The sequence below is a fragment of the Acartia tonsa genome, chromosome 12 (assembly GCF_053477335.1).
Source record: "Acartia tonsa isolate MP-2025a chromosome 12, ASM5347733v1, whole genome shotgun sequence".
In the NCBI taxonomy this organism is placed as follows: domain Eukaryota; kingdom Metazoa; phylum Arthropoda; class Copepoda; order Calanoida; family Acartiidae; genus Acartia; species Acartia tonsa.
The window spans coordinates 23,663,295-23,936,093 of record NC_137271.1 but is presented as its reverse complement, the minus strand read 5'-3'; the positions used below and the strand labels follow the sequence as shown (position 1 = coordinate 23,936,093).

Below are 272,799 nucleotides of genomic sequence, written 5' to 3'. Positions count from 1 at the left end.
TGTTGTTTAATGAAAAGACCAGTTGTGCCTATGTAACCTGATAATTTTAACGTAATATGCTTAACGATGATGTTATATATTTGATTAAATTGATTATGATCATTTGTATTGTCTGACCTGATTATCACATTTACATGTATTATTTTAATTGATGTATTTTATATTTTTTAGATCGTTGGTTTTCATCTTGAAATACAAAGATTTGTAAACTTGTAAAGATTAAAGATCGCTTTAAAAAAATATAAATCAAAGTTTAAACATAAAACGCTGTCAACACCGCCCCCCAGGCGCTTTTCAGTCCTTGGATAATTGTATTATATTATGTTTATCCTACAGTATTTATTGTGCACAATAAATAGTTTATAAATAAATTTTGAATGCAATGTACTTTTCATTTATAAATAATGATATTAAATGTATTTGTTGTTTTGTCCCAATGAATATTTGATTTTGAATATATTCTACATAATATTAGGTTAAAAAAAACACTAAATAACTAGGAAGGGGAGCGGAGGGGGTATGTCATTAAACATAGGATGCCAGTATACCTAGCTGAATCATAAAATTAAAAATATGACCTAATAAAAATGTTAAGGGAGTTAACACATCATATTATAGTATTTTTCTAGTTTATTTTTTCAAAGAAAAAGGGAATGTAATTGACAAATACAGGCACAAATTTGATGTATGGATATTTTTCTTTAGTCATTTCTTTGCTTTTGAGAGGTTTGATCACTATGCATGTAGCTGTGGATTTGAAAAAGAGTGTCCTTTTTTATTGGCTAATAACAGGTATAAGGTATAACCAAAAAGCAAAATAAATTTAATATAATATTTGAGGGGCAGATAAAAATATCGTCAATTTTACTTTGAGTTAACCCCCCCCCCCCCACTAACGACTGATAAAAATCACATTAAGGTTTTTATTTTTTTTTCAAATATTTTTCATTGTTGGTATAAGCTGGGCTAATGAGTAATGACTCAATTAATTTTTATTAAGATGTCATTAATGTCATAGTGCAAATGATTAATAAGCAATTGGTTCCTTGACTTAAATTGTCATGGGTACTATTTTCTTTAAATTAAAGAAAAAATTGGAAATATGAATACTTGATTGTTCATTGCAATATCACATGTGGCACGGCTAAGAATTTATTTTGTAGAAAAATAAATTCTTAGTGAAGATTCCTACTGCATTCGTTTCCACATCCACTCTTTTCCTCCTTTGCATGAAATTTTTAAAATAAACAGTTTGTCTGTTTTACTTTTTTGATATTTTGCTATATGTTTCTATATACTTATGAATGTTGTCATCCTTATTCAATTCTAACTAAAACACGAACATACTTTAAATTGTAGTTTTTAACATTGTATAGGTATAATTTTATTATATTAATAACATAATATCATCCAATTATTTATATAAAGACTAGTTATTTAATATGTTAACCATTTGCAATAAAAGAATTTGATAGTGCCTAATAAAAATGACGACATACAATACAAATGACCAATATACATTGTAATTGACCAATAGTAACATGTATTCTGGCCCCTCATTGGCCATTGCACAGTGGGCCAGAATGGCCCAAAACGGTTCAAAATTCAATAACTCGAAAACTATTGGTTTTACAGAAAAAATTGTAAAATATGAAATGTCTATCTATGCAAAAACTAAAAGTTTGCTTATTTGTGTATACTCAGTTTTGGGGGAATTTTCGCGGATTTTTTTTCAATTACTACTAAACTTCATTTTACAGTTTCAACATCAAAATAACAATTTTATATTTTTAAATTTTAAGCAACTTTGCTTTTATGTACAATTAACCTCTGACCACTCCTTCATCTGTTTTTTGTGAATTTTTCGCGGATTTAAAAAAAAATTACTACTAAACTTAATTTTACAGTTTTATCAAGAAAAGACAAATTTTATAATTTCAAATTTTAAGCAACTTTGCTTTTATGTACAAATAACCTCTGACCCCATCTTCATGTGGTTTTTGTGAATTTTTCGCGGATTAAAAAAAAAATTACTACTAAACTTCATTTTACAGTTTCAACACTAAAAGAACAATTTCATATTTTTAAATTTCAAGCAACTTTGCTCTTATCTACAATTCACCTCTGACCCCTCCTTCATGTGGTTTAGGTGTATTTTTCGCGGATTTTTCAATAAGTCACTATTAAACTTTGTCTGACAGTTTCAACACCAAAAGAACAATTTCATATTTTTAAATTTTAAGCAACTTTGCTTTTATGTACAATTAACCTCTGACCCCTCCTTCATGTGATTTTTTTGAATTTTTTCGCGGATTTTTCAATAAGTCACTACTAAACTTCATTTTACAGTTTCAACACTAAAAAAACAATTTCATACTTTTGAATTTTAAGCAACTTTGCCCTTATGTACAATTCACCTCTGACCCCTCCTTCATATGGTTTTGGTGTATTTTTCGCGGATTTTTCAATAAGCCACTTTTAAACTTTGTCTGACAGTTTCAACACCAAAAGAACAATTTCAAATTTTTTAAATTTTAAGCAACTTTGCTCTTATGTACAATTCACCTCTGACCCCTCCTTCATGTGGTTTTGGTGTATTTTTAGTGTTTTATTTTAACCTACAGAACATCATTTCACAATTATTGGTTGAAACGTTTGAACACTCAACTCAATGAAACAACTAATCAACATTAACTAAAGCCCCCTACAGTTGAAAAGCAAAGGAATAAGAAAACATTTTTATAGAACTTTGGGCACTTGTGTAATAAACACATTGTCCCCTCACTCTCTGGAAAAAGCAGTATAGTAGTTTGGGAGGGAGGAGACATTGGGCTGTTTATAACTTTAGTCCCCAAAGTCTTATAATAACTTTTTCTTATTCGTTGACTTGACAACTTTGGGGACTTAAATTTTCATAGTTGAGTTTAAAAGTTGAGTGTACAAACGTTTCAACCAATAATTGTAATCTACAGAAGGGGTAATTTTGTGTCTCATCATAGGATGTACATCAAATTATTGGCTATTGTCTTATCCCTTTTGATCTTTGAATAGTAGTATAGCTATGCATAAGTAATAATTGTTAAAGCCTAAGCTTTTCTATAATTCCGGTCGTACTATCCGTTTGTCCGTTCAAAACGTACAGCTCTTTTTAGTAATTTAGACAAGTTATAATTGTCCTTTTCGATTTCAAACTTTTCATAATAATTCCAACAGTAGGGTACTATCTAAGAATCTTAGTATTCAATGCGTTTTTACTTTATAAAGATGCATGTTTTTCATTCTTGTTCAAGGGCGTGCAAACATTTTTAACTGGGGGGGGGGGGGAACACACAGTTTGAAAAAACTAGACTGAGGAACATTAATTACAAGGATGACAAAATCCATAATAATCAGTATAAATATCTCCACAACTTATATTATTAATTTATTTTATCTAGGGATCATAGGGGATAGGACAATGGATGGTATATTGATAATGATAATAAATTAACAAAGTTCGGGGGAAGGGGGGGGGGGGATAGGAATGTCAAATACACAAATACCAAAAGTTTTAAACTTATTTATTCGCTGGATTTAAAACTGTGGGTACCTTTATTAAATTTGAGTTCTATAGGTAAATTTAAGCTACAGAAATGTTAATCTTGTTTGTCTTATCCATTAAGATCCCTGACAAATTTAACCAGGTCGAATAACATATTATTGATAAGAAATTTGGGACCAAACAACAATATTCAATGAATGGTTTTGAGCCAACAAATAATATTACGGGGTTATAAAACTTTGGGTACCAGTGTAATTTATGGTTTAATGGTCCCTTCCTCCCTGTGTTAGCTTAATAACATTTATGTAATGATGCCAAACAAACAGCAACCCATTCCAACTATACCTAGTATGAATACACCAACTTTGTCTGAAAGTTTCAACTATGCATTGAACTAAGTTGCGCCTATTTATGGGCCAAGGCATTCGCCCTACTCTCACTATTAGTGTCATGTATCAGACATAGCAGCAGAAGGTAAAATTTTAAACTTCATTAGTATAACATCGAACACACAGGCACACTATCATTTACGCTAATACGACGGGTTTTTAATATAAAGCTTTACAAATGGTAATATTCGTTTGTCTAACCATTTCAGAGAGCTTCGCTTTATGGATGTTGTCATTCTTGTTATCATAAAATTAGTTATTTCCGCACTATTTCAGGACATAATACAAGGACGTCCATGCTTTTATATTATGGGGAAGTGGGATAAATTAAGGGATTCCATATGTAAGGGAGGAGGGTTAGTTTTATGTAGCATCAACACGGTGAAAGATTGGGTTATTATATTTTTTGGAATTCTTAAAACTTGTTCTCCTCCCTCTCTTTTTTTCCTTCCCCCATCAAGTTTCGTGTCACCTATATTTCTGGTGTTTATACAAATGCGCCAATTTTTGTTTTCCAATTTTTTTTTTAAAATGACATCTGTTTGGTTTTCCTTTGCAATTAACCCTTAACGGTTGGGGGGGGGGGGGCGTTGAACGCCCCCCCATCCGGTTTTTTCTATCTCATTTTCTGTGTGTGAAAGATAAAGAGCCCAAACTGCGTGACTTTTTAAGTTTGGGTATGACACATAACCGAGAGTTGGAATTTTTTGAATATCTCCATCCTGGCAGGCACAGGATGCCAGCAAACCTGGCAGGGTCATCCAGGTAAAGAGCAAAAATATTTTTTTTACTTAAAAAAAGCATTTTATCTTACCAAAATACTAAAATATCCTCTAGTAGTACATCCTCATATTAAATACAGGTGTTCAAGTCAATTTCAGGTTCCAGGTATGATCCTGCAGGTCCTGATCCTCCAGGTCTCCAGAAATCTTTAAATGGCTCCTGTGGCCTCAATTTTTGACTTAGAGACTTCAAATTTTAAACTTAAGCTTTTCTTACATGTCTACATAACGTATTAAAATTTCATAAAGATCCGCCGCCGTTTTCCCGCCGACCGCCGACTGCGGCGGCTGGCAGCTGCCAAGTACAGCTGCGGCCGCTGAAATTTATATTTTGATATTTGAAATATAAAATTTACATAAAGATTAACATTTTCTGCAAAAAAAATTTTATTCTAGCTTAAAAAATAAAAAAATTACAGCCGTTTGAAATTTTTAAGTAAAAAAGGACCTAAAAACAAAGGTTGTTAAATAAAAGGGTGAAGGAAGCGAAAATTGACCTTGACTTACTTAAGGTCGGAAATTCATCATAAAACAGGGGACTTACACAAAAAATTTTAGCCCTCTAGCTCTAATAGGAACTGAGATAACATGGGGGGGCGTTGAACGCCCCCCCCCCCCGACTGATTAAGGTGCGGCAAGGGGCACGACTGTAAAGGGTTAAGCTTTTTTTTAGGTACAGGGAAAGTTTTTAACTATTTTGGGAGAGCGTATCTCCACCCTCCCAGTTTAAAATCTCCCTCCACATTTTGTTTAATATTTCTTATTAAAACTCAAATTAAAAAAGTAGAAGGGCGGTTGACTTATCCCCCTCCCAAGTTAAGAACACCTAGAGGCTTCTAGGGGGCGTTGCCCCTAGTCCATCTTAAAATAAAAGCTATGTCTTGCATTTTTTTTTCGATTAGGTGTTTGATCACAAATTGCATATGTTAAAAATAGTTTCCTTATTTAATTGTTATCCTAATAAGATAAAAGTTATGCTTGAAAATTGTTTTAATAGCTATTATTATATGTTGCATCTTTCAAAAAACGTAAAAGTTGAGATCAGAATTTGCGTCATTGCGTATTTTCGGAATTTTCTTACCCGTCATCCATCAACACTTATGAACAAACACATACACACACACAAACAGAAAGAGAGAATTATACGCAGAGAGAGAGAGATAAAGAAAGAGAGAGAGAGAAAAAGAGAGGGAGAAAGAAAGAGAGAGAGAGAAAAAGAGAGAAAGAAAGAGTGAGAGAGAGAGAGAGAGAGAGAGAGAGAGAGAGAGAGAGAGAGAGAGAGAGAGAGAGAGAGAGAGAGAGAGAAGAGAGAGAGAGAGAGAGAGAGAGGGAGATAGAGAGAGAGAGAGAGAGAGAGAAAGAGAGAAAGAGAGAAAGAAAGAGAGAGGGAGAGAGAGAAAGAGAGAGAGAGCAAAAGAGAGAAAAAGAAAGAAAGAAAGAGAGAGAAAGAGAGAGAGAGCAAAAGAGAGAAAAAGAAAGAAAGAAAGAGAGAGAAAGAGAGAGAAAGAGATAAAGAGAGAGAAAGATCGAGAGATGAAGAGAAAGAAAGAGAAAGAAAGAGAGAGGGAGAGAATGGGAGAGAGAGGGAGAGTGAGAGAAAGGGAGAGAGAGAGATAGGGAGAGAGAGAGAGAGAGGGAGAGAGAGAGAGAGAAGGAGAGAGAGAGAGAGAGAGAGAGAGAAAGAGAGTATACGAAATTGTCACATTTATACATATAATATTATGTTTATTTGAAAAAAAATGCGCAACTCAAATTATTAACGTACGTTAAAATTTGTAGTATTCAAAATTCAACCAGCAAATTTTAAAACTTTCTAGAATGCACGGCTGCAAACGGCTGCAGCTAAAATCTTTTCTCCAGGCCTATAAATGAGCTAAATTTTATGAGAGTTAAGATCCCAGACCGGTGGGGTCTGGTGGAAATTTTCTACAAGCTTTGAAAGTTGACCTATGCTTAAAAATAAACAAAATTTTAGGAATATTTTTTATATAATTGATTGTTTAAATACCATTTTATTTATTTATTTCTAGTTTTACTTTTATTATCTGATTACAATTGTTATAACGTTTATCTGAAGCTTGATTTTTCGAAAATCGGCCATCATTAGCCTCAGAAATCTTGGTTTGAAGAAGGGTTGGTAGTGGTCAAAAATTGCCTTAAAAAATGCGACCCTACCCTACTTTGTTAGGCACTGGACGCACTCAGAAATACACCTGGACCTTGAAAATATCATTTTTAAAAGCCCTAATGTATGTAATTTAGTCATATAAAGAAAAAAATATAAATACCAAGAAACCAAATTCCACCCCCAAGTTTTGTATTTTGACACCTGCTGGCCCACTGTGCATTGTATTGTATGATGTAATCTAATTTTGTGTATCAAAAAATCGATTCTCTAAATAAAGGTTAGTTAAAGGCTTTTAACATTATTGAAATAGTTTATATATGTACATTGTACAAATTAAAAAACAAAGATAATAACATGTTTAAAAGCGAAGCTCTGAAACTGTAGGACAAACGAACATTAACACTTGTAGAGTGTCAGAACTGAATAAACACAATATAAATTAATTAATATAAAAGTTGAACATTATAAGTAAATTTGTTGAAAAACTGCTTAAATACAGGATATTGTGTAAGGACATACTTACTTTCTTAGGACTTGATTATAGAGATGTTTTTCTTATAATAATAGGAATTATAGGAATCAGTATTACAAAAATCAGAACAATCGGATATTTTTATCACATAAAAAGTTAGTTATTAAAAAGGTTAAAAATCAACATGTTAAAATGGACGGATATTCTAGTAACAGTTATAGAGTTGCTACGTTTTCTTAATTGTACATATCTACTACAGGAACCATCATGAAAAGTTTAGATTGGATAGGACAATTCTAACCTGTTTAAATTAACGAAAAGACGTACGGACAGACCGACCCTAATTATAGAAAAGCTTCGCTTTTAAAAACAAGGATGACAACATCCAATAAATTTAATTGACTAAAATTGGCATAACAAAGTATAAAAAGATAGACAATTTGAAAAATTGAAAAAAATCACGAAAAAAGTAAGATCTATGTCTTTTGAAGCATGACCAACAGACAGACGGACAAAACAATATATAAAATAGAATTATAGAAATATAGAAATCTTCATTAACATTTCATCTTTCTTCAAAGGCAAACGGGAAAATAAAATTTCCACTATAGCGCTATGGACTGGATGTATGATTGACGGACAGACAAAATGCAATAATATATAAGGGTTAGTTAAAGGCTGTTAATATTATTGGAAAATTTTAAAGATAAAAATATAACTACATATAATGTAAATGTACAGTATTTTGTGTTGGATATATGATTAACTAATGAGGGCATAATACTAATATTCAGGGTGGGAGGGAACATTCACCTGTTTATTACACTATTTCCCAAAGTTTTATGATAAAGTTTTCTTATCCGTTGGCTTAACAACTTTAAAGATTTTTATTTAATTTTGATTGATTTGCTCATTAAGATTAGTGTCCTAACGTTTCAACCACTTATGTTGTCTACAGAAGAAATAATTTTGCGTATCATCATTGGAGGATGCACATCAATTCATCATTTTAGATCCCTGACTATCATTAGTATATACATTATACACAAATACATAAACAACGTTGGCTGGCTATCTTTCTGTCTGTCTGTTTTTGATTTTTAATTTGAAGTACACGGCTGTGTTTAATCTGCTTACCTGCAGAAATAAATTATCAAATGTAAAATGTGTCTGCATTAGCAGCTACGCCTCTAGTGGCACTTTAAATGTTTGTTTTTTTATTTCAAATATGTAATTATTTCTATGTTGCGTTCAAGTATCTAAATAAAAATAAATTTTCTCTCCATGTTGTTGTGATTTCTCTTGGGAACTAGTTATAAACCTTCCTGGGACCTATGAGAAGCTACCCTGTAAAGAAGAACCCGTTCGATTCAGCGGTTACAAACAGACATACATCATTATACTTTGTATTCTACTTGCGGCTATGGACTTTGCGACAAGAGGTAGTTAAAAAAAATGTAGTACATCTGGTAGATCTCCATCATCTGCATCATCAAAAAAAATTGAGGATCTTCATCATCTGCATGAAAAAAAAAAAAAAATGAGGGGGAGTTTTTTTTTGGGGGGTGTCCCACGCCCCAAGAAAATAGCTTAAAACCACCACAGGACCAGTAGTTATATTCCCTGAAGAGTAGAATCCGATCGGTTCAGTGGTTACAGAGATATTAAGGGACAGACGGACAGACGGACAGACTGACAGACAGACAGACGGACAGACAGACAGACGGACAGACAGACGGACAGACGGACAGACAGACAGACAGACAGACGGACGGAAGACATACATCAATCGATTTTGTATTATAGATATACAGTTAATTTTTGTCATGTAGATTTTTAGTAGCGAAGCTACTCTATAATTCACTTTGTCCGTCCGTCAGTCCGTCTGTAACGCTATGGGGGAAATGGGATTTACACAGCTCCTATAAAAGATAGGATGCTGAAATTTTTTGACAACATTCCCATCATTAAGGAGCACAATTGACTATAAAACGTCATTGGCGGTTGGACCGCTTTTTAGCAGGTTTTAGGCTATTTTTATATTTTTCACATTTTTCTCCATATCTTCAGTATTTATGGTCCGAATTTCAAAGTTTTTTCAGCTATAGATATCAAAATTAAATTTCCTGTCGTTTAAAGAAAACAGCTATGAAGGCCAGACTGCCTTTTAACCGGTTTTAGGCTATTTTTATATTTTTCTATTTTTTCTCCATATCTTCAGTGTTTATGGTCCGATTTTCAAAGTTTTTTCAGCTATAGATATCAAAATTAAATTTCCTGTCGTTTAAAGAAAACAGCTATGAAGGCCAGACTGCCTTTTAACCGGTTTTAGGCTATTTTTATATTTTTCTATTTTTTCTCCATATCTTCAGTGTATATGGTCCGATTTTCCTAATTTTTTAAGTTAAGGATATAAAAATTAAATTTTCTTTTGTTTTAAGAAACCAACCATGGCGGCCAGGGTTTTGGCTATTTTTATATGTTTTACATATTTCCCCATATCTTTGTTTTTTTTATCCAATTTTCAAACTTTTTTGGAATATCAGTATCAAAATAATTTTTCTCATTATTATGCGCATCTTTTATGTAATTTACTTTGACCATCGTCATCAAACAAAATAAAACAAGGTTTTGTGTTTATTTTAACCAATAAATCTATTCTTGATTTTAATAATACCCTTTTCCCATCTACAATTTTTTGTGCTTCGCTTCTTATGGATGTTGTCATCCTTGTTATTTATCTATTTGTATTTCAATTTATCTCTCTAAATTTAAAAATTCTTTTCTATTCTTTGATATTTACGGATTTGTAATGTATAAGTAAACATGTATTATGAAAACATTATTTTATCAATAAAAGAATACTGATTTTTATCGTTACTGAAGCTACTCTTTGGTTCAAAACGTCCATTCGTCCTTTGGTCTTTTTGTAAGAAATAAATTGTGGAAAACGTAATTACATATCTCGCTTTCTATTTAAGATTGACGTATGGCGTCAACATGTTTAAGTTTAAGACATTCATGACTGTCGGACTGCTTTTTTACTGCTTTAATATTTTTAAAACTGTTTTACAATTTTTTAAAAAGTGTTTTTGGTCTAAATTTCAAAGTTATGTGGATAATATATTCTACTAATGGATGTTGTCATCCTCGTTTCCTGTTTAGTTACACGTTCAAATTGAAAGAAGACAAGAATTTTCTATAAGTAGGGCCGGTCCGTCCGTCCGTAATAACGTTTATTTTTTTTGATAATTTAGACATGTTAGAAATGTCATATTCATTTCAAACTATGCATGCTGATTCCTACAACAGTTAGGTACGATTTAGGAAGTGGAGCAACTCTATAATCTTCACAACAAATAATGAACTAAGTTTAAGAAAAAAATAATTCAACATCTTACAATTTACCACGCAAGATATGTTCCAATGAATTATATCCTCTTAGAATCATCTTTTGATTTATAAAATATAAATTAGGTTTCGTGTCGCAAAAATAATACTAAAATTTTCAAAATTGAAAAAAAAATCTTAGAGGATTATGCCAATATGCTTTTTAAAAGAACTAGAGACCTGACTTTGAATACAAAATTCTATAAATCAGACATGTCTTTGAATATGAAATTATGTAGGTCAGACATGCCTATGAATAAAAATATATTAATCAGACATGTCTTTGAATATAATTAATACAGAGACAATACTCTCGTCCTTTTGTGTTAATTTTAGGGTCAAGCAATTACATACAATTTTGTTTATACTCACAAAATTTTATTCTGCTTATTAACTATTAACCCTATTCCAGAGGGGAGTGGGGTATAAATGCCACCAACCCTCTTTGTTTTTTGCTTCTAATTTTAATTGTCTGAAAATACTAATTTCTAAAAGCGAAGCTTTTCAATAATTAGGGTCGGTCCGTACGTCCGTCACGGATAGCTTTTTTCGTTAATTTAGGCATGTTAGAAATGTCCTATCAATTTCAAACTTTGCATGGTGAATCCTGTAGTAGTTAGGTACGATTTAGAAAGTGTAGCAACTCTATAGTCATTACCAAAATGTCCGTACGTTCGTTTTAAACATGTTGATTTTTTTAGTTTTTTAACAACAATTTTTTTTTTGATCTAATTATCCGATTGATCAGATTTTTGTATACTGATTCCTGGGACAACAAAGTACAATATTATAAGCGAAGCAACTTTATAATTAAGTCCTAAAAATGTAAGTATGTTCATAAACATTATTTTGTATAAAGCAGTTTTTCAACAAATTTACTTACAATTTTGCATCAACTCTTTTATACATTTATATTCTGATTATTCAGTTCTGACAATATACAAGTGTCAATGTCCGTTTGTCCTACCGTTTCAGCGCTTCGCTTTTATGGATGTTGTCATTCATGTTTTCTTTTTTTTTCACAAAGATTTCTGAAGACCTGTAGGATCAGGACCTGCAGGATAATACCTGGAAGCTGAAGTTGACTTGAACATTTATATACACATTGTTTTGTACTCATTTATCGGCTGCGTACCTGGCATCTATGAACTCTGTATTATAAAGGGCAAGGAAACCACAAAAATAAGCTAAAACAATTCCGAAAATTAAATTCAATAGCCTTCCTAGAATATATGTGCAGCTTTCATAAAATGGTAAGCACTTGTAAATCTTTTTTTGTCTATTTACAAAGCTTTTTGTGGTTACAAAGTTTTTTGATCTTTACCCGTTTTACCCTGTCAGGTTTGCTGGGATCCTGTGCCCGCAAAGATGGAGATATTAAAAAACTTCAAATATCAGTTATGTATTATCGTCATATTAAAAGTTGAAGGGGATTGTTCAATGCCCCCTCCTACTCCCTGACCGTTAAGGGTTAAGATCAGACTATGGAATAAATTACTAAAATTCTTAAATGTGAACCTTTTCTACAATTGGGATAAGTCTGTTAGTTCATACGTCCATAAGCACCTCCATTAGTCATTAACAAAATTTTACCCCCGGGGTAAAAATTTTGGGGGGGGAGTAAAAAAAAAATTACCATTACCATTTTACCCCCCCCCCCCCCAAATACAAATTACCCCCCCCTTAAAATTTTTTACCCACCTTCAAAAAAAAGCTTGGACGTCTATGCTATAATGATAATTTAACGACAGTTCCAACATTTGGATAGCTAAGTGGAAAAAAATCCTCTCCAAACAACCGGGGTATTAGGTTAAAGAACATACAACCAACTCATTTGAGTGATTGCATGAATTTTGTCTGAAAGTCCTAACTGTGAATTGTAGTGAGTTGCACCTCTTTTGGACTACAGCATTCGCCCTACTTTGTATTAGTGTCTTGCATGTGAGATAGCAGCAGTAGAGACCATTTTTAATGTCTTTAGTTATGATTTTTCTGTTAAAAATAATGTTGAATAAATGTTTGTTAGCTGATTAATCAACGTTTACAAATAATTACATCGATGAAATTAAAAGCAAACACAAATTTTGACAAAAATCTAAATTTATATTTTCTAAAAACCTACTAACTTTATTTGAAAATTCTTGATAAATTCAATTCTAAATATTTTATCAAATTTCTTATATTATATATAATATTTTAAATAGTTTTATTGCATATTGTAGTTTGGGGGAGGGTACCACCCACCACCCTCCCAAGAGAAATCGACCCTAGAAAAAATTCCCCCCCCCCCAAAAAAAAAAAGAAGAAATTAAATTAAAATTTTTAAAAACTAAAATAAAAAATGGGGTTCCACCAAAAGAATTTTTAAAAAAATAAAAATTAAAAAAATAGGTTTTGGTATTCAACTCCCCTTGCTCAAGTGCCCCTAGAGGCCTCTAGTTTATAATATATTATACGATAACTATCTATCTACCAATACTTATAAATTATATATGTATATCTTTCTATTGGTATTTAAGTAAACGAAATTTAGGGTCGGTTTCTCTATATAAACCTTTCCAGGACCCATGAGAAACAAGATTGTAAAGGAGAACCATATCAGTTAGTATATCTATCTATGATTATTACCTTTAGAAATATAAATGTCGACCTAGAGGCTAGGGGTTTGCAGAACTGGTTTTCACCGAAGGCCAACTATCTATCTATCTATCTACATATCTATCTATCTTTCTATCTAACTACATATCTATCTATCTATGATAATTACCTTTAGAAATATAAATGTCGACCTAGAGGCTAGGGGTGTGCAGAACTGGTTTTCACTGGGAGGCCATTATTGATCTACAAATGAGTCGACAAAACGGTCAAGGGATAGATAACATTCAATATTTACACCCCCCCCCCCCCTGTTTCACTTTTTCACTGTGGCTTCGAATCCGATTAATATCCGCTGGATTAGAATTGGTTCTCAGCCATACTAAAATATTATGTATAGCATCAAATTACAGACAATATTCCACGAATATTAAAATAAAAAGCATAAAATTAATACTTTGTTTTGTAAGACCAGGCCTTCAGCCATAGACGTCCAAGGGGGAGGGGGGTAATGGGGTGATTACCCACTCCCCAAACGAATTTGGGGGTGCCGTAGGCACCCCCAAAATAATTTTTATTTTACCCCTCGCATTTAAAATTTACCCCTACCTTTTAGGAGTGGGTATTTACCCCCCCCCAAACAATTTTGGGGGGGGAAATACCCTCCCAAAAAATAAAAACTCCCTAACAAAAAAAATTTTGGCGCGCTTCGGGCCCCTTTTTTACTACTAAATATTAATACATTATCAAATTACCCCCCCCAAAAATTTTACCCCGGGGGTAAATTTTGGGTGGGGTAAACAAAATTTACACCTGCCAACAGATTTCACGGGGGGTAATTACTCCCACCAAGCAAATTTTCCCCCCGGGGTAAAAATTTTAGGGGGGGTAAAAAAAATTTGCGGCGCGCTTCGCGCGCCATTTTACCCTCCCCCCCCCCCAAAAGCAAATTACCCCCCCCTTAAAAAAATTTTACCCCCCCAAATAAAAAAGCTTGGACGTCTATGCGGCTTCAGCCTTACTGGGCTAAAAAAAATGGTTCTAATTTTATAATTCTTGTATTTTGATATCCAAGGAAAGCTGTCTATAATACGATGCGATAAAAATAACTATTATTGTATAAATAAATATAGAATACGTGGATATTAGGGCAGGGAAAATTCATGTTGTCAATATAGCTTGCTAATATGGACCTCATTTATTGGTCAGTTCATTCGTCCAGTAGGAGGGTAGAGGATTTTTGTACATGAAAATCTGGTGCAACAATCCAAGTAATAATAAATCCATTGAGCGCAGCTACTCTATAATTGATGTTAAAAATCCGTTTCCCTGGAGAATTCAACAATCTGCCGTCACAGTACACACAAGCCTGAAATACAGAGATACAATTATTCATTATAGGTACCCAAAGTTTTATAAACAGATTTTCTTACTCGCTGGATTAAAAACTTTGGTATTAATCAGGTGTGTATGGTCCTATTGATTTCAAATTTGGCATAATGATTCCTGTAACTGTAAGATACAATTTTGAAAGCTTATTATTTCTATCACATTACCAGAAATTCAGTATTTTTATATTAGAAATCATAATTTCTTTAATATGTGCACGAGAAATTTCTTTTACATAAAAAAATGAGACTCAACCTAATGAACCAATCAAATAAAAGTCTCCGAAGTTGTAAAGCCAACGAATACGAAAACAATATTATAAAACTTTGGGGACTAGTGTAATAAACAGCCCCATGTCCACTCCCTCCATGTGCATAGTTTTATTCTTGTTTAACAATACTTTTGATTTTAAAAACTTTTTCCTTATTTTAGTTTGTAAAAGCGAAGCTTTTCTATGATTAAGGTCGGTCCGTCTGGAACGGATAGCTCTTTCGTTAATTTAGGCATGCTACAGTTGTCCTATTGATTTCAAACTTTGCATGGTGATTCCTGTAGTAATTAGGTACAATTTAGAAAGCGTAGAAACTCTATAATCACTACCAGAATGTCGGTACGTCTATTTTAAACATGTCTATTTTCAACTCTTTTAACATCAAATTTGTATGTCCTAAAAATGATAGTATATCCTTAAATCTAAATTATCCTGTATTTCAGCAGTTTTTAACAAATTTACTTATAATTTTTTTGATTAATGAGTTCTGACACTCTAAGTCTACAAGTGTTAATTTTCGTTTGTCCTACCGTTTCAGAGCTTCGCTTTTATGGATGTTGTCATGTTTTTTTTTATGCTACCATCACCTTCCTCCCACCCTAAAGGCCTGTAGGGACTAGCGGCCCTAGAGGCCTTTAGGGTAGGGAGGGGACATTGGGCTGTTTATTACACTAGTCCCCAAATTTTTATAATAACTGCTTTCTTATTCGTTGTCTTAACAACTTTGGGGACTTTTATTGAATTTTGACTGGTTGGTTAATTAAGTTGTGTGTTTAAACGTTTTAACCACTAATTGTAAAATCTATAGAAGAGGTAATTTTATCATCATTGGGGATTTTCATCCATTTATCATCCATTGTCTTATCCCTTTAGATGCTTGCCTTTATGTACATATATTAAAGAAAATTGGAAGAGAGGGGGAAGTCGAACATTTACTTTCAATATTAGTTTTTAAAAGGAAAAGGAAAAAAAGTTGGTAGATTTTTTTTTTGGGGGGGGGGGGTTGTGGAGAATAATTTCTCTAGGGGTGATTTCACTTTGGAGGGTAGATATAAACTCCCCAAAAAATAATCCTAAACCATGCTTGGAACTCTAAGAAGCTACCCCGTAAAGGAGCACCATATCAGTCCAGTCAAAAAACGCTTATTTCTTTAGGACGCACCTAGCATCTAAGGTCTTTGTATTCGAAGGGATATGGAAGGACAGAAAAATAGCCTACAACAATAACCATAACCATAATAATAAAATAGCTTACAAACAAATAGGGACCTATAAGAAATTCACTGTAAATGAGAACCACATCATTTTATAATACGATTTCACGCAAAAGTTGAGAATAGTTACTAATCGCATCGTATTACAGACAGTTTTCCGTGGATAATAAACTTTAAAAATTAAAAGATTTATTTTATGTTTTAATATTCTTGAAAGATTGTCTGTAATAAGATGCTATACATGATTTTCAATAACTCAGAAACGGTTATAATCTAGCGGAAATTTATTGACAAATTGCAATCGGTTTTTTTGTAGACCTCTTATTTTTTAAGTAATTTAAGTTTTTTTAAAAAATAATTAAGTCGGTTTTAAGGTACTAAAACGCAACAAAATAAAAGAAGAAAATGGCCAGTATGAACAAAAATAGTAAGATCTTTAATTTGACACCTTACTTTTAAAATTCTGTTGAGTAATTATTGAAAAAATCTATTTTTTTAACCTCGGTTTAATAAAAACTTTAGACCTAAATATTTTCTCAAACAGACATAAAAAACATGGGTTCATATATACCTTTAGAATCAGAAAAATATTACGAATCTATTTTAAGCAAAATTGAAAAAGTTTTATAAAACTATAATAAAAAAATAAGTTTATTTTAAGAATCATAATTTTCGGCTTTAAAGGGTTAGCTTAAACCAAACCTGAAAAAAACCTAAACAAAAGACAATGCAATGTAGCAGATATTTTTTAAACACAAGAAACAATAATGTATTTTTAACTGCATTGTTTTGAAGTTTATAAACAGACTTATGCATATTTGTTCATAATTTTTCATTCTTTACATGTTCTTTAATATCACTATATTTATTGTAGTATCTATTGTATATATTGTATGAACGTTCTCCTTTTTTTCTGGCAATTCTATAGGTTAATTTTATAGATTAAGCTTCCCGATTCGTCAATTTTTGCGATTTGTGATTGGCTAGTTTAGTAGTTACAATTCTTAAAATAACTTTTTTATTTTTTCTATTTTTTATTACAATTTTTTTAAACTTTTTCAATTTTGCTTACAATGGATTCATATTATTTTTCTCATTCTAATGGTATATATGAACCCATATTTTTTATGTCTGTATGAGAAAATATTTAGGTTTAATGTTTTGATTAAACCGAGGTTAAAAAAATAGATTTTTTCAACAATTACTCAACAGAATTTTAAAAGTAAGGTGTCAAATTAAAGATCTTACTATTTTTGTTTATACTGGCTATTTTCTTCTTTTATTTTTTTGCGTTTTAGTACCTTAAAACCGACTTAATTATTTTTTTAAAAAACTTAAATTACTTAAAAAATAAGAGGTCTACAAAAAAACCGATTGCATATCTGAATTCTATGAAAAATTTTACATCTACTACTTACTGAAAGGACCCGCTAGCTATCTTAAATAAAAAGCAAAAAAGTTGATACAACTTCTTTGTGTTATAGAGTAGATTGGTTTTAAAATTCTTCACACAAAAAATTCAGAAGTTGTCACCAAAATACATTTTTTTTAAAGCGAAGCTTTTCTATAATTAGGGTCGGTCCGTCCGTACGTACGTCCGTCCGTCCGTCACGGATAGCTTTTTTCGTTAATTTAGACATGTTAAAATTGTCCTATCGATTTCAAATTTTGCATGGTAATTCTTTTAGTAGTTAGGTACGATTTAGAAAGCGTAGCAACTCTATAATCATTACTAAAATGTCCGTACGTCCATTTTAAACATGTTGATTTTTTTACTTTTTTAAATAGCTTTTTTCGTTCATTTAGGCATGTTAGAATTGTCCTATCGATTTCAAATTTTGCATGGTGATTCCTGTAAAAGTTAGGTACGAGTTAGAAAGCGTAGCAACTCTATAATCATTACCAGAATGTCCATACGTCCATTTTAAACATGTTGATTTTTTTTACATTTTTAACAACAAATTTGTATGTGACCTAATTATCCGATTGGTCTGATTTTTGGTATACTCATTCCTGGGACAACAAAGTACAATATTATAAGCGAAGCAACTCTATAATCAAGTCCTAAAAATGTAAGTATGTGCATAATCATTATCCTGTATCAAGCAGTTTTTCAACAAATTTACTAACAATTTTGCTTTGACTCTTTTACATTCGCATTCTGATTATTCAGTTCTGACATTATACAAGTGTTAATGTCCGTTTGTCCCACCGTTTCAGAGCTTTGCTTTTATGGATGTTGTCATCCTTGTTTTTTTTATCTCTCGCTTTGTTTCTCCTGAAAAGTATCTCTCCCGCCCTTCTCCTCTTTCTCTCTCTGTCTCTCTCTCTCTGTCTCTCCCTCTCTCTCTTTCTCTCTCTCATTCTCTCACTCTTTCTCTCTCTTTCTCTCTCTCTCTTTCTCTCTCTCTTTCTCTCTCTCTCTTTCTCTCCCTTTCTCCCATATGTTTATTTTCGACCACTCTCTCTTTATCAAGCTCTTTCTCTCTCTTTTTCCCTATCTCACTCTATCTTTCTTTCTACCTCTCCCACTATATTTCTCTCATTCTCTCTCTCTCTCTCTCTCTCTCTCTGTCATTCTTTATCTAACGCCCTTAAACTTGAAACCATATCTTCCTCTATATTTTTATTTATCTCCCTTTCTCTCATAAGTTTAAATTATCTCCCTGTATAAAACCCTTTCTTTCTCTCTCTCTCTCTCTCTCTCTCTCTCTCTCTCTCTCTCTCTCTCTCTCTCTCTCTATCTATCTTTCTCCCCCTCTCTCTCTCTCTCTCTCTCTCTCTCTCTCTCTCTCTCTCTAATGTCCTTAAATTTGCCCCATCTCTCTCTCTCTGTTAAACCCTTTTTTTCTCTATTTTTTTTCTCCTTAGTTTAAATTATCTCTCTATGTATATATCTCTTTCTCTCTCTCTCTCTCTATCTTTTTCTCTCTCTCTCTCACTTATCATCTCCCTTTCTCTGTCTTAAAATTGTTCCTAGCTCTCTGTAAAACCCTTTCTTTCTTTAATAAACCCTCTCTCTCTCTCTATCTATCTATATATCCATCTTTCTCTCTCTCTATCTATCTATCCATCTTTCTCTCTCTCTATCTATCTATCCATCTTTCTCTCTCTCTCTCTCTCTCTCTCTCTCTCTCTCTACCTCTCCCTCTCTCTATTTCTCCCTCTAATGTCCTTAAAAATTCTCCTATCTCTCTCTCTTACTCCCTCTCCCCCCCCCCCCCCTCGTAAAAAGCGTACGAGAGCGCAACACATCGAAATGCGTACAAGTAAATATGAGCGCAACACACACAACAAAATGCGTACAAGTATATACGAGAGCGTTAGTTGTATACTTGACGCACTTTAGTCCCATACATCAGACAAACATGAAGGTACACGAATTTATAGGCATTCGTAGATAAATATTTTAGCTATATTGATTAATAAATAAATAGATAGATAATTAGTATGATAGATAGATAGTTAGTTAGATAGATAGATAGATTATTTGTTAGATAGATATATAGACAGTCAAATATAGACATATTGATTTAGAGATAGATAGAAAGATTGATAGTTAGTTAAATAGATAGATAGACAGATTGATAGTTAGTTAAATAGATAGATTTATTGTTAGTTAGATATATAGATAGATAGATTGTTAGATAGATATATAAAAAGATATAGCCTTATTGATTTATAGATAGATAAACAGACAGATTTATATTTAGTTAGATAGATAGATAGTTAGATAGATAGATAGATAAAAAGATATAGCCTTATTAATTTATAAATAGATAGACAGACAGATTGATAGTTAGTTAGTTAGATAGGTAGATAGATAGATTGATTGATAATTAGTTAGATAGATAGATAGTTAGTTATATAGATTGATAGATATATAGATATTTAATTTTAGATTGTTAGATAGAAATATATATATAGTTAGATTGGTAGATAGATATATAGTTAATTAAATAGGTAGATAGATGGATAGTATATTAATAAATATATTGACATAAAAATATATTTTTTCAATGTAGACAATCCTTATAATAAAGTAACAGGATGTCTATCTGTGTGTTTGTACAGAACCGCTGAACCGATCATGTTCTACTAAACAGGGTAGTTTCTCCTAGGTCCCGGGAAGGTTTATAACTATTTTAGGTAAGGGTGCCAACACCCTCCCAAGTAAAATCACAAAAAAATCGAAGTTTTTAATATTCTCACTTAAGCGTAGAGACTTGAACGCAACATAGACAAATCATTTCATAAAGTGCCACTAGAGGCCTCTAGGGCCTAGATGCTAGATATATATATAGTGATATTAATCAGGGAGTAAGGGAGGGGACAATGGAGTGAATATTAATTTTTTAGGAGTCTCAGAATTTGGTTTAAAGGGAATGTGCAAGAATTTAGCAGTTTCTGACTGAGTTTGGGTACTAGCGCATGAAATGCCGCTACTTGTTGTGTTAGTTTTGAATATAGCAGATGGATGAATTTTTTTTGATATGGCTGGTTTAAAAAAAAATTTCTCTAAAAAATATCATTTCACAGATAAAAACTTTATTGTGATATTTGTGAAATAAGCAATCAAAGAACCCTAATCTAACAACCTAAATTTCATTCTTTTGTATAGTGTCATTTAAAATCTAGGAAAATAGGTTTTAAAAGTTCCAGGGAGATTTTTCTAGTAATTAATTACAGACTGGTTATGTCAGTCTGATATACTGGTAATCTAATTTTCAAATGATTGTTTTTTTCTTTGAACTTTTTCTTATTTTATAGTTTTCTAAATCTTATTAACACCCCCTTTACAATTTCCTCTAAACTTTCTGGATTAATCTGGATTTCATGGCCTTTCTTTGAAAACTCTTAAATTGAATTAATTGCCCATTGTCCCCTCTCTTACTCCCTAGATATTAATGATAGTCTGTTAGATAGATATATAGACAAATATTTATCCATTTCGTTAATAAACAGACAGATATTGTTAGATAGATAGACTGTTAGATGGTGTTATGCATTTTGTAACATTATCAGTTAGACTGCTAAATAACTGCTTTCCGATTGCTTTTATACTTTTGTGATAGTCAGGTTGAACAAATTTGAGCTTTTCTTAGGTGGTAAGAAAGATAATAGTCTGATTTTTTGTGTGTTAATTCCCTTACACGGTTAGTTTTTTATTAAATGAATAAGTTAGGGTACAATGTTTGGCACTTTCGATATAAGTAAATGATAATAACAAAGCCACAGAATACGATAATACCTTCAGAAAAATCGATGAAAATAGTTTTCATACTAAATTTTGGTTTTTTATATTTTTTCTAAAATGTCATGACAGAAGATGCAAAATGTCGTCTTAGTTTTTTGAAAGGATTAATCTTCTCTGAAATCTAAATTATCAAAATATTTTTTTTGGTAAATGATCATACGATATATGTCAAACATTTTATCAGAAAGAAATATTTAAAATTGTGAAGTTTAAACCTGAATAATTTTTCTTGTGGAAATAGTTTTCTGCAAATGTTGATAAACATATGTCTGCTAGCATTAAGATGTTTGTACTGCCAATACACGTTGGGTTTTATTTAAAGAATTTCTTTAAAATATTTTTTTTTTACATTGTATACCAATAACGCAATATTTGCTATCAGAAAACCCCCGACTAAGACTCGCCTACGACCCGATCTTTTCGGATTGCTTTGTAATTTACATTTTTGAAAGTCTTTCAACAGTATACACAGCAAATTCTCTCTTTTTTAACTAACTTTCCGAATAATATACCTAAAGCATTTGAATTGACAAAGGCTATGCTAATATTTTTACCATTCAAGTTTATTTAATATTCTAATAAATAGCGCAACCCTCCAAGTTATGACTACTTTTCATGAACATATGATCTAAAGAATAAGCTCTGACGCAATGTCATATAAGGATATTATAATATTCAATAAAAAAATTGTTATTTTTGCATATATGTTACATTTTACAGTGTTTTGTGGCTCAAAAGAAAGACAATTAAAAATTATTTCATATTATATAGTTTAAATTACATAAGATAACCTAGAAATAGTAAAAAATTCCCTTTCTTATTTTGTCGCAAAAGAGAATTCAACAAAGATTTTCATTAAAAAACACCTTAGTGTAAAAATTAAAAAGTTTAAACATGGTCACAAAAAGATTCAATTAGTTTATTAAATGTTTCATTTTCAGCAAATGACAATTAATCTCTATTACAAAGAATAAAGTGTAAAAAGATATTCTCGTTTTAATTTTAAGCAACTTAAAATGCATTTTAATACCTTTTAATGATTTATTTTTTAAAACATCATTTTATAAAATGTTATTGATTTTTAAAGTTATATATTAGAATGTTTTTAAATTTTGTTAACATTTTGTTTTAAATGTAGAAAATTGGTAATTCTAAACATTCAAAAAATGATTTTATTAAATTTTCATTACTTAAATTGCATGTTTGATGAAATTTTCAACTGATAATTCAAGAGAAATCGTGTAAGTTTTATTATATTTTACTTTGAAATGTTAAAAAAATATATTATTGTCAAAAATGTGGAAGTTATACTTTCCTCAAAAAAAGACCTAAAACATGCAAATTAACACGTGTAATGAGATTTTTTTTCTTTCAGGTTTAATTTTAAGTAATTATTGATATTTTTTGTAAAAATGATTTTATATAAAAAGTTTTAAAACTCGAGTTATGTAGTGGTTCTAAAAAAGGTTGCGAATTTGTGCAATTTTCTTGCAAAAAAAATTTTCTAGGATTTTAAAAATAGCAAAGGGTGTTATTAGACGTACTTACAGATACAATTGCTAAGTCATTTTGGCCAAACACTAAAATAAAGTTTTGACATCTGAGGGTCCAAGCGTGCTTACCCAAGATGCTTATTTAAGCATTTTATAACATTAGCAGTCCGACTGCTTTCTGACTGCTTTTATTACTTTTTGTGATAGTCAAATTAAACAAATTTGAGCATTTATTAGCTGCTATGAAAGATAGAAGTCTGAATTTTTTGTGTTAATTCCCTTACCTAAGATGCTTATTTAAGCATTTTATAACATTAGCAGTCAGACCGCTCCTTAACTGCTTTCCGAATGTTTTTTGTTACTTTTGTGGTAGTCAGATTGAACAAGCTTTTCTTAGCTGCTATTAAAGATAGAAGTCTAATTTTTTGTGTAAACAAATTCCCTTACCCTAGAATGCTCTCAAACTGCTTTCCGGCTGCTTTTATTGCATTTGAGATTGTCAGGTTAAACAAATTTGAGCTTTTCTTAGCTGCTATGAAAGATAGAAGTCTGATTTTTTGTGTGTTAATTCCCTTACCCATGTTGCATATTTAAGCATTTTATAACTTTAGCAGTCAAACTGCTTTCAATTGCTTTATGTCTGCTTTTATTACTTTTTGTGATAGTCAGGTTAAACAAATTTGAGCTTTTCTTAGCTGCTATTAAAGATAGAAGTCTGATTTTTTATCTGTGAATTCCCTTACCCAAGATGTTTATTTAAGCATTTACAACACTAGCAGTCAGACTGCTAAATGACTGCTTTCTGGCCTCTTTTTATAACTTTTGTAATTTTTAGGTTTTATTTTGCTTGGCTGCCCTGGTAGCTGCTGCCTCTGCCATGCCCAGATATGTTGTCATCCCTCTAGAGGACCTTCCCTATGATCCTCAAGGTAAATAGACAGACAGACAGACAAACTTTTAGCTTTAAGTAAAAATGCATTTTGCACATTTTCTACCCCTTTAATGTTGTATAGGGATAAGTATACTGGAAATATACCATCATAAAAAATCACGCAACCTTTTCACCATTTCATTAAAGTATTGTAAAGGGATAAGTATAATAGAAATATACAATAGTAAAATATCACGCAACCTTTCTATTAATTAGTTAATGTATAGGGATAAATATACTGAAAATATAACATAAAAAAAATCATGCAACCTTTCTACTATTTATTAATTGTAAAGGGATATGTGTACTTGAAATATAACATCCTAAAAAATCACACAACCTTTCTATCATGTAATTAATGTACAGCAGGAATAAAGGGATGGGACAATGGATCTAAAGTTCTGGCTATCTTGGAATGAATATGAGAAATATTATTCTTGAAAAAATACTTTTCTCAGGCTTGCCCGTTGTATATGAGCCCGGACTATCCCGTATGGCCAGACAACTAGTACAACACCAGGGATTTGATGGAAACTATGATGAGCCCGCTCAGGCTGGAAGGTAAAATTGTTCGGCTTCGAAACCGATTAACATACGTAGGATTAGAACCGGTTCTCAGCCACACTGAAAAATCGTGTATCGTATCATATTATATTCAGTTTTATATGAATATATAAATGTATAATTATGACGTCAAAAAAGGGTCTAACAAAACTGGTTTTAATCTTATAATTTTACATTTTTATATCCGCAGAAAGATGTTTATAATACGATGCCAATAAATTGATGTACATACCCAGTGATGATACACAAAATTACTCCTTCTGGGGATTTAAATAAGTGGTTGAAACGTTTAAACACTCTCCTTAATTAACCAACCAATCAAACCTTACTAAAGTCCTTAAAGTTGTTGAGCCAACGAATAAGAAAATACTATTATAAAACTTTGGGGACTAGTGAAATAAATAATTATAATAAATAATTAGACATTGAACACCCACAAATATGATAAACAAAATTAACCCTGGTGTACACTACTGACATGATAGTACAATAGGTACCCAAAGTACAATAGGGTACCCAAAGTACACTAGAGTACCCAAAGTACACTAGAGTACCCAAAGTACACTAGAGTAATCAAAGTACACTAGAGTACCCAAAGTACACTAGAGTACCCAAAGTGCAATAGGGTACCCAAAGTATACTAGAGTACCCAAAGTACACTAGAGTACCCAAAGTACACTAAAGTACCCAAACTATCATTGTTTTTTGTTTCAGCAATGCACCTCGTGACCACGGCGGTGACTACGGAGCATACACCGGCGGTTATGGCGCTTTCGGATGGTACACAGATGACTCAGATCACCTTGGTACCGGACATAAAGTCAGTGGTGGAAACGTTTGAACACTCTTGCATCGCTGCCACTCGCTTCATACCTCACCTGAGATTTTGAAGCGATCGTCTTTTTTTGTGAATAAAATATATAAAACTAGCGGCTTCGCCCCTAGCCTCTAGGGGCTTCGCCCTATATAGTTTTGGGAAGTCAACCCTCCTTAATAGAAATATTCAAAAAATTATTCTTTGTTTAATTACTCTGTGATAAAATTAAACCCAGGTTGTGCGCTTTATGCACAAAAATTTTAATTTGTACACATTAAACCCAGGTTGTTTGCCGTATACAAAAAAATTTCAATTCGTAAAAATTAGACCTAGGTTGTTGTTCGCATACATAAAAATTAAAATCAAAAAAAAAATATTTAGATTTTTTTTTGGGGGGGGGGGATTCATGAGGGCTTCGCCCCATGTTGCAGTGGGGTTCCCCCACCCCAATTACTGGTTTTTGTTTTAAAAAAATAAAAAAATAAAAATTTTGGAAGTGGGGATTTTTTCATTTTTGGGGGGGTTGGGGTGTCCCACCTCCCAATAAAATAGCTTAAAACCACCAGAGGACCAGTAGGTATATTCCCAGAAGGGTAGAGCCCAATTTGATCAGCAGTTACTGAGATTTTACAAAAAATGTAAAAAAAAAATTTTGGCGGTTGGATTTTTTTTTATTTTTGGGGGGGTTGGGGGTGTCCCACCCCCCAAGAAAATAGCCTAAAACCACCACAGGACCAGTAGGTATATTCCCTGAAGAGTAGAATCCGATCGGTTCAGTGGTTACCGAGATCTTAAGGGACAGACAGACAGACGGACAGACAGACGGTCAGACGGACAGACGGACAGACATCAAGCTACTTTGTATTATAGATTATATCCAATATTGTTTGTATTGCTGCTACCTTCGGTTTTTAAAGGATAAGACAATGGCCGATAAATTGATTTACATCCCCAATGATTATACACAAATTACTTCTTTTGTAGATTTAATTTACTGTTTAAAACGTTTAAACACTCAACTTGATAAACCAACCAATCGAAATTCAGAAAAAAAGTCCCCAAAGATGTTAAGCCAAATAAGAAAACGTTATTATAAATCTTTGGGGACTAGTGTAATAAATAGCCCATTGTCCCCTCTCTCTCTGCAAGTAATGAAAAAATCTCCATTGTTTCAATAATCATTCCTGTAACTGTCGGGTACAATTATGAAAGCGCAGCAACTCATTAATCATTTTGTACTTAATTCCCATCATAATATTATAATAAGCTTTTTTTCTCTGTAACGAAGGATCTCACTAAACCGCTGAAACAATTTAGTTCTCCTTTTCAAGGAATCTTCAAATATGTCCCAGGATGGTTTTAGGCTATTTTTTTCCGGACTTATGTCTTGGGATGGTTTAAGGTCATCTTTTGCCATTTCTAGCTCTTGAAATACAGAGCCCCTAAATGCTAAGGGCGCAGCCTCTAGTCTATAATACAAAGTAATACGATAACCACTGCACCGATATGGTTCTCCTTTAGAGTGAAGCTTCTCATAGGTCCAGGGAAGGTTTTTAACTATTTTGGGGGAGGTTATCTCCACTACCGTCAGATTTTAGAGTTCGCCTTTATGGATATTGTCATCCTTTTTTTCATTGTTTTAGTTAAATTTTTGGTCACTCGAAAAAGAGAATTATTGTAATCTACAAATCTAATACTGGTTATACTTTCTCCTTAAAAAAATTAAAAGCGAAGCTTCTCAACTAATAGGGTAGTTCCGTACGTCCTTCCATAAGCTCTTTTCGTTAATTTTGACATGTTATAATTTTGTCCTATTGATTTCAAACTTTGCATGATGACTCCTGTAACAGTTAGGGACTATTTAAGACACGTAGCAACTCTATCGTTAACAGAAAGCCCGTACGTCTATTTAAAACATGCTGATGTTAGAATTGTCCAATTGATTTCAAAATTCGCATGATGATTCCTGTACCAGTTAGGGCCGATTTAGGATACAGGGTGTTTCAGAAGAATAGTTGAAACATAAATGTCCAAAAACATGTTTTCCAAATATATAAAGCATTTTGTATAATTGTTTTTTTTTCTATGGATAATTAAGTTTTTAAAAATAGCATTTATCTAAAAACACCCTATATAATCACTAACAGAAAGTCTGTACGTTCATTTAAAACATGCTGATGTTAGAATTGCCCTTGTAATTATAGAGTTGCTTCTCTTTCTAAATTGCACCTACTCTGTTATTTTAATTATCATGAAATTGATAGGTCAATGATAACATGTCTAAATTAACCAAAAAGGTCTAACCGTTACGGACGGACTAACCCTAATCAGAGAAAAGCTTTGATTTCTTTTCAAAAAAATAAATGATTAAACAACAGGCATTTTTATTTACATTAATATTTGAAAACAAAATTAAATTGAAAATATAAGTACAGTATTATTTTCCATTAAGCAGGTCGAAGGTCAGTTTCTGGTTTCAACTTTGTATCCACATTACAATGCTGAAATGAAAAATATTGAATAAAACTCAATGTATTGTTGCGAACGTACCTATAATAAGAAAGACTGAAAGATTTATTTTGTTGATGATTCCCCCCCCCCCCCACCACCATTAGCTTCTCTACTGTTAAACTGAGTAACGCCCGTCCTTGTTACACAAGAGTAATTAATAACTAACTTGCATATGTCGCTGAATATGAGTATTGAGTAAAGGGCTTTATGAGAATATTACAGATTATGATAGATACATATATAGCTTTGAGAAAAATCAAAAAAAATCTGGAACGTTCCTTCTTGGAAGAAAGGGGCGAAAAAGATTTCACATTGGTTATCCTGCAAAAAATATACAAATAAACAAGTCATTATTCATAAAAAATACTATGAATAGCATGCATTAGAAAGCTTAGAACCTAAAAAAAAAACTTTTTTGGTCAGTCTGTATGTTTTCAAAGAAATAAAATTATAGAAATGAAACAAAAACCCTGAAATGAATAAAAATCCGGGATAAAGTTTTTTTTAAAAGCTGAAGATACTAGTTTAGAGGTTAGCAGCTTAGAAAATTACCTGGCATCTTACAAACAGCTGACATCCCTCTTTGTCCTCTATAGTCCAACTTACAACTTGCATCATTCCACCCATAGTTATGCTCTTTAAACCACTGTACATAAATAGTAAATCAATTAATTTGTGATATAATAATAAATTATCATTCTAAAAAATCTTCTAAAAATTCATGATAGATCAATGTGGATAAATATATTTATCACAATTAACAAAAAAGAGCCTTACATGGATACAGTTTTCATTCTTACCACCATTTGGTTCACCCCTCTTCCAATAAGGAACAACTGAAAAGAAGTCATTTTTAAAGTTTAGATAATCATCTTATCTTTAGTAGTCTTTATTGAGAAACACTATTATCATTAGTTAGGCAAGGCGTTTTTTTGGTTTTAAATGTGTTTTAGCCTCCATTAAAATAGCTTAGAACCATTTCAGTAAGTATATATTATATTCACATTATAATTATTAATTGGTAAATTTACCTTTAAATCCATCAAGCCAAACAAAGAATCTCTCTACCTACGTCGTTGGCTCCCATCCAATATCCAACTCTTTCATTCTTATCATTTTTTTTCATGAGATCTAAATATGAATTAAAATCTGTTTGAGAGAAACGGGTACATGGCAGATTTACCACTAGCAAAAATACAGTTATATACTGTCATAAACACAGTGATTTGACTGACATAAACACAGTTTTACTGTCAAATTCTCACCTTCACTTTTAGGGGGTATGATAAAAATACAGTTATTGCACTGTCATATTCACAGTTTTGCTGTCAATTATACACCTAAATATTGACAAAAATACATCTATTAAATTTATACTCATTTATTTATAATATTTTATACATATATTACATATACAAAAAATATGTATAAATCCACTTCAATGTTGTAGCACTATACCATTACACATATTATACATAAATACATTTTATCTAATTTATTAATTTAATTGAAAATCGTAGGAACTCCCAATGTATATCTTAATTCTTCAATTATTTTTTAAATCATAGCAACTCTACAAGTATATCTTAATACTTTAATAAGGGTCAAATATCAATTTTTCAAAGAGCCAAAGCTAAGTCAATAATGCAAAGTGAGATACAGTCTAAGGGACAAACTTAATTCAGGTTATATTGTCCTAAGAAAAGAATATTTACCAACAATCGGCAGGCTATAAAAGAAGATATTGAAGGCGTCAAAAAGTCCATGAAGTATTTAAAAAAAAAATTTACATAGCAAAATTGATTTTAGCTTAAGTTTTTTTTTAGATTTTTATCTTAACCCTTAACGGTCGGGGGGGGGGGCGTTCAACGGTTTTTTCTATCTCATTTTCTGTGTGTGAAAGATAAAGAGCCCAAACTGCTTGACTTTTTGAGTGTGGGTATGAGACATAACTGAGAATTGAAATTTTTTGAATATCTCTATCCTGGCGGGCAAAGGATGCCAGCAAACCTGGCAGGGTCATCCAGGTAAAGAGCAAAAATATTTTTTTTGACTTAAGCAAAGCATTTTATTTTACCAAAATACTAAAATATCCTCTAGTAGTACATCCTCATATTAAATACAGGTGTTCAAGTCAATTTTAGGTTCCAGGTATGATCCTGCAGGTCCTGATCCTCCAGGTCTCCAGAAATCTTTAAAAGGCTCCTGTGGCCGCAATTTTTGACTTAGAGACTTCAAATTTCAAACTTAAGCTTATCTTACATGTCTACATAATGTATTATTTCATAAATTTCATAAAGATCCGCCGCCGTTTTCCCGCCGACCGCCGACTGCGGCGGCTGGCAGCTGCCAAGTACAGCTGCGGCCGCTGAAATTATATTTTGATATTTCAAATATAAAATTTACCTAAAGATAAACATTTTCTGCAAAAAAATAAAAAAAATTACAGCAGTTTGAAATTTATAAGTAAAAAAGGACCTAAAAACAAAGGTTGTTAAATAAAAGGGTGAAGGAAGCGAAAATTGACCTTGACTTACTTAAGGTCGGAAATTCATCATAACACAGGGGACTTGCACAAATTTTTTTAGCCCTCTAGCTCTAATAGAAACTGAGATAATAAGCTGATTAAGGTGCGGCAAGGGGCCCGACTGTAAGGGGTTAAGCATAAAAGTATGCTTCTGTAGACACCTTAACCAGCTTCCAAGATCTCATACAAGTCATTTGAGCCTAAAAAGTATGCATCGAGAACTCAACACTCTGATTTTTTCCCTTAAGTAAAATTCACTGAAAATACAAATTCTGTGGAATTCTTCTTTGATTTAATTGACCAACACAAACACAAACATACATATATATACACACACAAAAAGACACACATATAGAGCACACACAAAAAAATAGGTTTACAACTTCCTTATAGGGGAGGCAGGAGCATTTTAAAGACCAGTCATTTTTCATATCATACCACGGCATATTACAATCTTAGTTTAGAATTATTGTTGTGTAGATTACTTTAACTATAAGTATTTATAGTTATAATTTACAACAACTTGTTTAAAATACTTAATAGTAATATAAAAATAGGTGTATTTTTGTCAGCATAATGCCATAAACAAAACACATCCAAAACACTGTGGCTGTATTTTTGCTAGTGGTAAAAGTAAAAGCACCCTAGAGAAACATGATTATTGGGACTAGTATCAAAATCAAATTTTTTTTTTATAAATGAAAAAAGCTTTTTTTAGTATGTTTTTGCTCCGATTTTAAAAACTTTTGTGGGTAATAGGTGGAAGGACAATAAGATTTTTTTTACAAATAATAACCGTTTTGAATGATTTTAAACATACGTATGGTAATGATGATTTCATTAATTGGCCTTTATGTTTGTAACTTGATATTTTTTTATAATTGCGTCCTTCTCTACTTTTATTACTTAGTCTTAAATACTAACCTACAACAAAATTGTTTTCTTCTCTTGTAGTTATTTTGGCAAGGCTTGAACCCCTGGCCATCGCAGCACACGTAGTTTTGGCTTCTTCCCAGTACAATTTTTCATCTAAAGTTTTGAAACAGGAACCTGTGTGGTTAAAATAAATTAGATTAGGTTTTTATTCAAATCAATAGAGTTTTATTTATGGGTTTTTGTGATGGAAGGCATTACTTTACCTGTTGGAGGATAATGAGACCACCCTTCAAGACAAGAATTTTCTTAAACAAAAAATATAGATTTCAAGGATTTTCAACCCCAATCATCTGTTTTTGTACACTTCAGTTTGTGATTAATGGTTTTAATTTACTAAAGGGCTTTTTATTAGGTACTTTTTTCTTGAAAACAATATGACTTGAACTATAAATCTAGACTTATAATAACTGCTAAAAATCTTTCAATATAAAATAATTACATATTTAGGAAAACCAATTAAGTGTGAACAATTAAACAGCTCAAACAGCGTATCTTAAGAAATATCATTAATTTTGTATAATAATTTTTTTGCAAAATATTAATAAATAAAACATACTACTTGAGAAATCTAAAGATAAGAAATCTAGATCTAAAAAAAAAGAGTAAATGCATTTGAACTTGAATTGAATGCAATGGTTTAAAGTTTATGTATAGGACAAATGTTTGAAAATATTTTAATTTCTACCACGTAGTTTAAAAATATCAAGACTTGAAAATCATACTCTTGTTATATATGCAACTTCAAAATCCCCATGAAATCTGTTGGGGGGAATAATTACCTTCGTAAAAAGAATAACCCCTGGGGTACAATTTTTTAAGGGGGGTAAATTAATAATGTAAAGAAGTACCTACCTAATAATGAAGTACTACTAGATATTTAGTAGTATCTCATTCCTAAAATACTACATAAAACACAGTAATCAACTCACAAGTCTTGTTAACTGATGAACCCAAATGATTCTCCTTTAAAGTGTAGTTCAAATAGGTCCTGGTAAGGTTTTTAACTAGTTTTTGGGAAGGTACAGTCACCCTGGCAGCATGCCAAGATAAATTGCCCCTAGAAATTAAAGATTGGATATTTACTGAAATGTTTGATTTATCTTTTTTATGGAAGATAGATAGTTTATTTTGATTTAAACATTTTTTTCTTAATAATTGGGAAAATGTTACTTATTTGAATAGACATTGTTGAGACAAAGCCAGTGCATTGTTCACATGTATTTTTATCATGATTCATTGTTTTTATCTGGTGTACTTTTGATTTTGGGTGATGGTAAGAATTTTAAGGATTTTTTATAAAATAAGTTTTTTGTATAATTCTTTATCTAAAAGCGGAAATACAATTTAAGTTCATAAATTTTGACCAATAGGATAGAAGGATTGGAAACTACCTGCGCTCTAATTGGTTGAATGATGTGCGACACATAAGCTCCTCCGATCAGAGCGCAGATAATTTTCAATTTAATCACAGATGTCAAAATTAAATAACTAGAATTGTATTTCCGCTTTTAGATAAAGAATTATACAAAAAAACTAATTTTATAAAAAATCCTTAAAATTTGATGCAGATTTCAAATCTCCCTCTAACATTAAAATTCTTCCCAGCTTATATATCTTATTCAACTCAACATGTCTGTGGATTTGTGAGAAATGCTACAAAAAAATAATATTTAAACATATAAAAGAGTTAAATATTTTTTTAGATTTTTTAGATTATTAAATCCATATTTCTTGATCCTTTTTTACCAGTTTTAACACACAGTACAGGTCTTTTAGCCGAACAAGGGGCGTCCCACCATTTGTAAGGGCTTACAGTCTAAAAAATATTTCCATGATCCAAATAATACATTTATTTCAGGGAGGAAAAGGAAAATGCATGTATACAAATAAATTCAACCTATACAGGGGTATTTTTTTTTGAAAAGGTAAATCAATTTATCATCTTTTAAAGGGACTGTGAATGAGAAAATTTCTCATCAAATTATCAAACCTTATTACATCTCATTCATATAATCTCAAATATAGGGCAAAACTGTCTCTCGTTTCCTTTAAAAACGGCTCTTTCCACCGATTTTTACTAAGTCCAAGATTGGGGAAAAAATTTCCAGACTATATAAATGTGCAATTAATTGTCTTTTTTTCCTTCTATAGCTAAAACTAAACTTTTTGACATAGTTCTCTATTTTTCCTAATGGTTAAGCTGACTTTTAACATAATTCTAGCTTTAAACCAATGTAAAGTTACTTAGAAATTTATAAATAAGCAATATTTTTTATTGAAAACCAAATACAATAACAAAGCTAGAAACAGTTTTTTTTATTAATATCCAAGTAACTTTAGATGGCCCATCTCTCGCCCACCTTTAATTACAAAGAAGGTGTCTTAACTTTTATTTTTATAGCTAGTCAGTGTTTTTAGTAGGTAGTAGATGTAAAATTTTCCATAGAATTTAGATATGCAATCATTTTTTTTGTAGACCTCTTATTTTTTAAGTAATTTAAGTTTTAAAAAAATGAAGTCAGCTTTAAGGTACTAAAACGCAACAAAAAAAGAGAAGAAAATTGCCATTATAAACAAAAATAGTAAGATCTTTAATTTGACTCCTTACTTTTTGAATTCTGTCAGGTAATTATTGAAAAAATCGATTTTTTAAATGTTGGTTTAATCAAAACTTTGGACGTAAATATATTCTATCACAGACATAAAAAATATGGGTTCATATATACCTTTAGAAGCAGAAAAATATTATGAATCCATTGTAAGCAAAATTGAAAAAAAGTAAAAAAAACAAAAGTGGCCTAACATATTATGTTGTACAGGCAACACTTATTTCGTCCCCTCTTTACCCCCTTCCCATTTTTACCCCAAAACAATGAATTAAGATGGCTGCCTGTATAATGTAATATAATATTTTCATATAATTTCTATTATTGTAGTTTATTTACTATTTTGCTTAGAATGGATTTGTAATATTTTTCTCATTCTAAAAGTATATAAAACATCAGCATTATCCTCTTAGAAATTTTTTTTCAATTTTGAAAATTTGAGAACTCCTCCCCCCCCCCCCCCCCCCCCCAACAACAATGAACAACTATTTTAGGTTAGGTTAGGTTTTAGGCAAGGGAGCCGAGCGCTGTGGCCAGAGTTCATAGTTTGCTGTGGGGGGGGGGGGGGGGGGGGGGAGGTGGTGCTCAAATTTTCAAAATTGAAAAAAAAAAATTCTAAGAGGATAATACCAAAACATGTATTTCTTATGCCTGTGTAATTGTATATTTAAGTTCAAAATTTTAAAAAAAATAGATTTTTCCAATAATTACTCAACAGAATTTAAAAAGTAAGGTGTCAAATTAAAGATCTTACTATTTTTTCATAATGACAATTTTCTTCTTTTTTTGTTGTTGCATTTTAGTACCTTAACCCATTAGTGCCGAACCGGGCATTAAAACCCAGTTCCGAAAAATGAAAAAAAAAACGGTTTCCGGCTTCATAATTGCATCATTCTCAGTATGAATCCCCCCTCTACTACCCTGGCTTTCATTTCCCCCTGGAGCAGGCAGTTTAGCTTACTTCCGTTTGCCGGTATAGCTCAACAAAATTTGAAAATCATGAAAATTCAAAATACCCCTTCTAACTTTTTTTGTTTTTATAGTAAAGTCACTGATTCTTTTCGTGAAATCTAATGTTTATTGACAAGTACATCTATTTGTGAATTCGTTTTATTCAAATTATTATTTTTTATATGATTTTTTTATCGTTTTTTACTTGTAGCTCTATAGATTACATGAGGTTGTGTAGTTTTCAATTTCGGATGGTATCAAAGTTCTAAAAAGTGTTCATCTCACTTTTGGCGTTCAAAAATTACATTTTTCGATTTTTGGTCGAAATAACCGAGTTTTTACAGCAAAACCGGGTTTTAACGCCGGCAGAAACCACCCAAAACGGGTAATAATGCCTGGTTTGTATTTATGGCCGAGCTGAACCGGTTTTTTTTGCAACTTTCCTGTGCACGCCACTAGAGCAAAACAAAAAATACGAATTCCGTTTTGACCATTATAAAGCTTCCCTGAAACTTTCAGCTCGATCGGCCCATAAAAGTGGCGCTCGGCACTAATGGGTTAAAACCGACTTAATTTAAAAAAAAAACTTAAAGTACTTTAAAAATAAGAGGTATACAAAAAAAAAAGATTGAATATATAAATTCTATGGAAAATTTTACATCTACTACTTACTAAAAACACCAACTAGCTATAAAAATAAAAGTTAAGACGCCTTCTTTGTAAATAATAAAGGTACAATATTTCTTAAAAAACAGTCTGATAAAAGTGTAAACTAATTCTCCAAAGTGGTTTATTTATTGTCCAACTGAATGAAACTTGGAGGGAATATGTAAAATTTAATCCCTGAATTTATTTCAGCCGTCTATATTGAATAGGAGTTGAGAAAACCATGAAAACATAGAAATCAATAAGCAAATCTCAATAAAACTTTTTAGTATGCAAAATTTGAACATATTCAATCCATGAAAATTTCAGCCTTCTTCTATCTTGAATAGGATTAGAGAAAATCATAAAAACTTAAAAGTCTAGGAATCTAGCACCTCAAGTAATTAACAAATCTTAATGAAACATTTTTATTTAAACCTTGAAAATCTATCTTGAATAGAAGCTGAGAAAATCACGTTTCCCCGAAAACGTTAAAGACAGACGGACATTTCAAATTATAGAGCAGCTTTGCTAACAAAAAAAGACATCAGCTAGACAATCAAAATGACTGACAGTTTATCAACAGACATAATAAAATTTCTAACTTGTTGGGCTCCACATCTTTCCTGCCTTACATTAGGTTCTCCAGGCAGCCAATTTGTATAGGTAACTTGAATAGAACAGAATCTTTTTATATCTTGTTGACAAACATTCACATAGAGTAGATTTACTACTTGCAAGATTATTGAAGCTTGAACATGAATTGACAAAAAAAAATTTAAAATATGAAATAAAATTCTAAATAGACATTACTCATTGAGAGATTATTAATTTTATTTCCAGTTGTTCTTTTATTTACCTGGAAACTTAGCAGACCATTCATAATTTTGATTATCTCCCACAGTATCTCTTAGTCCAATCCAAACCCCGCAACTATTGTACCAGTACAAACCAGAACAAGATCTGGACTGCAGAAAATCTAAAAAAAAATTCAAATATGTCTCAAAATTAAAAGCAATATGTTGATTTTTTTTATAAATAAAAGGTAGATATTCATGTAACATAGGTTCTAGGCTTATAAATAGATTAACAACCCACCTAAGGCCTAAATTAGAAGAAAGGATTGCCTAAAACCAGTTTACTCATACCTGCACCAAATGAAAATCAGACTAAAAACACCAAACAGACAAAAGCAGCTAAAATCTCTACTTCATAATGGGAATGTGGACAATGAAAATAAGAGGTCTAGTTTTGATACTGAAGTTTCAAGCTGCTAAAACAATTCTATCATTGTTTATCAAATCATACTTACTTCTTATGATGAATTCTTGTTCTCGTTGGTTTCTTATAAAAGCCAAATCAGCTCTCTTGTCCTTATTTCTTCATGTAATATAAAGAGAAGCTTAAGTACAAGAAAACGGTTAATAACTTTAAATGCAGATAGCTTCCAAATGACTGGAAGCACAATTTCTGTCCGAAATAGTACTTGACACTTCAAAACAAAGAAAAAATTTTAATTTTCTAGCACTTGTAGTGCACAGATTTCTTTTAGAACTTTATATTGCAGTTTTATCAGTTGGCAAACAGAAAATGTGAGACCTGCTACCTAAAGTTATTCACATTTTTTTTTGTATAAACAATAACCTTGTAAATTTTTATTTAAAGAATCACCTTCAGTAGAAAAACTATTTTTTGCTGTAAATTTTGTTAAGTGTGAATTGTAATGAGTTATGCCTCTTTAGGGCATATCTAGGAATTTAGGTTATGCCACAGTCAAGGGTTTCATCTTAAGCTGTTGGTTAAGCTGATTGTGAATTCTTTAAGGATATAAAAAGAAAACAATAAATGTAATAATCAAAGCTAGCCTTCTATATTTTTGTGGATTTTAATCATAACAAAAAACTTAATAAGTTTTTAAAGACCTGTGAAATAAAGAAAAAAATATAACCTGCAAGCACTCCCTGCTTCATCCCATGTCAAATCTTGCTCAATTATTATATAAGAAAATCCTACAAAAGATAATTCATTATTCGGGACCAACTAACAAACCAATATTATTTGATCACCTGAAAATGCTTGTGGTTAATTTTAGATGAAAATAGTGGTATAATACTATTACCTGTATCGTGATTTCTAATCCAACCACCTGATAATTTTGCTACTATTGCCTTTACTACATCATCTAGGGCATTGAATAATATAAAAGAAAATTATTTGTAATAAATTAATTTTTCAAAATTTAATATCGCTTACTTGGACAAATTGGTAATGGAAGTTTTTGTTCTTAATCTTAGAAAATTAAATTGTGGGGGAAGAATAATCTAATATTTTGCTTTTCCAAGTAATGTGTACTAAAGCATCAAGCATTAAAAAAGACCATTTACATTTGCAGTTTTGTTTAATATTTTTTTTTCTTAGATAAATAATTTAATGGTTTGTTAAAAAAAATACTTACTTAGTTTATTATACTCTTCCGCAGATAATCCAATAGTAAGTTCTGATAATCTCTAAGATATATATACATTTAAAGATTAAAATTTTATGATAAAATTCTGACTTGTTTTCCCTATTTTTTGTTTTTTAGAACAAAGAATACACCTTTTTTTGCAGTGGGGGGGTGGGTGCACATTCATTAACATAAAATTCCCAATTTTAACTGGACCACTGTCATCTAGCTAAATTTTGTATAACACTACCTGGATGGACAGACTTAAGTTCCAGAGAATCTTTACTTTAATAGCAATAATAAAATGCAGTATATTTATGCACACACAATATTAAAGGAGCAGCCACCATACATATAAATGGCTGCAGATAGCCTTGCTGGATGGGGCCAACTATGGCAAGAATTACACATTAACTACTGGAGGGGGAATGTGTGAACTGGCTTGTAAATGTGAATCCTATTGGAGGTCTAGCTGGGTGCATGGACAACAAGGATGATTATTACCACATAAACAAGATGCAAGAGTTAATTTCTAATCTAATAGGTTAAAATTGCATCCTCAAGGAGCTTATACTTTTTCATGATAAAAAAACAAATAATTTGTTAAAATTGTGACTTAATCAAAGCAACTGGTAAAATTAGCTAAAATTTACTGCCAGAAGTGGTTTGATGTATAATAATAATAATATTTATTTCAGAATCAACATGTTAATGATACAATATTGCCAAGATAAATATGGGTACCCACTGGTAACCCTGTGGAAATGATGATACAGCAAAAGTTGTATCAAAAGTTCCATTACAATTTTAACTAAGATATCTTTGTTATGATTGATAAGTTCTTGAAATTTATTTCTTAGTATTGAATGAAAAATATATGCAACATGAATTCATTAACTGGATTCTTACAGATATCGTCGAGGGTGGGGAAGAAGTTTCCCCTCCCAATCACAATTAGTGATTGTGGTTGGCGTAACAACCGACCAGCTGTAGTTAGTAGTTCACATGTTGTTTTGTCCTTATCCTACTACTACACTCTTGACTGTTAACTGTTTTTTGTCCAAAGTTGGGACTGGGGGTTCCCGTGTGTGTGTGTAAGGGGGGGGGGGGCTTTGGTTTAACCCTTTCTTGAAATCAACATAGTAAAATTAAAATGTTGATATTGGGTTTATTACAGGGAGTAAGGGAGGGGAAAATTGATTGAATATTCAATTTTGAGAAGTCTCAGACTTTGAGTACTGGATTAAAGGGAATGTGCAAGAATTTAGCAGTTTCTGACTGAGTTTTTTAGCCCTGAGGTGCCGAAGGCATGGGCTAAAAAAACTGGTTTTAATTCTATGATTGTACATTTTTATATTCGTAGAAAGCAGTTTATAAGGGAGTAAGGGAGGGGAAAATTGATTGAATATTCAATTTTGAGAAGTCTCAGACTTTGAGTACTGGATTAAAGGGAATGTGCAAGAATTTAGCAGTTTCTGACTGAGTTTTTTAGCCCTGAGGTGCCGAAGGCATGGGCTAAAAAAACTGGTTTTAATTCTATGATTGTACATTTTTATATTCGTAGAAAGCGGTTTATAATACAAGGCTAGACATAGTTTTTTTATATGAATGAGAACCAGTTCCTATCCACCGGATTAGAATAAATACGAGAAAATTTATTAAGTTTACGTAAGTCCTCATTAGTTAAGAATCTATTGTTCCCAGGTAATCCAAAGATCATTTCCTTAGTTTTTAGAAGTGTGTACCAGCAAAAATGAAGAACATTATAAAATAAACATAAATTTTCAAACTTATTCTTCACAAAAATTAGATTTCTTTGGATTTTCTGGTTGCCAGAAAGGAAATCTACACATCTTGTTTAGCTCAATGGCAGTGGTCTAGTTAAATTATTACAGTAATAAACTGTGTGGGGTGAAATTTTAATCAAAATATAATTACAGATATGATATTTAATTTAAGACCTGAATAGATTTCTCCATGTTTGTCATTTTTTCCTAAAAACAAAACCAACAGATATAATTAGAAAGAAATATCTAAAATTAAACACTCAGGTTTTTTGGCACTTTACAGATTTTTTTATAAGAATAAGATAGATAAAAGATTATATACAGGGTGTCCCTTGGAAACTCCCTTAATATTTGAGCTATCTTAGTAAAATAAAAAGTATTTAGAAGCCTACTTCTGACCATTTTATGGGATAATGATGAAAAATCCACAAAATAGACAGGAAGAAATCTACGAGGTAGTACAAAAGAGGTTGATTTTATTGAATTTAGACTAACCTAGCAGAAAATATTTGTTTTGTAAACTTTAGGATGAGATGGGTGCCAAACAGCTTAACCCTTACAGATCGGGGGGGGGGGGGGGGATAAGATATAGAGCTGTGACTTTATGACTTTTTAAGTTTGGTAATAATATGTCGGCAAGAGTTGATCGTATAAGGATATCTGGTCTGTGTCGGTTGTGGTGTCTGGTCAAAGTTGGTTAGGTAGCACCAAAATTAGAAAAAATTCTAAAAAAATCTTAAATGCTGACACTATAGTTCCAAAAACATAAAATTAAACAAAAATGATTTGTCTGTACCTGGTGTTTAGTACTCATATTCTCCATTTCTTTCTTTAAGTTGTCGTTCTCAATCTAATAAAAGAAAAATACAAATGGTATAATCTGTAATTGCAATCATTCGAATTTACTTAAAATGATGTAATAAAAAAATTTATTAGAAATAGTATATAATATAGGGTGTCCTTTGGAAACTGGTTTTTTTTAAACGCTTATTACTCCCTTAATATTTGAGCTATCTTAGTAAAATAAAAAGTATTTGGAAGCCTACTTCTGACCATTTTATGGGATAATGATGAAAACTCCACAAAATAGAAAGGAAAAAATCTACGAGGTAGTGCAAAAGAGGTTGATTTTATTGAATTTAGACTAACCTAGCAGAAAATATTTATTTTGTAAACTTTAGGATGAGATGGGTGCCAAACAGCTTAACCCTTACAGGGGGGGGGGGGGCATAAGATATAGAGCTGTGACTTTATGACTTTTTAAGTTTAAAATTAATATGTCGGCAAGAGTTGATCGTATAAGGGTATCTGGTCTGTGTTGGTTGTGGTGTCTGGTCAAAGTTGGTTAGGTAGCACCAAAATTAGAAAAAATTCTAAATAAATCTTAATTTCTACATTATGACTTATCCTAACCGCTAACCGCTGAACCGATATTGTTCTCCTTTACAGTGAAGCTTCTTATAGGTCCTGGGAATGTTTTAAACTATTTTTATAACTCTTTGGAAACTCAAATTTAAAATAGGATGATGTCGACTTTTCCTTCTCCTACCAGTGCAGTGCCGGTGCCCCTAGAGGCTTCTAGGGGTGTAGCTGCTAGTCTATAATACAAAGTAGAATGATGTCTGTCCGTCCGTCCGTCCGTCTGTCTGTCCGTCTGAAGCTTAAGTTCTCGGTAACCACTGAACCGATTGGATTCTACTCTTCAGGGTATATACCTATTGGTCCTGCGGTGATTTTAAGCTATTTTCTTGGGGGTGGGACACCCCCAACCCCCCCCCCCCAAAAAACAAAAATTTTACAAATTTTACGAATTTTACGAATTTTACGAATTTTACGAATTTTACGAATTTTACGAATTTTACAAAATTTACGAAATTTACAAAATTTACAAAATTTACAAAATTTACAAATTTTACAAAATTTACGAATTTTACGAATTTTGCGAATTTAATCGCAAAATGTTTTCCTGCTGGGTAGGTGCGAAAATTTGTGATTCGTTCTGCTGGGTAAGTAATAGAAGATGTAATTATACCTCTTGGGGCAAAGCCCCTAGAGGCTAGGGGCGAAGCCACTAGTGTGTGTATAAGGTTGAGACCTAAAATTTTTTTTGGTAAATACTTAGACATCAATGAACATCTGAGAAAAGTGGTGTTTTGACCATTTGACAGTTTGACTGCTAACTGACCGATTTTTTGTCCAGCTTAGAGCCTTCCCCCTCAATCTGTAAAGGGTTAACTATTCAATGGTGTCAGTATACATGCTGACACTATAGTTCCAAAAACATAAAATTAAACAAAAATAATTTGTCTGTACCTGGTGTTTAGTACTCATGTTCTCCATTTCTTTCTTTAAGTTGTCGTTCTCAATCTAATAAAAGAAAAATACAAATGGTATAATCTGGAATTGCAATCATTCGAATTTACATAAAATGATGGGCGTTTTCCTCTTAGGAAATTTTTTTTTCAATTTTGAAAATTTGAGTACCCCCCTTAAGCCCCCCCCCCCCCCCCCGACAACGAACAACTATTTTAGTTTAGGTCAGGTTAGGTTATAGGCTAGGGAGCCGAGCGCTGCGGCTAGGCAGGCAAGGGGGCCAAGCGCTGCGGCTAGGCAGGCTAGGGGCCGAGCGCTGCGGCTAGGCATGCTAGGGAGCCGAGCGCTGCGGCCAGAGTTATTCGTTGTTGGGGGGGGGAGGGGAGGGGGGGGTACTCAAATTTACAAAATTGAAAAAAAATTTCCTAAGAGGATAATACCAAATGATGTAATAAAAAAATTTATTGGAAATAGTATTCTGGCACTATTTGCCTATTCTTGTGGTGACAAAACCCTGCAAGGCTTTTTGCAGGGTTTTTCTTCACAAAAATTAGATTTCTTTGGATTTTCTGGTTGCCAGAAATGAAATCTTCACATCTTGTTTAGCTCAATATCAGTGGTCTATTTAGATTTTTACAGTCATAAACTGTGGGGGGTGAAATTTTAATCAAAATATAATTACAGATATAATATTTAATTTAAGACCTGAATAGTTTTCTCCATGTTTGTCATTTTTTCCTAAAAATAAAAGCAACAAATATAATTAGAAAAAAATATCCAAAATTAAACACTCAGGTTTTATGGCACTTAACATATTTTTTTTATAAGAAAAGATAGATAAAAGATAAGTTGTTGTTCTCAATCTAATAAAAGAAAAATACAAATGGTATAATCTGGAATTGCAATCATTCGAATTTACTTAAAATGATGTAATAAAAAAATTTATTGGAAATAGTATTCTGGCACTATTTGCCTATTCTTGTGGTGACAAAACCCTGCAAGGCTTTTTGCAGGGTTTTTCCTCACAAAAATTAGATTTCTTTTGATTTTCTGGTTGCCAGAAATGAAATCTTCACATCTTGTTTAGCTCAATATCAGTGGTCTATTTAGATTTTTACAGTCATAAACTGTGGGGGGTGAAATTTTAATCAAAATATAATTACAGATATGATATTTAATTTAAGACCTGAATAGTTTTCTCCATGTTTGTCATTTTTTCCTAAAAATAAAAGAAACAAATATAATTAGAAAAAAATATTTTTTTTTATAAGAAAAGATAGATAAAAGATTATATACAGGGTGTCCCTTGAAAACTTTTTTTTTAAACGCTTATTACTCCCTTAAACTGTTTTTAACCTATTTTTATATCATGTATCAAAAATATACTATGACACCAGTAGAATCTGACTGCAGAGCCCAAATTTGAATTAAGTCCCCAATAAACTTTTTTTGGGGGAATAAAAAATTAATTTTTACTGTTGCTCCCGTCATTTTGACCAGAGCAAAAGGTCTTTTTTACTCGGGGTTATATTGTGGCTTTTAGACCAATTTATATAATTCACTTTATATTGATACAATAAATAAAAAACCTTACTATGTTCATTGGAAATATTTTTTTTTCTAAAATAATTAATTTTATTGAAAAATCTAACATTAAAATAAAACATATAATTCTGAAGTCTGAACTAATTAGAAGTCTTGTTTTATTTCAGTTCATTACAATTCCAAAAAGAGTGTTTTCACAAAGTGACTTATTTCCAATGTAGTTGCATAATTTTTATTTAATTAAAATGAAAAGAATTAAAACCATACACATAAAAGATACATACTTTTAAAAAATATTTAAAAAATAAGTTTGAATAATCTTATAATTTATCATATTTCTATATGTGACAAAAATAAATTTGTTGTATTGCATAAACGTTTGTTGTCATGTTACACTATTTAACCCTTTACAGCCAATTTTTATGTGTTTTAAATAAGTGATCTGTCTCGGTTGTGGTGTCTAGTCAAAGTTGGTTAGGTAGCACCAAAATTAGAAAAAATTCTAAAATAATCTTAAATGCTGACACTATAGTTCCAAAAACATAAAATTACACAAAAATAATTTGTCTGTACCTGGTGTTTAGTACTCATGTTCTCCATTTCTTTCTTTAAGTTGTCATTCTCAATCTAATAAAAGAAAAATACAAATGGTATAATCTGGAATTGCAATCATTCGAATTTACTTAAAATGATGTAATAAAAAAATTTATTGGAAATAGTATTCTGGCACTATTTGCCTATTCTTGTGGTGACAAAACCCTGCAAGGCTTTTTGCAGGGTTTTTCTTCACAAAAATTAGATTTCTTTGGATTTTCTGGTTGCCAGAAATGAAATCTACACATCTTGTTTAGCTTGATATCAGTGGTCTAGTTAAATTTTTACAGTCATAAACAGTAGGGAGTGAAATTTCAATCAAAATATAATTACAGATATGATATTTATTTTAAGACCTGAATAGTTTTCTCCATGTTTGTCATTTTTTCCTAAAAACAAAAGCAACAAATATAATTAGAATAAAATATCTAAAATTAAACACTCAGGTTTTTTGGCACTTTACAGATTTTTTTATAAGAATAAGATAGATAAAAGATTATATACAGTGTGTCCCTTGGAAACTGTTTTTTTAAAACGCTTATTACTCCCTTAACCCTTAAGGGTCGGGGGGAAGGGGGGCGTTGAACGCCACCCCATCCGGTTTTTTCTATCTCATTTTCTGTGTGTGAAAGATAAAGAGCCCAAAGTGCGTGACTTAAGTTTGGGTATGACACATAACTGAGAGTTGGAATTTTTTGAATATCTCCATCCTGGCTGGCACAGGATGCCAGCAAACCTGGCAGGGTCATCCAGGTAAAGAGCAAAAATATTTTTTTGACTAAAACAAAGCATTTTATCATACCAAAATACTAAAATATCCTCAAGTAGTACATCCTGATATGAAATACAGGTGTTCAAGTCACTTTCAGGTTCCAGGTATGATCCTGCAGGTCCTGATCCTCCAGATCTCTAGAAATCTTTAAAAGGCTCCTGTGGCCGCAATTTTTGACTTAGAGACTTCAAATTTTAAACTTAAGATTTTCTTACATGTCTAAATAACGTATTAAAATTTCATAATGATCCGCCACCGTTTTCCCGCTGACTGCCGACTGCGGCGGCTAGCAGCTGCCAAGTACAGCTGCGGTCGCTGAAATTTATATTTTGATATTTGAAATATAAAATTTACATAAAAATTTACATTTTCTGAAAAAAAATTTTATTCTAGCTTCAAAAATAAAAAAATTACAGCCGTTTGAAATTTATAAGTAAAAAAGGACCTAAAAACAAAGGTTATAAAAGTGATCAAGAATTTATTTTTTCAAAATGCATTTTCGTTTATCTTTTCTTAGTTTTTATGTAATTTCCATAGAATAATGCCTTAAAAGTTTAATTAAGTTAGAAAAAAATCAGTTTAAAATGCCGAGGTTATTTCCACATAAAGTTCACATTAAAATCTATGTAACAATTAAACTATAAGAAAATAAGCCATTTCTTCGCTCACAGACAAAAACAAAAAAATCAATACTTAGGAAATATTTTTGTAGTACATGTCTATTAATATTTGTCTTCGAACTTTCTTTAAAATGTAATGAAAAAGTTTGGTTTATTTTATAAAATCATTAACTAAATTTCGCTATATTTGAGCCGGTATAAAGGCAATAGAAAAATTGTTTAAATCTATAGAAAGAATGATATTTAAGAATTAAATTGTTTAAAAAGTAAAAATTTATTATATTTGCTATATACTTCAGCAAAAAAATCAATCATTTTATTAAAGTTTTACCATAAAAATAAACATTATTTTTTTTATTCCAAAATGAATAGTTATTGTAATTTGTCACACACACACACACACACGCACACACACACTATCGTAGTATAACACTAACACACACACACACACTTAACGCACCCACCCGCACACCCATTGCTACCTAATTAACCAGGGAACTAGAGGTATAAGACAATGGCCGATAAATTAATGGATATTCACAATGAAAATATACACAAAATTACCCATTTTGTAAACAATATTTAGTGGTTTAAACATTTGGACACTCAAAGTAATAAACCAACCAATTAAAATTCTATGAAAGTCCCCAAAGTTAATTAGCCAACTAACAAAATGTCATTAACTTTGGGAACTAATGTAATGAAAATCCAAATATCCATTTCCTCCCTGCTTACAATTACTTACTGAAGGGTGAGTTTTAAATGAAAAGATTTTATAAAGTTGTAAGCTTTTTTTATCTGTAGAGAAGGATCTCGCTAACCGCTGAAACGATATGGTTTACTTTTACAATGAAGCTTCTTATAGTTTTTGGGAAAGGTTTTAGGCTATTTTATTTTTATTTAAAAAGTCGTTCGTTGGTTTTAAGCTATTTTTCTGCCCTTTTATATCCCTTTGAATATCCTTAGATACTAGAGATGCAGTTGCTTGTGGATTAAATAGAAATTAGAAAATATAAATTTAGATTAGAATGACTTTTTATAGATTTGAATGGTTTAATTTTTTTACACTTTAAATAATATTTAATTAACAACTAACCTAGAGGTAGAAATAGCAAAGTGAAAGAAGAGAAACAGAGAGAGAGAGAGAGAGAGAGAGAGAGGTAATAAAATGTTGTGCCGGTAAAAAACATTTTATTTTTCGAACTTTGACTATTTTTCTTTTTTGCATTTTTTATCATTAAAATGATAATCATGTTGTGTTACTTTTAAATGACATTTTAAAAAATACACAATGCTTTATCTATTTTGAATACAATTCCCTATAAATCACTGGGATTATTCGTATTTAATGCATTTATTATTCAGTTTTCATAATAATGATAGGTATTAGGCGGGGTATCGTTCTGTTTAGAAAATTTGAAAATTCTTTTTCATCTAATTAAATATTTATCATTTTTTTAGCAAATATTTTTAAAGATTTATCTTCAATTGTCATTAATCTACCAGATATATAACGTTATTTGCAAATTCACAGCCACTTTAAATAAAAGGGTGAAGGAAGTGGAAATTGACCTTGACTTACTTAAGGTCGGAAATTCATCATAACACAGGGGACTTACACAAATTTTTTTTAGCCCTCTAGCTCTAATAGGAACTGAGATAACATGGGGGGGCGTTGAATACCCCCCCCCCCCCCCCAACTGATTAAGGTGCGGCAAGGGGCCCGACTGTAAGGGGTTAATATTTGAGCTATCTTAGTAAAATAAAAAGTATTTGGAAGCCTACTTCTGACCATTTTATGGGATAATGATGAAAAATCCACAAAATAGACAGGAAAAAATCTACGAGGTAGTACAAAAGAGGTTGATTTTATTGAATTTAGACTAACCTAGCAGAAAATATTTGTTTTGTAAACTTTAGGATGAGATAGGTGCCAAACAGCTTAACCCTTACAGGGGGGGGGGTAAGATATAGAGCTGTGACTTTATGACTTTTTAGGTTTGGTAATAATATGTCGGCAAGAGTTGATCGTATAAGGATATCTGGTCTGTGTCGGTAGTGGTGTCTGGTCAAAGTTGGTTAGGTAGCACTAAAATTAGAAAAAATTCTAAATAAATCTTAATTTCTACATTATGACTTATGTGTGTATAAGGTAGAGACCTAATTTTTTTTTGGTAAATACTTAGATATCAATGAACATCTGAGAAAAGTTGTGTTATGACCATTTGACCGTTTGACTGCTAACTGACCGATTTTTTGTCCAGCTTAGAGCTATCCCCCCCAATCTTATAAGATGGAAATTGGGGCCCTATCTGTAAGGGTTAACTATTCAATGGTGTCAGTATACATGCTGACACTATAGTTCCAAAAACATAAAATTACACAAAAATAATTTGTCTGTACCTGGTGTTTAGTACTCATGTTCTCCATTTCTTTCTTTAAGTTGTCGTTCTCAATCTAATAAAAGAAAAATACAAATGGTATACTCTGGAATTGCAATCATTCGAATTTACTTAAAATGATGTAATGAAAAAATTTATTGGAAATAGTATTCTGGCACTATTTGCCTATTCTTGTGGTGACAAAACCCTGCAAGGCTTTTTGCAGGGTTTTTCTTCACAAAAATTAGATTTCTTTGGATTTTCTGGTTGCCAGAAATGAAATCTACACATCTTGTTTAGCTCGATATCAGTGGTCTAGTTAAATTTTTACAGTCATAAACTGTAGGGAGTAAAATTTTAATCAAAATATAATTACAGATAAGATATATTTATTTTAAGACCTGAATAGTTTTCTCCATGTTTGTCATTTTTTCCTAAAAACAAAAGCAACAAATATAATTAGAAAAAAATATCCAAAATTAAACACTCAGGTTTTATGGCACTTAACATATTTTTTTTATAAGAAAACTTTTTTTTTAAACGCTTATTACTCCCCTAATATTTGAGCTATCTTAGTAAAATAAAAAGTATTTGGCAGCCTACTTCTGACCATTTTATGGGATAATGATGAAAACTCCACAAAATAGACAGGAAAAAATCTACAAGGTAGTACAAAAGAGGTTGATTTTATTGAATTTAGACTAACCTAGCAGAAAATATTTGTTTTGTAAACTTTAGGATGAGATAGGTGCCAAACAGCTTAACCCTTACAGATTGGGGGGGGGGGTAAGATATAGAGCTGTGACTTGATTGTATAAGGATATCCGGTCTGTGTCGGTTGTGGTGTCTGGTCAAAGTTGGTTAGGTAGCACTAAAATTAGAAAAAATTCTAAATAAATCTTAATTTCTACATTATGACTTATGTGTGTATAAGGTAGAGACCTAAAATTTTTTTTGGTAAATACTTAGATATCAATGAACATCTGAGAAAAGTGGTGCTTTGGCCCTTTGACAGTTTGACTGCTAACTGACCGATTTTTTGTCCAGCTTAGAGCCTTCCCCCTCAATCTTATAAGATGGAAATTGGGGCCCGATCTGTAAAGGGTTACCTATTTAATGGTGTCAGTATAAATGCTGACACTATAGTTCCAAAAACATAAAATTAAACAAAAATAATTTGTCTGTACCTGGTGTTTAGTACTCATGTTCTCCATTTCTTTCTTTAAGTTGTCGTTCTCAATCTAATAAAAGAAAAATACAAATGGTATAATCTGGAATTGCAATCATTCGAATTTACTTAAAATGATGTAAAAAAAAAATTTATTGGAAATAGAATTCTGGCACTATTTGCCTATTCTTGTGGTGACAAAACCCTGCAAGGCTTTTTGCAGGGTTTTTCCTCACAAAAATTAGATTTTTTTTGATTTTCTGGTTGCCAGAAATGAAATCTTCACATCTTGTTTAGCTCAATATCAGTGGTCTATTTAGATTTTTACAGTCATAAACTGTGGGGGGTGAAATTTTAATCAAAATATAATTACAGATATGATATTTAATTTAAGACCTGAATAGTTTTCTCCATGTTTGTCATTTTTTCCTAAAAATAAAAGAAACAAATATAATTAGAAAAAAATATTTTTTTTATAAGAAAAGATAGATAAAAGATTATATACAGGGTGTCCCTTGAAAACTTTTTTTTAAACGCTTATTACTCCCTTAAACTGTTTTTAACCTATTTTTATATCATGTATCAAAAATATACTATGACACTAGTAGAATCAGACTGCAGAGCCCAAATTTGAATTAAGTCCCCAATAAACTTTTTTTGGGGGAATAAAAAATTAATTTTTACTGTTGCTCCCGTCATTTTGACCAGAGCAAAAGGTGTTTTTTACTCGGGGTTATATTCTGGCTTTTAGACCAATTTATATAATTCACTTTATATTGATGCAATAAATAAAAAACCTTACTATGTTCATTGGAAATATTTTTTTTTCTAAAACAATTAATTTTATTGAAAAATCTAAAATTAAAATAAAACATATAATTCTGAAGTCTGAACTAATTAGAAGTCTTGTTTTATTTCAGTTCTTTACAATTCAAAAAAGAGTGTTTTCACAAAGTGACTTATTTCCTATGTAGTTAAATAATTTTTATTTAATTAAAATGAAAGAATTAAAACCATACACATAAAAGATACATACTTTTTAAAAATATTTTTAAAAATAAGTTTGAATAATCTTATAATTTATCATATTTGTATATGTGACAAAAATAAATTTGTTGTATTGCATAAACGTTTGTTGTCATCTTACACTATTTAACCCTTTACAGCCAATTTTTATGTGTTTTAAATAAGTGATAGAAAACAAGCACGATAATGTTAATTAATTGATATATTGTAAAGAATTAAGTTTTTAATGAATTAATTTAGATGAAATCAAAAGGCCTAACTTTACTCTATACCAGAATATTATATCTATGAAGCAAAACATTCTAAAAGCTACGAATTTCACCCAAATAAAAAAAGACCTTTTGCTCTGAGTAAAAATTAATTTTTAAATCCCCTCAAAAAAGTTTATTAGGGACTTAATTCAAATTTAGGCTCTGCAGTTTGATTCTACTGGTATCATAGTATATTTTTGATATATGTTTTAATATTTGATCTATCTTAGTAAAATAAAAAGTATTTGGCAGCCTACTTCTGACCATTTAATGGGATAATGATGAAAAATCCACAAAATAGACAGGAAAAAATCTACAAGGTAGTACAAAAGAGGTTGATTTTATTGAATTTAGACCAACCTAGCAGAAAATATTTGTTTTGTAAACTTTAGGATGAGTTGGAGGCCAAACACCTTAACCCTTACAGATCTAGTTTTTTCAATGTCATTTTTAATGTAGGTAAGATAAAGAGCTGTGACTTCATGACTTTTTAAACTGTTTTTAACCTATTTTTTTATCATATATCAAAAATATACTATGACACCAGTAGAATCAGACTGCAGAGCCCAAATTTGAATTAAGTCCCCAATAAACTTTTTTGGGGGGATTTAAAAATCAATTTTATATGTTGCTGTGATCATTTTGATGGAAGCAAAAGCATTTTTTAGTTTGGGGTTAAATTGTTTATTACAGAACAATTTGATGTGATTCAGATTATATCAATACAATAATAAAAACTCTACTCTGTTCGATGCAAATAATTTTTTTCTAAAACAATAATTTATATAGAAGAAATTTAACATTAAAATAAAACATATTATTCTGAAGTCTGAACCAATTAAAAGTCTTGTTTCATTTCAGTTTTTTACAATTCAAAAAAGAGTGTTTTCACAAAGTGACTTATTTCCAATGTAGTTAAATAATTTTTATTTAATTAAAATGAAAAGAATGAAAACTATACACATAAAAGATACATGCTTTTTAAAAATATTTAAAAAAATAAGTTTGAATAATCTTATATTTTATCATATTTGTATATTTGACAAAAAAAAATTTGTTGTATTGCATAAACGTTTGTTGTCATCTTTCACTATTTAACCCTTTACAGCCAATTTTTTTGTGTTTTAAATAAGTGATGGAAAACAAGCACGATAAAGTTAATTCATTGATATATTGTAAAGAATTAAGTTTTTAATGAATTAATTTAGATGAAATCAAAAGGCCTAATTTTACTCTATACCAGAATACTATATATATGAAGCAAAACACTCTAAAAGCTACGAATTTTACCCAAATAAAAAAAGACCTTTTGCTCTGATCAAAAAAGACCACAGCAACAGTAAAATTAATTTTTAAATCCCCTCAAAAAAGTTTATTGGGGACTTAATTCAAATTTAGGCTCTGCAGTTTAATTCTACTGGTGTCATAGTATATTTTTGATATATGTTTTAAAAATAGGTTAAAAACAGTTTAAGTTGTTAATAATATGTCGGCAAGAGAAAATTCTAAATAAATTTTAATTTCTACATTATGACTTATGTGTATAAGGTAGAGACTTAATTTTTTTTGTGAATACTTAGATATCAATGAACATCTGAGAAAATTGGTGTTATGACCATTTGACCGTTTGACCGGTAACTGACCAATGTTTTTTCTGGCTTAGAGCCCCCCCCCCCCCTCCCCCCAATCTTATAAGGTGGAAATTGGGGCCCGATCTGTAAGGGTTAAAGATTCAATGGTATTAGTATAAATGCTGACACTATAGTTCCAAAAACATCAAATCAAACAAAAATAATTTGTCTGTACCTGGTGTTTAGTACTCATGTTCTCCATTTCTTTCTTTAAGTTGTCGTTCTCAATCTAATAAAAGAAAAGCACAAATGGTATTATCTGTAATTGCAATCATTCGAACTTACTTAAAATTTATTGGAAATAGTATTCCTGTCTAGCATTATCCCAGGTTCTACGAAATACCAGAAAAAAAAATCGTTTTACCAGAAAAGTGGTAAAGCTGGTCAACCTGGTAAAATATACCAGTTTCGTGGTAAATTTTACCAGCAAAAATTTTAGCCAAAAAATTAGTCAAATTTTACCATTTTTTTTGTAAAATTTGACGAAACAAAAAAACCCGTTTTTTGTGTTTTAAATAAAAAACAGCTCTTCATAATCAGTTGTAGTACTTTAAAATAATGACTTCTATACAATGAAGCCTAAATTTAAATTTTTTTTTTTTTTTTTAATTTTACCACTTTTGGAAGTTTTACCAAAAATGTGGTCAATTTTACAACTCTATTTTTCAGGTTAAGTCCGAATTTTCGGACTTAGACAAAAAAACGCAATTTGGTCAATTTTTACCAAAAAGTTGGTAAAATTTGACAAGGTATTTTTTTAGGCTTAGTCCAGATTTTTGGACTTTGCCAAAAAAAATGAACTTGGTAAAATTTGACCAACTTTTTGGTAAAAATTGACAAGGTAAATTTTTAGGCTAAGTCCAAATTTTTGGACTTTGCCAAAAAAAAAAACTTGGTAAAATTTGACCAACTTTTTGGTAAAAATTGACAAGGTAAATTTTTAGGCTAAGTCCAGATTTTTGGACTCTGCCAAAAAAAAAAACTTGGTAAAATTTGACCAACTTTTTGGTAAAAATTGACAAGGTAAATTTTTAGGCTAAGTCCAGATTTTTGGACTTTAACAAAAAAAAAACTTGGTAAAATTTGACCAACTTTTTGGTAAAAATTTTTACTTTTTATTGAATTTTTTCGCATAAAAGAAGCTAACTTTTTTTTAAAACCTTGAAAATTATTTCATCATTTCTTTTAAAACATCCTCCCGCATCATCAAAAATATATCAAATTTAATATTTACTTATTTGAGCTAGCTTCATACGAATTAAAATTAAAAGAAAAAAAATCCAGGGTGTGTTTACGCAGATGTGCCGTGTGCATTTGAATTTATCGATTTTTCATCTTTAATATAAATATAAGCTTTCGTATATTCCCCTGAATGTTTCTAAAAGAAAGACAGAGATTTCGAATTATAGAGTAATTTCGCTACAAAACTTATATTTTTAAGTTTTGAAATTTATGGCACCTCTGTGCGCGCACTATTGATAAGCTTATGATTATTTGAATATAGAGTGCCAAAAATAATTATTAGTTTTGATTCAATTTAATCAAATATTTTGAATCAAGAAGTAAATTACTACTCAATTTTCTCTAAATATTTAAATTTGTAGAATTTACAATTTGTTTGGAAGTTTTTTTTAAGCAAGATGTTTAAAAATGTGGCAAAATTGTGGAACAACAATGTTTCATGATTTCTATATTTATGTTGTCTTTGCCAACCGGAAATACCACCGAGATGGGTTTTTAAAAGATGAATGCCACATTTTTTCGGCGTTTTTTAGACATTGATTGATTGAACGTTGACGAGAGAATTTCAAACAGAGTATATAACATAAAAATACTGAATTTTAAATTATTTTTTTAGCAATTTTTCTAATGTCTAACACAGCTCTAAAAAGATGCATTAATTAATATGCAGCAAAAATGGATTGAAGATAATCTTTTTTTTTCTATGAAGGCCGTACCATCAAAAGCGAAATAATTAAATAAATCATTGTATACTCTTTTAGATTTCGCGAATGTCGCGCTTGTTATTCATAGCGTAAAAAATGTCGAAAAAACGCGGCAATATCTTTTAAGAACCCGGCCGGAAATAGATTCTATATGGTTAACAACTATATATATATTTAAATATTTTTTTTTAATATTGAATGCACTATATTTTTTTATATTCTATCGAATATATATTTTATATGTCATTACAAAACTATATTACATTTAATATTAACATTAAAAAAAAAAAATCAATTTAAACTTTCGTAACCCTGTATTGGCTTCAGAATTACAGTTCTACAGAAACCACGGTACACGTTTGAGCTAACCAGCATTGCTCTGCCTAGGCTTTAATTAGAAAGGCCAGGGTATTATTAGTGGTTGAAAAGTTTGTACATTATTATTACAGGTATTGTGTCTTTAAAGGGACTGTGAACGTAAATTTTTCTCATCTTAACATTATCTTATTCATAATATCTCACAGATAGAGCAAAACGCGCTTTTGTTTGCTTAAAAAACGGCTTTTTCCGACGATTTTTATAAGGTACAGGGAAAGGAAGAAATTTTTCGTATTATTTAAAATGTCCCTAGCCTAAAACCTAACCTAACCTAAAATAGTTGTTCGTCGGTAGTCGGGGGGGGGGGGGGGGGGGGGGGGGGGACAAAATTGAAAAAAATTGAAAAAAAAATTTCTAAGAGGATAACGCCGATTTTTTCTCCCATTATAGCTAAAATTAAACTTTTTCACATGGTACAGAAAGACATCCTGTTAATTTTATTTAAGAAATAGATATTCCTAATCTAACAATAATTTTATTTTGGTCAGGTTTATGGTAATGAATGTAAAGATGGACGGGCGAACATGGGAGCAGTTACTCTTTATCTTGCAGCAGATAACTCAACTCACCCTCACAGAAACACCACCAAGACGCAGGCACATAGATAATTATTATAGAGAAGTTACGATTTTCTTTAAGTATTTAAGAACAAATTCACTAGCATTTTGCTTGTAAAGAAGAAGTAATGAAATTAGTTTGTTTAGTCAGCACACTAAATCTAAAATAAAGAAAAATTGATATTAATGTAGTTTTGACTTAAACAAAGAGTTTCCAGTATGGCTTTGAAACCGATAAATATCCCCTGGATTAAAAATGGTTCTGGGCCATACTGAAAAATTACGTATTACAGACAATTTTCTATGAACAATAGTCTAGAAATTATATTATCAATACCAGCTTTGTTAGGCCAGTCCTTTGGCCCCTCGGGGCTAACAAAATTGCTATTGATCTGAAAATTTCTCATTTTACCAGTCGCGGAAAGCTGTCTATAATACGACGCGATAAATAAAATCAGAGACAAAAATACCATTTTTAGATAAAAAGTATACTTTATACCTACCTACACACTTAAATAAAAATAGCCTATTTATATTTAATTTGTTCTTGGATCTTTAGTTAATAGTTATCTATGCTTATCAGGGAGGACACCCTTGGAGGAAGGTTGACCCAGGCCATCTTCCAGACCCTCATTGTCACATGGATCAAGGCTAATCTCTATGTTGTTTTGTACTGTGAACTTTGGGATCAGTTTCTAGAGGTAATGTTAGCTATACTATAATTAAGATAACCTGCAGAAATAGATATTTTATTACTTGGATGTTACACTAGATTTTTATTTTCTCTAATAAAGTAAAACTCCCAGTGGGCTAAAATGACGATAACCCTAATTCGCCCCCTTTACTCCATTCCGTCCCGTCCTACTGGATAAACAAACTGACCATTGAATGAGTTTCATGTTAGCAACCTAAATTGACTTCAATTTTTCCACTGTCATCAATATCCACGTATATTCTATATCCATTCCATAATGTTTTATTTGTTCTACAGTACAGGAATCAGATCTATTTGCCAATCGTCCTAAAGACAACCAATGGTTGATTGTACGTCAAGCTTTTAATTTTAAGAGGGATAAAATGAGGGATTTCAAAGGTTTGAGGTTGGTAATCTAATATATTTTTTTTTTAATTTTGAAGGGAAACAAATAAGGGGTTTTACGGGTTGAGTGGAGTTAACACCCTTTAAGCCCCACCCTTTAAAATCTGTATCAAGAATTAAAAATGAAGTTTGGGGACGAATTTTTGCTTCATTAATTTAGATGAATTATTTTTCCACCAACTTTTCTACTTGTCAAAATAAGTTCGTTTGTTTTAGGTTTTGAGTGGACTAACTTTATGGGAAGAATTAATCCGGGAGTGGTTTAAGACTATGGAAACCCTTACCAGAGTGTTAGCTAGACAGGTATATTATTTTTTTAATGTTTTTTCCATTAAAGTTTATAAAAATAATCGATATATTATTACTGGGATGTTGTACCACATTTTCATTTACTCTGATAAGGAGATGCTCACAGCTGGCTAAAATAAAGATACCCCCCTTCTTTAAACCCAATCCTTACCCTACTACTGGTTGAACAAACTGACCAATAAACGAATTTCATGTTAGCAAGCTAAAATAACGACAATTTTTTCCCCCTGTCGTAATATCCACGTATATTCTACATTCATTAGAGTAGGTGGTATTATCCTTTTAGAAATGTAGCGCTCGGCTCCCTAGCCTGCCTAGCCGCAGCGCTCGGCCCCCTTGCCTGCCTAGCCGCAGCGCTCGGCCCACTTGCCTGCCTAGCCGCAGCGCTCGGCTCCCTAGCCTAAAACCTAACCTAACCTAAAATACTTGTTCGTCGGTAGTCGGGGGGGTGGGGGGGGTGGGTACAAAATTGAAAAAAATTGAAAAAAAAATTATAATTATAAAGATATAATTTTGTTAATAATCATTAATGATGTGGATCAATTTATCGGGGATTGCCTTATCCCTTAAAATCCTTGAAGTTTTACCAACAAAATTCCGTTTGTCCCACTGTCTTATTTGAGAGCTTTACTCTCATAAACGTTATCATTGTTATTTTGTGGAAGGGAATTATGTTTTTTGTAAACGCGAAGCTTTTCTATAATTAGTGTTGGATGGCCGGTCTGTATGGACGAAACTCATAGCTATTATCATTAATTCAAGCATGTAGGAATTGTCCTATCTATTTCAAACTTGTTACCTACTGATTATTTTGGTCTAGCTAAAAAGTATAAGGTTTCTTGTCGTATTTTTTTAGTTTCATACCTATAGTTTTTGATTATAACAAATTCTTTTATTTAGATTGTAAAGAAACAAGACCTCAGATCAGCATTTGAAACATAGGGGGCAGTTGAAGAAGTAAGTTACAGAAAAGTTTCGCAGCTTATATTTATCTTTGTAGATCTGTATAATAATACAAACAATATTTTAGTTTCTTTACAACAAAATGGCTGGGTGTTGCCAACCCCTTAAAAGTCAAGGCTTGCCTTCACCTTTTCATTACTTGAATTTTTTGTTTGAAACTTTCACTACTGCTTTTAGTTAGGTTTAGGGAGATCAAGAAGGGTTTAGAATATTCCACAAGGGTAGGAGGTATTTTTAAGTTATAGGGAATTGTTTTGATTTATTTTTACCTTATTGTTATTAAACAAACTTCAGGTCTTGAAGTTATTTTTACTTCACTTTATTTTTTAAGGAAATGAACGGTACATTATATGCCGGTGAACGGCTGAGAGTGGAAATATCCCGGGGACGAGGCAGGGGACGTGGAGGCGGAGGTGATAGGGGGCGCAGTTCTTACAGAGGTAGAGGCCGGGGTGGGGGCGGGGATAGGTATGAAAGACGCAGCCCCCCACATTACTCTAGGAAAGTTTTTGTTTTAAAAAGTAAAAGTTAGAAAATCTTTAGGTAGGCTTATTTATTAAATGTAACGTTTAAAAGCAATGCATTTTTTGTAATTTCGCCATGGACTGACGTACAGTTTTGTTATAAAGTTGCTGCGCTAATAAAACAGCAGTACCTAAGATAAAAAAATTTAAAATTAATCTTCCAAAATACTTACTAAAAATCATCGAATTTTTTTTTTCAAAATGAAAACATTTAAAAATAACAGAGGTGGCTCTAGAGGAAGGGGAGGTGATAAGGGTGGCTTTAGAGGCAGAGGCCGTGGAGGGGACAGGGGTGGTTTCAGAGGACGTGGTGGCAGAGGGGGTGGTAGATCCCCTCCACCAAGGTAAAATTTTAAATTTTAAGATTAGTTTAGATATTGCTAGCGGCTGCGGCCCTAGCATTTAGGGGCTCTGTATTAAAAAGGATAGATAGGGGACAGAAATATAGTCTAAAACCATTCCGTGTAATATGAGAAGCTTTCCTACCTATAAAGGAGAACTCAATCGGTTTAGTAGTTATCGAAATCTTAAGCTAAAGACAAAGAACCTTTTTACTTTAAACAATTTAGTATATAAACAAAATATATTAGTGTAATTTCCAAATTTGCTAACTTTAAATGCCTACCATCTCTTTTATTGCTTTATTAAAGATTTTCTAAAATTACAATAACTTTCCTACCTAGATATGCTCTTTTTTATTAGTTCTTCCCTTTTCTACCAATCAAAAAATTTTAAAAACCTTTTTTTTAATGAATTTTAACTTTTTAAGTAAATTATTTTTATTTTTTCAGGTATGAGAGGAGAGATGGCTACGGACCCCCCTCACATTACTTCACAAGGAAGGCACACCCCAGGGGCGACTACTCCCCTCCACAACAACGTTACAGAGGCCCCCCACCGCCAATGAGGGATATGTCGCCACGAGGACCCCCCCCCGCGGACCTCCTCCCCCCCACCACAGAGAATATTCCCCGTCACCCAGGAGGGGACCTCCCGGTAGGGGCCCAGGGATTACTCACCTGAACCAAGAGGTCGGCCACCCCCAAGGTAAAATCAAATTTATATCAGGGATGTAAAGGGATAAGTCAATGGCCGATAAACTGATGAACATCAACATCGATGATACATAAAATTAGTGGTTAAAAAACGTTTGAACACTCAACTTATTGAAACAATAAATCAAAATTTAATTAACTCCCCAAAGTAGTTACCTAAGCCAATGAATAAGAAAACGTTATAATAAGAAGAAAATAAAGCTTTGGGGACTAGTGTAATAAACAGTCCACTTCCTTCCTTCATTTAATCCTCCATAACTTAGGACCCCGCGTTCCACGACTCCATACGCCACGTGAAGCATATAATCAGTAATGCATCATCCTATTATATAAAGCAGTAAGACTTTTTTTCTAAATAACTACTGATCCGATTGGGTTCTCTATTTTAGGTAGGCATCACATAGGTCCTGAGTTGGTTTTATTCTATTTTCTGATCATATTTAAGCCTTAAGATGGATTTTTTTTACTTTTTCTATTGAAACTAAAATAAAAAAATGTTGGGATCTATTTCAACTCACCACTAACTCAAGTGCCCCTAGAGGCCTCTAGGGGCTTAGTTACTATTGACCATACACTGTATTATCTTAGGTTGCGGCGGAAACCGGCTCCGATGCTGTACATCCTGGCTATGGATTTCTCTCCGAGAATGTCGAGTTTGCTAATCTTTGCCAGGTAAATGCAGGGAGGGAGGGGACAATGGGCTGTTAACTACACGTGTCCCCAAACTTTTATAATAACGTATTCTTATTCGTTGGCTTAACAACTTTGGGGATTAAGTGATCCCTGATTGGTTGGTACATTAAGTTGAGTGTCCAAACGTATCAACCACAAAAGGTAATCTATGTAAGGGGTAATTTTGTGTATCATCAATGGGGTTGTACATGTACAGTACATCAATTTGTCGACCATTGTCTTATCCCTTAAGATTCTTGGGTAAATGGATATATTATTACCTGGATGTTACACCAGTTTTTCATGTACTCTAATAAAGCGGTACTCACAGCGGGCTAAAATAAAGATACACCCTTATTCCTCCCTTACAACACCCCCTTACCTCCTTCTGGGTAAACGATCTGACCAATATATGAAGTCCATGTTAGGAACCTAAATTCATGACAACAAATTTCCATGATATGTCATTAATAATATCCACGTGTATTTTATATCCCTGGACAGGTAATATTTTCCATTTGACTGCAGGGAGGGAGTGGATATTAGACTGGAAGTTATACTGGTACCCAAAGTTTTATAAACACGTTAGCTCACAACTTTAAATCTTGATTGGTTCATTCAAACTAGCAGTGTCTGAACTAATCTAAGGTGTTGTTTTGTTCAATATATTTGGGGATTTATATATGTATATTTCGTTCATTATCTTGTCCACGGTCATTAGTGTGAGGAATGGGGTTGACAACACACCCCTTAAAATTAAAATTATGTAGATTCCCCCCCCCCCCGTTTTTTAAAAACCTCTAAGATTACATCCCTTCCCGTAAAAACCCTGTGCAGACTGTACTGCTTACGTTTTTTTCTGGTTAATTTCAAGAATGTAATATTATATTAATAAGAATGATACCTACCTTTTAATTTAAATTTTTTTTTTTTATCAGGAGAAAGGAGTTATATTTGTTGGTCCACCGTCCACTGCCATTAGAGATATGGGTATCAAGTCTACATCTAAGGTAAATGATAGAGTAGCTACTCAGGAACTTATTTTGGTTGATTTCAAGTAGAAAAAAATAACACTCTATACTATACCGGAGTAACAGGATGTCTGTTCATTTGTCCTGTACGATCTCAATCTTCTGGTCTTCCATAATTTTCAGGGAATGTTTATGCTGTTTTTTTGGCGGGGGGGGGGGGGGGGGGTATGACACCGCTTCTTGGAAAAATGACCTCGAATATTTTCATTGGTAAAAACCCTCCAACCATCCTCTTTTAAGACGAAACACAAGTAGGCTCTAGGAAAAGCAACTGTGTATTTAAAAGAAGTCTGTCGTTACAATTTTTCTAATATTTAACCTGTTTTTTAGATGATCATGGAAGCCGCTAACGTACCTGTAATCCACGGTTACCACGGAGAGGACCAGAGCCTGGACACCTTGAAGGCGGAGGCAGACAAGATCGGGTTCCCTGTTATGATGCCGAGTAGTATGGACACAGCATGTTCTTGTTAGCCAGGGATGTTGTTACTGCTTATGTTTTCCAGGTAAGCTTTCCCTTTATTTTTTCTCGTTCTGCGTTTTCAAAGATGTTTAGTTAGATAAGTTTGCTGATTTTTTTGCCACGTGTCAAGATGCCTGTAGGAAATGAATGAGGGGGGAGAGGGGGAGTTGAACCTACACACTTTTATTTTTGCTTTCAAAAGAAAAAATTTAGGTGTGAGAGTAAGGGGGGGGGAAGTTCTGACACATTTGCGTAAACAGCGAGTATAGGCTTTATCTTTGGGACGGACGGACGGACGGACAGACATCGTTCTACTTTGTATTATAGATTAGATATTTAGTAGGGAGGGATGGGACATTGGGCTGTAAATTACACTAGCCCCCAAAGTTTTCAAATAACATTTTCTTATTCTTTGGCCTAACAACCTTGGGTACTTTTATTGATTTTTTATTGGTTGGTTCATTAAGTTGAGTGTCCTAACATTTCAATCACTTATTGTAATCTACAGAAGGGGTAACGATGTGTATCATCATTAGAGATGAACATCAATTTATCAGCCATTGTCTTATCCCTTTATATCCCTGTAATTATCTAATTAACTAATGAGCAATTTTATTCCAGGTTGAAAATCAGTGATACGAGGTCGAATGGGGCCGGTGCCAGGCAAATCCTGGAGGTTGCGCAACAGTTTTCGCGGCCAGAGCAGTAGAATCAAGAAAAATATGTTTAAGTGTTGTTTCAATCAATAAAATAATAATGAAAACAATTTTTTTTTTATTTTTGCGATTCGTGTACAAGCAATGTTTTTCTATAATTAAGGTCGTTTTTTACCACTTTCTCGTGATTTTTACCACCCGTTTTTACCACAATTATTGGTAAATTTTTACCATATTTACCCTATTTCTGGTAAAATTTTACCAGTTTAGGGCAAAAATATTACCAGGTGTTGAACAGTTTTACCACTTTTTCGGTAAAATCTACCAGAAATTTGCGGTAAATTTTACCAAAAAAGTGGTAAAAATTGGTCAAAATCTGGTATAAATTTGCGTCCTAAAATGGTAATATTTTACCGGAAATCTGGTAAAATTTTACCGATAATTGTGGTAAAAATCGATGGTAAAAAGCGTCTCGGAGTACCACTAAAAGTGTTTTTACCACGATTACGGTAAAATTTTACCACCTTTTAAATCGTATAGGCTGGTAAAATTTTACCATAAAAGTGGTAAAAACTAGGTTTTTTTATGGTATTATATCGATCCTGGGATCAAAAATACAACTTCAATATGTATATACTAGCGGCTACGCCCCTGGAGGTGATTTTAAATTTTATTAAAAGGACCAAGGAAATCTTAAGCAAATTCTTTATAAAAAAAAATGGGGGATGATATTTTTTTGTTTTTTGGGGGGGTTGGGGGTGTCCCAACCCCCAAGAAAATAGCTTAAAACCAGCACAGGACCTTTAGGTATATACCCTGAAGAGTAGAATCCGATTTTAAGGGACAGACGGACAGACAGAAATCATTCTAATTTGTATTATAGATAAAAGTGTACATTACTAATATAAGGAAGGTTTTTATTTCTCTTCTGGAAAAAGTTCTTTCAATCACCCAATTAAACTACTTAAAAATTACATAGTCAATAAAGAATAATGATTTAATGATACCTGCATTTTTAGTTGATTTTTACACAGGACACCAAAACTTATTAGATGACTGTGACTGAAACAAATAGACATTATGAAAAAATGCAAACAGAGGGAAATGAGTTGTTAAATTCCACCCCCCCCCCTCTTCAAATATGAGCCATGATTTTAAAAATTCTACACCAATCAATTTCAATAATGAATTGCACAAAGGATATACCAACAAAGGGTTGATTGTCTGGTTGTTAGTGATAAAGAGTAGCAGTGCCAATAAAATAGATGACTTACTAGGATGGTGTATCATTGGATATATCCTTGCACCAACGTGGTAACGATAAGTATCTGGTTAAGCAATGACCCTAAAACAATTGGATGATATAAATATGTAGAAATTTAAATAAATCAAAGAATTCGAACCTAGCCTAGCCTAATCTTTGTGACATGAAAGTTGTAGTACTTTATTTTGGTAGGGTAGAGTACTTCCAAATAGCCTAAAACCCTCCTTAAAAACTAAACTCTTTTTAAACTGTGGTACAATGAGACCAGTGTTCTTAAGACATATAAATTACTTTAGTACATAGGATTGGATTTTATTTTTTTTTTAAAGGGAGTGTGAACGTAAAAATTTCTCATTTGATTATCAAATCTTTACATTTTCTAAGCACATTTCACTACACTGATCAACCAAAAACGTTCTATTAACAAAAATATCCAAGAATAATGCCTTGATTTTATGTTATTTTGGAAGGGAAAAAGAAAAAAACAGGGAAAATCTGAATGTTTTTGTTTCCTATAATGTTTGTTTGGATATTTAACTTGTCATATATAGTTGAAACAATTTACTTACTGTTAAGGATTTATTTTATGATATAAAATTTCCAATTATTTTTTTTATAACGTAGTAATTAGGTAATAAAGATCTATTTTAAATTCGTATTATTGACAAAAAAATACCTCACTGTCTACAAAGGGTTGAATCTTATAGGTTATTTAAAATAATAATATCCTTTTTTATTGTGTTGGACAATAAGTAACCCACTTTGGAGAATTAGTTTACACTTTTATCAGACTGTTTATAAAGAAATATTGCATCTTTATTATTTACAAATTTATAATTAAAGGTGGGCGAGAGATGGGCCATCTAAAGTTAAAAAACCTGTTTCTAGCTTGTTATTGTATTTGGTTTTCAATAAAAAATATTGCTTATTTTATCAATTTCTAAGTAACTATACATTGGTTTAAAGCAAGGATTATGTTAAAAGTCAGCTTAAACTTCAGGAAAAATCAAGAACTATGTGAAAAAGTTTCATTTTAGCTATAATGGGAGAAAAAAGCAATTTAATGCACATTTATATAGTCCGAAAAATTTCTTCCTTTCCCTGGACCTTATAAAAATCGTTGGAAAAAGCCCTTTTTTAAGCAAACAAAAGCGCGTTTTGCTCTATCTGTGAGATATTATGAATGAGAGAATGTTAAGATTTTATATTAAGATGAGAAAAATTTACGTTCACAGTCCCTTTAAATAAAAGAAATATGATATTTAGTAGCTTCCATTTATACTATATATTAAGAGATATAAGTTTTACGGTATTGTAATATAGGGAGTAGATTTGAAATCTGCATCAAATTTTAAGGATTTTTTATAAAATTCGTTTTTTGTATAATTCTTTATCTAAAAGCGGAAATACAAATTAAGTTAATCAATTTTGGCATCTGTGATTGGTGGATTTAAAAAATCTGCGCTCTGATTGGATGTCGTACATCATTCAACCAATTAGAGCGCAGGTAGTTTAAAATCCACATATCCTATTGGTCAAAATTAATTAACTTAAAATGTATTTTCGCTTTTAGATAAAGAATTTTACAAAAATACGAATTTTATAAAAAATCCTTAAAATTTGATGCAGATTTCAAATCTACTCCCTACATTAAAATTCCGGAAAACTTATATCTCTTACTATATATATCATATATATATCAATGGACCATTTCAATATACCACCCCCAAAGTATAGAATAGAAAACCCTAAATATTTTTAGAAATTTGAAAGAATTTCTGACATGCACATGCGCAGTAAAGAAAACTGTACCAAAGTACAAATTGCTGTGGATACTTGGACAAAACAAGAAAATTTTAATTTGTATCAAAATCTAAAATATACTGTTAAACATATAATTTATCTTAATGCCTTTAAATATTAGTTTTAGATTGTGTCTAAATAGATTTGTTTATTTAGCATTTAATTTCATTATAGGTGGTTAGCAGGTACTCATTGACCCTTAAAATATATTAGTGTTGCACTAAAAAAAGACACCACTGGTACACACCTCATATGGAAGTGATAAGAGCAATAGTTGCTTGGTTGTTTTAGACAAACATTACAAGATATAATGTTAATCAAAGTGTTTTGATTTTGATAAGTATGATTAACCACATTTATGAATTTTAAGGGTGAGCATAGTGTGTCCAACCCTTTCCTCCCCCACCCCCCCTCCCCCCTACCTCGATTTATGAATGTAGTTGCTAGTATGTGTGAATCAGCTGTATGAAAACATATTTATCAGCGCAACCTGTAGTAGAAATTCTGAGACCAATTTTTATGTAAAATTTTGTAAAAGTAATTTCTTACTTAATAAAAATTTTAAGGCTTTGCACATAAACTTAGATTTCAATCCATTGTGAATAGGATAAAGAAAGCTGCATGCCCGTCTATATGGCTCTTAGTAAATTATTGCAAAAGGTATTTATTTCAAATATTTTTTTCAGAATAATTACTGATATCATGTGATTTACTAACAGCCATATAGACATTTTGGTCTTTCAAAAGTTCCAATTTTACTTCAGCCTAGCCAAGCAGAATCTTCTACCTGGATTCTATTCTAAACTTTATCTGCTTTGACCAACCCTCTTTCCATCTTTTTTTTATATAAAAATATGTTTTAGCCCATAATGTCTTAAACTATTTACTTAATTCCCTAAGATAAGCACAAATAATTTATTCTAAGATTTTTTAAAAATCAGTATACAATATGATGTGTATTTGTTATAGTGAAATTAGCGTTAAAGTTAATATTTTATTTTACCTGACATGGAATTTTCTTCTCTGGTAATTCAATATCTGGCATGAAGTGGAAAAGGCTGCATTCCAAGGATTTATACTAAAATAAATATTGTTTTAAATCTGCCGCATTTTATAAAATTCATAGATTTTTCCCTAATCAATCAACAGAATCATTTTTATAAGAGGCAATTTTTAGAGGACAGAAAATTTTAAAATAAAAAAGGGGCTAGTTCTTCTTGTAAGTAGGTTAGGTGGGTCATGTGAAGGAAACAAAGTTGCGGGTTTCATCTTATTTTTACAGTATTTTTTGAAAGCTTATTTAAGGTTGTTGTTCAGTAGGGTTAGAACCCACGCAGTGCAGTGGCTAGAAATAGAAGAAAAGCTACTGTGAAAATATGGTGAAACCCGCAACTTCGTTTCCTTCACATGATCCGGTTGAGTTATCAAGCCCCCCCCCCCCCCCCTCTAACTGATTAAAGTGCAGAAAGAGGTCTGTCTTTTAGGGTTAAGGAAATTCATAAAGTCCACGCCTGAAGTTTTAAAATAAATATTATCTCAAATTTACCTTAAATGTATAAGCTATACACTTTACATTTTCCACACAACGTTGAAAGCATTCTTCATTGGACGGGGTGTTAACAACTGGTGGACCATTCTGTGGTGGTAGATGGATAAAGGTCTTGTTTACCATCTCTGGAAAACATTCCCCATACCCATGCACCATGTAAACATTTACAAGAATGAGAACAAATATTTTCATTCTTTGGCAAATTACAAAATCTGAAATTAAATATCATAAATATGTACATATCATCTACTATTAATCTCAAATTATCATTATATCTATAATTTTTAAAGCCCTAACATAAAAAAATAATATTTTTTTATCTAATTTTTTTTCTAATTAATGTGGGAAGGAGAAGAGAAGTCAAAATATCACTATTTTGTTTAAAATTTATGTTCATTTAAAACAAACTTATGTTTATCTAGTCTGTTGTTGTATGTGTGTCAGCAATTTTATAAAAAATTACAAATAATGATTATAAAATCTGTTTAACTTGATTTCCAAATATGATAATTCTTACTGACTTCTAAAATATAATTATTGCCTAGTAACAAATTGTTTAGTGTACAAAAATATTCTTTAATTAATATTAATAATAAAATTACACATAAAAGACAGAATTATGATAATAACAGAAATAAATTTTAGTTATTGTTATAGTAATTACCCCCGAAATATTTTAATAACAAGGATGACAACATCCTTAAAAGTGAAACTCTGAAATTGAAGGACAAACAAACATTAGCACTTTTAGAGTGTCAGAACTGAATACGGACATTTTTGTAATGACTATAGAGTTGATACGATTTCTAAATAGTACCTAACTACTACAGGAATCACCATGCAAAGTTTGAAATCGATAGGGTAAGTCTAATATGTCTAAATTCACGAAAAAAACTAACCGTGACGGACTGATGAACGGACTAACCCTAACTATAGAAAAGCTTCCCTTTTAAAAATGAATTTTAGATGATACAATATCTCAGGCCATATTTGCTGTGACCCCATTAGGTCATAGTATACATACATACTTAGGATTTATTTTATTATTGATTAAAAACAAGTTTTCAGAAGCTTTAACTACAAAATTCCCGTGGAGCATTGAAACCTTCCCACCTCTTTAAAATAATTAAAAATTAAAGAGTGAGAAGGTGGTTTATTTTCTAAACTTAGCTCTTGCAGACAAAGGTGGCGGAGTGATAACTCTGATTTTATGATATAATTTATTAGCAGTAAATTACAGATTAACTTTACAAATGATTTAATACATTTTCTCGTATTCATTCATTTTTTTAGCCGGTGCCTTCGGCACCACGGGGCTAAAAAAACTAGTTTTAATCTTATAATTGTACATTCTATATCCGCGGAAAGCCGTTTATAATACGATACGAGAAATAACTATTCTCGTATTCATTTGAATCCGGTGGATAGGAACCGGTTCTCATCCATACGAAAAAACTATGTCTAGCATCTTATTATATCCAGTTTTCTACGAATATAGAAATGTACAATCATAAGATTAAAACTAGTTTTTTTAGCCCCGTGGTGCCGAAGGCACCGGCTAAAAAAACTAGTTTTAATCTTATAATTGTACATTCTATATCCGAGGAAAACCGTTTATAATACGATACGAGAAATAATTATTAAATTACAACTGGCGGCTACGCCCCCTAGAAGCCTCTAGGGGCACCTAAGGTAGGAGGGGGCCTTTAAAGTCAATCTTGACTGTCTTTCAACCCAATTTTCATTAATTTTTTAATAAATTTACGAGTTTCACTAATGATATAAATGATACTAGCTAAATAATTGAAACCTAAACTAATCTTAAGTAATAAACAAACAAACAAAAAAATTACTTCCCTCTTTCTTATATTTAATTTTATTTCGAAATAGGGGGCAGGGGGGGGGAGTTATTCAGTGCTCTAGAAAAAACTTTTAGGAAAACACCACTTCACGTTCACATGTTGATATTTTTTTCTTATTATAAAAGTTAAATTTGAATTCGTCACATTATAAACAAGGATTATTGCTTTTCTCGGAGATCTAAAGGGATAAGACAATGGCAATTAAATTGAAATACATCTCTGATGATGATACACAAAATTATCTCTTCTAAAGATACATTAAAATTCATAAAAGTCTTAAGAGTTGTTAAGCCAACAAATGAGAAATTATTACTATAAACCTTTGTAAAAATCAGCCCAATGCCCCCTCCCTCCCTAAGCTTTTCTGTATCTTTATTAAGTCCGTCCTTATGTCCACTTGTAATTAACTTAGGCATGTTAAAATCATTCTAATTGTTTCAAACTCATCATGATGTTTTCTGTAACATCAAGCGTTGCAACTCTATGATTATAACATATTTATAATAAAAACAATGCACCCAGTAGATGACTCCCCGCCCTTATTTATTTTTCCTTTATTTAAAAACTAAAATCAAAAGTAAAGGGTCGACTTACCCTCCCCCCTTTATTCAAATGTAAAAGGCATAATTGCTAGAAGAATATAAATGAGACAGATACATTTATTTACCTTAATATTTGTAGAGTTACTACGCATATAATGATTGTATTTTTTTTGGAAAAAATTGCAATTAAAATCAAACATGATTTAGTTCAATCTAGGCATTTCGTTTTTTTATTCCTATCTCCTGGGGAACTATACCTAAACCTGAGGGGCTACCCAGTACCCAATTTAACCAAAACTAAACTGGCCTAAACAAACCAAAAACTCCCCTGTATTGTTTTCAGTTTATCTAATATTAAAACAAAATTTTTGATCTCCCCACCCCCCTACTTATTTTTAATTTTAGTTGTAAAAAAGTTAAACAAACAAGGATGACAACATCTATAAGTAGCGAAGCACAAAAAATCGTCGATGGGAATACATACAGGTAGATTTAAAAGGTTTATACTAAAATCAAGAATAGATTTATTGGATAAAATAAACATGAAACCTTGTTTTATTTTGCATGATGACGATGGTCAAAGTAAATTATATTAAAGATGCTCATAACAATGGGAAAAATTATTTTGATACTGATATCCCATAAAGTTTGAAAATTGCATCAAAATAAGCAAAGATATGAGGAAATATGTAAAACATATAAAAATAGCCAAAAATCTGATAAAAGGCAGTCTGGCCGTGATGGTTGTTTTATTAAAACGACAAAAAATTTAATTTTTAAATCCTTAACTTAAAAAATTTGGAAAATCGGACCATATATACTGAAGATATGGAAAAAAGTGTTAAATATATAAAAATAGCCTAAAACCTGCCAAAAAGGCAGTCTGGCCGTCATGGTTACTTTGTTTAAAAGACGGGAAATTTAATTTTGATATCTATAACTGAAAAATTATGAAAATCGTACTATAAACACTGAAGATATGGAGAAAAATGTTAAATATATAAAAAAAAAAAACAGCCTAAAACCTGCTAAAAAGGCAGTCTGGCCGTCATGATTGTTTTCTTTAAAAGACGGTAAATTTAATTTTGATATCTATAACTGAAAAAATTTTGAAAATCGGACCATAAACACTGAAGATATGGAGAAAAATGTAAAAAATATAAAAATAGCCTAAAACCTGCAAAAAAGGCAGTCTGGCCTTCATGGTTGTTCCTTTAAACGACGGGAAATTTAATTTTGATATCTGTAACTGAAAAAATTTTGAAAATCGGACCATAAACACTGAAGATATGGAGAAAAATGTGAAAAATATAAAAATAGCCTAAAACCTGCTAAAAATCGGTCCGAACGTTAATGATGTTTTATAGTCAATTGTGCTCCTTAATGATGGGAATGTTGTCAAAAAATTTCAGCATTCTATCTTTTATAGGAGCTGAGTAAATCCCATTTCCCCCATAGCGTTACGGACTGACTGACGGACTGACGGACGGACTGACGGACGGACAAAGTGAATTATAGAGTAGCTTCGCTACTAAAGACTCTTGGGGGGATCATTTTTTAGGGGCAATTTTTTAGTTACAAACCTTCCTAGAACCTACGAAATATACATAAGGAGAACCATATCGGTCCAGCGGTTATTGAGATCCTTTGGTAAAGACACATATTAGAGATTTGCAAAGCTGCTCTATAATTCAATCTCTTCGGATTTGCTTAGCTGCTTTTCAAGATACCCTGCTGTTTTTGTGTGTGAAGATACCCCGTACCAAAGAGCATCAAGTATCAGGGATATGAAGGAACAAGAAAATGACCACTAAATTAATGTGTAACGCAATGATGGTACACAAAATCACCCCTTTTGTTGAAACGTTTAGACACTCAACTGAATGAACCATTCAGTCAATATTAATTATAGTGGTTACGCTAACAAACAATAAAACATTACAATAAAACTTTGGGGGCTCGTGTAATTAACATCCTATCATCCCTACCCTCCCTGATGCAGTATAAACATAGTTGTTCTATTGTTCATATTAATTATTCATAAAGGTTTTGTGATTTTCATAATCTCTCATACTTTTTCTCCTTTCCATTTTTTGGAACACTTTTCAAACCAGGGAGGGAGGGGACATTGGGCTGTCTATTACACTAGTCCAAAAAGTTTTATAATAACATATTCTTATTTGTTGGCTTAACAACTTTATGGACCTTCTTTAAAATTGATTGGTTGGTCTTTAAGTTGAGTGTCCGAACGTTGCAACCAATAATTGTAATCTACAGATAGGTATATGTATCTTTATTGGGGAAGTATCGTATCCCTTTAGATCCCTGATTTGGGTAAATACTTCTATATCAATGAAAAATATTCGGTGTTTATTCATTCTGAACATTGAAAAAGGCATTTAATTTTCACTTAAGGGGCGATTCGTCGTATTTTTAAAATTTTTTTTTTATAGGTTAATTTAGGTTAGGTTAGGTTAGGTTATATTGTGTTAGGCAATTGGCCCCGCAGTGTTAGTGTCCCCCCGCAATAGCAATAGCAGAAAAGCTACTGTGAAAAATACAAAGAATCGCCCCTTAAGATGCGTTGCCACAAAAGGGACTATAACCCTTAATTGTTATGGTAATATTTAGGTAGAACTTTTTCTTTCGACAACTGAAGCCCCCAACCTATTTTTCTAGTGTCTAAAAAAAAACACATTTCTTGCCTCTAAGCTATCCTAGAGTTTAATCTTAAACTCAACCTAACCTGTAATAATTATCTTCTATTTTTTCAGCATCAAATGAACACTTATTTAAATCAGATAAAATATTTACAGACAGTTTTTACCTTATTTGGTAAAATTAACACTATCAAACAAATTTGAGAGTAAAGGGATAAATGATAGCAAAATAATAATTCATATACTAGGAAGTACGATTGTAAATTACGCTGGTACCCAAAGTTTGATGATCACGTTATCTTGTTTGTTAACTCAAAATTTTGGGTACAATTAATGAAGTTTTATTGATTGGTTCCAAACTTTGCATCCAATAGCTGAAGAAAATGTGCAGTTTGTTTATCATCAATTGGGATGTAATAGTTATTTCTCGCATCGTATTATAAACAGCTTTCCGCTTTCGGCACCTCTGGGCTAAAAAAACTGGTCTTAATCTTATGATTGTACATTTTTATATTCGTAGAAAACTGGATATGATACGATGCTAGACATAGTTTTTTCGTATGGATGAAAACCGGTTCTAATCCACCGGATTAGAATCGGTTTCGAATGAATACGAGAAATTATTCTACATTTATTCTTTCCATGTCTCTGTTAAGCAATTCTAAACTGGATATAGAATGTAAGTGGATATATTGGGTTAATGTACTTTTACAATTTACAGCATTTGATGCTTTTCTGTCGTGTTACTTTATTTTGTCCTTTGAAGTCAACAAAGCATTTGATAATATTGCTTTGAAAAATGCTTTACAGTTCAAAGTTTTTTTCATATAAAACCAATGGTGAAACCTAACTTTTTAGTCGATAAACCAAATATCAAACATAAACCTAGTATATTCACTAGAAAAATACTATGGATCAATGCTGGAAGGTGCTTAGAATCACTTGCTCTTGTTCGTGGATAGTCCCCTTTATTTTAAATTACAAATCCCATCTATAAAAGCTTACGCTTAATATCTTTGTTATTTTGTTAAATTATATAAGCAATTTGTTGCTATTATAGAAAAAATCTTAATTTTAGTATCGAACCTACACAAAAATGCAAATGTCCGTCTGACTCCTGACCAATGAACATCTACTTTTTATAACTGAATTTATCCATCTGAACTGCTCCAAAATACATACATCATTTTTTTATGACTTATGAATATTATTTGGATAACTCTTACTGAGATCCCACCGGACAAACAAAATACTTTCTTTACGACTAGCGGCTGCGCCCCTATTACCAAGGGGCTCTAAATTAAAAGGGATATGGGAGTAGATAAAAATTGCCAAAAACTATACAAAATCCTTTTTATAAAAAGTAAAATAGCTTAAAACCATCCCAGGACCTATAAAAGCTTCACTGTAGAGTAGGACCATATCAGTTCATTGATTAGCGAGATCCTTTGCTACAGACAAAAGAAGATTACTACTTTTTATAATAGGTTTTGTTGCCAGGCTCCTATAGGCCCTTAGTGGCACTTCAGAGTGGCTAATGTGGTTTGATTGTTGATTTTGACCAGTGGCGTGCGAAGCACTTTGTCTTAAGGGGGGGGGGAGCATTTTGAACATTTTTTACCCCCCCCAAAAATTTTACCCCGGGGGTAAATTTTGGAGGGGGGTAAACTAAATTTACCCCTGCCAACAGATTTCAGGGGGGGTCATTTTACCCCCCCCCCCCCAAAAAAAAAAAAAAGAATTACCCCCCCCCCTTCAAAAATAAAAAGCTTGGACGCCCCTGGGCGTTGTACAGGTTATAGATAGATAGAAAAATAGTCAGCAGGGAAAAACCTTATCCTTCTACAGGTTATGGATAGATAGAAAAATAGGAAGTTTGACGTCAAAACTTCATCAAATGAACATGTAGAGTGAATAAATTGGTCAAAATTGCCAAATATGGCCTATTTATAAAAAATCAAGTTTACAAAGGCTAATAACCTTTTTACAATGCAATGGATATACAATTTACTTGGATATAATGACATGGGAAATTTTTTTTATCAATAAAGGTTGCTATTATGGACATTATATATTAACCAGTTTGTTCATCCAGCAAGAGGGGAGAGAATGGGGTAAGGGGGGGGATAGGGGAAGAGGTTGTCCTAGGAATCATTTTTCTAAAACTGTCATTATCCATAGTCAAAACTTCCAAGGACATTATAAAGGAGTACTATATTGGTTCAGCCGTTAGCGAGATTTTTCATGACAGACAGACTGACACACAAACATACACATTACTTTTACATAATGATACATCCTGTTTAAATCAGTTTTTTTTCAAGTTGGTAATTTACAACAACAAAAAATGAAAACGTTTGCGCTTTAGTTTACCAGGGATCTTAAGTGATAAGACAATTACCGATAACTTACCCCTTATGTCGATTGCAATTAGTGGTTGAAACGATTAGACACTCAACTTAATTAACCAACATAAAATTCCAAAAAAGTTCCCAAATAATAAAAGCCAATGAATAAGATTCTAAAACTTTGGGGACTAAAGCAATTAACAGTCCCTCTCTCTGGTATCATTACAAACATTCAAAGAATCCCAAAGACAAACACACACACGCGCACGCCCGTACGCACACGCACGCCCGCACGAACGCACGTACGCACACTCGCCCACACACGCACGCACACACACACACTCACATACACACAAACGCACAACCACTTCTTCTTCAATATATTGGTTAGAATCTCGGTGAACAGGGGCGTCCAAGCTTTTTTTTTTTGGGGGGGGGGGGGGGGGTAATTCGTTTTTTGGGGGGTAAAATGGCGCTCGAAGCGGGCCGCAAATTTTTTTTACCCCCCCCCCAAAAATTTTTACCCCGGGGATAAAATTTGCTTGGGGGGGGTAATTACCCCCCCTGAAATCTGTTGGCAGGGGTAAATTTAGTTTCCCCCCCCCAAAATTTACCCCGGGGTAAATTTTTTTGGGGGGGTAATTTAAATTTTTAAAAATATATAGTATTAAAAATGTGCGCGAAGCGCGCAAAAAAAAATTTTTATTAGAGATTTTTTATTTTGGGGGGGTATTTACCCCCCCCCCCCCAAATTGTTTGGGGGGGGGTAAATACCCCCTCCTAAATGGTTGGGGGTGCCTCCCAAAATCGTTTGGGGGGGGGGGTAATTGGTGAATTACAAAAATAAGAGAAAATAGTGAAAGTGCTAAGATTTAACATCAGTTCTTTGCAGTCTGTGATAATGAAAACACTAAGCCTTGTAAGTATACTATTTAGTTGTTTATACCTAAGTCTGTGTTCAAGTGCACGGGAGGTCGGAAAAATAGCCCAAAACCAACCCAAGATAGTTATAAAACTTTCCATAAATTACAACCCATTCGGACTAGAAATTTCTGAGATATTTTACTTTAGACAATAACCTTTATGTCACTCCGACGTTTGTCCACTCCGACGTTTTTCCCACTCCTATGTTGTCCACTCCGACGTTTGGGACTCCTGCATTTGGGACTCCTGCGTTTGTTCACTCCGACGTTTGTGACTCCTACGTTTGGGGTAGGACCATAAATGACCCAATAAAATCCTCTCGTATGAGTAAATTAGAACTATGTACAATATCATAAAACCTGGATCCCATTAAAGCTAGAAGTCTAAAAATTTGTATGTGTTTTCCTTGATCAACAAAAAATATTCTGATCTTATATTTTGTATTTTTGTCTAATGTCATTGACAACATCCATGAAAGTGAAGCTCTGAAATGAAAGGAAAAACGAAAATTAACACTTGAAGAGTGTCAGAACTGAATAAGTATAATATAAATGCTGAAGTCTAAATAAACAAAATTGTCAGTAAATTTGTTGCAAAACTGCTTAAATACATGTTTTTGTTTAACGACATATTTACATTTTTAGGACTTGTTTATAGAGATGCTTCGCTTATAACATTGTAATAGAAATCAGTATTCCAAAAATCATATGATTCGGATGATTTTAACATCCAAAAATTTGTTGTTTAAAATGGAACGTACGGACTTTCATGTAACGATTATAGAGTCGCTGCGCTTTCTAATGTGAATCAAACATTAGAAGAAAAAGGGAATAAGAACAAAAGATATTAAGAATTGATTTCACAGCCTTTTTAAAGGAAAAAAAGGAAAAACAGAGAAAATCAAAACATTTCTGTGAATTTTACTTTTTCTAAGGATAATTTACAAATGATATGTATTTGATGTCATAAAATGAATCCGTAACAGCTGGGAATTTGTTTCAACTATATATATCACAAGTGAATTATCCTTAAAATCATTAATATACACAGAAATATTTAGATTTACTGTGTTTTTTTTTTCCTTTAAAAAAGCAGTTAAATCAGTTACCTTGGGGACTATTCTATGTAGGTACCCAAAAAGTTTGTTAGTGTGTGTCTGCATATCTTTGTTTGTTACGCCAATAGAGACACAAACTGTACTAGATATACATTTTGTAAATCAGCTAATAAGAAGCTTCAATATTCATCTTGATTTAAGTTGTTAGATTGTCCTTATAAGACACCATATTTATTGATATTTTAATGGTCGAGTTGAGTTCTTAAAAAAAGGATTGCTGAATTTGTCGGAGGCAGAAGACAAAATTTGTTTTGTACAAAATTATCAAAGAAAAGTCCAAAACAAAAAAAAGATTATTAACATACAATTTTATACAATATTTACAGATTTCTAATATTATTTTGGACGCTTATTACACAAATAATTTTGTTTATTTGGTTTACAAAATATTTTTAAAAATCCAACTTAATCTCCTTTGAAATTCACTGCTAATTCCTTTTAGTGAATGGATGGATATAGAATACATGGATATATTGACAGGGGAATATTTGTTGTTAATTTAGTTAGCTAATATGAACCTCATTTTTTGATCAGTTTGTTCTTATAGTAGTTTAGGAGGGGACTGGATAAAAGGGGTTGGAGGGGGGAATTATTATTTTAGTTAGCTTTAAGTATCACTTAATTGTAGTCATAAAAAATATTGAGTAATAAATAAACAGCTTATTGTCCCCATTCTTCCCGTTTAATCCTATATTAATCACTGTTTATGCCTCTTGAAGTTAAAGGCATAAAATTCTAACTTCTTCAACACATCTAAGAAAATTACTGCTTCCTCACCATTTGGCTTTTGGGACTTCCAAAACAGTAATCTCAAAATGTTTTTACTTTTCTGAGTGTGTGTGTCCATTATACATTAGAATGTTACAGGGATGGCCGAGTCTTTACAAGAAAAGGCAGTAATCTTTTTTACATTTTTGTTTATTACTTTAGGTTAGGTTAGGTTGGATCATGTTGGTTAGGTACTTTAATTGTCCCACAGTGTTAGGTATCTTTACCGTGTAAAGAAATCTACTAATTACTAATGTGGTAGGCGGCATACGGACAAGCCTTTTCCAGAGTATGCGATGCTCCGTGTTTACCAAATAACACCCAGACGCTAATCCCCAGCTTATCACAATTCTACCCAGCCCATTTTTGGCCATTGTCTACACATCAGAGATGGCGGTCAACTTATACACCGCTGATAATGGGAGGGGCGCTGCCCCTCTCCACTTCGTGCCCCCAGCAACCTACCCTTTTCCGGGAGACGTCTACCTTACCCCCTATGGGAGCCTACCACTCTACTGCTCACCTGGATGGGGCTTCTCCCCATCTCCCCCACACCCTTCTCTACCTAACCCATTTATAATCTATTTTGTATATAAGCTAGTAACTTTGTTGTATGTGCATTCAGTTCAAATATATCTCTTAAACAGTAACTACTTGTAGTTCTTTATTGATAGAATCCTTAAAGGCTAGGGGCTCTTTTGAATCGAACTCGCATTGTAGGGTTGAAACGCTTCACCCTACCACACTAACACTATGATTTCTAAATAATTGATGATCAGAAAGTTTGAGCGACATAGATTTATTTACTATATATAGAAACTAGAGGCTCCACTCAAAGATTCTAGAACGTCACTATTTGTAGAAATAAGAAGAGAAAAAAATAGCCTAAAACCAAACTTAGATATGAAAACTAAATAGCCTGAAACAATCCAGGGAACTATAAGAATCTTTTATAAAATAGAGAATTCAATCGGTTCGATAGTTATCGAGAAAATAAAGTTATAGACGAAAAAACCTTGTTACTTTATATAGTAGGATATAAGATAATTATTCTATTCTTAAATATACATTTTCTTCTTTTTAGGTTATTTCACTAGTTTGTGTAGAAGTCAGCTTTTCAGGTTAGCTTCATTAACATATATTAAACAAGCATCCCAAACACATGAGCCTAAAACTATTTATTTCAGAAGGATTTTTCTCCTTTTTTTATAATTTTATTTGGCAAAAAAATAAACAGAAAATCCTCATGTTAATTTGCCTAATCATTTGGGACTTTGCATCTGATTTAATTTAATTTTCTATATTAAAAAATACCTAAATAAAGGGACAAGGCAGCAAAAGCTATAAATACCATAAATAAATTAAATTTTTATAAAATAAAAACCTCTGCTCAGTACTTTTCCTTTCTCTTATATGCTAACACGCTTTAGTGTACTTATTAATTAGTTGTGATGGTAGTAGGTTTTAGTTTTTACTAAAGTAATTTTTATTTGTTTCAGCACAATATTGTCCTAGAGGATGGTCTTATTATCCTCCAACAGGTATAGTTATACCTCCTATAACACAAAAACCATAAAGTAAAACTATTTTGATTTAGATTTGAGTTCATAGTTTTAATATATTTTACCCACTTAGGTTCCTGCTTCACAACTTTAAATAAACATCTGTATTGGGATGAAGCAAGAAGAGAATGTGCTTCTTTAGCCAGGGGTTCAAGTCTAGCCTCAGTAAGCACAAGAGAAGAAAACAATTTTGTTATAAGTAAATATTTAAATCCTTATAATAAAGTAACAATTTGTTTGTCTGTCTTTTGTACCAAAGGATCCTGTCTACCGCTGAACAGATATTGTTCTTCTTTACATGCTAGTTTCCCATAGGTCCCAGGAAAGTTTATAACTATTTTGGGGCAGGGAACCACCTAAGAGAAATCACCCCTAGAAAAAAATTCCCCCCCAAATTTAAAAACCGAAATTGAAATTGGCGGGGGGGGATTTTGATTTGTCTTTTTGAATCAAAACTAAAAATTGAGTTATCAAATTTAACTCCCAACTTCGCAAGGGCCTCGAGAGGCCACTTGGGGCGTAGACGCTCATAATAAAAATGGTAAAGCACAAAAATATTTCTAAAATCTCATGAAGGAAACATAAAGATGAATCAATGAATGTTTTATACTGAAATACTTGACTTGAGCTGTCTATCTTCAACAACTGTCAAGAAAATCATATTTCCCCCATGGATATTAGTTTATTTTTAGATCTCATTAAAAGACATGGTGCCAATGAGAAAGTTGGATTTTGGATGGGAGCCAATGACCTAAGAAGAGAGGGAGTCTATGTTTGGCTTGATGGATATAAAGGTAAATTTAACTATATATATCAGTAAAATATACACTTTCTAAGATAGTTTGAAGCTGTTTTACTGGATGTTAACACCCTACTTACACAATTTCCTTGTCTGACTACTTAATAATACTCCTGATCGACATAGAAAAAGAGAATTACTTTGTTTGGCTTGATGGATCTAAAGGTAAATTTACCAACTAATGTATGTAGAATATATACTTACTGTGACGGTTTTAAGCTATTTCATTGTAGATTAATACAACCTGCTTACCAAAAAAAAAATCCTCGGCTAACTAATGAAATATAATTGAGGTCTCTTAAGCTAATAAAATTTTTTTAAAAATTCAAGTTATATGTAGATTAAACATTAAAGTTAATATCTTTTCAGTTACATTTACAGATTGGAGTAAGACTCCCGTAGTTCAACCAGATGATTGGAAGAATAATGAAGACTGTGTCCATGTAAGAGTCTTTTTATCTTTATTAATATATCTAACATTTCATATATGTTATGATATTAAAAAGTAATAATATAAATTTCTTTTTATATTTACAGTGGTGGAAAGCAAATGGCTATAGCTGGAATGATGCACATTGTAATAAAACTGGTGGATTGTCAGCTGTTTGCAAGATGCCAGGTATTTTCATAAAAGCAGTTTATTGATTATTATTGATTTTTTCATAGTTTTCTTCATCAGTTTAGTTGGCAGTTTACTTTGCCCAGCCATTTGAGAGTTTGTATTTGTTGTGCCAAAATTACTTCCAGTTTCATGACATAATATATATCATGAGAGTTAAATTTTATCTAAATGGTTGTGAAATGCTTGTTCCTGAACCAATTAACCCTTACAGCTCGGGCCCCAATTCCCACCTTAATAGATCGGGGGGGGGGGGGCTCCAAGAGCCCCCCCCTTTATCTCGGCTCCTGTTACAGATAAAGACGTAAAATTTTTTTCTGGTGGTTCATGTGTATTTTTAGAGAAAATTACTTTTTCTAGTCATGGCAGCCAGGCCGCTCCATAGCCGCTTTTTAGCGGCCAGCCGCTAAATTTTAAAACAGCTGTAGAGCGGCCAATTTTGCAGCTAGGATGATCAAATTTTAGGACGATCTTTTATTTTTCATAACAAAAAAATTACTTTTTCTGATCATCGCCAAAAAACGGCAAATAACGGAAACCGCCATTTTCGGCGGTTACGGCGGTAAAACGGCGGTTGGCGGCGCCGATTAATATTTTTATCTGTTTGATGTTGCTCAAGGATTTACCAAAAAAAAATATAGGACTCTAGCTGTAATAGAAGCCACGATATTCATGATATATGTCTGTAGTAAAAGCCGGACAAAAATCGGTCATAAAGTCGGTCAGGGAGCGGTCAAACGGTCATAACACATTTTTTCTCAGAAGGTCATTGATATCTAAGTATTCACCAAAAAAATTTTAGGTTTCTCCTTATACATAAAAGTCATAATGTAGAAATTAAGATTTTTTTAGAATTTTTTTCTAATTTTGGTGCTACCCAACCGACTTTGACCGGACACCACGACCGACACAGACCAGATATCCTAATAAAATCAACTCTTGCTGACGTATAATTACTAAACTTAAAAAGTCATGAAGTCACAGCACTCCATCTTACCTACAAAAAAAATGAGATTGAAAAAACTAGAGGGGGGGGCTCTTGGAGCCCCCCCCCCCCCCCCCCCGATCTGTAAGGGTTAATATTAGTCTAATGCTTGAAATATATCTTATCACACTTAAGTACAAACTTTTCCATAAATCTTCGTGACATGTAAGCTTTTAAATTTTTTTGCACATTGCATATACATTAGGTTTTATTTAATATTTTTTTTTATTTCAGCATTGTAATGTGGATACAAAGTTGAACGAAACTGGCCGTCGATCTGCCCAATGGAAAATAATCATTGTAATGTAATTATAATTTTTTTATTTCGTTTATATAAATTTTAATGTAAATGTTATTCTGTCCAATAAAATTTAGTTCATTTTCTACAGCCTTTTCCTGACCAGTTTATAATATTTAAATACAAGCAAAGCTTTTTCTATAATTAGTGTCGGTCTGTCCATCCGTAATTGTTAGCTCTTTTCGTTAATTCAGACATGTTAGAATCGAATTCAAACTTTCAAACTGATGATTCCTATTCATTTAATTACATATCAGAAAGCATAGCAACTCTATATTAGTTACATAAAAGTCCGTATGTCTATTTAAAACATGCTAATTTTTAAAAATTTGAATTTATATTATGATTATCCGGTATTATCCTCTTAGAGATATTTTTTTCAATTTTGGAAATATCCCCTCCCCTTCTTCCCAACAGAATTATAAACTGGGGGGAGGGAATGAAATATATTCGTTGGGTCCTAATAATAAAATTATGTTCTTAAACAGTATTTGACGTATGTGAAAAAAATGAGCAAATTTTTAAAATTCAAATTGCGTGGCTTGTGATAATAGTAGAAAAGAGTTATGAATATGCATACCGTTAGAATTGCAATAACCATTTTTGTAAATATAAGAACTTCTAATGTGCTATGCATAGTTTAGGAGCTACGTGTTAAAATGTCCTAACTGACCTAAAACTGACTTGCGAGTTATTATTAAAGGTTATTTGCTACAGTATATATAAGCTTTAGGAGGTGCCATTTTATAATAATTTTTTATTTTGAGTATTACACGATCAAACTCAATTTCATTTCTGCCTCCTTCAACAGTATGGTAATGAGTTGGGCCTGTTTTGCACAAAGACATTCCACCTATTTGATAAGTGACTAAGACCTGTCATATAGATACAGATTTTGACTGAAGACAATAGAAATCACCCAAGCAACGGAAGAAAATATAGAGAATTACTGAAATCGGAGAGGTATTGCAGAAAAATAATACACTATATCTGTCTGTCTATCCCATAAGGAAAAAGGATAAGAGGATAAATACTCACCCCTTTTTCATGGTAAAATACTACTTCCCCATCCCTAAATTTAGAAGCAGACGAAAATCAAAAGCCGCCCAGGGCTTTTTGTAAGTCAATCATAAATAATAATGTGAATAAAAAGAAAAGCGATATTTAGCAAACAGCCGTGGGCGGTCAGAATCAGCTGAATGTTCATTATGAAAAAAATTTCCCCCTTTTTAGAAATAGAAGGATTCATCTTTCATGAACAAATTTTTTTAAATAAAAATAAAATTCTATGTAATTTTTAATTAAAACATTAAAACGAAAATATCTAATCTAATATTCTTGCCCTAAATATGGAAATAGTAAAAAGTAAAAAAATATTTTTTTTTAATAATTTTTAATCCTCCCATTTGAAAAGTAGTGGAATAGCAATAAATTTTAGCGCGGCAACAGCGCTGAGTAGGCCTCTAGGCCCACTGCCTATTTTCGTCTTCTAGTTGCTTCGATTCCTCTCTTTTATTTTTTTCTCTATGGTCTATCCTATTATATAAAGTAGTAAGCGTTTTTTGTCTGTCCCGAAGAATCTCTATAACTGCTGAACCGATATTGTTCTCCTTTACAGTGAAGCTTCTTATAGGTCCTGAAAAGATTTTAAACTATTTTTGGGGAGGGTGCCTCCACCCCCCCCCCTACCCCAAATTTTTTTTTTCTACTCTTTTGAAACTCAAATTTAAAATGTGATGAGGTGACTTTTCCCCTTTCTACCATAAGTGCCCCTTGAGGCTTCTAGGGGCGTAGCCACTAGTACTCTATAATGTGTTATACATGTAACACCATTATAGTGTTTTATTAGTCAAAGCTATAAGAGTACATACAATATCTGTAACTTTAAAAATGGTTCCAATTGCTGCTATTTCAGGTGTACGACATAAATATTAAGAGCGGGTTCTAAAGATAATCACTTCAATAGTGTAATTTGATTAACCCTTTAGAGTAACGAAGCTTTTATAATCTAAATGTCTGTCCGTCTGTCCATAAGACACGAGTTGGGGGAAACATAATTTTACGGCTCCTATAAAAGATAGAAAGCTGAAACTTTTGACATTCCCATTGTTAAGGAGCACACTCAACTACAAAATATTTTGTACACATTTTCGTATTTTTATTTTTTTAGTCCAATTTTCTAATTTTTATGAATGACAGTTTTAAAATTTCCAAGAAATTAAAAATTTGATTATCTGTTTCTAACTTTGGCCTAAGTTCACACTAAACATATTCAAGTTCTTCAACATAATTTGTATACATTTACTCATTTTTAAAGCGAAGCTTTTCTATAATTAGGGTTGGTATGTCTGTCCATCCGTTACGGATATCTTTTTTCGTTAATTTAGGCATGTTAGAATTGTCCTATTGATTTCAAACTTTGCATGGCGATTCCTGTAGTAGTGAGGTACTATTTAGAAAGCGCAGCAACTCTATAATCACTACCAGAATGTCGTACGTAATTATCCGATTGATCTGATTTTTGGTATACTGATTCCTGGGACAACAAAATACAATATTAAAAGCAAAGCAACTCTATAATCAAGTCATAAAAATGTAAGTATGTTCATAAACATTATCCTGTATCAAGCAGTTTTTCAACAAATTTTCTTACAATTTTGCTACGACATTCATACATTTATATTATGGTTATTCAGTTCTGACACTATACAAGTGTTAATATTCGTTTATCCTACATTTTCAGAGCTTCGCTTTTATGGATATTGTCATCCTTGTTTAGCAACAATCTCAAAATGCATTATTGATCTCAAAAAACTCCCCGCCTTTTATTATCGAAAATAAGAGGGGGAGTTTCTGTTTTTTTTTATTGCAACTTTAAAGTAAGTTAATAACAACTATAGAGCTATAAACATAGCATAAAAAAAAAAACATTGATTAAGTGACAGATTATGCCCTGCCCTATAAAGAGAAAATTTAAGCAAGCATCATCAAATTATACAACTTTTTTTACTTTTAAAAAAAAATTATCGCCGTTTATATCGGTTAAACAAGTGCAACTTTTAAATGGTTCTTGATACCTCTTATAGTTTTTTAGATAGATAGTTTTCATGCCCCTTTCTTTAGAAAACTGATTGAAATAAAGTTCAATGATAAGATATCCTAAAAATATCGGACCATCAATGTGCTTATTTACCCCCAAACCCCAAGTTAAAGCTCTTGTTTTTTTTCATTTTCTTTGTAAAAGTCACTTTTTAAATTTGATGATTATACATAACTAAATTTTATTCGCTCCATCCTGTCGGGCACATGATACCAGCAAACTTCGCAGGTAAAGATCAAAGGTTGTTGAATAAAGGCAAACAGGCACATATTTGTTTGGACCTCTAGCTCTAATTGAGGCACTATTTTCGAACTTATATTTTTTTAAATGGGGGGGATTTTTTTGTTTTTTGGGGAGTTGGGAGTGTCAAACCGCCCCAAGAAAATAGCCTAAAACCACCACAGGACCAGTATGAATATTCCCTGAAGAGTAAAATCCGATCGGTTCAGTGGTTACTGAGATCTTAAGGAACAGACTGACAGAAAGACATCGTTCTACTTTGTATTATAGATGTTAATTAAGTCCTATGTAAAACATTAACTATACTTGGTTAGACAAAGAATTATGTAAAATATTGGGGTATAGTCCTTTCCACGACATCCCTCCATAAGGGGCGATTTGTCGTATTTTGAAAATGGCTTTTTATAGGGTTAGGTAATTGGCCCCGCAGAGTTAGAGCCCCCCGCAGGGGCTAGAAATAGGAGAAAACTTACTGGAGGGATGTCGTGGAAAGGACTATACCCAAATATTGTCTAATATTTCTGCAGTGTTTTTATGTATTTCAATATTTTGTTATTTTATCGTTCTTTAATTATGACCTTTAGACTGTATATAAGAATCTGAACAAACATATCTACACCTAGAAGATACTCTTTGAATGTCTCTTTACTATGATAATTTATCCACCCGCTACTAGTGCATCAGCTCGTTGTCTGGGAGGTGATGGGTTTGTGTTAGTTGAATGCCTTGGACCAAAAGGTTGCACCGCTAGAAATTTCTAAACCGAAAGTATATTGCCCTAAATGTAAAAAGAAATTTGACTTTTCCTGGTAAAATTATAGAAAATTAGGCATGAAATTGAGGCTTAAAACATAAAATTGATTTATAAAACTGCTTACATTAAACAATAAACATCAATGGTAGGTGGTAGCAAAAGAAAGTAAAAGAGATTCCCTTAAAAGTAAATGCAAACTTAGCGAAAATTGTTTTTAATTTATAAACTTGATTAATCTTATGATCCTTATCTTGGAAATCCCTTTTTTTCCTAATTTTGTAAATGCATAGAAAATCCAAATTTTTTAAACGGGTTAAGAAGTCTATGCATCACCATACATTCATATACTTTTAAAATTTAATATATTTAAATTTCACGATAATTTTAGAAAATATAGCAAACCTATTTTGCTAGTATGTACATTCAATTTAAAAATGTTGACTTTACAAGTATTTTTCAGTCATTTTTCACATGATCAAAATACCATTTTAGAATTTTTTTTCAATGAATTTCAATTTGTCGGAACCAAGCCCCAATTGGCCTTGTTTCGATTTACGCTTGATGCAACCTAAACTATTACCATAAAAACAAACAAACTGGACCCGCAAAGTTTAAACATTTATTGTTGAATAAAAAAAACTTTATGATCGACAGCTATAAAATGAAAATAGAATTAGTAATCAAACATATTATACATTCAATAAGAAATTTTTTGAATAAAATTAGTTATGAAATATTTGCTTTATAAAGATGCAGCGCTACTTTTTGTGTATTAGAAAGAGCGCAACAACACTACAACGAATATGTATCTACACAACATCTAAATTGAATTATCATTATATAAATATTAATTTCACGAATAAAACAAGTAAAATCATATTCAAAGAAACTACGTCAACATTCGCTAAAGTCAAATATGTTTTAAATAACGAATATATAAAAACAAGTAACTCCATGTCCAAAAAAGACTACATCATTGTGCATTAAATTGTCAGTACTTTTAATTAAAAAGAAGTAAAGAAAATCAAAATATCTCTGCTTGAGAATTAAAAATTATTTGTAATGAAAATTTACCTTTTTTTTTCTCTTATAAATTATTTATGATCAGATATCCACGATGTTAAATATGTAAACCACCATTCCAGTTTCGCCTCTCTTGAAAGTGGAATGGTACATTTCAAAAATTGTATCGGCATTGATGATATCATCACCAAGAAAGGCAAAATTAGAATGGTGAATTACAAAAATCATATCATCGTTGATGATATCATCACCAAGAGTGGGGAAAGTGGAATGGTAGATAACGTTTTTAGAGGGTCAAAACCGTAATCATAGATTATATTTCTGCTTAAATAAAATTGAATTAAACTCCTAGCCCACAAGAGGTAATCTTTCACACAATTTAATGAGAGGCAAAAACTCTCAAAGGGGTTGGTGGCTATTTAAAAGCACAAACACCTGTCATTATAAATTTCTAAAAGCTTCTGTCTATAATTATATATTTTCATGACTAACTTTTCAGAGAAAGTCTCTAAATCTATGAAGGCCCTCAAGTATTTACGTCCAAATGTCTGAGCATCCTTTAAGATTGATGATATATCCTAGCTTGATATTTGTTATTTTTCAATTTAAGTTTACCACTTACACATGTTGTTTTATTTTTTCTTCAGTTTTAAAGATCACTTCATAGGAAAAGCATATACATTACTTAAGAAGAAAAGCATTTTTTTTTGTAAAAATGAGAGAGTTTCTTTGGATCATCCTTTTCTTCAGTGTTTTTAACAAACTAAAAGGTAAATACATTTAAAAACAAAAGTATTTTCATAATTAGTTGTAATTTCTATTCAATAATTGTAATTTAGGAATCAATCAATGGTCTAAATGTTTGAGGTTATGTACACATTAAAAATGTTTAAACTGAATGGACTTTTATATTATAAATGCTTTGAGATATAGCGAAGGGGCAAAATTTCCAAATTTATTTTGTAATATGTTTAAGCAAAAATATGACATCAATTTTGAAGGGCTCATAAAGCAACTTTTAATTGTTTAATTCATAATGCTTATTATATAATTGCTCAGGTTAAGTATTAAGTTCAAGATTTGTACAAACATTCCTGATAATCAAAAACTCTAACTTGTACTTTCATCAAGATAATTTGAGTCTGACAAATAAGTAAAACTTAACTAGGAAATGCCAACATAGATGACCATTTGGACTTATTTGACAGCATTTTTGGTACACCTGATGATGAGGAAGTGCAGGTCTGAGGCGAATTCTTTTAAAAAAATAGGATTGCTGAATCAGATATCATTTTTTTTAAAATCCTCAAAAATTCTTTTAAAAATCTATGATTTTATAACACTCTTCTTTAAATTTATAGATAAATTTTAACAGAATAAAATTTTGTGATCTGGCCACCATAGCCCATTCAGCGATGATTGATTTTTTAAGATCCCATCTCTGTTTATCTTTATTGAAAAGCATGATATTATTTCTTGACAAATATAACCTTTATCTAGCTTTTTTTGACAAAAAAACTATTAAGTGCCATAAAATTTGAATTTTTAAGATTTGATAATTTTTTCTAATTTAAGAGCCTAAATATTAAGTATTATTGAAAAAATGTAACAAATTGACAAATGTTTTAGAGAAATAAAATGCACTTATGTTCATGTGACACATCAAAATTAGAGGTAAGGTCTGTTTTGACAAGCAGTGAGTTGACAGTTATGTCTGTTTGTCTAAAAAAAAGTTTTTTTTAATAAATAAAGACTAGAAAGTTAAGCCTGCAGCCAATATTATAAATATATTATATATTGCTGAATATAAATAGCTTTTTTTGTGGACTTAAGTTAATATAAAATCAGTAATGCTACTCCTAAACTAAGTTTGTTTTTAATTCTTTATTAATTTCATTGAGTATTAGTAAAACATTGTGTTTTGTAAAAAATTACTACTTCAGTAAATGAAATCAAAGTAATCAATAAAATATTATTTACAACGAATTCCTGTAGAGCCAGCCAAAGTAATTCTAACATATTTATCAGACAGAGACAAGATACCATAGAAGGATTTAGTTAAATCTTTTTAATTGAATTGTAAAAAAAAAAAAAATTTGTTGCTTTGTTTTTAGGACCAGTTGAATAAAACTATTGAAAAAATGACAAACATGGAGAAAACTATTCAGGTCTTAAAATATTATATCTGTTATTAAAGCACCTCAGCACCTTGCAGCAGTGATTCTAAATGTTTTTTAGTGAATATATTAGGGTTATGTTTAATATCGTTATATCAACTAAAAAAAATTAAGTTTTACCATGGTTTTCTACAAACAAAACTTTGAAATGTTAGGCATTTTTTGACAAAATATCATCAAATGTTTTGTTCAATACTTCAAATAAAATAATATGCCAAAACATAATTAAATGCCATAAAATAGGAAAGTAAGAAACTAATAAAACATTTTTCATTTAAAAAATTTACTTTTGTTTCACAGCAGTTTGAACTCAACAAAACATTTAATTATATAGCCAAAAATGCCTAAAATTTCAAAGTTTTATTCATATAAAACCACGGTGAAACTAAACTTTTTAAATCAATAAAAGGATATTAAACGTAACCCAAGTACATTCACCAAAAAAACATTTAGAATCACTGCTGGAAGGTGCTTAGAATCCCTTGCTCCTGTTCGTGGATAGTCCCCTTTTGATCAAAGTGTCACCCCTCACAGTTTATTACTGTAAAAGTTTAACTAGACCACTGCTATCTAGCTAAACAAGATGCGTAGGTTTCTTTTTTGAGTAGTTTTATAAGAAACATTTTCCTTTAAAAAAGGTTTATTCTTTTTCTTTAAAGTGAAAAATAGGGGGAAAAGTCAGAATTTTATTATTTAATATCTTTATATTATATATTATTATTATCTTTAATTGTATATTTATTTCAGAGATTATCAGAACTTACTATTGGAATGTCTGTGGAAGAGTATACACTAAGTAATATTTTTTTTCTAACAAATTGAAAGAATAAAAAGAAAACAAGGATGACAACATCCATAAGTAGCGAAGCTCAAAAATCATGGAAGAACATCCAGAATGAACTATAGAGTATTTAGATATAAAATAAAAATTTATATAAAATCACGAAACCTTTCATGATTTATAATGTGGAAATCTAGGAATCGATCTAGCATCACAACCAATAAGTAAATCTTAATGAAACTTTGTGGAATCATGTAAAATGTAAACTTATTCAATCCCTGAAAATTCAAGCCATCTATTTGGACTAGGAATTGAAAAAAAGCTTGAACACTTAAAAAACTAGGAATCGATCTAGCACCCCAACCAATAAGCAAATCTCACTGAAACTTTAAAGAAGTGTGCAGAATTTGAATTTATTTGATCCTTGAAAATTTTAGACTTCTATCTTTAATAGGAATCGAGAAAATCATGAAAACTAAAAAATTAATTGACATATCTCAATTAAACTTGGTGAAAATATGTAGAATGATAACTTATTTAATCTCTAAAAATTTCAGCTGTCTATCTTTTATAGGAGCCGAGTAAATCACGTTTCCCCCAAAACGTTTCAGACACACATACAGACGGACATTTCAAATTATAGAGTAGCTCCGCTACTAAAAACAGTGTAAGAAAAAAAATTTAACTAAACTTCAAATGCAAATGTATTGATTGATGCTGTAGCGCACTTGACTTGGTGAAGTGAAATATTAGATTACTAGTGACGAAGCGGCCTTAGGCCGCCTTAGGGTCCGAGTTATTAGAAAAAAACAGGGGGACATTTCAAATTATAGAGTAGCTTCTCTACTAAAAAATATTTTAGCAGAAAATCTTACATGAACTTTATATGTCTGTCTGGTACACAATCAGAATTATGATTAACTTTTAATTAAAAATAGAAAGCAAATTTGTCTGTGAGGATTTCGCTAACTAAAAGCATCATATATTTAATTATCTTTGTCAGTCAGTCCGTCCATTATGCTAAAGTTTTAGTAATTAGATTTTCTCGTATTCATTCGAATCCGGTGGATAGGAACCGGTTCTCATCCTATGTCTAGCATCGTATTATAAACCACTTTCTACGAATATAAAAATGTACAATCATAAGATTAAAACCAGTTTTTTTAGCCCGTTCCTTAAGCACCTTGGTTTTAATCTTATAATTGCACATTCTATATCCGCGGAAAGTGGTTTATAATACGATGAAAGAAATAACTATTATGGTTTTAGAGATGTACGTTTAAAGTTTACTGTATAAATTTCTATTGAAATCTAATGTTTTAACCACATTGTCTATCTTATTAGATTTTTATTAACTTCACAAAGTTTATGGATGTTATCATATGTTTCTTTGTACTCAGAAACCGTAAGGAGTAAACGTGAATTTCTCTTCAGTTATTAAAAAAACATCCCAACTGATGAACATCCAGTATATAACTTACTTTGTATGTCCGTCTGTTGGAAAGCTTTGTTATGCATCTACTATCAAAGATATTGTATAAATCTATTGTAAACCTTTCCATGTTTTTTAGCTTTACTTATAAATAATGTCATCCTTGTTAAGCTTTATAATTTCTTAGAAATTCTTATCCTTATCCTATCAAGAGTAAAGGCACATCAAGTGTAAACAATTTATCTATAATACAAAATCTATAATACAAAGTAGAACAATGTCTGTCTGTTTGTAGCGAAGGATCTCGCTAACCGCTGAACCGATCGGGTTTTCCTTTACAGGATAGCTTCTTATAGGTCCCGGGAAGGTTTATATCTATTTTCTTGGAGGGTAGGACACCTCCAACTCTCCAAAAAATGTAAAATACCCCCCCTCAAAAAAAAAAATTTTTCTTTTTAAAACTAAAATTAAAATAGTGGGGTCAACTACCCCCCCCCCCAAAAAAAAAAAAAATCCCCCCCCCCAAATTTAATTTTTTTTTCAAAATCTAAAATACGAAAAATTGGTTTGATTAAACCTCTTGGGGCGAAGCTGCTAGTTTATAAAATACTAGCGGCTTCGCCCCTAGCCTCTAGGGGCATTGCCCCAAGAGGTTTGATCAAACCAATTTTTTCGTATTTTAGATTTTTAAAAAAATTGGGGGGGGGGATTTTTTTTGGAGGGGGGGGGCCGGGGGTAGTCGACCCCACTATTTTAATTTTAGTTTTAAAAAGAAAAAAAAAATTTTTTGGGGGGGGTATTTTTCATTTTTGGGGGGGTTGAGGGTGTCCCACCCCCCAAGAAAATATTTATAAACCTTCCTGGGACCTATGAGAAGCTACCCTGTAAAGGAGAACCCGATCGGTTCAGCGGTTGGAAGTGTATTTTCAATGCTTGATATGTACTCGATATGGGAAAGCACCCTAAACCTCACTTGCTTAATTATTATTAAATATATTTTTTACGCGAAGCACCTCTTTAATTAGAAATGTCCGTCTGAGGGTAAAACATAATTCTTCATCTGCTATTAAAGATAGACGGCTTCAATTATAAATTAAAAATGTATTTTTCCCCTTTATATGCCTTCGGTCTGTCAGTATAGCTTTTAGTATTTCCAGGGAAGATTTTATTTTCTTATCTTCTATTCAAGTTTTGTATGATTTACAACATACAACAATAAATAACTAATAAAAATATTTTTATTTGTAAATATATTGTCAATTTGATTTCAATGTCTCATTCTTAATATCTCATCTACTTAACTGATTGGGTTCTCTATTTTATATAAACTTAACATCGGTCCCGTGATGGTTTTAGGCTATTTAGTTTTTAGATTTAAGTCTTGGGATGGGAGTCCGTAGATAATTTCGGGGCAAACGCTAATAATATGTAAAGTTTTTTTGTCTGAAGGTTAAAATCTCAATAACTACTAAAGCAATTGGGTTCTCAATTTTAGGTAAGCTTCAAATAGGTCCCATGGGGGCATTAGGCTATTTCATTTTTAGATGGTTTTAAGCTATTTTTTTCTAGCCTGTTTCTGCCCCTTTAATTACAGAGCCCCTGGATGCTAGGTACGCATCCGCTAGGTATGCATTTTTTTATTCAGAATTAGAAATATGGATTTTGTTAAAATTTCCCTGACAATTCCTATGCCCTTTTTTTTGGGGTGGGGGGCGGGGGGTTCACTGTATATTCACAGGGAAAATATTAGAACATAAATATAAATATATTAACTTGCACATAAAGATTACTTCAAGTTCAAATACTTACGTTAGAATTTCTGTCCGGCTGATTTTAGTTATTTATTTTATAATAAAAGCCTTTGATACTATAAACGTAATAACATTCTGCCTTAGCGCTTTCTTTTTTTTTAAACCTCTCTCTCACACTTGCTTTTTCTTCCATTTTTCTTTTGATTTCTTTATTTGACTTTATTTTGATACATATTTATAATAATGCTTTTTTCATTCTTTCAAAAATGCAATTTGAATTATGGAATTTATTTTCCAATATATATTTTTTTAAATAACCGTCACGAAAGGGTTAAAATATTTTTAATTTTTTTTTGTAAATCTGAACACATTAAAAGTAGCGCTAGAATCAATTTATTTTAAAACTAAGTTTTCTTAAATTTACTATATTATGCATTTAAATTTTCTGTTTTAAGAATAGTAATTAAATACTTCAACATTATGTAAATAGCAACATGAAATAAAAAAGATGAATTTATTCTTAATAAAGTAAAATATTGGGTCTTATTGTTCTGGGCAATGAGAGTTTATTATGGATTATTGGAGCACTATGAGTTTTAAACATTTATCCCTTGGAAGACTTGAGCTCATATATAGACATTTATTTCCTATATAGATCTGACATGGATCTTAAAGCAATAATGCAGGCCGTTTTGTGAATGTTAAAAATTGGAAGAATCTATTAAATAAAAGTTATCACTAATACACTTAGTAAATAAGAAATATATAATACAAACTTAGCTTAAACCAATAACAAAATTAATTCAAAAAAATATTGAAACCTTTAAGTGGTTTTCAGCTGTCATTGGGGCAACATATAGTAAAATTGACGACCTCTCCATTTGCCCCACAAATATCATTTAAGATTTATTTCACTTGTTGGTTATACCTTATACCAGGGTCAATTATTTACTCCCGCATAATAGATTTCTTTGGAAAAACAATTCTTCTTTTTCTTTTTTAGACATACGAAATTAATAAAACTATTTTAAGACTATGCAATTTATTGGAAAGCTCAAAACCTCCAGTTTTCATATTGGTATATAAAGTTTGTAGTACGAACCAAGGAGGGAGGGCCCAGGAGGGGGGGGTTTATACCCTTTTATGCAATAAAATTCAGTATAAACTTTTGCTCTCTATGTTTTTGGGCTTGTTGTTATAGTTAATAACCTGATTTTTTGTAAGTCTCTTAAGTGATTAAAACTCCAGTAAAAGTTTGAAAATTGAATTTTGGCACTTTCCTTTTAGGGGCTAGTGGGGTGAAACAGTCCCCAAAACACTAAAATCTAAGGTCTGAGCTTATTTTTATTTTATATTTCATTAGTCTATAAATGTATATATCAGAGTATGTGGTAAACTAACTCTTTGTTTATATATCTTTTTATACAATTTTCGTTTTACGTGTTGACAATTTGTTTGTTCAATGGTCATTATTATAGTTATTTTAAATCATTTAATATATTTATTGTATATTTTGAAATATTAAAAATTAAAATTTAAAACTGGATCATCCATTTTCAATCAATTATGATTCTGTTAAAAAATGTACTTGAAAATGAGTTGAGAACGGTAGTGATTTTTATAAAGTTTTTACTAAAGTCAATTTTATTTGTTTCAGCAAAATGTCAAGAAGGATGGAGTTATTATTCTCAAACAGGTGAATTTGAATTCAGAAAATTATTTAATGCTTGAAAAATATTCAAATCAATAACATATTTCATGCCATTCAGATTCTTGTTTCAAAATAATAACAGACAAACTGTCTTGGTTTGATGCTAAAGCAAAATGTGAATCATTAGCCATTGGATCAAATCTTGCATCAGTAACTAATACACAAGAAAACGAACACATTAAAGGTTAGTTTTTACCTCAGATTTAAGCATCATATAAACTACAATAAGTAAAGCTTAATTTATTTTTCTTCATTTTTTAGGACTTTTTGCAGGCCGAGTAGGAATTTGGATTGGACTTAATGACATAACTCAAGAAGGACAGTTTGAATGGCTGGATGGAACTCCATGTAAAGATTTAACATATTTTTATATAGTCAGATTCTCTTAAATCCAAATATTATGAATTTATATTTTTATATAATCTTGATTACATATTTCAGTTAAACCAGATGTATATGCTGGTTGGTCCAATCCAAGTCCGGGTGATGCGTTGGAAGATTGTGTAGCTGTAAGTAATTAACATAAATTAAAATAATATTGCAATATTTTATTTCTATATTTATAACTAGATGTCACTAAAAACCTAATATTTATTATTAAAAATATGATATTATAGTAACTTCTGTACTCATACATTTATTTTCTTGATTAAAAATTACATTATTTGCAGCTTATCTTTAAATTTATTTAAGTTGTGGCCAGGGTTGAATGGATATTGGAATGATGCAAGTTGTACTAGATTTCAATTTGCATCTGTTTGTAAAATGCAAGGTAGTATAAATTACTGTTTTTATTTGCTTCTTGATATCAGCCAACTTGATTTTTTTCTTTTAATGAATAATTATGGCTAGGGAGGAAAAAGTCTCAAGCAAACCTTAAAGAACGTGTCCTAACTTTTGTGATTTTTTAAATTATGTTGAGCAATTATTAAAAAAATTTATTTTGTTGAACTCCAGTGAATCAAAACTTTAAACTTAGGGAGCTCATCACGAATGGGTTAAAGAAAAATCACAAAAGTTAGGACACGTTCTATGAAGTAATGGGAAGTCAACCCTCCTAAATAGAAATATTCAAAAAAAATTTCTTTGTTTAATTACTCTGTGGTAAAATTAAACCCAGGTTGTGCGCTGTATGCACAAAAGTTTAAATTAGTAAAAATTTAACCCAGGTTTCCACCCCCCAAGAAAACAACACTTCCTCAAGTTTCCATGTTTTATATGAATTTTCTTGATTTTAACTCATCAGACAACCAACTCTTTGTTTATACAATCTTTTTAAAGAAACTTCTTTTTATGTGTGACAAATTAAAGAACTTTTAATATTAACAAAAACATGATTGATTTTAAAATGATTTTCTATAGAAAACTTATAACTCAAATTAAAATTTCTCTTATCATAAATAGAAATCTATTTTCAATTATGAATCTGTTAAAAAATGTACTTTGAGTTAAGAATGGAAGTGATTTTTAGTTCATACTTTAAGACTATAAGTTTTTACTCAAGTCAATTTTATTTGTTTCAGCAAAATGTCAAGAAGGATGGAGTTATGATTCTCAAACAGGTGAATTTGAAATCAGGAAATTACTTAATGCAGAAAAGTATTTGAGTCAATAACATATTGTATGACATTTAGATTCTTGTTTCAACATAATCACAGACAAACTGTCCTGGTTGGATGCTAAAACAAGATGTGAATCATTAGCTCCAGGATCAAATCTTGCATCAGTAACTACTGCACAAGAAAATGAACACATTAAAGGTTAGTTTTTACCTCAGATTTAAGCATCATATAAACTACAATAAGTAAAGCTTAATTTATTTTTCTTCTTTTTTTAGGACTTTTTGCAAGCGGAGTAGGAATTTGGATTGGACTTAATGACATAACTCAAGAAGGACAGTTTGAATGGCTGGATGGAACTCCATGTAAAGATTTAACATATTTTTATATAGTCAGATTCTCTTAAATCCAAATATTATGAATTTATATTTTTATATAATCTTGATTACATATTTCAGTTAAACCAGATGTATATGCTGGTTGGTCCAATCCAAGTCCGGGTGATGCGTTGGAAGATTGTGTAGCTGTAAGTAATTAACATAAATTAAATTAATATTGCAATATTTTATTTCTATATTTATAACTAGATGTCACTAAAAACTTAATATTTATTATTAAAAATATGATATTATAGTAACTTCTGTACTCATACATTTATTTTCTTGATTAAAAATTACATTATTTGCAGCTTATCTTTAAATTTATTTAAGTTGTGGCCAGGGTTGAATGGATATTGGAATGATGCAAGTTGTACTAGATTTCAATTTGCATCTGTTTGTAAAATGCCAGGTAGTATAAATTATTGTTTTTATTTGCTTCTTGATATCAGCCAACTCGATTTTTTTCTTTTAATGAATAATTATGGCTAGGGAAGAAAAAGTCTCAAGCAAACCTTAAAGAGCGTGTCCTAACTTTTGTGATTTTTAAAATCATGTTGAGCAATTATTAAAAAAATTTATTTTGTTGAACTCCAGTGAATCAAAACTTTAAACTTAGGGAGCTCATCACGAATGGGTTAAAGAAAAATCACAAAAGTTAGGACACGTTCTTTTGAATATACACCATTTTTGTAACTATATGTTAAAACATAATTTAAAGTATATTTTTACAATAACAAAAACCATGTCAAAAGTTCAGTGTATCTTATTTGACTAAACATATAAGCTTGGCGGCAAAACTAACATAAATCTCTGTGACATGCAAGCTTGTTATCATATATGCCAACACATTAATTCATTAATAAAGTTTTAATTAATCCTTTTTTTTAGCATCTTAATATGGATACTAAGTTGAAAGAAAATGGCCTTTGACCTGCTGATTGGAAAATAATATTGTAACAATTCTATTCTCATTTTAATTTGGTTTTCAAAATTAATGTATATTTAAATATTTTTGTTTAATTCCTAAAATAAATGTAAGATAAACTAAAAGTCACAAATTTTGAAATAATTGCTTAGTTTACCCGGACAAAGCAGCAGTAGAAAACATAACATCTTTTGTTATGACGCAGTGTCAGGCCAAAATTCGAACATATCACCTCTTTGACGCCTAGTGGATGTGCTACACGATTGAAACACATTTTTTTTAATGTTATGTAATTCTTGAATAAATTTCCTAGAAAATATATAGAAATAAACATTAAATGATATTGGAGATATGATTAGGTAATTAATGCCTATTATAAGCATTTACTACAATTTTTATATTCAGTAGAATCTTTATAAAGCAAAGCTTTTTATTATCTAGGTTATGTCCGTTTGTCCGTAAGTTAAATTTAAGCATTTTAGAATCTTACTACTAATGTTGATTGCTGTAACAAATAGATACAATTTAGAAATAGCTAATCTAAAATCATTCCCAAAAAGTCCGTATGTCTATTTGATTTTGAAACATTATATATTTTCAGCTTTTTTTGCATGATAAAACACTTATTTTTTGGAATAAAGATTCATAGCTTCTTAGATATTGTGTTAAAAGCAAGAAATCTCTACAAACAAGTCATAAAATGTAGGTATGTCCATTTTAAGAATCCTGTATTAAGATACTTTGCTTTTTTCAGATATTTAAATCCTATTAAAAGCATATTCTTATAGTGCTTAATGTTAGTTTGTCTGATTTGGCGAGCTTCACTTTTATGGATGCTGCCATCCTTGTTTATATAAAACTTATGTAAAAAGTAATATTATATACAGGGTGCGGCACATAAATCCGGACGTTTTTTAAACGGCCATAGCGTCAAAACTACTTAACCAATCAGGACGTTTGACCCCACTATAAAAAGCTTAGGTAATGACCTTTGGACGAAGATGGATGTGTACAACGAGCAGGCCGCGCATATGTACAACAAGGCAGATTCCAAATGCGCCGGCGCGGTGGTTTAATCTGGATTCTCGTCTAGGGTCCACTAAATCTGACCTCAGCCCATCTGTAGGTAAGGTAGAGTTATGCAACTTGCTTGGGATACTGTTAAATACATAAGTAAGACACTAGAAAAGACTAGAGCTCTCTATCTGAAATGGCTTGGCCGTAGTACTCCAGCAAAGTGAAACGGGGCAGATTTTGAAATGTAAAAAACGTCAAAAACCGTGAAAATTCGAGAAAATTTCTAGGTTCTTTACTTCAGGGACACATATTGAACTTTAAAACTCATTTTAGACTATGGGTTGCGCTGACAACCCTAGCTGAAACTTCATGCCATTTCTTAAAAGGTAAAGAACGTCGTTCTAGCTCAACTGAGGTTCAAATCAGAGCCTCCGTGTCTAAGATGCTTGAAAGTTGGGCGAATTTAGATCCTGCCATAGATATGGCCTCCCAGCAGCCTGATCTTAATTCAATGGTCTTTAAGGCCTGGGGCTACTTTGAAGCATGCACCAATAGACGTGCCCATACCACAAAGACCTCCCTCTATGCCACTATCAAGGAGAACTACGCTTGCTTGGACAGATACATTTTTACCTAAACCTGCCGGCGGTTGAGGAGGCGGGTAGAGGCGGTGATTGAGGTTTGCGGCCATTTTTTTGAATAATCTAATAGTCATATACCTATTCTGCCTCCAAGTTTTTAAAATTCAATAAAATCTTTAGAATTGACGATTTTATGTTCATTTGTTTAAAAATTAGCATTTGTCCGGATTTATGTGCCGCACCCTGTAGATATAAAATTTTACTGTATTCGATATATAATTATCTAATGAAGGCTTGTTAAAGGCCTATCCTTAAATTTATTTTCAACCATATTTAGTGGGGGTTTTTTTATTATCAATATGGAATTTTATAAATGGATTATTATTAATAAAATTTCATATTAAATACATGATTATTTAATGGTAAATATGCTTTTTCAAAAAGCTGGTTTGATTTCCCAAATGAACAATTATATATTTCCTCGTATTTCAAATAGATTTGTTGTTTACAGTAAAATATTTTCTCGTATTCATTTGAATCCGGTGGATAGGAACCGGTTCTCATCCATACGAAATAACTATGTCTAGCATCGTATTATATCCAGCTTTCTACGAATATAAAAATGTACAATCATAAGATTAAAACCAGTTTTTTTAGCCGGTGCCTTCGGCACCACAGGGCTTTTTCATAAAGCTTTTTCAAAAAGCTGGTTTGATTTCCCAAATGAACAATTATATATTTCCTCGTATTTCAAATAGATTTGTTGTTTACAGTAAAATATTTTCTTGTATTCATTTGAATCCGGTGGATAGGAACCGGTTCTCATCCATACGAAATAACTATGTCTAGCATCGTATTATATCCAGCTTTCTACGAATATAAAAATGTACAATCATAAGATTAAAACCAGTTTTTTTAGCCGGTGCCTTCGGCACCACAGGGCTAAAAAAACTAGTTTTAATCTCATAATTGTACATTCTATATCCGCGGAAAGCCGTTTATAATACGATGCGAGAAATAACTATTCTCGTATTCATTCGAATCCAGTGGATAGGAACCGGTTCTCATCAATACGAAAAAAACTATGTCTAGCATCGTATTATATCCAGTTTTTTAGCCGGTGCATTCGGCACCTTGGGGCTAAAAAACTAGTTTTATTCTTATAATTGTACATTCTATTTCCGCGGAAAGCCGTTTATAATACGATACGAGAAATAACTATTAATTTAGGTTCTGTCGAGCACTGAAACCCTTATTTGAAATTGATTTTAAAAGGAGGGGGGTGTAGTTTTTTCATGTACCCAACCCATGCTGGGCTACCCAGAATCTAATTTGACCTAACCTGACTTAACCTAAAGTAATAAACAAACAACACGCCACTAATTATAACTATACACAAAAATTTAAATGTTTTCTCGTATTCATTCGAATCCAATGGATAAGAACCAGTTCTTATCCATACAAAAAAAAACTATGTCTAGCATTGTATTATATCCAGCTTTGTAAGAAAATAGCACCTTGGGGCTCAAAAATCTGGTTTTAATCTTATAATTGTACATTATATATCCGCGGAAAGCTGTTTATAATGCAATGCGAGAAATAACTATTCTTTACCTTTCATTCCTTTTATTTTTGTTTAATACCAAAATATACATGTCTCCCAACCCCATCGGTGAAAGACACAAAATACACTGGTTACCGGATGGGAAAAGCAGTTTTTTGAAACAGGCTATCTGAGATTATTACAGATTATGATAGATAGCCTTTAAACAATTTATGTTTAAGTTAAAATTGAAGGTAACCAAAATATACAAATATACCCAAATATATATAAAATATATATACTTCAGAGGATATGGAAAAACATAATATACCAATATGAACACTAAGAGGATATAAGCTTTCCAATGGTATGTTTAACATTTTTCTACCACTTCTAGGTGGTGTGCAATGATATGTTTAATATGTTTGTATATTTTTTTGCAGGCTTGCCAATTTAAATTTTAGGTTAAAAATAGCTAAAAATCTTTTTCTCGCATTTTCCCAAAAAGAAATGCTCCGGATTTCGTAGTTTTTTGGCATTTTTCATTAGGCTATATTTGTATTTAATAATTTATCAAAATATATAATAATCTCAGATAGCCTGTTTCAAAAAACTGCTTTTACCTTTTACGCTTTGGCGACCAGTGTATTTTTCTGATGGGGTTAGTAGACATATATGTTTAGGTATTACACAAAAATTAAAGGGATGAAAAGTAAAGAAAACAATGATTATCTCTATTAATTATTAACAGGATGTCTGTGTGTTTTCACAGAAGGATCTTGCTAAACATTAAAATGAACAGATTCTAATTTACAGTGCAAGTTTTTCACAGTTTTTTTTAGAAAGTGAATTACTATCCTTCCAATTATATGTAATTATGCATATATATGATTAAACCATACTTTCAGAAAATTAGAATTTTAGACATTCTGTATAATTGGCATATCCTTCAGACTGTAAAGAAAGATTTGTCTCCTTTTATTGGCTTAATTTCCTTCCCTTGTTTTAGAACTATCATTGAGAATGTATATTAATTTATCATCCATTGTCTTATCCCTTAAGATCCCTAAATATTGATTTACTTAAGGAAAATACTGTTGGCTATGATGTATATGGAATTAAAAAAGGATAGTGTTCAAATTTAATTTTTTGGTTTTTGAATTACAAAACAAGGACTATAATGTTTTTAGGTATGACTGAAAGAATAATAAATTATACATGAAAAACGATGTTTGTTTGTCCATCTGTCTATCCGTTTTAAAGCAACTCTAAAATTTTTGTATAATATAATAATCCTATTAATAGGATTTTTAGAATGATGATTCCTCAGACAACAAGGTCAAATACAATAGGCGAAGCATCTCTATAATAAATACTAAAATTGTAAGTATGTCCTTTTTTTCTAAATCATCTATCAACGTAATTTTACAATAAATTTACCTACAATTTTGTTTAGACTTAAACATTTTCATTCTGCTTATTTAGTTCTGACAACCTACAAGTTTGAACTTTCGAGTGTCCGACCATTTCATATATCGCTTTTATGGATGTTGTCATCCTAGTTAATTCTAGAAACAATGGAAAGCTTGGGAAGCTTGGAAAGAGAGACAAATGCACAAATCCATGCATTTACAAACCAATTTTCTAAACAGGTAACAAATTTAAATCATTTAGGTTCTTTCACTCAAACCTATTATTTTACCAATTAACCCCTTCTTATTTTGTTTTCACTTTGAAAAAAAAAAACATTTTCAATTCCAAGGCATTTACTATGTGGGGCTCTCCTAATATTTACCTAACCTAATTTAACCTATAAGCATCAAAAGTACATTTTATTTTATCAAAAAGAATTTGTTTTTGGTCCAAAACCTTTCTATTTGTACGTCAACAAGGACGTGCCTTTTTCAATAACAGTTATTTTATATTTGAAGAGAATACTTTGTAATAAAGATGTTTTTATTCTTGTATTCTAATTTATCTGGTTTCTTGTTATTTGCAAAGCTGCTCTATAATTCAATCTCTTCGGATTTGCTTAGCTGCTTTTCAAGATACCCTGCTGTTTTTGTGGCCACTAAATTAATGTGTAACGCAATGATGGTACACAAAATCACCCCTTTTGTTGAAACCTTTGGACACTCAACTGAATAAACCATTCAGTCAATATTCATTAAAGTGGTTACGCTTACAAATAATAAAACATTACAATTAAACTTTGTGGGCTCGTGTAATTAACATCCTATCATCCCCACCCTCCCTGATGCAGTATAAACATAGTTGTTCTATTGTTCATATTAATTATTCATTAAGGTTTTGTGATTTTCATAATCTCTCATACTTTTTCTCCTTTCCATTTTTTGGAACACTTTTCAAACCAGGGAGGGAGGGGACATTGGGCTGTCTATTACACTAGTCCACAAAGTTTTATAATAACATATTCTTATTTGTTGGCTTAACAACTTTATGGACCTTCTTTAAAATTGATTGGTTGGTCTTTAAGTTGAGTGTCCGAACGTTGCAACCAATAATTGTAATCTACAGATAGGTATATGTATCTTTATTGGGGAAGTATCTTATCCCTTTAGATCCCTGATTTGGGAAAATAATTCTATATCAATGAAAAATAATCAGTGTTTATTCATTCTAAACATTGAAAAAGGCATTTAATTTTCACTTAAGGGGCGATTCGTCGTATTTTTAAAATGTTTTTTTTTATAGGTTAATTTAGGTTAGGTTAGGTTAGGTTAGGTTAGGTTATATTGTGTTAGGCAATTGGCCCCGCAGTGTTAGTGTCCCCCCGCAATAACAATAGCAGAAAAGCTACTGTGAAAAATACGAAGAAATGCCCCTTAAGATGCGTTGCCACAAAAGGGACTATAACCCCTAATTAATATGGTAATATTTAGGTAGAACTTTTTCTTTCGACAACTGAAGCCCCCAACCTATTTTTCTAGTGTCTAAAAAAACACATTTCTTGCCTCTAAGCTATCCTAGAGTTTAATCTTAACTCAACCTAACCTGTAATAATTATCTTCTATTTTTTCAGCATCAAATGAACACTTATTTAAATCCGATAAAATATTTACAGACAGTTTTTACCTTATTTGGTAAAATTAACACTATCAAACAAATTTGAGAGTAAAGGGATAAATGATAGCAAAATAATAATTCATATACTAGAAAGAAAGGAAGTACGATTGTAAATTACGCTGGTACCCAAAGTTTGATGATCACGTTATCTTGTTTGTTGGCTCAAAATTTTGGGTACGATTAATGAAGTTTTATTGATTGGTTCCAAACTTTGCATCCAATAGCTGAAGAGAATGTGCAGTTTGTTTATCATCAATTGGGATGTAATGGTTATTTCTCGCATCGTATTATAAACAGCTTTCCGCTTTCGGCACCTCTGGGCTAAAAAAACTGGTCTTTATCTTATGATTGTACATTTTTATATTCGTAGAAAACTGGATATGATACGATGATAGACATAGTTTTTTCGTATGGATGAGAACCGGTTCTAATCCACCGGATTAAAATCGGTTTCGAATGAATACGAGAAATTATTTTACATTTATTCTTTCCATGTCTCTGTTAAGTAATTCTAAACTGGATATAGAATGTAAGTGGATATATTGGGTTAATGTACTTTTGCAATGAGGTTGTCCTAGGAATCATTTTTCTAAAACTGTCATTATCCATAGTCAAAACTTCCAAGGACATTATAAAGGAGAACTATATTGGTTCAGCCGTTAGCGAGATTTTTCATGACAGACAGACTGACACACAAACATACACATACTGTTACTTTTACATAATGATACATCCTGTTTAGATCAGTTTTTTTCAAGTTGGTAATTTACAACAACAAAAAATGAAAACGTTTACGCTTTAGTTTACCAGGGATCTTAAGTAAACAATTACCGATAATTTGATGTACACAAACTTACCCCTTATGTCGATTGCAATTAGTGGTTGAAACGATTAAATATATTGGTTAGAATCTCGGTGAATCACATTTTTTTCTAAATTGGTGAATTACAAAAAAAAGAGAAAATAGTGAAAGTGCTAAGATTTAACATCAGTTCTTTGCAGTCTGTGATAATGAAAACACTAAGCCTTGTAAGTATACTATTTAGTTGTTTAAACCTAAGTCTGTGTTCAAGTGCGCGGGAGGTCGGAAAAATTGCCCAAATCCAACCCAAGATAGTTATACAACTTTCCATAAAATTACAACCCATTCGGACTAGAAATTTCTGAGATATTTTACTTTAGACAATAACCTTTATGTCATAGGATAATTTTTGCAATCAAAAAAATAACTAAAGGGTGAGCAAAAAAATGCAAATAAATTTCAAACTTCTAATTGCACGGCTTGTGTTAATAGTATAAGAAATACTTTGCATACCGTTAGAACTGATATGAATGAGCTCTATTTTTTGGAAACATAAGAACGGTTTCCACATATAGTTTTGTTAAGTATTATACATTTTCGGTTTGATATGCATTTAGCCTTTAAAAGAAGTAAAATCTCCATTTATTGTTGTAACTGTAGGTACTTTTTTAGACATACCCGTTTCTTGTAAGATTAACAATTTTCTTAAAATGAAAATTTTACGTTTGGGACCAGAACTAAAAATGGCAAAGGATGTCAATAAAATCCTCTCGTATGAGTAAATTAGAACTATGTACAATATCATAAAACCTTAGCCTTATCATCCAAAATCTTTCGAAGTTTGTTTTTTTTAAGCTCTTAAGTAACTTATAGTGTAAACCAAAAAATAACAATGTTTAAAGACATAAAAGTAATATATATTTCTTTTTACTTAAAACACCTATTCAATTAAACTTAAAGTAAGGAAAAGTTTTAAAGTCAAATAAAAGATTATCCATTAATGTCTAAGCTCTTATCTGAACTATCATACCTTTTTATTAGAGAGGGGTGGGGGTGCTCGATTTATATCAATCCTGGATCCCATTAAAGCTAGAACATAGAAGTCTAAAAATTTGTATGTGTTTTCCTTGATCAACAAAAAATATTCTGATCTTATATTTTGTTATTTTTGTCTAATGTCATTGACAACATCCATGAAAGTGAAGCTCTGAAATGAAAAAAAAAACGAAAATTAACACTTGAAGAGTGTCAGAACTGAATAAGCATAATATAAATGCTGAAGTCTAAATAAACAAAATTGTCAGTAAATTTGTTGCAAAACTGCTTAAATACATGTTTTTGTTTAACGACATATTTACATTTTTAGGACTTGTTTATAGAGATGCTTCGCTTATAACATTGTACCTTGTTGTAATAGAAATCAGTATTCCAAAAATCATATGATTCGGATGATTTTAACATCCAAAAATTTGTTGTCTAATAAAATGGAACGTACGGACTTTCATGTAACGATTATAGAGTCGCTGCGCTTTCTAATGTGAATCAAACATTAGAAGAAAAAGAAGAAAAAGGGAATAAGAACAAAAGATATTAAGAATTGATTTCACAGCCTTTTTAAAGGAAAAAAATGAAAAACAGAGAAAATCAAAACATTTCTGTGAATTTTACTTTTTCTAAGGATAATTTACAAATGATATGTATTTGATGTCATAAAATGAATCCGTAACAGCTAGGAATTTGTTCCAACTATATATATCACAAGTGAATTATCCTTAGAACCATTAATATACACAGAAATATTTAGATTTACTGTGTTTTTTTTTTCCTTTAAAAAAGCAGTTAAATCAGTTACCTTGGGGACTATTCTATGTAGGTACCCAAAAAGTTTGTTAGTGTGTGTCTGCATATCTTTGTTTGTTACGCCAATAGAGACACAAACTGTACTAGATATACATTTTGTAAATCAGCTAATAAGAAGCTTCAATATTCATCTTGATTTAAGTTGTTAGATTGTCCTTCTAAGACACAATATTTATTGATATTTTAATGGTCGAGTTGAGTTCTTAAAAAAAGGATTGCTGAATTTGTCGGAGGCAGAAGACAAAATTTGTTTTGTACAAAATTATCAAAGAAAAGTCCAAAACGAAAAAAAGATTATTAACATACAATTTTATACAATATTTAGAGATTTTTAATATTATTTTGGACGCTTATTACACAAATAATTTTGTTTATTTGGTTAACAAAATATTTTTAAGAATCCAACCTAATCTCCTTTGAAATTCACTGTTAATTCCTTTAAGTGAATGGATGGATATAGAATACATGGATATATTGACAGGGGAATATTTGTTGTTAATTTAGTTAGCTAATATGAACCTCATTTTTTGATCAGTTTGTTCTTATAGTAGTTTAGGAGGGGACTGGATAAAAGGGATTGGAGAGGGAAATTATTATTTTAGTTAGCTTTAAGTATCACTTAATTGTAGTCATAAAAAATATTGAGTAATAAATAAACAGCTTATTGTCCCTATTCTTCCCGTTTAATCCAATATTGATCACTTTTTATGCCTCTTGAAATTAAAGGCATAAAATTCTAACTTCTTCAACACATCTAAGAAAATTACTGCTTCCTCACCATTTGGCTTTTGGGACTTCCAAAACAGAAATCTCAAAATGTTTTTACTTTTCTGAGTGTGTGTGTCCATTATACATTAGAATGTTATAGGGATGGCCGAGTCTTTACAAGAAAAGGCAGTAATCTTTTCTACATTTTTGTTTATTACTTTAGGTTAGGTTGGGTTGGATCATGTTGGTTAGGTACTTTAATTGTCCCACAGTGTTAGGTATCTTTACCGTGTAAAGAAATCTACTAATTACTAACACTATGATTTCTAAATAATTGATGATCAGAAAGTTTGAGCGACATAGATTTATTTACTATATACAGGGTGAGTCAGAAAAAACTAAGTTTTCCGATTTTCTGATACAACCAGTAGGAATATGGAAAAAACAATTATAGGTTCTTGTTCTCTATAAAAATATACATTAAACTTAGAAAAGGTGTTTTTGAATATCTCTGAAAACAACGGCGCTTTTTAAAGCATAAAGATTTCAAAAAGTGTGTGTGATGAATTTTTCGGCCATTATTTTGTACTTATTAGGTAGATTTATTTATAATAAAAAATGCCTACCACTCTAAAAAGATGAAAAAACATTTTTTGATTATTAAAATTTTTATTCAACAGATTGTAAATATTTAACATCTTTAAAGTACAATTTATTTAAATTAAATTATCACATTATAAATCAAACGTTTTGTTGTAATCTCTTGTCAAGATTTAATAACCCATGACTGAAAAACCAGCTCATGACCGTAAATATTTCATCTTGTTACCTAAATTCCTCCCCCCTCCCCCTGAATTTCCTCTATATTTGGTGCAAGACTAGATTTAATAACCAAAATCTCCGCCCCCTTTTGACAAATTATACTTGTATGTTATAATCCATCATAATAACTTCATTTAAATAGGGTAGGGTTTCAAAAAAGCATCTTTATTTTAAAAATTCAAACCTTGTTAACTTTTTTATCTTAAGAGATTTTTTTGTCAAATAAAAAGGTATTTTTTTTTTTAAGCTACATTATTATAGAAGATTCTTTTAAACCACATGCATCACAATCAAGAAATATGAAAAAATGACAAATTGCAGTATTGTAAAAATGCTTTTTTGAGGAGCCAAAAAGCATTTCACCTTTAAAACTCATTTAGGTACTTTTCTTAGACCTTTTTCTAAATGAATATTAAAATTTTAAGATTTTTTTTATACTAAATAGATGAGTTATTTCAATTTTTCTTGATCAACATTTTCAAGGCATTTTTTGACACCTTACACCTATTATAGAGGCCGCATTTTTAGAGATAATGAAAAACACCTTTACAAGTTTGATGTGCTTTTGTACAGACAACAAGGACATATAATTATTTTTTCTGTATTCCTTTTGGTTGTTTCTGAAAGTCGAAAAACTCAGTTTTTTCTGACTCACCCTGTATAGAAACTAGAGGCACCGCTCAAAGATTCTAGAACGTCTCTATTTGTAATAATAAGAAGAGAAAAAAATTGCCTAAAACCAAACTTAGATATGAAAACTAAATAGCCTGAAACAATCCAGGGAACTATAAGAATCTTTTATAAAATAGAGAATTCAATCGGTTCGATAGTTATCGAGAAAAAAAAGTTATAGATGAAAAAACTTTATTACTTTATATAGTAGGATATAAGATAATTATTCTATTCTTAAATATACATTTTCTTCATTTTAGGTTATTTCACTAGTTTGTGTAGGAGTCAGCTTTTCAGGTTAGCTTCAATAACATATATTAAACAAGCATCCCAAACACATTAGCCTAAAACTATTTATTTCAGAAGGATTTTTCTTCTTTTTTATAATTTTATTTGTCAAAAAAATAAACAGAAAATCCTCATGTTAATTTGCCCAATCAATACCATAAATAAATTAAACTTTTTTAAAATAAAAACCTCTGCTCAGTACTTTTCCTTTCTCTTATATGCTAAAACGCTTTAGTGTACTTATGAATTAGTTGTGATCGTAATAGGTTTTAATATTTTACTAAGGTAATTTGTATTTGTTTCAGCACAATATTGTCCTAGAGGATGGTCTTATTATCCTCCAACAGGTATAGTTATACCTCCTATAATACAAAAACCATAAAGTAAAACTATTTTGATTTAGATTTAAGTTCATAGTCTTAATATATTTTACCCACTTAGGTTCCTGCTTCACAACTTTAAATAAACATCTGTATTGGGATGAAGCAAGAAGAGAATGTGCTTCTTTGGCCTGGGGTTCAAGTCTAGCCTCAGTAAGCACAAGAGAAGAAAACAATTTTGTTATAAGTAAATATTTAAATCCTTATAATAAAGTAACAATTTGTTTGTCTGTCTTTTGTACCAAAGGATCCTGTCTACCGCTGAACAGATATTGTTCTTCTTTACATGCTAGTTTTCATAGGTCCAAGGAAAGTTTATAACTATTTTGGGGCAGGGAACCACCTAAGAGAAATCACCCCTAGAAAAAAATTCCCCCCCAAATTTTAAAAACCGAAATTGAAATTGGCGGGGGGGGATTTTGATTGGTCAACGTTGTCTTTTTGAATCAAAACTAAAAATTGAGCTATCAAATTTAACTCCCCACTTCGCAAGGGCCTCGAGAGGCCACTTGGGGCGTAGACGCTCATAATAAAAATGGTAAAGCACAAAAATATTTCTAAAATCTCATGAAGGAAACATAAAGATGAATCAATGAATGTTTTATACTGAAATAATTGACTTGAGCTGTCTATCTGTCAAGAAAATCATATTTCCCCCATGGACATTAGTTTATTTTTAGATCTCATTAAAAGACATGGTGCCAATGAGAAAGTTGGATTTTGGATGGGAGCCAATGACCTAAGAAGAGAGGGAGTCTATGTTTGGCTTGATGGATATAAAGGTAATTTTAACTATATATATCAGTAAAATATACACTTTCTAAGATGTTTTGAAGCTGTTTTACTGGATGTTAATACCCTACTTACACAATTTCCTTGTCTGACTACTTAATATTACTCCTGATCTTCTCAGGTCTTATTGGGAGCTAAGTAAATAAAAAACAAAAATATTTTATAACATTCTAATAGTAAAGGTAAACATAGATCTGATCTTACTTACTGTGATGGATTTAAACTATTTTACTGAAGGTTAAAACACCCTGATTACTAAGAAATTTTTCCTGTTAGTGATCAACTAATGAAATGTTCTTCCAATTTACTAAGGTCTAATGGGGAGCTAAGTGAAAAATAAATATTTTTTTAAGAGTTTTAAACAAAAGATGAAACATTAAAATTAATTTCTTTCAGTTACATTTACAGCTTGGGCGAGTACTGAACCAAATAATTATTACAATGAAGACTGTGCCTTCGTAAGTCTCTTTTTATTTGTAATAAATATATTTGTCTACAATAATATATATAAATTTGCATAGATTTTTTAAAATTTGAAATGAATAATTTTAATTTTTGAACATTTTTATTTACAGTGGAGAAAACCTATGGGCTATAAGTGGTATGATGGAAATTGTGAGAAATACTGGATGGGACAACGTGGGATGTCAGCTGTGTGTAAGATGCCAGGTATTTTCATAAACTACAGTTTCAAGGAAAAATATATTTATTGATTTTGAACACAGGCAAAAACTCTAAACTAGTATCTTCAGCTAAAAAAACCTTTTCCTTGCTACTAAAATTACGAAACTTTTTTTTTTCATTTAAAGAAAAATGAAATTTGGCTATGAAAGAAGAAATCTTATACAAACCTTAAATTTTGGATATACACCAGTTTAAAGATACTTTTAACTTAAAGCTCCAATCTTCTTTATCAAAAATATGTTAATACATAATTTAAATTATATTTTTACAATAACAAAAACCATGTCAAAAATTCAGTGTATCTTATTTGACTAAACATGATATCCTAGAGGCAAAACTAACATAAATCTCCGTGACATTCAAGCAAATTATTATTTATACTAACACATTATATGATTATACAGTAAGTAATTTTTCTCGTATTCATTCGAATCCGGTGGATAGGAACCGGTTCTCATCCATACAAAAAAACTATGTCTAGCATCATATTATCTCCAGCTTTCTACGAATATAAAAATGTACAATCATAAGATTAAAGCCAGTTTTTTTAGCCGGTGCCTTCGGCACCTCGGGGCTAAAAAACTGGTTTTAATTTTATAATTGTACATTCTATATCTGAGGAAAGCCGTTTATAATACCATGCGAGAAATAACTATTAATATTTTTCATTTCAGCATTGTAATGAGAATACAAAGTTGTAAGAAACTAACCTTTAACCTGATTTAATTTAATATTGTAATTGTAATTTCTCAATATAATTTTATTTTCTTAATTATTGTAAATATAAATAATTTTTGTTTAATTTCTTATATCAATTATTCTTATTTAAATGTTTATCTGACAATAAAGTTTAGTTTAAAAAGAGTCTTTTTCCAGCTTACACCACCAACAAAAATTAATTCGAGAAAAAAAAATCATGAAACCTATTTTTGTTTTCTGCTGTCGTTGTGGGTCAACTCATAGTGAAATTGACGACCTTTACATCTGCCTCCCAAATATTATTTATATTTATTTCACTTGATGGTTATACCTTATTCCTGGTCTTTTCCTGGCCTGTATTTTCAAAAAATACAAAAAATTTAAAAGGTACGAATTTTGAAATGATTACTGTATCGTGGTTTACTTTTCTATTTTGCAGAAAATGTTATTGGATTAGTATTGCTGTTCTTAGGTTAAATAACACTCAACAGACAACCAACTAATTGATTGCACGACCTTTGTCTGGAAGTCATACCTGTGAATGGTAACAAGCTGCGCCTGTTTTAGGCCATTGTAATTCCCTCACTCTAACTATTAATGTCTCTCATTTGAGTTATGATGCAGTGTTGGTCCGAGAGATTTAAAGACAAAGTAGATAAAACTATTGGTTGAATAGTTTGGACACTCAACTTAAAAACACAACTAATCCAAATATATTAAAAGTTCCCAAAGTATTTAAATTAACGACTAAAAAATATGATTATGAAACTTTGGGTTCTAGTGCACTTGATAGTCTAATGACCCTTCCTCCTTGGAAAAAACCCTCTCTACCATTTTATTTTTTTAAAATTTTCCTTGTTAATCTGTTTGTCAGTTTTATCAATTCACCAGTAAACTAGCGACTGCGGCCCTAGAGGCCTCTACCGACACTTGAGGGATGGGAGGGGTATGTAATATGTATAGACCCTCCATCTCATTTTTAATTTTAGTTTTAAAGGAATAGTATAAAAAGTCACATGGGAGGGTGGAGCTACACTCAAACTAGTTATAACCATTCCCTGTAGCTTCAATATAAAAGGACTAACATTTAAGTCCAGTAATTAGCGAGGTCTTAAGGTACAGACATGAAAATATCCTGTTACTTTTATGTAAGTATATTGTTTTCTAGGTACAACCTTTCTTTTTATGGAAGCTATCATGTTTGTTTCTTCATAGAATACTTTAACTTCTTAATATATCTTCCCTAATTAATCCTGTTCTTTTTGTAAATAATCTAAAATAAAAAAATAACTTAATCTTAAAATCTTGATTAGCTAATTGCTTCCACAATAATGGAATTAAATACATGGATATATTGACAGGGGAAAATCTTATGTATTGTAACTTAAGGTTGCCGACGGACCTTATTTATTGATTAGTTTGTTCATCCAGTACGGATGGGTAAAAGGGATGGAATGGGAATATCATTTGCAGTATCACTTTATTAAGGTACAAGATAATCTGAGCAATATCTGAGTAGTATTATATCAATTCCCACAATCCTAATTGCAGGGACTTTGGACTGTTATTACTTTGAATTGATTATAGAGATTTATACATTAATGGTTGTGGGGATAACAGATTTATAGTATAGATATAAAAATAACCAAGTCCCTCCCTTAATCAATGACCAATTTTTCGTCTGCTACCAAATTGTTTTTTTATAATATAAGCGACACCATTGGTTGATTTTCAATGACCCAATTGAGAGTCGGGACAAGAACACTGCGAAGGTGAAATATAGGTATTTAACCCCTTCCCCCTCTAGTATTTTACTCTAATGTGGGATAGAGCAACCTATAACAAAATTTATTCGTGAAGCCATAAAATTGTTAGAATACAATAATATTTAAACTTTTTTACCCAGAGAGGTTTCTTTGACATTTTACTAGAATTGTTTATTTGAATTCCTGTCCCTGCTATTTTGAAATCTTTTTTAAAAATTTAACTTGAAAAATTTTGTTTGTGAATCACTGGTTTGGTTAGTACAGTTATAATACAAAAATAACCAAACAAAATATAGAAAAGATTTTCTGATAAAATTATATACAATTATGCAGTCCAAATCAAATCCATATAATCAAATTAAGTGTTCTTTTATATGTAGCAATATTGAATTTGTCAATGGAATTTTTAGTGATATTTATGGAAATATGACAAATAAAACTTCCTTTCCATGTTCAATTATTGCTGTAATGGTGAGCCCTAGGTGGATGCAACATACTTTTTCTTTTATCTAAATGATTACCTTGCATATAGGAATAATAGCTATTCATAATTTACCTGATTGAAAATAGGGTATTTACTAGAATGCTTATCCCTTACAAGCAAATAAATTAGTTGTTTGTTATATTGGAATTTAACTTTCTTATGTTGTTATGTTGAATATGTAGAAGTCTAGTTTTAACCAGAAAAAAACCATTTATGGCTTAGGGTATTAGATCAACATTTTCAGCAATTTTAAAATATTTGATCCTACAAAAAATTAGTTAGATAAGAAGACAAATTTGAAATTCCTTAAACACTCTTGACTAACTATGTTTTTATTTTATTATTGCTGCTCTACCTACAGACATAATTGGTATTGATCCTAAATTCATTAAAATTGTGCCCAATTTTTATATTTCTTTATCAATTATATTTTATTTCCTGTCTTGTTACACAATTATGTAAGATAGTATAAGCAAAGCATGCACATCAAAACATTAAATCAACACAATAACATTTTTTGGAGGGAGGGTTTCAATGCAATTTTAGGAAGAAAGTTTGGGTTGGATGATATTCCACTAACAATGTTTTGGTGGTGCCACATCCAAAAACATTTCTGTGGGGGGGGGGGAGTCACCCCTATTTTACTTCTTACTCTTGACAGCTATGCTAAAGGAAGTTCAAATGTTTATCAAAGTCAAAGCTTTATAACTTATAAGATTAGAATGATTCAGTAGTTTAAATCAAACAGCAAAGAAAAACATATGTAAAAGATAAGTAAAATATAACAATATTTGTCTAATGAATTAAAATTTTAGATTTGATATGGTTTCATTATACTTGAAGGTATAGGAAAGATGGTTGAATAAATATGACAGTATGGAGATTAAATAAAAGTAGGGATGTGGAAAATAAAAATAAATTAATTTGGTGAATAAGTTATTAATCATGTTATCAATACAATTTAATTTTGCAAGAAGGTTGGTGCAAATATTAGAATATTTTCGATATTTTTAGATTACAAAGATGAGAGGATTGTTTTTATTTTTTGGTACATTTCTATTTATCAGCTCTGCATCTGCTGTCAAAGTTGGACAATGTTTTGTAAAGATGGAGAATAGGCAATTTTTAACATTTTTGTTCTTCATGCAATTTTTGTTATCAAAAACTTTTGTCTTTTACTGTGAATATTAATAAAAAAACGTAATTGATATTAGAATGGTCCATTATTTTTTTAGTTATGTATGAACAGTTCATTTCTATAATGTTTTAAAAAATTATGATTTGTGTGGATAAGTGTGTGTTAATTGAATTTGCATGTAAAGTGAGCAACTGAATACAGACAGCATCAACATGAGAAAAATAGTTTTACTTAACCCTTAACAGTCGGACCCTTTGCCGCACCTTATCAGTTGGGGGGAGGGGGCATTGAACACCCCCCCCCCTCTAATCTCAGTTCATATTAGAGCTAAAGAGCTAAAAATATTTATGCAAGTCCCCTGTTTAATAATAAATTTCCGACCTTAAGTAAGTCAAAGTGAATTTTTGCTTCCTTCACTCTTTTTTTTAACAACCTTTGTTTTTAGGTCCTTTTTACTTAAAAATTATAAATGGCTGTAATTTTCTTATTTTTGAGGCTAGAAGGACAATTTTTTGCAGAAAATGTTTATCTTTATGTAAATTATATATTAGAAATATCAAAATATAAATTTCCCAGCCGCCGTAGTCAGCGGAAATTTTAATACATTATGTAGATATGTAAGAAAAGCTTAAGTTTAAAATTTGAAGTCTCTAAGAAAAATTGCGGCCACAGGAGTCTTTTAAAGATTTCTGGAGACGTGGAGGATCAGGACCTTCAGGATCAGACCTGGAACCTGAAATTGACTTGAACAAGATTATTTTGGCAAGATGAAATGCTTTGTTTAAGTCAAAAAATATGTTTGCTCTTTACCTGGATGACCCTGCCAGGTTTGCTGGCAACCTGTGCCCGCCAGGATGGAGGTATTAAAAAAATTACAAATCTCAGTTATGTGTCAAACCCATACTTAAAAAGTCACGCAGTTTGGGCTCTTTATCTTTCACATACAGAAAATGAGATAGAAAAAAACAGAGGGAGGGGGGCATTCAATGCCCCCCTCCCTCGACCGGTAAGGGTTAAAAATGCTAAAAATTTCCTTTTCTGAAAGGAGCTTTGCCTTTATGGAAGGAACAGTAGGTCCTCTGTATACCACTGATACTTCAGAAGAGTGTGAAAATATTTGCATAGGAATGCTAAAGTGTATGGCATACACTCATGAGGTTGTAACATAATATTTAATCAGAGTGTGTAATTAGGAATAAATTAACTTCTGCCTGTAAAATGTATAAAATTCTTGAAACCTAAAAATTGTTTTCTTCTCAATCCAGCACTACAATAATATATATTGTAATATGTTACGCATTCAGTAAAAGTAAGGATGCTGAAGCGCAATAATAAGAATAAAATGGCAGGAAAAGTGTCTTTCTAGAATTTTGAATATATTTAACTTTAATACTTCTGGGTTTATTTACAATTCTTATCATAAAGTAACATGATGTCTGCCTGTCTGTCTGTACCAAAGGATCTTACTAATTATTGAACTGTTATAGTTCTTCTTTACAGGGTAGCTTCTCATAGGTCCTGAGAGGTGTATAACTATTTTTGAGGGAGGGTACCATCACCGTCCCAAGAGAAAATTGCAAGACAATATAAAAAGTTTTAAAATCTTCCAGCAAGGTGGCGCTAGTATCATAGAACATGAATAAAAAACAGCTGCCTTGAACATAGACAAATTATTATTCAAATTAGTTATATAAAACAATAATAAAAAATTAAAATTACTAGTCTTAAACAATTTTGTATCTAGCAATATGTATTATTTTAATTTAAGTTAAACTCCAAGAAGTGTTACATTTACCACTTCTACCCTGACATTGGGAATAGTGAAAAAGAAATAGATTGTAAGGTATTTAAAGCTAGTTTGTTTCAATATTGATGCTTAAAATTAAGGATGCTACTATATTTCTTTTTTGATTAAAACTGAAATTGATGTTGAAGTTGAGTTTAAACCTAAGTTTCTAAATATTTACTTTTTTCTTAATAGGAGCCTTGTGTCACTTATTATATAGGATTGCCTAAGTTTTGTTACAACATATCCACAGATTATGTTTTCTAGTAAGTATCAAAAGACTACTTATTTTAGTTTTAATTTACACTTGATCCTTGCAACATTAGGCCAAACTCCATTATGCAGAATTAATAATTTCTTAGTTCATTACAGTACAGATAGGTATTATTGATTTCTATAAAAGGCCTGTCTTTCTACTTTGACATTTGATGTAATTAAACAGTCTAACATTACAGTTGTTTTTTTATGTTTTACTATTTTATTTTGCTTTTATTGATAATAAAATATTCTTTTACAGTCGTGCTTACCTCACACGACTTGACGATTGCAATACATTTGCAACTTTGTGTAAAAGTGTTTATATTCTAGAGGTAATAATCAAATTGAAAATCAAATGTCTAGTTCTAATAAAAATTCTATAATTGTAAATTTGATATTTAAGGTATTCAATGAATAATATTTTTCACTAGGCTGAAGCAAACTCGTCTAAAGATGTTGTAGAAAAAATGAAGACTAAACATGAGGATAATTGCATTTTTTTATTATTATTTTTAGTTGCATAGTTAGAATATATTTCCCTTTTTCTTTCTGTTCTTAAATCTATTATTAAGAAGAAAAATACAAATCTTTACTGAAATCTAAACACTAATTTTTATTAAATAATTTTTAACAGAAGTGTAGATAGGCTAAAACTTATTATGTGATTATTAATTTTTTTATCTATTAAATGAATACTTTTTGATGTTAATGTTGTTAATTCAGTCTGAATTGTTAGAAACCAAGAAAACACTACAGTCACACCAAGATCTTATGTTAATATCTAAGGCAAGAATGCTAAAATACAAAATACAGAAGAAAATAATAACTTTCAGAGGCTAAGGAAATGACTCCAGTAGGGATTAAAATACACACTACTAATCATTTTAATGCTTTCATTCAAAATTCAAAATCACAGTTGCCGCAAAAAGAATTCTTACCTAGTCTTTGCACATGTCAAGCCAGGAAGCATACGAGGGAACTTGTAGCACAGCTAACACACATTTCAAAGCAAAACATGAGTTTTCATAACCAAAGATGGCGCTGGCCCAAAAGTATAAACAATAATGGCTTGTTATTATTTTTAATCCCATCTCCAGGGACGTATGCCGCGTAAACTAATAGCAGCGAAGGGTGTCTTCACTTAATTTTAAGTTAGGAAAGATGGTTTTAATGGGATCGATTTCAACAAGGAAACATACACACATAGTTACCAAGACACACCCGCCTGTGACGGCTTAAATCAAGCATATTAACCCACATTTGACACAATTCTCGAAAAATTTGCGTGCAGTCAGAGACCACAGAAGTCACACTACATGACCACATAAAACACAAGAATTTCATAAATGGCCTTAAACCTTAATTTTGTCTGCGTAAATGCTCATCAAACATTCACATAGACTCAAACTAGCCTCATTAACACATTAAAGGGCAGGAAAAGAGGGATAGGATGAAAAAAATGCATACTTAAACTGAAGACTTACACATTCTCCATTCACACACAACATTGTGCCTCACAGCCTCAACAACTAAAACAAAAAGAAAATCATTCTAAATTTGCTTTTGAATTATTTGCAAGACCATAATTACAAAGGTACCCAAACATTTATTAGGTACCCAACATGGGATAAATATTATCTTATACGATAAAATTAAGATAACCTTAAAACTAAAATATTAAGACTGTAACCTAAAATCATTAAAAGTTAAATCTTAAATAATTGCATCTGCATAATGCAAATTTTAAAAAGGCTTAGAAAATTGAAAAGGCCTCTGAAAATTGCTGACTTTGCATTTTCTTAATCAAAAAGTTTAAACAAAAACTTTGCTCTTTGGTACACGTAGGTATAAGCTTTAATCTACGGACTTTCTAAATCTTTGGCGTAATTGCTTTCAAACAGGATACAGTCAATACAACACAAATAATCATATTCAGTTCCAGCTGAATATTAAATCTACAAACATCTTCAAATAATTGCAAGAATCAATTATTTTATATGCCTGGCACAATAATACCTGCCTCCGGCTACCAAGTTGACAATTCTTTTCCTTGAGCTAGCTGTGGGCAGGATTTCTGGCGCCGGACTCAAACATCCTTAACATAAAAGTTAAAATTAATCAATAATAATTCATCAAATCAATTATCAAATTATTCATCAAATCTCAGCTTCAAGAAAATCAAAATTACTTCAAGAAGAATGAAAAATTAAGCCATTAAAAGCTTGGGTTTGCCCGGTTGCGTCGCGCTTGGCTAACGTAAGTAGGCTTCAGAGCTAGGTAAATGGGTCGTTCCAAGTATATTACTTCGGCTAAAAAAATACTTCGATTCATTGCTGAAAAAATACTGCTTCAAATTTAATATACTGCATAAAAATGAAGGTAAAATGAATCTAAAATACCTATAGTTTATCTTAACCCATTAGTGCCGAGCGCCACTTTTATGGGCCAATCGAGCTGTAAGTTTCAGGGAAGCTTTATAATGGTCAAAACGGAATTGTATTTTTTTGTTTTGCTCTAGTGGCGTGCACAGGAAAGTTGCAAAAAAAAACGGTTCGGCTTGGCCATAAATACCAACCAGGCATTAACACCCGTTTTTGGTGCTTTCCCCCAGTTTTAAAACCCTGTTGACCTGTATAAACCCGGTTATTTTGACCAAAAATCGAAAAATGTAATTTTTGAAAGCCAAAAGTGAGATGAACACTTTTTAGAACTTTGATACGATCCGTAATTGAAAACTACACAACCTCATGTAATCTAAAGAGCTACAAGTATAATACGAAGCAATTTATTTCAAATTTCGTGTTTAGCCGGCGATTTTGGGTAAAAAAACCCTGTTTTGTTGTTGTTGTCAAAAAAGATCTATTAGTGAAACCGGGTAATAAAAATTTCAGACTCAAAATGGAAATGCCGAACCGGGCCTATATAGGGCGTAAAAAAACGATAAAAAATTCATATAAAAAAAAATAATTTAAATAAAACTAATTCACAAATAGATGTACTTGTCAATAAACTTTAGATTTAACGAAAAAAATCAGCGACTTTACTATAAAAACAAAAAAGTTAGATGGGGTATTTTGAATTGTCATGATTTTCAAACTTTGTTGATCTATACCGGCAAACGGAAGTAAGCAAAACTGCCTGCTCCAGGGGGAAATGAAAGCCAGGGTAGTAGAGGGGGGATTCATACTGAGAATGATGCAATTATGAAGCCGGAAACTGGTTTTTTTTACATTTTCTGGCACCGGGTTTTAAAACCCGGTTCGGCACTAATGGGTTAAATTAAAACTGTGATATTCATGTAAAATAATATTTAATATTTTAATAATATCAATATGTTGTGTTCATTGTTATCATGCTTATCTCAAGAAAGAAAATTGAAATCTTAACATTTTAAACAAGAACAAGAAAATAGGTACCTAGGAAAAATAAAATACTTAAAATTCTACTTTCTTAGGTTTTTAAAAATGCGTGAAACTGCTAGGTACTTTTAAATACTGCCAATTTCTGCTTTTACGAATAAAAATATAAAAAAATCTTTTATCTGTTTACTAGTTTAAACAAATTTGCTCAACTTTTTGCGAAAAAAAAAAAAAAAACGATACGGTAAATAAAGTTACTTAAAGGACGCCTGCAAGAAATAACACGCTTTAACTGCTGAAAGACTGCCACAAGAAGACCTAATACCCCAAATTTAAAGCCTTCAGCTTCAATAACAAAAAAGTTCTAGGCATTTCAAAATAGCATTTTATGTACAATGGAATTTTTGAAAGATTTCCAATGCTCATAAAAGAAAAAACAATATTAAATTACGTCGCCTAGATACAAAATTATAACCTTATCTTTGTCAGAAACTTAGATTGCCTGTAACTGATTACATTTTTACAATAAAAACACCACATTTCATAGTCAAAATCTATGAAAAAAATTCGATTTAGATTGCATTTTAAAACGAAAATCATAGCGGAAACAAAGGGGTAAACTAATACAAGCTTAGCTGTGATTGGTTGTTAAGCTGATTCAGCCTTCTGATTGGCTACAGTACATTCGGTACAACGCAAGTAAAACTTAATTTTTTTTAATGATTTTGACTATAAAAATGGGTATTTTTATTGTAAAAATATAATTAGTTACTGGAAACCTAAATTTATGACAAAAATAAGCTTATAATTTCGTTTCTAGGCCTCGTAGTTTAATTTCAAAGTTTTCAACATGAGCATTGCAATTCTTTCAAAATTTTTATGTACATAAAATGTCATTTTAAAATGCCTAGAACTTTTTTGTTATAGAAGCTGAAGGCTTCAAATTTGGGGTATTTGGTCTACTTGTGGCAGTCTTTCAGCAGTTAAAGCGTGGTATTTCTTGCAGGCTTCCTTTAAGTATCTTGGGGTAGGTCAACTAGTAGTCTTCTAGTTGATATTTCATGTATATATATACCACTTTAGCTAGGTAGCTAATTGAAAAATCATGATCTTCATAAAACTTTAAACCATGATTGTCACCACCAGAATCTCCAGACTTGGCGGCACCTCGTTTCTTAGCCAGCTTGGCCTTGAAACAGTTGGCAGCCTTAATCACCGCCATCATTGTGCAACGGGCCTTAGTGTAGGTCCGCCACCCCAAACATCTCCAGAAATCTTCATCAACAGACTGAACAACCATACAGCGCAACTTTACCATCTTCTGGTTCAGCTCAGACTCAGGTATCTTCGGATTTATCTCAGCAGCCGTCTTGACCGGCCTTTGATCATGCTCCAGGCGCAACCAGCTGAAACCAGTTTGATACACACAACCTGGGGACACATCCTGCACACTGCAATCGCCACGAGTTGCCAAATCGGCAATATTCTGATCTGTGGGCAACCACCTCTATTCCTCGGGCTGGCTTAACTGTTGTATCTCACTACATCTGTGAGAATTAAAGATATTCAGCAACACACTATCACTGCTAATCTGTGCCAAGGCACAGGTACTGTCGGTCAAATACATCCTGCCGGCCAATTTCAAGGGCAGGGCCTTTGCAACCGAATCCACAAGCCTCAAAAGGATGAGGGATGAAAGCATTTCAATGCGGGGAATGCTTTCACATCAAAGAGGGGCCACACGAGTTTTAGCAGTAACAAAAACTATCTTAAATCCATCCTCGGTGGGCCATCTCAGGTATACAACTGCACTATAGGCTGAACTTGATCCATCACAGAAGCCTATAATTGCACGGTCCTTTAAGCTGTCCACAAACTTACTCCACAAAATCTCTGGAACAGCTTGATCCCAATCAATCCCCATGATGCAAACTTCACGTAGAATAAGTTTAGATTTAAGCAACAAGCGGCTGGCTAATCCAAGCGGGTCATAGATCTGCTGAACTATCCTCCAAATCATATGCTTTGTTAAAATCTCTGGCAAAAGTCTCCAGAGCTCCTGCAGGTCCAAATCCTCCTACAATTTCCGTCCCTTTACCTTAGCTGAAGAATTGACTCTAACAGGCAAGGACAGCACATCTTTTTTGGGCACCAAACCAATCCAAGTATCTTGAGGGGCTCAACATCATCACCAGAATAAGTGACACTCTTGAAACCAAAATTGCCAGGTGCAATCATATCCTCTATTTCTCGGACCTTCTTCTTATCTTCAGGTTTGGAATTATGACCTGACAAGCAGTCATCTATATACGTCTCCTCCTCAAGTTTTATGGCAGGGGAAGCTTGAGCTAACACAAACTTTTCACCTTCTGAAACTGAACCATCCTTCCACAAATCTTGATTAGCAACGGATAGCCACGGATACACTGGTCACCAAAAACATCAAGGAACTCATCCGGGCTCCTGCCGCCAAATATCCTGGCGGTCAGGCGCAGGGCCGTTACGGCGAACGACCCTGATAACTTCTCCCAAAAGTTGATGCATTGGTAAGATAAACCTCAAATGGCCCATACTCTGTCTCTGCAAACCAAACACGCTTCAAATGTTGGTCCTCAAGCACAGCTGCCAAGGCATTGTAAAACTTCTTGACATAACCAGCAACTGCAACCTTGTAGCCTCTGAACCGTATCAAATTGTGAAATAGTGTATACAACGGTTCTGGCCCATCCATCATAATATTATTCAATGACGTTCCTCGGCAGGTAAGACTACTGTTTGCACAAATTCTCAGGGGTGTAGAAACAGATTCTTTATACGCAGAAACCAAGCTGGAATAATACACAGGCTTAGTCCACTTCAAATCTTCAGCCTTTGCCTTTACAAAGATGCCTCAGCTGGCAGCTTCCAGAAACACTTGTCGGAAATGCTCATAATCACCAGAATTAAATAACCATTTCCTGTCACGAATAGCAATGTTCAAAGCCTGCTGACCATTGTCAGGCAGCGTCTCTGGTGGCAGCCTGTATGGGTAGGCAGCCATCCACTCACGTTTCACCAAGTCCAAGGTAAGACCTTCATCAATTAACTGTTGCTTTCTTGTTTCAAGTACAGATTTACCTGCTGCGAGTGCAGCACAGTGGCGCCAGTTGGAACTTAAGAAATCCATGGCCTTACTCTCCAACTTAATAGCCTTACACACAATAGGCTTCTCCTCCACAAGGCCCTCTGCAGAAACACACAGCCAGCTGCTACCGAAAATAGAACGGTACAAGCGGGACTCACCCTTGAGGCAGTCTGCGGCCGGAAACAATGACGGCCTGATATGGCTGACCAGGACCTGAACAGGTCCATTAACCAACGTAAAATCTTCAGGTTGCATATCAATTAACTTGGCAGCATCTTGCGGGTCTACAGAACACAAGCCCTTTGTATGACCGATGGTAGAAACAACAGCGGCTTCAAGGAGGTGTAGGTTGCCATTACGGTCAGCCAGGTACATCTTCACAGTAGGACAAGACTGAATAGATCCATTGGCCAAGGAGATTTTCGCTGAACGTCCAGTCTTAGGTAACTTCAGCCGTTGAGAAAATTCAGCTGTAATCATGGTTAAATTTGCTCTACTGAACCACATGACCGTAGCTGGCACCTTACGGCTCATGTGGTCCACAGCATCAACAATCTGTAGCATCATCATCAGGTTTACTTCAGGAACAAAGGGTGCTTCATACACAGAAGCAGCTTGCCCGTCAGCAACACTTTCATGGAGAAGGGTGCTTTGGGGTTGATCACACCCCTCTGCCCGGCACCCTGACAGCTTCTCTTTCCTGGGACACTCTGCATACCTGTGGCCCTTATTTAAGCATAGCTGACAGGCTCCTATTTTTTTCACAAACTTCTTATGTTCAGGTACAGGCAGGTTCTCAAACTTAGGACACTTATACAAATAGTGTTCTTGGTTACAACCATCATAAGTACAAGCAGGCTGCTTCTTCTTTCCCTTACCAGAACTGGCCTGTTTACCCACGGCCGTGGCAGCTGCGGCAGCATTGCCATTACGCTTAGTAGGCGTCTCAAATCCAGAGGTACCGCTCATTAACATAGCGCCTCTCTGTTGTTCCAAGATCTCCAGCAACTTGGACACATCTGGGGTGTCCATACACCCCAGGGATAGATTTATTTAATCACAAACATCCTTAGGTAACTTTTTAGAAAATAAATCTAGTAAAAGGACCGTCGCAATTTTGTCGTCGCCCTTGGTCAACTGCTTCAACTGGTTGATGGCGCCGGTGAACTCCGCCATGGCAGCAATAATCTGCCCATTGGAAGACATCTTCTCCTTGCCACTCCACTTGTTGAAAATAGATAACAGCTGCCTGATCTTGGACTTAAACAAATAATCCAGGTAAATCCACTGAGCTGCGTGAGTAGAGATCTGCTGCAGCTGCAGTCTCAGCTCTTTATCCTTCATAACCTGTTCGGATGATAAAAGCATCTGTAGGTAGGATTCATCATACGTTGCTGTAAGCTTTATAAAATTCTCCTTAAAACTTACGTAAGACGTCTCATGGCCATTGAAAGACGGCAACAGTTTCTCGTTCAGCCGGCCCATATATGTCGACGGCGGAAACATAGACTGCTGGCTCTATGGCAGAGTTAAGCTGGGATCCACCGGACCAGAAATGACAGGTGACGCAGGCTCTGGTTTAGCCCTTAACAATCTACTCATCATAACAGTCATATCATCAATAAGTTTGTCTGGCAACTTCACAAAATCACCTTTGATTATGCCAGCAATCTTAGCACATTGTTGACTCAGATCACTTTTGTAAGCATATAATTCATCGCCAGCCAAGTCCATGAGGCTTTTAATGGATTTAAGCTCTTCAATAGCTTCAAGAGTCTTTTTCAATTCACCATAACTTTTTTGCGCTGTAACAAGATCACCATATATATCAAACAAGTCCTCCTCATCCTGGATCTCAATATCATGGGTGATTAAGCCGTTCACAACACGCTCACAAATACTATGCATGTCCTGCAAAAGGAAACATTCCTTCTGGAGATTAACGTCAAGATCTGCAGTTGTTGTAACTATCTGCATCACTCTATTTAACTCAACACTTAAATCATCCACTGATTTTGGCAATCTCTAAAGTTCTTCAATAAATCCTGCACATTGAATAGCAACACTATCAATTGCACTCGTTCATCAGCTTGATGGACTGGATTCTAAGTTTCATTGTCGCGGAATGCGGTCATGCATGGCCATCCGCAAGATCTTAAGCTCCAATAGAGCAGACATCCTCTTACTTCCCCAGTGTACAATTAGACAGAGTTACTAATGAGTATTTATTGAATACCATAAAACTTATTTGCCTGAAACATATAAATAAAATTAATACATAATTTTAATATCAATTCAAAATATAATAAGCTTCGAAGAATAATTTAATTTTTAAAAATCATTATGTAAGGTTTCATGATTTCAAAAATTAAGACAAAGAGGAAAATATCAAAATCTAATTAAATACATATAAAAACATAATAGAAATTAATATTTTTTAGGTAGAATCATTACAAATGTATTTTAAAATGTTCGCATATAGAAATAATTCAGTTTAAGTTGGTCTTTTCATTGAAAATTAAAGAAAAATAATTGCAATTTCTTTTAAACCAAAATTATCATTCAAAAATTCAAATTCACAGTTGCCGCGAAAAGAATTCTTACCTAGTCTTTGCACATGTCAAGCCAGGAACCATACGAGGGAATTTGTAGCACAGCTAACACACATTTCAAAGCAAAACATGAGTTTTCATAACCAAAGATGGCGCTGGCCCAAAATTATAAACAATAATGGCTTGTTATCATTTTTAAGCACGTCTCCAGGGACCTATGCCATGTAAACTAATAACAGCGAAGGTCGTCTTCACTTATTTTGAGTTAGGAAAGATGGTTTTAATGGGATTGATTTCAACAAGGAAACATACACACATAGTTACCAAGACATACACTTTTATCTAAAATACAAAGTAGAATGATTTCTGTCTGTCCGTCTGTCCCTTAAGATCTGATTATACTCTTCAGGGTATATACCTAAAGGTCCTGTGCTGGTTTTAAGCTATTTTCTTGGGGGTTGGGACACCCCCAACTCCCCAAAAAACAAAAAAAATATCCTTCCCCATTTTTTTTTATAAAGATTTGCTTAAGATTTCCTTGGTCCTTTTAAAAAAATTTTAAATCACCTCCTGGGGTGTAGCCGCTAGTATATACATATTGAAGTTGTATTTTTGACAATGCTAGACAGGAATACTATTTCCAATAAATTTTAAGTAAATTGGAATGATTGCAATTACAGATAATACCATTTGTGCTTTTCTTTTATTAGATTGAGAACGACAACTTAAAGAAAGAAATGGAGAACATGAGTACTAAACACCAGGTACAGACAAATTATTTTTGTTTAATTTGATGTTTTTGGAACTATAGTGTCAGCATTTATACTAACACCATTGAATCTTTAACCCTTACAGATCAGGCCCCAATTTCCACCTTATAAAATTGGGGGGGGGGGGGGCTCTAAGCCAGAAAAAACATCGGTCATTAATCGGTCAGTTACCGGTCAAACGGTCAAATGGTCATAACACCAATTTTCTCAGATGTTCATTGATATCTAAGTATTCACAACAACAAAATTTTAAGTCTCTTATACACATAAGTCATAATGTAGAAATTAAGATTTATTTAGAATTTTCTCTTGCCGACATATTATTACCAACTTAAAAAGTCATGAAGTCACAGCTCTCTATCTTACCTACAAAAAAAATGACATTGAAAAAACTAGATCTGTAAGGGTTAAGCTGTTTGGCCCCCAACTCATCCTAAAGTTTACAAAACAAATATTTTCCCATCATTATCCCATAAAATGGTCAGAAGTAGGCTTCCAAATACTTTTTATTTTACTAAGATAGCTCAAATATTAAGGGAGTAATAAGCGTTTAAAAAAAAAAGTTTCCAAGGGACACCCTGTATAAAATCTTTTATCTATCTTTTCTTATAAAAAAAATATGTTAAGTGCCATAAAACCTGAGTGTTTAGTTTTGGATATTTTTTTCTAATTATATCTGTTGGTTTTGCTTTTTAGGAAAAAATGACAAACATGGAGAAAACTATTCAGGTCTTAAATTAAATATCATATCTGTAATTATATTTTGATTAAAATTTCACCCCCCACAGTTTATGACTGTAAAAATCTAACTAGACCACTGATATCGAGCTAAACAAGATGTGAAGATTTCATTTCTGGCAACCAGAAAATCCAAAGAAATCTAATTTTTGTGAAGAAAAACCCTGCCAAAAGCCTTGCAGGGTTTTGTCACCACAAGAATAGGCAAATAGTGCCAGAATACTATTTCCAATAAATTTTTTTATTACATCATTTTAAGTAAATTCAAATGATTGCAATTCCAGATTACACCATTTGTATTTTTCTTTTATTAGATTGAGAACGACAACTTAAAGAAAGAAATGGAGAACATATGTACTAAACACCAGGTACAGACAAATTTTTTTGTTTAATTTTATGTTTTTGGAACTATAGTGTCAGCATTTAAGATTTTTTTAGAATTTTTTCTAATTTTGGTGCTACCTAACCAACTTTGACCAGACACCACAACCGACACAGACCAGATATCCTTATATGATCAACTCTTGCCGACATATTATTACCAAACTTAAAAAGTCATAAAGTCACAGCTCTATATCTTATCCCCCCCCCCCCAATCTGTAAGGGTTAAGCTGTTTGGCACCTATCTCATCCTAAAGTTTACAAAACAAATATTTTCTGCTAGGTTAGTCTAAATTTAATAAAATCAACATCTTTTGTACTACCTCATAGATTTTTTCCTGTCTATTTTGTGGATTTTTCATCATTATCCCATAAAATGGTCAGAAGTAGGCTTCCAAATACTTTTTATTTTACTAAGATAGCTCAAATATTAAGGGAGTAAAAAGCGTTTTAAAAAAACAGTTTCCAAGGGACACCCTGTATATAATCTTTTATCTATCTTTTTCTTATAAAATAAATCTGTAAAGTGCCATAAAACCTGAGTGTTTAATTTTGGATATTTTTTCTAATTATATTTGTTGCTTTTGTTTTTAGGAAAAAATTACAAACATGGAGAAATCTATTCAGGTCTTAAAATAAATATCATATCTGTAATTATATTTTGATTAAAATTTCACCCCCCACAGTTTATTACTGTAATAATTTAACTAGACCACTGCCATCAAGCTAAACAAGATGTGTAGTCAACCCTTTTATAATGTTCTTCATTTTTGCTGGTACACACTTCTAAAAACTAAGGAAATGATCTTTGGATTACCTAGGAACAATAGATTCTTAACTAAATTTTCTCGTATTTATTCTAATCCGGTTGATAGGAACTGGTCATCCATACGAAAAAACTATGTCTAGCCTCGTATTATAAACCGCTTTGTATGAATATAAAAATATACAATCATAAAATTAAAACCAGTTTTTTTAGCCCGTGCCTTTGGCACCTCAGGGCTAAAAAACTCAGTCAGAAACTGCTAAATTCTTGCACATTCCCTTTAATCCAGTACCCAAAGTCTGAAAATCCTAAAAATTAAATATTCGATCCATTGTCCCCTCCCTTACTCCCTGTAATAAACCCAATACCAACATTATAATTTTACTATGTTGATTTCAAGAAACCCCTTCCCCCCCCCCCCCACACACACACACACACACGGGAACCCAGAACCCCAAGTCCCAACTTTGGACAAAAAATAGTCAAACAATACAGACATGTTGTTTTCTTTAATGCTTGGATTTAGTAGAGTGTAGTAGTAGGATAAGGACAAAACAACATGTGAACTACTAACTACAGCTGGTCGGTTGTTACGCCAACCACAATCACTAATTGTGATTGGGAGGGGAAACTTCTTCCCCACCCACAACGATATCTGGAAGAATCCAGTTAATGAATTCATGTTGCATATATTTTTCATTCAATACTAAGAAATAAATTTCAAGAACTTATCAATCATAACAAAGATATCTTAGTTAAAATTGTAATGGAACTTTTGATACAACTTTTGATGTATCATCATTTCCACAGGGTTACCAGTGGGTACCCATATTTATCTTGGCAATATTGTATCATTAACATGTTGATTCTGAAATAAATATTATTATTATTATACATCAAACCACTTCTGGCAGTAAATTTTCATCTAATTTTACCAGTTGCTTTGATTAAGTCATACAATTTTATCAAGATATTTGTTTTTCTTATCATGAAAAAGTATAAGCTCCTTGAGGATGCAATTTTAACTTATTAGATTACATTCTGGTGGCCAGAAATTAAGTCTTGCATCATGTTTATGTGGTAATAATCATCCTTGTTGTCCATGCACCCAGCTAGACCTCCAATAGGATTCACATTTACAAGCCAGTTCACACATTCCCCCTCCAGTAGTTAATGTGTAATTCTTGCCATAGTTGGCCCCATCCAGCAAGGATATCTGCAGCCATTTAAATGCATGGTGGTTGCTCCTTTAATATTGTGTGTGCATAAATATACTGCATTTTATTATTGCTATTAAAGTAAAGATTCTCTGGAACTTAAGTCTGTCCATCCAGGTGGTGTCATACAAAATTTAGCTAGATGACAGTGGTCCAGTTAAAATTGGGAATTTTATGTTAATGAATATGCACCAACCACCCCTCTGCATAAAAAGGTGTATTCTTTGTTTTCAAAAAGCAAAAATTAGGGGAAAACAAGTCAGAATTTTATCATAAAATTTTAATCTTTAAATGTATATATCTATCTTAGAGATTATCAGAACTTACTATTGGAATATCTGCGGAAGAGTATAATAAACTAAGTATTTTTTTAACGAAAGAAAAAAAATATTAAACAAAACTGCAAATGTAAATGGTCTTTTTTAATGCTTGATGATTTAGTACACATTACTTGGTGAAGCAAAATATTAGATTATTAAAAATTTTGGTCAACATTCTTCCCCCACAATTCAATTTTCTAATATTAAGAACAAAAACTTCCATTACCAATTTGTCCAAGTAAACGATATTAAATTTTGAAAAATTAATTCATTACAAATTATTATATTATCCAATGCCCTAGATGATGTAGTAAAGGCAATAGTAGCAAAATTATCAGGTGGTTGGATTAGAAATCCAGATACAGGTAATAGTATTATTCCACTTATTTTCATCTAAAATTAACCACAATCAATTTCAAGTGATCAAATAATATTTGTTTGTTAGTTGGCCCCGAATAATGAATTATCTTTTGTAGGATTTTCTTATATAATAATTGAGCAAGACTTGACATGGGATGAAGCTAGGAGTGCTTGCAGGTTATATTTTTTTCTTTATTTCACAGGTCTTTAAAAATTTATTAAGTTTTTGTTATGTTTAAAATCCACAAAAATATAGAAGGCTAGCTCTGATTATTACATTTATTGTTTTCTTTTTATATCCTTAAAGAATTCCCTTAACCAACAGCTTAAAATGAAACCCGTGACTGTGGCATAACCTAAATTCCTAGATATGCCCTAAAGAGGCATAACTCATTACCATTCACACTTAACAAAATTTACAACAAAAAATAGTTTTTCTACTGAAGGTGATTCTTTAAATAAAAATTTACAAGGTTATTGTTTATACAAAAAAACTTTATATAACTTTAGGTAGCAGCTAGAAAATTATAATTTTTTTCTTTGTTTTAAAGTGTCAAGTACTATTTCGGACAGAAATTGTGCTTCCAGTCATTTGGAAGCTGTCTGCATTTAAAGTTATTAACCGTTTTCTTGTACTTATGCTTCTCATTATATTACATGAAGAAATAAGGACGAGAGAGCTGATTTGGCTTTTATAAGAAACCAACGAGAACAAGAATTCATCATAACAAGTAAGTATGATTTGATAAACAATGATAGAATTGTTTTAGCAGCTTGAAACTTTAGTATCAAAACTAGACCTCTTATTTTCATTGTCCACATTCCCATTATGAAGTAGAGATTTTAGCTGCTTATGTCTGTTTGGTGTTTTTAGTCTGTTTTTCATTTTGTGCAGGTATGAGTAAAATGGTTTTAGGCAATCCTTTCTTCTAATTTAGGCCTTAGGTGGGTTGTTAATCTATTTGTAAGCCTAGAACCTATGTTACATGAATATCTACCTTTTATTTATAAAAAAAAATCAACATATTGCTTTTAATTTTGAGACATATTTGATTTTTTTTTAGATTTTCTGCAGTCTAGATCTTGTTCTGGTAGGTTTTCTAATAATGGCTGTGGGATTTGGATTGGACTAAGAGATACTGTAGGAGATAATCAAAATTATGAATGGTCTGCTAAGTTTCCAGGTAAATAAAAGAACAACTGGAAATAAAATTAATAATCTCTCAATGTGTAATGTCTATATTAGAATTTTATTTCATATTTTTAAATTTTTTTTGTCAATTCATGTTCAAGCTTCAATAATCTTGCAAATAGTAAAGCTACTCAATGTGAATGTTTGTCAACGAGATATAAAAAGATTCTGTTCTATTCAAGTTACCTATACAAATTGGCTGCCTGGAGAACCTAATGGAAGACAGGAAAGATGTGGAGCCCAACAAGTTAGAAATTTTATTATGTCTGTTGATAAACTGTCAGTCATTTTGATTGTCTATCTGATGTCTTTTTTTGGTAGCAAAGCTGCTCTATAATTTTAAATGTACATCTGTCTGTCTTTAACGTTTTTGAAGAAACGTTATTTTCTCAGCTCCTATTCAAAATAGATTTTCAAGGTTTAAACAAAAATGTTTCATTAGGATTTGTTAATTACTTGAGATGCTAGATTCCTACAGTTTTTATGATTTTCTCTACTCCTATTCAGGATAGAAGAAGGCTTAAATTTTCATGGATTGAATATGTTCAAATTTTGCATACTAAAAAGTTTTATTGAGATTTGCTTATTGATTTTTAAGTTTTCATGGTTTTCTCAACTCCTATTCAACATAGACGGCTAAAATAAATTCAGGGATTAAATTTTACATATTCCTTCTAAGTTTCATTTTCACATTATAAATTTTAAAAGGTTTCATAATTTATTTTAGTTTACCTACTGTTTTTTTTATGACACTGCTGTAAAGTTTATTTTCTCTAGATGTCCATCCATAATTTTTGAGCTTTGCTACTTATGAATGTTGTCATCCTTTTTTCTCCTTAAGAACCCTGATTATTTGGAGTTGAATCTTTAATCTATAATACAAAGAAGAACGATGTCTGTTTGTTTGTTTGTAGCGACGGATCTCGCTAACCGCTGAACCGATCGGGTTCTCCTTTACAGGGTAGCTTCTCATAGGTCCCGGGAAGGTTTATAACTATTTTCTTGGGGGGTGGGACACCCCCTTCCCCCCAAAAAAATTAAAAATCCCCCCCCCCCCCAAAAAAAATATTTTTCTTTTTCTTTTCAAAACTAAAATTAAAATAGTGCGGTCGCCTCCCCCCCCTCCATAACCCCTCCCCCCAAGAAAATTTTTTTTTAGATTTATTTTTAAAAATCTAAATTACCTACAAACCTCTTGGGGCAAAGCCCCTTGAGGCTATGGGCGAATCCGCTAATATTCTTTATATTAACAGGAATAGCTAGAAATGGCAAAATTATTTTTAATTCTACTTGATAAGAATAATTCAAATACAAATTCTACTATCTGTAAATCTTAGCTAAATTGTTATTATTTCATTGTACACTAATTTTACCAGATTATATGACAAAATTAGTCTATAGTTATTAACCTCATGCAAATCAATCGAAACCAAATAGAGCTTGTTTTAGGTTTGCATTATTTGACTATTTCTATTTAAAAATAACAGGTTTCTTAAAGGGAGTGTGAACGTAAAAATTTCTTATCTGTTTATCAAATCTTAACATTTTCTAAGCACAATTCACTACACTGATCAACCAAAAACGTCCTATTAACAAAAACCCAGGAATAATGTCTTGATTTTGTGGTATTTTGGGAGGGAAAAAGGAAAAAACAGGGAAAATCTAAACGTTTTTGTTTGTAGGGATATTTAACTTGTCAAATATAGTTGAAACAATTTACTTACTGTTAAGGATTTATTTTATGATATAAAATTTCCAATTAGTTTTTTTTTATAACATAGGAATTAGGTAATAAAGATCTATTTTAAATTCGTATTATTGACAAAAAAATACCTTACTGTCTACATAGGGTAGAATCTCATAGGTTATTTAAAATAATAATATCCTTTTTATTGTGTTGGACAATAAATAACCCACTTTGGAGAATTAGTTTACACTTTTATCAGACTGTTTTTTAAGAAATATTGCACCTTTATTATTTACAAAGAAGGCGTCTTAACTTTTATTTTTATAGCTAGTCGGTGTTTTTAGTAAGTAGTAGATGTAAAATTTTCCATAGAATTTATATATGTAGACCTCTTATTTTTTAAGTAATTTAAGTTTTTTTTTAATTAAGTCGGTTTTAAGGTACTAAAATGCTACAAAAAAAGAAGAAAATTGTCATTATGAACAAAAATAGTAAGATATTTAATTTGACACCTTACTTTTTAAATTCTGTTGAGTAATTATTGGAAAAATCTATTTTTTTTAACCCACGAGAATAAAAATTTTAAACTTATATATACAATTACACAGGCATAAGAAATAGATGTTTTATATAATTTTAGAATGAGAAAAATATTACAAATCCATTCTAAGCAAAATTGAAATAAAAAGTTTACAAAATAGTAAATAAACTACAATAATAAAAATTATATGAAAATATTATATTATATTATACAGGCAACCATCTTAACTCGTTGTTTTGGGATAAAAATGGGAAGAGGGTAAAGAGGGGACAAAATAAGTGTTGCCTGTACAACATAATATGTTAGGCCACTTTTGTTAATTTAATATTTTTTTACTTTTTCAATTTTGCTTACAATGGATACGTAATATTTTTCTGATTCTAAAGGTATATATGAACCTATGTTTTTTATGTCTGTGATAGAATACATTTACGTCCAAAGTTTTGATTAAACCAACATTTTAAAAAATCGATTTTTTCAATAATTACCTGACAGAATTCAAAAAGTAAGGAGTCAAATTAAAGATCTTACTATTTTTGTTTATAATGGCAATTTTCTTCTCTTTTTTTTGTTGCGTTTTAGTACCTTAAAGCTGACTTCATTTTTTTTTTTTTAAACTTAAATTACTTAAAAAATAAGAGGTCAACCAAAAAAACGATTGCATATCTAAATTCTATGGAAAATTTAACATCTACTACTTACTAAAAACACTGACTATAAAAATAAAAGTTAAGACACATTCTTTGTAATTAAAGGTGGGCGAGAGATGGGCCATCTAAAGTTACTTGGATATTAATAAAAAAAAACTGTTTCTAGCTTTGTTATTGTATTTGGTTTTCAATAAAAAATATTGTTTATTTTATCAATTTCTAAGTAACTTTACATTGGTTAAAGCAAGGATTGTGTTAAAAGTCAGCTTAAATGTTAGGAAAAATTGGGAACTATGTCAAAAAGTTTAGTTTTAGCTATAGAAGGAAAAAAAGACAATTAATTGCACATTTATATAGTCCGGAATTTTTTTCCCCAATCTTGGACTTAGTAAAAATCGGTGGAAAGAGCTGTTTTTTAAAGAAACGAGAGACAGTTTTGCCATACATTTGAGATTAAGGTTTGATAATCTGATGAGAAATTTTCTCGTTCACAGTCCCTTTAAAAGATGATAAATTTATTTGTATACATGCATTGTCCTTTTCCTCCCTGAAATAAATGTATTATTTAGATCATGGAAATATTTTTTAGACTGTAAGCCCTTACAAATGGTGGGACGCCCCTTGTTCGGCTACAAGACCTGTACTGTGTGTTAAAACTGGTAAAAAAGGATAAAGAAATATGGATTTAATAATCTAAAAGAAAAGAAATTCCATGAGTGTCTAAAATCAAGAATAAATGTATGGGGGAAAAATCAAAAAATATTTAACTCATTTATATGTTTAAACATTAATTTTTTTGTAGCATTTCTCACAAATCCACAGACATGTTGAGTTGATTAAGATATATAAGTTGGGAAGAATTTTAATGTTAGAGGGAGATTTGAAATCTGCATCAAATTTTAAGGATTTTTTTTTAAATTTGTTTTTTGTATAATTCTTTATCTAAAAGCGGAAATACAATTTAAGTTAATTAATTTTGACATCTGTAATTGGTGGATTTAAAAAATCTGCGCTCTGATTGGAGAAGCTTAAGTGTCGTCCATCATTCAACCGATTAGAGCGCACGTCGTTTCCAATCCACCTCTCCTATTGGTCAAAATTTATTAACTTAAGTTGTATAAGCCGTCTATCCTGAAAACCAGAAAATTGCATTTTCACCATAGCTTTACAGAATAACAGACAGACAGGCAAAAAGAATTTAGTGTCTTTAAAGGGCGAATATAGATTGAATATGATATTAGCTTATAGATAAGATATTGACACATTTAACTGTATAACTCCGTTTACAGCAAAAAACTGTCATTTTGCATAAGCAGTGTGGTTCCCTAAGAAATCCAAACACCCCTGCATCACACAAGGCTCCGTTGGAAGGTTGAATTATAAAGCTTTTGTTTAATCATACCCCGAAAAAAAATAGAATCCCTAAAAAAAATTTTGGCACGCTTTTTTACTTCCACTTTCAAGTTTTTTTTACCATCACCCAAAATCAAAAGTACACCAGATTAAAACAATGAATCATGTTGAAAATACATGTTAGAGTTTGTAATGGCCTTTTAACCCTTGCCGCACCTTAGTCGGTCGGGGGGGGGGAGGGGCTTTCAACGCCCCCCCTTATTATCTCAGTTCCTATTAGTGCTAGAGGGCTAACATTTTTTGTGTAAGTCCCCTGTTTGATAATGAATTTCCGACCTTTTATAAGTCTAAGTCAATTTTCGCTTCCTTCACCCTTTTATTAAAGAACCTTTGTTTTTAGGTCTTTTTTACTTAAAAATTTCAAACGGCTGTGATTTTCTTATTTTTGAAGCTAGAAGAACAATTTTTTCCAGAAAATGTTTATCTTTATGTAAATTTTACATTAGAAATATCAAAATATAAATTTCAGCGGCCGCAGCTGTACTTGACAGCTGCCAGCCGCCGCAGTCGGATCGCCACAGAAGCTTTTTAAAGATTTCTGGAGACCTGGAGGATCAGGACCTGCAGGATCATACATGGAACCTGAAAGTGACTTGAACACCTGTATTTCAGATAAGGATGTACTACTAGAGGATATTTTAGTATTTTGGTAGGATGAAATGCTTTGTTTTAGTCAAAAAAAATATTTTTTCTCTTTACCTGGATGACCCTGCCAGGTTTGCTGTCATCCTGTGCCCGCCAGGATGGAGATATTCAAAAAATTCCAACTCTCAGTTATGTGTCATACCCATACTTACAAAAGTCACGCAGCTTGGGCTTTTTATCTTTCACACAAAGAAAATGAGATAGAAATAACCGGAAATAACCCCCCCCCCCCCCGACCGTTAAGGGTTAATTGAACAATGCACTGGCTTTGTCTCAACAATATCTATTCAAATAAGTAACATTTTCCAATTATTAAGAAAAAAATGTTTAAATCAAAATAAATTTTCTATCTTCCATAAGAAAGATAAATCAACTCAATCAAACATTTCAGTAAATATTCAATCTTTTCTTCTAGGGGCAATTTATCTTGGCATGGTGTTAGGGTGGTGGTCTCTTCCCTAAAACTAGTTAAAAACCTTGCTAGGACCTATTTGAACTACGCTTTAAAGGAGAATCATTTGGGTTCATCAGTTAACAAGACTTGTGAGTTGATTACTGTGTTTTTATGTAGTATTTCAGGAATGAGATACTACTAAATATTTAGTAGTACTACTTCATTATTAGGTAGGTACTTTTTTACATTACTAGCGGCTTCGCCCCTAGCCTCTAGGGGCTTTGCCCCAAGAGGTTTGATCAAACCAATTTTTCGTATTTTAGATTTCAAAGAAAAAAATTCTTGGGGGGGGGGGAAGTCGACCCCACTATTTTAATTTTAGTTTTAAAAAGAAAGAAAAAAATTTTGGGGGGGGATTTTTTATCTTTTGGGGGGGGGGGTGTTCCACCCCCCAAGAAAATAGTTATAAACCTTCCCGGGACTTATGAGAAGCTACCCTGTAAAGGAGAACCCGATCGGTTCAGCGGTTAGCTAGATCCTTTGCTACAAACAGACAGACAGACATCGTTCTACTTTGTATTATAGATTAATTTACCCCCCTAAAAAATTTTACCCCAAGGATAATTCTTTTTTACGAGGGTAATTATTCCCCCTAACAGATTTCATGGGGGTAATTACCCCCTCTTAAGCAATTTATACCCCAGGGGTAAAAAAGATTTGCTGCATTTACCCCCTCCAAAAAAATACCCGTCCAAAATAAAAAAGCTTGGACGCCCTTGCATAAAGATAATTAAAATATTTCTTTATTAACACATAAGTTGGTCATCCCTGAAAAATAATCGCAATATAGTTTTTTTTTGGTAAAAATAAGATAGATTTTGAAGTTGCATATATAACAAGAGTATGATTTTCAAGTCTTGATATTTTTAAACTACGTGGTAGAAATTAAAATATTTTCAAACATTTGTCCTATACATAAACTTTAAACCATTGACAGAAAATATATGTGGTTCATTAAATTCAAGTTCAAATGCATTTATTTACTTTTTTTTTAGACCTAGATTGTTTATCCTTAGATTTCTCAAGTAGTATGTTTTATTTATTAATATTTTGCTAAAAAGTCATTATACAAAATTAATGATATTTTATAAGATATGTCTGTTTGAGCTGTTTAATTGTTCACACTTAATTGGTTTTCCTAAATGCATGTAATTGTTTATATTGAAAGATTTTTAGTAGTTATTATAAGTCATATTGTTTTCAAGAAAAAAGTACCTAATAAAAAGCCCTTTAGTAAATTAAAACCATTAATCACAAACTGAAGTGTACAAAAAAGATGATTTGGGTTGAAAATCCTTGAAATCTATATTTTTTGTTTCAGAAAATTCCTGTCTTGAAGGGTGGTCTCATTATCCTCCAACAGGTAAAGTTATGCCTTCCATCACAAAAATAAAACTCTTTTAATTTAAATAAAGATCTAATCTAATATATTTCAACCACTCAGGTTCCTGTTTCAAAACTTTAGATGAAAAATTAGACTGGAGAGAAGCCAAAACTACGTGTGCTGCAATGGCCAGGGGTGCAAGTCTTGCCTCAATTGCTACAAGGGATGAAAACAATTTTGTTATAGGTTAGTATTTTAGTTAGATAAAGTAGCAAAGCACAAAAATATAAAAAAAAATATCACAAAAGAAACATAAAGATAATGAGGTTTCACTTTAATAAATTTCAACAGCAAACTTGATTCATGAATAAATCTAATTGCACCTTTATTAATATATGTACAATCCTAAACAACTGAGAATATGTAATTCTAATGTTAATATTGCCACAAATGTTTATGAAATCAGACAAAAATCTGTTAAGATTTGGAAACAAAAATGTTCTTGTTCTTTCACATAAAGTTGCTAAAATCCCAGAAAATTTATTATTAATAACAACAATCTTAAAATTTAAGCAAAAAACTATAGAAAAAAATAAATCCTTATACTAAAGTAACAGGATGTCTGTTTGTCTGTCTGTTTGTACTGAAGGATATCTTTAACCACTGAACCGATCGGGTTCTCCTTAACAGGGTAGCTTCTCATAGGTCCCAGGAAGGTTCATAACTATTTTGGGGTACCACCACCACCCTCCCAAGAGAAATCGCCACTAGAAAAAAATCCCCCCCCCAAAAAAAATCTAAATTTTTTTTAACTAAAATAAATTTTTTTAATCTTTTTCTTTTAAAATCTAAAATAATAAATTGGGTTATAAAATTCGACCCTTCTGAAGTGCTCCTTGAGGCCTATAGGGGCGTAGCCGCTAGTGAAATATAAAGCTGCTTGTCCTTTCATACTTACTAGCGACTTCGCCCCTAGCCTCTAGGGGCTTTTCCCCGAAAGGTTTGATCAAACTAATTTTTCGTATTTTAGATTAAAAAAAAAAAAAATTTAAATATTTTTTTTGGGGGGGGGGAATTTTTTTTGGGGGGTGGTTGTCGACCCTACTATTTTGATTTTAGTTTTAAAAGAAAAAAAAATTTTGGAGGGGGGATTTTTTATTTTTTGGGAGGTTGGGGGTGTCCCACCCCCGAAGAAAATATTTATAAACCTTCTTGGGACCTATGTTAAGCTACCCTGTAAAGGAGACCCTGTACGGTTGAGCTGTTAGCGAGATCCTTCACTACAAACAAATAGACAGGAATCGTTCTACTTTTGGACCACAACCTTAAAAAAGTGGTAATCAATTATAAAGACTTTCTGACTGCTATGGATTGATTACATTAAATCCTCGTTAACAGTCAGGCCCACTTCTGGACCTTGATTGGTTTTCTCAACTCTTAAAAGCTAGGGGGATAAATTGTTTTGTGCATATCCTTTGTATGTTTCATAATTAAATTTGACTTAAAATCTATTGGTGACTGAATGTGACAGCTGCCTACCGCTGGTTGCAGTTTGTGGTTAGCAGAAAATGTCGAAAGATTTTTACTAAATTCAATCACATTGTCTTGTAGAAAAGTTAGAGTTTCTTATCTGAAGTCTCTGCAAGACAATACCTGGAACCTGAAATTGACTTATATTTTGTATTGCTCTGTTCTACTCCAGTATATTTTAGTATATTGGCAACATGAAATGCTTGGTTTAAGTCAAAAATATGTTTGCTCTTTTCCTGAATGACGCTGCCAGGTTTGCTGGTATCTGTGCCTGACAGAATGGAGAAAAAAAACCAACTGATAGTTAGTGTAATAACATACTTAAAAGCTGCATTCTAGCTTTACTCACAGAAAGTGAGATAGAAAAAAAAACAGAAAGGGGGGCAATAATATCCCCCCCCCCCCCTACCGATCGTTAGGGTAAATTACTAAATATATAGGAGAATAAAAAACTCCCAGACATTTATAAATATTTAGATCTCATAAAAAAAGTTGATGATAATGAGAAAATTGGATTTTGGATGGGAGCCAACGACATAGAGAGAGAGGGATTATATGTTTGGCTTGATGGATCTGAAGGTAAATTTACTGATAAATATACACAAAATATATGTATACTTACTGTGTTGGTTTTAAACTATTTTATTAGATGTTAAAACACCTTGTCTAAGTAATGGAAATTAGAGATCATAGTAAAATAAAGACCGCATTCATAAAAGCAAAACAAAGCAAGGACAAACAAACATTAACACTTGTATAGTGTCAGAACTGAATACACAGAATATAAATGCATAAGTATATACAAAATTGTAAGTGAATTTGTTGCAAATCTTTTAAGTAACGGATTCTGTTTAAGGATATACTTACATTTTTAGGAATTGATTATAGAGATGCTTTGCTTATAACATTCCGTAGGCACCCCCAAAATATTTTTAATTTTAAACCCCCCAAAAAAATTTACCCCAGGGGTAAATTTTGGGAGGGTAAAAAAATTTACCCCTGCCAACAGAATTGGGGGGGTGGTAAATATCCCCGCCAAGCAAATTTTACCCAACAAATTACCCCCCCCCCCAAAAAAATAAAAAGCTTGGACGCCCCTGGATTAAAGATTTATTCTAATTTCTTTCCAGTTACATTTACAGCTTGGAGTGGTGGTCAACCAGATAATTACAAAAATGAAGACTGTATCCACGTAGGACAATTTTCTAAAAATATCAAAATAAAAATCATAAAATCATTCCCAGTTTCTGGTTTTTATCTTATAATTTCTCACTTCAATATCCATGGAATGCTCTCTATTAATCTTATATTCTTTTATATAACTTATGTATTATTTACATTAAAAAATCTGAAATTGTATAGATTTTTTAAATCAAAAAAGTAATACTTGCAATATCACCCTAAATTTAATTTTGTATTTACAGTGGGGGAAAGCATTTAGCTATATGTGGAATGATGCACCTTGTGACGGATCTGGCTGGGACGGACAAAACGGGATGTCAGCTGTATGTAAGATGCCAGGTCTTTTATAAACTTCAGATTTTGGGAAAAGTGTATTTATTGATTTTAGATACAAATTAAAACCTCTAAACTAGCAGCGCTGGCCAAAAAACCTTTGACTAGATCTGTATCATTTTAGAGTTTGTATTTCATTTGGCAGAAAACAAACAGACATGTTCATGTTACTTTGCCCACACATTTGGGTCATTTACATTTGATTTGCCAAAACTGCCTATGCATATTAGTTAATGGTAAAAACAATATGGTCCAGACTCTGAAATAAATGAAAGACTCTGACATACAACATAGTTAACAGTTATGCTAATACATTGTTAAAATTTTATATTTTTCATTTCATTACGCGGATACAAAGTTGAAAGAAACTTAACTTCGACCTGATTAATGGAAAATTTATATTGTAATGTAATATTGATTTTTTATAGTCTCAAATTAATTTGGTTTTCAAGAACTAATGTAAATATAAATAATATTTTGTTTAATTTCTTATGTCAGTTAATTTCTTAAAGCTTTTCTATAATTAGGATTGGTCCATCTGTCCCTAACTAATATGTCTTTTTGTTGATTTAGACAGTTAGCATTGTCCTATCAATTTCAAAATTTGCAGGATGATTCCTATACTTGTTTTTTTTTACAATTTTATAATTATGACTAATTTATAATAGTTACCAAAAAATCTGTATATTCATTTAAAATATTTACCTAATTGACATTTTTTTGTATTACATACTTATCCTTTTCCATCTGATTTTTGGAATAATGATTCTTTAGAGCAACAAGGTACAATGTTATAAGCAAAGCATCTTTATGAAATTTATACATATCGGATATAAAATTTTGTCCTTATACAGTATCCCGCATTTAAGCAATTTTGAAGCAAATTCATGTACAATTTTATTTAGACTTACAAATTAATGATCTGCTTATTAAATTCTGACTCTATACAATATCTTGTACTTTGAGCTGTTTTTAGAGCTTGGTTATTATGGATGTTGTCATCCTTATTTATCTGTAATACCTAAATGAGAAAAAAAAATTTCCATTATTTACATTTTACAATTGCAGTATTTGATTTTGGATCGAGGAAGTTTTATTACTTATTTTCAAACCTAAATTTTGTTTTCCAATAAAGCTAATATTTCTTTTTAAACTACTAGCGGCTTCGCCCCTAGCCTCTAGGGGCTTTGCCCCAAGAGGTAATTAAAGAAAAAAAAATAATTACCTCTGGAGATGCCCCGCCAAATTTTAAATAATTTTTTAAAAAATTGAGGGGGGAATTTTTCATTTTTGGGGGGGTTGGGGGTGTCCCACCCCCCAAGAAAATAGCCTAAAACCACCACAGGACCAGTAGGTATTTTCCCTGAATAGTAGAATCCGATCGGTTCAGTGGTTATCGAGATCTTAAGGGACGGACAGACAGACGGACAGACAGACAGACGGACGGACAGACATAATTCTACTTTGTATTATAGATTAAAACAAAACAAAATTTTATACATATAATTTTACTAATGCGAAATATTTTACTGTAACTATATTATAAAAAATCGAAAAATATTATAGTTTATTTCATGTTTATGTAATTATATACTGAACTGCAGTATTAGCTTAAATGGTAGCGTGCCTGCTTGCTGTAGGCAAGGTGTCGGGTTCGATTCTGGGCCACATTGTGTTGCAGTTGATGCCTTGGAGCATCTCTTTACCATGCACCACACAAAGGTCGTTTCATAATTAGGTTAGTTGTCTGTTCAAAGTTACAATACCCAACACCCATGGGTGATAGAGTTACACATTAAGTTAGAATGATTTATGATGAAACATTATAACTGAAGAAAAAAAGGCTTTACAGCAAAGAAGGTGTATCAACTTTTTTTTTTTTAGCTAGCCGGTTCTTTTAGTAAGTAGTAGATGTAAAATTTTTCATAGAATTCAGATATGCAATCGGTTTTTTTGTAGACCTCTTATTTTTTAAGTAATTTAAATTTTAAAAAAAAAATAATTAAGTCGGTTTTAAGGTACTAAAACGCAACAAAATAAAAGAAGAAAATGGCCAGTAAGTACAAAAATAGTAAGATCTTTAATTTGACACCTTACTTTTAAAATTCTGTTGAGTAATTATTGAAAAAATCTATTTTTTTAACCTCGGTTTAATAAAAACTTTAGACCTAAATATTTTCTCAAACAGACATAAAAAACATGGGTTCATATATACCTTTAGAATCGGAAAAATATTACGAATCCATTGTAAGCAAAATTGAAAAAAAGTAAAAAAATAAACAAATGGCCAATTATATTTTTTGTTCAGGCAACACTATTGTCTTCCCTTTTTTACCCCCTCTTTACCCCCTTCCCATTTTTATACTCAATTCAAGAATTAAGACGTTGCCTGTATAATATAATATGATATTTTCATATAATTCCTTTTATTGTAGTTTATATACTATATTGTAAACTTTTTTTTCAATTTTGCTTACAATGGATTCGTAATATTTTTCTGATTCTAAAGGTATATATGAACCCATATTTTTTTACCTGTAAAATGATAAAATTAAGTTCAGAGTTTTTATTCTCGTGGGTTTAAAAAAATCGATTTTTTCAATAATTACCTGACAGAATTGAAAAAGTAAGGTGTCAAATTAAAGATCTTACTATTTTTGTTCATAATGGCCATTTTCTTTCTTTTTTTTTGTTGCATTTTAGTACCTTAAAATCGACTTAATTTTTTTTTTTTAAACTTAAATTACTTAAAAAATAAGAGGTCTACAAAAAAACCGATTGCATATCTGAATTCTATGAAAAATTTTACATCTACTACTTACTAAAAGAACCGGCTAGCTATAAAAAAAAAAGTTGATACACCTTCTTTGAACTAAAAAAATGCAAAACGAGCAAAAAAATGGTGTTATCTTACCTCATAAGGGCGGGATTCTACTTGGATTTTTAATTGATCATCTAGAGAATCCAGAGAATTATCCGCTTTTAATGGGATGCGATTTACCATTACCTCATAAGGGCGGGATTCTCCTTCGATTCAGGGATAAGGGATAGGAAACCTGGCCATTAATTAGGTCCCGGCCTAGATTCTAAAGGGATATTGCAACTTTTACAAATTCCTATCAAACTGGCGGACGCTCCCAAGTAGCTATCGCTCTAAACCAATAATAATCGGCCTGTTTTGTATCAACCAATCACCAATTGGCGGATGAGAATATAACAAACCGCGGCAATTTTAGAAGCAGACAATTCTAGAAAAAGTTATGATTTGTCTGCTACTAAAAAATAAATAAAATTGGTGTTAGATCACATTAGCTTTATTATTAAATCTGCTTAGAGTTAAACATTAAAAAAGGGCCATATAGAAAAAACAAAAATAACGAGATTATTTTTTGGAAAGAAGGTAGCTATGAATTTTCATTTGGTAGTTTATAAATTAGATGTTGTATTTTGAATTTAAAAAATTTAACACGGAATTGATACAACACCTTAACCCTAATATTTGTACAATACAACACAGTACAAATCTATCATTACATAATAGTATCCAAAGAACTTGATAGAATGTTACTTAAGTGCATATTAATTTATTTATTTTGAATTTTAATTAGCAATGAAATTTTCAAATAAAATTTCTACTCATTAATAAAAATGTAAATAATACAAACTAAAATCTGTCTGAGGGAAACCCAACGATAGCTTTCTGACAGTTCAAATTACCAAAGTAAAAGATAAAAAAATTTTGGGAGAGAAAAAACTTCATTTTAACAAAAGCCATTAATATATAGGTTTATAAAAAGTAATGTTTTTTACTTTAAACTAGCTACCTGAATTTGATTCTATACTTTATCTACACACACACACTGCTTTTTCATTAGCATTTATAACAAACTACTGCGCCATCCCAAAACTGGTTCATTAGGCCTAGGCTTGAAATAGGCCTGAAATAATATTTTCCTACGTTTCCCATCCCTTATCCCTGCTTCGATTTAGTTGATCATCTAGAGAATCCCAGGGAGAATCCAGAGCAGCATCCACTTGTAATGGGATGCGATACGCTAACACCATCAGACAGAGACAATCAACCCTTTGATTGCACGACCTTTGTCTGAGAAGTCCTAACTGTGTATGGTAATAAGTTGATCCTTTTTAACGGCCAAGGCATTCCCCTTAAAATAACTATTTATGTTGTGCACCTGATATAGCAGCAGTATCACATTTTTAACGTCTTTAGTTATGACAGGGTATCAGGCCAAGATTCGAACATATTACCTCTTTGACGACGAGAGGATGCGCCACGCGTTGAGACACAGTTTTTTTAATGTTACATAATATTTGAATAAATTTCCTAGAAAATATATAGAAATAAACATTAAATGGTATTGGAGATATGATTAGGTAATTATTGCCTATTATAAGCATTTACTACAATTTTTATATTCAGTAGAATCTTTATAAAGCAAAGCTTTTTATTATCTAGGTTATGTCCGTGTGTCCGTAAGTTTAATTAAGGCATTTTAGAATCTTGCTACTAATGTTGATTCCTGTTACAGAAAAGCATAGTTACTCTAAACTTATTCCCAGAAATCCGTATGTCTATTTAAAATATTGAATATTTTTAGCTTTTTTGCATGATTAAACATTTATTTTTTTGAATATTGATTCATAGCTTCTTAGATATTATGTTATAAGCAAGGAACCACTATAATTAGGTCATAAAATGTAGGTATGTCCATTTTAAGCATCCAATAAGATAATTTTGTGATTTACTTTTTGTTAAAACATTAAAGCCATACTATCTAAATTCATATTTCTATAGTGTTTAATGTTAGTTTGACTCACTGTTTGATTTATAGCTTTGCTTTTATTGATGCTATCATCCTTGTTCATATGAAACTTACGTAAAAAGTAATATTATATAGATATAAAATTATACTGTATTGGATATATAATTATCTAATAAAGGCTTGTTAAAGACCTTTACTTAAATTTATTTTTAACCATATTTAGTGGTTTTTTTATTATCAATATAGAATTTTATTAATTGATTATTATTAATAAAATTCTTATTAATATCTTAAGGGATGTGACAAGAGAAGATAAATTGATGTTCATTACAAATGATGATAAACAAATATGCCCTTGTACAATGTACAATAACATAAGATTTTGACACTGATAGTTTCGACCATACAATAAATATTTGATGAAGGTGTCCAAATTTTTGAGCCAATGAATAGATACGTGTGTTTAAATTGGATACCAATAACCCATATCTCCCTCCTTAAGCATAGCCCATAACCAATACTAAGCTTCATAGAAATTATGAATGGATCAGATCAGCTTTTTGTATGTTTCTAATTTATAGAAGAACTGATTGCCTATAAAGGCCTCTATGGTGAATTAAGTTGGGGAATCTTTTTTTTCTCTACCCCAAAATATGACATATGAGAAGCTACATTATAAAGGAGAACCATATTGGTTTAGCGGTAAGTGTGATCCTTCTATACAGACAGACTCATAAACATCCTGTTACTTTTATATAATCCTTATACTAAAGTAACAGGATGTTTGTTTGTCTGTGTGTGTATCTGTGTATCTGTGTGTCTGTACCGAAGGATCTCGCTAACCGCTGAACCGATCGGGTTCTCCTTAACAGGGTAGATTCTCATAGGTCCTGGGAAGGTTTATAACTATTTTGGGGGAGGGTACCACACCTTCCCAAGAGAAATCACAATAAAATCGAAAAAAATTGAAATATTCCTGCCGCATAGTGTCGCTGGCGTATGAATGTCTCTACGTAGCGTAGTTGCGCTGCGTAGATACATGAATTTATTATTTAACAGCTGATTGACCATAGACAAATCATTTCTTAAATTAGATATTTAAAATAAGAATAAAACATTTAAATGCCACTAGAGGCCTCTAGGGGCGTAGCCGCTAGTAAAATATATTTTATTAGTTTATAATTTTAATGATGTATATAAAAATAGACTGTACATTAGAAAACCTCAGGGCCCAGGATTTATTCTTGCTGGGGTGCAGGAACCTGACCTTCAACTATTCTCTCTCAATTTAGCTTCTTCGAGGCACGATACAATAAACGTAGAAACTTAATCTTTTCGTAAGTTTTAAGATTTATGATTTTAAAAAACTTTCAGCTTTTTTTTAAGGGTAAAGAGTAAATTTTTAAAACTTTCAAATTATATTGTAAGGTATCTGATTTGATGTCTTGCAAAGCCCTTTAAGTGTTATATAAGAGTAAAAGTCAAAACTTTGTGAGAAAATACTTATTTAAATTTTGATTTCCTAATATAAAGTTTTTGTAATCTATAATGATTTAATCCCATGGAACTTTACTGTAAGTATACAACAATGGATATTTTATTACTTGGATCTTACACCAGATTATCATGTACTCTATATAATAAAGTGAAACTTGTAGCGGGCTAAAATAACGATACCAACAATCCACCGCCATTTTTATCCCATCCCCTCTCCTCCTACTGATTGAACGAACTTACCAATAAACGAATTTTCTGCTAGCAATTTAAATTGACTAGTAATTTTTGTCATAATATCCACATATATTCTACATACATTTATACAACATATGCCTAAGTAATTTAACCATTTATGAAACGTCTATTAACAATATTAATTTATCTGTATAATGATAATTTGTATGTGAACTACAAAAGCGTATCAACAAGGGTAAATATCCAATCCAAGGAGGGAAAGTACAATTTCATGATAAAATAATCTAAAACCCTCTTTCCCCTCAATGTTTACCAGCTACTAAAACATATCTATAATACAAAGTAGCTTGATGTCTGTACATCTGTCCGTCCGTCTGTCTGTCCGTCTGTCCCTTAAGATCTCGGTAACCACTGAACTGATCGGATTATACTCTTCAGGGTATATACCTATTGGTCCTGTGGTGGTCTTAAGATATTTTCCTTATCCCCCCCCATTTTTTTAAAAAGAATTTGCTAAAGATTTCCTTGGTCCTTTTACAAATTTTGCTTAAAATTTTTTCTTTTAATCACCTCTTTGGGCAAAGCCCCTAGAGGCTAGGGGCGAAGCCGCTAGTGTTTATGTATTGCTATTTGGGCGAAGATTTTATTTAAGAGAATAGTAAATTCTATAAAGTTATTAATAAGATTCAAGTCAAATACGCTTATTAGGTCAAACTGTTTTTTTTAAATATGCGTTTATATACCATGTGTTTGGTCAATATTAAGAACAGTTAGACTAAATAAGCGCCTTTGACTGGAAGTTTGGTCACAAATTTATGGAATATTGCAAAAGCTACTATTCCCTAATTCAAACAACTGTTATAAACATAGCCAGTGGTTAGCAAGATCTTAATCTAAATAATAGATAAATAGATAGACATCCTGATACTTAGTACATTAGCAAATTATAAAAGTGAACCACGAATTATACTAAAGATTCTATTATAGGATGCTTTTAAAACTATTTGTTAGGAAGAAAACTTATAGGGAACGGGATAATAACAAAGATTTTTGCAGAACAATAAAACTAGAAAATCGATATATTATTACTTGGATGTTGCACCAGATTTCATATACTCTTATAAGTCACAGCTGGCTATGTAACTATAACCCCATCCAATATATACCCCATCCCTCATACTGAATGAACGATCTGACCAATAGATGAGGTCCAAATTAGCAACCTAAATTGACGACAAATTTACCCCTATCAATATATCCATGTATACTATATCCATTTACCAAATAAACAGTTGTACAAACTTTGATTTAGAATAGTTACTACATTAAAAACGTGAATTGGTTTTTTTTGACAAACTACTATGTTCCTATTATTGGGTATTTAGTTAGTTTACCATAATAACTTGGATATGAAGGTAATAATAATTTGTATTTTTACAAATGAATAATAAATGTATGGATATAAGAACACAGGGAGGGAGGTGACATTGGGCTGTTTATTACTCTAGTCACCAAATTTTATAATAACCTTTTCTTAATTGTTGGCTCAACAACTTTGGGGACTTTAAAGGAATTTTGATTGAGTGTTAAAATGTTTCAACCACACATTGTGATCTCCAGAAGTGGTTATTTTGTGTATCACCATGGGGGATGCACATAAATTTATTGGCAATTGTCTTATCCCTTTAGATCCATAATAAGAACAACACTTTAAGTTTATTTTCATTCATTTTTTTAAGTCTTACATTGAAGAATTATTAACTACAAGGCTTGCCGAAGAAATGTTATAAGATGATTTGGCCGTATGAAAAAAAAATTTTGCTAGAAAACTCATTAATCAGAAATAAACAGGGCCTACTTTAACATGAGAGGTTAAAGACTAAAACAAAACCATACTAAAGCACTGAGGGTATTTAGTATGGTTAATTGACCATTCTTTTGTAGCCAATATCATCACCAAAAAAAAACGTTGTAATGGTTATTTAACATGCTTCAATATTCTAAATTAGAAATCAAACAATTAGTTCCAGAAATTTTGAACAATCTAAAAGGTCCTTACTACCTAACCTGAAATTGGGACAAAATTCCTAAAAATATAAGACAGTTAGGGAGTTGAATCCATTTTTATAGAAGCAGAAATATAATCTATGATTATGGTTTGGACCCTCTAAAACTGTAATCTACCTTTCCACTTTCCCCTCTCTTGGTGAAGATATCTTCAACGCCGATATGATTTTTGAAATGTAAGATTCTACTTTTCCTTCTCTTGGTGAAGATATCTTCAACGCCGATACGATTTTTGAAATGTAAGATTCCACTTTCCCCTCTCTTGGTGAAGATATCTTCAACGCCGATACGATTTTTGAAATTTAAGATTACACTTTTGCCTCTCTTGGTGAAGATATCTTCAACAAGAGAGACAAAAGTGGAATCTTATATTTCAAAAATCGTATCGGCGTTGAAGATATCTTCACCAAGAGAGGGGAAAGTGGAAGGGTAGATTACAGTTTTAGAGGGTCCAAACCATAATCATAGATTATATTTCTGCTTCTATAAAAATGGATTCAACTCCCTAACTGTAAGACCTAATGGACAAAGACATTTGCCTTTTTGCCTAATCCAAAATCTGCAGGGCCTGTAGTACTTTCTATACTTTAATCATGCAGGACTAACATAACCTAATGCAAAACAACAACATTAGGATTTTTACTGTTCTTAATCTAACTATATATAAGTTAATACTATTAATTTTTAGTTCAGGGGTAGATATTATCTAACTTAAATAAAACTGTTTAGATTTCCAAGGTTGTCAGGACTGTTATAGTCTTGATAGCAACAGTGATATTTGTGTATCAATTCTGCTATGCTGTACAAATGCTGCTTGGTAACTCCACTCAAGATATCAAAGGTTTAAATATATTTTAATTTTTGTTTGTTTATTTCATTCAAAACCATCGAAATAAGCTTGATCTTATTATCTATCTTATTATCATCATTACTATGTATAAGAAAACAACTAACAGATTAAACTCTTTTGAAATCACTTTGTCTGTAACTTGAAAATGTGAGTTTCTCAGTTGCTATCTATGATAGACAACTGAAATGACCTGTGTTTATCTAAAAAGTCTACACATTGATTTTCCATCTGTCTGTCGTTTAGGCTTTAAAAAATGCTTATTTTGGCCTATTTCTTTTTTGTTTTTAGGATAACTGTTCGTCAATCTATGTTTTTTGTGTTAATAAAGAATGTTCTCATCCCATTTTTATTCTTAAATTTAAGTGGTTTTATTTACAGATGAAATCAAGTTTGAAGATATTGAGAAGCCTATGATATTGATCTGTCCATTAGACCAATACAGAAAAGATAGATTGAAAAAGAATGGATATAAAAAAGGAAGTTTTGAGCTCATTAAGGTAATATTTATAAATTTTAACATTACTGAAATAAGGTAATTAACATACTAATGGTTGATCTTTTAGATATAATGGTCCTAGTCTGGTTTAACTTTTACCATGTGTCAATTGTTAGAGATGATGAAAATCTGTACCAATTAAAAGTTTATGATAATAATTATAAAATGGCTATCCATGAAAGAGATTAGATACACCCCAACTCAACCTTTTGACCCATGCATTGCTCTAACACTTATTTTTTGAATTAGGGTTTCAACAGAGATACGAATGATACTATCAACTGGTTTGGAAATAAAACCAAAAAATTTGAACAGGTAATGTATATCAATGTAAGCTCAAAATTTGATTGCTCCTCTGCAAATAAATTCATGCACTCAGGAAATTAGCTTAAAGCCAGTAAGTATTTTTCATGAAAAGATTAATTGTTCTCAAGATCTTAAGCTTTAGAAAGATGGATAGTTGGATTTACTGATGTAAAAGATCAATTTATTTTTTGCTTTTTAATTATCGTAGATAGTTAAATCCTAATACACTCTCTATATTCTATTCCATTCAATAAGATTCTTGATAATGTACTTAATGAGACCATGATTGGAAAGATGAAAGTTTATCCAGGAGGAATCAATGGGGTAAGCACTATTTATTACAAGAACATAATATAACATAATAAAAAGTACAAAAAAAATTTAATCTAAATTTAATAAATGTTTTAGAAAATGCTACCTATCATGTTCATTCCAAACATTGGTCGATGCAGGAAAAGATAAAAATTAAAGTGCTTAGACTGATATTTTTGGCCAATAATTTGCAAATATGCATTCAAACATTTATATTTATTTTCAAATAAATTTTAGGCATCAAAACAAAAAGTTTAACTTACACTAAATATTATCCTATGCCTAGCTTTTTTATTTTTATTATTATTGCTGTATTGTAGAAAGATAACTGAATACTCCTCTAAAGGATTTAACATTCAGATAACTCACAAACGATTGCCAACTAGAATCTATCTGATTGATCAAAGGTTCATCACAATTATGCTCTTAAAAATAACCTATTTGTTTTATGTTAATTTATAATTAATTCAAAGCACGTTACATTGCAAAAATTTGGTGTAAGTAAATATGCATTTATTTAGTTTTATGTTTTTTTTTCAAATAGTATGATGTAAATGATCATTTATTAGCAAATAGTCAACTATTTATTTGATGCTAAATTTCAGTTGGAAGATTTTCTTCTGGCAACTCAATTATATTGTTAGTTTTTGTAGATAACTTAATTAAATGTTAGTAATGTGAATAAATTGTTGAATTAAAAAAAAACCTATCATTGCAGGAGGTCATGGTATTTTACTCCAAAATATACCAGCCATGTGGGAAATCCCATATACATTCCTTCTGGATCCCAGTACATGCAAGTTTATTCTGTTGATATTGAGCTAAGAGATCATCTCAGTTTAGGTCAATATTGTTTTGTTCCATCTTTTGTCATTCACTTGCTAAATTATCAAACTCCAGCAAGTAATTACCTATGAAACTCTCTATCATAAAATTTAATGGTATTTATAGTTAGAGTTCATACCCTAACCAACTGATTTTCGTCTGTGGTAACTATACTTGTAGGAGAGACTGAGCCATGTGAAACGTACAAGGAAAGAACCTTTGCTGATTGTGTTGAAGATAAACTAAAGGTACTCTTCGTTTCTTATTGTTTTAGAAAAAAAATTATAAAATGTATAAATATTAAGGAATTTGTTTTTGGAAACAACATTTCTTGTGTGCCACCATGGATGAGCAAAACTGATCAGTGTCAGGAAATTTTAATTGATTATTGATAAGGAATTGAATTATATACAGGGTGTTTCAAATAAAACTGCGTTTTCCAGTTTTGGGAAACAACTAGTAGGAGTATGAAAAAAATAATTATATATTCTTATTTTCTATAAAAATATGGATCAATTTTATAAAAGGTGTTTTTTAATATCTCTTAAAACAATAGCACTTTAACTAAATTCTAAAGAACCTAAAAAGCACTTTGCATGTAGGCAAAAAAAGAAAATATGTAAAAAATCTCAAATGGGGACATTGATTTAACCTTTGATTAATTTAATATTGTATTTTTCAACCTATATGTTGCAAAAAAAAATAAGTTAATTGTATTTAATTTGTCACAGATTTAGGATCAGGCATTTTTAACCTACATGTACCTAACAGTACAGCCACATTTTTAGAGATATCGAAAAACACCTCAAGTAAATGTTATGTACATTTTTACAGAGAATATGGACCTATAATTATTTTTTTCATGCTCCTTCTGGTTGATTCCCAAAACTGGAAAACGCAGTTTTTTCTGAAACACATTGTATAAAATGAGATAAATAACATATTGATATGTTATTTACATGAATTTAGAACATGAGTCATAATCTTGATAAGATTCATTATAGTACACCAGGTAAATTAGTTAATTTGAGCCGTTTGTAATATTTGACAACACTCTGTAATTGAACATCAATTATCAAGTAAAACAGGAGCCTATACAGAACAAAACTGCTGTTGAGTTCTTTTCTAATGACTTCATAAAAAAGGTAGGAAACTGTTTAGAACTGTATTATCTTTTAGTAATTAATTTCTATTATTTCATCAGATATACAGTCCAATGTGGTATTTTCAACCAACCAGCTTTGCCGAAGAAGCCTGCATGAGACCTTGTACTGAGACCACTACCAGAACTACTGAACTTGTTTCTACTATTTCTAAGTAGGATAAATATCACTGCCAAAACTGTTGGCCTTATATCAATATCAAATTAAGATGTATTGCTTGCATAAAAGGTGGTCAAAGCTGACATAATATTAACATATTATTATTAATAATTTCGTGAAAGAAAACAATATTTTTTTAATACAAAATTTTATGCTTTAGATCCTTTACCTACACAAGAATAGATCTTCAATTTAACCCAAAGGTATTTTGTTATGAATCCGCCATTGCCTTTAAAAATAAGCCAAATGTCACAGTCATGAAATGTTTTATTGACAATATATATCAAACTTATAGCCACAAGCTGCTAATTAATGTGCAATGCAAATGTCAAAAATTAAAGTAAGCTCAATAAATAAAATTTGCTTATTTTCAGATAATATGATTCTGAACCATAATAAAAAACATGAATCATATATTATCTTCATTCAAAAATATCATACCATTAAATTATTACTTGGATTAGGCCAAGAGAATAAATATTATTCCTATAATTGGCTAAAAACCTTATTCTCCACTAACTAACTGCAGGTGACAGTAATCAGAAAGGTTTGGAGCTACACAGCATGGAACTTCATTGTGGACATTGGCAGTCATTTAGGTAGGTTTCAATAATTTTTTAGACAGTCAGTAATGATTGATTAATACTTTTTGCTCCTTAAACATTATAACTCTTGTTTAGACTTTGTCTGTGCATGTCAGAAAATTTCAAAATAGTATTGTAACCAACTTTTTCAGGACTTTGGCTTGGACTCTCAATTGTTGGCATATTCGATCTGATTGGTGAAAAAATGTTATCTTGCTTTAATGGATTTAGATAAATATAAAAGATTTTGTGTTTATTTTTTCAATCTTTATAATTAAGTAACAGTTTTTTATCAAAAGATCTTGCTAACCACTACACTGATTTCATTTTCATTTGCAATGTAGCTTCTCATACGTCCTGGGAAAGTTTATAAATATTCTCAAAGAGAAATCGCCAAGTAACATTAAACTTATTGTACTTGTTTATACAAGTGGGCAAAACTTTTTATTTCAACCTACAATTGATATATTGGTAGAGATAACCCCCCCCCCCTCCCCCTCCCACTACTACAAGGGCCCTTAGAAGCCTCTAGCGACGTAACTGAAATATATGTATGTACGTAAAATATGTACCAATACAGAGATTGGATAATTGTCAATGAATGCTATTTCATTATAATATATCTACATTATTTAAAGCCAGATTATCCAGAATTTTAATATTTTGTAATGGATAGATATTAGGACAGTGCAATTGGCAATTAATTAAAATTTATAGTTCTAGCTTGGTGTTCTTAAAAACCTGATTTCTATTAAAATCTAATAAACTAGCGGCTGCGCCCCTAGTATCCAGGGGCTTTATACTTGAAGGGTTAGAGAAAGGAGAGAAAATAGCCTAAAACCATCCCACCACTTGAACTTGAAAAATAAAATAACCCAAAACCATCCAAAGACCTCTGTAAAATTCTTCGGTTAGCCAGATCCTTCACTACAGACAAAAAAACCTTATTACTTTATATATTGGATGTTAACAGTATATAGGGATCTAAAAACTATATTTCACCCAATGATATGCGCAGTTTTATTAAAGCTTTACTTCCGGACCACTCCTTCCTACAAAAAAAAGGTTTTCAAGACCATGTTTAAATTGGTTTATTAAAGACTATTCATAATTAGACAATGACTTAATCATTATTAATTATTTTGACAGGGGTGTGTTGGGAAAGAGGAGACATTGGACTGTACATTTTGAAAATATTAAAATATGCAATGATCTTGTTTTTTGGCTCAAAAACTTTGGATGTTTGGTTCCAATCTAGTTATGTCCAAGCATTTTGATTAATAATTTTAATCTACAGATGGAGTGATATTTGGATTTTAGCCATGAGTATGAATAGTTTTTCATCTATCCTTTCATTCCTGGTATGTTTCAGAAAAATATTTCTTACCTTAAATAAATAACTTTCCATTAATCTTTATATTTAAAAAGTTAAGGAGGAATTTTAGGTGATTAATATGGTCATGGTTAATTTTCATGATTAATTATAATTCATAAATTTTAGATCTAGTTATTGCAAAACTTGTGAAAAAATAATCCAGACTACTTGTAAAACTTGCTGTTTATAATACCTTATAATAAACATAATGATAATAGAGGATTTTATTGGATATGACTACTTTAACATAGTTTCCATGAATATGAAATTAAATTTGACTCATTCCATCACACAATAACTTCATAATTTTTTTGCTAGGTACCATATTAAATCATAAATTTTAAACATGTAAAATATTTTGAAATATATCTTTAATATATCAGTAAAACTAATTAATAATTTACATGTCTTTATAAAAATAATGATTCTTAGGTTGTACATAATTGTTATAAATTGGCATGTTAAATATATCTAATTTGTTTGAATATCAATGACCTGTTTACAAAAGACATGTTAATATGGATAATAATTTAAATTTGTGCAAATTTATTAAAAGTAGAAAATAAATTAGGGGTATATTCTATAAATGCATACCTATGATTTTAAAATTTTATAAATACAATATTTTTCCTATTATAATAATAATATAAAATTATATAGCATGTAAAAGCAAGAAAAATATTTCTTCTAAACTTGAAATCCAGCAAATGTGACTAAAATAATACTTTAAACATTTCTTATTTTTTTCATACAGATTAGAATAATCACTAGTTTTGTAATATCTTATTAATTGTTATATTAAACTTTGTTATCAATTAAAAACTTATCACTAATTTAGCATACTAAAAAATTGGCTGTGTAGATTCCTTTTTTCATAAAGATTTTCTGATAAATTTTACACAAAAATATGCACAAAAAATGGACCTGCAAGACTAGTTTGATAAAGCACCACTCCTAATTATTGCATAAATTTTTAAATAAATCATATTGATGTATTGACTTTTTAAAGTCTAAACTTAGTTAGTTGGTCACAGAATCAGGAAATTACAACTTTGTAAAGAAGGTAAAAAATATTTGGAATGTTATTAGAAAATAATATTAGTAACTTTAAACCTTAAGCACCTAAATAAAATGAATAATATTTTGTAAAATTTCTTTTTTGTCACTTTAAGTAGTATTCCAGTTCTTTACTGTATGATTTTTATTATGAATAAAGAAATGATTACTTTTTTTAGCTTAACAATGTTCAAATTTTTGCTTTTCTTAACATTCTCATTGGCAAATTCTCAGGAACAAAAGTCTGATAATTCCTTCAGCAATTTATTTTCAATGTATTGATTCTTAAATTAAGATATTTATGTTACTATGGGCCTAGATAACTTTACTATGTCTGTTATGCAATGTTTTGTTTTTACTTTAATCAGTTTTGTTTCCTCATTGAATTTTAGATCTCTTAGGGTAAGTGGCTAAGGCTTCTTCTATAGGCACTCTTATCTGTTACTCAGGTTGCCTGTATTTAGTGCTTGATAATCTTTTGTAATGCAATAAAGAATGTTTGAAAAGAAGTATAACATTTAGGGAGTTGAATCCATTTTATATAAGCAGAAATATAATTTATGATTACGGTTTAAAAAATGTAATCTACCATTCCACTTTCCCCTCTCTTGGTGATGATAGTGGAATGGTAAATTACGTTTTTAGAAGGTCAAAACCGTAATCATAGATTATATTTCTGCTTATATAAAAATGGATTTAACTCCCAAACTGTATGATGTACAATACTCACAAGAAATAGGAAAAAAATATAAGCCCAATCAAGCATAGATAAACATTGATTTACTTTCTAGTAGATATAGCTTTGGTTAATAGTTACATAAATAATCACTTGTTAAAAATTTTTAATTATCAAATTTGTATGAAGGTCAAGTTTGCACATTACAAGGTAATTTGATTAATTCAAGCATTTCAGAAAGATCACAAGGTCTGATATTAGAACCAAGAACAGTATCAAACTTATAAATATATTACATCCTTTTGACCTCATACACACTCATAACTAAGGTATTACTTTCAGAAACAACAGTTTTTGTTATCTTCTGTAACTGATTTGGTGCAGATTGGAGATGGCTTTGATAAGGTAATTCTAACTAAATTAAATTTTTTACTCCTCATTATAGCTCTTATGGGTTATATGCTTCATATTTGAATGACTGTGTAATAAATGTTATATTTGATGATCATTGAAGAACTATTTCTAATTGCCTTAATAAATCTTATTGAAGCAACATTTATTGAAATTTTAATTGCAAAAGTCATTGATCAAAAGTGAAGAAAGTTGTATAAATTATTATTCGGATTCAAAATTACAAAAAAATATAACATATGAATACTTTTCTTACCTGTTTTTATCTGTAACATCAAAAAACAAAAGGGATAATTTTTATACTTTCCATTCTTTAATCTATTATATCATCAATATATCTATAAGATGAGTTGCAGCTTGGAGTGTTTAAAGGTACCAGGGTGTGATGGATTCTCTTTAACAGTAAGAATTATTCTTAGATTTATTGTGTATTTTTAAAATCATTTATATTTAATAAAAAAACTTTAGAGTACATGTATTACTAATTATATGAATGGATGTTTAGTTGAATATGATAATAACATTTATTAATGTATAGTAAGATATATAAGTTTTCCGGAATTTTAAAGTTAGGGGGAGATTTGAAATCTGCATCAAATTTTGAGGATTTTTTATAAAATTCGTTTTTTCTATAATTCTTTATCTAAAAGCGGAAATGCAAATTTGATGCGGATTTCAAATCTCCCCCTAACATTAAAAATCCGGAAAACTTATATATCTTAATGTATAGGTGTAAAGTAAAGTTCAATAGCCATAGCTTAATATCTTATAACTATTAAAACATTAAACACACTGTTCCATCTAAGGCCTTCAGCTAATATACAATAATAATATTATAAAATGGTAAGATTGAACCAAAATATTTTATGAAGATAATTAAGTTCATAGCTAAATGTCAGTATTAATCAAATAAAAAGGTCTCTGATAGATATGCATTATTGTTGGCAATCCACCTTATAAGGTTAGATGAAGCGGGTAGTGTTCTCATTTAGTTTTAATAGTCTTCAGAAGCAGCTGAAACAGGAAGGTGTCAGTTAAGAACAGTATTTTGTGGAGGAGCTGATCCTTTCAATGTTACAGAGCCAATGTTCAGCAAAGATTGCAGAAGTAGTAAGTCTTTTACAAAATCAAAATGAAATGTTATGATATTTATATATTTATTTTAACCTTTGGGCTTTTTCTTGCTGGTTACATAGTGTTCTTAATGAATGATTCATAACAGCTTAATTGACCTATTTAAAATCAAGAAAATTATTAAGATTTTTCAAAAATTTATGCATGAATTTTCATTCCCTTTCAATCTAAGGTGGTAGAGATAGGAAGCTTTAAATCAAGAATGCACATTTTAATTTCTTTATTGTTACAGGAATAATAACTGTAGGTGATCATCTATTTGCTGTAGACACCTGGTCAGATCAGGATTATATCCAAGAGGTTGGTAAATTGTTTCGAACTTTCTCATTTTAATCAACCAAGATAAGATTTAATTTTCAATAGCATGGACTAATATGTAATTGAAAAAATATTTTATATATATTTTTCAGTTTAATGGTGTAAAGTACAGATTTAGAACATTTTATCTTTTGGATGAGCCAGATACTAGGCTAAAGGTTGGAAAGTAAGTTACAGATTACTTTTGCAAACTGTGTCATTTTTTTGTTTGGAGTCTAAATTAAATTGAAGTAGATAAAAATGATAAAGATTGGTAAAAACTTTGAACCTTCCAACTAACTCATCTCCCCTAAAATAAAAAGTATGAGACATCATGAAAACTTAAATTGTTGATATTAAAGAAAAAAAAATTCATGAAGAAAAATCCCTGGATGAAGTCTTTGTTTTAAATTCCTAAGTATATCTTCCCCTTCAGGCTAGAGTGAAAACTGCAAACTTTTTTTTATAAATATGTACTATTATTTATTCTTTTAATGTTATATTTTAGGGAGGGATGGATGATTGAAGGGAACAGTGGTAAAATTTATTTTTAAAGATCATAAATATTCATAAAAAAAGTTTTAAAATCTAAATTTAGTATTATTTGTATCTTTGAAGATAAAAAACTATAGGACAAAAATATTTACATTTTTGTAATATTTAGCCTTATTTGCATCGAATCAACTCATAAACTTTCCTGAATATGCTACCCCTAGACCAATGGAATCTTGTGCTGCTGTATCTGCAAAGTTTTCTGGTGAGTATTTTTCTTATTGTAAGGATGCAATAATTTTAGTTGCCATCTTAATTACTTGAATATGATTGCAATTATCTTGATATTTTGTAATTGAACAAAATGTATGGTTTTTAATCAATATTAATAACAATGTTTTTAGGTGACTGCAGTCATTCTGATGTCAGTTTTTGGGTACAGTAAGTAAAAAATAGAATGTTAGTCTGTATAATATAAGGATCTCATAAATGTAGATGGTAACTTCATGAAGGTCCAGAAATGTTATAAATATTGTTAGGAAGATAAACTTTATCCACCTATGAAAACTTGTCCCTAGAAAATATCATTTTCAAAAAAAGTCTATCAAAAGTTGCGAATTTACCTCCTTGGTTGAAGAGATAACCCCAATGTCTGCTAGATCTTAAAAGAGTTATTATTTGATGATATATAGTTACTTTTCTTATCCAAGGAGGGAGGTGACAGGACAACTGATTATAAATACTATTCCACTGTTAATGAGTGTTATCTTCTCTGCAAAAACAATGATAAATGTGTAGCCTGGTTGTTTAAACCAGATAATGGTGACAGTAAGTAAATTTTTGTTAATATTACTAGTTCCTAAATTGAAATTATATGAAAAAGTTTATATTATGTGCTTTAGCCCAATTTCCTTTCCACCCACCTTTTCATTTTCACATTTAAAGTAAAATAATCCAGGCGGGTGGGGGTTAGATTATTTTGTTCTAATAATGCATTGAGAGGAAAACATCAAAACAATAAGATAAATACTTTTTTTCCAGAATGTGTCCTTCTGAATTACTATGATGAAATGTATAAGTATCCTGGAAGAAAATCAGGTTACAAATATTGTGCTAAACTTGAACCATTAACTACTACTACCATAACTGTTTCTACTGTAACGAGTTCACCAATAACATCTACAACAACAACAACAAAAACTACTACTACAACAACAACTCCACTACCATATTGTCAAAGTAATGATATTAATTTTATAAAAAAAAATTTAACAGATTATTTTCTTTTTTGTTATAAACTTAGGGAATTAAACATTTCCTAGATCATTTATTAAAAGCAATAATATTAAAAAATTTTAGGTGGTTGGATTAGAAATCCAGTCGCAGGTAATAATAAACAACTACAACTCGTTAGGAAGGTGATTGTCTCAACCATGACACTTTGGTTGAGCTTGACTTCCGAATTAGCGGGAAGTTCACGAGATCAGTTGGCGAACATACAAACCCCCAATACCAGGAACCATCAAGTTTCAACAGCAGGTTTGAATATAGATTTATTGATGAAATTATTTCAAAGTCCTGAAATTACAAAATCAATTAGTTCATAATTCCAGTTATTTATAACCACGTAATCTTAATTGCTTTTTAAAATCATTTTTCTCTACAGTTAAGAATCTTTGGAAACTTTGGCTTAAAAGGAAAATTATTTGGTATAATAAATCATTGTTAAATGCAAAAATAAAGGCACATAAAAAATTACTAAAACATATATTAATCATAATTAAGTTTCATGCTTAGCTGGCTAAAGCCTTTTTAAAACTACATATAATCGTCCTATACACCATTCTTCTTAATAAAATTAACAAATTCTACCTGAAGTTCTTATGGTTTCAAATCCCTGGTATACTAGGGTCGTTCACACACTATGAGACCAATGATAGGCCCAATTTTGTTCTCCGAAATCTTCACACACTCATATCTCTTTCAAAAGTGAAAAACGTGGGCGCATATAAACAATCCATGCCGCGTCTATTACTGAAGGAAAGTCAAAAAAGACGACATTTGCGCTTAATTTTGGATAATGATAAGGAATTAATTTCGAACTTGATAAACACAAAGCTTCCTCGAAAAGAGGTTAAGACACACCCCCCGTTTGAAAGTCAAATTAACTTCCTTAACGAGATTCAAGGTTTTTTGCGCTGAGCACTAGCAACATTTCTCACTAAACTCAACTCACCATAATCACATGAGAATGACCACATCCCGAAAACGTGACAATTTTGCTCCTAACTAAATGAAACCCCGTGAAATGCATACACAATATTATACTCCTCACTAGGACTCATAATACCTCACATTTTAGGATAGAAGGATGGGGATTGGTTTGTACCATACAATATTCCATGCACATGACAATCACAAGATCACATACACAATCCTAAAATAGATAATCCTATTAATCATGATGTTGTAATATAACAACTATACTAAATAATAATCATTTCATAATCAATAGGTAATAAATCATTATTAATAAATCAATAAGTACCTACGAAATCAGGTCGAAATGTAAACAAATAATGGTAAAATAAAACGAAATAAATCTTAGACAAGAAAATTAAGATTTATAGGTACTTAAAACTAAATTGGTTAAGCATCAAAAAGAGTAGTAAGAAAAAAAATTTTTCAAAATCCTTGGGCAGAAAGTTTTTCAAACTTAATGAATAAGAACTGTAATATCTTAATCAACAATAAAACTTTTTAATACTTAAAGAATAGCAAAATAATAATATCTTCGTTAGAATTTTCATCGGAATTATGAAAAAAAAATACCAATTTTTCTTTGTAAAAATATGAGACTTTAAATATGAATTTTCAATCATTCCTTGATCTGAATAAAAATGTTTTACTTGATTGAAATTCATATATAATTTTAAAAAAATCTGCTAAAAAAATACTTGATTTTTTTCTTAGAATAAATATCGAATCACGCAACCTCGACACATTTATTCCTTTTTGTTAAACTTTTCAGGTAAGTTTTATAATGAATTGTACTTTTGAAAAGAATTTAAACTCAATAAAATTAAATTTGAGCATATGAAATAGAATAAAATTTAATCGCATTTCATTTGATTCTTATTTTAGGCATAAAAATAGGCATATGAAAAATGTGGCTTTTTACTAAAAAAAATCTCAATTTCCATAAAATAAGAATCAATTATTGATCATAATTTTTTTTTTAATAACCGCTTTTATTTTAATATCTGCGATAAAAATGAAGGAAAGGTTAATTTAAAATATGCATAGTTTATCTTAAATTAATTCTGTGATATTCATATAAATAATAATCAATATTTTAATAATATCATACATCGTGTTCATTATTATAAATGCTTATCTCATAGAAAATAGAGTTTACATTTTTAAACATGAACGAAAATATATGTACCTAGGAAAATAATTGCTATAAAATACTTCACAAGGTTTAAAATTGTCCGAAGTCGCTAGGTACATATATTACTACGAATCTCTGCTCTCGGAATGAAGAAAAATCTTTACGCGTGGATTATTAGGAATCCTTGCCTCCGGAGTGAAAGAAAAACCTTTATTTGCTTACAAATTAAAACAAATATCTTGATTTTTTTTTCGATAATCTTTTTAAAATAATAATAAGAATATTTTAAACATTATCATAATAATTTTACATGTTGTGTTCTTTACTTTAATGCATTATCTCATATGAGAATCTGAGAAATAACATTTTTTAAGCAAACGTGAACCATGAAAAAAATACCTCGAAAAATAATTTTAAAAAATCTATTTTTCTCAATCTAAAAAAATCTGCAAAAATCATTTGGTAGTTAATACACACAACTTTTGCTTTTCGAAGTCATACTTAAAGAAACAAAATCTTTTAAAATCTGCTTTAAAAGTCTAAACAATTTTGTAGAATTTTTGTGCTTAAATATGAACAATAAAATTAGTTGAATAATGAATACTTATTCTTTACAGAACCTTTTAGGTTCCCTTCACAAGCTTAATATATAACTTGTATTATTTTTTCTTTAAAGATCATTTTCACACATAAATAGTTTATGTTGTAAATTAGATTTGTGGGGTTGGTAGACTTTCAATAACTTTCTGGCGGCAACACCCGCCATATTGCAGGCCCTTTACCCTGTGTCGGGCGGCCAGCCTGGCAGCAGCCAGGTCGATTCTTGATTCACAACAGCACCAACCTCATTATCAGAACCGGCTGCAACACAACCAATTTCAGCATCATCATTGTGAACAGCTACAGCCTCACCCGCCGTAGCAATGTTATCACCAGCTACGGCAGTATCTTTAACATCAGATTTGACTGCAACACAAACAACAGCGTCAACTGCAGAAATAACAGGTTTCTCAATAACAGCATCACAAGCAGAACCAACAGGTTCATCATTAACAGCTACGGCAGACCCAACCGGTTCATTATCAACAGCTACGGCAGTACCAACCGGCTCATTATCAACAGCTACGGCAGTACCAACCAGTTCATTATCAACAGCTACGGCAGTAGCAACCGGCTCATTATCAACAGCTACGGCAGTACCAACCGGCTCATTCTCAACAGCTATGGCAGTACCAACCGGCTCATTATCAACAGCTACGGCAGTACCAACCGGTTCATTATCAACAGCTACGGCAGTACCAACCGGTTCATTATCAACAGCTACGGCAGTACCAACCGGTTCATTATTAACAGCTACGGCAGTACCAACCGGCTCATTATCAACAGCTACGGCAGTACCAACCGGCTCATTCTCAACAGCTACGGCAGTACCAACCGGCTCATTATCAACAGCTACGGCAGTACCAACCGGTTCATTATCAACAGCTACGGCAGTACCAACCGGTTCATTATTAACAGCTACGGCAGTACCAACCGGTTCATTATCAACAGCTACGGCAGTAGCAACCGGCTCATTATCAACAGCTACGGCAGTACCAACCGGTTCATTATCAACAGCTACGGCAGTACCAACCGGTTCATTATCAACAGCTACGGCAGTACCAACCGGTTCATTATTAACAGCTACGGCAGTTTTATATGCAGATTTCTGCTGACCAGCTCCATAGTCAGCACTTGTACAGATAAAACCACTACCAAAAATGGTTCGCCACAACATAGACTGGCCCACTTTCTGGTAGGTTGATGGAAACACGTCAGGATGTGTATTTCCAATGATGATATCTAAGCCTCCACTAATATATGTAAATCTTTCTGGCGGCATCTTAAATATTTCGGCGGCGGTTTCCGGATGGACCGAGCGCATCTCGTTGCCACCTCCGAGGTTAGGCATAACAGCTGCCTCAAATTCTCTCAAGTTACCATCCCTGTCCTTCAGATAGAACACCACATTGCGGCAGGATGATTCACTACCGTCAGCAACAGAAATGTTTGTATATCTGCCGGTAGATTTCAGCTTCAACTTGCTGGACAACTTCTCAGACACAAGTGATAAATTTGCACCAGAATCAAACCTGACGGCGGCATGGCAGGCGCCGCCGCCAGGTGCTACAACTGGAACTATTTGCAGCAGGAAGGTACATGTGCTAGGCGCAGAACTTGATTTGTAGACTGTATTCACACTAGCACTAGCCTCATGCAACATACGACTATGATAACTGTCGTAATTATTGGTGCCACAGACACCAAGCTTATCCGAGTTAGATGAACGACGTTCCATCTCTCTAAGCCTTCGGTACATATCTCGTACTTCTTGGCGCAACTCCATGGAAATTTTAAGCACTCCCATGTCCATCCTCACCTTCTCAACGACGTCGAGGTTCCTGGCGACAGTGCTCGACCTCACGTCGTCTGAATCATTGTCAAGCCAGTGCAGAATTTTCGTACACTGCTCCAACGACGCATAAACTTTATCTGCAACAGTTTTCTGTTCACTAGCTTCATCCAGATCACGCTTGAACTTGCGCATCTCACTAGTCTCCACGGCAGATTTTAGACTTTTTATTAGATCAGATTGGTCCTTGACCTCACTAAAAATGTCACGAATTGATTTTAAATTCACATTTTCACATGAACTAAAACTTTGGCAGGCTTTTAGATTTTCATAAAACACTTTTATCTGTTCGTCAAACACCTCTAGCCTTTCACTGCCAATAGCGATAGCTCGCTCAATTTTCTGCTTTTTGGTTAGTGGCATATTGATTCACTAGGTAATTATTTCACAGAAAAATTGTCAATGTTTTTTGCATCAATACACTATATGCTATTGATTTATTGAAGAATGCTAACGCCTATTCTTCAGATTCTTTGAAGAATGCTAATGCCTATTCTTCAGAACCATTTGAAATTGCTTGTGCAGCGCCTTCAACCATCAGGTTATTTGAAATTTGCTAATGCCTAAACTTCAACCTTCACTTCTTTGAAATTCGCTTGTGCAGCTCCTTCAAACTCCAATCATTTGAAATTCGCTTGTGCAGCTCCATCAAACTTTGAGACTTTGAAATTTGCTAATGCCTAAACTTCAAACTTCACTTCTTTGAAATTGCTTGTGCAGCTCCTTCAAACATCAGGTTATTGAAATTTGCTAATGCCTAAACTTCAGGACTTTGAAATTGTCTCAACCATGACACTTTGGTTGAGCTTGACTTCCGAATTAGCGGGAAGTTCACAAGATCAGTTGGCGAACATACAAACCCCCAATACCAGGAACCATCAAGTTTCAACAGCAGGTTTGAATATAGATTTATTGATGAAATTATTTCAAAGTCCTGAAATTACAAAATCAATTAGTTCATAATTCCAGTTATTTATAACCACGTAATCTTAATTGCTTTTTAAAATCATTTTTCTCTACAGTTAAGAATCTTTGGAAACTTTGGCTTAAAAGGAAAATTATTTGGTTTAATAAATCATTGTTAAATGCAAAAATAAAGGCACATAAAAAATTACTAAAACATATATTAATCATAATTAAGTTTCATGCTTAGCTGGCTAAAGCCTTTTTAAAACTACATATAATCGTCCTATACACCATTCTTCTTAATAAAATTAACAAATTCTACCTGAAGTTCTTATGGTTTCAAATCCCTGGTATACTAGGGTCGTTCACACACTATGAGACCAATGATAGGCCCAATTTTGTTCTCCGAAATCTTCACACACTCATATCTCTTTCAAAAGTGAAAAACGTGGGCGCATATAAACAATCCATGCCGCGTCTATTACTGAAGGAAAGTCAAAAAAGACGACATTTGCGCTTAATTTTGGATAATGATAAGGAATTAATTTCGAACTTGATAAACACAAAGCTTCCTCGAAAAGAGGTTAAGACAGTGATAGATTCAAATCTTGGCCCAACACCATGTCATAACTAAAGATGATAATCCTACTGCTGCTATGTCAGGTGGTTGACAAAAAGTTAGATTATGGGGAACGTCTTGGCCCATAAACGTGCACAACTTATAACCATGCACAGTTGGGACAAAGTTTGATTGTCTGTTTGATGTTATTTAACATAATATCCACTAGTGGGCATTAGAGTATTGCATCCAAATACAAGTGGTTGATACCCTTGGGTATTGGGTGATCACTTTAAATCAAAGAAGAATCCTGCTCCAATTAGAAAATAGGTAAAACTGACCACAATCATTTTCAGGTGATCAAAATGATGACCTGAATATTTTTTTGTAGGACTTTGTTATGTATTGATAGAGAAAAATTTGACATGGGATGATGCTAGCAATGCTTGCAGGTTATTCTTTTTTTTTCTTTATATCACAGGTCTTTAAAAATTTATTAAATTTTTTTGTTATGATTAAAAGGGAGGGGGCGAAAGTGACACTTTTTGAAACCAAAACTAAAAGTCAAAGGAACTCAACTAAAAAAAGAGTTACAGGTCTGACATTTTGCATGGCAGTTGCTTTTTAGGGGTACAATATGGAACTGTGAAGAAACGGCGTCGCAACCGCCGAAACCCGCCGAGAAAAGGCAAAAAAAATTCGGCGGGAAACGGCGATTTTTGGCGGTTGCGCCGCCGTTTCTTCACAGTTCCATATTTTACCCCTATAAAGCAATGGCCATGCAAAATTTCAGACCTGTAACTCTTTTTTTTAGTTGAGTTCCTTTGTTTACTTTTAGTTTTGGTTTCAAAAAGTGTCACTTTTGCCTCCCCCCTTTACAATATAGAAGTCTAGCTCTGATTATTATATTTATTGGTTTCTTTTCATATCCTTAAAGATTCACCACTCATAGATATGGCTCAACATTTTTAATAACCTAGCATTAGAGTTTAAGCTTTGTAGTTTTTATAAACATTAATAAGAATATTTTAGCTTAATTGGCAAATTGATTCGATAACTTTCCTGAAAATTCAAGGTTTCTACCAATATCCTTTTACTTAGTACTTTTAACCATTTACCCTTGACAAATTATGCCTCAAAAAATAGTTTTCCAAAGAAGTTGATTTTTAAAATACAAATTTACAAGGAATTAGTTTCAACAAGATAACTTCATATGCTGGTAGGTAGCTGCCATTCAGCTGGCAGCACATTCTTTGTTCACCAACAAATACAACTAAATTTTAAATGTAAAGTTCTAAAAAAATCTTGAATATCCAATTACCAAAAAAACACAGGATGTGCACAACACACAAAAATGCAAAAATTGTCATTTTTGAAGGTTTCAAGTAAATAACTATTCCATGTTTTTTTATACCTTTTGATTCGGTTATAATATTGAGACATAGACTGTTTAGCAGCTGGCTGCATTTATAGTTATTTTTTATTAAAACGGTTTGCTTGTACTTGACCTAATACTAAAGGGTGTTAAAAAAACGATAGCTTCACTCTTTTCAAAATAAACCCTACAGTTTTGGTCAAAAACTAACATAAATGACCCAAATCATGTCCAAACAATGACAATAGAAAATATTATTGATTTTGATGTCTACTTACCTCTCCTGAGCACTGCAGCTCGAGTCCTAGCCCTTGTGAAGAATTTTTATTTACATGGAGATAAAAAATCAACAAATCGTCTTAAATACTATAAACCGTGTAGATAATGCTCAGAGTTTTTGATAGGGAGGCACCTTAACCAGGTTTCTAACTCAATCCTAGCCAATTTGGCATAAAAAAGACAGACCCATCAAACATTGATACATGACGGGTCTCTCTAGTTTTGGTGTTTGACAGATCTTTCTTTTTGATGCCAAAATGTCTAAGATTGTGCTAGAAACCTGGTTAAGGTGTCTATAGAAAGATCTTGACATGACCCATCCATCCCATCCATGCTAAACATTATGGGGTCTATCTACAAGATAAGATAAGTACTTAAGACGGTTTGTTCTTTTTTTTAAAGACAGAGCCTTCATGTTTTAATGTTTAATGGGTCTGTCTTATTTATGCCAAATTGGCAACGATTGAGTTAGAAATCTGGTTAAGGCGTCCATAGAAAGGTCTTTATAGGACCCATCAAAAACTCTAAACATTATGGGGTCTATATACAAGATTTCAAGTATTTTAGACAGTTTATTCTTTTTAATTTTATTACAAAACTGTAAAACTTTGTAATAAATTATGCACTCTACATGTAAGGAAAAATTCTCCACAAGGGCTAGGAATCGAGCTGTAGTGCTCAGGAGAGGTGAGTAAAAATAGAAATTTAATAGTGTTTTCTCATTGGCATTTCTTGGACATGAATTGGGTCATTTTTGTTTGTTTTTGACCAAAACTGTAGGGTTTATATTGAAAAGAGTGAAGCGATTGGGTTTTTTTTAACACCCTTTTCATTACATGAAGAAATATGGGAGAGGAAGCTGATTTGGCTTACATCAGAAATCAACAAGAACAAGAATTCATCATAACAAGTAAGTATAATTAAATACTCAATGATAGAATTATTTTAATAGATAAAAACTTGATTGTTTTCCCTATAACAACATATTGAAATCATATTATCCTTCATATGAAGTAGTAAGTTACATTATAATTAACTATGGTTGTATCTTTGTAATTCTGTTACACACGGGGGGAAATGATATTTACTCAGCTACTATCAAAACTAGGGTTGGGCCGGATATCCGGTGTGGCCGGATATCCGGCCATTTTCAATATCCGGCCGGATACCAGATATTGAAACTATCCGGCCGGATATCCGGCTCTAAAATTTTTTATACTTTACACCAAAAATCTCTGCTTTTTTAAATCTTAAATGGCTATAATTTTCTTATTATTGAAGCTAGAAGAACATTTTTTCTGAATAAGTTTAACTTTATGTAAATTTATATAAGATTTCTGAAGAATTTTTTTTTACTACTTTAATATCTGGTAATTTGGCCGGTTATCCGGCCGGATATCCGGTTATCCGGCCGGATATCCGGTAATTTGGCCGGATAACCGGATATTTGCCGGATATCCGGCGTTGACCGGATATCCGGCCGGTTACCGGATATCCGGCGTTTGAAATCAGCCGGATATCCGGTATCCGGTATCCGGCCAAAAAAGTATCCGGCCCAACCCTAATCAAAACTAGATGTCTGATTTTTTTTGTCCACATTCCTATTATGAAGCAGAGTTAAGAGTTAAGATTTTAGGAGGCTTGGTGTCGCTTCAGGTACTAGACCTCTCTCCATGCACCTTGAAACATACTACACTTATGATTGCGGTTTAAAGTGTCCATTCGCCCATCAGACAACCAACTCTCTGAGATGCACTACCTTTGTCTGAGAAGTCCCAGCTGTGCGTGGTGAGTGAGTGTGAGTGTGTGTGAGTGAGTGTGAGTGAGTGTGAGTGAGTGTGAGTGAGTGTGAGTGAGTGTGAGTGAGTGTGAGTGAGTGTGAGTGAGTGTGAGTGAGTGTGAGTGAGTGTGAGTGAGTGTGAGTGAGTGTGAGTGAGTGTGAGTGAGTGTGAGTGAGTGTGAGTGAGTGTGAGTGAGTGTGAGTGAGTGTGAGTGAGTGTGAGTGAGTGTGAGTGAGTGTGAGTGAGTGTGAGTGAGTGTGAGTGAGTGTGAGTGAGTGTGAGTGAGTGTGAGTGAGTGTGAGTGAGTGTGAGTGAGTGTGAGTGAGTGTGAGTGAGTGTGAGTGAGTGAGTGTCCTGCCACGAGTAGACCCAATACCTAAAATTTGAAGCCTACAGCTTCAATAACAAAAAAGTTACAGACATTTCAAAATGCTTATTTTAGTACAATGAAAATTTTGAAAGATTTTCATTACTTATGATGGAAATTTCAATATTAAATTACGTCATCTGGAAGCAAAATTAAAAGCTTATCTTTATCAGAAACTTCCAGTAACTTATAACATTTTTACAATAAAAACACCCCTTTTTTAGTCAAAATGTCTTTTAAAAATTTGATTTCAATTGCATTTGAAAGCGTAAAATTATAGTGGGAAAAAATTAAACTAATAAAAGTAATACAGATGCTAAGCTGTGATTGGATGTTCAGCGGACTTAGCACGGACTCAGATATCTGATTGGCTGGAAATCCTAAAGGCTAGCATTCTCATGCTATTGTACTCTCAATACAATGCAAATTAAACTGAATTTTTTTAATGATTTGACTATAAAGAAGAGTGTTTTTATTGTAAAAATTTTATTAGTTACTGGCATTCTAAGTTTCTGCCAAAATTAAGCTTATAACTTTCTTTCTAGGTCGTGTTTCAATAATGAAAATTCTATTATTAGCAATGAAAAACTTTCAAAATATTCATTGTACTAAAAATATGATTTTGAAATGTCTATAACTTTTTTGTTATTGAAGCTGGATGCCTCAAATTTTGGATATTGGGTCTACTCCCGGCAGTTTTTAAGCAGTTAAAGCGGTATTTTTCTTGCAAGGTTTCTTTAAGCTAGGTAGATGGGGTGTGTATGTGTTTGTGTGGGTTATTACATTTCTAACTTTTCAGTGGCATAAAAAAAAATATTAATTTTTATGGAAATATTTTCGTAAAATGACTGAATTTTTTGCTGAAAGTCTATAGCAAATATAATATACTTTTACTTTTTAAACAATTCAATTCTTAAATACTATTTTTTCTTTTGTCTTCATACCGAACACAAACGTAATGGAATTTGGTTAATCATTTTATAAAATATATGGAATTTTGTCATTACGTTTTAAAGAAAGTTTGAAGACAAATATTATTAGAGGTTTATTACCAAAATATTTCTTTCATATTAATATATTTCTTTTTATCTGCAAGTGAAGAAAAGAATTATTTTCTCTTAGTTTATTAGTTGCACAGACTTTAACATTAAGAAATTATTCTATGAAAATTACTTTAAAACTAAGGAAAGGTAAATAAAAATGAATTCTGAAAAAACTAATTTGTGATTACTTTAATGTCAATCAGGACTATGTAGCACACTTTCTTTGAAAAAATTGCGGTCGCAACCTGATTGACAAGATCCAGAACAATTTGTACCATGCTTCAGAGTGCTAAACCCAAATTGATGTTTACTAGAGAAATTTCTGACATCTTAAATACTAAAACAATGTCAGTTTTTGATCAAATTTAATTGATCAGACTTATAAATAACAGCATTCTCACAGATTTTCTTTTATCAGGGAACTTCCCTGTACTAAAACTCAAGTTATAAATGTGTCTGACGGGCCTAAATAATTAGTAATTAAGTGAAAATTATGCTTTCAAATGGAAGGATTAGAGCCATGAAAAAATTCTTGTAAAGAAAATATAAGGAGAAGGAAATATATTTTCTTTGTAGGCCGTTTGCGAAACGGTGGGTCTAGCCCCTAAGGTTGTAGAGAACCATTAAGGGAGGAAAAAAGGAAGAGTTTAACCCTGGGCAAGAGTGATAGGCCACAGGAAGAGATTCCTTGTAGGACAAGGAGGTGTAATCCCTAGGACAGGTGGTCTTAGGGAAAACTAGTAAGATATAGTAAAATAGGCCGTAGGGGGAATAGTAGCTACGGACTCGGAACGGGGCCAAGAGTAAAATGGTCATATACAGGGGGTAGGGATATAAGGGAGATGAGAGAAAGGGAAGGGGGAAAGGATGGTAAAGGGGGTAGGGAAGGGGGGGAGAAAAAAGGGGGGATACGGGGAGAGGGGTCAAGATGCAGTTTTAGTAGGGACACACACGTTGTAAACGAAAGAAGTGATTCCGCGGGTTTTTTAAGACTGGACTTAAAATCCGCGAAAATATAAGCAGAGATTGATAAATTTATGTATAGTAATATAAAAAGAAAATTTTTCGTGAAAATAACAAATGAAAATATAATAAAAGATCTAAAATATACACGAAAAAATTTCTTTTTTACCCACCCACCCACCCGACGATTCAATTTATGATGTATGTTTCAATTTCAGACGATTCATGTTTTAATGTAACCAAAATTTTGGCGGGAAAGTGAAAGGGAAATCTCACACAGATTTATACAGGTGAGTAAACACAATATGATAAGAGAGAAGACACAGTAAATGTAGATATAAAAAATTTTTTAAATTATACGGAAATTGTAGAGTAATATGGTAAAAAATATTATAGAATAGAACATAATAGAATAGAATAGAATAGAATGTATTAACTTTATTAGAACAAAAAAGTAAAAAGAAAGTTAGCGACAACGATAAGTATCTAGGTATTTTTAAAAATAGTTTAATAGATTAAGTTTGTTTTGATAGTTGTGAGATTAAAATTGTTTTAACACATAAGGAACACGCATTGGTGGATAACACATGGGTTTTTTCAAGGTTTATGTTATGTTAATTCTAGTTTGGAAACAGCACAGAATATTTTATTACTTTTGTAATTTATAAATAAGAAAACCGAAATCATTAGCGATGCGTTCATAGAACATTAATACAGTACAATAGAGATAATTATAAAATAGTCAGGGAGGAAAGGAATATTTGAAATTTATAAATTTATGAAATAATTGTTTTTAATATTTTAGAGAAAGAACAAGTTGCGATAGTTACGTGGTAACATAATATAAAGAAGGAAGTCTATAATAGATTTTATCAGGTAACAAAGATTTTTTATTCTAATACCTTACAACTAAACAAGTAGGAGGGCAAGAATATAAGACGAATAAAGTCAGATAAGGACAAATCATAGCTTACAATTCTCGTAATAATAGTAGAAAAGGGAAGAGCAATAGAGAGGGGAACAAAGGGTTGTTTAGTTTTTTATAGGGACACGTAAGTACACAGTTTTGGTAGGAATTAGGGAGGGGGCCATAGGCTCTTGAAAAAGTAAGGTTTTAATTTTTTATTGCTGTTTTCATTTACTCGTGCACATAAGCGGCTTACAGGATGACAGTAGTTGCAAAATCTCGGATTTTTTTTTTTAAAATTTGTTTTGTTCTCCCCTCTTATTTTTGTGCATTAACTGGTGTTTATACAAATGCGCCAATTTAAAATCCCCTACCTAAAATTCTTTTTTGGTTTTTTTTATAATATTTTTATTAAAAACTTAAAATAAAAAGTAGAAAGGCGGTTGACTTATCCCCCTCCCACGTTAACAATACCTAAAAGCTTCTAGGGGGCGTTGCCCCTAGTCTATCTTAAAATAAAAGCTATGTTTTGTATCATTTTTTTCAATCAGGCGTTTGAACACGAATTACATATAGCAAAAATATTTTTCTTTTTTAATGGTTATTCCAATAAGATAAAAGTTATACTTAAAAATTGTTTTAATAATTATCATTATATTTTGCATTTTTAAATAAACACCAAAATCGACCAAAATAGGCGTATATATTTCGTACTCACTTGTGTCATTTATATTTAAGATTTTATTTACCCATCATCGCTTACAGGATATTTCAATTCCCCCTCCCCCCCCCTCTATTTTACTACCTCCTATAAATCGGGAGGGGGGGGGGGGGCTTAATTACAGAGCTGGATGTTATTATGTTTTAACATTCTAAAAGCGAACGCGGTGAATATAATAAGAGTTGGCATTTAAACAGAGAAGATTAGGTTTTCGCCGAGACATATAGATAGAGAGGAAAATTATAAAAATAATAATTTGATATTTAGGTGAGAGTGTTAGTTGAGACCAATATAATAGCTACGATAGAGAAATTGTATCAGGCAGAACAGCTAATAGTGGGGATACTAAAGGTAAGTAGGAAATAAAATTAGATTTGTTTTTGTCCATTACATTAATAATTTTATACAAAGAAAAAAGGGGGTTGATACAAATGAGCCAAATTAAAACCCTCTCTTCAAAAATCTTTTTTAATAAAACTCGAATTTAAAAGTATAGGGGAGGTGGAGGTACCCACTTTCCATTTAGAATACTTAAAGGCGTCTAGGGGACATGAACAATGGTTTTTATCTAAAAAATGAGTGGATTGTTATCAATAGGTATTTGCATATAATAAAACTAGATTCTTATTTAATGGGCGTTTTAATAAGATAAAAAGGATGAGGATTGTTCTTCCATTTTTCGCATTATAAGAAAGTAAGCAGGTATTAGTGTACATTTTGGGTTTATTTGCGTCATTTATTTTTTCGAAATTTTTATAGGTTGACAGATTAGGAACAAAAATGAAAAAAGTAAAGGAGGGGTTAATAGCAGAATAAATAATATTATGTAATGGCCTAGGATTAAAAAGGGGGGAGAAAAGGAAGATGAAGTCACATGAAAGGGGGGGGGGGGGAGAACATAAAAAGAATCATACACAAAGGATGATTTTTTTTTTTTATTTATCTGATCGAATTTTTTATTTTAGAAGAATCGACGGCGTTCTTAGAAGGAAACAAGTAGTGGTCTTATTTGTGAAGTTGCAATTCTGGCGAAGTACGGCAGAATGGAACAAGAAGGTAAGAAGAAGATTATCATAAAAAAGATTAAGGAATGACTTTGCTCACACTATATAAATAGGAAATTAGGACATTAGGGGGGGGGGGGGCGGGGATTAGGACTTTAGTGAAAGGGGTGTAACGAGGGTAGCCCTCGGCCAGTAAAGACAGACAAAAATAGGAAATTGGGACATGGAGGGGGGGGGGGGCAGTGGGGTAGGATCTTAGCTAAAAAAGGTTTTTTAGTGTATAGCTCACGTTTAGTAGAGTCAAACAAAGAAAAAGGTTTTTCAGTAAAATTAAAAGGTAAAGTTTATCAAAAAGAGTAGGACACAGGGATATTAGCGTACGTGTAAAGGTTCTGAATTATTAGTGAGGACAAATTCTACTAGTTTTAGTCAAACGTATTTGAATAACATATTGTACTTGTTTTAGGACAAGGTCAGAGAAATGATGAAGGTGACACAGGGAATGAGGGGTCACAAGCGGGAGATGGGACAAATCCGGCGGATACACAGAAAGATAGAGAGGAGCAACAGGCTCAAGGGATGTCGGAAAATCAAGCTTTAATCCAGTCACTACTGGATCAACTGCACAAGAAAATTTCCAAGGTAGACGAACTCACTGCTATAGTGGAGTCAAGGCAAGTAGGACACAGTCAACACAGACAGGTGGAGCTAGGAGAGGGGTCGAGCACAGCTCCAACACCCAAGAGGTCACAACTACAGGATTTTTTTGCGGGAACGTCTCAACCGGCGGCAGCTATGGGAAACAAAACGCAGCATCAGGAAGATATAAGACGTTATGGATCAAACTTGGACCAATATACTATGCCGCAGCCATGGCAAGCAAATGTAGAAGGAGATGGACTACATGGGTATCATCCGAAAGTTAACGTGGGAGGCCAACCAACAAGCAGTGGTAGCAAGAGAAAGGCGGAATATCAAATTCAACGTGGGGACATGGAAGAAAGTAGATTGGAGACGTACAAAATGGTAGGATGTCCCTCTTTGAGGATGGTGAAAGGACAAATTGCAGAATTCAAAACTCCTGGATTTTTGACAGCGACTCTCAGCGGACTACAACAAGAAAGGCTAACAAAATCGTTCAACATCAATATTTTGAACGCAGGATCAGCATCACATCTTCATTTTGCAAAGTACCAATTGTCAAAACTAGCAACAATGAAGGGCAGAATAGAGGATGCTACGCGAAGAATATTTTTTCTCGAGGTGCCAGCACATCTTAGGGAGTGCCTACACGCAGTAATGGATGACCTGTTGGGGGGGGTAGATCTTATTGAAGAATTGAATCACACACTCAACATGTTCTTTTGGCCCAAGGCCACACACAACTCAGTGATGAAATTCATTACACAAGATCACAATGAAATGCTGACAGGCGAACGCAAAAAGCACTGGGAAGCGATAATCAAACAAGAGGAGGACAGAAAGGAGGAATATAGGAAGAACAACACAACAACCCCCACAAGCAAACAGGGTGGAAGGAAGTTCGAGGGAAAATGTTACATATGTAACAAAGAAAATCACATGGCGAGAGAGTGCCGATTCCGAAACCAAAACAATGGTAACGGAGGAACGGGGGGAGCGAGTTTTAGAGGACCAGGGAGGAATGGATCAGAGAGGTCAGGATCAGAAAATAATGCAAAATAGCTAGAGCAGACAGAATCACCTCAAACTAAAGAAACGTTGGATCCTCTCGCACAGGTGACACCTATAGAGGTGATTCATAATATTAAACCACCAAAAGTTAACTACCTACCTGAATATATTTCTGTAGATGACTCTGATTTAGAATTTTCGGCTTTTAGTGATTCAATTATAAGAAAATTAGAAGATATGGGATTCGATTCAAATAATACTAAACTTCACTCTCCAGAATCCATCAGATTTTATAACCAGATTTTGGGGGCCAGTGATAAAGTGATACATACCCTAACTCACGGACACAAACCTCAATGGTTGAAAAATACCCCCCCAGGTCCAATGTTTTTTCAAAATAATGCGTCTGCGAGACTGAATATGGATATCGTTAGAAATCAAGTTAAAGCCTGGGAAGAACTGGGAGCAGTAAAACAAGTGGCAACACGTCCAAAGATAGTAAGTCCACTTACATTATCTACAAAGACAGATACACAATCAGGCAAACTCAAACACAGAGTTTGCCTTGATCTGTCAAGATCAGTAAATCTGTATGTCAAAGAATCTAACGTGGTCATGGAAGATTTGTCGGCGGTGTTACCAAGGTTCGAATATTTTATTTCTTTCTTAGGGTCAATGAAACAGGGAGGAGATAGGTCGTGAAGAGCGGACTTTTTTATGTACAGATAAAATGAGAGTACAAAGACATAGAACAAATGGGGAATAAAACATGGTCCAGTAAGGGGAAACAGAGGGTTTTTTCGTAGTAGTTGGGAAAAATATGGCAGGTGTCTAAAACATAATTTATATGGATAATATTTAACAATGAACAAACGAGGGTAATATTTTAAGCAACTAGTTTTTATTGTCAATGGGGTAAGACAAGAAAACAATTTTCAGAGAGCAAAACAAGAAAGACTCAAAGACAAGACATATGCTTGCAAAAATAAATAACGGATAATTCATATGATTTTTTCAGAATTCAACCTGGTTACTACATGGCGAGTGCGGATATCAAGAATATGTACTTGAATGTGAAGCTGGCAGAACAAGAACAGACTTATTTTGGATTTAGCATCACAGACACTAACGGTGAGACAATATTTTATGTGATGACATCCATTCCGTTCGGTTACGCTCCAGCAGCAGCGGAAATGGAAGATCTGATTAGGCCACTAAGAGTCACACTTCATAAATTATCGGTGGACATATCGTTTTACATCGATGATTCTTTAAATGTAGGAAGGTCAGTGACAAGATGTGGCAGTTTTTTCAAATTATCTTTAAATTTTTTGGGCAACAGTGGTTGGATCATGGCGGCAGAAAAATTAACAGCTCCAACCACTAAGATATATTATCTGGGATTTTTTATGGATTCCGTGTTGATGAGAGTGTTTGCGTCAGAGGCCAAGATCGCCAATTTAATAGCAAATATTGATTTAATACTGGACAAGAATGAGAATATTCACAACAAACAAATGGCGGCAATTTTGGGGAGTTGCGCACATCTTTTAACCTCACACCACAATTATGTAAGAATAGCGACCAGGGCGTGTCAACATTTACTTGGACAAAGTGTGGAAAGTGGGGGATGGGACGGACATATGGATCTAAATGAACACACCCGTCAAGAACTAAACATTTGCAAAATCTATCTCAAACAGGGGAATGGAAATGCGATTAGGCGTATCAGGAAAGATTTTCACATAGTGCATCTGGCTCAAAGCACATATAGTACAGATCAATGGAACCCGAATGAATCAGAAGAATCGTTAATCAAAATGGTTAGCGATAGTTCCAGCACGCAGGCTTTTGTGTTCGAAGCGGACCAATTTAGGTTGGTCCGCGAATATCCATTCGACCTAAGTGAGGTTGAAAAAAGTTCCACGTTCAGGGAACTAGCAGCAGTAAGCCGGTTGTTCACACATGACACAAGTTATATCAAAAGCATAAGGGGGGCCACATTGGTCTGGATAACAGACAGCCAAAGTCTTGTACATATATTGACAAAAGGGTCTCGGGTCCAAGAGCTACAGAAGATTATATTAAACATTGTAGACCAACAGATAAAATACGGTAAGCGTTATAATAAACCTGACAGAAATTATAAGTTAAAACTGACATGAGCAAGGACATAAAATTAAGATGAAAAGGAGGATTAGGATCATACAGGGTATTCAAAGAATTATGAAGGTTACTATCAAAATCACGGACATGAAATAAGGTTTGTTTTCCGACAGGCATCTCAATATGGAAAGTTTTTTAATGAAATTAATGTTATTTTTATTTTCAGATATCAAGATATTCCCAGTATGGGCTAGCAGAAGTAACGTAAACCTGGCGATAGCGGATGCTGGATCAAAACCCATTCCGACGGATGAATGGCAATTGGCGGAGGAGGATTTCCAGAGGATAACACAGGCGTTGTCGGTAATACCGACGGTGGACGCCTTCGCCACAAAAACGAATACCAAGTGTGAAAAATATTTTTCTCGTATCCCGGAGGCAACAGCATGGGCCACAGATTTTTTCATACAAACATTACAACCTAAAGAGGTATATTACTTGGTACCTCCGATAAAAGAGGTGACAAGAACATGGTTTGCACTGACCAATGTGCCTAATATTACAGCAGTGCTAGTGGTTCCAGCTTGGTATTCTGCAAGCTTTTATCCGTTGTTTAGAGAAAAAACATGTTTTAACAAGTTTATTGAAAAACATTTTGAATTTAAGGCCGCATTCCAAGATTCAGATCATACTATTTTCAATTCAGAGGCAAAATTCAATATGTTGGCGCTGCTGATTCGTACCTAAAATATACTTTATTTTCATTGAGTCACTACAGTATTTAGTTTTGTATTTGAGTTTAATAGTGCGAGTATTAAACAAGGTAGAATATCAACATAAATTATCTTTTCTGCTTATTTCACTAAATATTCTATAATAGAAATAGTAAATACAAAAATTTTATATTAGGGAATTTAACATCTGGCTAATACAATTAGGAAACGGGGGGACAGGGCAAAATATTAAAAACAAAGGATGGATTATTATGTATAAGATTAGGAATGAGGATTACTATGACAAGAAGGCATACAACTTTGGAGAGCCAAAAGGGTAAAGAAATTAGGATAAAAACTAGTTGAAGGGCTTTTAGATGCTATTTCTTTTTAAGAATATTTACTTTTGTTGTTATAGTATTTTTTATTTTTGTTCCAGCAGTGGTGTTTCTTTCATAATTTTTTCCGATAATAGTTTTCTTTTCATCAGACTGAAATTTAGAGACATTCTTTTCAACAAATTTAGAAAATTGTAATGAAAATTCAAATATGTTTGTTTTTCAGAGAAAAATGAACGAGGGAATAGATCTTAAACGTTATAGTAGGAGCAGACAAGGGCACCCAAATGAAAGTCAGAGTAGGAGAGATAAAGGGGAGTTGAGACAGCCTACAACATCAATGCTTAGAATGGACTTGGATGAGGGCAAACAACACCAAGCCAGGTAGGGATCAGAGGGCGGCAGATTGTGTAGGGAAAATATTTGTCAAAAACATTACAAGGATAATGACAGACAAGGTAGCGTAGTATTAAGGCAAAAATTGGGAAACATCAAACCAATAAATGAGCAAGAAAAATTAACGTAGGGATTAGGGGGGAACAGATTGGAAAGGGGAAAAAATTTGTTCAATATATTACAAGGACAAGGAAAGACAGAAAAGCGTAGTTTTAAGACAAAATTTGGGAATCAAGGACAAACAGCGACATTTTAATAATAAAGGAGTAGAGAAAATTCACGAGAAATTTATTTTCTTTTCAGAATTATGCTACATGGGCGAGCGCAAGGAACTACGACACATCACAACAGAGTGATTCGTGATTATCAAGAATATATGATGAGAAGAAGAATCCCCACCAACAGTGTGTCGGAACAATTATTATTAGAATACTTAACAGAATTACAGGAATTGAAAAAACCACATGGTTTTTGTACGCAGGTGAAAGGATCCATAAAATCAATGTTGGCCATGTTACAAGTGCCAGAGTCGACGTGGTCATTAAGTTGCCAAAGAATGTGCGATGCGTTAATCAGAATTTCAGCGGAATACAGGACAAGGATGTTTCGAGGCAGGATATAGTAAAGAAAAGGACCAATTCCATAACGTTTTTTAAAATGGTTAATGAGCAGGAGAGAAGGACAGATTATATAACGAGCTTTGGCGACAAATAATTGCATTTCAGTAAGCCAACACAAATTACGTAGTACAATTAAAGGAAGTTGGGGTAAAGAGTTATTTTTTTGTTGCTTTATCTTTTCTTTACTATATATATACAAAGGTGACCCGTTGCCAGCAAGCGTCATACAGAAGAATCTTATCTGTGGCTGAAAAACCGGAGGATATTCCAAAAATACCAGCGGATGGAATGAGAGTGGCACTCATGCTTGTGCTGCAGTACTATTTGATGGCAAGAATTACGGACCTGATACAGTTGGAGGCGAGAGATATAGCTTTAGTGGATTTGGACGGAGAACGGGCAGTAGAAGTTAAATTCAGACGGATGAAAAACGACCAAACAGCGACAGGACAAATTAGTCACATTTTAGCGGAAGGAGGAGAGGCTTGTCCATATTTGTTGGTTCAGACGTATTATGCAAGAATGGGTTTCTGGCTATATGACGAGGAACACAATGATACCAACGCACTATTTCCACGATTGAGATTGTTGCCAGGCACCAGAATACAGGTATCGGATGGGACCTTTGCAGTCAGCGTTTCAACACTTCTGGATGATATCAAGGCCGCTTGCGCAGGGGTTGGTTACGAAGGAAGAGTGACAGGGAAGTCAGCCAAAATAAGTGGAGTGTCTGACGGTTTCAAAGCAGGAATGACAGATGCGGAGGCGAGAGACAAAGGAAGATGGGTCGGACTCGAAACGGCGCAAGCTTACAGACGGGTTTCAGATTCGTATAGGAAAAAACTGGCGGGATACACTTCAATACAAAGAGCGGCAGACCGCGATAGGAAACAGTTGGCGACAAACGCGGCCGTGGAATCAAAGATAGTGGAACTATGGTGGCTGGCGGAAGACACAAAGGTTAATGTAGAAGGAGTGGAGGTAGAACAGGTGGTGGAAACTACGGTGGCAATCGGCTAAAAAATATCAGAAGCAACAAACGGGTTATAAAATTCTATTCATAAATTGTAATTTGATGTGATGGTCGCATATTTCATAGAAAATATAATTGTGGCGAGAAATAGCGTTGTTTAATTAAAATATAAATATAAAGGACAGGTATAAATGATAAGACATAAAAGTAGTGGAGGGGGTTAATGCACATAGATTTAACGAAACGGCAACCACGACAGCATAAAAAGGAGCGGATAAATCGTCCTAGTCCGATTCGAACGTTTATCTAACCGAATTTTTGTAAAAAAAGAATAAATAACAAGGACAGTTTAGGTTAGATAAACATAACGAATTTCTTTGCATTTTCTCCTTACTCTTTTGTACCAAATGCACCCAATAAACTACCCATTAAAAATTAAGCTGTAGTAGGGAGAGAATATAGAGGAATTCGTAGTAGATTGGAATGTAAAGGATTTTTTCATGTGCGGCTTAGCCGGGAGATTGAACGCGTGTTTTTGGTGTAAGAATCTGGAGCCGAAAACTTGGAGTTCATCCAGGGGTGGAATAAATACACTATCTTCAATTCACTAAAATGTTTAGCTTAGTGGGGTATCTCAGGAGTTAAGTTCTCACCTAGTTTCGAAAAGTGAGTGTTGAAGGTATTTGCTATTTCTTTTTTGTCTGTGATCTTAATCCTATCTAACTCTAAATATTTAATTTCATAAGAAAATTAAGATTTCTTAAAATTTTCCTTAGGATACTACACACCTACTGGCCGTCTTTGTTTAATTCGGATTCAGTATATTTGTTTTGGCTCACTGCATGCGTTCTGATACATATTTCTGATACAATAACTATTCCCATTTCCGTCTGAAGATCATCAAGTGATTTTCTATTTAATTTATCCTTTAACCTATTAAAAGTCTGTAGATGTTGCTTTAACCATTTTAGCCTGTGTGTGTGTCACTGAGATCCTTAGCCGGTAGTAAAAATGACAATAAAAAAGGGGGACACGAGAGGCTATCTAACCAATAACCTTGAGTCATGTGATCCAACTCCAGTCAATCAGAGGGTGCATCTGACGGTGACCTTGTCATTAGCTGACTCTCCACACAGTTATGGTAAGAAGGAAAGAAAGAGGTGGTTGGTAATTGATGTAGAGGATGTCTACTCTACAATTACATCAATGGACATCAGTAGGATAGATGATGCTAGCTTGAAGGAAGACTAAAGACTAAACACTTTATTATGGTTTCGTATTTTTGCATTTCATATCTTTCATTTTTACACCTCCGTATTCTCTAGCCCAGTTCACAAAAGACAAAGGTCAACCTCTGAAAATTTTAGTTCAACATAAAGAAGCTTTCAGTTGACCGATTTTATAAAGGTATTTTAGGGTTGTACTTTTTTAGGTTGACCTACAGAAAAAATCTGTCGACCTTTAAAAGTTATTTGTTTGATTGATATTTCATTTTATTTTTTTGTCAATACGATGGATGTTGTCATCCTTATTTTTCCTTAAGATCCTATTCTATATACAAGGTAAGCTTTATATTGGTCCTAAATAGGCCATCCTATCTTTAAATTTTAGCCTCGGGTGGGTTTTAGACTATCTATTTGCTTACAGCCCCTAAATGTTTGAGGTATAGCTGTAAAGTGGCCAGACAGGAAATATTGGTTTGCTGTGCTCCCTCTTTTGCGCCATTACTCTACATAGCCACCTGTTATATTCTATTGTTTAAAAATATTGTTTTTAATTTTGAGACATAAAACTTTGATTTTTTAGATTTTCTGCAGACAAGATCTTGTCCTGGTTTGTATTTGTCCAATAGATGTGGGGTTTGGATTGGACTAAGAGATTCTGTGGGATATAATCAAAATTATGAATGGTCTGCTAAGTTTCCAGGTAAATAAATGAATAACTGGAAAGAAAATTGATATTTTCTCAAAATTTAAACCAGGTGTAATGTCTAATTTAGAATTTTATTTCATATTTTTAAAATTTTTTTGTCAACTCATGTTTAAGCTTCAATAATCTTGCAAGATGTACAGCTACCTACTCAATGTGAATGTTTGTCAACAGAATATAAGAACACTCTGTTCTATTTAAGTTACCTATACAAATTGGATACCTGGAACACCTAGTGCAGATGAGGAACACTATACAAATTGGATACCCGGACAACCTAGTGCAGATGTGGAAAGATGTGGAGCCCAACAAGTTAGAAATTTTATTTACATTGTCAATAAACTCTTCGTTAGTTTGTCTCACTGATATGATGTTTTTTAGTAGCGAAGCTACTCTATAATTCGAAATGTCCGTCCGTCCGTCCGTCTGTCCGTCTGTCCGTCCGTGTAAGACAGAATAGGGGAAACGTGATTTTCTCGGCTCCTATTAAAGATAGACAGCTGAAATTTTTTGACAATATTCCCATTATTAAGGAGCACAATTAACTATAAAACATCAAGGGCGGTCGGACCCCTTTTTAGCAGGTTTTAGGCTATTTTTGTATGTTTCACATTTTTCTCCATATCTTCAGTGTTTATGGTCCGATTTTCAAAATTTTTTCAGTTATAGATATGAGAATTAAATTTCCCGCCGTTTAAAGAAAACATCCATGGCAGCCAGACTGCCTTTTTGCAGGTTTTAGGCTATTTTTGTATTTTTCACATTTCCACCATATTTTCAGTGTTTATGGTCCAATTTTCAAAATTTTTTCAGTTTTTCAGTTATAGATATGAGATTTGAATTTCCTGTCGCTTAAAGAAAACATCCATGACTGCCAGACTGCCTTTTTGCAGGTTTTAGGCTATTTTTGTATTTATCACATTATTCTCCATATCTTCAGTGTTTATGGTCCGATTTTCAAAATTTTTTCAGTTATAGATATCAAAATTAAATTTCCCGTCGTTTAAAGAAAACAACCATGGCGGTCAGACTGGCTATTTTTATATGTTTTAAATATTTCCCCATATATTTGGTGTTTTTGGTCCAATTTTCAAACTTTTTTGGGATAAATACACTTTAAATCTACTTTTACGTATTTCCATCCACGATTTTTTGTGCTTCGCTACTTATGGATGTTGTCATCCTTGTTTTTTCTCTCTTTCAAATCTTTAATGCCATACATATTACAGGCAAAACTAGAAATGTCAAGTTTATTTTTAAAAACCTACTACTTGTTAAGAATAATTCAACTACAAATTTTAATATCTGTAAATCATAGCTAAATAAATTATTTCATTGTACACCAATTTTATACAGTTACATGACAAAATAAGACAATGGTTATCAATCAAATGCAGATAGAGCTTGTTTAATATTAGCTTTATTTGGCTATTTCTATTTGAAAATAATCATTTTATAGATTACTAGCGGCCCTCACCTAGCCTCTGGTAATGAAAAAAAAGAAAGACGGAGGGACAGACATCATTCTACTTTGTATTATAGATAAATTGATAAACCTTTATTTATTTATTTGTTGACATGTATAGACACTGCAAACAATCAAAATTTAATAAAATGAAAAAATTTGGTTATCTATATAATCTATAGTCTCTTGTCCCTTTCCTCCATGAAAAAATTAATAATTTGGATCATGGAAAGAAAGCGAAGTAGAGGGTTTCATCGTATTTTCACAGTAGATTTTCTCCTATTTCTAGCCCCTGCAGGGCAGTCATTAACATTTACCTTCCCTACAATAATCTATCAAAAGCTAATGTAGAAATGCGACAAAATCGGCTACTTTGTTTTCTTTCCATGAATCGTATATTTTTTTAGACTTTAAGCCCTTATAAATGGTGGGACACCCCATGTTCGGATAGTAGACCTGCACTGTGTGTTATAAAAGGTAATACAAGATCAAGGATGCCAACATTCATAAGTAACAAATGGATAAATATTATTTTTTGTAGCCTTTATCACGAGTCACAAACTCATAGTCATATTAGATCAATTATATACTGGATCCTAATTGGTATAGGGAATCTCCAATAGAAAAAAATCAGCTTTCTATTCTAAAAAAACAGCGAGAAAATCACATTTCCACCATAGCTTTACGGAAAAACAGACAGACAGGCAAAGAGAATTATGAAGTGTCTCTCAATTGGAGCAGTTTTTGTAAAATATGTAAAAAATAGGTTAACCATAAAGATGATTGAAATATGCCTTTATTTGATGGTTTTGAGTTACATCCAAAAAAGTTTAATTTGGGTAGGTAAGTAACACACAGTTGGGCATCACTTTAAAAAGTCGCTAAAATGGTTTATTTTTGTAAAAATAAGCTAGATTTCCAAGATGCTTATATAACAAAAGAGTATGATTTTTAAGTCTTCGTATTATTAAAACTCGTGGTAGAAAATTTAAATATTTTCAAATATACATCCTGTAAATAAAGTTTAAACCATTTTTTTGAGGAGGGGTTATTTTTCATTGTTTGGTGGGTTTGGGGGTGTGCCACCCCCCAAAAAAATAGTTATAAACCTTGCGGGACATATGAGAAGCTACCCTGTTAAGGAGAACCCGATCGGTTCAGCAGTTAGCAAGATCCTTCTGTACAGACAAACAGATAGACATCCTATTACTTTATTATAAGGATAAAGCATTTATGGAATATCTCTTGTCTTTTTACTTAGCAGCGAACCCGCTCTATAATATGATTAATTACTCTGTAAACTTGCTTTTGAGGCCAGCCGCAGCCTTACAATGTGGTTCATAAAATTCAAGTTCAAATGCATTTACACTTTTTCGTAGATTTAAATTTACTTATCTTTAAATTTTCAAGTAGTATATTTTATTTTTGAATATCCTCTTAAAAAATCATTATACAAAAATTATGATAATTAATAAGATATGTCTGTTTAAGCTGTTTAAATTGTTTGAATTAGAAAGGTAACAAACTATTTGGTTTTCCTAAATGCATGTAATTGTTTTATATTAAAATATTTTTAGTGGTTATCATAAGTCTAGATTTTATAGTTCAAGTCATCACAAATTGGTGAAAAACAGTAATTGCAATTCAAACTGAAGAGACACAAAACAGATAATTGGGGTTGAAAATCCTAGAAATCTATATTTTTTGTTTCAGAAAATTCCTGTCTTGAAGGATGGTCTTATTATTCTCCAACAGGTATACCTACTCTGTCAGTAAATTCAAAAGAAAGAAAAATATTTTAAGATGATTTCTCGTATTCATTCGAATCCGGTGGATAGGAACCGGTTCTCATGAATACGAAAAAACTATGTCTAGCATCGTATTATATCCAGTTTTTTAGCCGGTGCCTCCGGCACCTCGGCGCTAAAAAAACTAGTTTTAATCTTATAATTGTACATTCTATATCCACAGAAAGCCGTTTATAATACGATACGAGAAATAACTATTAATACATTTTTATTAAAAATCAGGTTCCTGCTTTAATACTGTAAATGATGCATTGAGCTGGGATGAATCCAAAGAAGCATGTGCTTCTTTAGCCTATGGTTCAAGTCTTGCCAAAATAACTACTGAGAAAGAAAACAATTTTGTAATAGGTTAGTATTTTTATAAAAAAGTAGTACAGCACAAAAATTTCCAAGAATATTATGAAAGAAACATAAAGATTTATCAATGGATATTTTATAGTTAAATATTTGACTTCAACTGTCTATCTTTTCAGATCTCATAAAAAAAGTTGATGCGAATGGGAACAATGGATTTTGGATGGGAGCTAACGACATAGAAATAGAGGGTTCCTTTGCTTGGCTTGATGGCTCTGAAGGTAAACACCCTGCTTACCAAACAAAATCCACGCCTAACTAATGAAATATTGGGAGCTAAATAAAATATAAAGAAAATTTTTCAAATAAAAGATTAAACATTAAAGCTAATTTCTTTTCAGTTACTTTTACGGCTTGCAATGTGGGTGAACCAAATAATTATGATGGAGAAGAAGACTGTGTCATTGTAAGCTTCTTTTTCAGTTTTAATATTTCTTTAACTGCATTGATAAATCTAACATTTTATTTTTAAAATTAAAAAAAAACAATAGTTTCAATATAAATCTATATTGACAGTTGTTAAAAAAATGTGGCTATAGATGGAATGATTTTCCTTGTAATCTACGTGATGGGTTGTCAGCTGTATGTAGGATGTCAGGTAATTAATTAACTGCAGTTTGTAAGAAGAAAAAAAAAGTAATTATTAATTTAAGATAGAACTTAAAACCTCTATTTAATGCCAAAAGAAATGCTTGTCCTTACTTTCATCTGAATAGTTGCCTGCCTATTTAATATCTTTTAAAAATACAAGAGATTTATCATTTTCATTTCATACCTTTTCAGCTAAATGCCTTTCAAATGGATACACTTTTGATCCTGTGACAGGTAGATTAATTTTGTAAGAATTGTGTTTCCTTTTAACATAGCAAGGAAATCATTGTATCTAATGAAAAATATAATGAATAACTTTTTCTACTAACTTCTAAAAAAAAGAAACATGTCTGAGATTCTATTTTAATATATTATGTGATGGGCAGGTTAAAACATTCAAATATTGAAATTAAATTTGTGTAAAGGAAATTACTACAAACTGTTAACAGACAAAAACAGAACCTGGGCTGATGCAATGTCATATTGTAAGGCTGATTCAGGAGAACTTGCCTCAATCCATTCGAGAGAGGAATGGCAATTTGTGAAAGGTTAGTAAAAGTTTCATAAGATTATTAACGGCAAAATTTTTAACCTGTAGTAACTGTGATGGGTAGTTGAATTCTTCTTAGAATTTTCAGTCTAATTTTTGTTTTTGAAATATAGAAGGCTTTATTTATTCAATTCAATTAAATTTCTAAGTAGATAATTTTAACTTCATACGGGCATAATGCTTCTAATTATTAATCTAATAAAATACTCAATTGTAAATATTAAAAATACACTGAAAAAAGATCTATTTTTTATTTGCATTAAAGTCAACTTTAGAACCAGCTAAGAATCAGCATCATTTCAAAGCTGTATGATTTTAGTCATTAAAACAAATAAATTATATTATCTAAAAAATATTTAGAATATCCCCAAAATAAAAAATTGTGTTCAATTTTTGTCCAAAGATCACTATTAAATCATAATTTAGATATAATAAGTACAAGTGGCATTACTAAAGCTGCATGGCTTGGAGGAAGTGATATAGCTGTTGAAGGTTCTTGGGTATGGACAGACAATTCTCCAGGTATAACTAGTACTTAAGAATATATATGTTGCTTTAGTACCAAAGGATCTAGCTAACTGCTAACCTAATATACATAGTTCAACTTTAATATAACTCTCATAGGTTCTGGAAAGGTTAAACTGTTTAGGGGTAGGGTAACACCATCCTATAAATAGAAATTAACCTTAGATAAATTTCCTAACCAAAAAAAAATGTATTCAATTAAACTATAAGTCAAATCAATTGCATCCCAATCATATAAGAATAAAATTCATATCTTATTATTTAGTGGTATATACTGATTGGAGTGCTGGTAGAACATGGAAAACTGAATACAATTGCATTTATGTAAGTAAATTTTTTTTTAATCTTCTGCTTTTTATATAATACATAACATTAAATTGGAAAAGAATAAAAAGTTAGCTGACAATATTTATATATATGCTCACTGAGTGTACCAAACACAGACCTCTTGAAGTTTGTCTGCCCACTCACAAGGCATACAAATAAATCAATAATGGTGGTAATAATGTAACGACAGGCACCTCAAAACAACTCAAAAACTGAAAGTCTCAAAGAAATTACTCACATTGACAGAGCAAATTTAGCTGGTTGATAATATTTGTTTATCAAAATTCTAAATAAAACCCTAGGCAAGACCTGCAGAAAATTTTAAATGGTTTGATGGAGATTGTACGTGGGCTTACTATGCTGTGTGTAAGATACCAGGTATCTATGTACATCTACAATACAAAGTAGCTTGATGTCTGTCCGTCTGTCCCTTAAGATCTCGGTAACCAATAAACTGATTGGATTTTACTCTTCAGGGTATATACCTATTGGTCTACTACTTCACATAAATTATGGGCGCAGCACCAGAAATTTTTGTTTATTTTTAATCTTTTAAAAATTACCTCATGGAGCAAAGCCCCTAGAGGCGAAGCCGCTAGTGTATTATAGAGTAAAAGAATATTTGTCTGTCTGTGAGTGTGTGTACCGAAAGATTTCTCTAACCGCTGAACCAATGGTTCTCCTTTACACTGCAGCTTCTCATAGGTCCTGGAAAGGTTTATAACTATTTTGGGGAGGGTACCACCACCATCTAAGAGAAATTCCCTTAGGAACTAAAAAATAAAAATTGATGGTTGATTTCAAACCCTTCTTCCTGAAGTGGCTCTAAAGGCATAGCCGCAAGTGAATAAATATTGTATATTAGCAAATTGTAGTACTTGAATATTAATTGTCTATTGTTCTTTGAAAATTATAATATAGAGACAATGAGATTTCAAATATTTAAATTTAGATATCATAACTTTTTATATAATTTCAGCATAGATATGAAAAGATATGCTTAAAATGAAAGGCTTTTTGGAAATATTTTTGGTGGAATTATATTTAATTTGATTTATTTAAAGATTGTATTGCAAATTTATTAACAAAATAAAATACTTTGATTTGTAATTTTTAATTGCTTATAAATTGATACTTAAAAATGATAAATCTTCTTCATAATAGTTCCATTAAATTATCTGCCGCATAATTATTGGAGGGAAGATTGAATTAAAATTAATTTGACGACAGCCACTATTCCCAAAACAAAAATATTAAGCTTATAATAAAGAAACAGAATCTATATGTGTGTCTGTCTGTTCTAAAGGATCTTACAAACCAACCACTGAACCGATACTGTTCTCATAGGTCCTTGGAAGGGTACCACGAATGTCCAAAAAGAAATAATCTCTAGAAAAGAAATATTTTTTGGTTATTCCATGAGTCCATAACCCCCATCCCCATCCTCTCGTGCCTTCTTAAGGTTTCTAATGACTTGGATCAATGTTCATTCTTTAAAATAAATATTTAAAGATATAAAAATTTATTTCTTTGCAATAACTCTACAAATTTGCTTTATAGAAATAATTTCACTTGATGGTGATCAATAAATCAATAATATCTTCTAAATAGACACATCAGCATTCGAATTTAGAATGTAGGGATTAGGACTTCTATAAAAATTTAATATCATCCTTATATAGATATACAGGATGCTGGTATGTTGTCTGTGTATACCTTCAGAAATTGACAACTTCTGGACTAATATGGTCCTCCTTTAACGTAAAGGAAGTCTATCGCCACTATTCCATGAAAAGTATTTAACAGGGATAAGGGATGGGAAACGTAGGAAAATATTATTTCAGGCCTATTTCAAGCCTAGGCCTAATAAACCAGTTTTGGAATGACGCAGTGGTTCGTCCTAAACGCTAATGAAAAAGCTGTGTGTGTGTGTGTAGATAAAGTATAGAATCAAATTCAGGTAGCTAGTTTAAAGTAAAAAACATAACTTTTTATAAACCTATATATTAATGGCTTTTGTTAAAATGAAGTTTTTTCTCTCCCAAAATTTTTTTATCTTTTACTTTGGTAATTTGAACTGTCAGAAAGCTATCATTGGGTTTCCCTCAGACAGATTTTAGTTTGTATTATTTGCATTTTTATTAATGAGTAAAAATTTTATTTGAAAATTTCATTGCTAATTAAAATTCAAAATAAATAAATAAATATGCACTTGGGTAACATTCTATCAAGTTCTTTGGATACTATAATGTAATGATATATCTGTACTGTGTTGTATTGTACAAAAATTAGGGTTAAGGTGTTGTATCAATTCCGTACTAAAGTTTTAAAATTCAAAATACAACATCTAATTTATAAACTACCAAATGAAAATTCGTAGCTACCTTCTTTCCAAAAAAATAATCCTGTTATTTTTGTTTTTTCTATATGGCCCTTTTTTAGTAGCAAAGCTACTCTATAATTCACTTTGTCCGTCCGTCAGTCAGTCCGTCCATCAGTCCGTCAGTCCGTAACGCTATGGGGGAAATGGGATTTACTCAGCTCCTATAAAAGATAGAATTCTGAAATTTTTTGACAACATTCCCATCATTAAGGAGCACAATTAACTATAAAACATCACTGGCGGTCGGACGGCTTTTTAGCAGGTTTTAGGCTATTTTTAAATTTTCCACATTTTCCCGCATAACTTTGGTGTTTATGTTCCGATTTTCAAAATTTTTTCAGTTAAAGATATCAAAATTAAATTTTCCGTCGTTTGGAGAAAACAACAATAACGGTCAGACTGCCTTTTTGCAGGTTTTTAGCTATTTTTACATTTTTTACATTTTCCACCATATCTTTGGTGTTTATGAACCGATTTTCAAAATTTTTTCAGTTATAGATATCAAAATCAAATTTCCCGTCGTTTGAAGAAAACAACTATGAAGGTCTTTTTGCAGGTTTTTGGCTATTTTATATTTTTTTACATTTTCCCCCATATCTTTGGTGTTTTTAGTCCAATTTTCAAATTTTTTTCAGTTAAAGATGTCAAAATTAAATTTCCCGTCGTTTGAAGAAAACAACAATAATGATCAGACTTCCTTTTTGCAGGTTTCCTGTTGTTTGAAGAAAACAACCATGACGGCCATTCCCATCCACAAAATTTTGTGCTTCGCTACTTATGGATGTTGTCATCCTTGTTAATGTTTAACTCTAAGCAGATTTAATAATTAAGCTAATGTGATCTAACACCATTTATATTTATTTTTTTCGTAGCAGACGAAATCATTATTTTTTTCTAGAATTGTCTGCTTCTAAAATTTCCGCCAATTGGTGATTGGTTGATACAAAACAAGCCCAAATCACAGAACACTATTGGTTTAGAGCGGTAGCCAATATGAGCCGTCCGCCAGTAAGGTCATTAAATTAGGCAAATGGTAAAAGTTGCATGATCCCTTTTAAAACCAGGCCGAGACCTAATTTATGGCCAGGTTTCCTATCCCTTGTCCCTGGTATTTAATAACAAAATATCCCATACCACCCCAAAAAATTCATACTTTTTCATTTTAAAACTAAAATGGAAGAGTTGGGTCAACTTAACCCCACAGCCCCTCCCTATTAGTATCTAAAATATTACTTATTATAAATAAATATTTCCTGTACTCCCTGAGATGGGTTTTTGAATTTTCGACATTTTTTGACCTGTCATCTTTGTTCAATTATTTATTTTTCTTCTAAAAAAACCGTACCAACAAAAGCCTGTTAAAAAAACCGATCGCTTTACTCTTTTCAATATAAACCTACAGTTTTGCTCAAAAACTAACAAAAAATGACCCAATTTATGTCCAAGGAATGACAATGAGAAAAAACTATTGAATTTTGATTTCTACTCACCTCTCCTAAGCACTACAGCTCGATTCCTAGCCCTTGTGGAGAATTTTTCCTTACATGGACAGACAGTGCATATTTTATTACAAATTTTTACAGTTTTGTCTTTTTCTAAAAAGAATTAATTGTCTAAAGTATTTGAAATCTTGTAGATAGACCCCATAATGTTCAGAATTTTTATGGCGCATATAAAGACCTTTCTATAGACACCTTAACCAGATTTCTAACTCAATCCTTGCCAATTTGGCATCAATAAGACAGACCCATCACACATTGAGACATGACAGCTCTGTCTTTAAAAAAAAAGAACAAACCATCTTAAGTACTTAAAATCTTGTAGATAGACCCCATAATGTTTAGAATTATTGATGGGGCAAGTCAAGATCTTTCTATAGACACCTTAACCAGGTTTCTAATACAATCTTAGCCATTTTGGCATCAAAAAGAAAGATCTGTCATACATCAAGGACTAGAGAGACCTTTCAAGTCTCAATGTTTGATGGGTCTGTCTTTTTTTTGCCAAATTGGCTAGGATTGAGTTAGAAACCTAGTTAAGGTGTCTATAGAAAGGTCTTTACATGCCCCATCAAAAACTCTGAACATTATGGGGTCTATCTACATGATTTATAGTATTTAAGACGATGTGTTGATTTTTAATCTCCATGTAAGGAAAAATTCTTCACAAGGGATAGAACTCGACCTGTAGTGCTCAGGAGAGGTAAGTAGAAATCAAAATCAATAATGTTTTCTAATTGGCATTACATAGACATGATTTGGTTCATTTTTTGTTAGTTTTGGGCCAGAACTGTAGGGTTTATATCAAAAAGAGTGAAGCAATCGGTTTTTTTAACACCCTTTAGTTGTATACTCTGTTTAAATCCTACAGGGCCCTTTCATAATAATGATTGATTGAACGAAGACGACAGGTCAAAAATTGTCGAAAAAACGCGGCATTCTTGTTTCCTAAACCCATCTCTGATTCTGCAATAAAAATGAAAGAAAAGCTGATAAAGAAAAGACCATTGTTAACTATTAACAAAAAAATAACAATTTATGTAAGAAATCCTTTTACTAACAACACTTGGAAGTTCTGCTTGCGTCAATGGTAAATTAAAAAAACAATTCTTTATTCTGGAGTAGCTGTTTGTATGTTCAGTAAGATCTCTAATTGAACAGTTCATAATTTTAAAAATATATTTATGTAAACCTTTAACAAGTTTAAGTCTAATTAGCTCTAAAGAAACCTTTTGGTTCTTTCCCACAATGTACCTTTCAATCACTGAAACCCACTTCTCTTATTTCATAAAACCTGCAGTGCCCCAACACTTGGGGGCAACCCATTATCCAATATAACCTCATCAAAAGTAATAGAAAAACGAAAAATCCACCTCCCCCCTATTTTAAATTTTGTCATAAATAAGGGGAAGGGTTTATCAACAAGGCACAATGGTAAAATTTTCTCCTTATTTTTTTTAACTCGAATATAATAACAAATAAAAACAAATTTTTTTGAACCATTGCTAAATCATAAACCCGCGACCGTGGCTCAACCCGTAGCGCATCTGCTCGTTTGCATGAAAGTGATAGGTTCGAATCTCAGTCCGACACCGCATCATAACTAAAAAGGTTACAAATCGTTACTACTGCTGCTATGTCAGGTGTGCAAAATAAGTAGTTAGAGTAGGGGGAATGCCTTGGCCTAAAACAGGCCCAACTTACTACCATGCACAGTTAGGACTTCTCAAACAAAGTTTGTACAATCAAAGGGTTGGTTGTCTGATGGGCAAATGGACGCTTTACACCACAATCATAAGACTTAGAACTGACAACCCTTTCCCAAATCCATAAAAAGCTGGGCTACATTGTTACAGAAACACTGACAAATTGTCAGCGGCCCCTGCTCCCCCTGTGGAGTGAAAAGGGCTTTTTACTGTTACTGTTATTGCTAAATCATATTGCTTTCTTAGCCTTCGTTTTTACTCCCACAAACAGCTTCGAAATATTATTTAACAAGGATGACAACATCCATAAAAAAGTTCAGAAATGGAAGGACAAATGAACATTAACACTTGAGTAGAGTATCAGAACTGAATAATCAGAATATAAATGTATTAAAGTCGAACGAAACAAAATTGTAAGTAGATCTGTTGAAAAAATGGTTAAATACAGAATATTGTTTAAGGACATACTTACATTTTTAGGACTTGATTATAGAGATGATTCGCTTATAAAATTGTAGATTGTTGTCCTAAGAATCAGTATTTCAAAAATCTGATCAATGGGATAATTATAATACATAATAATTTGTTGACCCAAATTATAGAAAAGATTCGCTTTTAAAAATATTACATCACTAGTAGTTTTTTAAAATAATAATAATTCAGTTTCTATATTTACACTTGTTTCTGTGATCAATAAATCAATAAAAATTATTCAATACAAATGAGATACTTTAAATTGCTTGGTACCCAAAGTTGTACAACCACATTTTTATGATCATTTGCTCAAAAACATTGGGTACTTTTATTGGTATAAAATGATATATCCCTCTCTCCCTGATTCTACTTAAGAAAAATTTATTGTTTATTTTTGTTTTATTTATACATTCTGTTTTTACAATTTATATAATTGAAAAAGAGAAAAAACTATTACTATCCCATCAAAGAAGTTCAGAAAAAATTATCAACCTTATAAGATTTACGGGTAGCGGGCAGAACCACACCCACCTCCGGTTTATTCTGTGTGTAAAGTTATGAAGAATCAAATTTTAAAATTAGTAATAAATCATTACTCTTTATATATCTTTTTATCTTATCCTATTATATAAAGTAGTAAGCGTTTTTTGTCTGTCCCAAAGGATCTCAATAACCGCTGAACCGATATTGTTCTCCTTTACAGTGAAGCTTCTTATGGGTCCTGGGAAGGTTTTCGAGAGGGTATCTTAACCCCCATCTCCCCCCAAAATTTTTCTTTATAACTCTTTGGAAACTCAAATTTAAAATAGGATGAGGTCGACTTTTCCTTCTCCTACCAGTGCAGTGCCCCTAGAGGCTTCTAGGGGGCGTAGCCGCTAGTATATTTATATATCTTTATATTGGCGGACAGAAAACCCTGCTTGATCATCCAGGTTCAGGTACATAGAAAAAGACCTTTTATTAACTTTAACAATATAGCATAGAAAGTTAATGTTTACTAAAATATCCCATAAAAGTAATAAATTATTTATACTTAAAGTGTCCAATCCAATTTTAGATTCCAGGTATGGCCCTGATAGAATGTTCATATCTTAGAAATAGAAATATAAGAATAGAAGCATATTCTAAACCCTTTTTTCGTCAAATCTAAGAAGGAACATTTCTAGCAGACAAAAGTATTGTTTACTTTCGACTCAAGCTGATGTGGATTCTTAAAAAATGACTCGCTACTCGATAGTGAGGCAAAATTATTTTTGTAAAAATCATCCAAAAGCACATTAAAAATCTACAAAAATTTAAAAAAATCATATGTTAATAACCCTTATAAGATTTTATTTAATTTTTGTAATTTTTTTTATTCGATTTTGGAGGATTTTTCACAAAAATTATTTTGCCTCACCAGCGAGTAGTCAGTCTAACTTTTTTAAAGAATCCACCTCTGTTTGAAGCTTTCAAATTTAAGACGAAATTTTTGGGCAATTAAACCTGATTCCGCAAAGCTTTCTACTAAGCAAATATACTGTTTACAGCTGACATTTATCTATATATGAAGTGGAAAAAAAATGCGTTCGTAACAAAATGTGTACACAATTTCAACCAATGAGATTAAATGTATGTACCGATGCAATTCTCCTATTGGCTCAATCAGACACTACCTCTCTTTCTTAGTACCTTTATTATCTTAGAGAACAAAGATAAGTAAATACTTGCAGGATCATATCTTAAACCTCAAAAAGCTTGGACATTTATATTTTCAAAACTAAAGTTGTCTTAGCTACAAACATATTGCAAAGAATGAGTTTTCAAGCAATTGATGCAAATTATCTTGTTGAAAACCTTTATCAATAAAAATAAACACTTGTATTTTGATATAAATTGCATCCAAATATTTTAAGATTTATCTATTACTACTGGGCTTTAGTTCGATCCTAGGTGGTGAGTATAATTCTAAATTATATATGAATATTAGGATCAGGTACAGTTTACAGTAAATTGTTCCTGGGATCAATTATTTTATTTATTATGTTAAAATATTTTAACTGCCTTATTTCAATTCAAACACAGTTCTGAAATAGATAATTTTAATTTTCTTTGGTTTTCACCTTCAATATCTCAAAAAAGAACACTATACTTTGTTCTTAAATAGTGTAATACTAATATACAACATTTATCTTTTTAATTTCTTTGCATGCATAGAAAGGTCTGGTTATGTCAAATTCATGTTATTGTGTATGAAATGTTTGTTTTTTACTCAGACTTCTCTTTATAGATACTATGAGGTTTGTGGCATTTTTGTGCCTGATCGCAATTGGGAGTTCTCATGGTGATTACACAGGAAATGATAATATACAAAAGTATTTTAGAATGTTTTTATGCATAATAAATATTTTTTAATTGTGGACACTTGTTGACAATTTTTACATATCAGTATTGTTCCTGAACTAATTCCGGTCTACTATGATTTATTTTGTCAAAGGTTCCTCTAGGTGCACTTGAGAGAAGGGTGGTTGAATGTTGGTCGACTCTCTATTTTAATATTTGATTTCTAAAAGAAAACCAAATTGATTAAGCAATTAAACAAACAATCAGATATCCTGCTATTTTTCTAAAAATACAGGTTTAATCATGCAAACCAACTAGAAGGGGCAAAAATGTGGGGAAAGGGGGAATAATGGGTCTTTCTAATATTTCTACATTTATAATCTATTTTACAAAACCAGAAACAACTCCAAGCTCCTCACCATTCCAACCCTCACCCTTGTGTCCCCCTGTATATGTTCCAGCATGTCCCACCTGCCCTAACTGTCCAACTCTAACCTGTCCCACCTGTCCCACGTGTCCAACTTGCCCTATTGAGTGTCCAAGATCAGGTATTTAACTAATTTTGTAACTTTTGAGCATTGTGGATTTTTATAGGTTGCAAATCTGTTAAACATTAGCAAATACGTCATGAAAAAGCAGAATTGATGGTACAGGAAACTTTATTTGTACAACTTTATATATTATTTATTGCATTTATAGTTTTATAGACTTCCAATTTACTTGCAAAACTACTTTTCCAGTATATCTTTTAAACCAATCAATATGCGCTGGATTTGAAAAAGTTCTCATTCATACTGAAAAATCAGGTATAGGATCGTAATACAGACAATTTTCCACGAGTATTGAAATAAAAATCTTATACTTAGTTAGTTTTGTTATATCGGCCGTTCGGCTCCTTGGGTCTAACAAAACTGGTTCTTATATTTTTCCTTAATATTTGTGGAAAGCTGTCTATAATGCATTGTGATGAATAACATTAAAATATTTCAGGATCATGTAAATGTAAAGATGGATACACTTGGGATCAAAGATCAGGTCAACTTGTTTTATACCAATTTTACATTTGATATCTTTTTATAAATTAAAGCCCTAATCTAGCGTAACAAGCGCGAGCTGTGAAACACGACAGTCAGACACAAATCAGTGTAACTGTAAAGAAACTTCGTTTCTTTCCCAAATAACATCAAGGTTATATTAACAAGTTTATTGTAATCATTTTTAAATTGTTAAATTATAATTATCATTTCTTAAAACTCTATAATTTTGCAGGAAATTGTTACAAAGTGATGACAGTTGTAAGGAACTGGAACGCAGCCAATGCGCAATGTCAGGCTGAAGGGGGTGAAATAACATCCATCAAGTCAAGGGAAGAATGGCAATTTGTAAAAGGTTAGTGAAAAAATCTAAGATTATTGATACAGTCTTTAAGGCATAGATTGTTGAAACCCGTGAAATATTTTTATCTATTACAAAATTAAGTAATATGTTGTATGTAAAGGATGTTTGTATTTACTCTTTTTTGGACCATATTTGAACATTTATTTTTTCCAGTAATATATAATCATACTGTTGCACTGTTATTTAAGCACAAATTCTAATCTGAACAAGAGGTGAGACAAATATTAATCCTCCCACCCTTTCTGGTTGGATAGAAAACTAAGATTCAGTTATCAAAGACTTTTGATAATGAACCATTTTACCATTAGTTCAATTAAAGAAGTAAAAAGTCTTTTTAAATCCAACTTTTTTATTTTGTTTACTATGCTAATAATTAATAAAAAAAAATACTGTGTTTTATATTTTTAAAATCCATCCTAGTACTAAAAAATGCCAGCAAACCTTGTTGTAAACTTTAACAAGTATTATTATACAGGTCTATTAAACATTAATGGTATCTACCAACGTGTATGGATTAATGGTAATGATGTGACAAATGAGGGCTCATGGGTCTGGACAGATGGAACTCCAGGTATCAGCTTTCATATGTGCTAATAGTTATACATTGCATTGTATTACAGACAGGTTTCTGTTGATATTGAAATGGAAAATCATGAGATTAAAACCAGATATTTTAGCCCCAAGGGGCCTGGGTTAACAAAATTGGTATTAATTTTTTGATTTTTATTTTTAATATTTGTAGAAAATTGTCTGTGGTACAATGCTAAACATAATTTTTCATTATGGCTGAGAGCTGGTTCTAATCCAGCAGATATTAAATGGTTCCTAAGTCATACTAGAAAAAAGCTGGTTGATTTTCACCATCCCTCAATTTTCAAAAAATCTTTGCTATGCGTGAAAATAGAATTTTCTAGTACCTATACCTGTAAATATACCCTCCCAAAATCGCTATGAGGATTTTTTCCAAAAAATCAAATCATGAAAGTTTGAAAGTCTTGATTATTAATCATAAAAGGAAACCAACCACCAATATTCATCCCTCTAGCTCTAATAATCAAGGAGTACTTGTCACCCCCCCCCCCATAAAAAATTCCAAAGGGGTCTAACCAAATCAACATTAAAACTTAAATTTAGTTGTGTTCTCTGATTGGAGTCCTGGAAGACCTGGAAATGACACTGGAAAAAACTGCATTACGGTAAGCAAAATTATATTTTTTCCTCAACATAATTGGCCAAATCCTATAGAAATTCCTAAACTAGCCTGTAGGTAAGGGTTTCCTTAGCCTTACATAAAAAATAAAGGATTTTATAAGAATTAGAAAACTCCTAGGTTAGTCTAAGAAATTTTATAGGATTTGGCCCAATATTGAAAGAAAAAAAAAGAAAAAAGTTGACACATACAAGTGAATGAACAATATAACAAGGATGACAACATCCATAAAAAGCAAAGCATAAAAAAAACCTGGATGGGATTCCGAACAAAGTGATTTTATGAGCAGATGTTGAAATGAAAATTAAAGTTATTTTTTTTTAAATGCAAAACTTTTCATATGCATTTAAATTTTTTTTATTCACATTTTGTAGCCTGACTGACAGACCGACGGACAATGTAAACTATATACTGGATGATCATCTGTACATGGAATTTTCACCAAATAATTTAGTTTTTTAACTTAAATAGCATCAAATAATATAATATTTCCCCTGAAGCATTATTTGTGGACTGACGGAAAGACAAAGTGTATTATATAGAGTAGGTTTAGATTAAATAGAATGAATTAGAGACATTTTATTTATCAATTTGGCAATTCATTATATTGTTATTAATTTTCCTAAAAAAACCTTTAATCTAAACATTTTTCTTATGTATGCAGTTATATAATATAATCACTAGAGCTGCACGCCTGTCATCTAGGAAAGGAAAGGAAAGGAGGAAGGAAAGTAAGAAAAAATCCAAAACTTAGAAATGATAATCAAAATAGCCTGTAACCATTCAGGGACCTATAAAATAGACAACTCAATCGGTTAATCATTCATGGAAATCTAAAGCTACAGACAAAAAAAACTTTACTACTTTACATACTAAAATATAAATGTTTAGCTGATGGAGGATAGAGAATGGAAATGGCATGATGTAGATTGTTCTAGTAACCGTTTGTCTGTGTGCAAAATACCAGGTTACTAGATACACTATGTGTGTACATTATATATGTATAGAAACTATTTTTTTTTATTTATTTAAGTAAATGGAATAATTTAAATTTTTACCTTGTAATATTTAAAATGCCAAGATATGAGTATAATATAAATATGCATCTTTTAAAGATGTAATATTTTCTTAAACAACCAACCCTTTGCACGTTTTTTGTCTGAGAGATTCTAACTGTTCATGGTAATGAGTTGCACCTGTTGGCCAAGGCATTCCCCCAACTCTAACTATTTATATCACACACCTGACATAGAAACAGTAGGAACCATTGAACGTCTTTAGTTTGGTGTCAGGCCAAGATTCGAACTTATCACCTCCCTGACGACAAGTGATGCGCTATGTATTTAGCCATGGTCTCGGGTTGATACTATTTATTACTGTGTTGAAAACTTGCCTTGCACAATGCATAACTCTAAAGATAATTAGATACATAGTTGTTTTTGAGGTTAAAAGAAAGTAAAATTTTCCGATCTGTAATGTTTAAAGTGGGAGATTATAAGTTACAGATTATTTTAGGAACTTTATACTCTTTTTTTCAGCCTAAGGTGAATTCCAAGATGAAAGAAGATGCTCCTGTAATAATGACCTGCTGTATGGAAAAATAATTTAATCATTTCTTTTAATATATTTTTCATTATCAATGATATAATAAATAGTTTTGAATTATTGATTAAAAGATATATATCTGTTTATCTGTCTTATTGAACATGTATAGGTAGTTCTTACATCATTTTAGATTGACTTTTTTTTATAAAATATATGGGGGGGGGGGGGGGTTTAATGCAACCATCTCGTAATCAGTGATTAAATGGCACTTAGAATTCGAATTTCGATCAGAAATTTTGCATGAATAATCGTTGGTAGGTCTATTTTCCCTAAATCGAACAAAAAGTTGGAAAAGTAATGGCTAACGGCTGGCGGCTCAGCTGTTTTGCCATTTTATTACTACCTTAAGAGCAAAAAAGTCCCGAAACCTATCTTCACATAATACTTTTTCTCACTCAAAAACCTTATCAAACGGTTCTAGCCGGTAGCTGTTGGTACTAGAAATTTTAAAATGGTTATTGCTATCATTTAAAAGGAATTAAACCAAAAATATGTTTTAAAAAGTTGATTCCTACGTAATTAATGATTAATTTGCCCTGAAAATAGGCAAAAAAAACGGCTGAGCCGCCAGCCGTCACTTTTCATGTTTTTGTTTGATTTTGGAAAAGAGACCTACCAACGATTACTCATGCAAAATTTCAGATCAAAATTAGAATTCTAAGTGCCATTTACTCATTGATTACGAGATGGTTACATTAACCCACCCCCTTATGTTAAAAATTGTTAAAATCATCGATTTAGCGGCGTGCAAAAAAAACTATATAAAAAAAATTTAATTGAAATTTAAAAAGCTTGGAGAAGTGAAAAAATTTTCTGAACAAATAAACTTATAATTGAATTAGGTACTTTAAAATTGTAAAAAAATATTAAAAAGAACAACAAAAAACCTACTTAAAAAAGTACCTACTTAAGATAGGTATAAAATAAAATCATTTTACAATAGTATCTACCAAGGTAATTTTCAATATCTTCAATATCTATTTGTATTAGCATACTAAAATTTACAGTATTGTGATAACAATGTCTATTGTAGCTAGGTAGCTACTACGGCAAATTTGAGTTAAATTCTTCACAATATTTTCTTAAAAACATTCTTCTTCCACTTCAACATTTTCTGTTTTCACTTGAAAAACATTAGTTTTGTCCTCTTCCTTTATAAATACTTGTTCAAATCCAGGATTAATAATATTGTTGTCACTACAAACAATAATGTTGTCACCAACAGATATATTATTATCACTAGTATGTACTTCATGAGTCTTAGCATGTGTATTTCTGTTGCTTGATCGTGTAAATGATTTACCACATATTTCACAAGAATATGGTTTCTCACCAGTATGTGTTCTCATATGTCTATCTTTATTTCGAGCTGCATTGAAAGATTTAGCACATATTTCACATGAGTATGGCTTATCTCTAGTATGTGTTCTCATATGTTTATTTTTGGTGCTTAAATCTGAAAATGATTTATTACATATATCACAGGAATATGGTTTCTCACCAGTGTGTGTTCTCATATGAGAGTCTCTATTTCTTTTCACTGAAAATAATTTTCCACAAATCTCACATGAATATGGTTTCTCTCCTGTATGTGTTTTCATATGCCTATCTTTATGATATTTCCGTGTAAAAGATTTTCCACATATGTCACATGAGTATAGTTTATCTTCAGTATGAGTTTTCATGTGCTTAATTGTATCACTTTTATGAGAGAAGGATTTATAGCATACTTAACATGAATATGGTTTCTCTCCTGTATGTGTTCTCATATGAATATCTCTACTGTAAGCTCTACTAAATGTTTTACCACAAATCTGACAAGAGTTCTTCTCTTTTTCACTATCCATTATCCTATGCTGTTATAAAATTATAGATATTTGATATTCCTACAGTTGAATCAGTCACAAATCTGAAATATCAAGTTTAATCAAACTTTAATTCATCAAGACTTTATATGAAACAAAATAAGTATTTACTTATTAATTTTTTATACATGCTACTATCATGATTTATATTTATTAGAATAATTATATTCATTTTAAGAGGACACCTGCCATACTTTAACATATTGCAGTCCTATAAATGTTTCTGATTCCCAAAATTAAATTATTTTATAATAACAAATTATTAGTTATCATCTGAAGGTTGTATCTCTTGCTATACATAAAACACACCTATTGTGATACAATTATCAAGATATGATATTTTAAGAATAAGAACTATATGGCAGGGCATAAATAAATTGTAGAAATACAATGCTTCTAAACTTCTTACCTATATATTATGATTTTTATCTGAAATTCTTTAGTTTAGAGATACAAGTTCTGACTAGTACAACCAATAATATTTCCTCAACTGAAATAAATTAAATTATAATTATAAAAGGCATCGAATGTATGGTATAATTGAACCAGAATAATGCCAGGAAAAAATGAATATCATTGATTTAATAATAAAGAACATCTTAGCCTTTGATTATGGAGATCTAAATTCTGCTGCATGGTTTCAAAATATTATCTGTATTGAATGCAACTATTATATAAAAAAAGAACAAATTCAGTCAAAAATATAATATTTGATTTCTCATTTTTTAATATAGAAATTACCTTATATAGAACTATTTAAAAACTTACCTTAAATTCTAAAATTCAACCCAGACTTCTCTGTCCTTTGTCTCCTCATTAATTTCTATATTTCTATTTTCTGAAAAAAAAAGAATAATAAATAAATTACATGAAGAATAAAATAATATACAGTATATGCAGATCTAATATCAAATCAATATTGATTCATAAGAATGTTTATTATACTTCAATAAGGAATTAAGGGGGTTATATTTTCCTAGGGCAGATATCAAATGGGAGGTTGGTGGTACCCTCCCTCAAATAAGCTTTCCCAGGACCTATGAAAATCTACGCTATAAAAGAGAACCAAATCATTTCAGTGGTTATGCAAGATTCTTTGGGACAGACAGACAAGCAGACAGATCCATTTACTTTTACATATGGATAATGTAATATTCATAATTTTTCATTATTGATAGCCTATGTCTATAAAAGCTGGATACTAGGGCAAATCTGAGGTATATTCTTTTCAATATTTTTTCACCAAATCTTCTACTTCAACTTCTATTTCAGCATTTTCTGTTTTTACTTGAGCAATATTAGTTGTATCCTCTTCCTTTATAAATACTTGTGCAAATTCAGGATTATCAATATCGTTTTCACTTACATCAATATCATTTTCACTAGTATGAACTTCATGAGTCTTAGCATGTTTATTTCTGTAGCTTGATCGCGCAAATAATTTACCACATATTTCACATGAATATGGTTTCTCTCCAGTATGTGTTCTAATATGTCTATCTTTATTGTGAGGCAAAGAAAATGTTTTACCACATATTTCACATGAATAAGGTTTTTCTCCTGTATGAGTTCTCATATGTCTATCTGTATGGTGACGATAAGAAAATGTTTTACCGCATATATTACATGAATATGGTTTCTCTCCTGTATGAGTTCTCATATGCTTATCTTTATCAACAGACTGTGAGAATGATTTACCACAAATCTCACATGAATATGGTTTTTCACCAGTATGTGTTCTCATATGAATATCTCTCCTGATTGATCGTGAGAAAGATTTGCCACATATTTCACAAAGATAAGGTTTCTCTCCTGTATGTGTTCTCATATGTCTGTTCCTGCTACTAGCTGTACTAAATGTTTCATAACAAATCTGACAAGAGTTCTTCTCTTTTTCACCGTCCATTTTATATGCTGTTATTAATACAGTGTTTTTTTTTATGAGAACTGTTTTGAAAGCAATTTTACCCCACTTATAGTTATCAGAATTTAATGATTACTGGCTTATTTTCTTCGTTTTTTAAGGCAATTAATAGAACAACAAAAAAATATTTCAGTTTTTATTTAATAAGTACAGTAAAATCAAAAATTCAAAACTTAGGTGTCAACATCTAAAAATGATTTTAGCGCATTTTTCTTATGCTCAAATAATCAACCTTTTGCAAGAATGGCTGCTGAACACTTCAAAGTTGAGATATAGAGCTAAAAATGTATACAGATACTATAAGGGACATGTACTAGAACATATTTTGAAGTTTGAAGGTCATATCTCAACCAGGGAGGGAGTACTGCCCCCCCAAAGTCGACTACAGAAAATCCATTTTTTTAAGAAAAATGCGCTAAAACCATTTTTATATGTTGACACCTAAGTTTTGAAAGGGATAGTTCTATGAAGTGTATTTAAAGAGTTAAGGTACTTAGAGTAGTGAACTTTTATATGTCTTAGTAGAATATATTAGGCATTGGATAGATATGATTATATGTTAAAGACTTTTTAACATTGACCAGACCAATTTTTTTTATTTGACAATATCTAAAAAAGTTAAAGTGATTTGCCACATAAATTACATGAGAATGGTCTATTTTTTTCCAAATATGTATAGCCAAAACACCAATATCAGAGAATCTTTTTCCACATATTTCACAAGAGTTATAAAAAAATTGAACAGGGGTTCCCCTTGAGACAAGTTACTTAAAAAACATAAAAAAATAACGTCTGGTTCATTATAGGACAGGTAAAAATAAAGAAAACTGTCCGGTTTACTTACAATATACACATTATCTCACGCGGAAATACCAACTAACCATACAAGTACAACATATATATATATAGACCATTCTCATGTAATTTATGTTGCAAATCACTAACTTTTTTAGATGTTGTCAAATAAAAAAAGTTTGGTCAGGTCAATGTTAAAATTCTTTATCACAATCATATCTATCCAATGCCTAATATATTCTACTAAGACACTACTCTAAGTACTATACTAAATATTTTATTGGTCATTATTTGTTGTTATGTGTATTTTGTTGTATAAAAAGTTTGAAGTTTTATTAACTAGTAAATGCTATCTAAAGTTGTATTTATGAGAAAAAAGTTTTTGCCATATATAACATGCAACGAAGTTGAAAATAAAAATGAAAAACTCATTTTTTAAGGAAAATCCCTGGTCAAATCTTTTAATTTTAATCAATAACTTTATATTATGCACTACTACGTTATTTAAAATAGAAAAAACTTACAGTTCACTATTTTTTTTAAAATGCACTTCGTGAAACTATCCCTTTAGATTTTACTGTACTTTTTAAATAAAAACTGAAATATTTTGTTGTTGTTCTATTAATTGCCTTAAAAAACGAAGAAAATAAGCCAGTAATCATTAAATTCTGATAACTATAAGTGGGGTAAAATTGCTTTCAAAAAAGTTCTCATAAAAAAAACACACTGTATATGATAATATAGATATTTGATGTTCCTACAGAGGCATCAGTCAGTCACAAGTCTGAAATATCAAATGCATTAATAAAAAATGGATCTGTAATACAACTGTTTGTCCGTCTGAAGTTTAAGATCTTGGTAACTGCTTAACAGATTAATAAGAAAAATCCCCCTCCCCACCACTCAACAAAAAAATTCTAGTTTTTTTGTTTTGGTAGGTAAACAGGCTCATGTGAAGGAGACTAGCCTATAAATCATAGTGTGAAGGAAGCCAATCCTTGATGTCTTAATGTTAAGAAAACTAAACTACAGGCAGCAAGGCGGGGCCATTTGATTTTGGTGCGGCTCCAGCTCCGGATTTGGCTCCGACCTAAAATCAAGAAAAACTTGTCATACTTTTTTTGCCAAGTCTATTTCTAACTTTTGAAGGTATTAAAAGTTAAATTTTTGATAAAAATGAACATGATTTTTATATATAGAAATTAATCATTTTAACCAAAATATGTCCCTAATAATTCTACACCTAAAATATCTCCCACTACTTTATACTTGTTACTAAATTGCAACAATTTTTAGCTCTACAAACGCAAAAATCATATAAATTTCTCAATTGTCCAAATATGCCCACGCCAAATTTATTGTATTCTGAAATGTAGGTGTTGACTCTCAAGTTTAGAAATATGCAAAATTTGTTGGCTTCCTGTGTTAAAACTTCCAAAAACGTGTATTGGCATTTTTTGTTGGATCACCCTGTAATTAACAATTTTTGTGATTTTAAACATAATTTTTATATTTTACCCATTTGGGGGATTACCTGTTGTAGTACAAAACATGTAAGTGAGTTGAAAAATGTAAAAATTTTAAACTTAAAGATCACAAAAAAATGAATTTCTTTTATTGTTAAAATACTACAGCGGGAAAATGCGCAAAAATGCGGAATTTTTTGGAATAAAAAGGTTAAAAATCTATCATCAATAGTTTTATAACCAAATGAAGTAGACTTGAAGTTGTGATCAAATCTAAGAACTCATTCGGAAAAATGTTTTTTTTTTGTAAATAATAAGCCACCTCATAACACTTTAGGACGAAACCTACATTTAAAAAAATACTATCACCTTGTTTTTTTTCCAATTTTTTGTTTATTCAAGAAAATAAGGGTGGACTTTTATTGTTTTTATATATTTACAATGTCCGTGAATTAAGTTTGTTGCAATCATAATTAATTAATATATTTGTTAAAAATAATACAGTTTCTGTGAAGTAAAAGTTGTCACAGATATCAAATGTAATTGTTAGTTATTTATCGCATCGTAAGCAAGAAAGCTTTCCATGGATATTAAAATGAAAAATTATAAGATGAAAAAAGATCAGTTATTAAATTTTTACAATTTATCTAGATATGAAAATTTGTCTGTAATACGGTAATTCTTTAGTATGGCTGAGAACCGGTTCAAATCCAACAGATTTTTATCAGCTTCAAAGCCATACTGATCAATTATGTGAAGTAAAAGTTGTCACAAATATAAATATATTAAATGTTATTGTAATTGTTTACATTAAACAACAACAAGCAGACAAGAGTCTTGTTTTTACCTTGCTTTAATAGTCGTCTTTGCGTTGGATGGTAATTTTCTTCTGAGATATTTTTTCCCCCCAAAAAAGAAAAAGATATAGAAAAGAAATACAACTAAAATAAAATTTTCAGTAATTACCAACAAAAAATTGTCAAATAGATATTTGTTGTATCATTTAATTTAGATTTGAGAAAAAAATATGTTGAAAAAAACATTTTCAAAGAGGGATTATTGATCAGGGAAAAATTTGCTCTAACAACGACGACATTTATTTCTTAAAATATTGTGCGGCATTTGAACTTTGTTTGTTTGCAAACATTTTAAAATTGTGTTTGTATTTATATTTTCAAGGATCTCAAGGGATAAGACAATGGCCGATAAATTTATGTGATATTTTACAAAAATGCCCCTTCTGAAGATTAAAATTAGTGGTTGAAACGTTTGGAGACTCAACTTAATTAACTAACTGCTCAAAATTGAATAAAGTCCCCAAGTTGTTTAGCCAATGAATAAAAAAACACGTTAATTAAAAATTTTTGGGACTAGTGTAATGAACAACTCATTGTCCTCTCTCTTCCATGATTAATTTTTGTCGAAAACAGTTACCATTAGTATAATTCTTGTTTACATTCTTGTTTAGAAAGCAATAAATAATTTGATAATTTGTATATTAGTTGAATTTGTTGCATAAGTTTATTTTTGTTAGCGTATATACAGGAATGGGTATGACCAACAAGTGAAAAAAAATCTAAAATAATATTCCGGGGGCAATTAAATTATAATATTAAATTCTTTTCCATAATACTGTTGTTGTCATCCTTATTTTATTGCAATCTTTGCCGGAGATTTCTTCAAGTTCATGTTTACAGAAATATTTTATAATTTAAGGCTATAAAATAAAACAAAAAATTATTAAACTTATTATTAAATGTTTTTGGGTGGGATAAAACTTGATGTAAGGAATCCATTTTTATTTACTTTAATTGCTACCTACTATCTTGATTTATAATAAAAACCATAAAACCCCCTGGATTATTATAAAAACCCACAAATAAAGCGGGTTTGGTTATAGGTTAACAACCCTGGTGTTTACCTTAAAGCTGGTATGACCTTTTTTCAAACTTTGTATATAGTATTTCATATTTTGGCGTATTATAAAAATATTGCTTAAGGAAATTAATTTTAAATATGTTACTCTCTTTGTTTTACAGATTAAATAGATGAATTAAACTAACATAAGAATAAGAACCATAACCCAGGTTAATTTATAAATACAGGTAAATTAATAGTTATTTCCTTTTTAGTACCTAAGCTATTCTATGATTCAAAATGTCTGTCTGCACGTGATTTTCTAAGATTATTTAATATAGACGGCTAAAATTGCTTGTCAACAGTCCCATCATTATGAAGCACAAACAACAATATAGCATCTATAGAAGTCTGAATGCATTTTAGCATGTTTTTGGCTGTTTTTATATTTTTCCCCATACCTTCGATGTTTTTGGTCCAATTTTAAATTTTTTTTGCAGATAATAGGATCAAAATTAAATTTCCCACCTAATTAATTTTCTTGTGTCGATAGTTGAAAGAAAGGAAGCTTTTAGTTTGGTTATTTTTTGTATTTGTCATTTCCCCCCTGATGTTTTTGGTCTGATTAAAATTTTTTTTTAAATACCTAGTTTTTCTAATGTTCCAAGGGATTTTTGTGTCCTTAGATGAAAAGACAAGTAGCTTTAAATTGTATTTTCTTTATATTTTAATAAATTTTTTTTGTGTTTTTGGTGCAATTCTTTATTAAACGTTTTATAAGAAAATTAGATTTCTTGTCTTTTTATCTAGGTATATTAGTTATAATTTGTAATTCTATAAAATATTTTACATATATTAGCCAGTTATCTCTCATTTTAAAAATGCTTTACTGCTTCATGCTATTTATAGATGTTGTCACCCTTCTTTGCTAATAATTCCGTCGTTATTTTTTTACCTATGTAACTAATAATAACCTTTAAAAAAACACCTAGGTATAAAAGAATACCTAATTTTAAAACTGTTGTTATATAAATTTAAAACGCTAAATGTGCGTCTGGTAAGATCTTTTTTAAACTTAAAATTTTTCAGCTGAGGAAATATCATTGTACCAGTCAGAACTTGGGTCTCTAAAGAGTTTCAGTTAAAAGTCATAATATATAGGTAAGTATTTTTAGCACCATTGTATTTCTATAAGGGGAGGGGGGGGGGGGGGGGGAGTTTAATGCAACTATCTTGTAATCAATGTATAATTGACACTTAGAATTCGAATTTCGATCTGAAATTTTTCATGAGTAATCCTTGGTAGGTTAATTTTCCCTAAATCAAACTAAAAGTTGGAAAAGTAACGGCTTGCAGCTCAGCTGTTTAGCCGTTTTTTGCCTATTTATATGGCAAATTCATCATTAATTACGTAGGAATCAACTTTTTAAAACATATTTTTGGTTTAATTCATGTTAAATGATAGCAATAACCATTTTTAAAATTTCTAGTTTCTTTCTTTCTTTAGCCCGTTTCCTTCTTATACACGATTCTTGTCATCAATAGCCAGGTTGAGGAATCTGGCGGCATCCACAGGTTTATTCCAGAGGCTGGTGACGTTGAGGTCAGTAGGGTTCCCTGGACAAGTGAAAAGTTGGGCAGAAGTGTGACTGTGGTCACAATGTGGGCATTTGTCTGTGAAGCTACAGTCAATTCGGGATTTATAGCTATACAAGTAGCTACTGTAGCCAGATCTAAGTTGGGCCAATGTAGATCTGGTGGTTCGGGGCAGATTCTTCTCAGAACTGTTAATTTCTGGAGGTCGGGTTTGGAGGACTTTATTGTTGTCATATTTATTGAGGGCCTCCTTTACAGATCTGGTATGAACAATCTTCAGTTTTTGTTTGTAGTTGCCCTTCGTCAGATTGCGAGCAATGGATTTTACTTCATTGCCAAATTTAGATGTTAATGTTTGTTTCATCTGGCGGAGGGGGGGAGGTCTGCTAAGATCAATGTGGTTGGGATGATCAGGTTTCTGGGTAGCAAGAAGAAATTGTTTACTGATCATCTCACAGTGATCACGGACTTTCATGACTTTAGTTTCATCATGGAGATGGTCTATTTTAGACATCCTGTGGCAGCCAGTGGCGACTCGGAGAGCATGGTTCTGGGCTACCTGAAATTCATCCCATGATGTCTTGCTTAATGACGGGTCCAAAGAGGGCAACAGTAATTTAGATGTGACTGGCCTGTTGCTTTGTATGTATTAATTATTACCTCTTTTTCTTTCCCCCAGGTGGAGCCAGCAAGAGCTTTCAGAATGTTGTTCTGGGCAAGTATTTTGGTTTTAATGTTGCTGACATGTTCTTTGAATGAAAGAAGTCCGTCGAAAGTGACTCCCAGGATCTTAGGCTTCTTTCCATTGGGCACAGTTTCTCCATTAATCTCAACATTAAGCTCTATTCCAACAACACCAGAAAATTTCTAGTACCAACAGCTACCGGCTAGAACCGTTTGATAAGGTTTTTAAGCGACAAAAAGTATTTTGCTCTTAAGATAGCCAAAATGACAAAATGGCTGAGCCGTTAGCCGTTACTTTTCCAACTTTTTGTTCCATTTAGGGAAAATAGGCCTGCCAAGGATTATTCATGCAAAATTTCAGATCGAAATTCGAATTCTAAGTGCCATTTATACATTAATTACGAGATGGTTGCATTAAACCCCCTCCCCCCTTTACTAGCATTGTATTTCTACAGTTTATTTGTGCAGAATCTATATTAATATAACTTCTAGAGCATTGGATAAAAATTTATAAATTATATTCTCAAAATATTGGGAGTATTTACTTGATAATTGTTCTTATGTATAAGAGATACAACCATCAGATAGTAACAATTACTTTGTTATTACTGTATTATTCAATAGCTTATTGTAATATAGTAGAGAATGAATTAATAAGGAAAGAAATATCTTATTTTATTTGAACTAATATAAGTTTACTATTTCAGATTTGTGACTGATACCACTGTAGGAACATCAAATATCTATAATTTTATAACAGCATAGAATAATGGATAGTGAAAAAGAGAAGAACTCTTGTCCAATTTGTGACAAAACATTTAGTACAGCTAGTCATAGATACAGACATATGAGGACACATACAAGAGAGAAACCATATTCATGTGAAATCTGTGGTAAATCATTTTCTTTACCTCACCATAAAAAAAATCATATAAGATCACATACTGGAGAAACACCATATTCATGTAATGTTTGTAGTAAATCATTCTCACGAGCAGATAGTAGAGATAAACATATGAGGACACATACGGGAGAAAAACCATATTCTTGCCAAATATGTTGTAAATCATTCTCAGATATTAGTTCTAAAAATAGACATGTAAGAACACATACAAAAAAGAAACCATATTCATGTGATATTTGTGCTAAAATTTTTTCACGTTTAGATAGTAAAAAAGGACATATGAGAACGCACTCTGGAGAGAAACTATATTCATGTGGGATGTGTGGTAAATCATTTACTAGATCAAATTATAGAGATAAACATAAGAGATCACATATTGAGAAATATATTCACTTACTTTCAACAATGAAACCTGTTTGTGTGAAGCTAAAGAAACTTTCTCCTACAGAAATTAAATCATTATTGGCAGAAAATAAGAAACACAGTCTTGATTCTATTAATGAAGAAGAAACTCCTAATAATAATCCTCTCCCAATTCAGATAGATGAGGATTGTATGGTTATAAATGTTGAAGAGGAGACTGAAGATTTTGCTTCTACTCATTATTTATCAAATACTGAAAATGTGAACATTAAAGCAAATAATATAAGGGAGAGATTTGATTATTCCACTGAGAATATTAATAAAGGTTGTGATGATAATGTTATCAATGTGAAAAAGGAAATTAAAGAAGATAAAACTTGTAAGGAAAGTAAAACTTGTGATTCTGAACCTGTAAAAGATAATAAGGAAATACAAAGTGAAATATTTGAAATGGCCAAACTTGATTTTAAGACATTATGGGCGGAGTATATAAATGATTATTTCTAGATCATTAAAACTTGAATAATCTACATTTATTTGGAAATTGTTATGACTAGCTGTTTTTCACATTTTTAAAATTTTAATGTATAAAATAAACTGAATAGTCCTAATTTGAATGCTGTATAGACTTAAATACTGAACTTTCTGACTGGTTTGAAGTTAACACTGGTATTAGACAAGGTTGTATAATTTCACCTATTTTATTCCTTATAACAATAGATTGGGTGATGAGACAAGCAAACAGAAATACCCAAGGATTGAAATGGATTGGAACTGATAACCTCCATGATCATGACTTTGCTGACGACATTGCCCTACTTGCTGAAAGTATTTTACAACTACAAGTTAAAACTGACAATCTTGCCTTATTTGCAGAGAAAACTGGACTTCAAATTAACGCTGATAAAACAAAAACAATGTATATAGCTTCAGACAACATTGACCAAATTACCATTGACGACACTCCTGTGGAAAAAGTACAAAAATTTACATACTTAGGAAGTCTTATTCACCAAACTGAAGGAGCAAGTGCAGATATCAAAACGAGGATTGACAAGGCAAATGCTTCCTTTGCTATGCTAAAAACAATTTGGAAATCCAACAAATATACCTAGTGAAAGAACAAAGTTAAGAATATATAATAGTAACGTCAAATCTGTCCTTTTATATGGTGCTGAATGCTGGAAGAATAATGTTGCTGATATGAAAAAGTTAGATGATTTTCATAACAAGAGCCTCAGAAGAATATGCAAAATTTACTGGCCTGAGGTTACATCTAACAAAAATCTGTACAAAAGAACAAAAAGTCAACCAGTTTCCACAGATATTAAACACAAGCGTTTGAGCTGTCTGGGACATGTGCTCAGAATGAATGGTAGTAGGATCCCAAAACAAACCCTTAGCTGGATGCCTGGAGGCAGCATGAGGCGGGGAAGACCCAAGGGAACCTGGAAAAGGACCATGGAGAAGGAGCTGGAAGACGCCAACCTAGCATGGGAGGATGTGGAGGAAACAGCCCAGTATCGGAGAGAATGGAAAAATCTTGTCAATGCCTTATGTTCACCAGAGGAATGAAGAGTTGGTACAGTCCTTATTCCTCTTTCAATTGATAATTAAAGATTTTAAATGAAAATACTACATCTACTACTTGGTATGTCTGTATGTCTAATACAACTTTAGAAAGATAGCTAATTTTGTTTTGTTGTTAAAGATAGGTACACTACTTTACATACTATATACATTTCTATTTTGTTGATTTAAAAAACAAATAAATGTTTATGAATACGCTGGTATGTAAACATGAATGTACCATTCCAGTTTTGCCTCTTTTGAAAGTGGAATGGTACATTACCAAAATCATATCGGCCATGATGATATCATTATCAAGAGAGGGAAAAAATTGAATTATACAATATACATTACCTTTTTTATAGGGATAAACCATAATCATAGATAATATTTTTGCTTTTACAAACATGATTTCAACCTCCTAACTGTATTATATTATGTTTTAAATATTATGGATAAATAAGTACAGAGTGAGTCAGAAAAAACTGAGTTTTTCGATTTTCAGAAACAACCAGAAGGAATACAGAAACAAGGATGACAACATCCATAAAAGCGAAGCTCTGAAACGGTAGGACAAACGGACATTAACACTTGTGTAATGTCAGAACTGAATAATCAGAATGCGAATGTATAAGAGTCAAAGCAAAATTGTTAGTAAATTTGTTGAAAAACTGCTTGATACAGGATAATGATTATGGACATACTTACATTTTTAGGACTTGATTAGAGAGTTGCTTCGCTTATAATATTGTACTTTGTTGTCCCAGGAATCAGTATACCAAAAATCAGACCAATCAAATAATTAGGTCACATACAAATTTGTTGTTAAAAATGTAAAAAAAATCAACATGTTTAAAATGGACGTACGGACATTCTGGTAATGATTATAGAGTTGCTACGCTTTTTAACTCGTACCTAACTATTACAGGAATCACCATGCAAAATTTGAAATCGATAGGACAATTCTAACATGCCTAAATTAACGAAAAAAACTATTTAAAAAAGTAAAAAAATCAACATGTTTAAAATGGACGTACGGACATTTTGGTAATGATTATAGAGTTGCTACGCTTTCTAAATCGTACCTAACTACTAAAGGAATCACCATGCAAAATTTGAAATCGATAGGACAATTCTAACATGTCTAAATTAACGAAAAAAGCTATCCGTTACGGACGGACGTACGGACGGACGGACGTACGGACGGACCGACCCTAATTATAGAAAAGCTTCGCTTTTAAAAATGATTATATATCCTTGTTCTCTGTACAAAAGCACATCAAACTTGTAAAAGGTGTTTTTCATTATCTCTAAAAATGCGGCCTCTATGATAGGTGTATGGTGTCTAAAAATGCCTTGTGTGAAAAATATTGATCAAGAAAAATTAAAATAACTCATCTATTTTGTATAAAAAAATCTTAAAATTTCAATATTTATTTAGAAAAAGGTCTAAGAAAAGTACTTTAATAAGTTTTAAAGGTGAAATGCTTTTTGGCTCCTCAGAAAAGCATTTTTAGAATACTGCAATTTGTCATTTTTTCATATTTCTTGATTGTGATGCATGTGGTTTAAAAGAATCTTCTATAATAACGTAGCTTATAGTAAAAAGAAAAAAACCTTTTTATTTGATAAAAAAATCTCTTAAGATAAAAAAGTTATCAAGGTTTCAATTTTAAAAATGAAAATGCCTTTTAGAAACCCTACCCTATTTAAATGAAGTTATTATGATGAATTATAACACACAAGTAACATTTGTCAAAAGGGGGCGGAGATTTTGGAGATTAAATCCAGTCTTGCACCAAATATAGAGGAAATTCAGGGGGAGGGGGTAGGAATTTAGGTAACAAGATGAAATATTTCCGGTCATGAGCTGGCTTTCCGTTCATGGAGTATTAAATCTTAACAATAGATTACAACAAAATGTTTGATTTATAATGTGATAACTTAATTTAAATAAATTGTATTTTTAAGATGTTAAATATTTACAATCTGTTGAATACAAATTTTAATAATCAAAAAATATATTTGGTTATCTTTTTAGAATGGTAGACATTTTTTATTATTCATAAATCTACCTAAAAAGTACTAAATAGTGGCCGAAAAAGTCATCACACACACTTTTTGAAATCTTTATGCTCTAAAAAGCGTTGTTGTTTTCAGAGATATTCAAAAACACCTTTTCTAAGTTTAATGTATATTTTTATAGAGAACAAGAACCTATAATTGTTTTTTCCATATTCCTACTGGTTGTATCAGAAAATCGGAAAACTCAGTTTTTTCTGACTCACCCTGTATAAATTTAATGTATTTTTGTCAATAAGTAGGTGTTTAATTGACAAATCATAAATTAAATGGATGTATTTTTGTCATTTTGTAGGTGTATAATTGACATCAAAACTGTGAAAATGACAGTGCAATAACTATATTTTTGTCATACCCCCTAAAAATGCAGGTGTGAATTTGACAGTAGAACTGTGTTTATGACATCAAATCACTGTGTTTATGACAGTATTATCACTGTATTTTTGCTAGTGAAAAATCTGCCATGTACCCTTTTTAACCCTTAACGGTCGGGGGGGGGGGGGGGGGCGTTGAACGCCCCCCCATCCGGTTTTTTCTATCTCATTTTCTGTGTGTGAAAGATAAAGAGCCCAAACTGCTTGACTTTTTAAGTATGGGTATGACACATAACTGAGAGTTGGAATTTTTTGAATATCTCCATCCTGGCGGGCACAGGATGCCAGCAAACCTGGCAGGGTCATCCAGGTAAAGAACAAAATTTGTTTTTGATTTAAACAAAGCATTTTATCTTACCAAAATACTAAAATATCCTCTAGTAGTACATTCTCATATTAAATACAGGTGTTCAAGTCAATTTCAGGTTCCAGGTATGATCCTGCAGGTCCTGATCCTCCAGGTCTCCAGAAATCTTTAAAATGCTCCTGTGGCCGCAATTTTTGACTTAGAGACTTCAAATTTTAAACTTAAGCTTTTCTTACATGTCTACATAATGTATTAAAATTTCATAAAGATCCGCCGCCGTTTTCCCGCCGACCGCCGACTGCGGCGGCTGGCAGCTGCCAAGAACAGCTGCGGCCGCTGAAACTTATGTTTTGATATTTCAAATATAAAATTTAAATAAAATAAACATTTTCTGCAAAAAAAAATTTTCTTCTAGCTTTAAAAATAAAAAAAATTACAGCCGTTTGAAATTTTTAAGTAAAAAAGGACCTAAAAACAAAGGTTGTTAAATAAAAGGGTGAAGGAAGCGGAAATTGACCTTGACTTACTTAAGGTCGGAAATTCACCATAACACAGGGGACTTGCACAAAAAATTTTAGCCCTCTAGCTCTAATAGGAACTGAGAAAATGAGGGGGGCGTTGAACGCCCCCCCCCCCCCGATTGATTAAGGTGCGGCAAGGGGCCCGACTGTTAAGGGTTAAGTTTAAGTTTTACTATTTTACTTTAATTTCTTATTGTCTGTAAATAAAGCTTTTGTATTAATATTGTAATAGTTATTTATTGTTTGTATCGTATTATAAACATTCTTTCGTGGATATTAAATTGAAGAATTATATTATTGAATCCATTTTTGTTAGCCCCTGGTCCAAAGGCTGTGGCTAACAAAACTGTTATTAAATTTATGATTTTTTTTCATTACTTGTGAAATATGTCTTTATTATGATGTTAAACATGATTTTTCAGTATGTCTTAGCATTGATTCTAATCCAGTTTATATTAATCGGTTTCAAAGCCATACTGATATATATTAAATTTTGAACCAGAAATTTAGGATCTACTGCAGTTCATGGTAAAATATTGCTGGTAACGAATGCTTCCTGTTTCCTGGCAATATTAGAAGATTCCTGGATCTAGCATAACAAGAAATATTTCTGGAGCCACCAATGTTTAACTGTCCTGGTTGCTGGCAATTTGTGCATATTCCTGGCCACTGCCATGTTTGAAATATTCCTGTCAAATAGCAATATTTCCCTTTTTAATTCCCGTTACCATTTTATTACACTCACCCCACAATTAGAAGTAAGATTCATGCTACTTAAAGTATTAAAGTAATATATAAATATAAATCTATTCTCAAATTTACTATTTTGGAATGTTTGTCTGATGTGGAGGGGGGTGGTAGTTTGTTTCTCTGTACGTACTAATTGGGGGTAGAAGGAGGGGGGAGGGGGGGGGGGGGTTAAGAAAAGCTTAAACTGATCAAATGTAAAAAATGAATTAGAGAGAGGAAGGGGAGGAGGCGGGGGGCAATGTGAGACAAATATTCCTTATTTCTGATTTTTATCAACATTTAATAATACATGCAACGTTTACGTAGACATAAAAAGTAATTATATAAAAGTAGCCAGGAAAAACTTTAAGGGTAATAGGTCCTGGGAAGGTTTTTAACTATTTTGGTTGATTTGAGGATATATTCCACAATCCTCCCAAGATAAATCGCAACTAGAAAAAATTATTATTATACTTTTTCGGTTTATCGGTTAGCAAGATCCCTCTGTGCACACAGACACACACACACACACATAAGCGGACACCCTGTTACTTATAAATAAGTATGAAACTCATACTTATATGCAGTTGCGCCCCTAGCATTATGAAGCTCCGTTTTTAAATTGGTAGGAAGGGGGCAGAAATTAACATAAACAATAGCCTAAAACCACCATAGGACCTTGGGAAGCTTCTCTAAAATGAAGATCTTAATCGAATCAGTGGTTAGTGAGATCTTAATTGAGAAACAAACAAATATTGCTATAATGTCAGTCTTGTTCTCTTTTATCTTGAGTTTACAAAGCATAAAAAGAATGCAAGAGAATTTGAATTTAAAACACCCGCCAAAAGTATCAGAGATTCAGAACATAATTGTGCGTTTTAAATTTAAAAATGGGTAACCAATTCGCTTTTTTGTCAAGAGGTTACTTTATTTTAAATCAAAAATCCACCAATTAAAAACCCTATTTTATCAGATGAAAAAAAGATTTAATTTACTAATATCTTATAATAATGAGTATCTCTCCCCAACTTTTTTCAAATTATTATAAAAATAAAGAGACGGGATTGGTTGTGATTTGATTGGGATGCTATTCAAATTTTGGCGCGAAAAGGGATATTAAGATAAAAACAGTTATATTTGAAGGTAAAGATCCCCCTCCCCAACCTCCTCCTCCCTCACCTATTAAGAATACAGAAAAGGTGTACAAGTAATTGAAGCTAGTTGCACAGTATTTAAGCCACTATCCCTTTTAAACATTGCTCTTTCCCCCCTAGGATATTGTAAAAAAGGGGTATGGGGTAAAAAGTCCCGTTGGCCAGCAATCTTTCTTTATTGCTGGTAACTTGGAAATTTTGGTGGTTGCCAGCTAACAGGAACATAGGATTTATTGCAATATGCGTGCTGCTGGATCCAGGAATCTTGTATTAGTGCCAGTAACCAGGAAGCATTCGTTACCAGCAATATTTTACCATGAACTGCAGTAGATCCGAAATTTAATTATATTTTTTCCTATGTTACTGTATATTATTATTTTCAGATAAATAAAATGAAATGTAAAAGATAATTAAAAGATTGTAACATAACTGTATCCTTAGAATTTGTTGGTGAAAATCAGGTTATTTATAATTTTTTCCCAGCTGATAATTTTACTAACTATATACCTGTTTCACCCTTCAGTTGAAAACAGGTATATCAAGCCAATTTTTATTTGCTTTTCCGTTCCTAGATTAAAAACATCTAATTATCCTAATATATAAAGTAAAAATGATTTTTTTTGTCTGTTGCTCAAGGTTTCTTAAATACAGAACTAATTGAATTTTAGAGAAGCTTCATAATGGTTTCGTGATGGTTTTTGGCTATTTTTCTGTCCTTTTTTATCAATTCTAACAAAGAGTCTCTAGATATTAGGGGATCAGCCGCTAGAAATTAAAAAACTTAAAGTCCTAAATAAAATAAGCAATAAAAAACTAGTTTTTAATGGTTGTTAAAGTTAGGAACAAAAATTTTTTAATAATATAAAGGTTTTTTTTCAATATGCTTTCCAAATCATAAAAAATCTTTATTAGCATAAATATTTTTAAAACTTTTTTCAGCCTGCAGAGGAAATATTGGTTGTGGCAGTCAAAACTTAGGTGGTCCCTACATAGTTAGTGCAGTCAATATTCTCTAAAATGACTATAACATTTGGAATGATAGTGCAGCTATTACCTTTTATGATACAAATAAGGATTTTAATTGCCAATTATCTGAAAAGTTTATATCCTTGATCTGAAATTTTTTTGAAATTTTATAACTCTGCCAACCCTAAATCTTCATGCGGTTTTTAATATCTTTGTTATGATTCAATCCAAGCATATAACGATTGCTTTAATAGTTTTCCAGGTCCCATAACTGTGCTGCTAGACCTTTATTAGATGCACTAATATTCCACCAAAAAAAAAATTATTGACTGCACTTACTACATAGTCTTTGAAATATCTCAGTTTATTGGTAAGTAATTCGAATATTAGACTCACCATTCTGATAAATAGTGTATGAATGAACAGAAAAAAAATGATAAGTAAATACTTAGGGTACGGTGGGGTAATACCGATCAGCGCCTTACCAACTATATTAACAATGGTCTAAACATCATGGAAAACAAAGTTGTAATTTTAAAAAAAATGGTGCTTAACTTAGTTTATGAAAAATAGTTGAGTCCTGTAACTACAGGTGTTTTATTGTGGAATAAATAGCGTTGCTATAACTTTTCTACCTATTGTTTATATCCCAAAAAGAAAATTAATGAAACTAAAACACTGGTATTACCACATGATACCCTATACTGTTATGTTTAATTTAGTTTAGGTATTATATCTTAAGTTCAATATTTTAGAAAAATTTAAGTCGTTCTAAACATGATATTTCAGATTTGTGACTGTTGCCACTTCAGGAATATCTATAATCATATAAAGAGCATAGAATAATGGATAGGGAAAAAGAGAAGAATTCTTGTGAGATTTGTTATGAAACATTTAGTACATCTCAAAATAGAAACATTCATATGAGAATACATACTGGAGAGAAACCATATTCATGTCAAATATGTGGCAAAACATTTAGTACATCTAGTAATAGAAACACTCATATGAGAACACATACTGGAGAGAAACCATATTCATGTGAAATATGTGGTAAATCATTCTCTCGATCTTATGTTAGAGACACACATATGAGAACCCATACTGGTGAGAAACCATATTCTTGTCAAATATGTGGTAAATCATTCTCACAGTCTAAAGATAGATATAATCATACGAAAACGCATACTGGAGAGAAACCATATTCATGTGAAATATGTAGTAAATCATTTAATCAATCTCATAGTCGAGATATCCATATGAGGATACACACAGGGAAGAAACCATATTCATGTAATATATGTTGCAAATTATTCTCACGAGCAAATAGTAAAAATGAACATATGAAAACACATACTGGAGAGAAACCATATTCATGTCAAATATGTTGTAAGTCATTCTCGCAGAAAGTAAATAGAGACACTCATATGAGAACACACACTGGTGAGAAACCATATTCATGTACTGTATGTGAGAAATCATTCTCACAGTCTGGTGATAAAGAGATACATATGAGAACACATACCGGTGAAAAACCATATTCATGTGACATATGTGGTAAATCATTTTCAAGGAAGAGAACTAAAGACTCTCATATAAAGAAACATACTACTGGAAAGAAACTAGATACATCTGACAAGTGCAGTAAATTATTCCTGGATGTTAATAAACATAAGACTGTACATAAGTACAACTACAATGGTCTACTATCAACAATGAAACCTGTTTGTGTCAAGCTAAGGAAACTTTCAACTTTAGAAATAAAATCATTGTGTGAAATAAATAATAAACACAGTCTTGATTCTATCAGTGAAGAAGAAACTCTTAATAAAGATCCTCTCACAATTCAGATAGATGGAACTTTTACAACTCTTGTAGAAACATGTGAAATTATAGAAAATGTGATTAGTGATCCTCTTACTATTAAATATGAACCTGTTCATAATGATGATGTTAGTATCATGAATGTAAAAGAAGAAATTAAGAAAGAAGAAACTCTTGCTAATGATCCTCTCTTTATTAAAGAGAAGCCTGCTTTCAAAGGAGATGCAGATGTTAATGTAAAAGAAGAAGAGAGAAGTGATTATATCTATGAAATTAAGGAAGAAGAAACTCTTGTTACTGATCCTCTCTCTATTATAGAGGAGCCTGCTTTCATTGATGCAGATGTTAATGTAAAAGAAGAAGAAACTCTTGCAAATGATCCTCTCTCTATTAAAGAGGAGCCTGCTTTCATTGACAAAGCTGATGCAGATGTAAATGTAAAAGAAGAAGAAACTTGTGATGTTTAGTTCCTAAGCTAACCCATTTATAAATACTTCTATTCTGTAAATTCTGTAAATGGTATTAGAACATCTTGGCTTTTATTGAACATATTGGCTTTTTATAGACAACTTGATTTTTTTAATGAAGATTCTGTTCGATTTTGGGAAAATAGACGTACCTAGGATTGTTCATGCCAAGTTTCACATCGAAATTTGGATAAGTGCCATTTGCACATGCACATTGATAACGAGATGGTTGCATTACCCCCCTCCCCCCCTTAAAACATAATTAATCTTATCTGGTATTGTATAGGATTGTTTTTTTTGTAATTGAAAAACTATCTCTTTTTTATTATTCTAATATAACCTACCTGTATATATACTTCAATTTTGGTTAAATGGTATAAGCTTTAATATTTATTATCAATTATTGAAACATTCTGTATATTACCCGTCTGTCTGTAGAAAATGGTAATGATAGACTGCTTGACTTTTTTGTAATGTTTTCCTTATACCCTATCCAGCATATATAGTCCATCAATAATGCTATTACGCAGATTATTTTTCTGTGGGAATGATTTAATTAACTATTAACTATTTAGGTCAATAGTATATCTCATATATTTTGTTTAACTTTAAAAGGTATAGAATGTATTATTATTATTAATAATATGTATTTATTGTTATCAAGCATTTTTTAAAGGCATCTTTTTTTCGTTTTAAACATTGATTTAGGGTGTATATTCTGCACAAGATTCATTTTTCCCCTTCTGCAAATTTTTTCTTTTTTCCACTCCTGGTTTTTTCCAGCAAGGAAGTGGAAAAAATGGAAAAATAGTTACAGAACTCTTAATTTTATTCATATTATCCCCCCTCTTGCATAGGTATTCTTTTAGTTTTTTACACCAAGGAGAGGAGAATAAGGGGAAAAAATGTTTTCAGTTTTCTTAATTTATATTGAGTTTACACCCCTGTGTTGAACTGAAATGACTATCGTTCAAATTTTGTAAATAGTAGGTATTTAATTTTTCATCTTATTATTGGACTAAAATATTACTTAGTGTAAATAATTTTGTAGATTAAATAAGTAAGTTTTAATTATGTGTGTATTTTCTAAAATCTTACTGTAATTTATTTTTTCAGATTAGAATGATGATAAAGAAATAAAGAGCTAGAAGATAATTAATTAACTGAAGCCAAGATTCATATATAGACACAGGTTACTTACTTTATACTTATGTCAACTATTTCATAGTTGCTAATACTTACATACCTAGTCTCTTACTACTACAAAAAATTAAGACAAATTTTTTTCTTTCTATCATATACTCTTGACTTGACAAAACAAATAAAAGTTTGAATGCAACTTATATAAATCCCATTTAATACATCTGAAATATATATATATTCACATAGGCACAAATCAGCCTTTTATGACATTATTTAAACTTTGGTACTGTGCCTCAATGTTCCAAGAAAGTATAGAACCCCACTCATCCCTCTTTTTTAAAACTAGCGGCTTCGCACCTTGCCTCTCGGGGCTTTGCCCTAAGAGGTTTAATCAACCTATTTTTGTGTTATTTAGATTTTTTGGGAGGGGGGGGGTATTTTTCATTTTTTGGGGGTTGGGGGTGTCCCATCCCCCAAGAAAATAGCTTAAAACCATCCCAGGACCAGTAGGTATATTCCCTGAAGAGTAGAGCCCAATCGGTTCAGTGGTTACTGAGATCTTAAGCTTCAGACAGATAGACATCATACTACTTTGTATTATAGACTAGCGGCTACGTCTTAGCATCAAGATGCTCTTAAAAGGACTCTCCATAGAAAAATCAACTTTGGATTTTTGAAAATCTAACCTGAAATTATTATTCTCTGTTCAATTTTAGGCATTTTTTGTTTTTGTGGCATCGCGATCGAAGCCCTTTGAAATTTTTTACCTCCTTTAAGTGAATCCTCCCGCCATTTAATTTGTGCTGCTTTAGTGATTTTTAGCTTCTATTTTTGCCGCCGTTGCCGCATTCATCGCCCTTCTCCGCCGCTACTCCGCTATTCATCGCTTTTTAATACATGCTCCCCTCTCCCTTGTTCAGAAATTAAATGGAGGCTGGGGGTGTTGTGTATAGCCACGTACGCAATGTATAGCGGAGTAGCGGCGGAGAAGGGCGATGAATGCGGCAACTGCGGCAAAAGATGGTTATATTTGGCGGAGGCAAACACAAAATGGAGGCGGCAGGATTGTCCAGTCAAGGAAGAGGATAAATCGTAGAGCGGCCGGTTGCAATGGAGCAAATGTTCTTTAGCGGCAAACATATATTGAGTGGAGGAAAGTGTAGTATATATTGTTATAGCGGCAGTACAAATAGGCGGCGGACAAAATTTTCAAAGGGCTTCGATCGCGATGCCACAAAAACAAAAAATGCCTAAAATTGAACAGAGAATAATAGTTTCAGGTTAGATTTTCAAAAATCTAAAGTTGATTTTTCTGTGGAGAGTCCTTTTAAAAGACGGCCAAAAAATAGCCTAAAACTACCCAAAGACTTGTATTTAAAAATAATATCCCCTAAAACCATCCTAGGACCTATATAAAGCTTCCATAAAATGTGAAACTAAATCGGTTCTGTAGTTTTTGAGATCTTAATCTTCAGACAAAATAAATCTAACTACTTTATATAATAGGATAAATGGGAAATCATTCATGTACTCAAATTTTCAAAATTGAAAAAAAATTACTAAGAGGATAATACCGCTTAGTCTTTCTACAATTCATTTGTGCCGTATCTATTACAAGTTAGCTCCTTCATAATGATAATAATTAAATATCTCATAATCTGGTTATTATAGTTGCTTGAAGTGCATTTAAGGTATATTGTGTAGTGAACCTTAAAATTCTATTATAAAATGTGATAATTATGGGTTAGCAATAAAGATATGACAGTTATTGAAATACACATAAATATGTATGAATTGTATTATTGAAAAAGTTGTCATTTCAGAAAAATTATGACAATCATAAATCGCTTTAGTACCATTTTACAGGATTATTTCATAGGAAAGTAAATAATAAACAATATGGCACTGCTACAAGTTTTGCCTTGCCGTTTAGTTGGAAATACTACACCTAAAAAAATCACAAGACAATAAGTTTCAAGTTTTGATATTTATAAAATCATATGATGCCATAGAATAGGAAAATACTAGGTTAACTAATTTAAATTCAAATGTATTTAGTGCAACTACACCTTTGATATTTCAGATTTGTTACTGATTAGAAATACCAAATATTCACAATAATAAAACAGAAGGATGAACACTGAAGAGAAGAATTCTTGTCAGATTTGTGGAAAAACATTTTCTACTTCAACATATAGAAATATTCATATGGGGATACACACTGGGGAGAAACCATATTCATGTGAAATATGCGGTAAAACTTTCTCACAGTCTGGTGATAAAGTTAGGCACATGAGAACCCATACTGGAGAGAAACCATATTCATGTGATATATGTAATAAATCATTTAGTCAAGCTCAAAGTAAAAAAACTCATATGAGTACTCATAATGGAGAGAAACCATATTCATGTGTAATATGTGGCAAATCATTCTCCCAGTCTAATGATAGAAAAAGACATATGAAAACTCATACTGGAGAGAAACCATATACTTGTGTAATATGTAATAAATCATTCACCACAGCTCAAAATAAAGATAATCATTTGAGAACACACATCGGAGAGAAACCATATTCATGTGATGTATGTGGAAAATCATTCACTACATCAAAGTATAGAGAAAAACATGAGAAAGCACACAATGACAAATAGAATGAAACCTGTTTGTGTGATGATTAGGAAACTTTCACATTTAGAAAACAAAGAACTTTGTGAAAAATTTTATCATCTTTACATTATAAATGATTACGCATACTGTTAGAACCCCCATAAAGTCTATTTTTTGGAAATATAAGAACGATTCCTCTGCTACGTATAGTTAGGGAGCTGCGTGTTAAAATGTCCCTGCTGACTTAAAACTTTACTTGCAAGGAAAATTTGGGACATTTTACCACCTACCTCCTAGATTATTTGTAGCACAGGAACCGTTCTTATATTTCCAAAAAAAATAAAGTTTATCGTAGTTCTAACGGTATGTGTAAAATTTTTCTACTATTAACACAAGACTTTAAACTTGAAGAACCTAATGTTTAGTTCGTAATCTAATGCAACCCACCTATAAATACTTCTATTTTATTTTAAATGTTAAATTATTATAAATTCTTGTTCATCTGTACATAACAATCATTTAATGATTAAGTACATTAATCCGTCTGTCTGTAAAAAAATTGTATGGGGTTATCTTGGTTGTTATTAAAGATAGACTGCTTGACTTTTTTTTGTGAAGATTTACTATACTCTATGACCATTCCGTATATAAATTATCAAATCCGTCAGTAATGCTATTATCAAGATTGATTTCCGTAGGAATAATTTAGTCAACTGCTAAACATTCAAGACAGTCTCTTATTTATTTCTATTATGTTTAATTTAAAATCTATTATTATTATAATGTATTTTTGTTAGCAAGCACTTAATTATTTTTATCTTCAAAGGCACCTCTTCATTTGATTTTATTTGAGTCTAAAAAAAATTCTATTTTGAAATTTTATGCTTTATATTTATAATCAATAATTTTGTGACTTAAATATTTATTTTATCAATAATACAAAGTAGCTTGATGTCTGTCTGTCCGTCAGTCCCTTAAGATCTCGGTATCCACTGAACCGATCGGATTCTACTCTTCAGAGAATGACATACTGGTCATGTGGTGGTTTTAGACTATTTTCTTGGGGGTTTGGACTCCCCAAACCCCCCAAAAAACAAAAAAAAACAATTTTTAAAAAAAGAATTTTTACGAATATTGCAAATTCGCCATTTATTCGCGAAAATGTGCAATTCATTCGCATTTTTTCCGCTAGGTAGGTAATAGAAGATGTAATTATACCTCTTGGAGCAAAGCCCCTAGAGGTAAGGGGCGAAGCCGCTAGTGTATGTATATACCATTATCTTATTTGCTGATTTAAGTTATTTTAAAGAAATAGTTCCATGAATGTTATTTAACAATTTATGGTAGATATCTAGTTAAGTGATTCTTATTTTCTTAAGTTGCTATAGAATATCATTAACAAAGTTTTTAAAAAAAACTACATAGGATAAAACTAAAACTGTTTAAGAAATGCAGAAATTTTCATGGGATGAAATTTAAATTCACTTTGTAGAACTACCCCTTTGTTTTGTTGTCATAAACTAACTTCCTTGTATTTTTTTATGTACAGAATATAATTCACATGTTAAAAAATATTTTTTTCAGATAAATACAAAATGAAATGGAATAAATCTGGAGATTAAATAAGAACTGTAGATGAAAATTGGAAAATAGAGGTGAGCAAAATATTTTTATTGTTTTTAATAATTTTACAAAATAAGGAATATGAATTCTTACTAGCAAAGCTAATCATTGATTCACTTTATCAGTCTGTCCGCTATGGGTTAAATGAAATTTACTACTAAGCTGCTTTTAAAGCTAGGCCTCTGATTTTTCTTGTATACATCCCCTTCATCTTGGGTTATACTTTAGTATTTATTAATAATGTTTACTTTAGGCCAAATATACCAATGTAATGTATATCTTTTTGTTTGTGTATTCTCATTTTTGATTAGTTCTATAATATTACAGGCTGCTAACCCTTTGATAAAATTAATTTATTTCTGTATTGTAATTGTTTTTCATCTAAACTTTCACTGCCAATATTTGCTGGCTTGTTAATTTTTAGATTGTCTTGAAATTTCTAGTAATTTTAATCCTGAGTAAAATCATCCCTAACCTTTTTTGTGGTGAACCACTGCCCAACTCTTACTTATAACTTTACCCGCGACCGTGGCTCAACACGTTGCGCATCCGCTCGTCGGCGGGAAGGTGATAGGTTCGAATCTCGGGCCGACACCGCGTCATAACTAAAGACGTTAAAAATGGTTCCTACTGCTGCTATGTCAGATGCGCGACATAAATAGTTAGAGTAGGGGGAAAGCCTTGGCCCAAAACAGGCGCAACTCGTTACCATGCACAGTTAGGACTAATCAGACAAAAGTCGTGCATCACAGAGAGTTGGTTGTCTAATGGATGTTACTTAACCTAATATCCTTGGGTGTTTGGACAGAGAAGGGTGCGTAACAGTCATCCTTAGTTCTCCTGGATTGCTGGACCAGGACCTAGACAGTGCATAAAGTCGAAATGGTCCTGGACTGCAATCCCGCCCGTATGAGGTAATTAAAAGGTAAGGTACAAATAACTTTTAGATCTTCTACTGCATTCTACTTGACTGTATTAATATAATCTTCAGCTGATTACCTACTTATTTAAATTTCAGGTTTGTGACTGATGCTACTTTAAGAATATCAAATATATATAATTATTTAACAGCATAGAATAATGGATAGTGAAAAAGAGAAGAACTCTTGTCAGATTTGTGGTAAAACATTTAGTACATCTCAAATTAGAGACAGACATATTAGAACACATACTGGAGAGAAACCATATTCATGTGAGGTATGTAATAAAACATTTACGCAATCTCAGCAAAAAGATGCACATATGAGAACACACACAAAAGAGAAACCATATTCATGTGATGTTTGTGGTAATTCATTCTCGGATAAATGCAGTAAAAATAGACATATGAGAATTCATACTGGGGAAAAACCATATTCATGTGAAATATGCGGTAAATCATTTACTCATTCTCATAATAGAAATACACATATAAGAACACACACTGGTGAGAAACCATATTCATGTGAACTATGTGGGAAATCATTCTCACAGTCTTATGCTAAAAATAAACATATGATAACTCATACTGATGAGAAACCATATTCATGTGATGTATGTGGTAAATCATTTACTCAATTAAGCAGCAGAAATAAACATGCTAAGACTCATGAAGCACATACTCGTGAGAATAATATATCTCTTAAGTGACAACAATATTGATATTAGTGACTGCAATATTGATAATCCGGAATTTGAGCAAGTATTTATAAAGGAAGAGGACACAACTAATATTTCTCAAGTAAAAACAGAAAATATTGAAATAGAACTTGAAGAAGAAGATTTGGTGAAAAAATATTGGGAAGAATTTACCTCTGATTTGCCTTAGAATCCAGATTCTACAGGGTGTTTTTTTTTAATAAGACAAAAATATTACTTAATTTAACCCACTTGCCATTGACAAAAGTTAATGATTTATATCTTAATTTCTTTATTGGGTTGGGGAGTTTTGTATCAGAAAAAAATACTGAGAGATTTTCAACAAATTATCCCTTAAAAACCGGTTTTTCCAAAGTACCTGTTTTTGGAAGATTTTTGGATCATGACAAATTTAAAGGGTGTGCAAAAATGCATACATTTTAAAAAATCAAATTGCACAGCTTGTGTTAATAGTAGAGAAATGCTATGCATACCGTTAGAATCGTCATAAACTCTAGTTTTTGGAAATATATGTTTCATACTTATGCTATTTGTAGTATAGAAGCTACGTTGGAAAATGTGAGAAAGGTTGAAAAGTTTTAAGTCAGTTGGGACATTTTACCCCGTAGCTCCTGAACTATGCGTATTAAAGGAATAGTTCTTTAATATATGAAAACCTGAGTTTATGACGATTCTAACGGTGTGCATAACATTTTTCTACTATTAACACAAGCTGCGCAATTAAAATTTTTTAAAAGTATGCATTTTTGCACACCCTTTAGGTTTGTCATGATCAAAAAATCTTCCAAAAATAGGTACTTTGGAAAAACCGGTTTTTAAGGGATAATTTGTTGAAAAATTCTAAGTATTTTTTTCTTATACAAAACTCCCCAACCCAATAAAGAAATTAAGATATAGATCATTAACTTCTGTCAATGACAAGTGGGTTAAATTAAGTAATATTTTTGTCTTATTAAAAAAAACACCCTGTATTAGCATAATTAATCATGTATATACGATAAGTGGCACTAATTAGAGTCCTAATGATTTCATTAAAAGAAACTTGAAATTTAATCTTTTAAGATATTTTAAGCATAACTATTACATTTTATTTTATAAATTATAGCAAATCAAAAAGCAATGCTTCCCAATTGCCTTTTAAATCGTTTTCAAATGTAGAAAGATTTTTTAATTTTAAAGGCTACAATTATATCAAATAAATCTTTATATTAAATATCATGATTATTTATGAGAAAAAAAAATAATTCTAAGTAATAAAACTTTGTTTGTAATACATTAGATATTATTTCAGATGAAAAATTCCTTAAATTATATTTATAATAGCTCTTATATTCCAAGTATCTGTACCATACTTAGATCCATAACAAAAAGCTGAGATTTAGAGGAAGCTTGGATTATGATGTTAAATTAAAAACAAATATTAAAAGCAGAAGCATTGAATAATTTCAAACATGTTGATTTTAAACACTTTTGACAATAAATTTTTATGTTATATAATTATCCTATTAATCTGACATTTGCAATACTGATCCTAGGACAAACCATCTCCAAAATAAAGCCCTAATAATGCAATCATGTCCTCAAACAGAAACCTATTTTTAAGCAGTTTTGCTACAAATTTACTTTTGCTTTGCTTATATTCTTATTTTTCAGTTCTGAAACCAAACAAGTCATGTGTTTATGTTTGTTTTTCTACTGTCATTTTGATTATATATACTAATTTTAAATATGGGCGTTTTAAGGGGTGGGATTATTTGATTATAGGACTTCTAGTCCTTATCCCTTCTCCCCCATCCCTTCTCCCCAACCTGCAATGACTGAAGGGATGGGAGCTAGAAAGCAGGGGCGTACAAGCTATTTCATTGGGGGGGGGGGGGGGTAAAAATTTGAAAATAAAAATTTTGGGGGTGCCTACGGCACCCCTAAACTCATTTGAGGGGGGGGGGGGGTAATCTTTATATCATAGAGGGAAGCTTTTTTATTTTTTTTTGGGGGGGGGGGGTAAAATTTGAAAATCCAAAATTCACTTGGGGGGTGGGGGGGGGTAATCACGCCTTTAGCATAATTAATCATGTATATACGATAAGTGGCACTAATTAGAGTCCTAATGATTTCATTAAAAGAAACTTGAAATTTAATCTTTTAAGATATTTTAAGCATAACTATTACATTTTATTTTATAAATTATAGCAAATCAAAAAGCAATGCTTCCCAATTGCCTTTTAAATCGTTTTCAAATGTAGAAAGATTTTTTAATTTTAAAGGCTACAATTATATCAAATAAATCTTTATATTAAATATCATGATTATTTATGAGAAAAAAAAATAATTCTAAGTAATAAAACTTTGTTTGTAATACATTAGATATTATTTCAGATGAAAAATTCCTTAAATTATATTTATAATAGCTCTTATATTCCAAGTATCTGTACCATACTTAGATCCATAACAAAAAGCTGAGATTTAGAGGAAGCTTGGATTATGATGTTAAATTAAAAACAAATATTAAAAGCAGAAGCATTGAATAATACGGCACCCCTAAACTCATTTGAGGGGGGGGGGTAATCTTTATATCATAGAGGGAAGCTTTTTTATTTTTTTTTTGGGGGGGGGGGGTAAAATTTGAAAATCCAAAATTCACTTGGGGGGTGGGGGGGGGGGTAATCACGCCTTTACCCCCCCCCCCCCCTTGGACGTCTATGCTAGAAAGCATCTTCAAAAAAAAAGTACTATGGTAAAAGTAAAAAAAACACTTGTCCTTTCATCCACAGATACAAAATCTCTTAGAAATATGGAAAACTTTGAGGTATAGTCTCTTTTGTGGCAACGCCTCTCAAGGGGCATTTCGTCGTATTTTCACAGTAGCTTTTAATAGGTTATTATAGGTTAAGTTAGGCTAGGTGATTAACCCGCAGGGGCTATACATAGGGGAAAAGCTACTATGAAAATACGACGAAACGCCCCTTAAGAGGTAATGTCACGAAAGGGACTATATTTTGATACCCTTATCTACAAAAATTTTGTAAATTGGACCAAACAATGGGGGAATTGTGAAAGATACAAAAATAGATAAAAACGTCCTGAAAAGCAGTCCGACCTTCATGAATTTTTAATAGTTAATTATACTCCATAATGATGGGAATGTAAACATTAAGTTTTAGCCTTCTATCTTTAATTGCAGTTGAGAAAATCACATTTCCCCCTTAGCATTACGAACTGACAGCCATAGTGAATTATAGAGTAGCTGAAAAGTTATATCAACATATCCCACCCTCTTCAAATGGCACTTATATATATTACCCCTTTGAAATAAAATTAATTAAAGACTATAAGAGTGGCGTATTTTATCAAGTTAGGAATATAGAGCGAGGTTAGTTTGAAGGGTTTTTAATGAAAATTGCCATAAAAAAAACATATTTTTTGTAAGGGTTTGTACACAAAAAATGATAAACTTATCCTGAAATTAATATGACATATTCATATTCATTTAGACAGACATACAGTGTTGAGAAAAAGGCTTAGATAAATATCAACGCTTTTTCTTTTTTTATGTAAAATAACTTTTTGATTAAATATTTGATGTTTACAAATGATTTTATAGAAATAACAACAAAATATACAATGTGATAAAAAGCAGAAACTATTTGGAAGGGCGCAAAGCGCTAATTTTTTTCTTCAAATATACAGGGAAAGAGGGGTTTTTGGGCTATTTATTACACTAGTCCCCAATATTTCATATAAAATTTTCTTATTTGTTGGCTCAACAACTTTGGGGACTTTAATGGAATTTTGATTGGTTGGTTAATTAAGTTCAGTTTCCATACAATTCATCCACTAATTGTAATCTATATAAGGGGTAATTTTGTGTATCATCATTGGGGATGTACAAAATTTCTTTGGTAAAAAGTTTATATTATACAAAATAAAGTACTTCCTATTACCTGGTTTGTTATGTTCAGTGAAAAGAGATTATAACCTAGTTTCTACACTAGTTTATTTGGTAAGGTTAGATGAATAATAACTGTCTGATTGTCGCGAAGCGCCCAAATTTTTTTTTTGAGTATTTCTTGATCTTTTTTTTTAGAAACTGGGATAGTTTTGCTTTTTGTAGGGTAGGGGGCAAAAAGGGGCATTTTTGTTGACCAGGGAGGGGGGGGCAAAACGGGGCATTTTTCAACATTTATGGCGGTGGCTAGGGGGGGGGGCGTTTTGGTTGCTAGGGGGTGGCGATTGCCCCAAATGCCCCCTTCGGTTCGCACGCCACTGGTTGTCATCCTATTTTATGATAAGGCTTCTGAGTATCCACTTTATGGGTCTTAGAATTCATCAGTTTTGATTATCTGACATATATATTAATTTACTCTGATAGCTTTGACTCTAAGAGCACTCATATAGCATATTATCTAGCATGTTAGAAATTGAATTAGAAGTTAGCTAGAATATAATGATGTTTTCAAATGTTAAAATGTTGAGAGTTGTGTTTAACCTAGAAAATTGTTAAACCTATACATAGAAGCATTGAAAAATTTTCTTTTTAGTGGTCTAAATTGATTTCTAGAAACAAGAATGAGAACAATACATAATCATAACAGTGAAATTAATAAATTATAATATTTTTAAAGAAATTCAATTTCTTCTGGTGATGCTATAATAAAATATTAAAAGCCAAATTTCATTGGATGTTAGAGCAATATATAAATTTACAGCCAAAAATTTAGGAAAAATATGGGTTTGGGAGTTACAAAAGTTACCTGTGTATTGTACAAGAATTACTGGTGATTTCAGTCATCATCATCGCCATTTATCTCTTCTTTCCAGAGCATAGGCCACGCACAATGGTTCTCCATTTATCTTTGAATTGGGCCTCAGTAAAGGCTTCACTGAAAGATGAAAAATTCTCAGCTCTCAGTTCCTCAAGGAATTCCCTCCTCCAGGTTGTTTTTGGTCTACCTGGCTTCCTTTTTCCTGTGAAGGGGTCCCAAGTCAAGGCTTGATTGGTTAAATCATCATTTATTATTCGTTCATTTATTCTCATTTATTGTATTGTTTACCAATTTGGTCATCCTGTCCTAAATCTTACCTTGAACCATTGATTAAATTACAGAAAAAAAGCAATAAGAATAATTACTGGTACTAAATATAACTCACAAACAGCAGAAAAGTTTAATAAATTACATATTATGCTTCTCCCCCAATTAGTAGATTACTCCAAACTTCTTTTCATGTATGATTATAAAGAAAAAACGAGGTTTATAATAATATAAGAAACAACAGGAGATTGGATGGTAATCATTTTTATATCCCTAATATTAGATACAAAAGCATTGAGAATCTCCCATACTTTTGTTTACCTAACCTTTGGAATAAAAATTGCTTTAATGATCTTCTTAATTCTTATCAACCACGTAAAATGTTTATTAAAAATCTTACAGCTTATTTAATGATTCAAGTTGAAACAGTATGTACTAAGGCTGTCTGCAATGAATGCTTTCCTGACAATCTTATTTAAACTGTGGTTAGCATAGCCATGGTTTTGAATATTTTACACCTATCAATTCGGATTTTATTTCTTTTTTTTCAATATTATTAAGCAAAAAAATTGAGCCATTTTATGTAACACTGCTTGTGAGAGAGCTTAGATTAGGATTTAAAATCAATTTATTTATTTTTTTCTGAACACCTTTCTAATACGTCATTTTAATTTTTAAAATATGTAAATACCTAAATTATCTTTAACATAAAATAATTGAGGTAAATAAATAAAACAATTATGTAAAATGCTTTATATACATATTTGGAAAACCTATTGTGGGACATTTATGTTTCAAATATTTGAAAAAAATTATTTCAACAAATTATGCTCTTAAAACCGGTTTTTCCAAAGGCCTTTTTTTCGAAGATTTATGGATTTATAGGGTGTGCAAAAAATACACACATTTTTAAAATTCAAATTGCGTGGCTTGTGTAAATAGTAGAAAAATGTTGCGCATACCGTTTGAACCGTCATCAGCTCTAGCTTTTGAAAATATAAGACCCGTTTTTGTGCTATTCGTAGTTTAGGAGAGCTACGTTGAAAAATGTGAGAAAAAGGTTGAAAAGTTTTAAGTAATTGGAACATTTTAGCTCTTAGATCCTATACTATACGTAGCACGTAGGAATGGTTTTTATATATTAAAAAACAGAGCTTATGACGATTCTAACGATATGCATAGCATTTTTCTACTATAAACACAAGCTGCGCAATTTGAATTTAAAATAGTGCGCATTATTTTACAACCTTTAAATCAATAAATCTTTTAAAAAAAGGCCTTTGGAAAAACCGGTTTTTAGGGCATAATTTGTTGAAATAATCATTTACTAAGTATATTTGCGATTACTTTTATTTAATGAAATCTTCCAATTTTTAACATTTACAAAACAGCCTGCTTTATTGCATCAAGATCCATGACAGATCTATATAGGAAATAAACGTCTATAAATGAGCTCGAATCTTCCAAGAGTATAGTGTATAAAACTCATAGTGCTCCAATAATTCCTATTAAATTCTCATTGACCAGAACGTTAAGACCCATTATTCTACTTTTAGCATCATAAATTTAGTTTTTTTTAATTCATGTTGCTATTTAAATAACATTGAAGTATTTGATTTCTATTCATAAAACAGAAAACTTAATTTTATATTATAGTAAATCTAAGAAAACTTAGTTTTAAAATGAAATGATTCATGCGACACTCCCGTAATGTGGTCAGATATTGAACTAAACATTTCAACCCTTTGAGGACGATAAATTGAAATGAAGAATATTAGGATTTCAATCTTTACAATATGATAAAAAAAATGGAGCAAAACGTTAAATCGTGTTTTGTTACATTGGGTGTAAATATAAAACTAATAATTACTGATTAAATATATATTAAACAGATATTTTAACGTAAAATGTTAAAGTCAAATCATTATGTGTAACGTATATATGAAGAGAGAGAGAAAAAGAGAAGGAGCGAGAGAGATAGAAAGAGAAAGGGGGGAGACCGAGAGAGAACGGGAGAATGAGAGAGAGAGAGAGGTTGGGTGGGGGGGGGGGGGAGTGAGAGAAAGAAAGACAAAGAGAGACGGGGGGGGGAGTACATAATTAATCATAGGCATTCTAATTTTATTACAAGCTGAATTTGAAGAGATGATAAAATGAACATTTAATTGAAGAATAAGAGAATAAAATTTGTAAGGCAAGGAGCAATAGTATTTAAAAAGAGTAATTATCTCTGATAATTAATAACATTAACAAGGATGATAAAATCCGTAAAATAGAAACATTAATCAATTCTACTAAAGAACATTAAGAAATATAGAGTAACTGCACTTACAAGAGAAAATATTTAGATTTCAGCAAAAATTTAAGTAAATATGTCATTTAATAGCTTAAATAAAAGTTATTTTATTTGGACATACTAACGTCATGGTGATAGGGCTATCAGAACTATCTGTTAGGGACGTACGGATGGACAGATCAACCCCCACTGTAGAAAAGTTTGGCTTTTAACAAGAAATAGACCATTAACATTATACAACCCTTTTACCCCATTTCCTTCTCTTTTACTGGATGAAAGAACTAACCAATAGATATGGTCCATACTGGCAAGCTATATAGGAAATATTAACACAATTTTCAGCCATTGAATAGCAAATGAGAAAATTACTTTTTCCTCTAATCCTAGCCAACAGACGAACGGACGGACATTTTGAAATATAAATAAGCAATAAGCAATTATAATAACAAATGTCTATTATAATCTTGATTAAAAATTTAAGCCATCTAATTTTTATAGCAGCTGAGAAAACAATCATTTTAGAGTGAATTATAGAGTAAGAAGGATAATTTCAATTCCAAAATTTCTTTTCCTCAGGGAAGGAGGTAACACATGACTGTAAATTACACTGTTAACCAAAGTTTAGTAACCACTTTGACTAAAAAACCTAATAAGTGTTTCGTCAGTTCTAAACAAGAAGTGTTCAAACTTTTAAATCAAGAGAAGGCTTACCCCTGTTTATCATCATGGGGGATGTAAAATAAATATAAAACATTATTTCCTAAGATCCCTGAGTTTAAAAATCATCAACAAAGATGATAATATCCATAAGTAGCAAAAATCCTAATAGTAAAAGTAAAACTCAAAAGCAAAAAGAAGAAAACGCGGCATAACCAACAGACAGACGAACGATGATCAGTGCAGTGGTCATACAAAACTTCACACAAAATATTAGTATTCTATAGACAGAATAACGGACTAAGTAAGGAATAAAAATTTTAAACTTTTCGCTACTAACATTTAACAGGTAAATAAGGATGACAACAACCATAACTATAGAAGCTCTTGAATTTAAAAAAAAACAAAAGGCAAAGCAAATAAAAGCAAAAAGGGTGCACAACAGACAGACATATAAAAAAATGATGCATAGTGAATCTTTACACAAAAAATATCTTCGATAAAAGCTGGAAAAATTATTTAAGAGCATTACCGATAGACCGACAGACAATATTATTCTTAGAGTAGAGGTGCATTGGTCAGCAAACATAAAATAAGTCTTCTGTCTTAACCCTGAAAGATCGGGCCCTCTACAAATTCTTAACTGATCGGATTTTATACCTTAATAATTGCATTAGCCTTCTACCTTTCCAGTACGGATATTTAATATTCTCAAGAGCATTACAGACCAACGAACAACGTGAGCTGTAGGCTAGTTTTCAAATATTTGAAAAATAAATGTCCCACAATAGGTTTTCCAATTATATAAAGCATTTTACATAGTTGTTTTATTTTCTATGCATAATTAAGTTTTAAAAAAAGACATTTCTCTTGAAACACCCTGTATAATTTGTTGGTCTAGAAATTCTATTTATTTGTAGAAAATAAAAGCATAGAATCTTTTAAATAATAATGTTGTAATAATCTTGGTAATTTTGTTTATCATCATTAGAGATATTCATCTATTTAACTACCATTGTCTTGTCCCTTTAGATCCCTGCCCTGATTATTCCATACATCTCAGGGATCTTAAGGGATAAGACAATGAACGATAAATTAATTTATATCCCCAATGATGATAAATAAAATAACCCATTTGTAGATAAAAGTTATTGGTTGAAAAGTTTGAACACTACTAATTTAGAATTAACCAATTAATATCCAATTATAGTAACCAAAGTTTTTAGTCAACAAATAAAATAACGTGGTTATAATACTTTGGGTAGTAGTGCAATTTATAGTCCAATGTTCCCTCCCTCCATGATTACTACTATATTTCGGTTGTCATGGCAATATTTGGGAAAAAGGGGGATTATTTTTAGTTGCTTACTCACCCCCCCCCCCCCCCCCCACTACTACGTTCCATTGATAACAGGGTATGGTTTTTAAAAGCGAAGCTTCTCCATAATTAGGGTCGGTACGTCCGTTCGTTTGTAACGGATGGCTCTTTTCGTTAATTTAGGCATGTTATAATTGTCCTATCAATTTCAAACTTTGCATGATGATTGCTATATTAGTTAGGTACGAGTTAGAAAGCGAAGCAACTCTATAATCGTTACACGAAAGTCCGTACTTCCATTTTAACAAACTTTAACAAAATGTGATAAAATTATCCGATTGGTCTAATGTTTGGAATCAAGTCCTAAAAATGTTAGTATGTCCTTAAAAATATCCTGTATTTAGGCAATTTTTCAACAGATCTACTTACAATTTTGTTTCGTTCCACTTTAATACATTTATATTCTGATTATTAAGTTCTGACACTCTAATCAAGTGTTAATGTCATTTGTCCTACCATTTCAGACATAGACGTCCAGGTGGGGGGGGGGGGGAAAGGGGTGATTACCCCCCCCCCCCCCCCCCCAATAAAAAAAAATGGCTCTATGAAATAAAGATTACCCCCCCTCCCAAATAAAAAAGCTTGGACGCCCCTGATTTCAGAGCTTTGCTTTAAAGATGTTGTCATCCTTGTTAGGTAGAAAGCCGGCTTAGTAATCAAAATTTTAAAGTTAAAAAATTAGTATAATCACATTGCTGTTAGAGGCTAATGTACATTTGTAATATTCATGTAATAAAATAATATAAAGCTCTGTAGAAATATACTATAGTAAAGGGATGTTATTCATTGATTAAAAATAAAACATAGAGTTAAAGTTATATTTCAAGATTATATTAAAATTACAGTTGAGATTGGGACGAAGGTTTTTTTTTGGTTAAAGCTAAAGATCTCACAAATGCCTGGTTTATGGTTTCAGGGAAAACTCAAATACCTCTTATGGTGGTTTAAGGCTATTTTCCACCCACTAGACTAGGGGCGCAGAAACCATCTTATAATTAAAAGTAGTAAAGGTTTTTTCGTCTCTTGCTTAAGACTTCTATACCTACTTAACCGATGGAGTTCTCCATTTTATGAATTGATATATAAATACTTGAATGTTGCACCAGAGTTTCATACATTCTAATAAAAAAGTAATACTTCAAGCTGGCTAAAAAATGATACCCGCATTCACTACTTTACCCCTCCCCTCCTACTGGAGGAACAAATCAAAATTGACTACAAAATTTTTTCCAGTCAATACGTCCAAGAAATTACATATAGATTATTTCATAAAAAGCTTCACATAGGTCCCCAGATAGTTTTAGACTATTTAATTTCTAGATTTGAATTTTGGGATAGTTTTAAGCTATTTTCTGCGTTCCTTACCCCTTGGAATACATACCTCCTATGTGTTTTTTTTATGTATATTCTAATAATAAATCTAAGGTATAAGATGTATAACCACAACCAGACAACTACCTGGATCCCCCTGTTGTGGGCCTTCTTCGTCTGCTTGTATATTGCTTTCTGCTCTTTTGTAGCGGCTTGGTTGATTTTTAAAGACCCAAATAAAATTTGGCACAGGGTCCTCGGAAAGGGGACATACAGTAATTTAGCTCTAATCACCTCTATTGTCTTACTTTAATATTTTAATTTAAAAATCTATTTAATAATTAATCTACGATATTAAGTAAAACTATGTAATTTTGGTTTTTATTTTAGTATGTATTTGACTTCAGTGCAAAGAACAGTTGAAGTGACACTGTTATAAAGTTACAATGATAATAAAATCCAATATATCTTGTCAATAATTCACTAAATATGATATATTATAATAGTTATTTATAACATCCTATCATAGACAGCTTTGCGCGGTTATTAAAATAAAAATTGTAAGATTTTAACCAATTTTGTAAGCCTAGAGATGCCGGAGGCACGGACTAACAAAAATGGTTTTAATTTTATGATTTTACATTTAAATCGTAGAAAACTGGACATAATACGATACGATAGTCAGAATGACTGAGAACCGGTTCTAAACCAACGGATTTTAACTGGTTTATCGAAGCCATACTGCATGAAAAAGCATGAAAACCAGTTTATGTTTTTTGATTTATAAAATTCACCGATACTTTGATTTTTTTATTCTCAGAGCTATATTTTTTTATGTGGTACACTAAATATTATTATCAGGCTCTCGCGTTCGCTGGCTTATAAACATCGGGTACTTAAATTTAAACTAGAAAATTGTCTAAATTTTTCAATCAACCAAAAATCTTCATGTACAAATGTCGGGATATTTTGTTAATCATAATTTGGGATGTAAGTCCATATACTGCCGCTCTAAATTTTGTTGTTGGGATAAGACAATGGCCAATAAATTGATATACATCCCTAATAATGTTACACAAATATCCCCAAAGGTTGTTCAGCTATTTAGAAAAAGTTACTATAAGACTTTGGGGACTAGTGTAATAAAACAGCCCAATGTTCCCTTTCCCTCTGATAATTTTATAGATTATTATTATAATTTCAGAATTGTTACTGTTACAACATTATTTAAAATGATTCCAAGGTTTGTAAATCTATTTCCAGTTTGGATTCCTTATTTTCAATTTTAGACGAAGTCCAATCTGCACCACTATTGTATCACTTTTGATTCCTGTGACGGCATAAAAATGAAGGATTCTCCTTCTTTTTTATTAGGGTTTTTATTTCCCACTTTTCCTCTCATCTCCCTCATTTTATGACATCACAGGAATCAAAAGTGGTGCAGATTGGGCTTCGTCTCAATTTAATTTCATAATATGGGGATTTAGTACTCAACTAGGCACTCAAGTATAGCATTGTATTAAAGACAATTTTTTTCGAATATTCAAATGAAAATCATAAAATAAATACTAGATTTGTTAGCCTGAAACTTGGGCCTCTCGGGGCTAACAAAGTTGGTTGTAATCTTGTATTTTTTCATATTAATATCCGCGAAAAGCTGTGTATATTACGATACGATATATAACTAATTTTTTTTCAATTAAAAACAAAGACAATTTTGTCCAAAAAGAACGCAGCAACAAGAGGAAATTGAAGGAGAAAAGATTATTATTATTTTTTAAAATCGAAGCTTTTCTATAATTAGGGTCGGTCCGTCCGTACGTACGTCACAGACAGTTAGCTCTTTTCGTTAATTTAAACAGGTTAGAATTGTTCTTTCGATTCCAAACTTGCATGATGATTCTTAGGTACAATTTAGAAAGCGTAGCAACTCTATAATTGTTACTAGAATGTCCGTACGTCCATTTTAACATGTTGATTTGTAACCTTTTTAACAACTAATTTTTATGTGATAAAATTATCCGATTGTTCTGATTTTTGGAATACTGATTCTTATAACAACAAAATACAATATTATAAGCAAAGCATCTCTATAATTAAGTCCTATAAATGAAAGTATGTTTTTAAACAATATCCTGTATTTAAGCAGTTTTTTAACAAATTTACTTACAATCTTCAACGTTCATTAATTTACATTGTGATTTTTTCAGTTCTGACACTCTACTAGTGTTAATGTCCGTTTGTCTTACCGTTTTAGAGCTTCGCTTTTATGGATGATGTCATCCTTGTATTTATTTTATTTAGAAAATATTTACCAGAAGACCGAGTGAGACAGAAAATTGTTCAAGGTAAATTTTAAGGAGGGATATTTCAACAAAAAACTTTTTCCCACCAACTTATCCGCTATTTATACGCAAAGCAGTATTATTTTCTCGCTTGTAACATAATCAGTGCATTGGATAAAAATGTCTTAAATCCAATACTATTTGGCTTAATAATGATTTTTAAAGGCTAAATAGTATAAATAAATTTTGAGCTTTGATTTAAAGTAACAGGATATTTGTCTGTGTGTCTGTCTGTACTTAAGATCTCGTAAAACGCTAGGCTGATATGGTTCTTCTTTTCTGTGAAGCTACTTATGGGTCTAGGGAACAGTCATAATAATTGACGACCTTTCATCTGCCCCCAATAGATTTGTTTTGCTTGTTTGTTATGCCTTATACCTGATAAAGGGAATAGTAGCTTACGCAATAGCTTCCAGTCAAATGCGCTAATTAAGTCTAACTGTTCTTTATGTTGACCAAATGCATAGTATAATTAAACGCATATTTAAAAACAGTTTGACCCAATAAGCGCATTTGACTGGAATCTAACTCACAACTTTGCGGATTATTGCGTAAGCTACTATTCTCTTTATTTCTTTTAGGAAGCCCAGAATTGCGTCAGCTGGCTGCTCAGTTGGAACAGGTTATGTAGCTAATTACATTAAATATCTTTTAAACGGCTCACGCTTCTACGGATGAAAGATTCAAAAAGCTTTCTAATTACAATTTTATCAACTAGCGGCTGGGCTCCTAGAGGCCTCTAATGCCACTTAAAATAAATTAGGCTTTTTGCGCATCTATGTGGACTGCGAGAAAACTGTGCATTATTGATTAATGACTATTCCAGATTATTTGTAGGCATTTTTTTGTCGATTAAAATTTTTACGATAATAATCTATACAGTCCATAGTTTGGCCGTTAGAAGTCCATACATTTTTGGAGATAGTCGTTTCATTAACATTTTACCGTTAACTGCAATTGGCCTAAATATAATATTATATGTTTTCAAACTACAAACACTTTACCGACCCTTTCTGTTTAGGCCTATATAAACAAAGAGCGGTCAGCTCAGGTTGCAGAAAGAAAATTACAAAAGCAGGTAGAGTTTTTTTGTGACAGCGCGCGGAAAGTGTCCTGTCATTTGTCTATTATCCATCTTAAATTCAAACAATGATGCCAACATTTAACGTTGGGGTAAGTTTGTATGTACACTAAAGGACTTTAAAAAGCAAATGCTATATCAAGTTTATTTATTGAACTATGGTAGGTACCACTGTGTAACTGCATAATTGTGTACTTTGGTATAAAAGGTTAAAAACATGCAATTATCCTTATATAAAAGTGTATGTTTGTCCATACTGAAAGATCTCATAAACCGCTGAACTGATATGGTTCTCATTTACAGTGAATCTTTTTATAGATCATATGAAGAATTATAACTATTTTTGGAAAGGATACCTACACCCTCCCGATATAAATTGTCCGTAGAATAAAAATATTCCCTCAAAAAATATTTTAAAGTGCCACTAGAGACCGCAATTGTATGACTTACAGGGCTTCTCTTCGTACAAGGGTACAATTTTAAACAAAAAGGCCTTTACTAATATTTTGTAGTGTCGCTAGAGGCCTCTAGGGGCGTAGCCGCTAGTTTTTAATAGGGATTTAAAGGTATACCACAATGGTCGATAAATTGATGTACATCCCCAGTGATGATACACAAAATTACCCCTTTTGTATATTAAAATTGGCGGTTGAAACGTCTGGACACCCAACTTAATGAATCAACCAATCAAAATCCAATGAAGATGCCCAAAAACTTTATTATAAAACTTTGGGAACTAGTATTATAAACAGTCCAATGTCCTTTCCCTAACTAGGGGAGACCATCTAAAACCAAAAAATCGAGACCTTTGCTGACGTTTTCGAGTTTCGCTAGGGGCCTCTAGGGGCGTAGCCGCTATTTATTAATCACGGTTGGTTTTTTATTAAATGAATAAGTTAGGGTACAATGTTTGGCACTTTCGATATAAGTAAATGATAATGAAAAACCCATAGAATACGATAATACCTTCAGAAAAATCGATGAAAATAGTTTTCATACTAAATTTTGATTTTTTAATTTTTTTTCTTAAATGTCATAGCAGAAGATGCAAAATGTCGTCTTAGTTTTTGAGGGTTTTCATATTCTCTGAAATCTAAATTATCAAAATATTTTTTTTGGTAAATGATTATATGATATATGTCAAACATTTTATCAGAAAAAAAATATTTAAAATTATAAAGTAGAAACCTGAATAATTTTTCTTGTGGAAATACTTTTCTTTAATTTTGATAAACATATGTCTGCTAGCATGAAGATGTTTGTACTGCCAATACACGTTGGGTTTTATTTAAAGAATTTCTTTAAAATGTTGTTTTTTACCTTGTATACCAATAACGCAAATTGCTATCAGAAAACTCCCGTACCCCCGAATCGACTAAGACTCGCCTATGGCCCGATCTTTTAGGATTGCTTTGTAATTCACATTTTTGAAAGTCTTTCAACAGTATACACAGCAAATTCTCTCTTTTTTAACTAACTTTCCGAATAATATACCTAAAGCATTTGAATTAACAAAGGATATGCTAATATTTTTACCATTTAAGTTTATTTAATATTCTAATAAATAGCGCAACCCTCCAAGTTATGGCTACTTTTCATGAACATATGATCTAAAGAATAAGCTCTGACGCAATGTCATATAAGGATATTATAATATTCATTAAAAAAATTGTTATTTTTGCATATATGTTACATTTTACAGTGTTTTGTGGCTCAAAAGAAAGACAATTAAAATTTATTTCATATTATATAGTTTAAATTGCATAAGATAACCTAGAAATAGTAAAAAAGTCCCTTTCTTTTTTTGTTGTAAAACAGAAATTAACAAAGATTTTTATTAAAAAACACCTTAGTGTAAAAATTAAAATTTTTAAATATGGTCACAAAAAGATTCAATTAGTTTATTAAATGTTTCATTTTCAGCAAATGACGATTAATCTCTATTACAAAGAATAAAGTGTAAAAAGATATTCTCGTTTTAATTTTAAGCAACTTAAAATGCATTTTAATACCTTTTAATGATTTATTTTTTAAAACATCATTTTATAAAATGTTATTGATTTTTAAAGTTATATATTAGAATGTTTTTAAATTTTGTTAACATTTTGTTTTAAATGTAGAAAATTGGTAATTCTAAACATTCAAAAAATGATTTTATTAAATTTTCATCACATAAATTACATGTTTGATGAAATTTTCAACTGATAATTCAAGAAAAATCGTTTAAGTTTTATTATATTTTACTTTGAAATGTTAAAAAAATATAATTATTGTCAAAAATGTGGAAGTTATACTTTCCTCAAAAAAAGACCTAAAACATGCAAATTAACACGTGTAATGAGATTTTTTTTCTTTCAGGTTTAATTTTAAGTAATTATTGATATTTTTTGTAAAAAGGATTTTATATAAAAAGTTTTAAAACTCGAGTTATGTAGTGGTTCTAAAAAAGGTTGCGAATTTATGCAATTTTCTTGCAAAAAAAAATTTCTAGGATTTTAAAAATAGCAAAGGGTGTTATTAGACGTACTTACAGATACAATTGCTAAGTCATTTTGGCCAAACACTAAAATAAAGTTTTGACATCTGAGGGTCCAACCGTGTAATATTATTAGAAAGAGTAACGACTAAGACAGGAAGAGAATGATAGAATAGAACAGCAGAGAATTAATAATATTTATAGTGCCGCTAGAGGTCTCTAGTAGTAATTATTCCAGGAAGAAGAAAGAATAAGACAGGAAGAGAATGATAGAATAGAACAGCAGAGAATTAATAATATTTATAATCTTGCTAGAGGTCTCTAGTAGTAATTATTCTAGGAAGAGGAAAGAATAAGACAGGAAGAGAATGATAGAATAGAACAGCAGAGAATTAATAATATTTATAGAGCAGCTAGAGGTCTCTAGTAGTAATTATTCTAGGAAGAGGAAAGAATAAGACAAGAAGAGAATGATAGAATAGAACAGCAGAGAATTAATAATATTTATAGTGCAGCTAGAGGTCTCTAGTAGTAATTATTCTAGGAAGAAGAAAGAATAAGACAGGAAGAGAATGATAGAATAGAACAGCAGAGAATTAATAATATTTATAGTGCAGCTAGAGGTCTCTAGTAGTAATTATTCTAGGAAGAAGAAAGAATAAGACAGGAAGAGAATGATAGAATAGAACAGCAGAGAATTAATAATATTTATAATCTTGCTAGAGGTCTCTAGTAGTAATTATTCTAGGAAGAAGAAAGAATAAGACAGGAAGAGAATGATAGAATAGAACAGCAGAGAATTAATAATATTTATAGAGCAGCTAGAGGTCTCTAGTAGTAATTATTCTAGGAAGAAGAAAGAATAAGACAGGAAGAGAATGATAGAATAGAACAGCAGAGAATTAATAATATTTATAGAGCAGCTAGAGGTCTCTAGTAGTAATTATTCTAGGAAGAAGAAAGAATAAGACAGGAAGAGAATGATAGAATAGAACAGCAGAGAATTAATAATATTTATAATCTTGCTAGAGGTCTCTAGTAGTAATTATTCTAGGAAGAAGAAAGAATAAGACAGGAAGAGAATGATAGAATAGAACAGCAGAGAATTAATAATATCATGATGGAAGAAAAAGAAATAAGAGATGAAAATATTAGACGGCTTAGGTAAGGTTTTATTTATTCTGTTATAAAAAAGTAGAACGAAAGAAAATTCTTATTAAAAATAAAATTTTAAAAGGTGGATCGACTACCCCTACCCCCTAAATTTTTTTTTACTTTCTCTTTTTAAATCCAAAACACTAAAAAAATAGGTTGATCAAACCTCTTGGGGCAAAGCCACCTAAAGAAACAATTCTGAAATAATAACAGTAATGAGTAATCTTAAAAATAATAATTTCATTAAGAACCTAAATCTAGTAGATTTTTAGAATGACATTAAATCCTTATAATAAAGTAAAAGGATGTTTGTCTGTCTGGCTATACCTAGGATCTTGCTAACTGCTGAACCGATCGGGTTCTCCTTTACAGGGTAGCTTCTCATAAGGTTTATAACTATTTTGGGATTGGATACCGCTACCCTCCCAAGAGAAATCACCCTAGAAAAAAATTCCCCCCCCCCTTCTAAAAACTAAAATAAAATATCCCACCCAGCCCCCCCCCCCAATTTTTTTTTCTAAAAAAATCTCTAAATTAAAAAGAAAATAGGTTTTGGGATTTAACTACCACCTCCTCAAGTGCCCCTAGAGGCCTTTAGAGGCTTAGCCGCTAGTTGATTTATAACGCAAATGATGATAAACAAAATATGTATATAATAACTATTATTAGATACCAGAAAGAATTGGATGAGCAGTTAGAGTTGATACAACAAGAACGAAACAAAATATTCCAACAATTTCTAGCAGGTTTAAATATGTTTAGTTTCAAAAGTATCAATTTGGGTAAGTCCGTACGTCCGTCCGTCCGTCCGAAAAGTTTAGCTCTTTTGGTGTATTTAAACATATTAAAATTGTCCTATCGATTTCAATCTTTTCATGATGATTCCTTGGGATTTTTCTGCCCCCGCCCTTCATATTATTATTTGAATAAAGAGTCCCTTTATGCTATGGGCGCATCCGATAGTAACTTATTGTAAGAAAGAGTTGTGTTTGCTCAGTTAGTTTCAGCAAGTCTTAATCTATAAATTATTATTACATCACAGACTAACAGAGATCTATAGGGATAAGACATAGACCGATGAATTAATATGCATCCCCAATAATAATACACAAAATTACCTCTTCTGTAGATTACAATTAGTGGTTGAAACGTTGTCAATTAACTAAATTGACCAACCAATCAAAATTAAATAAACATTCCTAAAGTTGTTAAGCCAACGAATAAGAATAAGAAAATGTTATTATAAAACTTTGAGAACTAGTGTATTAACTAGCCCAATGTTCCCCCTCTACCTGTCTATCCTATTATATACAGTACTAAGGTTTTTTTGTCTGAAGCTTAAGATTCAGTAATTACTCAACTATTCTTTAATCATTGACTTTGGTTTATTCGCTACAAGCGGCTGTGTTTAAAAAGGTCCAGAATTAAGAACAATTTGACTTAATAAGAGCATTTGACTACAACCCCACTCCCAACTTTTAGGAATTACATGAAAAAATTAACGGTTTTTTTAGAAAAGAGTATGATAGATGCAATCATAGACAGAATCCAGACAGAAAACCAACAAAATTTCTTAAGGTAAAAAATAATCATACCATGAACAACGAAATTAATGCAGTAAAAAAATCACGAAACCTATTTTGATTTTTAGCTTTCGTTAGGGGTCCACACATTTTAGAATTTAAAACCTTTACATATTATTTTAGACTTATTTTGCTTGTTAGTTATACCTTATTTCTGAAAATAATATCAAGATTAAGCTACTCTATAATTCCCTTGAATTGAATAAAGCCTTGAGGAGTAGAATCAGGAACTTTTGTCCTTTTCAAAATATCTCGTTCCTAGCCTGAGAAAATCTCAAAAAACCTCTACAAATTGGACAATTCTCAATAAACATTAAAAAATTGTGTTTTTTAGTCATTTCTGAGGCAAGGAACGAGATATTTTGAATAGAACAAAAGTACCTGATTCTACTCATCAAGGCTTTCAGGGAGCACAATAAAGCCATAGTTCAGATTCAAGAAATTTTTTTACTTCCATTCACAAATATACAAATATTTGTAAGTCTGGTCACTAACGATTTTTAGATAAATTTTAAATCTTACAGAGGTGTATTATACTTATATAAATCAAGTGTAGGTTCCCACTTAGGTCTCAGATAAAAATTCCCAAATCCACCCACCCTAGTGGATAATGTCTTACGGGGCGATTTCTCTTGAGAGGGTAGTAGAACCTTCCCACAAACTGGTTTTTAACCATCCCAGGACCCATGAGAAGATTTACTGTTATTGAGGGGTTATGTTTAGACTTTTCCAACAATATTTAAAATCCATATTAATTTGTTAAATTAGTTTTGATTTAGAAAATTGGAGGCCAAGAAAGAAAACCAAGAAAAGATTCAAGCATTTATTGACAGCCAAAAGTAAGTGTGATTTGGGCAGTTTCCCTAAAAATGCCAAGTTGAGCACAGAAATCTCTACATCCGGTCCTTAGGTTAAAACAAATCCAAAAAATGGGCGGGGGGAGGTCAGGGATGTCCAACGCGAGGGGGGAGATTAATCAGTATTATGGGTGCCTAAGATATGTACACCCCCCCCCCCCCCCAATCCAAAAAAAGCTTGGATGTCCTTGGGGGAGGGGTTCCTTGTGTTTGTGTTTCACTTTAGGTCAGGGTATAGGTTAGGTTATATTTGGTACAGGATTATAGCAATGCAGGAGGGTTTCTGTGCTTACTAATAACTTTGAGGGAGATTTTATATTTGAAAGAATTATTATATTATATTATTAGTGTATTTGAAGACTAAAAAATAGCCTAAAACAATCCCAAGGCGTAAATATCAAAATTAAATAGCCTAAAACCAGCCCGATACATATATAAAGCTTCCTTTTAAAAAAAAGAACTCAATTGGTTCAGTAAATTTTAAAACCTTAAGCTTCAAACAAAACAAAACCTTACTACTTTATATAATAGGATTAATCGTTTAAACTTATCATTGATAGAGGATCTTATATGGTCAATATGATGTCATAATCCGTCAAAATTAAAAGGGATTTCTAGTAGTCAAACTGTTTTCTTAATTTATATTAATATACGACTCATAAAATAAAACGAGAGAAGAAATTTTAACGATGTCATCCTTTTAGAATATGGAAACAAAGAGAGGAACAGAAAAGTCAACTCGAAGAAGAAAATGTTAGAAGGTTTTTACAGGCAAAGGTATGACCCTTGTTTAAAAGTAACAGGATGTATATTGGTCTCAGTGTGTCTGTCTGTAGCAAAGGTTCTTGAACCGACATGGTTCTCCTTTACAGTGAAACTTGCAATAGATCAAGGGAAGGTTTTGGGGAGGGTAAATCCACTCTTTTAAGATAATTTGCAGGGCTTACCCAAAACAACCTAAAGGAAGAGGTGTCGTGCTCAACAGGGCACTTTGAGGGAAAATTCCGAAAAATCAATATGTTTATTTAAGGAAATTCGAGATAGAGAGAATCTGGAAAGAGAGAAGTCAATAAGAATGTTGAAAAATGAGAATGTTATCAAGCTAGCGGAGAAAATTGCTCAACAGGTAAGATAGTTTTCAGCTAAGCTCTTGTATATACATCTCTTAAAATATACGAACTGTTCATCTGTCTGTTTTTATGCTCCTATATACCAAGGGAAGGGGAGGTCATTAGACTGTAAGTTGTACTGATACCCAAATTATTATAACATATCATCTGCATGAACACTCTGGAAACTTTTATTTGTGTTTTGTTTTTGAGCTTCACTTTTATGGATGTTGTTGTCATTGTTTTGTTGATATTTCTCAGGGAGGGAGGGGACACTTGGCTAGACTAGTCTCCAAAGTTTTATGATAATATTTTCAAAAATGTTACCTTACCAACTTTGGATACTTTTATTACAATTTGATTGGTTGGATCATTAAGTTTCAACCACAATTTGTAATCTACAGAAGGGTAATTTTGAGAATCATCATTAGGGATGTTCATAAATTCATTGGCCATTGTATTATCCATTTAGATCCCTGGACATTTTAAACTTGAATAATTGCTTCATAATCTCTTTAAAGGATGCTGAATAAATAATCTAATAATTGCTTCATCATCACTTTAAAGGATTCTGAATCTATAATTTAATAATTGCTTCATGATCACTTTCAAGGATTTTTAATCAATATTTAAAAATTACTTCATGATCACTTTAAATGATTCTAAATCAATAATTCAATAGTTGCTTCATGATCACTTTAAAGGATGGTAAATCAATAATTTGATAATTGCTTCATAATCTCTTTAAAGGATGTTAAATCAATATTTTAATAATTGCTTCATAATCACTTTAAAGGATGTTTAATCAATAATCTTTTAATTTCTTCATGATCTCTTTAAAGGATGCTGAATCAAAAGAACGAGAACAAATATTGTTGGAACTCCAACAAATAAGAAGGGAGGAGGAGGAAAGGTAAGTCAGCTTGCAAAGTAACACAGCTACTCTGGAATTTTTTTAACCCGCGGCATTAGAGTAATGGGTAACATGTCATCTTGCTGTCTTTGGGAGGTGTTGGGTTGAATGAATGAATATATATTTTCGAATCTACATTTGATAAGATTACAATTTTATAAAAAATTTATAATTTATATAACATGCAGACCATGGTCAACACCCTCCTATGATATGCTTCAATCAGTGGAGTCTTACAGTTGACCAGGTTAAATTTACAGGGTTACAGTTTAAAGTGCTTTAAAGCTACACCAAGCTTAAGAAAACCAGCAGGCTTCCAATGAGATGAGAAAAGGAAGGCTGATATAAACCTACTTTTGCTGATAATTTCATTTTTTTATTGTGTTGAGAGTTATTTTTAATTAAGTCAAGTTTTTTTGATGTAGGTCTATATTTTTGCATATTTTTTACTTTAAAAGTGTATTATTTTATAGTGTATTTTCAAAGTGTAATTTTTTTTTGTAAAGTATTTTGTTTTTTAGTGTTTATTTTTATGTTTGTCATTTTTTGTAGTTTAGGTATTTGTTTAGTTTTTGTTTTTTTTAGTGTATTTTAGTAATTTTAGTATTTTTAGTAATTTGTCTTTTAAAGTAATTTATTTTATGATAACAAGTCTTTTTTCCTGAAATAAATTAGATGATTTTAAAAAATTTAAAGTGTTAAACTTTTATTTATGAATGTTATATTTGATATGCTTATTAAGCAAATTCTTGTTTTATTTATGAATGTTATATTTGATATGCTTATTAAGCAAATTCTTGTTGCGTAAAAAAGAAATAGTTGTTATTTTATTTAAAATGAATTATTATATATGAAAATAAAGAAATATTTAACATTTTTATTAAGGAAGGTACTTAACATAAATATCTTTATTTTCTGTGTGCATCCATTTCTCTCGATGTTTAAGTAAGGATTACTTGGAGCTTCTAATCAAGACTTGTCCTGCAGACAAGTAATGTGCATCCCTAACAATTTTAACATTCTTTTTTGGGATTGTTCTAATTTTAAAAAGTTTTATTTTGTAAGAGTAAGAGTATAGTCTGATTAGCAGCGGATTGGGCATATTGTGTTTATATGTTGACCAGATATGAAAAAAGTATTTCAGTTTGTATATCATAATATTTTTGTTTTATGTTTGTTTTACTAATTTTACCTTTTGTGTTTGTGAGTTGATCTGAGTACTTTTGAAAAAAAACTTGCTACAATTGTTAGCAAAAAAAAAAAATAAATTTAGTTTCATTTTGAAATGTGTTTGATTTAGTCACTCACTAGTATCACATTTTTAATTATTTTAATGTTTGCACAGAGAGACATGTTCTCTCTATGACTGCCTTTCCTCAACTGGGTTAGAGTCTTGACCACACCGATCCATACCAAAGACGTTCAAAAATGGTGCTATATAAGGTGCGAAACGTAAATAGTTATATATAAATACAAGGGGGAATGCATTGGCCCAAATACAGGCGCAATAAATTACCATGTCGTGTTAGGACTTATCAGACAAAAGTCGTTCAATTAAAAGGGATGGTTGTCTGTCGGGTGACTGCAATTATTAACGCGGAGTTTAGAACCAAAAGCGACATCAAGCCCCCTAGCGGTCATCTACTCTTTGAGTGTACAAACGATTCAGCCACTAATTGTAATCTACATATGGGGCAATTATGTTTATCATCATTGGGAATATACATCAATTTATCGGCCATCGTCTTATCCCTTAAGATCCCTGATTATTATATTTTCAGGAGACGTGATGAACGAGAATTGGAACAGGAGCTGAAGAAGAAATTATACCTGAGAGATGCCAACATTATGGCTAATCAGTTCAGGTATCTTTAGGGTGAGGGAGGGGACACATTATGGCTAATCAGTTCAGGTATCTTCAGGGATATAGAGGGAGGGGACAGTTGGCTGTTTACTGCACTAGTCCCCAAAGTTTTATTATAACGTTTCTTATACGTTTACTTAATAACTTTGAAAAATTTAGCGAATTTTGATTGGTTGGTTCATTAAGATGAGTGTTTAAACGATTCAACCACTAATTTTTATCGGTCATTGTCTTATCCCTTTTGATCCTTGGGTATCTTGCTCATTTAAGAATTGTCCTAGCACTTCAAAACCTATAAGAAGCTTTTTGTAAATGGGAGATATCTTGTTATTTTTAAGAACCATTTCAGTCCAGCAAGTAATATAATCTTAATATACAGACAGACACACACATTTACACAGACAGACACATATACAAAACAAACAAACATCCTGTTAGTTTTATATAAGCAGTATTGTTTTTTTTAGTAATAAAACCCTCTTAGTCCCGCGGTTAGCAGTATCTTAAGCTACAGACAGACACACTCACATATACACAGACAGACACACATATACATAAACATAATCATCATTCATTGTTTTTCAATAGCGCAGCTACTCTATAATAACCGTATGAAACGTAATGGGGAAAACGTGATTTTCTCAGCTCCTATAAAAGTTAGACGGCTGAAACTTCTTGTCAACATTCCTATCAATATAGTGCATAATTAAGTATAAAACATCCATGGCGGTCAGACTGCTTTTAGGAAGGTTTTCAGCTATTTTTATTTCAGAAATGAAAGGCTAAACAAAGAGAAAGAAGAAGAAGAGATGTGGAAACAAAAAATGATGGAAAAATTTGCCATGGATGATAAAATAGGTAAACTCTATCCCACCCCACTTATGATAAACAAAATTAACCCTCAATTCTGTAGATTGAAATATTATTGATATAAATGTTTAGAAATAGACACTAGTTGTTAAGAACTATAAAATTCAGTAAAAGTTTTTGAGCCAACAAATAAGATTATGTGATTATAGAGCCTTGGATACCAAAGTAATTACACTGGTTCCTTAATCTTAAAACCTCTATAGTGAAAATAAACCTTGATTGTGTTTAACTAAATAACAGTGTCTAAACTTTATAGCTGACTCATCATGCGAATGAAATGAAAAAATACCTGGCCCTATAACCAGTAATATAACTATAGTTCCTCCGCTGTTTCCCTATTGGATGTTTTAGAGATATGTATTTATTTTAGGTTATTCAATTGTTTTCTGAGAAAGGCATTTTTTATATAAGTGTTTTTTTATACAGGAGTTTTCTGGGATAAGCGTTCTGAGAAAGGCTTTTTTATATAGGCGTATTTTGCGATAGGTGTATTTTTTAAATGGGTGTTTTCTAAGATTAGCATTTTTTTTAGATTAGTGTTTATATAGCATTTTTTTGAGATAACCCCTATTTTTCAAAAATAGGCGTTTTTCATATAAGCGTTTATGAGATATGCATTTTTTTACATAAGTATTTTTTGAGATGACCCTATTTTTCAGAGCAAATGAATGCACAGAAACAAAGGATGAAAAGAGAAGAACATAAACGTGCAGTCATTGAACTTATGGAACTTAGAAAAAGAAATAAGTATGGATGGATGGATAGATAGATAGATAGATTGATGGATAGATAGATAAATACAAAAACAGATAGGCTAGATAGATCCACTGATAGGTTGATAGATGTAATAACATAAATGTGCAGTTATTGAATTAATAGAGCTTAGAGAAAGGAATAAGTATAGATAGTTGGGATGGATAGATAGATAGAAAGATAGGTCAGATAGATAAATATTTAGACAGATAGGTTAAATAGATCAATAGATAAAGTAACATAAACGCGCAGTAATTTAATTAATAGAGCTTAGAAAAAGAAATAAGTATGGATAAAAATGGATAAAAATAGATAGATAAATAGTTAGACATAATTAGATAAAAAGATAAAATGGTAGGAAAAATAGAAAAAAAGATAGACAGAAAAATAAAAGGTATTTAAGGATTGATTGATTAAATTGTCATGAAAAAGAATAGAAAGCTAGAGAAAAGGAAAAAATTCAAAGAAATAACGAAACCTTCAAAAAGAAAGATTTGTGCCTTATGAAGCAAGACCGCCAGACAATATACATAATAGATGCGCATTGTAAATGAATCTTCACTAAAGATTTTAGCTGTCTATCTTCAACTAAGAAAATAAGAAAATCACATATCCTCCATAGCGTTACGGACAATCAGACGGATGGACAGACAAAGTGAATTGCTACTAAAAAATATATTTTTTTTTTAGATTATCAGAAAAAGAAGAAGAGATGCAGATAAGAATAAACCTGGAAAGAGAACAGGTACAGTATGACATATGGTGCTCCAAAGTCAGGGAGGGAGTGGACATTGGGCTGTGTATTACACTAGTCTCCAAAGTTTTATAAAAATGTTTTCTTATTTCTCATTTGTCTGTCAGTCAATCTACAAAATATAAATATTATAAATATATATTTCTATTCTTGGTTATAACAAATGCTCTTTAAAGGGCGAATATAGGTTCGATATGATATGAGCTTATATCAAAGGTGCCATTACATACTTTTAGAATATCTATGCCAAATTTAAAAATTCAAAAAAATCCTTAAGTAGATTTTGCAATTTTCTGTTTCAATTGAACATATAATAAATGAGATTGCCGACAAAATCGTTTATTTTAGCCCTTAACAAGACTTTTTTTTGACTATTTTGCTTAAGTTTGATTGACTATTACATTGGCACGCACCTTAAAAGATAATTTAAATGTTTATTATTTTAGATAATATACTAGATTATTTAATTTTTTAAAAAGCATAAAAATAATTTGCGTAGAAGGGCATCAGGAGTATTGACAGGGTAAATAATACGTCTTAAAGTTTATTTTCTGTACAGAGATCTTTGATTAATTCATGATGATATAAACAACCCTTGTGTACGCATTTTCAACACACACACACACGGCCACAAAAAAAACAGGGATTTGAAATCATTCTTCCTCCAAGAAAATTTTATCGATTATTTTTTTTACTTTTTACATTATTTGATGTTTTTTTTAACTTTTAAATAATTTACTTTATGAAGGTAGAAGGAGGGTATATTTACCCCTGATTAATTGGTTTCCACGTTATTACGACTATCATTTAACGAAAGCTTTTTAATTCAACCTTGCCACGAAGCCTTGTGTGATGCTAGGGTGTTTGAGTTCTTAGGGAACCACACTAATTACAAAATATTTTCTTCAAGATTGACGGGTTTTAAGCTATAAACAGACTTATACAATTGAATATGTCAATATTTTTAAGTTATTTATAATCTATGGAATTGCACCTTTGATATAAGCTCATATCATATCAAACCTATATTCGCCCTTTAAATCTTGTCCATATTCCCATCCTTGATTTTTGTGCTTCACTACTTTTGGATGTTGTCATCCTTGTTAGTAGCAAAGCTACTCTATAATTGTCTGTCCGTCAGTCAGTCCGTAACACTATTGAAGAAATTTGATTTTCTCGGCTACTTTTAAAGATAGGTAGCTGAAATCTTTAGTAAAGATTCCTATTACATTAGCGCATCTATTCTGTATATTGTTTTGTTCGTCATGCCGTGGGTCATGCTTCAAAAGACATAAACTTTACTCTTTAATGGTTTTGGGAATTCTCTCAAATTTTGCATATTATCTATCTTTTTAATCCATGTTAAGACAATTAAAGTTAACTTAATTTCATGGTTTTTAGCTGCGCTGCATATGGATTGTGGAGATGGTATAGGGAGCTTGTTCTGGGTTTTACGTCACCCTTGAACTAAACATGCTCGGCATTTTGAATTGCAGTGTAGCGCGGTCAATCACCTAGGGTAACATCCATCAGACAACCAACTCTTTGATTGCACGATTTTTATCTGAGAAGTCCTACCTATGCCTCTTAGGGGGCTTGGTGTCGCTTTGCGTACTATACTACTCTCCACGCACCTTGAAACATACTCCGCTTATTATTGCGGTGTAAACCGTCCATTCGCCCATCAGACAACCAACTCTCTGAGATACACGAACTTTGTCTGAGAAGTCCGAACTGTGCATGGTAATGAGTTGCGCCTGTTTTGGCCGGGGCAAAGACTTTCTCCTTACTCTAACTATTAATGTCGCACATCTGACATAGCAGCAAAGGAACCATTTTTAACGTATTATGACGCGGTGTTGGACCGAGATCGGAACCTATCGCCTCCACGACGCCGAGCAGATGCGCTACGTGTTGAGCCACAGTCGCTACTTATTGATGTTGTCATCCTTGTTTTGTTTAGGAAGCGCAAAGACAGATTCTAGAGGAGGAGCGAAGAAGAATTTTGAGCAAACATTTGGATAGTTTGAGAGATTATATTCCAAGGGGACTCATAACTCAGGTAAAGTACCCAAAGTTTTCTTATTCTTTTGCTCTAAAAACTTTGGGTACTTGATTCGTTGGTTCGAAACTACTGGTATTCAAAGTATTTAACCAATATTTTTATTCTTTAGTAGGGGTAATTTTATAGTGTAAATAAATTTATGGTCCTTTTTCTTATCCCTAAGAAAATCAGGGAGGAAGCAGGCATTGGACTAAAAAATTACACTGGTACTTACAGTTTTCTTATTCATTGGATCAAAAACTTTGAGTACTTGAATCTTTGGTTCCAAACTAATAGATCAATTTATGCATATCTAAATTCTATGGAAAATTTTACATCTACTACTTACTAAAAACACCGACTAGCTTTAAAAATAAAAGTTAAGACACCTTCTTTTACACGAAATGACTTTAAATTATGTTTAGGATGAGCTACACAGCCTGTCTGAACAGTTAAGAATATGAAACAACAACAAAACGATCCAGTTGTAGAGCAGCTGTGCATACATCAAAGATTTATTCATATTATAGACAGATTTCCGCGGATAGTTGAAATAAAAATTATAAGATTAATTTCAGTTTTGTTGGGCCCGAGAGGACGAAGGCCCTGGCTAACAAAACTGGCATTAATACTATCATTAAATTTTTTTTTCGTTGGAAATTATCAGTAATACGATACGTTAAATGAATTCTTAGTACATAAGCGGATATTAATTAGTATGAGACTGCTTTTTTTGGCGGTTTCCCCTTAAGCAAATTTTACCCCCGGGGTAAAAATGTTGGGAGGGTCAATTTTACCCCCCCCCCCAAAAAAAAAAAAATAAAAAACGAATTAGGCCCCCCTTAAAAAATTTTTACCCCCCCCCCCCCCAAAAAAAAAGGCACTTTAAGGAATACCAACTTTTTCTCAAACAAGATATATTTAGCTAACTTATGATGAAAAAAAACATAATACTTTTGCTAAAAAAGTCTTTAAAATAATAGTATAAAAGATATAATGATTTTTAAAATTTGTAATATAAATCAGCATAAATTTTTCATTATTGTCATTTAACTTTTTGTTGTACTGTTTATAAATAAATATAAAGAAATTTTCAGTAATTTTTGTTATAAACTCATGTATTAAGTTCTGTCAAAGAATAGTTTAGCGTTTTGACTAAAGGAAATAACTTAGAAATGGTTTTAGAATTTTAGTCCAACTATTCACTAAAAATATATTTTTGTTCTATCAAGACGTTGATTTTACCATTAGGGATAAGGCAATGAATTAAATTTATTTAATCCTCCAATTATGATGAAAACTACGGGTATAGTCCCTTTCGTAACATCGCACCATATAGGGCGATTCTTCGTATTTTTCACAGCAGCTTTTCTCCTATTTTTAGCCTCTGCGGGGGCTCTAACTCTGTAGGGCAATCACCTAACCCAATATAATCTAACCTAAAAAAAGTCATTTTAAAAATACGACGAATTGACCCTTATGGGGCGATGTTATGAAAGGGACTATTCCCCAAACATATGCTTTTTCATTTTTCCATTCAGAGCTTGATCTTTAAATCGTTTTTATGCCGCGCTGAATCGGGGCGATTCAGAGGTGAACCGTAGGCGCGCTGGTGGTAAGCCACAGCGCACCTGATTTTTAAAAGATTTTCGGCGCGGTGTTGTTAAATCGCTTGCGCACTCACTAAAATATCGATCCGCGCCAGTACAACTTTATTACTTAAGCAGTGCCAGTAAGGTATTTTATATAAAATACCGTGTCAGTATGGTATTTTATATAAAACATTAATATATAATTTATTTTAAAAATAACTATAAAAATGTTTTCACGATAGTTTTGCAATAAAATATTAAAGTAATTAAAAAAATATCCATTTATTACATATGCAATGGGTCTTTCGTTGGGGCTCAGTGCATGATTCACCCCGATTTAAACCGGCAATGCCACTCAGTGAGTGCCATTGCCGCGCCGGGCCCGCGCCACTGCCCGATTCAAATCGCCCATGCAAATTCGATTTAAAGATTGATATTAATAATTTGATGGTGCGCCAAATGAATTGCCCCGGTTTAAATCACCTATAAACGATTTAAAGATCGAGCTCAGATAAAAAATTGCATAATAATAAGCAAAACTTCTACATTAATAATGTGTCATCCTTTAAAAAGGATAGATTTCTTTAGAAAATCGTTTTAGCCATTCACAAGATCTTATTGGACAGCTAAACATATTTGTAGATGACTAAGCGGAGAAAAACTTCTGCTTTGTTTCCACTCCAATCGGTATGGTTTTTATTTCTAAGTCAAAATAATGAAGAAAATTTACGCAAATTAGATCCTTAAACAATATTTTATGATTTTAAGAAAATTGGCTTCCAACCCCATTAAAAAGCCGGCTTCGAAATTCACAATTATCATATTGTTGTTGATGCTGTAATAAATTACTTTTTTTCTCATAAATAATGTAAGAGCACACGTAAGCAATACACTTGTAAATGTTGCTAAATGAATAACCAAATAATTTCAAATTATGAATCTTCATGTCTTATCAAAATACAATTATCGAACTTCTGATAATACCTACAAAATGCAAGTTTAAAATTTACATCTTGGATATAGGAACTTGACAATTGATTTAAATTACATTTTATTTGTTTTCTTGAACTGTGAGTTATACTAAAAAGCAACTTTGCAATTTTAAATTTTGGATAAACATTTGGAACAAGCATAAAGCCCATAAATTTGTTATGTTCCAAAAACAAATTCTTCTCAAATAAACAATACAAACGCTAACAGACAAAAAGTTCATAAAGAATAAAATTATCATTATTAAATGGTTGAAAAACTCTTCTGTGATATTCTTGTGGTGAATCTATTAAACCATTGTCCATCATATTTCAATCCTGTCTGCTTGACTTTTTGATGTCATTTGACAAGTTTCATTGTAAAATTTTCTAGTAGCTTATAAGTACTTTAAAATTTATGTTTTACTTTATTTTTAGACAAGTTTTTAATAACCCGTTCTCTTTGTTTTTCCAAATTAAATAAAATTGGCCCTAGCATTTTTCTAAAAATTTTCTGAATAAATTTGGTTGTCAAGAATATTCATCTAAAACTATAAAATCAAAATAATTTCCCATTGTCCCATCTTTTATTTTGTTCACTTTTTTCATAAATAAAATGTTTTTCTAAAGAAAAGAAAAGATGTTTATTTATTGCATAATTTTACTTTTGTCATTTAAACAAAATAATACAATTCTAGCGAAGAAAATTATAATTTATCTATAAAATAGATAATTACCATTATATGCTTTTTATTAAAATTTCATGCATATCCTTTTTTTATTTTAGCCAAAATGTAATGTTTTTAACTTCTTTATTTGCACATTATTTTTGTAATAAACAACAGAAGGGAAGCTTGAACCCGAAGAAGATTTTCTGAGATAAATCAGGCAATAGAGAAAGGGACTTAACTTAGCAAAATAGTTTTACTCAGCTCCAATGAACAAATCAAACTTTAAAATATTGTTTTATAAGTATTAATAAAACACTTGTCAACCTATATAAACTGTATTTGTTAATCTAAAAATAGGAAAAAATCAGTTTGCTTTTTGTATCTGAAGCAGAGAGGTAAGAATTATTTCTTTTGGTTTACAGTAGCATTTAAATCATTCGGACACATAATCCTTTGATAAATTTACATATTTTTAGATGAGATTTATAATTTTGGCCTTGTCTATTTTAGTGTCAGTGTTGGCTAAAGGTAATATTTGCAGTAAATTCTTTTTACTTTAATGTGAAATAAGCAAACATTTCAATTGATTGATTGAGGAATGTATTAAGATGAGCCAGGCTGTCAAGATAGGTCATCTCCTGCAAGGAAAATAATGGTTGAAGCCTTAAGTAATGATGATTGTGAGGTTACATCAAATTTTGTACAGACAGTTTAAAATTGATTTAAAGAATAAAATAACAAGTTCATGTGTAAAATAAGTGTATTATTTTATTTAGGAGAAATGTCTTAATACACTAGATTGCAAATCATTTCAGTTTAGAAAATTTAAATGTGTACTTTACATTGCTGGGTCTGAGTCAAAACAAGAAGTTAATAAAGGTATTTTGGAATATATTTCAAATTGTAGACTCAGAGATATTGTGTTGGGATATAAAACTTGTTAAAATATCAAAATTTTTACAATAATCAATGTGCATGCTTAGAATATTTAATTATCTATTAACACACTATTTTTAGGCGTCAAATGCAATGATGGTTGGATTGGAAATCCAATTACAGGTTATATATTTTAACTGTTGCAAATGTTTTCAATCATCAATTAAAAGAAGAAAAAAATCAAATGTTTCAGCATTGAATATTTTTAGCTCATTATATTTTTATCTAGTGCAAATTATAAAAATAAAAGGGGGGAAGGCGTAATGGCATCTAAACTTAAGCAGTTAGCAAAATGGTCTAAATATTGAGCTAGATTCTTGAAACTTGGTACTTTAGCCTAGTCCTATGGGTACTACATCTGTATGCAATAAAAATTCAAAATTTTTAAGATTAGGTAAAAAAACCCTGCAGAACAGGATTTTTAGGCCATTTTTGGTAAATTTTGGTCTATTTTGATGTAGAAACTTCTTTTTATTGTTTTTTCTTCAGTTTTTTCATTGAATACACTAATAAGTATAACACTGTTTATTCATAAGCACATTATTTAAGATGATTCAACAAGTTGGGGACCGAAACTAAAAAACCTATAATTTCATATATGACAACACAAATATGAAAAAATGAACTTAGACCCTGAAAGCCATCAACAGAGCATGCTGGGTTCGGTCCCTGACTTGCTGAATCATATTAAATAATGTCCTTGTGAATAGACGCAGTGTATTCAAGGAAAAAAACCTAAGAAATTAAAACGATTAAAGGTAAGTTTCTACATCAAAATAGACCATAATAAGCCTAAAAAAAAACATTTTCGCAGGGTTTTTATACCTAACCTAACCTAAAAGTGAAAAATGTTGATTTTTTTTCCATTTAGATTTATACCTATAGGACTAGGCTTATGTACCAAGTTTTAAGAATCTAGTTCAATATTTAGACCATTTTGCTCACTGTCTAAGTTTAATGTCATTACGCAACCCCCCCCCCCCCCCCTTAACATTCGAACATTGAAGGCAGGTTTTATTGATTTCAATTATTCAGGTTCATGTTTCATGATAGTTAGAGAAGCAATGGATTGGAAGACAGCAAGAAATAAATGTAGAAGTTTTGGCTTTGGTTCACAACTTGCAAAAATACGTTGCAGTTTGGATAATAGATTTGTAAAAGGTAAGACCATAATATCAGATTGGAAATTCTGTATTCCTAAATTTTGATAGTTACATATTAAACAGTTAAAGGTATCAATGAATTTTTAGTTAATTGCACATTGTTTTACAGATGTACTTGCTAAAGATACATTAAAGAATGTTGGATACTGGATGGGAGGAACTGATTTTTATCATGCAGGCAACTGGGTGTGGACTGATGGCTCTCCAGGCTAGAATATTTCAATAATTAATTTCAGAAGTATTATCTGTGTTTTTTTATTTCATTGGCCACCAAAGGGTAGTTTAATAGATTTACTGTGGATTTCTGTAACAACTGATCTTTTATCAAGAGATTATAAAAATTTAGTTTCTTGTTTTACTGATTGGCATGAGGGTGAACCATTTGGATCCTGGAATGGAAAAAATGAAGACTGTCTTGCAGTAATTTTCTATAATTCTAATATTATTTATTATAAAATGTTTTTGTTTGAAATATTCAATTCTATTTATCCATTCAAACTTTAGCTGTTTTACTTTAATAATGCTTACTTTAACAGTGGTGGAGAAGTAAGAATTGGGAGTGGAATGATGTAAACTGTGAAACCAAAATTCCGGCAGTATGCATGATCCCAGGTATTTTGAATGTCATATTTAAAGAGTGTGTGAATTTTGTGAAATGAACCCTTGCATTATTCATTAGACATAAAATGTTTTGATGGTCCATCTGAACCCAAAATTTGTCAAATTTAAAAAGGTATTCTTATCAGACAAACACCTTTGTTAAATTTTGCATTTAAAATACAATCGATGAAATTTTGGATGGATATAACTTCTAGAAAGCTAATTTAACCTAAGTAATTCAATTATTCATAGCTAACTTATTAAGGGTTTGTCTAGTTCTTCAATTTACGCTAGGAAATAAATTTTTACTCTATATAATTTATAACTGTTTCAGTTAAGAAATGTGAAGAAGGTTGGACATTGAATCCAACATCAGGTAGACTTACATCTGATAATTTTGTTATTCTATATGGAATTATAATGATATACACACAATTTAATGTTCGGATTGATTATGTATTATTTTTCTAGGGACATGTTACATTATTTTGAGCAAGAAGCAAGACTGGAAAACAGCTAGACAGAATTGTGTTATGTTAAATTCAGAACTCATTTCTCTCCGCACAAGCCAAGAATATCTGTTTGTCAAAGGTTTTAAGCTAATTCTTTCCATGTTGAAATAATTTTATCATATTGTAGGATACCTTGGATTATATTTTGTTAAACATTTGTATCTAATTAGATTCGGATACCAAAAAGAGTCTGACATACACCTAAAACAGTCCAATAACCTCAATGTAAGCCATGCTCCAGTCGGATACAGTATTTGAGTAACTCTAAAATGATATTCGCACCTAAACCGGGTTGCTTAACAGTAAAAGAATTGATTATAATTGACTCAAAACAACATTTAGACTTCCTGAATCCTTCTGATGAGGAGAACTTTTGGATTGGAGGAAATGTTGATAACACGGGCTCTTGGGTATGGAGTTCAAATAAATCTCCAATTTCATTAGGTAAATGGAAATAATGTACGTATTGGGTAAAAGAATTTTTTTTAAATCCATATAAATGCAATGTCCATTCTAATATAAGAATATAAAAACGGTGAGATATTTTGTTATAAGCAGTTATGAATAATGTTGAATATTGTACATGGTTTCTCTTTTAGCTGCTTATTCAAATTGGAGCTCTGGTCAGCCATCTTATTCAAAGAATGAAAACTGCCTCAAGGTGAGAGTACAAATTGCTTATACCAAATATACTAACTAACAGATTAAAGGCAAATGCTTAATTTTTGCAAAGTAAATAAAGGTTGCTTTTTATAAAATTTAAGTCTAAATATCATTATTTTAAAAAAATTCTTATAACTAAAATTATTCTTAATAGTATATTTAAACTAAATTAATTCTTTTGAATTGATAATAGCTAATTTTATAAGTTGAGAAGATCCAATATGGAATGGTTTGGTGCCAACTGTGGAAGAGAACTACCTGCTGTCTGTGCAAGAAGCATTCTTCAAAAAGCCTCAAAGTCTAAACTATCATTGATGCATATAAAAAAATTGTGGTTTTTACTTTCAAAATCAAAATGTTAATCAAACTTTTAATGATAACCCTGTTTCGAATTATTATTTTTCAATACAAAGCTTCTCTGTGACACCTAGTGTTTGTTATATGTTTCTTTTATAATCATTTGAAAGAATAAAGATAGTTCGAAAATTTTAATAAAGACAAATGTTTTTTTATTTAATTTTTAAGATGCCTTTTATTTATAATAGGTGATTATTAACAAATAACAATGAGTAATTAATAATAATATAACAAATAACTAAAAATTAAATTAGTTGGAATAAAATGATATCAATAATAAACAAAAAATAAAACATGAAATAATATAAATAAAAAAAAATGAATAAAAATTGGAATAAAACAATAACATTAGTCAAAATACTTTATCAAACTATATCAAACTACAATATTTAATCATCACATTAGTAGACAGCTTGCCACGAATATTAATATGGAAAGTTATAAAATTAAATCTAGTTCTGTTAGCCCCAATTGGCAGAAGGCCCATGCTAACAAAACTGTTATTATTATATGTTTTTTATGCTGGAAAATAATCACGAATGAACAAAAGAACATACAATGTTGTATAGCAGATGTCTATTGGTCATAAAAATTCGGTGAGAAAAAGAGAATGATATATATTAGAAAATAACAAAACCTCATCATAGCAACATGATGTCTTTTGAAGCATAACAAACAGACTGGTGGACACGGTTAGTTGTATACTGGATGCTCTTTGGCTTAGGAATCTTTATAAAAAATCAGCATTCTATCTTAAATAGTAGCCGAGAAAACCACATTTCCCCCATAGCATTAAGGACAGACGGACACAGTGAATTTATAGAGTAGATTTGCTACCAAAAACTTAACATTGACAGAAAATTTGTATTTGTTATGGATGAAAATTAGTCGTCAAACAGTTTATCTTTAGATGCAGTATTCCTTGCTTAATAAGAATTTTTCTGCATCGTATTATAGACAGATTTCCGCGGATATCAAAATGAAAAATCATAAGATAAAAACCAGTTTTGATAACTTGGAGGGACCGAAGGCATGGGCTAACAAAGCTGGCAATGATTTTATGATTTTCATTTTATGTATTTGTGCAAAATTGTCTGTTATTCGATGTTATTCAGGATTTTTCGCTATGGTTGAGAACCGGTTATATTTCAGTGGATTTCAATCGGTTTCGAAACCATACTGGAATAATTATTTGGTGAGTGGAATTTTAAATCTGTTTTGGAAGCAACATTTCCATATGAAGCCAACCTGAAAAAAATACATTATATGTTAATTGTAGGGATCTTAAGGATTAAGACAATGGACAATAAATTAATATCCCAAATGAAGAATTACAAAATTACCCATTCTATAGATTAAAATTAATGGTTGAAAATTCTTTTAAAAAGATACAAAGTATAGTATAATAGGGTCACCTCAAAAAACGCCTATCTCAAAAAACGCCTACCTCAAAAAACGCCTTGATTTTGTTTACCTGATCATGAAACATGTTGCCCAGGGGATCGTGAAACTCCCGGTGTGATTGGCTACCTAAATAAATTATTAGAGTTAATACTCTAGAGGGCTTGGTGTCGCTTCGGGTACTATACCTCTCGACGCACATACTCTGCTTATGATTGCGGTGTAGAGCGTACATTGGCCCATCAGACAACCAACTCTCTGAGATGCACGACCTTTGTCCCAACTCTGCATGGTAACGAGTTGAGCCTGAATTGATCCAAGGCGTCCCCCCCCCCCCCCCCCACTCTAACTATTTACGTCGCGCATCTGACAAAGCAGCAGTGGGAACCATGACAAAGCGAAGCCACTGTCGCGGGTTTACCTAAATAGGTTATAACAACAAGGATGATAACGTCTATAAGAAGCGCAGCAATAAGGAAAATAAAAAAATGTGTAAAAATAAAAGGAGAAAAAGAAAGAATTGTTATTTACAGTATGGATTCTAAACCTATTAATAGATTAGAACCGGTTCTCAGAATGTATAGCATTGTATTACAGACAGTTTTTCATGAATAAATATCATAAATTTAATACTAGTGTTGTTAGCCCGGGAATGACAAAACTATAATATGATGTGATAAATAAATATTATTGCATCGGTTTGTAGACAGCTTTCTGAGGATAGTGAAATTAAAATATTAATTATATTTTTTTGTTACGAGGGGCTGAGGGCATAGACGTCCAAGGGGGGGGGGGTAATGGGGCGATTACCCCCCCCTTTCCATTTAAATTTACCCCTACCCTGGGGGTGCCATAGGCACCCCTCAACCATTTAGGAGGGGGTATTTACCCCCCCCCCCAAACAATTTTGGGGGGGTAAATACCCCCCAAAAAATAAAAAATCTATAATAAAAAAAAATTTTGCGCGCTTTGCGCGCATTTTTAATACTACATATTTAATAAAATTTTAATTACCCCCCCAAAAAATTTTACCCCGGGGGTAAATTTTTTTTTGGGGGGGGGTAAACTAAATTTACCCCTGCCAACAGATTTCAGGGGGGGTAATTAACTCCCCCAAGCAAATTTTACCCCCGGGGTAAAAATTTTGGGGCGCGCCATTTTACCCCCTCCCCAAAACGAATTACCCCCCCCTTTCAAAAATTTTTACCCCCCCCCAAAATAAAAAGCTTGGAAGCCCCTGGCTGAGGGTCTAAGCTACCTAAACTGGTTAACTATACGATTTTTTTAATTTTTCGTAGAAAATTTCTGTAATACAATACAATACATGATTTTTCAGTATGGCTCAGAACTAGTTTTAATCCAGCGGATATACTTCGTTTTGAAAGAAAACAAAAAAACCTGCAGGTATTATACCCATCACTTCTGGAGGCAGAGTAAAGGTGGGACTAGAGCTCACAACCTGAATGGTCAACTGAAAAAACGGGAAGCTCTTATTAGTGATTTTAAAAAATGACGCCATACAATAAAAATGACCAATGATAGGCCAATACACAGACAATTTCAGGCTAGTATATATTTTAATTGACCAATGGTAGGCCAGTATACATTTAAATTGACCAATGGTAGGCCAGTATACATTTTAATTGACTAATGGTTTGAATTTTTAAAGTTCAAACTTTAAAAAGAACTATGATCACACACCCGTAAATTTCTTACCGTAGCATAAAGAAGTATTAGTAGTAAGGGTAACTTTTCAACTAACATTGTATCTGAAAAAAAGATGATATCATCCATAAGTAGCGAAGCACAAGAAAATCATGGATTGGTATACGGACAAAAAAATATTTAAAGAGCTTTGTTGAAATAAAGAATAAAGAAAATCACGAAATTTCCCACATATTTTTTAATTTTATAATTTTTATCTCCCCAAATAAATCTATCTTGAATATGAGCTGAGAAAATGACATTTCCACCATATTGCGTTACGGACTGACTGACAGAAGGATGGGCAGACAAAGTGAATTATAGAGTAGTAATCCTTGATTTTTTAACTCCAATATAAGAATCTAGCGGTTACACCTCTAGGTTTTTCTTGGTGCTATTTTTCTTGGGGAAAGGGGGGGTTGAACTACCCTCCCTAAAATTAATTATAAAACTTCCATGGACCTTTAAAAAGCTTCGCTGTATAGGAGATCCATATCGGTCCAGCAGTTAGATAGACAGATATCCCGTTACTTTAATAAAATGATCAGCGGTTACGCCCCTAGGAACTCTTAGTGTGATTTCTCTTGAGACAATCAGCTAAACAAGTATCCTATTACTTACAAATAGGTATGTTAGTATGCTAGTCAAAATAAACCTCTAAACTGAGAGAAAAATGTTTTTAAAATACGCCAAACGCTGGACGGCATGACAAACAAACTGACCCCCTTTTTCATGCATTAATTCGTTAAATCGTCATCAAAGGTAAACTCTTCAACGTGTTTTTTTTCTCAAAAAAGGTACCTTTAAAAGATGAAGAATTAGAATTTAATTAGATAATATAAAAAGTTGTTGTCTAAAAAGTATAAATCATCATGTTTTAATTGGACGTAGGGTATATCTGGTAATGATTATAAAGTTGCTTCGCATCCTAAATTGTACATAACATTTATAGGATTCACCATGCAAAGTTTTAAATTGATAAGGCAATTCTAGAATGTCTAAAAAGTGAAGATACCGTAATTTCCCTTTCGAATGCTTGTATGTACTGACACAACGAATGCAAGACTCAAAAAGTGCTCTGAAACCGGGATCTAAAGGGATAAGACAATGGCCGATAAATTTATGTACATCCCCAATGATGATACACAAATTATCCCTTATGTACATAGATTACAATTAGTGGTTTAAACATTTGGACACTCAACTAAATTAACCAACCAATCAAAATTCAATAAAAGTTCCCAAGGTTGTTAATCACACGAATAAGAAGTCTTTGGGAAATAGTTTAAAAACAGCCCAATGTTCCCTCTCTCCCTGCCTAAAAAGGTGTAGTATGATAATCTAAATAATAAACAATCGGCTACGCCCCTAGATTACTCTTGGAGTATTTTTGGAGATGCGGTGGGAAGTCAACCCCCTATATATTCAATTTTTAAATTAAAATAAATGTTTTGGGGCAAGGTAATTTTGTAACTGGATGGAGGAGCATTTTGATACTTAGAGACTATTAAAAAACGTCCCTAGAAAGTACATATAAATTTTTATTAGCCTTTTTTGAGATACACCATTAAAAAAAGGATATTTAGCTAAAAAAAGTTGTCATCTAAACCCTTTTTAATCAGTGTAGGAATGTGACGAATATTTGAAAAGTATTATTATCAAGAAGGGAGGAGACACTGGTACCCAAAGTTTTATACCCATATTGACTTATTCGTTGGCTCAAAAGTTTGGATACTATTGTTGAATTTTGATTTTTTGGATCCATACTAAAGGTGTCCAAATTCATCAACCAACCATTTTAATCTACAAAAGGGGTAATTTTGTTAAACATTATTAGAGTTATTAGAGATAATTGTTGTCACCCATACTAAAAAATCATGTATAGCATCGTATTACAGACAATTTCCCCGAATACTAAAATGAAAATAATACAATTAATACCAGTTTTGTTGGCCTGGGCCTAATAAAAGCCGTCTATATTACTATGCGATAAATAACTACCAATATGTGTAAAATGTTTAATTGAAAATTAGAGACTTAATTTGTTCTAAATATGTTAATTTTTTTGACGTCATAATCTGTGCCGCCTATTTTACTAGCTTCTTAATAACTAGCCCAGCAAGAACAAATATTTATATATGGATTCAAAACAGTAAACTGTAATACAGGGAAAATTAAGATAGCTCGTTTCATAACTTTATTGAGAAAGCTAAAAGTGGTTTGTGTGACGTCATAAAAATCCATCTCTTTTTTTAGTGGTGTCCTTTCCCACCTCTCATCTCATCCCTCCTTTTAGACATATTTTTATGACGTCACACATGACACTTTGAGCTTTCTCAACTTTATTTGATTTTAATTTGAACGACACGACATAAAGTTATGTACATTTGCTGATATTTGTTTGAGTCAGGCGATCTAAGGGAAAATTGATTTTACCTGTTACCTCCTTGGGGCGGGAGGCATAGGCGTCCAAGGGGGGGGGGTAATGGGCCATTTGGCACCCCCAAAATTTTGTGAACAATACCCCCCCCAAAGAAAAATTACCCCTACCTTGGGGGTGCCGTAGGCACCCCCAACGATTTTGGGGGGGGTAATTACCCCCCCCAAAATAAATGTTCTTTAAAAAATTTTTTTTGGGGGGGGGTATTTACCCCCCCCAAATTGAATGTTCTTAAAAAAAATTTTACTGAAAATTTTTTTTGGGGGGGGGGGAGGGAGTAATCCCCGCCTTCCCCCCCCCCCTAAAAAAAGTCTCGTTTGGTCTCCTAATAGTTAATGAAAAGTATATCCTAATGTTTCAATTAAATCAGATCTTGAAGACGACATTTAAACCGGCTTCCAAAAAACAGGTTTCTTACGAATACGTTCATAGCAGACAGATTGTTATTGTTTACAAATTTCATCATACACGCTAAACGAGAATAAAAAAGTGAAGTTATATTTTAATTGAAAAAAAAGATTTAAAGTTATTTTGGTGAACTGTGTAACCAAAAATAAAATAAGTAGTACATTAGTCGTTGAAATATCAAGCTTTATATCATTGCAAACTGTCAGTCAGTCATAAAATCTTTAGGGTAGGGCAGGGCCAAGTCAGTTGCTAGGCGAAATCGTTATTATTTTGACATATCTTCATTAAATGACATTTATCTCCATGTTCTAATCGATTGACAGAAAATTACATGAAACATAAGTTGTTTGTTGTTAAATTGCCTACAAAAAAGTATAAAAACAAATTTTTGTGAGATGATTTTTACGGGTACTTATTGGGTCTCAAAGTCGAACGAGAAAAAAAACATTTTTTGATTATTTTTAAAGGTCAGAAAAAGATTGGGTTGTACAAAAACGGGTAAGAGTTAGGAGTCTAGACGTCTTCATGGGACAGAATAAGAATTCAATTCCATTGAAATCATAAAAAAAGCTTGTTTAGTTTTCTCAAAACTAGTTATAAAACTTACCAGGACCTTTAAGACGCTTCACTTTAAAGTATA

At 31.7% G+C, this 272,799-nt stretch overlaps 17 protein-coding genes and 5 long non-coding RNA genes across 50 annotated transcripts; 19 read left to right on the top strand and 3 right to left on the bottom strand.

The window, feature by feature from the left end:
- Nucleotides 1–19,456: 19,456 nt before the first annotated feature.
- Nucleotides 19,457–25,342, top strand: LOC145333019 (uncharacterized). Its single transcript, XM_080178167.1, has 4 exons — nt 19,457–19,545; nt 23,757–23,850; nt 24,311–24,413; nt 25,131–25,342. The coding sequence occupies exons 1-4, from the start codon at nt 19,540–19,542 to the stop codon at nt 25,255–25,257; spliced, it is 330 nt and encodes a 109-aa protein (XP_080034293.1). The 5' UTR covers nt 19,457–19,539; the 3' UTR covers nt 25,258–25,342.
- Nucleotides 25,343–27,600: 2,258 nt separating this feature from the next.
- On the bottom strand, nt 27,601–66,420 carry LOC145333015 (uncharacterized). 20 transcript variants are annotated; one of them, XM_080178144.1, is made up of 29 exons: nt 66,210–66,420; nt 65,667–65,741; nt 62,871–62,941; nt 62,604–62,658; nt 52,119–52,172; nt 49,432–49,464; nt 49,055–49,108; nt 48,269–48,301; nt 47,890–47,943; nt 44,451–44,483; nt 44,074–44,127; nt 43,142–43,174; nt 42,661–42,693; nt 41,956–42,009; nt 40,439–40,492; nt 39,817–39,849; nt 37,865–37,916; nt 37,529–37,591; nt 37,358–37,418; nt 36,722–36,789; nt 36,269–36,388; nt 36,015–36,079; nt 32,948–33,023; nt 31,411–31,455; nt 31,196–31,321; nt 28,776–28,875; nt 28,522–28,580; nt 28,297–28,390; nt 27,601–27,734 (listed from the first exon to the last, which is right to left on the bottom strand). In XM_080178144.1, exons 1-26 carry the CDS (start codon nt 66,402–66,404, stop codon nt 28,787–28,789), a joined length of 1,683 nt encoding a protein of 560 aa, XP_080034270.1. In that variant the 5' UTR covers nt 66,405–66,420; the 3' UTR covers nt 27,601–27,734; nt 28,297–28,390; nt 28,522–28,580; nt 28,776–28,786. The 20 variants fall into 20 exon arrangements, with proteins under 20 accessions (XP_080034270.1, XP_080034272.1, XP_080034277.1 ...); XM_080178146.1 differs by having other exon boundaries at nt 31,411–31,452; nt 32,954–33,023; XM_080178145.1 differs by lacking the exon at nt 27,601–27,734 and adding an exon at nt 28,019–28,065.
- LOC145333018 (uncharacterized) lies at nt 54,115–61,706 on the top strand. Of its 3 annotated transcripts, XM_080178164.1 has the most exons (11): nt 54,115–54,338; nt 54,756–54,863; nt 55,408–55,525; nt 56,140–56,226; nt 57,527–57,696; nt 57,944–58,063; nt 58,511–58,766; nt 59,363–59,446; nt 60,385–60,456; nt 60,808–60,983; nt 61,562–61,706. In XM_080178164.1, the coding sequence occupies exons 2-7, from the start codon at nt 54,760–54,762 to the stop codon at nt 58,740–58,742; spliced, it is 831 nt and encodes a 276-aa protein (XP_080034290.1). In that variant the 5' UTR covers nt 54,115–54,338; nt 54,756–54,759; the 3' UTR covers nt 58,743–58,766; nt 59,363–59,446; nt 60,385–60,456; nt 60,808–60,983; nt 61,562–61,706. The 3 variants fall into 3 exon arrangements, with proteins under 3 accessions (XP_080034290.1, XP_080034292.1, XP_080034291.1); XM_080178166.1 differs by lacking the exon at nt 58,511–58,766; XM_080178165.1 differs by lacking the exon at nt 59,363–59,446.
- Nucleotides 66,421–74,510: 8,090 nt separating the features above from the next.
- Nucleotides 74,511–80,780, top strand: LOC145333014 (perlucin-like protein). Its single transcript, XM_080178143.1, has 8 exons — nt 74,511–74,543; nt 77,518–77,554; nt 77,933–77,974; nt 78,069–78,194; nt 78,688–78,789; nt 79,164–79,237; nt 79,332–79,413; nt 80,633–80,780. The coding sequence occupies exons 1-8, from the start codon at nt 74,526–74,528 to the stop codon at nt 80,638–80,640; spliced, it is 489 nt and encodes a 162-aa protein (XP_080034269.1). The 5' UTR covers nt 74,511–74,525; the 3' UTR covers nt 80,641–80,780.
- A 5,631-nt stretch (nt 80,781–86,411) lies between these two features.
- On the top strand, nt 86,412–140,915 carry LOC145333011 (C-type mannose receptor 2-like). Of its 6 annotated transcripts, XM_080178136.1 has the most exons (20): nt 86,412–86,583; nt 86,982–87,055; nt 87,443–87,487; nt 87,928–87,981; nt 125,642–125,695; nt 126,398–126,430; nt 126,754–126,807; nt 127,415–127,447; nt 129,114–129,165; nt 129,426–129,488; nt 129,600–129,660; nt 130,147–130,214; nt 130,548–130,667; nt 130,858–130,922; nt 134,143–134,212; nt 137,387–137,428; nt 137,510–137,635; nt 139,397–139,498; nt 140,050–140,111; nt 140,344–140,915. In XM_080178136.1, exons 1-20 carry the CDS (start codon nt 86,529–86,531, stop codon nt 140,449–140,451), a joined length of 1,341 nt encoding a protein of 446 aa, XP_080034262.1. In that variant the 5' UTR covers nt 86,412–86,528; the 3' UTR covers nt 140,452–140,915. The 6 variants fall into 6 exon arrangements, with proteins under 6 accessions (XP_080034262.1, XP_080034267.1, XP_080034263.1 ...); XM_080178137.1 differs by lacking the exons at nt 86,412–86,583; nt 86,982–87,055; nt 87,443–87,487; nt 87,928–87,981 and adding exons at nt 113,734–113,832; nt 114,898–115,009; XM_080178139.1 differs by lacking the exons at nt 86,412–86,583; nt 86,982–87,055; nt 87,443–87,487; nt 87,928–87,981 and adding an exon at nt 116,590–116,682.
- LOC145333013 (alpha-N-acetylgalactosamine-specific lectin-like) lies at nt 103,672–110,629 on the top strand. The gene is made up of 8 exons (XM_080178142.1): nt 103,672–103,786; nt 107,882–107,918; nt 108,215–108,256; nt 108,351–108,476; nt 108,970–109,071; nt 109,478–109,539; nt 109,657–109,750; nt 110,440–110,629. The coding sequence occupies exons 1-8, from the start codon at nt 103,769–103,771 to the stop codon at nt 110,445–110,447; spliced, it is 489 nt and encodes a 162-aa protein (XP_080034268.1). The 5' UTR covers nt 103,672–103,768; the 3' UTR covers nt 110,448–110,629.
- Nucleotides 140,916–149,676: 8,761 nt separating the features above from the next.
- On the top strand, nt 149,677–151,140 carry LOC145333547 (uncharacterized). The gene is made up of 5 exons (XM_080178711.1): nt 149,677–149,818; nt 150,206–150,324; nt 150,573–150,638; nt 150,885–150,953; nt 151,038–151,140. The coding sequence occupies exons 1-5, from the start codon at nt 149,785–149,787 to the stop codon at nt 151,089–151,091; spliced, it is 342 nt and encodes a 113-aa protein (XP_080034837.1). The 5' UTR covers nt 149,677–149,784; the 3' UTR covers nt 151,092–151,140.
- A 1,735-nt stretch (nt 151,141–152,875) lies between these two features.
- LOC145333264 (uncharacterized) lies at nt 152,876–153,907 on the top strand. Its single transcript, XR_013884480.1, has 5 exons — nt 152,876–152,911; nt 152,971–153,083; nt 153,249–153,291; nt 153,618–153,687; nt 153,825–153,907. It is a non-coding gene; the product is annotated as an uncharacterized LOC145333264 (long non-coding RNA).
- Nucleotides 153,908–156,918: 3,011 nt separating this feature from the next.
- On the top strand, nt 156,919–163,238 carry LOC145333263 (uncharacterized). Its single transcript, XM_080178397.1, has 13 exons — nt 156,919–156,989; nt 157,122–157,184; nt 157,536–157,592; nt 158,192–158,300; nt 158,557–158,624; nt 158,735–158,808; nt 159,130–159,158; nt 159,286–159,378; nt 159,518–159,549; nt 159,824–159,941; nt 160,155–160,352; nt 160,473–160,499; nt 163,222–163,238. The coding sequence occupies exons 1-13, from the start codon at nt 156,963–156,965 to the stop codon at nt 163,236–163,238; spliced, it is 912 nt and encodes a 303-aa protein (XP_080034523.1). The 5' UTR covers nt 156,919–156,962.
- A 5,683-nt stretch (nt 163,239–168,921) lies between these two features.
- Nucleotides 168,922–183,958, top strand: LOC145333262 (macrophage mannose receptor 1-like). Its single transcript, XM_080178396.1, has 3 exons — nt 168,922–168,988; nt 183,470–183,589; nt 183,795–183,958. The coding sequence occupies exons 1-3, from the start codon at nt 168,925–168,927 to the stop codon at nt 183,956–183,958; spliced, it is 348 nt and encodes a 115-aa protein (XP_080034522.1). The 5' UTR covers nt 168,922–168,924.
- Nucleotides 172,438–176,568, top strand: LOC145333450 (uncharacterized). The gene is made up of 5 exons (XM_080178598.1): nt 172,438–172,522; nt 173,038–173,108; nt 174,128–174,211; nt 174,826–174,916; nt 175,331–176,568. The coding sequence occupies exons 4-5, from the start codon at nt 174,904–174,906 to the stop codon at nt 176,566–176,568; spliced, it is 1,251 nt and encodes a 416-aa protein (XP_080034724.1). The 5' UTR covers nt 172,438–172,522; nt 173,038–173,108; nt 174,128–174,211; nt 174,826–174,903.
- LOC145333449 (uncharacterized) lies at nt 176,626–179,907 on the top strand. 2 transcript variants are annotated; one of them, XM_080178597.1, is made up of 3 exons: nt 176,626–177,161; nt 177,536–177,648; nt 178,850–179,480. In XM_080178597.1, exons 1-3 carry the CDS (start codon nt 176,755–176,757, stop codon nt 179,368–179,370), a joined length of 1,041 nt encoding a protein of 346 aa, XP_080034723.1. In that variant the 5' UTR covers nt 176,626–176,754; the 3' UTR covers nt 179,371–179,480. The 2 variants fall into 2 exon arrangements, with proteins under 2 accessions (XP_080034723.1, XP_080034721.1); XM_080178595.1 differs by having other exon boundaries at nt 176,705–177,161; nt 177,536–178,632; nt 178,850–179,907.
- Nucleotides 183,959–186,473: 2,515 nt separating the features above from the next.
- LOC145333009 (uncharacterized) lies at nt 186,474–187,440 on the top strand. Its single transcript, XR_013884405.1, has 3 exons — nt 186,474–186,812; nt 187,088–187,213; nt 187,339–187,440. It is a non-coding gene; the product is annotated as an uncharacterized LOC145333009 (long non-coding RNA).
- Nucleotides 187,441–187,741: 301 nt separating this feature from the next.
- LOC145333008 (type-2 ice-structuring protein-like) lies at nt 187,742–190,361 on the top strand. Its single transcript, XM_080178135.1, has 7 exons — nt 187,742–187,817; nt 188,003–188,044; nt 188,236–188,358; nt 188,787–188,882; nt 189,151–189,209; nt 189,515–189,590; nt 190,192–190,361. The coding sequence occupies exons 1-7, from the start codon at nt 187,811–187,813 to the stop codon at nt 190,194–190,196; spliced, it is 408 nt and encodes a 135-aa protein (XP_080034261.1). The 5' UTR covers nt 187,742–187,810; the 3' UTR covers nt 190,197–190,361.
- A 6,778-nt stretch (nt 190,362–197,139) lies between these two features.
- Nucleotides 197,140–201,961, top strand: LOC145334324 (lectin BRA-3-like). Its single transcript, XM_080179736.1, has 9 exons — nt 197,140–197,209; nt 197,544–197,609; nt 197,995–198,144; nt 198,587–198,631; nt 198,866–198,985; nt 199,470–199,565; nt 200,129–200,190; nt 201,096–201,171; nt 201,743–201,961. The coding sequence occupies exons 2-9, from the start codon at nt 197,549–197,551 to the stop codon at nt 201,745–201,747; spliced, it is 615 nt and encodes a 204-aa protein (XP_080035862.1). The 5' UTR covers nt 197,140–197,209; nt 197,544–197,548; the 3' UTR covers nt 201,748–201,961.
- Nucleotides 201,962–202,778: 817 nt separating this feature from the next.
- On the bottom strand, nt 202,779–207,495 carry LOC145334325 (uncharacterized). Its single transcript, XR_013884806.1, has 4 exons — nt 207,121–207,495; nt 204,443–205,588; nt 204,084–204,164; nt 202,779–203,718 (listed from the first exon to the last, which is right to left on the bottom strand). It is a non-coding gene; the product is annotated as an uncharacterized LOC145334325 (long non-coding RNA).
- Nucleotides 207,496–209,894: 2,399 nt separating this feature from the next.
- Nucleotides 209,895–215,886, top strand: LOC145334323 (uncharacterized). The gene is made up of 3 exons (XM_080179735.1): nt 209,895–209,964; nt 210,806–210,877; nt 212,704–215,886. Exon 3 carries the CDS (start codon nt 214,467–214,469, stop codon nt 214,836–214,838), a length of 372 nt encoding a protein of 123 aa, XP_080035861.1. The 5' UTR covers nt 209,895–209,964; nt 210,806–210,877; nt 212,704–214,466; the 3' UTR covers nt 214,839–215,886.
- Nucleotides 215,887–221,200: 5,314 nt separating this feature from the next.
- On the top strand, nt 221,201–223,395 carry LOC145334320 (uncharacterized). Its single transcript, XM_080179732.1, has 2 exons — nt 221,201–221,335; nt 221,755–223,395. The coding sequence occupies exon 2, from the start codon at nt 221,811–221,813 to the stop codon at nt 223,254–223,256; it is 1,446 nt and encodes a 481-aa protein (XP_080035858.1). The 5' UTR covers nt 221,201–221,335; nt 221,755–221,810; the 3' UTR covers nt 223,257–223,395.
- A 975-nt stretch (nt 223,396–224,370) lies between these two features.
- On the top strand, nt 224,371–259,249 carry LOC145334321 (meiosis-specific nuclear structural protein 1-like). Of its 2 annotated transcripts, none has more exons than XM_080179734.1 (17): nt 224,371–224,448; nt 243,245–243,288; nt 243,867–243,907; nt 244,307–244,363; nt 247,897–248,006; nt 248,667–248,743; nt 249,512–249,575; nt 250,360–250,419; nt 251,142–251,214; nt 251,468–251,563; nt 252,389–252,459; nt 254,241–254,324; nt 255,096–255,181; nt 255,853–255,940; nt 256,637–256,691; nt 258,664–258,762; nt 259,170–259,249. In XM_080179734.1, exons 5-17 carry the CDS (start codon nt 247,960–247,962, stop codon nt 259,206–259,208), a joined length of 939 nt encoding a protein of 312 aa, XP_080035860.1. In that variant the 5' UTR covers nt 224,371–224,448; nt 243,245–243,288; nt 243,867–243,907; nt 244,307–244,363; nt 247,897–247,959; the 3' UTR covers nt 259,209–259,249. The 2 variants fall into 2 exon arrangements, with proteins under 2 accessions (XP_080035860.1, XP_080035859.1); XM_080179733.1 differs by lacking the exon at nt 224,371–224,448 and adding an exon at nt 242,145–242,183.
- An 81-nt stretch (nt 259,250–259,330) lies between these two features.
- Nucleotides 259,331–259,840, top strand: LOC145334322 (uncharacterized). Its single transcript, XR_013884805.1, has 2 exons — nt 259,331–259,460; nt 259,635–259,840. It is a non-coding gene; the product is annotated as an uncharacterized LOC145334322 (long non-coding RNA).
- A 2,496-nt stretch (nt 259,841–262,336) lies between these two features.
- On the top strand, nt 262,337–266,345 carry LOC145334726 (C-type mannose receptor 2-like). The gene is made up of 14 exons (XM_080180313.1): nt 262,337–262,370; nt 262,452–262,503; nt 262,584–262,660; nt 262,752–262,854; nt 262,993–263,034; nt 263,947–264,072; nt 264,184–264,282; nt 264,421–264,494; nt 264,611–264,686; nt 265,009–265,050; nt 265,146–265,265; nt 265,529–265,630; nt 265,786–265,847; nt 266,056–266,345. The coding sequence occupies exons 2-14, from the start codon at nt 262,452–262,454 to the stop codon at nt 266,209–266,211; spliced, it is 1,131 nt and encodes a 376-aa protein (XP_080036439.1). The 5' UTR covers nt 262,337–262,370; the 3' UTR covers nt 266,212–266,345.
- Nucleotides 266,342–269,372, bottom strand: LOC145334727 (uncharacterized). The gene is made up of 4 exons (XR_013884923.1): nt 269,324–269,372; nt 269,006–269,078; nt 267,681–267,736; nt 266,342–267,454 (listed from the first exon to the last, which is right to left on the bottom strand). It is a non-coding gene; the product is annotated as an uncharacterized LOC145334727 (long non-coding RNA).
- Nucleotides 269,373–272,799: the final 3,427 nt, after the last annotated feature.

What these genes read in the sequence shown, in the direction of transcription:
- LOC145333019 (XM_080178167.1), top strand. An exon ending in CCTTCCCTATGATCCTCAAG is followed by an intron (nt 23,851 to 24,310) that starts GTAAATAGACAG and finishes TACTTTTCTCAG; the next exon opens with GCTTGCCCGTTGTATATGAG. An exon ending in GAGCCCGCTCAGGCTGGAAG is followed by an intron (nt 24,414 to 25,130) that starts GTAAAATTGTTC and finishes TTTTTGTTTCAG; the next exon opens with CAATGCACCTCGTGACCACG.
- LOC145333018 (XM_080178165.1), top strand. Translation starts at nt 54,760, where the DNA reads ATGGTAATGAATGTAAAGATGGACGGGCGAACATGGGAGCAGTTACTC. An exon ending in GAAACACCACCAAGACGCAG is followed by an intron (nt 54,864 to 55,407) that starts GCACATAGATAA and finishes TATGCTTATCAG; the next exon opens with GGAGGACACCCTTGGAGGAA. An exon ending in GGTAGATCCCCTCCACCAAG is followed by an intron (nt 58,064 to 58,510) that starts GTAAAATTTTAA and finishes TTATTTTTTCAG; the next exon opens with GTATGAGAGGAGAGATGGCT.
- LOC145333015 (XM_080178144.1), bottom strand. Translation starts at nt 66,404, where the DNA reads ATGAAAATATTTGTTCTCATTCTTGTAAATGTTTACATGGTGCATGGG. An exon ending in ACATGGAGAAATCTATTCAG is followed by an intron (nt 37,917 to 39,816) that starts GTCTTAAATTAA and finishes TATATATCTTAG; the next exon opens with AGATTATCAGAACTTACTAT. An exon ending in AAAGATGTGGAGCCCAACAA is followed by an intron (nt 33,024 to 36,014) that starts GTTAGAAATTTT and finishes AATATTTTTTAG; the next exon opens with ACTGTAAGCCCTTACAAATG.
- LOC145333014 (XM_080178143.1), top strand. An exon ending in GTCTTATTATCCTCCAACAG is followed by an intron (nt 77,975 to 78,068) that starts GTATAGTTATAC and finishes TTACCCACTTAG; the next exon opens with GTTCCTGCTTCACAACTTTA. An exon ending in ATAATGAAGACTGTGTCCAT is followed by an intron (nt 79,238 to 79,331) that starts GTAAGAGTCTTT and finishes TTATATTTACAG; the next exon opens with TGGTGGAAAGCAAATGGCTA.
- LOC145333011 (XM_080178136.1), top strand. Translation starts at nt 86,529, where the DNA reads ATGAGAGAGTTTCTTTGGATCATCCTTTTCTTCAGTGTTTTTAACAAA. An exon ending in AAAGATGTGGAGCCCAACAA is followed by an intron (nt 130,923 to 134,142) that starts GTTAGAAATTTT and finishes AATATTTTTTAG; the next exon opens with ACTGTAAGCCCTTACAAATG. An exon ending in AAAATGAAGACTGTATCCAC is followed by an intron (nt 140,112 to 140,343) that starts GTAGGACAATTT and finishes TTGTATTTACAG; the next exon opens with TGGGGGAAAGCATTTAGCTA.
- LOC145333013 (XM_080178142.1), top strand. An exon ending in TGTAGGAGTCAGCTTTTCAG is followed by an intron (nt 107,919 to 108,214) that starts GTTAGCTTCAAT and finishes TATTTGTTTCAG; the next exon opens with CACAATATTGTCCTAGAGGA. An exon ending in GTCTTATTATCCTCCAACAG is followed by an intron (nt 108,257 to 108,350) that starts GTATAGTTATAC and finishes TTACCCACTTAG; the next exon opens with GTTCCTGCTTCACAACTTTA.
- LOC145333547 (XM_080178711.1), top strand. Translation starts at nt 149,785, where the DNA reads ATGCTGCTTGGTAACTCCACTCAAGATATCAAAG. An exon ending in GAAGTTTTGAGCTCATTAAG is followed by an intron (nt 150,325 to 150,572) that starts GTAATATTTATA and finishes TTTTTGAATTAG; the next exon opens with GGTTTCAACAGAGATACGAA. An exon ending in AAACCAAAAAATTTGAACAG is followed by an intron (nt 150,639 to 150,884) that starts GTAATGTATATC and finishes CCATTCAATAAG; the next exon opens with ATTCTTGATAATGTACTTAA.
- LOC145333263 (XM_080178397.1), top strand. Translation starts at nt 156,963, where the DNA reads ATGAAGGTCAAGTTTGCACATTACAAG. An exon ending in TTGGAGATGGCTTTGATAAG is followed by an intron (nt 157,185 to 157,535) that starts GTAATTCTAACT and finishes TATATCTATAAG; the next exon opens with ATGAGTTGCAGCTTGGAGTG. An exon ending in ATTCTGATGTCAGTTTTTGG is followed by an intron (nt 159,550 to 159,823) that starts GTACAGTAAGTA and finishes TTCTTATCCAAG; the next exon opens with GAGGGAGGTGACAGGACAAC.
- LOC145333262 (XM_080178396.1), top strand. Translation starts at nt 168,925, where the DNA reads ATGGGAGAGGAAGCTGATTTGGCTTACATCAGAAATCAACAAGAACAA. An exon ending in ACAAGAATTCATCATAACAA is followed by an intron (nt 168,989 to 183,469) that starts GTAAGTATAATT and finishes TTGATTTTTTAG; the next exon opens with ATTTTCTGCAGACAAGATCT. An exon ending in ATGGTCTGCTAAGTTTCCAG is followed by an intron (nt 183,590 to 183,794) that starts GTAAATAAATGA and finishes GTTCTATTTAAG; the next exon opens with TTACCTATACAAATTGGATA.
- LOC145333449 (XM_080178595.1), top strand. Translation starts at nt 176,755, where the DNA reads ATGGGATTCGATTCAAATAATACTAAACTTCACTCTCCAGAATCCATC. An exon ending in TTGTCGGCGGTGTTACCAAG is followed by an intron (nt 177,162 to 177,535) that starts GTTCGAATATTT and finishes TGATTTTTTCAG; the next exon opens with AATTCAACCTGGTTACTACA. An exon ending in AGACCAACAGATAAAATACG is followed by an intron (nt 178,633 to 178,849) that starts GTAAGCGTTATA and finishes TTTTATTTTCAG; the next exon opens with ATATCAAGATATTCCCAGTA.
- LOC145333008 (XM_080178135.1), top strand. An exon ending in CACTTTTGATCCTGTGACAG is followed by an intron (nt 188,045 to 188,235) that starts GTAGATTAATTT and finishes ATTTGTGTAAAG; the next exon opens with GAAATTACTACAAACTGTTA. An exon ending in ATGGACAGACAATTCTCCAG is followed by an intron (nt 188,883 to 189,150) that starts GTATAACTAGTA and finishes CTTATTATTTAG; the next exon opens with TGGTATATACTGATTGGAGT.
- LOC145334324 (XM_080179736.1), top strand. Translation starts at nt 197,549, where the DNA reads ATGAGGTTTGTGGCATTTTTGTGCCTGATCGCAATTGGGAGTTCTCAT. An exon ending in CACTTGGGATCAAAGATCAG is followed by an intron (nt 198,632 to 198,865) that starts GTCAACTTGTTT and finishes ATAATTTTGCAG; the next exon opens with GAAATTGTTACAAAGTGATG. An exon ending in CTGGACAGATGGAACTCCAG is followed by an intron (nt 199,566 to 200,128) that starts GTATCAGCTTTC and finishes ACTTAAATTTAG; the next exon opens with TTGTGTTCTCTGATTGGAGT.
- LOC145334323 (XM_080179735.1), top strand. Translation starts at nt 214,467, where the DNA reads ATGAAAAAGTTAGATGATTTTCATAACAAGAGCCTCAGAAGAATATGC.
- LOC145334320 (XM_080179732.1), top strand. Translation starts at nt 221,811, where the DNA reads ATGGATAGGGAAAAAGAGAAGAATTCTTGTGAGATTTGTTATGAAACA.
- LOC145334321 (XM_080179733.1), top strand. An exon ending in GAGACAGAAAATTGTTCAAG is followed by an intron (nt 243,289 to 243,866) that starts GTAAATTTTAAG and finishes TATTTCTTTTAG; the next exon opens with GAAGCCCAGAATTGCGTCAG. An exon ending in GAAGGTTTTTACAGGCAAAG is followed by an intron (nt 251,215 to 251,467) that starts GTATGACCCTTG and finishes TGTTTATTTAAG; the next exon opens with GAAATTCGAGATAGAGAGAA.
- LOC145334726 (XM_080180313.1), top strand. Translation starts at nt 262,452, where the DNA reads ATGAGATTTATAATTTTGGCCTTGTCTATTTTAGTGTCAGTGTTGGCT. An exon ending in GTGGACTGATGGCTCTCCAG is followed by an intron (nt 264,283 to 264,420) that starts GCTAGAATATTT and finishes ATAAAAATTTAG; the next exon opens with TTTCTTGTTTTACTGATTGG. An exon ending in AAAATGAAGACTGTCTTGCA is followed by an intron (nt 264,495 to 264,610) that starts GTAATTTTCTAT and finishes TTACTTTAACAG; the next exon opens with TGGTGGAGAAGTAAGAATTG.